Here is a 288,358-nt window from a genome sequence, read left to right as displayed (position 1 = left end):
CAAACACCTCTGCAAGGTTACCGTGAGGAGTGGCTCCCCTCAGGGAAACTACAGCGTAGTAAAGTTAATGAAACAGCATTTGCGCTGGGTTCTGATAGACAATAGTCAAGCGTATTTCTGAAACGTGGGCGCTCCAAAAAGCGGAGGAGGATTTAATAGATGAATTCCAGAGGAATTGTTTACGGGTTGTATTCGGTACGCGTCTGACTGACGGTATTTCAAACAGTAAGCTGTACGAAAAATCATCTCCCATCTCACTTTCTATGGCTATAACGAGAGAAAGGTTGAGATGGCTATGGCACGTTCCGAAGATGAAAGACAATAGATTGGGAAAGGTAGTCCTTTTCCAAGAAGCAGTGTGTCCCGGATTGGGTGGGAGGATGTCGCAAGGAAGGATTTAATGGAAATTGGAACTTCTTGGGAGGGTGTAAAGCCAGGGGCTTTGAATAGATTGGGATGGTGGAAAAACGTACGTAGCTGTGTTGGCCTCAGGTGGCTTCTGCTGCAGTGAGTTGTTAGTAGGAGTAGTAACAGTGTTTAAATGGGTCATATCCCTTATTTATTTTCCTCTTGTTTGTTTTTAATAGGATTATTTTTAGATTATTATTAGTATTTTTACCGATTTGTGTTACAAAACACTATTCGCAGCTGCCGTATGGATATTGAAATATGCTTGTTTTGCATCTTCATTACAAGATCAACATAAAATCCTTGCCCACCCCTCCTACATTCTCGTGAATTGAAACCATAGCAGCAGGGGAGGGGGCTCGCGCCACTCCCACGCCCAAAAGTATTCAATTATATTGCTCCGAACCAAGAACATTGCCAGAAAATTTGCCTGGGGGATATTTTTCAATGAATACGGGTGATAGCATTAAATTGAAACAATTTAAGTGCCATAATATGCAGCAATATCTTCATTAAAACGAAAATAACCGGGTTTGAATATATCCGAGTACAAAAAGGGCAATTACAGAGGGGGCTTGACATAGAATCAGATTTGTCTATTATCTTCCAACTGGAACCATTACCAATCCCTCCTAGACCCTCTCTCAAGGCCGTATCGAGGGAGGGGGTGTTACTGGGTTTGAACCCTCCCCCCACTAAATTTTTTTATGCGTAAAAAAGTAACAAAATGCGTGTACACAATTTTTTGATGCGTTTGGTATAGTTTTTGTACCCCCTCCCCTCCCCCCCAAAAAAATGGATACGCTCTTGTCCTCTCTAGTGGATTTCATGATCCTGCCCTTAATATTCGCCATCTTAAGAAATCAATAATGGTCATCTTAATTAAAAACTAAGTGGAAGAAAAACATGCTATTTCAAAAATTGAGCTTCAGATCGCTGGTTCCTTAGCAACACCGCTTCTAACTAAAAGTAACATTATTTTATGGGATTTTCGAAGTTGACGTCCATAGTTACTGGCACGTGGAAGATAAAACGCTTTAATGAATATGGATGTTTTTTCCTCAACGAGGAAACATGATTACCATTCAATGAATAACTTTGATTTGTGCTTTTAGTCAGCCATTGCCTTTTGCTGTATTTTCAATGATATTTTGCAGGACATCTTTAGGCCTATTTAGTATATATTTTTTTTTGTCATCAATGGACGAGCATAGTTGTCGTTAGAGAGTTATTGTTAGGACTTCATTTGACGGCAGGGCGAGAGGGTAGCTGCTGCCACACAAGGACATATCCAGAAGGGGTAGGGGGCTTGAACCCCCCCTGAAATGTTTGTCCGACTCGTAAAAACGTAACAAAAATGAATATAAACAAATAATTGATGCGCTTTTAAAAGAAAAAAATCATATTGCCCCCCCCCCCACACACACACGAAAATCCTGGATACGAACCTGCTGCCACAAGTTTTGTTTGTTGAGTACCGAGACACCACACGTGCAGCTTTCGGGACCGTTAATTCGGAAAAAATAGAAAAATTGTAGTATTTTTAACTTACGAAAGGTTGATCAGATCTTAATGAAATTTGATGTATGGAAGGATATCATGTCTCAGAGCTGTTATTTTAAATCCCGACCGGATCTGGTGACATTGGGGGGGACCTGGGAGGGGGAACCTAAAACCTTGGAAAACACTTAGAGTGGGGGGATCGGGTTGAAACTTGGTGGGAAAAATAAGCACAAGTCCTAGATTCATGATTGACATAACCAGAACGGATCCGCTCTCTTTGGGGTAGTGGGGGGTGGGTTTTAATCCTGAAAAATTAGAAAAAATGAGGTATTTTTCACTTACGAACGGGTGATCGGATCTTAATAAAATTCTATATTTAGAAGGATATCGTGTCTCAGAGCTCTTATTTTAAATCCCGAACCGATCTGGTGACATTGGGGGGGAGTTGGGAGGGGGAAACCTAGAAATTGGAAAACACTTAGAGTGGAGGGATCGGGATGAAACTTGGTGGGAAAAATAAGCACAAGTCTTAGGTACAGATTGACAAAACCGGAACGGATCCACTCTCTTTGGGGTAGTTGGGGGGGGGGGGGGGTAATTCTGAAAAATTAGAAAAAATGAGGTATTTTTAACTTACGAACGGGTTATCGGATCTCAATGAAATTTGATGTTTAGAAGGATATCGTGTCTAAAAGCTCTTATTTTAAGTCCCGATCGGATCTGGTGACACTGGGGGGAGTTTGGGTGGGGGAACATAAAATCATGGAAAACGCTTAGATTGGAGGGATCGGGATGAAACTTGGGGGAAAATAAGCAAAAGTCCTAGATACATGATCGAAATAACCGGAACGGATCCGCTCTCTTTGGGGTAGTCGGGGGGGGGGGGTTAATTCTGAAAAATTAAAAAAATGTGATATTTTTAACTTACGAATAGGTGATCGGATCTTAATGAAATTTGATGTTTGGAGGGAAATCGTGTCTAAAAGCTCTTATTTTAAGTCCCGACCGGATCTGGTGACATTGGGGGGAGTTTGGGTGGGGGAACCTAAAATCATGGAAAACGCTTAGATTGGAGGGATCGGGATGAAACTTGGGGGAAAATAAGCAGAAGTCTTAGATACGTGATTTACATAATTGGAACGGATCCACTCTATTGGGGGGGGGGGTTAATTCTAAAAAATAGAAATAATGACTTACGAAGGAGTGATCTTCATGAAACCTCATATTTGGAAGGATCTCGTGACTCAGATCTCTTATTTTAAATCTCAACCGGATCCAGTGTAATCGGGGGGGGGGGGCAGTTGAGGGGAAATCCTAGAAAATACTTAAAGCGGTGAGATCAGGATGAAACTGGATGGGAAGAATAAAAACCTGTCTAAGACACGCGACTGACATAACCAAACCGGATCTGCGCTCTTTGGTTGAGTTGGGGGGGGGGGGGGGGTAATTTTGAAAATTGAGGTATTTGTAACTTACGAAAGGGTGACCAGATTTAATGAAATTTGATATTTAGAAGGATCTTGCGCTTTAAAGCTCCGACCAGATCCTATTTTAAATTCCGATCAGATCCTGTGACATTGGGGGGATTGGAGGGGGAAACCGGAATTCTTGGAAAACGTGAAAATTGGGGTATTTTTATTTTACGAATAGGTGACCGATCTTAATGAAATTTGATATTTAGAAGGAATCCATGTCTCAGAGCTCTTATTTCAAATCCCGACCAGATCTTTTGACATTGGGGGGAGTTGGAGGGGGGAATCTTGGAAAACACTTGGAGTGGAGGAATCGGGATGAAGCTTGGTGGATAGAATAAGCAAATGTCCTTGGTACGTGATTGACGGAACCGTACTGGATTCGCTCTCTTTGGGGGAGTTGGGGGGAGGGGATCGGTGATTTGGTAAGTTTGGGGCTTCTGGACGTGCTAGGAGGATGGAAATTAGTAGGCGTGTCAGGGAGCTGCACAAATTGACTTGACAAAGTCGTTTTCCCAGATTCGACCGTCTGGGGGGCTAAAGGGAGAGGAAAAATTAGAAAAAATTAGGTATTTATAACATACGAGTGGGTGATCGGATTTTAATGAATTTTGATATTTAAAAGGACATCGTGACTCAGAGCTCTTATTTTAAATCCTGACCGGCATTAAGCCTCTTATTTTCCTTTTAAATCAATCTATTGATTCATAGAATTTTGTTAGAGCTCATACCATATGATCTCTTGGCTCTTAGCTCTTCTTGCCTCGTCACAAATGCCATATGAGCTCTTAGCTCTTGTTTTTTTAACCGTCATACTTAAGTCACCTTAAGTGATGATGCTTATAAGAGAAAGTAGCTAAAAAACTAAAAGTTTTTAGTTTTTGGGCTCTTCATTTAAGTGTACCACTCTGAATTCGTTCTTTCTGGCTGCATTTAGCTCTTTAGTGTATCAGGTAATTCAATCAATCAATCAATCAATTTATTGATACTAAAAGAAAAAACTAATACAAAAGTAAAGTGGTTACTAGGCCCAAGAAGCTTTGCTTGTAATGGACCATAGAGAACAAGAATAAAACACTATTATAAAATATAAAAAAAAACAAAAAAAAAACAAAAAAAAACACTGGAACAAGACAAGGACATTGAATAGATAGGATATTTAACAGATAGAAGATTTAGAAGGAGATTAACATATAGCTGAAAATGATTTTAAAAGAAGAGAAGAGACATACAAATTAGGAAAGGATTAATAAAGAGAGAAAAATTATTGAATTGGAAATACCCGACGAAATAATGCCTTTGCAGAAAGAAAAAGAGGGACATCCGAAGGGATGGAGTTCCATAATAGAATTGATTGATATACTGGAGACCTCTGGCTTGCTGTAGAAGATCGTTTTGGTAAAATAAATCGTCGAGAAGAATTACGTAAAGAAGAAAAGTACCTACCTGAGCCTGTCCGTGAGAAAAACTGCTGTAGGGGCGGTGGGAGAGTACCTAGAAAAGCAGAATGCGCAAAATAAAGGGTACTTTTACCTATAATATGATCCAGCGGAGCGATAATTAATTATCGAATTTCAATTACCTGGTAATGTATCATCAGTTAATTAGCGTATTCATATTAATTTATATATTCAAACTATCAAATAAAATTTGTTCTTTTTTAATTGTTAGACCCTCAACCAGAAAAATTCTGTGTAGCTGCCTAATCTGGGCCACCCTTATTTTTTTAAAAGAAATTCTAGGTCATTTTTGATTAAATAATTTTCTGCTAAAAATGCATTCAATGTCAGAATTGAATATTAGACAGTTCCGGTAACCTTGTTTTGGCCAGATTTTTTAAGGTCACGGTAATCACTTTTTCTTGAAGAATACATTATTTTGGATCCCTCTGTATCCCCCCCCCCCAAAAAAAAAATATTATACTTTTGCTTGGTCATTTTTTTTTGTGGCAGATATCATGCTGAATGAGTAATGATAGGTGGGGGGCCTGCAGTCATACATATATACATTTATTAAGAAAAGAAAACAAACACTATTCGCCATTCGCCTGCCAAGAAAGGCAATAAGCTTGTAAGGGCAAGCGAGGTTATCACCCTCAGCTAATTAGAATCACGTTCATATCACGCTACTCAATACAAAAGAAACTCAAATGATGAAGGAAGAAAGGAAAAAAAGAGAAAGAGGAAAAAACAAAAAGAAGACAGAAAAAAAATTAACAGTAAATAAATCAGGGAAATGCCTTGAATAGAATGACAACCTGGAACGGGCCATGCATCAAAATTACTAAGATAAATTACTGAGATAAAAGAAACTTTTTTACCCGTGACTAGAAAGCCGGAAGACTAGGCACATTTTTCACACCCTCGGGCAAAATTTTCCAAACATGGGGACCATAATGGTGAATCACAAAAGATACCCGAGTAGTATTCCTAAACTCATGAGTTAAGTTATCAGCTTTTCTTGTATTATGATCATGACGGTCTCTATTAAAGGTAAAAAGATTTTCAAAAGCAGGAGTGGGCAGCCGATTCAAATATTTATACGAGAAAATCGCAACTTGGTAATCTCGAATTTGGGATATATCCATTAACTTATTCTTTTTAAAATGCTCATGAGCAGGAAAATCATTATGATGCTCACATGAACATGTTATGATCACATGAGCAGGATAATAATTTTACAGCTCTATTCCGAAGTTTTCGTACTCATTTGAAACATGTTACAAAATTACTTGCCCATATAGAGCATCCGTAGCTAATATATGGACAAAATATAGAAAAATAAATCATTTTTAGAATCTTTTTTGGGAATAGATTTTTAATTCTTCGCATCACCCCAAGACCTCTGCTTGATTTTTCAGCTATAGCATTTGAATGGTTTTTCGACGACAGGTTTTCATCAATTAAAAACCCCAAATATTTGGTTGTTGCTACTCTTTTTATCACATTTCCTCGAACCATGATTTGATCATTGCCAACACTTGATGAAAGTCTAGAGAATATCATGAAAAAAGTTTTAGAAAAGTTTTGGGTTAACAAATTTTGTTGAGAAAAAGTTAGAAATTCAGAAACAGCATTATGAATTTTATTATACAAAACATCAAACGAAGGCGCAGCTAGAAAGAGCAAAGTGTCATCTGCAAATAGGATGACACCAGCCTCCGACAGGTAATGCTTCATTCGATCAATAAAAATGATGAAAAGGAGGGGACCCCTCCTTTTCCCAGGATCCCAGGATTGACCCTTGTGGGATCCCGCACTCTATTTTCTTTTTTGAAGATAAAAATGATCCATTCTCTACTCTCTGATACCGGTCGTGTAGATATGATGAAAACCACTCAAGGCTTGAACCCCCTCACCCCAATCGAGGCAAGAGCTTGAATAAGCCCTAAGTGGTCCACCGTATCGAACGCTTTTCTCATATCCAAAAACACAGCTGCAGGTATAAGACCAGCTTCAAATGCATCATTAATCCAATCAACCAATTTCAGAACTGCCATATCTGTAGATAGCCCTTTTCTGAACCCAAATTGGTTTTCCATTAGAATAATGGAAACAACAATAAGTTTGAAAATATAAGATATATGTGTCAATCTTCAGAAATTGAAATTCATGTCATCTGCTGCTCATCTAACTCCCCCTCCGATGTAGGAAAAATAGTTTATTTTTCTCGCGGAATCTATATATGTAAAAATTGTTAGGAGGGTTAGTATTAGACATTTTGAAGCTGCCTTCTGTTACATGCACTCCATATAGTTTCAATTACTAACAACAACCATCTATGTAGGCTATATAAAATTGAAAGTATGGCTGTCCGTTTGTATGTGTATCCTGTATGAATTATTATGCTGTTCATCCGATCGACAAGAAAATGTAAGAAGTTGTTGAGCGCAACCTTGAGAAGGTAATATGTACAATATTCTCCCCCCCCCTCCCTCAAGCAGGGCCATATCCTGGCTTTTTCGGGGATTACAAAAGGATTTTTTTTCAGGAGGGGGGCTTGCAAAAAAACTTAAAAAATACATCAAAAATTTGTTTACATTCATTTTTGTTACGTTTTTACGAGTCGGAAAAACATTTTAGTGTTTGTGTGTGTGGGGGGGTCAAACCCCTAATACCCTTCCTAGATACGGCCATGCCCCTAAGACCCTTTTAATACTTTTTGTACTGGTGAAAGTGGAGACCCCTCAACACAAATAATTGACAGTTCTTTCCGGTAAAATTATTCGCATTTTCTGGATATTCAATTAGCAGGTTAGTTAATTACGAATTCCGCAATCTCACACACTTCCAGAATTATAAAATGTATTTTTCAGTAAGCTCTCTGAATTTCGCATTGAACAACACTTCAAATTTGAAAATACTATTATTATTTTACATGTTGGAAAATTTTATCCAGGGGGGATTTTTCATCTTAAAATGAATTTTATTTGCATGTCAAACAAATTAATTAGTTAATTTACATAAATGTGTAGTAAAAATAAAACTTTATCCGGTCTGGAATTAACTCATTGTGAAAAGGATGACGTTAAAAAAAAAACAATGTTAGTATTTATCGTTTCATCACATTATTGGTGTTTTCCGTTTATTGATTATGTATATCCATGAGAAAAATTGATGGTTCCAGCTAGTTCCACGATAGTCATAACATTCCAGAAAACGTTCGAGATAGTCGTAACAGGCGTTTAAAAAATTTGCTTGTCATTAATAGCAAAATGAAGATCAGCGGTATCATACACAAACTCCTTTGAGTACTAGTCGGGTTATTGGAAACACACTCATGAAGTAAAGTTAGGTTAATTCTAATGAAATATGACGAAACATGATGATAAAATAATACTTTAGAAAGAAAATTATGGAAACTTAACCCAACGTAACATAACCCCCCCCCCAACCTAATGTGCGAATATATAGCCCAAACTGTAGAAGTCCAATGCGTTCTGTAGAAGAGAAGTAGAATGCATTGTATCATCCCTCACTTGTTTTTGTAGCAATGAAACTGGTTTTCTAAGATGCAACCTAAGCGTAATTCTTGAATATGTTTGCAATAACCGACAAGTGCCACTCCATGTTTTCTCTGTAGGGGTGGATCCAGGGGGGCTGGATCCCCGGAGATTTTTCTGGTGCTCTCATTGCGTTTTATTTCTTTTTTGCTCTTTTTTTTAATAAACATGTCAATTTGGTCAATTATTGGCACCCTTGTCAAATTGATCCCCCCATGACTTTGCTCTAGACCCACTTTCATTTCCTTGGACAAATCCGTAGCAGCAGTAGCCTGTCCTGTCAGTCATTTCTTATCAACATTACTCGTAGTCTTTGACTACAGCGACAGCTGACAAGTAGGATGCAATAGAAACTATCAACCAAAAAATATATGCGCTTTTCCCCTATTAAAAACTGGGCCTACGGTAACAAAAAGTTTCCTTAATTTATATGGTTCAAAAAATATTTGGAAAAAACTTTGGTATTTCGTTAAAATAATAAAAAGCGGGAATTTTTTAATGTTCACCAAGATGCTTGAAGAAGAACTGAAACAAGGCCTGTCCCTAAATTTACTCATACATAATGAAACGTTTTATTTCTTCCGAAAAATAGATAAAAATGTATTTTGATTTTTAAAGTACAAAGAGTACAGTTGCATTGTATTCATTATTAGCCCTTTTTAGTGAATATACCCCCCTCCCCTCTACATTCCTTTTTCTTTTCTTCTTTCCATAGTCTAAGCGAGTGGTTTGTTGAGTTTCTTTTGCCTGATTTATTTCGTATTTATTTACTTTCTATTTCCTTTGCTAGTTTCAAATGTCACATAGATTTCCTGCTTTAACCAGAAATTTTTGATTTATTAGGAGACATATCATTAGAAATGTTATTCCAGTTATTATGTTTTTTTACTCTTTTTGCACGGACCATCTTCTCCAGATTAATGGAGGAGACACAACTTTTCATTTTTTTTCTTTCGCTTGTTTTCTGTTCTTTCCTTTTTTCTTATTTCTACCTACGAATCTTGCTTTTCATTACTTTTTGCAGATCTTGCCAATTTTCCTTTAAAGTTGGTCTTTCGATCGTTTCCACTTTTTTTTTCAGTTTCCGCACTGTCTGCACTTATATAGGCCTATTGTTGTTGCCCTGTCCGAGCTTGGCTTGTGTAATAGAACAAAACAGAATTTATTTGTGCTTGGCAAAATATATAAAACAAATAAGAATTGCGAAGATCCTACTACAATCTTAATACATGAACAGCAGCGAAAAGTTTGTTCAAAAATTACACACATCAAGCCCGGTGGCTTATTTCTGTGGGTTGGGGCGGGCGTTTTTTTTTGCGGGCTTGAGGTGGGAAACTGGGCTTATTGTTTTTTAATTTGGCTTGTTTTGGGCTTTTTCTACTCAAAAGAATAATATTTTTTTTAAGAATTTTTTTTTCAAGTTCAAGTTCATTCTTTTACAAAACTTTCGAGGAAAGAAAGCGAACGGATTTAAGGAAAAGTTTAACTATACCCTAAGATTCACTAAAGAAGAAGAAGAAGAAAATAAGTAAAGTGAGCCACAAAGAACTATTTATTACGGCAGATTACTAGTTAGAACTATTGAATAGAGACGTTTCATCTACAAAATGTAAGACGCCAAATACGACATTGTGTTTGACACAGATGGAGATGGACTTCATAACCCCCAAGCATGGAACATTCAAAATACTACAAAGCAATACCTTGCAGTTGTGTTTGAAACAGATGGAAACGGACTTTATAACCCCCAAGCACTTTCCAAAAAAAAGTTGAAAATCCAACAAAAAAGCTTAATATTCTACGTTTTCTTGATTATTCTAGCAAATAATGTTGAAAACAAGATACAAAATTATTTTTTAATAGGAATTTTTTCAATTTTCACCTCAAGGTACGAATAAGAATTGAATAAGAAACCATCGGTTTCTTTAAAAAGTAAAACAAATGTCGGAATTCTTCAGATTCTGTGAAATTCATATAAAAATGAGCTCCTTCAGTAGAGCCAAAACTAGGAGTCTCCGAACTGGAGCCTGATTGGTATTAAATAAAAAAAACAAGTTTTTTTAAATGAAAGTAAGAAGCGACATTAAAACTTAAAACGAACAGAAATTACTCCGTATATGAAAGGGGCTTTTCCTCCTCAACGCCCCGCTCTTTAGGCTAAAGTTTGACTCTTTCTCCTAACTCTACTTCTTAAAACAGTAGGAAACTTTAGCGTAAAGAGCGGGGCGTTGAGGAGGAAAAGCCCCTTTCATATACGGAGTAATTTCTGCTCCTTTTAAGTTTTAATGTCGCTTCTTACTTTCATTTAAAAAAACTTTTTTTTTTATTAATTTCTGGACGTTTTTTAATTAATGCATGTTTTGATCTTGGCTCTCCACACATAAATAATTAAAACGAAATTTGCATATTATTTTTTTTGGCTATATGGCTTTCTCATAGTTTTAATCGGAAGATTTTGAGAAAAAAGGAGAGAGGGAGGAAGCCTAGTTGCCCTCCAATTTTTTGATTACTTAAAAAGGCAACTGGAACTTTTAATTTTTTTTACGAACATTTTCATTAGTAAAACATAGATACGTAATTTACGAATTAACTTACGTGACAAACTTCTATATTCGTATATTTTATTGCGTATATGAGGGAGTTCACCCGCGTCGATACCTCGCTCCTTACACTAAAACTTAAATTCTGTCCCAATTCCTTAAGAATGACCCCTGAATAACAAAGGCCGTAGAATAAATAGTTGAAATTACTAAAAATACTTTAGCGTGAAGAGCGAGGTATTACGAGGAGGTAAACCCCTCATATGCGCAATAATTTCTGCTCGTTTTAAGTTTTAATGCTGCTCCTCACTTTCAGTAGAAAAAACTTTTCATATTTATTTTTAATATTATTTTTTAAATAATGCTAAGAAATCCTGCGCCCCCTTCATTGAAAGTCTCTTCCCCCATGAGAAGTTTTTCCATGTAAAGATCCTCCCACGTAGCCCCCCCACCTCAACTCTCCCTCCCAAACCAAAAAAATTCCCCTGAAATTGTCTGCACACTCCCCAGTAACCATTACTATATGTAAACACAGGTCAAAGTTTGTAGCTTGCAACTCCTCCCACGGGGACTGCGGGGGAGTAGGTCGTCCCCAAAGACATAGTTATTAGATTTTTCGACTATGGTGAAAAAAATAGCTATCTCAGAATTTTGATCTGGTGACTTTGGGGAAAAAATGAGCGTGGGAGGAGGCAAAGGTGCCCTCCAGTTTTTTTGGTCACTTAGAAAGGGCTCTAGAACTTTTAATTTCCGTCAGAATGAGACCTCTCTAGACATTCTAGGACCACTGATTCGATACGATCACCCCTGGGGAAAAAACAAAAAAAAAAAACAAATAAACACGCATCCATGATTTGTCTTCTGGCAAAAAATGTGAAACTCTACGTTTTTAGAGACAGAAGCTTGAAACTTCTACAATAAGGTTCTCTGATACGCTGAATCTGATGGTGTGATTTTCGTTAAGATTGTATCACTTTTAGGGGGTGTTTTCCCCTATTTTCTAAAATGAGGCAAATTTTCTCTGGCGCGTAACTTTTGATAGGTAAGACTAATCTTGATGAAAGTTATATATTTAAAATCAGCATTAAAATGCCATTTTTTGATGTAACTATTGGTATCAAAATTCCATTTCTTAGAGTTTCGGTTACTATTGAGCCGGGTCGCTCCTTACTACAGTTCACACCAAAATGCTGTATTATAAAATAATCAGCTTTTGATATGCATATTTTTCCTAAGGTGATGACGCTAAATTTCTAAATTGTAATTAGCTTTTTATTTGTTGTAGCATTTTTTTTTTGTCAAAAGCTGTACATTATATTTCATTTCTCAGAAATTATTTTTAATTTTTCTTGCTTGAGGTATTAAGAAAATGTACCAAAAGTATTGAGAGCTTTCCAATATTAGATTGATTCTCTTGAAGTTTTTTTTTCCTTTGTGATACAGAATTTCAAGCTTCAATTATTTTCTTTTTTGAATTTTACCACTCTATCCAAAGAAGTAATTAAGCCTGTGTATTTTTAGTTGTGATATTTTGGTCATGATTCTGTTTTGCTCACTAAAATTATTTTGCTTATTGAAGAGATCTCATTGCGTTTTCTGTTACTCGTGAAATTGTTTTTGTTGTATTACGATGTCAAAGCACTAAAAATTAGCTGAAAGCCGCGTTCATTAAAACTAGGTGATAAGAAAAAAAACGAAGGTTTTCAGTGAAAAGTCTTGTCTTAAATAACCATAAAAGTTCAAAATACTTAGCTGCCATGTAGCCAAAGGTAATTTTTAGATTATAATCTTGCTTCAAAATAGGTTTCTAAAGAGATAAACATAAAGAAAATATAATATTTAGTGACAAATTAAACAAAAATTGTCCCTTAGTAGGGAGATAGGGCATGGGGAAGTGGCTTTATTTGTATAGGGCTATAGCTTTCGCAAGGGTATGGAGAGGCGGCAACTCTGTTGAAAGGTGTAAATTTGGAGGGAAAACTAAAAATGTAAGGAATAATAACATATTAAGATTTGCCTCGAGGGCTCGGCTGGGAAATGGCCCCTTTGTCTTTTTTATTTTATTTTCATCTAAAATAGCAGCAGTTACAATTAAATCGTCCAACTTTGATCCTAAGTCTGAGCACATGTTCTTTGATTTCAAAAGTCTCGAGTTTGAGAATTCCATGGACGAATTCGTTTCCAAGTAGACAGTTTCACTTTCGCACCATAAGTTTTTCAATGCAAAGGCTTAGCTTCAGAAAAAAACCCTGAGTTCAAAATATTAAGCTGCCATACAGCTTAAGGTAATTCTTTTATATTTCAAACTTAAAAGTGCCAAAAAAGTCAAGTATTCCCGTCTGCTGGGTAGGTTTATCCTTCTTCCCTGCGAATGTTGAGGGGAGATAAACAAAATTACGACTCTTCCTGAAGTTTAAAGAAAAAACGATGAGAATAGCTTTCGGAATGAAAATTCAGCATTAATGTTGCATCCACATGTAGCATTCTCCGTGGAACAAGCTTTCGGACACGCTCACTATAAAGTGAAGTCTCAAAAGTGGATTATTCCGATAAAAATTTTTGAGGCTTGTTCGGGCTTATTTTGAAAATCCCAGGGCGTTTTTTTTACGCTGACAATGTGGCAACACTGCTCAGTCACATCGCAGCATATGTAATGCAGTACACATTTGTCATGGCGCAAGCCTGAAGAGGCAGAGTCACGAAGAGAAGTCTAGACCCGTGATTCCCAACGAGTGGTGCAGGCCCCACTGTTGGGACATGGCAATATTTTGGCGTGTCATAGGTAGGACGTGCACCCTTGCTGACTACACTTCAGAGCCGTAATATGAAAAAAAAATCATGTAAATGACGTCAAATCCATATGTGTTTAAAGAGCAAATAAGATAAATGATAGTGTTGCAATGACGTCATACACTATAAAATGCGTTGTATTCAGACAACGCATTTTCAGAGAGTATTTTTCTTTAGTATAAAATATGCCTAGAGGATAACCTGCAAACAATACCAAGTTAATTCTTTTTCTCCTTTATTTATCAGTTTTTTTCCTTTTTTTAGTTTTTCTTTTTTAGTTTTTCGTTTTTTTTTAGTTTTTTACCTTTTTTATTTTTTTTATTTTTTTAGTTTTTTAGCTTTTTAGTTTTTTTATTAGTTTTTAGTTTTTTTGTAGTTTTTACATTTTTTTTAGTTTTTTTTTCTTTTTTAGTTTTTTACCTTTTTTTAGTTTTTTGTTAGTTTTTTAGCTTTTTTAGTTTTTTCATTTTTTTCTTTTTAGTTTTTTTTTGTAGTTTTTACCTTTTTTAGTTTTTTTTCTTCTTTTGTATTAATGATAAAGACAAGGTTCGAACCTGGAACCTCTTGAACCTAGAACCTGGAACATAATGCCTAACCAATTCAGCTACATCGGCTTGAATACATTCGTTTTTGAATTGGTATATGATGAAATTATTCAGACAAACACGGACGTCACTCGACAGACAGACAGACAACTTATTTTTATATAGATAGATAGATATACCAATTCAAAAATCAATGTATTCAAGCCAAAGTAGCTGAGTTGGTAAAACGTTATGTTCCAGGTTCTAGGTCCGAAAGGTTCCAGGTTCGAACCTTGGCTTTAGCATTAATACAAAAGAAGAAAAAGAACTAAAAAAGGTAAAAACTACAAAAAAAAACTAAAAAGAAAATGCTAAAAAAACTAAAAAAGCTAAAAAACTAAAAAACAACTAAAAAAGGTAAAAAACTAAACACTAAAAAAGAAAAACAAAACTAAATAAAGGTAAAAACTACAAAAAACCTAAAACTAAAAAAAATTAAAACCTAATAAAAAACTAAAAAAAAACTAAAAAACTAAAAACTGAAAAAAAACTAAAAAAAGGAAAAACACTGAAAAATAAAGGAGAAAAAGAAAACAAAAAAATAAAAATAAAAAAACTAAAAAAGGTAAAAACTACAAAAAAAAACTAAAAAGAAAATAGAAAAAAAATAAAAAAGCTAAAAAAAGGTAAAACCAAAAAAATAACTAAAACGAAAAAAAAGAAAAAAAACAAAAAATTTATTTCATCATATACCAATTCAAAAACGAATGTATATACAGACCGGGACAGAGGGAATATAAATGAGGACCGGGACACTCAAAGAGAAATTACAGACTGGGACACCGGGACAAAAATGACGACTGGGACGTGTGTGTCGACTGACGTCATGTTTGTTTGTCGACTGACGTCATGGTTGTCCACTATAAATGACGACTGGGACACAGGGCCACAACTACAGCGGGGACGCCGGGGGGCACAGGGGGGATATATAAATGACGATGGGGACACAGGGAATAATTGATTAGCCATCACCATCAACAAAGCTCAAGGGCAATCATTAGAATAATGAGGTATAGACCTAAATGCGGATTGTTTTTCCCATGGACAATTATTTGTTGAATGTTCAAGAGTATTTAAACCTGACAATCTATTTATATGTACAGACAATGGGACAGCAAATGGGACACACAACTACAATGGCACGTTACTAATATGGCGCGTAACGACTTACGCGCGCAGGGGTGGCTTGGGGGATTGGGCGCGAAGCGGCATCCCAACAGCTAGTCTATATATATAAAAATAAGTTGTTTGTTTGTGTGTCCGCCCGTCTGTCCGCATATGACGTCTGAATTATTTCATCATATACCAATTCAAAAAAGAATGTATACAAGCCGAAGTAGCTGAGTTGGTAAAGCGTTATGTTCCAGGTTCTAGGTCCGATAGGTTCCAGGTTCGAACCTTGGCTTTAGCATTAATACAAAAGAAGAAAAAAAAAACTAAGAAAGGTAAAAACTACAAAAAAAACTAAAAAGAAAATACCAAAAAAACTAAAAAAAGTAAAAAACTAAAAACTAAAAAAGAAAAAAACTAAAAAAAACTAAAAAAAAAGGTAAAAACTACAAAGAAAACTAAAAAGAAAAAAACAACTAAAAACTGATAAAAAACTAAAAAAACTGAAAACTGAAAAAGAATATATAAATAAGTTGTTTGTTTGTGTGTCTGTCGACTGACCTCATGTTTGTGTGTCGACTGACGTCATGTTTGTGTGTCGACTGACGTCATGTTTGTCAACTGACGTCATTATAAGGATTGAGCTGTATGTCGTCATGAAGCTGTTTGTCGACTGACGTCATGTTTGTCAACTGATGAAATTTTAGACCGGGACACAGGGAATATAAATGACGACCGGGACACTCAAAGAGAAATTACAGACTGGGACACCGGGACACAGGGAATATAAATGACGACCGGGACACAGAGAATGTTCGATTAGCAATCACAATCAACAAAGCTCAAGGGCAATCATTAGAATAATGAGGTATCTATATTCGTAAGTTTTCCGTAGTTAAAAACATATATATATATATATATATATATATATATATATATATATATATATATATATATATATATATATATATATATATATATATATATATATATATATATATATATATATATATATATATATATATATATATATATATATATATATATATATATATATATATATATATATATATATATATATATATATATATATATATATATATATATATATATATATATATATATACTAGCTGTTGGGGTGGCGCTTCGCGCCACCCCAACACCTAGTTGATGGGGGAGCTTCGCGCCCCCCAAGCCCCCCCCGCGCGCGTAAGTCGTTACGCGCCATATTAGTTACGCGCCATTGTAGTTGTGTCCCTATGTCCCACCTGTGAATATAGATATATATATATATATATATATATATATATATATATATATATATATATATATATATATATATATATATATATATATATATATATATATATATATATATCTTTTTAACTACGTAAAACTTGCGAATATACAACATTCTTTGTTGTCCCATTGTCTGTGCATATAAATAGATTGTCAGGTTTACGGACTCTTGAACATGCAACATATAATGGTCCATGGGAAAACAATCCGTATTCAGATCTATACCTCATGATTCTAATGATTGCCCTTGAGCTTTGTTGATGGTGATTGCTAATCGACCATTCTCTGTGTCGCCGTCGTCATTTATATATCCCCCTGTGCCCCCCGGCGTCCCCGTTGTAGTTGTGTCCCTGTGTCCCGGTCGTCATTTATATTCCCTGTGTCCCGGTCGTCATTTGTATCCCGGTGTCCCGGTCTGTATATACATTCGTTTTTGAAATGGTATATGATGAAATAAATTTTTGTATTTTTCCCCTTTTTTTCTTTTTATTTTTTTTTTTTTATTTTTTTTTAGTTTTGTTTTTCTCCTTTATTTTTCTTTTTTTTTTCCTTTTTTTCTTTTTTTTCTTTTTTAGTTTTTTTAGTTTTTTTAGCTTTTTTAGTTTTTTTATTAGTTTTTAGTTTTTTTTTCTTTTTGATTTTTTTGTAGTTTTTACCTTTTTTTTAGTTTTTTTTCGTTTTTTTACTTATGTCCAGGTCGTCATTTATACTCCCTGTGTCCCGGTCGTCATTTGTGTCCCGGTGCTTTGTTGATGGTGATTGCTAATCGAACATTCCTTGTGTCCCGGTCGCTTTCTCTTTGAGTGTCCCGGTCGTCATTTATATTCCCTATGTGCCGGTGTCCCGGTCGTCATTTGTGTCCTGATGTCCCGGTCTGTAATTTCCTCAGTCGAAAACATGACGTCAGTCAACACACAAACATGATAGATCTTAATACTGATTGTTTTTCCCATGGACAATTGTACGTTGCATGTTCGAGGGTCGGTAAACCTGACAATCTATTTATATGCAGCGACAATTGGACAGCGAAGAATGTTGTATATTCGCAAGTTTTACGCAGTTAATTTGTATTTTGGAACCAAATGAAGCGGTTAATTATCCATCTGAATTTTTAAATTCCATAGATCCTTCAGGGTTTCCACCACACGTGCTACAACTAAAAATAGGCGTACCAATAATACTTTTAAGAAATATCATCCCACCAAAGCTTTGCAATGGCACGCGACTTGCCGTAAAAAAACAATGGAAAACCTAATAGAGGCCACAATCTTGACAGGGCCTTATGAGGGTGAGGCTGTTCTTATTCCTCGCATTCCCATGATTCCAACGGATCTGCTTTTTCAATTTAAAAGATTGCAATTCCCAATTCGATTAGCATTTGCAACCACCATCAACAAAGCTCAAGGGCAATCACTAGAAAAATGCGGTATAGATCTTAATACAGATTGCTTTACCAATGTACAATTGTATGTTGCATCTTTGAGGGTCGGTAAACCTGACAATCTATTTATACGCACAGACAATGGGACAGCGAAGACTGTTGTATATTCACAAGTTTTACGTAGTTAATTTGTATTGTATCTATCTATCTATCTATCTATATAAAAACGAGTTGTGTGTATGCATGTTTGTTTGTTTGTAAAAAGAGCGTTTACATATGACGTCATTATTAGTACATACGGCTTTGTATATGGACAGACAATGGGAAAGCCAAGAATGTTGTATATTCGCAATTTTTACGTAGCTTGAAACACATATATAAATCTATCTATATTCACAGGTGGGACACAGGGACACAACTACAATGACGCGTAACTAATATGGCGCGTAACGACTTACGCGCGCGGGGGGGCTTGGGGGGCGCGAAGCGCCCCCCACCAACTAGGTGTTGGGGTGGCACGAAGCGCCATCCCAACAGCTAGTATTAATATAAAGAAATAGTTCTGGGTCCTATAGACGGTTTTTATGGCACTTGATATTAACCAAGTGACATATAGCAATCGCAAATTCTGTCTCTCTGTCGGTCCCGGTTTTGCTACTTTAGGCACTTCCAGGTAAGCTAGGACGATGAAATTTGGCAGGCCTATCAAGGACCAGATTAAATTAGAAATAGTTGTTTTCTGGATTTGACCATCTCGGGGGGAGTGGGGGCCCGTTAATTCGGAAAAAATAGAAAAATTGAAGTATTTTTAACTTACGAACGGTTGATCAGATCTTAATGAAATTTGATGTTTGGAAGGATATCGTGTCTCAAAGCTGTTATTTTAAATCCCCACCGGATCTGGTGACATTGGGGGGGATAGGGGAGGGGAAAACCTAAAATCTTGGAAAACACTTAAAGTGGAGGGATCGGGATGAAACTTGGTGGGGAAAATAAGCACAAGTCCTAGATACATGATTGACATAAGCGGAACGGATCCACTCTCTTTGAGGTAGTTGGGGGGGGGGGGTTAATCCTGAAAAATTAGAAAAAATGAAGTATTTTTAACTTACGAACGGGTGATCGGATCTAAAAAAAAAAAAGGATATCATGTCTCAGAGCTCTTATTTTAAATTCCGACCGGATCTGGTGACATTGGGGGAGTTTGGGGCGGGGGAGCCTAAAATCATGGAAAACGCTTAGATTGGAGGGATCGGGATGAAAATGGGTGCGGAAAATAAGCAGAAGTCTTAGATACGTGATTTACATAATTGGAACGGATACGCTCTATTGGGGGGGGGGTAATTATGAAAAAATAGAAAAAAATGACGTATTTTTAACTTACGAAGGAGTGATCGGATGTTCATGAAACTTCATATTTAGAAGGACCTCGTAACTCAGATCTCTTATTTGAAATCTCAACGGGATCCAGCGTAATTGGGGGGGGGGGGGGGTACAGTTGGGGGGACCGGAAATCTTAAAAAATACTTAAAGCGGTGAGATCAGGATGAAACTGGATGGGAAGAATAAAAACCTGTCTAAGGTACTTGACTGACATAACCGGACCGGATCTGCTATCTTTGGTGGAGTTGGGGGGGGGGGGTAATTTTGAAAATTGAGGTATTTGTAACTTACGAAAGGGTGACCAAATCTTAATGAAATTTGATATTTAGAAGGATCTTGCGCTTTAAAGCTCTAATTTTAAATTCCGACCAGAATCTGTGACATTGGGGGGAGTTGGAGGGGAAACCGGAATTCTTGGAAAACGTGAAAATTGGGGTATTTTATCTTAGGAATAGGTGATCGGGTCTTAATGAAACTTGATATTTAGAAGGAATTCATGTCTCTGAGTTCTTATTTCAAATCTCGACCAGAACTTTTGACATTGGGAGGAGTTGGAGGGGGAAATCTTGGAAAACACTTGGAGTGGAGGAATCGGGATGAAGCTTGGTGGATAGAATAAGCAAATGTCCTTGATACGTGATTGACGGAACCATACTGGATTCACTCTCTTTGGGGGAGTTGGGGGGAGGGGTTCAGTGATTTGGCGAGTTTGGTTCTTCCGGACGTGCTAGGACGATGAAAATTGGTAGGCGTGTCGGGCAGCTGCACAAATTGACTTGATAAAGTCGTTTTCCCAGAATCGACCGTCTGGGGGGCTAAAGGGAGAGGAAACATTAGAAAAAATTAGGTATTGATAATTTACGAGTGGGTGATCGGATCTTAATGAATTTTGATATTTAGAAGGACATGGTGACTCAGAGCTCTTATTTTAAATCCTGACCGGCATTAAGCCTCTTATTTTCTTTTTAAATCAATCTATTGTTTCATAGAATTCTGTTAGAGCTCATACCATATGATCTCTTGGCTCTTAGCTCTTCTTGCCTCGTCACAAGTGCCATATGAGCTCTTGTTTAGAGTTACGGACGCTTACTAACTAATTATTCAGGTAAAAATTCCTCGATAGACAAATAACCCTACCTTTTTAAGTCCTGAGTTATTCAGAGTACCTCTTATTTAAAATATTATCCGAGAAGCAAGGTACCACCTGATTGGCTCCGCTGTGTGAAATTTAAGCTTGTAAAGAGAACGATTTTTTTCTTAGTCATAAGGTATTTTTACACGTTATCCCCCTGTGCAATGAGTATTAGGTAAATATCGAATGGTCTATTCCGTACTCTTAGATGTTTTATGTCTGCACCTATCTTTGTCGGAGAAATTCATATCATTTCTATCATAACAGATGTTTTGTCGCAGTCCTTTGATTCATTTCAAAGTATGGATTGCTATGATAAAACTATTTGTTTCTTAATGGAACTTTTCCTGTGAAAGATAAGTTATGAACTGCTTGCCCCACTAACAGTTCATTGCCATCCAGCAAAACGAAGATACTCAAAAAAGCTTAAAGATTTGCATCTAAAATAAAGATTGTAGTTTCAAGTCAATTGTAAATAAGTTTTTTTACGCTTTCTAGGCTCCATATTTGGGAGGTTTGTGCCCCCAGCCTATATATTTGTTCTACATTAAGGTCTTCTTGGTTACAATGACTTGAGATGTAAGTTTCAAATCGGTCTGAGGCACAAAAGTGGCTGCATCCTAAATTTTTTGTAAAAATACAATTAGCATGTATGATACTATTATATAAGTACTATGATACTTAACACATATATATATAATATGTGTACGTAGAATGTATTAACATAATATTTTATTAACATTTTATTCTTTTTTCAAACGAACGCAAGTCGTCTCTCTTGTGAGTTCCTCATTATCTGTAACAAATGCGTTAATTTATTTTAGAATTGGTGTCAATTCTTTATGAGGGAGGGGGTGGGCAATGTATTTTCGAACTATAGGGGATCAAACCTGTCGTTTTTCCGATTTTTTCAGTAAGAATAAGAAACAAAACAGGATTTGCAATGAAAATATCCTCCCAATTTTTATATCTGCTGGTGACAGTTGCAATTTGATCGAAATATCCAGATTTTTCATCATTGTTTTTCGCCGTTCAGTTATAGGATTTATCCCTTTTTGAACTGTTATTTTTGCGTCATGGAAAGGCAGTGTATTCTTCGAAAATACCTAAGTCGTATTTAAATTAAATGCACAAGAAAGTTGTATGTTTTGCCACTCAGATGAACAATTTATAGCACTTGCCACTTATACTTGCCACTCCTCCTCCTGGATTTGTCCGCCCTCTCTCCCCAGATTTTAGATAATGACTTTTTTGGAATTTTTTCGTTGAAAATGTTTTTATTTTGTTTTAACGGAAATAATTGGAAAAAAATACCACATACATTTTGGAAAATGCAATTTTTCCTTCCCCCTACATTTTTGTAAATTGACGTTACTAGGTTTTGATATTGTTTCCTCAGATAATCGAGCGTTTACAGCCTTATATTTTTTGAGCGTTTACAGCCTGCGTTTTTTTTTTTAAATTCAAATTGTACTTTTAAGCTTTACGACTCTTCTGAGTTTAGGCTAAAAGATATAAGCCCCTCAAAAATATACATCTAGATTTTTATCATATTTTTTTCTAAGTGGAACTTTCAAATAGGGTCTTAGATAGATGTCCCGACAAATCCTGGAAAATAATACTTTGATTCTGATTGCTAAATCTTAAGTACTGAATTTGAGAAAAACTATATTGCGCAAACTTTAATCACTTTTTATATTAAATCCTACGAAATGAGGTGGGTCGAGTTTCCTGAAAGCAAACATATTATATAGTTTTTGTAAGAATTTTATTGATTATTAGAATGTTGGATCTATTTTAGCAATCTGAATATAGGCTAGCTCATAGAAACCGTACACAAGAATACCAATTTTGCAAAAATTATCCAAAGAAATATAGAATTGTTTCTTTTTGGCATAAAAATCATTTGCAATGAATTAAAAATAAAACTTATGATTATAATAAAATACCCTGAATGAGACTTTGGACTAGAAGTGTTCTTTTTCTTCCTTTCAGTATTTTGAACATTTTAATAGATTTCCACTTAATAATGAAGAGATCTGTTATTCGTAATTTAGTCTATATAAATTTACGATATAACATTCACTGATCTAACAATAACAAACTAAGTGTAAAAATAAATGTGTCTTGCCACTGCACTATGTGGCATTATTTTTTATACATTGCCTGGCATTGAAACAACAAATAACACTAGATATAATCACAAATTAAACATACCAGAAATATTGATAATACAAAAATACCATTTATATATATATATATGCATAAATAAAAATACATAATTCCTTGCTGAGTGGATACTGGAGTCAATGTAACGACCGAAAAAAAAAACTATCCAAATAATCCACTATACTCCTTCACACGCCTTAAGCAACAAAAGAAGAAGGAAAAAAAATGACGAATAATAGCTTAGGACTCATTAATAGGATACATTTTTCCTTGAGTTTATTTCTAAATTTTTCAAACCATTTTATATCATTAATTATCATATTATTACTAGTCAATAAATTTATAAATAAAATATCAATAAAAATTACAAACAATAATTTCAAACTCTTAATTACAATACAGCTTTTCCTTAACTTTATTTCTAAATTTTTCAAAATTTTTTATGTCGTTAATTGTCTTATCATTTGTATTCCATAATTTTATTCCTTGATGAACAAAGGAAAACTTAGACCTCGTAGTGATGGCAATTTGTGGCAATCAGATATAACCTGAAATTTGCCTGAGAAGCATAAGGGTAAACTATTATTACTATACTTGAACATAAATAACTGGTCATAAAAATCCCGTGAGCCACCAGCTGGTAAAGTTTTCTTCTTCCATACTCTAATCTCACAGAATCGCTATAAGATTTATTGCAGAGTAAACGGATCGCATTATTTTGGAGAGCTCAGCTTGGATTCACTAGCGACCGAAATGTCCCTAGCCATACCGAAGAACAATATAAAATAGACGGATGTACTATAGAGAAACACAACGAACTTAAAATGCGATGTGGGACAAAGTATGCGAGTTTTCTAAGGGTTCTGATGTTCCGTGATAAAATCGGTGACATGTTCCCAACATGTTTCCCAAACGACAAAGTTTCATAAAGTGTAATACCTACAAAAATTAAGAATAACAGTGGTCTAAGAACAGAGCCCTGTGGAATACCATATGTAATAGGAAAGCAATAATTCAATGAAATTGTTTTTGATATTAGACATGGTTTGACTTAGGTCATTTACAAAAATTGAGAATAACAGTGGTCTAAGAACAGAGCCCTGTGGAACACCATATGTAATAGGAAAGCAATAATTCAATGAAATTGTTTTTGATATTGGACATGGTTTGACTTAGGTCATTTACAAAGATTGAGAATAACAGTGGTCTAAGAACAGAGCCCTGTGGAACACCATATGTAATAGGAAAGCTTGATGAATGCTTTGAGTCAATTTGAACATACTGCAGCCACCCTGCTAAGAATGCACTTAGAAAATTAAGCCCAAGACCTCTTATGCCACAAAACTCACAGTTTCGAAGTAGGAGATCATGATCTACTGTGTCGAAAGCTTTAATTATATCTAAAAATATTCCTTAAGCCCTGTAACCTTTATCCAGTGCTTGATTGACTATGCTGCTTAGATAGGCAATCGCTTGTTCTGTTGTGTAACCATGCCAAAATCTGGATTGGGTGGGATTTAACACATTACTACGCTCTAAATATGCATGAAGACGGGCAGCAAAGCACTTCTCTAAAAAGCGTGGTATTAAATAGCTTGTTTCAATAACATTTCCTGACTAAAGTAATACTAAAATTTATCCCCCTCTTAAATACCTCCTTCAAAGTCCTGTCGACGTGATCAGTCATAAATCTTCCAAAATATTTTATTTGGGGTATCTAATTGCCTTCAAATGGCCCATAGAAATTTACTATTTAAATCACCCTTATTCCATGACTAACATAGTTCTGCCCTAGAATGGATGGATGATAGGATATATATGCACAAGCGAAACGATATTATTTTTATCAAAATTCTGAAAAAGGCTCATGCTAGATTTGCCTCTCACTCAGACTATCTGCCTTGGCTTTTTCTCCAATTAGCTTTGGCTTAATGACAACTTGATTTTAATTCAAAAATCAACGGAATCGGTCTCCATTGTTTAGCATATTTAAAAATATACGGTAAATGTTTACTTTCGTTCCAAGTGCCTAAAGTGCGTATTGTAAAATACATATCGAAGTATAGAATACAGACCTGGCCCAGCTGTCCGTAGGGCTCATGGACTAAGACACTACGTTCTATAGGTAATGTTACGTGTAAGCAAGCCCACTTTTTGCATTTTTAGTTTACCCCATGGAGGAGGAGGGTCAACCAGAAATGGATGCACTTCTCTAATAATGACAAAGAATCAATATGCGATCATCAATCAAATCTTGCTATGTGCAGTAATACGTACTTTAGAGCACTTGGAACGATAGCAAACATTTACCAAATATACTCCTTTTTTTAAATACTAAAATGACAACCGCAACTTCGAAGATCCTGACTCAAGAAACTAGGTTTAGGAACTTACCGTACTTTGAACTATTTTCTCATGGATGTGACAATTTTCTGTGCAAAAGCAGAATTCCAACGTTTACCTCCTCAGCTGCCCTCTACAAATATAAAAAATATACAAATATAGAAAAAATACATATAAAAATATAAGAAAAAAACAGAAAAATAAGAATGAGTACATTGAATACAGCTTATTGCAATAAATTACAATAATTTCTTGAATAAGTGAAATCATTGAGCTCTATTGAGCGCCTATGAACACCAAATGGATCTATTGCAAAAAAAAAAAAATCTTTAAGACCATAGAACCACAAAAACCAACCGAAAACATTGTTGAAGAATTTTGGATTTTCTGTTATACTTGTACCACTATTTAAAATAGATCTGGAGGCTACACAGCGTAGCCAGTTTTACAACGGACCAAACAATAGAAAGGACAACAAATAAATATATTATCAGGGCTGTATATGGGTTTATAAAGGTGGGAAGAGGGGTATGCAATGTGAGGGTGATGACTCTTATGCTGAAAAGGAGCAAAACATAAGGAACCTAACGATAGCATTTTTATGGCACTTGGTATTAACCAAGTGACATATAGCAATCGCCAATTCTGTCGGTCTGTCTGTCTGTCGGTCGGTCCCGGTTTTGCTACTTTAGGCACTTTCAGGTAAGCTAGGACGATGAAATTTGGCAGGTGTATCAGGGATGGGACCAGCTTAAATTAGAAATAGTCTTTTTCCCAATTTGACCATCTGGAGGGGAGTGGGGGGCCGGTTAATTCGGAAAAAATAGAAAAAATGAAGTGTTTTTGACTTATGAATGGGTGATGGGATCTTAATGAAATATGACGTTTGGAATGATATTGTGTCTCAGAGCTCTTATTTTAAATCCCGACCGGATCTGATGACATTGGGGGGAGTTGGAGGGGGGAAACCTAAAATCTTGGAAAACATTTAGAGTGGAGGGATCGGGATGAAACTTGATGGGAAAAATAAGCACAAGTCCCAGACACATGATTGACACAATTGGAACGGATCCGCTCTCTTTGGGGTAGTTGGGGGGGGGGGGGGGGGGGTAATTCTGAAAAATAAGAAAAAAATGAGGTATTTTTAACTTACGAACGGGTGATCGGATCTCAATGAAATTTGATATTTAGAAGGATATCGTGTCTTAGAGCTCTTATTTTAAATACCGACCGGACCTGGTGACATTGGGGGGGGGGGGGGAGTTGGGAGGGGGAAACCTAAAACTTGGAAAATACTTAGAGTGGAGGGATCGGGATGAAACTTGGTGGGAAAACTAACACAAGTGTTAGATACATGATTGTCATAAACGGAACGGATCTGCTCTCTTTGGGATAGTTGGGGGGGGGGGGGTTATTTCTGAAAAATTAGAAAAAATGAGGTATTTTTAACTTAGAAACAGGTGATCGGATCTCAATGAAATTTGATATTTAGAAGGATATCGTAGCCCAGAGCTCTTATTTTAAACCCGACCAGACCTGGTGACATTGGGGGGGGGGAGCTGGGAGGGGGAAACCTAAAACTTGAAAAACTCTTAGAGTGGAGGGATCGGGATGAAACTTGGTGGAAAAAATAATCACGAGTCCTAGATACATGATTGACATAACCGGAACGGATCCGCTCTCTTTGGGGTAGTTGGGGGAGGGTTTAATTCTGAAAAATTAGAAAAAATTAGGTATTTTTAACTTACGAATGGGTTATGGGATCTCAATGAAATTTGATATTTAGAAGGATATTGTGTCTCAAAGCTCTTATTTTAAATCCTGACTGGATCTGGTGACGTTGGGGGAAGTTTGGGGTGGGGGAACCTAAAATCATAGAAAACGCTTAGATTGGAGGGATCGGGATGAAACTTGGTGGAAAATAAGCAGAAGCCTTAGATACGTGATTTACATAATTGGAACAGATCCGATCTATTGGAGGGGGGGGGGTTAATTATGAAAAATAAGAAAAAATGACGTATTTTTAACTTACGAAGGAGTGATCGGATCTTCATGAAACTTCATATTTAGAAGGACCTCGTAACTCAGATCTCTTATTTTAAATCTCAACCGGGTCCAGCGTAATTGGAGGGAGGCAGCTGGGGGGGAGGCGGAAATCTTAGAAAATACTTAAAGCGGTGAGATCAGGATGAAACTGGATGGGAAGAATAAAAACCTGTCTAAGATACGTGACTGACATAACCGGACCGGATCTGCTCTCTTTGGTGGAATTTGAGAGGGGAGTAATTTTGAAAATTTAGGTATTTGTAACTTACGAAAGGGTGACCAGGTCTTAATGAAATTTGATATTTAGAAGGATCTTGTGCTTTAAATTCTTATTTTAAACTCCGACCAGATCCTGTGACGTCGGGGGGAGTTGGAGGGGGGAAACCGGAATTCTTGGAAAATGTGAAAATTGGGGTATTTTTATCTTACGAATGGATGATCGGATCTTAATGAAATTTGATTTTTAGAGAGAATTTATGTCTCTCTTTGGGGGAGTTGGGGGGAGGGGTCTAGTGATTTGGTGAGTTTGGTACTTCTGGACGTGCTAGGACGATGAAAATTGATAGGCGTGTCAGGGAGCTGCACAATTTGACTTGATAAAGTCGTTTTCCCAGATTCGACCATCTGGGGGGCTGAAGGGAGAGGAAAAACTAGAAAAAATTAGGTAATTATAACTTACGAGTGGGTGATCGGATCTTAATGAATTTTGATATTTAGAAGGACATCGTGACTCAGAGCTCTTATTTTAAATCCTGACCGGAATTAAGATTCTTATTTTCCTTTTTAAATCAATCTATTGATTCATAGAATTTTGTTAGAGCTCATACCATATGATCTCTTGGCTCTTAGCTCTTCTCGCCTCGTCACAAGTGCCATATGAGCTCTTAGCTCTTGTTTTATGTTAGTTTTGTATAAAGCCTACGGCTATATATGGGACTATCAGGGAATGGGGAGTGAACTGTCACAATCATAACTCTAGCCAAATAGCATAAAATTTGCAACATAAAAAAGCCTCTTTTCTGGGTTCTAGCGATGAGTATACGACTAAGAGGTATATTTTAAATAGGGGTAGAGACATAACAGAAAAGGTCCAGAATTTTTCAAACAAGTTCAGCCGAGAAATCTACCAACTATTTGTTGATTTTCGTCTAGTATTTGACCTGATATGTCGCGAAGGACTCTGGCACATCCTCCTTCACTGTGGGATCCCTTACAAAATACCTCAGATAATTCAGAGTCTGTAAGACTAATTTCGAGGCCAATTATTAACCGCTGATGGGTTGTCAGATGAGTTTACAACTTCGTGAGGAGTAGTTCAGGGCTTCATCTTATCACCTCACTTCTTCAACGTCGTCCAAAATGCCGTCGTGTCAATGATGCAGTGGGAATATGGCGCAGCATTAGAAGGGCTATTGATAGATAATCGTGCCTATGCTGATGCTATTTATGAGCTAGCCAACTCTTCACAAAAACTGCAGACACGAGCTGATAAACACTGCTATGCCACAAAGACGTTTGGGACGGAGATAAACGTCAGAAAGACCAAAGTCATGATAACTGCAAGAAATGAACTAAACTGCCCGCCCATTATCATGATAAGTGGGAGACAGGCTGAAACGACTGGCCACTTCATGCATCTTGGTATCTTGCTCTTCTTGGATAATTTCCATAGCTCTGAAGTGAAACATCGACTTGCACTTGTTAGCTCTGTCTTCCGAAGACTAGCCAACCTATGGGAAAGCAACCATCTATCCATCAAACTCAAAATAATCCTTTTCAATAGCCAAGCGATTTCAACCGTCATGTATGGATTTAAAACAAGGACACTGAAAAACGAAGACGAAAGAAAACTTCTAGCTTTCGAGATGAGATGTCTCCGTCACGTTGCTATAATCAAATGCACTGACCGTATCACAAATGACAAACATTGACCGTAGAAGCACGCCAAAGGCTCCAGTCCAAAAATTTTCAGCAAAATCAAGAAAGAGCAACTGCGCTGGTTCTGCCACGTCAAGCAACTGGAGCAGAGCTGCCTCCTGGAAATCACCCTTGAAGGATGTATTTATAGCCTTCGTTGACGAAGCAGACAATCAAGACAATGGATGGAGAACTTCAACTTCAGCAACGTCAAGACAGCCCAGTTTTTATGTACCGTACCAGATAGAGCTAGCAGGAGGAGTGGCCCCAAAGGTCCAAAAAGGATGAGCAAGTCATTAAGCTTACAGTGTCATCTATAACTAAATTTGTAATAACTTTTTTATCTAGATAGAACATGGTATTCATGGTAAAATTTTGGGAGTTTGACAAGTTTAAAGCAACAGTAAGATCAAAGTGACGCGTGCAAAAGAAAATCCGTTTAAACTACTGTCAACAACATACTAGGCTCAAGAATGTCAGAAATTCAGTCTCTGGAGCATCCAACATTAAAGGTAATTGGGAAGTAGGCTAGACCTAGTAAATAAAAGATCTCTTATGGCTGTTAATCGAGGCCTAAATTGGCCCAACTGCTTGGTTCAAATGATTTATAAATCAAGTAAAGTTCCAGTTTATTGGCTTCTTGCTACCTTGGACAGTAGTTAAGTTAGGTGATTGAAACTTTCAGAAGGGGCAAAAATGGGTTAAATCCATGTTAACCCTCATCTGATTTCCTAAGTCTTAGAAATTCACTTACTTGACAGGTTTATACCTATTGAAATTTTGAAAAAACAACATTTTACCTCAATTTTCAGTTATCAGTTTCTTTTCTCTGGATTTAGCATATAGTTCTGAAAATGCAATCCTTGTTATTTGAAAACAATTACACACAATTTTTAAAGGTCATCAAAGGTCAGGGCCCTTTAGAGGGAGTAGAGGTAGGTACTTCAAAATACTTTCCTGGGAAATACTTTAGCCTTTTTCACCCATCCCTGAAAGTTTCATTTTCCTAACCCCTTTCCAAGATAGCCAAAAGTCAATCAGCTAGAATTTTACCAGAATTTTAAACCATTATCCAGTGGTTTTATCTAGATTTAGAAAATATATTTGCAAATCTTTGAAACCTCTTAAATTATGATTGAGCTAAGCTGTGATGATGAAAACATTTTTTGTTGTGCTTCATTTAAGCAGAAGATCTGTTTTGGAAGGTTTCACTTTTGTTCCATAAAGATTTTCAAAGGTCATAAAAGGTCACTGCCCTGTAGAGGGGAATTAGCTTTATTTTGCCCATGTGTAATGTCTCTCTGGTGATACACCCCCACTTATATGGTTATACTTGAAATTGTACAATCATTGTATCACTTGCAAGTGTAATTTAAGCTAATCATCTTCTGTAATTTTACTAATGACTGCCAAAGATACCTGACTGGCTAGAAATATTTTGGAAATATATTTGAATTCTATGGAAACTCATTTATTTAATTATGGAATTTATAGTAGAAATCATTATTGTGCTTGATTTGGATGCCAGGAGTCCAAGACAATATTTTGAACCCAGAGAAATAATACTCTTTAAAGTATTTACAGTAGAGGTGGAGCCTTAATAATTTAATCAAGACCCAGACCATTCATTCATGCTATTAATTTGGTCAGACATTATACTATTTTTATCATTAGGTTTTTCCCAGACAGCTATGTTGAGAAAGGGAAAACTATCTTAAATCACATTGTCCAGCAACTGTGATGACTCTGGCCAGCAATGGTAATAACTCAAATTGGCTGCATCCCATATTGTCAGATAAAGGAAAATTTGGGCATAATAAAATGTAGAGCTTGAGATATTTCTTTCTGCATTTTTTGCTGTCTTTTTAGTAAAGATTTAATTTGCAAAAAAAAAATCCAAGTTTTGAAAAAACTTGGAAAACAATGTAAAAAGAAAATTTAGAAAAGAAGACCATTTCGGACCATATTAATTCACGCGTTTTGTAAGGATAAAAATTATTCACAGTGAACGTCAAAATTTCCTTTACCTTCTATCTGATATGCCTTCTGATAAGACATCGAATGGTAATACTTTCTTTTTATGATCATGTTTCCCTTTTGGAGTAGCCATCCACTAAACTGACATCGTTATTGCAGGGAACATTGGTTGCCAACAACTGTTGGCAACCAATAAAAATTTTAAAGGAAGTAAATTATAGAAGAAAACTATTTGAATATTTCAGCTACATTAGAATTCAGCTTGAGCTATAATATAATCACGTCAGCATAAACTTCACTGACTAGAACAGTCACCACAGTTTCAAACCCATTTTGGCCAAAATGGGTTTGGAAATGTTACCAAAACCCATTTCGGCTGCTGATTCGTCTAACATGGCTTTTGATAGATTTATTATACTCTGTTATCACAATGCTTAGCACTAAGATGCCTCTACAATTCCCAGACTTATTGTCAATTATTTTTTGAATAACAACTCTTCTACCACCCTGAAATTAGCTGCATTATTGTCAATAGGACATTAAATTACTTTTAATTATAAATAATAATTTACAATTAAAAGATTAATTATACTTAATTAATTATATTAATTAATTTTTCTATATTTGTCATTAGGTTCTTCCCAGACAGCTATGTTGAGAAAGGGAAAACTATCTTAAATCACATTGTCCAGCAACTGTGATGACACTGGCCAGCAATGGTAATAACTCAAATTGGCTGCATCCCATATTGTCTTTCATGGTTTAATCTGCCAGTCATGACCAGCTCTGGATTTGAATTGATTGGTGGTAGGGGCTGTTACCCTTTCATCAGTAAATGAATTCCAAAATAAGCCCAAAGTAATCCAATCTTGTATTTTTGACCATCAACAAAGATTAGTAAATGATTCCTACTAAACTCCTTCATTTATACTAAAAGTATGTAACTTATTCTATCATTTGGGCAAAATCTTATGAAGGAGCCAGTTCTGAGAAAGATTAGCATTACAAGTGGGAGTATAAAATCAGGTGGGACTAGAAACTTCATTTGTATGTTTGCAACCCCAAATGCTTGCCTTCAGAAAGTGGACAGGTTCTGATTTCTCTAGGTGTATAGATAATTATGTTTATCATTTGCATAATATAACAAAAACACACTTTCTAACAACAGTGGACATTTCTCAAACATTGTCCAAACATACTCCAAAACATACAAAACATACTCCAAGGCCAAAGTATTTAATACTTTGTGAACTGTTGTCCTCTGCCAAATATTTTTCAAAATGAAAGTCCTTTGATAGTCATAGAAATACAAAAAAATATTTTTTGTCTCCCTCAGGCACTGGCATCAATTGAGGGGGGGGCAGATTGCTTGTAAGTCAACCTGTTTTTATTGAAGGTCAAAACAGCATTTTTGTCCACTGACAGCTGGTATATTTCCTTAGGGTAATCTACCACATTTTTGGTAAGCTATTGTTTTCCATAAGGTTCAAACAAACTCAGGCAAGCAAGTCATAAAAAAGAGTAGTAAGTTACCAAACCCTCACCATTATAATTTATAAGATTCTCCAAAGTGACACAATTTTACCATCAACACTTTAAATCAAACCTTTGCTTTATTTTGCAGTAATGAAAATCAATTTAACAGTCAGTTTGAATATTGGTAGGACTCATTTATACCAAATAAATCATTTACCTTATTAATCCAAAATGCAATCCTGTTTGTGTAAAATATGGCTGTACAGCTGATTTTAGCTGTAGCCCAAAGCCAAGACATCACTAGCCAAATTGTTTTTTTTTGGAGGGGGAGTCTACCAACTAGCTGGTCATTTTTACCAACTTATTTGTGTGATATTACTGTTAAAGTTACCTTTTTTTACTTACTGGGACCAATTTTTCTTCCATTGATTTTGCGTCTTTTTTTTCCATCAGCACATTTATTTAATAAAAAAATAAAAAATACCCAGTCAAATAGCTGTGCTTTGCACCACTTTTTCACCAACTTTTTTTTGCTGACTGGTGAAAAACATTGATTGGGGGTTGTCCCCTCCTAGGAGCAGATCTTATGATTTCAAGAATAGATTTAAGGTGAATAATTTTTAGATTTTAGCAACAGATATGCACAGCAGCAGATCTGAGCAAATTTTTTTTTGGATGGGGGGTGTGACAAGCATGTCTATAAGAAAAATCTTGGTGGGGGGAATGTGATAAAGGTGCCAGCAATTGACAAAATTGATAAATTTGTTTAGAAAAAAGTAAAAAAAAAACAAGGAATGAGGATGCCAGAAAAAATCATTGGGCTGAGGGTAGGGGTCCCCCAGCCCCCTGGGTCCACCTGAGGTATTTTCAAGTACTGAGTTCATCCCCATTATTCATCCTTGCCTCTGGATTTACATGGCCTTGGAAATTTTGGGGCTATGTTAATCAACTTTTAGAAAATAGATCTGCAGCTTACTCAAGGTTCTGTGTAGGTGTTTTCAACTTAATACTTCCTCTCTGTACTTAGCTTATTTTTAACATTTTGAACATTTTTGAATAAAGGCTTATAATCTGGCTTAAATCTTGGAAACTGCCTTGCCAAGGCCTAATGTCTAAAGAAACAAACTAAGGCAAACATAAGTTTGTTTTTGAATTTTAAGACATGCAGTCATAAAATCAGGAAGATTGTTTCAAATTGAAGTGCAGCATCAAATAAATCTCTTCTTCATGTACTCTGTTCTCAGCATGTCAACCTTAAGATTAATGGACCAAGCTGTTTGCCTTCATGTCTGTCTTGTTGGTTGGACAATGGGGGGCATAATATGAGAAAGTTCTAGAAATGGTGGTGAAGTTATGTACTTGTTGAAAACAGCTATTGACACCACATCAAACCTTTCACCAACAGAATGAAGAGTCATGGGGAATGACTGAAACTGTCTATTAGCCCTGTTCTGGATCTTCTGAAGTGATGGCCATAACACTTTTGGAACACCAGCATGCAGAAGGCATCCATACTCAGCAATGGGTCTGATGCAAGGTCTGCAGTGACATGTAATTTACAGCTTTCTTGTATATAGGGTGTCTCACCAACTTTAGGTGGGGTTCCTAGAGAGATCTGTAGATAAGTTGATTCTGAGGAGAAGAAGCTCATTGACTCGTTTTATAGCTTCATTTGTGAAGAAGGAGTTGGGGTGTGTGTTTGGCATTCTTGATCAGGAGGTCAGCAGCTCCTTTGTTTTCAATGCATTGAAATTGTCCATCCATGCATCAGACCACTTTTTAGTTTCTAAGACATCCGTCAGCAGAGGCAGGGAGGTTTAAATTGGATCCTCATGTTTTGGGATGGCCAAGTATGTCATGGTATTGTTGACAAAGTGACGTAGTGGGCTTGCAAGATTGTGTCCCTTGTAATTTATATTCGTATCCGTTTATTTAAATAGCTATCATAGCACTCAAAAATGAACGCTAGATTATGCTACTTTTACAATTAACACATGTTAAATGCTCTTACGAAATATGGTACAAAGGAGTTTGCGAATCTGTTTGTACGGCACTTGACTGGTTCTAGTTTGTTGCAATGCCTAGTATGTCTGCTGATTGATGCGGATGGTGGAAGTATGGATTGGTGCTTCTCATTTGTTAATAGTGATTTCCCAAATTTCATTATTAGCTCATGTCTTTGGTTGAACAAGGTTGGCAAATTGAAGAGCTCAAGGGCACTTTCATAGCTGCTGAAACTGGGTCTAAGTATTATTCTAGTAGCGCGTTTTTGGACATGTTCTAGTTCATCTGCCATGTAAGCTATGTTCTGAGTTTGGGGACCCCAAACAGGACAGCAATACTAGAGGAAAGGCCTGGTGTAGGTTGTATACGCCAGCAGGAGCTGACGATCAGAGAAGCCTAACCTCTGCATACTTGTTAAACTCTGGATTGAATAGTTACCCTTGTGCACAATATTGTCTACATGCAGCTTAAACGAGCAGTCACTTGTAAATGTTACGCCTAGGATTGTTGCAGAGGAAACAATTGGAAACAGAGAATCTGGGATAGTGATATCTCGCGTGAGTGGATTAAATCGTAAAACTTTTGATTTCTGTTCATTCACTTGTAGACTATCCGACTTACACTGGTTGATGAAGTCTGTGAAGAAAGTCGGGTCAGACTGCTGCTTTGTCACTGCATTTTCGACTATATATTTGAGAAGTGCAGATAAGTCATCAACAAACTTGAAACGCTCTTCAGATTCTGCAAGGATAGGGTTGATAACGGAAAGAAATAAAAGAACAGCTAATTTCGTTCCTTGGGGGCATCCACAGGTTAATTCTGACCACTCAGAGCAGGTATCTTCTGCAAACAAAGGGTAAACTGATTGCCGTCTCCCTTGTAAAAATTCTCTTACTAATAGTAGTATTTGTGTTTTAGCTCCCATTTCTTTCAGATTAGTTAATGCAGTCTTGTGTTTGATAAGGTCGAATGCTTTTCGGTAGTCCGCCAGAAATAAGTCGACAGTACTATTAGAAGTGTCCAACCACTGGACGATTAAGTGATGCATTCGCACTAGATATATTGAAGTGCTACTGCCTCGTATGCAACCATATTGGTACGGATCGATCGCAGGAGCAATTTGTTCTAACAAAGAATGGTAGATAAAACCCTCAGCTACTTTTGCTAAGTTAGGAGTTATCGATATTGGTCTCAGTTGGTCACAGGACTCGGGTGTCTTGACTTTCGGTATAACACGGACATATGCAGCTTGCCACATCTTCGGAAATGATTGTTCTGAGAAATGCAATAGGCTTGGCTAAGAAAGGTGAGTACGATTTCATCAGAACTATTGCTGTTAATGATGTCACACATTTGTTCATCACTTACGGTTGGGTGGGTAGTGCAAATCTGAGTAAAGAATTCGTTGACTTCCGAGGCTTTTATCAGACTACCGTCTGGGTTATTGATTCGTATTTCGTTTCCTTTCTTTTTCCCACTAAGCCGCTTTACTGCGTCATGCCACTTATGAGAATCTGACTTGAGGAGTGGTGCTATTTTTTCCCGTACATATCTTTTTCTGGAAGCTCGGAGGGCTGAGACGACTTTGTTTCTTATTTTGTTTGCATTCAGTATGTCTCCTGCAGCATGGAGTTTACATCGTTCTTTGATCATTTTTTTTATATTAGTATCTAACCACGACTTATCCGTCTCACATATCGTGCGTTTTATGTAGATAATGAAAAATGTAGGTCCCAAAATACTATCCTGTGGTACGCCTGCCTTTATTGAATATTCAAGGGAAGTGAATACGTAAAGAACAACCCACAGTGATTGATCAGAAAGAAAGCTCTTGATCAATTTTAACTAAAGTCTCCAGACACCATACACGTAAAGCTTATTTAGTAAGGCACAATGTCATTCTCTGTCAAGAGCTTTAGTGATGTAACAATAGTCTGATGTCATATCCTTTCGCTAGAAGTTAAATCCACTCCCTGACTTTAATTTTGTTTCTGAGGTTTGTGGGTTTTTCTTTTTGTACTAAAGAAGGCTGAGTAGTGGTCTTGGCTGAAGTATCCACTTATCAAAAACTCCGCTTCTCAAATTTTGATAATGATGGTAGTATTTTTGTTTTTGAACCAATTTCTGCAAATGATTTGAAGGAAATCATGAATTCTTTTAGACCATCAGAGGCTCCTGGATTCAATCACATGCCGAAACAAGTTCTGAAAAATTTTTGCTGGTGATATCTCATATTTTTTAATCAATTAATTTTTTATCAATTTTTTTTAATCAATTTGTTTTTTTCCAAAAGGTATTTTTCCAAAATGTTTAAAGATAACCCGTATTATACCTTTATATAAGTATAGAAATAAGGAAGAAATAAATAATTACCCCCCTTTTTCAATTCTACCAGTTATTTTGAAGATTTTGAAAAAATAATGGTTGATAAAATTTTTAAATTTGTGGAAGAAAATGAAATAATACCATCTAGCCAATATGGATTTCGGAAAGGGCATTCCACGGATCGTGCGATTTCCCATTTTATTTATAAAGTGAAGGATTTTTTAGATAACGTTTTTGGCTGAAGTATTTGCATTTCTCTTTTTCATGGGTTGTAAATCACCTCATTTGCTGACCATGAGGCAATAGTTGCTGCTTTAGATTTTTGATGTTGCTGTTTTGTAGGGGCTTGTATTATTTGATTGTTTTTTCTTTCAATATTGATGGTTACTTAAAGCTATACTAGTGAATAAACATATTTCGTTCCATGTAAATAATTTCATTCTAAAAGTTTTAATATTAACACACTAAATTTACTCGTCACTTTGTATGTTTGAACAAAACTCCTGTAATAACAATGTTCAATGTTTGTTTTTTATCTGAGTATTAAATCAATACTTTTGATCTGACTATTCACAATAGAATCTTCAGTTTTGGCAGACAGAGGATGATTCCAAACAAGAGACCTGAAAGTTATGCTAAGCACCAGTAAAATTCAGTTGAAGCTTAGAAAGTTCTCTCATTAGTATTTTAAATCTGGCTATTGAATCAGACTATTCACAATAGAATCTTCAGTTTTGGTAGACAGAGGATGGCTCCAAGCAAGAGACCTGAAAGTTATTCTATACACCAGTAAAATTCAGTTGAAGCTTAGAAAGTTCTCTCATTAGTATTTTAAATCTGGCTATTGAATCAGACTATTCACAATAGAATCTTCAGTTTTGGCAGACAGAGGATGGCTCCAAGCAAGAGACCTGAAAGTTATTCTATACACCAGTAAAATTCAGTTGAAGCTTAGAAAGTTCTCTCATTAGTATTTTAAATCTGGCTATTGAATCAGACTATTCACAATAGAATCTTCAGTTTTGGCAGACAGAGGATGATTCCAAACAAGAGACCTGAAAGTTATGCTAAGCACCAGTAAAATTCAGTTGAAGCTTAGAAAGTTCTCTCATTAGTATTTTAAATCTGGCTATTGAATCAGACTATTCACAATAGAATCTTCAGTTTTGGTAGACAGAGGATGGCTCCAAGCAAGAGACCTGAAAGTTATTCTATACACCAGTAAAATTCAGTTGAAGCTTAGAAAGTTCTCTCATTAGTATTTTAAATCTGGCTATTCAATCAGACTATTCACAATAGAATCTTTTGGCAGACAGAGGATGGCTCCAAGCAAGAGACCTGAATGTTATTCTATGCACCAGTAAAATTCAGTTGAAGCTTAGAAAGTTCTCTCATTAGTATTTTAAATCTGGCTATTGAATCAGACTATTCACAATATAATCTTCAGTTTTGGTAGACAGAGGATGATTCCAAACAAGAGACCTGAAAGTTATGCTAAGCACCAGTAAAATTCAGTTAAAGCTTAGAAAGTTCTCTCATTAGTATTTTAAATCTGGCTATTGAATCAGACTATTCAAAATAGAATCTTCAGTTTTGGCAGATAGAGGATGATTCCAAACAAGAGACCTGAAAGTTATGCTAAGCACCAGTAAAATTCAGTTGAAGCTTAGAAAGTTCTCTCATTAGTATTTTAAATCTGGCTATTGAATCAGACTATTCACAATATAATCTTCAGTTTTGGTAGACAGAGGATGATTCCAAACAAGAGACCTGAAAGTTATGCTAAGCACCAGTAAAATTCAGTTAAAGCTTAGAAAGTTCTCTCATTAGTATTTTAAATCTGGCTATTGAATCAGACTATTCAAAATAGAATCTTCAGTTTTGGCAGATAGAGGATGATTCCAAACAAGAGACCTGAAAGTTATGCTAAGCACCAGTAAAATTCAGTTGAAGCTTAGAAAGTTCTCTCATTAGTATTTTAAATCTGGCTATTGAATCAGACTATTCACAATAGAATCTTCAGTTTTGGTAGACAGAGGATGGCTCCAAGCAAGAGACCTGAAAGTTATTCTATACACCAGTAAAATTCAGTTGAAGCTTAGAAAGTTCTCTCATTAGTATTTTAAATCTGGCTATTCAATCAGACTATTCACAATAGAATCTTTTGGCAGACAGAGGATGGCTCCAAGCAAGAAACCTGAATGTTATTCTATGCACCAGTAAAATTCAGTTGAAGCTTAGAAAGTTCTCTCATTAGTATTTTAAATCTGGCTATTGAATCATACTATTCACAATATAATCTTCAGTTTTGGTAGACAGAGGATGATTCCAAACAAGAGACCTGAAAGTTATGCTAAGCACCAGTAAAATTCAGTTGAAGCTTAGAAAGTTCTCTCATTAGTATTTTAAATCTGGCTATTGAATCAGACTATTCACAATAGAATCTTCAGTTTCGGTAGACAGAGGAGCAAGAGACCTGAAAGTTATTCTATACACCAGTAAAATTCAGTTGAAGCTTAGAAAGTTCTCTCATTAGTATTTTAAATCTGGCTATTGAATCAGACTATTCACAATAGAATCTTTTGGCAGACAGAGGATGGCTCCAAGCAAGAGACCTGAAAGTTATTCTATGCACCAGTAAAATTCAGTTGAAGCTTAGAAAGTTCTCTCATTAGTATTTTAAATCTGGCTATTGAATCAGACTATTCACAATAGAATCTTCAGTTTTGGCAGACAGAGGATGGCTCCAAGCAAGAGACCTGAAAGTTATTCTATACACCAGTAAAATTCAGTTGAAGCTTAGAAAGTTCTCTCATTAGTATTTTAAATCTGGCTATTGAATCAGACTATTCAAAATAGAATCTTCAGTTTTGGCAGACAGAGGATGATTCCAAACAAGAGACCTGAAAGTTATGCTAAGCACCAGTAAAATTCAGTTGAAGCTTAAAAAGTTCTCTCATTAGTATTTTAAATCTGGCTATTGAATCAGACTATTCACAATAGAATCTTCAGTTTTGGCAGACAGAGGATGGCTCCAAGCAAGAGACCTGAAAGTTATGCTAAGCACCAGTAAAATTCAGTTGAAGCTTAGAAAGTTCTCTCATTAGTATTTTAAATCTGGCTATTGAATCAGACTATTCACAATAGAATCTTTGGTTTTGGCAGACAGAGGATGGCTCCAAGCAAGAGACCTGAAAGTTATTCTATGCACTTGTAAAATTCAGTTGAAGCTTAGAAAGTTCTCTCATTAGTATTTTAAATCTGGCTATTGAATCAGACTATTCACAATAGAATCTTCAGTTTTGGCAGACAGAGGATGATTCCAAACAAGAGACCTGAAAGTTATGCTAAGCACCAGTAAAATTCAGTTGAAGCTTAGAAAGTTCTCTCATTAGTATTTTAAATCTGGCTATTGAATCAGACTATTCACAATAGAATCTTCAGTTTTGGCAGACAGAGGATGATTCCAAACAAGAGACCTGAAAGTTATGCTAAGCACCAGTAAAATTCAGTTGAAGCTTAGAAAGTTCTCTCATTAGTATTTTAAGTCTGGCTATTGAATCAGACTATTCACAATAGAATCTTCAGTTTTGGCAGACAGAGGATGATTCCAAACAAGAGACCTGAAAGTTATGCTAAGCACCAGTAAAATTCAGTTGAAGCTTAGAAAGTTCTCTCATTAGTATTTTAAACCTGGCTTTTGAATCAGACTATTCACAATAGGATCTTCAGTTTTGGCAGACAGAGGATGGCTCCAAGCAAGAGACCTGAAAGTTATTCTATACACCAGTAAAATTCAGTTGAAGCTTAGAAAGTTCTCTCATTAGTATTTTAAATCTGGCTATTGAATCAGACTATTCACAATAGAATCTTCAGTTTTGGCAGACAGAGGATGATTCCAAGCAAGAGACCTGAAAGTTATTCTATACACCAGTAAAATTCAGTTGAAGCTTAGAAAGTTCTCTCATTAGTATTTTAAGTCTGGCTATTAAATCAGACTATTCACAATAGAATCTTTGGTTTTGGCAGACATAGGATGGCTCTAAACAAGAGACCTGAAATTTATGCTATACACCAGTACATTTCAGTAGAATCTTAGGAAGTTCTCTCATTAGTACTTTAAATCAGGTTACTGAATCAGACCATTCACAATGGAATATTCAGTTTTAGCAGACAGAGGATGGCTCCAGACACAACACCTGAAAACTGAGCTATGCAACAGGTGCATAATTTACTATAGAGCAGGGGAGCAATTGCCCCTCCCAGACCTAGCCCCCTCCAGACCCCAGTTTGCCCCCCTGCTCCAGCTGAAATTTAGTTTCTTCAGAAATGCTGTCAAAACTAAGATGAGCCTGCATAATTCAAGCATCTGCAGAAACGAGTCAGTTTTCTTTAATGTATCTTTACCTTTATGGTACCATATGGTTTATTTTTCAGTTTTCTTAGTCATTTTCTCTTGATTTAGGAAAATTGGCTCAAAAGTCACCCCTCCCCCCTGGATTTTGATGAAATTACGCCACTACTATGCAATAGTGCAACTCAGTGAAAGCTTAAACAGTTTTCTCATTAGTATTCTGAAATTTGACTATTAAGATTGCTATTGAACAGCATAACTCAGTTGTACTGTTTTTGGGCTGTCTCCCAATTTATTGTTTTTGTAGTGTTGAAGTATGTACAGAAAAGGCTAAAGGTGGGTAAAAAAATATGATGACTATCGAAGTGTTTTATCCATATGTACAAGATATCAGTTTGCCAAAACATTCAAAGTAATTCAAGGTTTATTTGTGAAATAAGACGGATATAATTTGAAAAAATTGAATTTTTCTCCTGATGGTTGTCGGGAGGAGGAGGGGGTAGGAAAGGTCACATTTGTTTATTTTTTTTCAGAATTAGGACAAGAAAACTCCCTGGTCTGGAAGGACATTAAAATCGTTGGTATAACCAGTATTTTGTGTGTATATTTAAGAGGGGGTGGGGGCTGGGTGGGAGTTGTTAGGAGCATGGATTTCATAAAATTTAGTGGGTGATTTAAAAATAGCATCATATTAGATACTTTGGCTATAACATATGCCTGCTCTTTTTCAGGTGCCTTATGAGATATTAAATAAGAAGTTTCGAAGTTCACAGAAGACCCTTGACAGAGAAGCAGCAGCGGTTTTTTCATCATGCCAGGAGATTGACAAATCTAGCGTTATGGATGTGGACTTGGCCCCCAATGTTGCTGGAATCTGTGATCTTTTAGATAATACCGTTGTCAAACTAGGAAATTATAAAAGAAAGGTTAGTTTTATATTCACATTTTGTCTTATAGAATAGAATATGGTTTATTGGCTAAAATTTAGCACACAAGCTAGCATAAACGCGTCAGACCAATTACAATGATAAAACAGATGTTAAGGAATAAACATAATTACAAAGTTACATCAATTATTAAAGTGCAAAATAAAATAGGGAATAAAAGAGTTTTTGCACCTCGTGGTCCACATTTGGGGACACAAGTCAAGTTGGGTATTTGGAGCTCTACGAGCATTAAGTCTTGTATTAGGGAGGATTGGGCGATTTTCTTTGAAGAGGGGAAGAAGACGTCGATGATAGTCAGAACTAACGCACTTGCGCCCAAAGTTCATGGTAAGGATGTGACGTCGTGATTCCAATGTAGTAAGTTCAAGTCTAGCCAAACCTTCATCGTACATAGTATAGGACGTCCCCAGTATAATATTTTTTGCTCTTTTTTGAATGCTTTCAATTTTAGAACATTGGGCGTTGGTCAACCCAGGGTGCCAGACAGGGAAAGCATATTCAAGACATGGTCTTATATAAGAACAATATATTATTTTAAGGTTCTGGATTGATATGGAGAACCGTTTGAGAAGGGAGAAAGATTTAAGGAGAAATGTCCTTAATGTAAGGACTATATAAAATAAGATTTAGATTTTCAGGAACCACTGCAATGACATTGTTCAACAAATTGTTTAACATTGTTCAAGAAAATAACATTGTTCAACAAAACCTGTTTTCTTGCACATGGGAAAGTAGCATGACGCTGTGGAAACCTTACTGTATTTTTTCTGATTTCAAACATGTTATCAGATTTTACCCGTGGATCTAAAGTGGTGGCAGTTCATGAAAATTGGGCGTGGGGGAGTTTGGTTTCTCTTATCAAGAAACAAAGTAGTATATTTTTGAAAGTCCAGGGTGGGCTTTTTTTTTTTTTCTATGGAAAAGGTAATCAAAGGTATTTTCAAAATATGTGTCCAAGTGACGAGGTATGAAAGCCTTGAGTATAAGTAGGAGGAGTTCTGAAACTTAATTTGTTTGTTAACAAATCAGCTGATTTCAAGCTTTAAAAAAAATCTGTTTGATAGCTGTGAACTGAGTTTTGGATTCTTAATTGCTTTACATGAATGCAACGCATTGTGGCATAAAAATTACAATAGTAATTTGTATTCTAAGGGACCAATTATACATATTTACAATTATTGTTTTTTCGATAAGATTGTTTGTAATTACAAAAATTTTTCGCAAAAAAAAAAACGATCTAGATAGGTCATGACTTTGGGAAATTCGTCTAGGGCCTTAATTCATTTTGGAAAAAGATTATAAATTGAATCATGATTCAATAAACTGAATCACTTACTATAAATAAGGCGAATCACCAAAAGTAAAAAATAAAGTTGAAGTACTTGTGTACTTCAGCAATTGTTTGTACAATGGGGCTTTTTTAAAATAGAAAAAAAATGTTTTTATTTTTAGTTCTTAGTAAATTTTGATTAATTTTAATATTTTTTTAAGGTTTGAAATATATAAAACCAGTAAGGATTTTTTTTTGATTTTATAGAATAGAATAGAATGCTACCCAGCTTTTTCTATGGCGACTGCTAGGTGAAGAAATTGGACCCTTCAATGTGGATAGTGGCGCAAAACAGGAGTGCATATTGTCCCTCGTTTTGTTTAACTCTGTATAGAATGGATTCTAGAAAGAACACTCTCGAGTTTTGATGGTGTCACTATGGGATTGGGCATTAACCTGTCTGACCTGGACTACGCGGATGACATTGTTGCTCTTGCTGCTGATCCAGCAACTGCCCAAGAAATGCTAAATAAAATAGCATATTTCTCTCAGCTACTGGATATGAAGATCAACACAGTCAAAACTAAAATCATTGATCAAAATATATAGTTGCACTATCAGCTTATGCTTTATGGACAGAAATTGGAAAAAGCCGATAGCTTTACTTATCTTGACTCGCTAATAGACTCTCGTGGAGCCTGTAACCTTGACGTACAGGACAGAATCAACAAAGCCCAAGCCATCATCTCTAATCTCAACCGCCATCTGTGAAACCGACGGGAGATCAGTATGAAGAAAAAAAAAATATTGTGTCTATAAGACGGCTGTTAGGTCTTTTCTCTTCTATGTAGTTGAGACATGGCTACTGAAGGCATTTCATCTCCATGGTGTGGAAGTCGTCGACCACCGCTGTTTACAAAAATTCCTGAGGATTTGATACTTCGACGGAATCTCAAATGCTGATGTGCGTAACTGCTGCTGTAACATTGAGCCCACAGATATGATTGTCACTGCGTTGGCTTGACAATGTCCTAAGAAAACCTAATGACCGCATCATAAAGCAAGTGTTTCTAGCTGCTCCATTGCCAGATTGGCGGAGAAATTCTGGCGGTCAATTGAAGAATTCGTTGGCAAATGTCAGAAACGAACCTGATACCATTGGCGAATTTCCGAAGTTTGGCAGAAGGTGGGAGAGCTGGTGGCTCCGGTTTGCAGAAAAACTGGCATAAGATTTGCGATAAATGGGAGTCAGCCATACAGAGCATACGGAGTCTTCTAGATGCCGGGTGAAGCGTCCACGTCTGGTCCCGCAGCAAGTAAGTAGGTAAGAGCAGGGGATGGAGATTTGTAGATTTTTCTCAAGAAAGCATATTTTGGAACATAGAGTAGGTGTATCTCTTTGTTTTTATAAAGAGTATATTAAATTATAACTTAAAGTATATTTTTAGATTGAAGAGTCTTTTACTGATGAGCTTGATGCAGCCCAAATTTGTAAGCGTCGGATTGAGCATTTGAGAATGGGAGCATCGGCTTTTGAAAATGCTAGTGACCCGAATAACGAGCCAGTCTTGTCACAATGGAAGAGAACTAGGTTAGATCGCTTTTTGGTTGAACACCTTCTTCGTACTGGACATTATGGTAAGTATTGCACGCACTGAATAAGTTGTCACAATAGAAGAGAACTAGGATAGGTTGAACATTTTGGTTTTTGAGCTTTTTGGTGGAACATTTTCTTCCTGTTGGGTATTATGTTAAGTGTTAAATGCAACACGTCTATTGAGAGAACTAGGTTGGGTCGCTTTTTGGTTGAACATCTTCTATTAGCACATTACTGTACTGAATGTATGGAGATTAAGTACTTAGTGCTGGGAGGGGTATGCCTAAACCTTGTTACGAAACAAACAAACGGTCAAATGGGGATATTTGTTCTGTCATAGAAAGGCAGTGTGGTCTGGGAAAAGGATAACTAATTTTAGATATTACGTCGATAATGACGTAATATCTAAGAATCGATAACCCTGTTATATTTTTTTTTAATCACTTCTCTGTGGAACACAGCCCTAACGATGTGACTACATATATGAAGGTTTTTGCTGATGAAAATTCTTATTTCAGAATGGTAAAAAAAATCCAATCAACCTTCATTGTTACAGAAAAATAATTGGTAAAATTTGAGCTTGATTACCTGGTTAGATTCTCTTAAACCCTTTCCTTTGGTAAGATTTCCTGAGCCCTTTATTACGGCCTGAAAAATACTAGTGTTCCCATTACTTGAGTATATAAATTTAAATATTTTCACTCTTTAAAAGTATTAATTTTTTTAATGTACACACGAGATTAGATTTATATTTACAGAACACGGTCACATGGAAATTTTTTAGCTATTTTAAAGTGAATACAAATCCAAATTAAAAAATACATATGTATTTAAAGAAGAGGTGACATGCAAGCATAAATGTCGAATTTGTTTTCACGTTAAAAAGATGTAGAAATTCCTTTTCATGAAGATGGTGCTGGTTGCATTAAATTTTTTTTTAGTAATGGTTGGAAATTTGGTACTGTTTTGTGATTTGCACTCCTTCTTCCTTCTTCTCTAGATTAAATAAAAGACAAGTTTTCTCATCTGAAAATAAGGACCAATATTAAAACTTACCGAACAAAAATTATTACGTATAGGAGGGGTTCATCCCCTTGTTGATGCCTCGCTCTTTATGCTAAAGTTTGAATTTTGTTCCAATTCTTTAAGAATGACCACTAAACCAAAAAAGCCGTTTAATTAGAATAAAAAGTTCTTTTGAAAGTGCTAAAAAACTTTAGCGTAAAGAGGGAGGCATTAAAGAGGGGTCGAAACCCCTCATATACGTAATAATACCTTTTCGTTTTAAGTTTTACTGTTGCTCCTTATTTTTATTTGAAAAAAACTTGTCTTTTTTAAATTTAATTCCCGACCTTTTTAAATAATACTGGGAATTCCGTCGCCCCCTTCATGGGAAATTCTCTTACCCCATGGAAAGATACTCCCACGTAACCCCCTTCCCCGACTCCCCTCCATTTACAACTAATTGATTCCCAAAAGCAACTACACCTTCAAAGCAAAGCACCTTCTTAATCTGTATGGTGCCACATATTTTTAAACTGCTTATTGTTGATTTTTGACCCACGCATCTTTTTTTTTCTTTTTTTCTCTTTTATATTTTATATTTTCTCATGTAATAATTTTTCTCTGTCCTTGGTACTTTAAGTACTTTGGGGAATTTTCATCTTGGGTTGGTTTGGATCTTCCGTGCTTCGGATTTCTATTAGAAATTGTTCATCCTATAGTATGGCAGTATGAGATATGATCTATCTAGACACACTTCATCAGCCGATGACTCTCTCTGAATAATTGTCAGAAAAGAATTTCAGTTTAAAAAAAATTATTTTAATTATCTTAGTTAAATCAGAATTTTAAATAATTAAAATTAATAAATTAAATAAAAATAATTAACGCTAAATTAATGTTAAATAACATAAATTAGTATTAATTAAAATAAAAATATTAATGCATAAAAAAATTAATAGATTAATAAAATAAATAAATTAAAAAAATGAAATAAGTTAGTAAATACATTAAAAAAATTAATTTCAAATGAAAATAAACAAAAATTTAACTAAAAATAGTTTTAGTCTTCTCAAATTAAAATGGCTTCATTCAATTTTTTTTTTACGTGTTGTAACGCTGATCGGCGAAAATAAATAAGTGAAACTAATAAGTTAAGTATAATTTAAAGAATTTAATTATTTATTAACAGTTTAATTGTTAATTATTAGCAAAAAACATTAACATTAGCTCAAACGTTAACAATCTGGCGATATACCTTCAAAGGAAAGCCATACCCTCTTAAGCGATTTGGTGCCATATCTTTTTAGCTTATTTTTTGCTGATTTTCCCCAACATTTTCTGTTTTTTTTTATGCCCGCCACTAACAAAAACTGCTTAACTATGAGTGATTAACTGAATATTATTTATTGTTGTTTTCTAGTAGTTTTGCTTAATGTTCTGTAAATAAGGTATGTGGCCTGTTCGATGTTCGAATTTAGCTAAGTGATTTATTTCTCACATTTCCGTAATGGCTGTTTATAGCCTCTTTCAGTTTGGCAGTACGGGAATGTGTGTACGCATTGTCTATTTTGCTTATGAATCATTTCAATTTCAAGTAAAGAGGTATTTTGTATTAAAAAAAAAAAAAATTTTAAGATTTTATAAGTTTCAATTTAATCAATTAAAGCAATCAGAATTCGTTCCTTGTATGATTTACGCTCTACCTAATTCTCTCTAATGTGTTTGTCTGACGCTCAATTTTAATAAAATATACCAAATTAAAGTAAAAATATAATGTTCCAGAAACAAATTTGGGCTATACATATGCACATTAGAGGAAGGGGAGGGTAAAGTATAGCGGGTCTGCATGCCTAATTTGTTAGGTACAATTATTCTGCATATTATATAGTAAGAATTGTTTTCTAACTTTACACTGTCCAAATGCTTTACCCCCCCCCCCCCTAATGTGCAAATATTCAGCCCAAATTATATGTTTTTCATCTATTCTGTCGCTTCTCTTTGTCTTGTCTCACGCTAAGCTGAAAGAAACTAACGAAAATAAAACAAAAAACTGGTTCTATAATTTGTCAATGAATGCACAACATTAGGTAGAGCGTTTATCACATAAGTACCCAGATTTTAACTTCACTGTCCTTAGTACTTTAAGTTTTTACTCGGATTCTCCTCTAAGCATTCGTAATATATCTTTACTAGTTGCGGTCTTAGGGGAGGGATAGAGAGGGCACTTGCTCCTGGCGAAAAATTTCAAAGAAATAATCTACCGGTTATAATTCATTTTATAATTTCTAAAGTTTTATTTTTATTAAAATAAAGTATAGAGTTTAGTTAATAAATGAAACTAATTAATAAATTATTAATTAATCGGGAAAATAAATATAGATTAAAAATGATGAAATAATAATGATTAATTTAAAATAATGAATAATAGTTAAATAATGAAATAAAAAAATAAAGAATACATTATTAATTAATTAATCAATTGAAAATAATTTTGTTAATGATTGAAAATTTTGTTAAAATTTGGCCTGATAATTTTATGGGAGATAGGGGGGGGGGGCTAATCAAACTTTGCCCCGAGCACAAGAGAGACCAGAACCGCCGCTGATCTTTACAGGCTTACAGCTTTAAACAGATGTGCATTGAAGTAAGAACCCTGCTTAGTGCTGTGAGGAAAAAGTAAAAGGTTGTAGTTAAAAAAGAAACTTCCCGTTTAAAAAAAAAAAATTGATTTTATGGTATATTTTGTAAGAAATTCATTCACTTTAGTGAACTGATCCGAAATAACTTTTTCTCTGGTTGAACATGATTGTTGTTTGGATGGGTTGCCTTGTTGTCCTATTAAAGTTGTGGTATCCGTTTTCTTTTCATGTGAATGCTCCTCTTATTGTGTATTGAAAGAGAGAAAGTATATGCACATAATTCTTTCTATCAGGAATAATATGAACTTTGAACTTTCTCTTGTGTACACATTTAATTTAGTTGATGTATAACTACTGCCATGAAACTGAGATAATTCAATTGACCAAATTTAATTGTTAGTTTTAGTTTTAATTGAGTTAATTTAATCCGATATACTTCAATTGATCTTTTAGCCACTACATGAAATTGGTTCAACTCAGTTGATTATTAACTTATAATTAGTTTGCTCACATTTCATTTAGTTTATTTTTAGCTGCTGTGATGAAATTGATACAATTTTTAATTAGGTCATTTCAGTCGAATTTAAGTCTGTTTGTTTTTAGCTTTTGTCTTTAAATTAATTTTAATTAAAATGGTTATTAATTTTTAATTAATTTAATCATATTCAGTTCATTTTTTTTGCGATTGCCATAAGGTTGATTAAACTTAACTGATTAATAGTTTATTGTAATTAATTTCGTTTGGTGGCACTTAAATAGGTCTACTTTTTAGCTAATGCCACAAGACTGATTTATTTCAGTGAATAGCAATTTATGTAATTAAATGATATTCAGTTAAATTTATATACTGGCTACTTCCATGGAATTAATTTAATTTAGTTAATTAACAATTTTGATTAGTTTAATCAATTTAGTCAAGTTAATTTTTCATAACTGCCATGCGATTCTTCAAATTTAATTGAATTAATAACTAATTATAATTTATTCGTGTCTACATAAGTTTGCTTTTTAGCTACTGGTACAAAACTGATTAATTTGTATTAAATGTAATTAATTCGGTAGAATGATATTCGTTCAAGTTTATTTCTTAGTGAATGCCATGGATTTAATTTAATTTTGTTCGGTTAAATGTTAAAGTTTAATTTGTTCAGTTTAATCAAATTTAATTCAGTTTATTTTTAGCTACTGCCATGAAATTGATTGATGATAATCGTCAATTGAAGAGCTTAACCAACATAGATATTTATTTGGTGGCTCAAGCAGTTGAAACTAGTTTGTTGAATAGAGAAACAGCTACTGCGTTAGCCTGGTGCCATGATAATCGATCTAAATTGAAAAAGCTTCATTCTCAGTTTGAATTTCATTTGAGAAAACAAGATTTTATTGAGCTCATTCGTACTGGGCGTAGAGTGGAAGCAGTCAGGTAAATTTGGTTCATTTGAAAAATTTTCGTTATTATTCTAGAAAGGGTTACGAATGTTGCACACGAGGGAGGAATTTAACCCCTTTCAATTTTAATCTGATTTGATAATCTATTTTTGACTAATATTCTAGTATGGAGAATGAATGTCGCACCCAAGGGCGAGCTCCTTCTGAATTTGATTTGGTTTGATACATAAATTAAATTAACTAATTTAGTTAATTAGCCTACTACTACTGCTAATAACTCACCGCAGCACCAAGCCACCTGAGGCCAACACAGCTGCGTACCTTCCTCCCCCATCTCAATCTGTTCAAAGTCTTCCTCTTTACACCCTCCCAAGAAGTTCCCATTTCCCTTAAAGCTCTTCTACAACAGAATCGAACACTTGCTCATAATCTATAAAACTGAGGACTAAAGATGTTTGATGACTCAGGCACTTCTCAATTATTATTTATTTTATTTCTAACCCGTCATACAATACAAAGTAAACAGAGACGGAGTATACAGACAAAACGACAAAAAAAAGGAATATGAGAAAAAAAAACAAAAAAAAACAAAAAACCAAAAAAAAACATCACAACAATGGAATAATTTATAAAGAACATTTGATGAAGCACTGAACCGTTTTTGCATACATACAACTTTAAATATCACTGTACAGGAATACATACATACATACATGCATATTTAATTCCCATAAAAAAAAAACAAAAAAAAAAACTCACTACAAAAGAATACACAACACACAAGAAAAATAAAGAACACATGAGTATCTAACTACAAAAAATAAAAAACCTATTGCCTCAAAATAATTGCCCAAGGATGAGTAACAATATTAGAGTTATATCTGGCGATCTGGGCTAATATTGCTTCATTAGGGTTGATGATCCCATACCGACTTGTCACAATACGGTTACTTGTCCATGGTGGAAGCCGTAAGAGGTACTTTGCATATTTATAATATGTAGACCGCAATTTTTTCTTATCTTCCTTTTGGAAAATCCTCCAAAAGGGACTTAGATACAGATAATGAGGTAGTGCCATTGCATTATATAGATGGGCCAAAATCCGCCGATCAAACTGACGCTTATAAACTACAACACGGCTATACGCTAAAGAGATCCGCTTCTGCAGATGACTCTGCAAAAGATGACGTGTTTCAAGCATAGACCGACCAATAGGGATCCCCAAATAAACTATGTGTTCGGCAAGCCGAACAGTAGCACCACCCAGCCTAACATCAACAGCAGACCCTTGCTTAGCATTAAATAACAACACATCAGATTTCTTTTCGTTAAACTGAAGGCCTATTTTTCCATATTCTACTTGAAGCTGGATAAAATTCTCCTCTAAACCGTGAAGGAGGCGGCTCAAATTAAGTACATCGTCTGCATAGCTTATTAACGATAGATCAATTCCTCTCAGAATGTATGTCAGATTTGACTTAGATTGTGGTTTAACGATGCTGTTATTAAATGCGGTAAGAGTGAAAAATTGGTCGACACATCCTCTACCTTTCCTAAAACCGCACTGTTCTTCTCTTAAAACTTTGTCTATAATATCTCTCAGTCTAAAAAGTATCATATTACTAAGTAATTTGCTACCTATGGAGACCAGATAATGCCTCGATAATCACCGCACTCACTCTTATCACCTTTCTTATGCAGTGATTTAATTAGAGTTTTCCTAAAACCCCTTGTTGCTCCCTCTTTTTCAAAAATCATTTTCGTAATCTTCAGTAACTCATTTCTAACCTCAGAGTCGCCAAATTTAAGAAGCTCCTTTACCACACTATCAGCACCTAGGGCCTTATTATTTTTTTTTAAATTCTTTTAGCACTGTCGCTATGTCTCCCTCACAAAACAAATCTTCCTTCACATCCATTGTATCACAACAATTTTTCATTGTCCTCTATATCTTTTCCTGCAACTCAATCTCGGTCAACCACACTATCAGCACCTAGGGCCTTATTATTTTTTTTTAAAATTCTTTTAGCACTGTCGCTATGTCTCCCTCACAAAACAAATCTTCCTTCACATCCATTGTATCACAACAATTTTTCATTGTCCTCTATATCTTTTCCTGCAACTCAATCTCGGTCAACCACACTATCAGCACCTAGGGCCTTATTATTTTTTTTTTAAATTCTTTTAGCACTGTCGCTATGTCTCCCTCACAAAACAAATCTTCCTTCACATCCATTGTATCACAACAATTTTTCATTGTCCTCTATATCTTTTCCTGCAACTCAATCTCGGTCAACCACACTATCAGCACCTAGGGCCTTATTATTTTTTTTTTAAATTCTTTTAGCACTGTCGCTATGTCTCCCTCACAAAAAAAATCTTCCTTCACATCCATTGTATCACAACAATTTTTCATTGTCCTCTATATCTTTTCCTGCAACTCAATCTCGGTCAACCACACTATCAGCACCTAGGGCCTTATTATTTTTTTTTTAAATTCTTTTAGCACTGTCGCTATGTCTCCCTCACAAAAAAAATCTTCCTTCACATCCATTGTATCACAACAATTTTTCATTGTCCTCTATATCTTTTCCTGCAACTCAATCTCGGTTTAGCACATTCTCAAAATGTTCTGCCCATCTTTCTTTAATTCTTTCCTTATAACTAATTGTCTCACCGTTCCTATCTTTATCTGGGACAAGTACGGATTGACTATTCTCTCTCAATTTATTAGCATCCCAGTACATTATTTTGTTATTATGTCTTCTAGCTGCATCTTCTAGGTCCTCGACTATTTTATCCATGGTTTCAACACCTCCTTAGTTAATATTTTAATGCTTTATCCACTTTCTTTACATTCCTTTTTTATAGGATTTATCACTCAAATGATTCTTGTACAAGTTTATTAACATACAGCTTTTTCACTATTTTCCTAGCTGCGCTCCTAACTTTCTTCCCTAAGACACCATCAGCAACTTTCACAAATTCTTTTCCTAAAATTATTCCATCCATCTTTTACATTGTGAAATTTTAAACTCTCAAGTTTAGTATTCAACTGTTCCTGGAAAGTTCTCTCAAATTCTCATCCGGGAGTCTATCAACATGATAACTTCCCGGGAGGCAGTTACCCTTCCGATATTTCAGCTTTGAATTAACCCTTGACACTACTTTATCTTTACTTTTAACATCAATAACAGCTCTCCTATATATTTTAGTATCTTGTATTGGTCCTGCCAGTCTTTGGTTCACGATAACATAATCAGTAAGGTTTGCTGTCTTACCATCATGTGAATACCATGTTAACTTTGGGCCATTTTATGACCAAACTTCATATTGGTTATAGCTAGGTTGTTATACCTACAAAATTGCAAAAGTCTATAGCCATTACTGTTTTCTTTTCCTACACCAAATTTACCTAGGCTAGGATACCATCTGTCCCTATTTCTATCGACCTGGGCGTCAAAATCTCCTAATAAAAACATCATATTTCTACCTGGGACCCTACCTGTTTGCTCGTGTAATTGTAATTAAAGTTCATCTAAGTCACTAGTATCTCCGTCAGTCGGTTCTAAAGGGGCACATACTGCACATACTACTATAACTGATACCCTGAACTTTTTGTCATAAAATGAGCGATTAGTATTCTACTATTAATACCTTCCCAGCCAAAACCTCATGCCTGAGTAAATAGATTTTATATCACCTAATTTCATGCTTCCTACCCCTGGGATATGAGTTTCAGAAAACTCCTAATCAGTCCAGTTTGAATCGTCTGAATTCGTCAGTCAAAATATCGATACGAACGTCGTAATATTCCAAGTTCTAATTTTCATATTCTCTAAATCATTGAAATTATTTTGGCCTCAGGATAAGCAATGGTCCCGGCTACCAGTGCAGGACAGGCACCAACACATCTTCTCAAGTCTACACCGAGGCGCTTAAGCCGGCTTAGAATCGGACAGCAAGAAGTCCCTGGGGCCTCCAGTATGAATGGAGTTTTCAGCATTTGGCGATGTCCTTCTATCAACAAGATTTGAAATGCTGCACAGACAGTTTCAAGCCTGTTACCTCCGATTCATTATATATTCATGCCTGCAAATATATTGCTACTGCGGGGAGACAAACCATAGTAGAAAATTAGCTTGGAATAGGTTTTTCAGTCCGAAAACGCCCGCCAAAACATACCAAATCAAATCCCGCGCGAATGCAGCGTCCTTTACTAGGCTATAATCTCTTCGAGGGGCCCCACTCTTCAAGTGGGAAATGAGTTGACCGCAAGGTACCTAGCCTTGCAGGTACCCCGAAAGGGTCGAGGCAGCCTTTTGGAGAGGACGTTGACTGTAGATCTAGATCTTAAGCCCCGCTGCAGTTGTCCTCATATAGAGGATCCTCCCACGATGGTGTTCTGCGTCATCGTGCAATTTAATCCATTACTGGGAGAAGGTTTGTAACTCACGGGACGTGTGCACACACCGGTGGGCCCTGTTGAGTGTACATTTGAGGGGCCTTCTTCATCCTCCATCTGTATTTACGGCCCTGGGTGAGGGGTGCCCCAGTTTCTATTATGGACCCCCAGGGACAAGGTCCCGCCTTGGTCCATCTAGAGATAAGGTTCCAACAATATATCTGTAGGGCGTTCCTATGTTCCATCTGGGGACGTGCTGAGTGGCCTGGGGGAGGTCCCTACTGAGCAGTAGACCTATAAATCATATATATATATATATATATATATATATATATATATATATATATATATATATATATACATATATATATAAAATATGTATATGTATATCTATGTATACATAAGGGTTGGTTGCAGAAATTTTTGAGGAAGCTCATTGGGTTGAAAATTAAAAGTTCTAGTTGCCCTTTCAAAAATCAAACGTAATAGGAGGGCAGCAAGCCCCCTCCTACGCCCTTTTTAGCTGCCCTCCCCCAAAAGATATCCGATCAAAATTTTGAGACATCGATTTTGTTAAAAATAGTCTGAGGTCCAAACAATTATGCCACTTCTGTAGGATACTAATGAAGATTACAAGACAACCTACAGCACTGTCAATCGTTGGAAACATTTAATATTCCGACCCTATCTCAAACAACTTTCCTAAGCTGACAAACAAGAGAGCAGAGACAAAACAAAACGAACTAGAGAATCTAAGATTCCTTTTTTTCTTCTTTCATTTCGCCCCCTTTACAATGTATCGAAGATCCTAGCCTAATAAGATTCTAACCAATAAAAGTGACAATTTAGCAGCACAATCTTACAACCATGACATTGGTAAAAGAAATCCATCTCGCTCTAAAAACAATATCATTGGAGCTAAAGATATAGAAACTTAACATAAAATGATTCAACAATTCATCATGCAAGAGCCAAAGGCTCTCACATAATACAATCACTCCCCTTTTCAACCCCCCGGGCTTATCTTAACCGGGACAAGGGCCAAAAGTTATAAATGGTTGCGCATTTTTGACAGGCCTATTTGCAGATAAATCTAGGCTTGTTAAATATTTTTGAATCTTATGCAAAAAAAGTAAGCATTCCTTCCCTTCTTTACGCAAATAAAAAGATTACACAAATTATATTCTGTGCCTAATAACTAATTAATGAACTTTGGAAGAAACGTCACCGTATTGTAACATTATGAAACATTTGGGGTTATAGAGGTCCAGGGTTCCATCGTGAAAAAAACTTGATGTAATACTGATGGTCAAAATAGTTATTCCGATAAAAAGGGATGAAATATATTAAAATTAGGATTCTGAAAGGAAACTCCCTGAAATGATCTTAATTTGGAATAAAATCAGAAACAAGAAATTAAATCAAACACAAATTTTTAAGCCAAACACAAATTAAACCAAAAACCCGTTTGCACTCGAATACAAGCAAATAGCAATATCAAAACTGAAGAAAAACAAAAATTATCCGGTTAGAAGATGGGAGAGGGGACTCCCGCTCTCTCAATCCCAGACTCTATGAGCTGAAGTTTGACTTTTTCCCTCGGTTGGTGGAAGATTGATTGCTATTATAGAAGAGGAGGTTGATACAAATATTTATTTTATATGTTTATTTATCATACAAATATTTATTTAGTGGCTCGGAAATGGAAATGTTTATTTATTTGGATTCGTTTTAATTCTTTAGTTCAAATGTCTTGAAAGGAATTATATAAATAAAATACTTGCAATTAATAGATGACTATATTTTCCTCACTCTAATATTTTTGTTTTTAATTAGTATTTGAACTTTAGCGTAAATAGTGGTTTTTCTGGGGGTTGGCAGCCTTTCTCCATATAAAGGCTAATTTGGTTCAGTTTCAGCTTTAATGTCACCCTTTATTTTTATTTGAAAAACTTATTTTTTATTCCTTTCAAGCCCGAAGGTGTAGGAGATAAGACGTGTAGTTAATTAGCCCGGGGCCACAATAATCGGTGTAAATTGAAAAAAAAATCATAACCAGTTTGAATTCCATTTGAGAAAGCAAAATAATTGAAAATGTGCTAAAATCTATTGACTAAATTACGTATGATAACCAAAAAATGAAATGGAAAACAAGCTTGATCAAGGCAAATCGAGAAAAAAGACTAATAATAAATGTTTTGGACTGTTATTCATATTCCATTGCCTGCAAAAAAGAGAATAATGTAACAAATCAAACATAAATATTTACTATTGAGGAAAAATACAATTTGCGATATCCGCTTTTGATAACAGCATGTATAGTGGTGAACTGTTCTTTTTTATCACAATTTGGAATGTTTGGTTCGTGACAACATGACAAAAGAAAGAAAAAAAGGTTAAGATTGCTTACTAGCTGTGGAGTAAATTCTTTTTGACATATCAATGTATTTTTTTACCTAAAATTTCGTACAACCGTTTATTTGGTGTTTCTCACTTTTTATTATTTATTCCATCAGTCCATCTTCATCAATAGCGTAATCAGTAATTCATAATCCTCGGTTGGGTCATTACTTTTAGCAGAAGACTAAAGATAATTGATTTAATAACTAATAAGCTTAAATCAAGAAAAGGGGGATTTCATTTATAAGGGGGGGGGTATAATTATTGTATTGTTTGTTGCTTCTCTCTTTGGAACTCTAACGGAATATTTAGTTGGTTATCTCCGCATGTTTTGAATTAACAGCACCTTCTTTTAAATTTCATCATATGTAGTTGTTATTAATGAGTACACATAGGCATCTATTAAATACTTTGAAAGATGGCATGCTTGACGAATTCTTTGGCAATAGGTACGGTGATTTTTTAAAAAGGAGAAAAGGATGAAATCATTTAGTTAAATAAGAAAAGATGGAAAATAATTCATGAAAGAATGCCTGAATTAAAACACTTAAAAGAAAGAGAATTATTTTGCAATAAGGATACAAGTTCAAAGCCCTGAAGGTTTCGCTAATATGTACCGAGGGACCAAGAATCCAGTAATACCCATTAATACACTTGTTAATAATAAATATGTTTGTCAAACTGAATGAAAATGATTTCTTTTGAACCTCGTCGGCCTGAACATTTCTCTAGGCTGGCTCCAAAAAAAGTTCTTGTTTGAAATGAAGGGCTGAAAAGTAAGCAATAAACAAACGCAAAATTGTAAAGTAATTGTAAGTAAGTAAAATTGTAAGTAAGCAATAAAAAAACGCAAAAGCAATAAAACGCAAAATAAAAACAAACGCAAAATTGAACATCGCCAAGAGACCAGGACATATCTCATATAGACCATTAGCTCATGAATTTTGGTTTTGAACACCATTAAGGTACATTGGGTTCCACTTCAAAATTTAAAACAAACACCTTATAAAGAAAAATCAAATTTTTTTTGTCCAGTATTCTATGTTCTTGAGTATGACCAACGAAAAATATATTTACATCTATACTATAGATAACTTCTTTTAGCTGAACAGAAGATAAGCAAAAAAAGGCACCTTTTTTCCAAACTTTGGCTTCAAGCGTTTAATTACATTCTGACTCCTACACTTACTCATATATTTATTTGCAATATTTCTATCTAACAAGGATGAAATCATACAGATTAAATAAGAAAAGATTGAAAATAATTCCTGAAAGAATGCCTGAATTAAAAAACTTAAAAGTAAGACAATTATTTTGCAATAAGGATACAAGTTCAAAGCCCTGAAGGTTTCGCTAATGTGTACCGAGGGACCAAGAATCCAGTTGATCAAAGCTATACGAATACACATATATTCCGTTTTGATTTTGGATGACCATATTAGTGTATAATCTTCCAGTGTTTTCAGTATCTCCACTAGTATCAGGGTCTAGAAAGCTTTATTTTTGATGTGAAAAACTTACAAGACTTTTGGTAAATTCAAATCCTGTCCAACGCGCCGTTAAAGTATACTATTCTCCTGGATACCCCCCCTCCTAAGGATATAGTGGTCAGGGCTGCTCAATATAATCAGGATTATATTGTTGCAGGCAAAGACGTTTGTAGCAATATAGCGAGGATAAACAACATACAAATAATTTACGTGAACACAAAAGAAGGAAGGAGAAATGGTCAGCTGTTTTTTAACAGAAAAACGTCTATAGTTTACCCAGCCAAAGCAACTGTTATTCTCGGATCGGGAATGCTCATACTGTACAGATATTTCTGAGCATATCTGCCCTTGACATTGGCCATCTGGAGTTACTACTCCTAACAGCTCCTTGTATCACAAAGTCATTTGAGGCCAGCATACTTCTCATTTGTGTGCCAGTCCCTTGACTATAATTATCTTGGCGGTCGCTACTCCTCGAAGGAGAATGCCTTGTGACAGGTAGGCTTGACTCAGAAGCAACTGATCGTAGCACAAAACCATCTGAGGCCAGCAAACCCCACAGCTGTGCCAGTTCCTCGACCCTGTTTATCTCGAGGATTGGCACTCCTCGAGAGAGAATGCCTTGTGACAGGTAGGCTTGAGTCAGAAGCAACTGATCGTAGCACAAAGCTATCTGAAGTCAGCACACCCTTTAGCTGTGCCAGTTCCTCGACCCTATTTATCTCGAGGTTTGGCACTCCTCGAGAGAGAATGCCTTGTCACAGGTACGCTTGAGTCAGAAGCAACTGATCGTAGAAAAAAGCCATCTGAGGTCAGCAGACTCCACTTCTGTGCCAGTTCCTTGGCCATATTTATGGGTAAGTCGAGGAAGAAGGTCTAGCGACAGGCAGGCTTGAACCAGGGTCCCGATGATTTCCAGCTGTGACTTTATTAGAACATTGGAATATTGCAAAAAAGGTTTATAAACTCTTTTAAACGATCAGCCTAAGCATAAAATGTCGCTGGAAGGAGAAGGGGAGGCAATTGCATTGAAGACTAGGCCTAATTTCCTTGAAATTGAGGAATAAAGTTCGTTGTATCAGTGAGGGTAAGTCAGTAAATTTTTCAATGGTGTAATCCTCGGGTTCCAAAATTTTCTTGTAATCAAATTTTTTTTTTAATTGGCAATTAAGAAACCCCGTACCAGTGGCGGTGAGTAAGTACGGTTTCTCAGCGGTTCTATAATGTCTGGGTATGTTTAGAAATCATTCTTGTATAGTACCGGTTTTATAAAGTATTAACAATATTGAAGATTCATTTTCAGTCTCTTACTCTTGGGGGCCTCAGTCTTAAAAACTTTTTTTCTGGATTTACCCCATTCTAACGCTGAACCCTTCATACATCCTTAGAAACAAAACTAAGTTACTTTAATCTAAATTACTAAGTTACTGGCCAAACTTTATTCTACTTTCTGTGATCATTCTGTCCTTTATGTTTCAGGTCTTTTTCCCCTTCTTAATAATGGTAATTCAAAAAGAATTCGGATAAATTATTTCAAATTTTGTAAATTTCTTCTGTATCTTCCACCTTTGACAAAAAACCGGACTCTTGTTAGAAAATTTTCAGTTCCTGATATAACTTTATAGTTAAAGATTCTTCACAAAAAACTCTCCAGTACAGCTTCTGCGCGCCTATTCCATCACCACCGTCTTATCCGTTTTTTTCGTTGATTTTGTGTGTGTATGTGTTTTTCTCTTTGTGTTTTTTTTTTATATTTATTCTTACTCCACCATATCTACTTAATGTATCGTGTGGGTGAAAAATAAAATAAATAAATAATACCACAGGCAACTTGCAGTATCAAGCCACCTAAAGTCATAACATCTGTAAAGACCCTCCTTAGCCACCCTCCTTTCTTCAATACTTGACTCTACTCCCTTCTTTGAAGCTCCTACTTGTCTTAAATCTTTTCTTATAACCTCCTCCCTCTCATAAACGTCATGCCTTTCATTTGCCTCGACAAGATTGCGAAAAGGTTCTTATAACCTCCTCTCTCTCATAAACGTCATGCCTTTCATTTGCCCCGACAAGATTGCGAAAAGGTTTCTATACCCCCCCCCTCTCATAAACGTCATGCTTTTCATTTGCCCCGACAAGATTGCGAAAAGGTTCTTATAACCTCCTCCCTCTCATAAAGGTCATGCCTTTCATTTGCCCGACAAGATTGCGAAAAGGTTCTTATAACCTCCTCCCTCTCATAAACGTCATGCCTTTCATTTGCCCCGACAAGATTGCGAAAAGGTTCTTATAACCTCCTCCCTCTCATAAATGTCGTGCCTTTCATTTGCCCCGACAAGATTGCGAAAAGGTACGATTTGTGTCTTATTTTTTTGTTCTGTTTTCAGACATGCACGTAAATACTTAGTAGGTCAAGAAGATGTTTGTTTTGAGGAAGTTCAACAGTGCACAGGCATGTTTGCCTTCTCAACCTCGGATACAATCTCACCTTATAAACATCTCTTAGATCCAGATCGATGGAGCCATCTAGTTGAAGAGTTTCGTTCAGAAAACTACAGATTATTTCAACTGAGTACTCAGTCTGTCTTCTCAGCTGTTCTTCAAGCTGGACTCTCTGTTCTTAAAACACCGTAAGGAAGCTAATCCTATTTTAAATGGAGTTACCATTAATTTATATTCTTAACTATTTTTTTTATTCATTTATTAATAATAATAATTAATAATTTATTGACACCCTCTATACAAAAAATGCATCATAGATGAGTTAATAAAGAAAGAAAAAAGAAAGGCAAAAAACACTCACGCAACAACACGAAAAGATAAAAAATATGAACTATAGGTCGAACACTAGTGATATATATTTAGTTCAGATTGCACACAAGAGGAAAATCAACAATTCTTTCGCAACGCTCTCGAAATTTGGTGGCGAGTACATCCATTTTTTCACATATTTCAAACACTCCATAGCGCCTAGAAATGTAACTGTTTCGTATCCAAATGGGTATTCATAAAAAAAATATTTGCAAAACCGAAAAAAATGCTGAATGAATCTTTCTACGCTCACTTTGAGAAAATAATTTCCACACTGGTATCAGGAAAAATCCATGTTGTGCAAAAAAATGAATTATATAGCCGACCCAGTGTTCGCTTATCAAATTGACCTTTTACCCTAGCAAGCAACCCATATGATTTTCTCAGTTTCTCCTTCAGAGAGTTTATAATAAGTGTTCTAGTAGCTTTAATCGAGCTCCCAAATGGGAGACCAAGATACTTGAGTGAAGAAGACGCAAATACAATAGTAGGGCCAACTTGAATAGCCACATTTGGGGATTGTTGGGAGCCCTAACCGAAAACAAGAAGTTCTGTTTTAGAACTTCTAAAACAGAACTTAGATCCATTATGTAAAAATGATAGCGACTAATTCTGTGCATGCCTAAAACGTTTCTCATTTTGTATCAATTTATTTCTTAATGATACATTATATTATACATTATATATACATTATCTGCCGAGGAGCATCTCCGTCGAAAAATAGTCTTTATCTTTTCCATTTTTGATTAATTTATTGTCTCATATTCCATAATCGTAAATTTTTAAACTACCAAATATATCTAAATTTTTTGTTTGTTTCGAAATGAGGACAGTGTCACATTTTCCTAAGTGTTGTCAGATTGATGGTAAAAAGTGGTAAATTTTGATGGTAAAAGTGGTAAAAATTGATGGTAAAAAAATTGATATACTACCGAATATATCTAAATTTTTTGGTTGTTTCGAAATGAGGACCGTGTCACATTTTCCTAAGTGTTTTCAGATTGATGGTAAAAAGTGGTAAATTTTGATGGTAAAAGTGGTAAAAGATGGTAAAAGTGGTAAAAATTGATGGTAAAAAAATTGATATACTACCAAATATATCTAAATTTTTTGGTTGTTTCGAAATGAGGACAGTGTCACATTTTCCCAAGTGTTGTCAGATTGATGGTAAAAAGTGGTAAATTTTGATGGTAAAAGTGGTAAAAATTGATGGTAAAAAATTGATATACTACCAAATATATCTAAATTTTTTGGTTGTTTCGAAATGAGGACAGTGTCACATTTTCCTAAGTGTTGTCAGATTGATGGTACAAAAAAATAAGCAAAACGAATTAGTTAATTTTAGTAACACTTTAATGTTAAATTCCCAATTTTTACTAATTTTTAAAGAATATCTATATGTGCGTCTAAGTTTCCAATTAATCAAAACAAACTATCAGATTTAATTTTCACGCTCAGTACTTAAATTAGGCACTTAAAAGTGTAAGCCTTGATATTAAAAACAAGTAGTTTTAAATTACATTGAACCATTCCAAGCAAACAGTTTTAACAGTACTGTAAGAGAGCTCATACATCCTCCTCTCGGATTTATTGGCCATTATATCTTCTTTTTCCTTAATTATTTTGACGAATGAAAGTTCTTGAGCCGAACTGGCCAGACATGACAATAAACAACAAAGAGAGATAAAACTCCACAAAAAAACCTCAAACGAGACTACGGCCAGTAGAGAGGAAAGACTAAAACAACGCGGATATTTCGCCTGTATTCAAACTAGGCGTCCTCAGCACAAGATAAAAAGAAAAAAACACTAAACTAAAAACAAATAAAACCACTACCAATAATAATAAATACAATTGTCGCTACTGATCCACGTAGGGAAAAGAAGCTATTCAAGTTATTTTAATGAGAACATCAAAGCAACTGAAGTTTGTGGAGTTTTATCTCTCTTTGTTGTTCATTATTTTTTTTGTTTCAAACAAAAACATAAATTAGATTTAGCCTAAGGCTCTATTGTGGTTGTTGTTGTTGTTGAACCACATTTGTTGTTGAACCACATTTGTTGTTGAACCACATTTGTTGTTGAACCACATTTGTTGTTGAACCACATTTGTTGTTGAACCACATTTGTTGTTGAACCACATTTGTTGTTGAACCACATTTGTTGTTGAACCACATTTGTTGTTGAACCACATTTGTTGTTGAACCACATTTGTTGTTGAACCACATTTGTTGTTGAACCACATTTGTTGTTGAACCACATTTGTTGTTGAACCACTATTGTTGTTGGTGAACCACAGTGGATTGATGCTCTGCTCGGCAATATGGGGCCAGAAATAGTTTCATAAAATTATGTATTCTCATATTATATTTAGACCCACTATAGATATTATTTGGAATTAAAAATTGAAACATAGTTAGTTATTATTATTCTTACATTTAGACATAAATAATGGAATAACGATGATATTAAAGGTACTTTGTAAGGAAGTTTGTAACACTAAGAATAAAAATATATTTAGTATTACTTGAATATAAATCGTAAACTATTTTTTTTCTCATTAATTTGGTATTTTTTTCTCCACTCTTAAGCTTAGTTCTTGTAAATCAATGTCAATTTGTGTATTTACACATCCTTATTGGTTTGGCAGGTTTGCGTGAGTTATGTATGAAGGTGGTTTGTGTTAGGTCAATTTTCTTAAAAAAAAAAAGTGGCTGGTGAAAGTGGAACCAAAATCGCTAACAAGCTTTTGCGTCAGGTTCCTTCAATTGGAGAATTCCTCCTTGGTGACGCAACTGCATAAAAATCTATTTTCGATTATGATTATTAATTTGTTAAGTTTTCCAAAATCTTTTAAACATCAAAATTTATTTTTGCTCGCAACGTCGCTGATACAGCTAAAAGTGGGATCTGAAATTTTCAAACCTATGAATTTTTTTTCCAAAATCTATTTGTTGCACTGTATTCAAAGGGAGAATCAGCAGACAATGTACTGTCCAATCAAAGTTTAATCCCCCCATGATCTAAATTAAGTTGCTGATCTTTCATTTGAGAAAAAACTTTGCAAACGGTTGTTAAAAATACACTCAATGTGAAAATGTTAGATACGGCCGGAGGGAGTTTACAAAAAAAAATCATCAAAAATTTGTTTGTATGCATTTTTGTTACGTTTTTATGAGAAGAAAAACATTTCGAGGAGAGGGGGGGGGGGGTCAAACCCGGTAATCCCCCGGGATACAGCCTTGAGCGTCGAAGATAATTCCGACTGTGAATTTTTAAGTATATGGATGCAAAAATGTGTTTTTGTTAATAGATTGGTTCGTACTACCTTGGCCATTATATTTTGTAAGTGTGATTGAACTTGCATTGTTTTAAGCATTTTGATTATTTTTTTATTAGTCGTATCAAAATTTCGTGTTGGGGGGAAGGGGGTTCAAACCTAGTAAACCCCTCTGGATACGGCCTTGAACAGTGGCATGATTTCGAAAGTGAATTATTAAATGTATGGATGCAAAAATATGTATTATGATAATAGATTGGTTTTTACTACTTTGGCCGTTATATTTTGTAAGTGTGAGGCACCTCGCAGGCCAAAAAAAAGTCAAAGGCGGGTCGCTTGCGGCCCTTGTGGAATGCCGTTGTTTGTATACTCATCGATTCTGTTTACGGAAGATATAGCGTTTATAACAAGTTTAATAGAAATATAATGCAAGTCGGTAAAAACAGTAAATCCAACTGAAAGTAAGGAGCAACATTAAAATTAAAACAAACAGATATTGTTCTGTATATGAAGGGGGCTACCCCTTCCTCAATACCTCGCTCATTTCGCTAAAATTTGTTAGTACTTCAAGAAAGCTTCTTGTTCTTATTGATCAGCCCTTGTGTTTCTAGAGTCGTTCTAAAAAAAATTGGGACAAAATCAAACTTCAGTGGAAAGTGCGTATCAAACTTTTAGTTTATCAAAATTCGTTTTTTTTTTATTTTCGTTCTGTATTGGGGTGAGTCGCTCCTTACTTACAGTTCGTTGTAACGAAGTGTTTGACATGAAACCTAAATTGAATTGGTTTGTGTATCTAGTTTATTTAGTTTTATTAGTTATTTAGTTTATTAGTTTTTGTTTAATTTATTATTTAAATTATTTTGTTTTATATTTTGATTTAATTATTTAATTTATTACATATTAATATTAATTTATTGGTTGCTGCACCAACTTGTAAATTTTGATTCGAATTTAATTTTCCCGTTTTCATATGCGTTTTATCGAACTTTTAATTGTAGACAATGCTACGGCAGTCGTGACAAGAAGAATCCGGATTGTCCCATTTGTGAGGAGCTACTCAATGAACTCGCTAAAAACTCACCTTATGCTCATTGCTCTCAATCGCGACTCATCGACTCCATCTCAGGTCAGCCCATGAACTCGGATAATGTACCAATGATGCTTCCTAATGGTTATGTCTATGGAGAAAAGGTAAGGAGGTTTTAGTTATCTTGAGTCTTCTAGTTAGCCTCATTACTCATCATGACATCAAGTCCCCTGAGGTCAATACAACTGCATACGCCCTTTTTCCATCCCTCTATGTTCTGGGTTTCACTATTAACTCTCCAATGAAGTTCTAATCGACGTCTTATCGATAAATAGAAAGTTCAAACAGGAATAGATCCTTTTCGTAGACAGTGATACATTTCACAAAAACTACTGATGACGGTAACTGCATATGTCACCGAAATATCTAGTATTTTTTTTTGTGAAATTTATCACTGTCTATGAAAAGGGTCTATCCCTATTTGAACTTTTTATTTATCGTCATGGAAAGGCAGTGTGGTCTTCGAAATTGTCAACGTCTAGTCGCCCCTTAGTGGAGTTGGAAGACGCAATAAGGAAGGGTTTAACGGAGGTTGCAATTTTAAGGGAAGGAGTAAAGAGGAGAGATTTGAATAGACTGGGGTGAAGGACGAGTGGGTGCAGCTTGGATGGTTTGAGGTTGATGGTGCTGTAGTAACTTGTTACTAGTAGTAGTAGTAGTCGTAGTAGTAGTTTTTTGGGTGTATTTTATTTCCTAGTAAGGCCAAGTTGAAATCCAAATGGAAACTAAATAATATCACCAAATAGATAATGGGACAGTATCCTCAAAACAATTTAGTCAAGGGGCCCTGCAAGCGCAAGGGGAGAGAATGAGTTTGTTTCCCCGGGATACTCAGGCATTATTTCCGGGAACGTTCCCAGGATTTCTTTCGGAGGGGGGGATTTACAAAATTTCATAAATTGAATAAGAAGTGACCAGAAATTCTGGAAAATGTAGGGGTTTGGGGCCCGGCCGTTGATGCCCCTGCCTTTTTGGCTTTTATCCATTGGTTGGGGGAAACTTAGAGAGATAAAGACAATTTTTTTGAAATACCCCGAAGTATTGCGAACCATGTTTTCTATTTAATGATTTGTTTTGTTGTTTGAGTAATCCAAAAATTTTACTGAATTAAAAAATTTCAAAAAACACGTTTTACGCAATAAGAAAATCAAGTAACCAAGTGATTTTGGACTTTAAACACCCCAGAAATTCATGCCTTTTTTATTTATTTAATGAAAGGAAGCGATATACTACCTTGTTGAAACCCATCCCCCCCATCCGGATTCCCCTTTTTCAGGGAAATGGAACGAAATTGCTATGTTATGTAAAATTAACATTAAGAGTTGCGCAACTTGAAAATTATTTGAATATGATTTGAAGAGTGAAGCCAAATTCCGTTAGAGGATTATAGATTTTTTCGAGCGAAAACGATCAAGCGACGTCGTCATTCGGAATCTGGCCGGATTCTGTATTCGGTATACCTGATTGAAAGCGAAACTTTGTGAAGTCTTCCTAGGAGGTTTCCCATTAGAAAACGTCTCCCTATACATAGTAGGTATTTCATTTTTGATGAGTATATGTTTAATATATATTTATGTATATATAATGCCTATGTAATTTATAAATGTATCTTTGTTACATATTTTACTGCTACTACAACTAGCAAATCAGTGCAGCACCAGTGCAGTGCCTGGGCACAGCACAAGTGCCGGCTCTGCTCCTCCATCCCAATCTATTCAAAGCTTCACTCTTACGGCCTCCTATGTTCCATTTCCTTTCAATCCGTTCTCATGACATCTCCAAACTCCATTTGGGAACGATTTTTTGGCCTCAGATAGATGGTTAAAAAGCACAATCTCTGGCAATATGTCATCCTTCATCTGTAAATCATGGTATAGCAATATTGAATTTTCTTTCATTACAACCCTGGAAAGTCAGTTCAAATCACATTCTTCGTACAGCTAAATGTTTCATATAAGGTGAGTGAAACAAGTGCCCTTTAAGGGGGATCTTTAGACGATTATTTTGGGAAGAATTTAATAGATCTTTCTTAATTCTAAAACACCAATGCTTCAGCGCCATGCTTACGACTCTCCATGACCTTGACCTTGACTTCCAATATTCTAATTTGAGTTCAGAGACTTAACTTCCTATTCTTCCATACTTTCTTCAACTGAAAAATTAGACACCCTGCCCCTATTCTATTTTTTGTATCTATATTATGCTTCTATTCTATTCTTCTCTATTCTATTCTATTCTCTATTCTATGCTTCTCTATTCTATGCTTCCTATATTTTGCTTCTCTATTTTTTGTATCTTCAATGCATCCATTGTTTTTACTAATAATATTACACAGTAAGGTGAAGTTACCCACTTGTTCAATTTCTTTGTTACCTAGCATCGGCCTTTTCCCTCCATTTATTCCTAGTCTAAACAACTTTCCTGACTTTTGATACATTTAATCATATAGTACCCAATATTCAAAAGTTGCCTTTAAGGCCCATTTAAGCTCATTTAAGTTGCTATTAAAATTGCTATTTAGCGCTATTCAATTAAACAACCAACATAAATTCGTTAATGTTCTGCTGTCAAATAAGGAAGACATTATTATTATTAGGAGGAGGGGTGGAGCCACTGTCAGTAGGTCGAGGCTCAGGCCTTCAAGGCCTATTGCCTCTACAGTACTACACCCCAGAAACTATGCTCTATTTATGGTTGGAGGGGGGCAATGATGATTTCAGCCTCCCCACCCTTACCATATATCTTGCCAGCTGTTGGACTTCTTCTACCCTTACTATGTCCTCCAGCTTAACAATATGAAATATCTCAAGACGATGTCTAATCCTTGCTGGACATTCTTCTATCAGATGCCTTCTTGTTTCCATAATGGTCATCTGACATTTTTGGCATAATGGGGATTCACTCCTCCCTATTCGGGAGAGATGTTTCCCAAAATGTCCCATTCCTGTTATGACTTCTGTAGTCATTCTCGTCTCTGACCTTTTCAGTTGTAGAAAATGTTTAGTCAGGGTAGGGTTGAATTTCGGGAGTAGTTTCTGTGTTTCCTTACACTCCACCCTGGGACCGATATCAGGATAATTTGGCTTCCTTTGGATGCCCAGCTATTCAGGACTTCGTAACATTCCAATTCTCCATTTTGCCGGGTCTTTACGTTTAGAAGAGTCTTTAGGTATGCTTGATTGTCAGTTAAGATACTTATATCTTTTCCTGTACTTTTCATTACCAACAGTCTTCCAGCTGCCCGTTCTATTCCGAACATTTCTGCCTGAAAAACTGTAGCAAGTTTTCCCAGGTGATAACTGATCACCTCCTTGTCCTCGTAAGGAGTATTCTGATATATTAGTACTCCTGTCCCTAATTTTCGATCAAACCGCAAACCATCAGTATAACATATTATCGCGTTACTTTGGTGGAGCAGCTCTGTCTCCTGCTCCACTTCCTTTCTATTCTTCATGACAATTTGGAATTGCCTCTACGGTTTTATTGTTGTTATAGTATTATCTTTAGGCATATGAAGCTCCTTGCGCTGAAGCAAAGAACTACAGATGCCAACATAGTCTTTACTTTTTCCATTTTGTATCTGCTGTTTTTGGGTCCATTGACCGTTTTTATCTGTACGTCTAACAGCAATTTTTTACTGCCTCTTCCTCTAGCATATTTTCTACCGGTCGAAGTCCCGAGATAAACTCCATGGATGTCGTAGAGTAGTGGTTCTCAAACCGTGGTATGCTTACCCCCAAAATGTTTTAGGGGGTAAGCGGCCGGCCAACAAAAAACAAAAACAAAACAACCTTTTAACTGTAGGACTGGTAATTTTCTCTCCCCTAATTGTAATTTTCTTCACCTGGTAATTTTCTCTTCCCTAAGTCTCTCATTGTAGAGGATCAACTTGTAACAGAAAAAGGCCAAATTCGACATCATATGAATAAATTCTTCGCGGAGATAGGGAAAAAAACTGCTAATAGCGTTTATTATTCCTCTGTGTCACAGTCTTGGAAGCAGTTCTTAGGTCCCTCGTGATTGAAATCAATGGTTCTTGGGGAGGTTAGGGTGCAGGAAATTAGAAATATTGTTCTGTCTTTAAAGAATTCTTCAGCAGGTTTCGACCAAATTTCTGCTAAAGTAATTAAACATATTCTTCCATCGATTATCATCCCAATTTACCACTTGATTAATAGGTCATTTGAACTAGGAGTATTTCCCCAACGTCTTAAACTTGCACATGTTATAGCTCTCTTTAAAGGAGGTGACAGAAAGGATCCTGGGAACTACAGGCCGATCTCTCTTCTGTCAGTGTTCTCTAAGATATTTGAAAGAGCAATGCTCAAACGTCTGGTGAGATTTCTTGAAGCTAAATTTTTTTTTCCATCAGCATCAGTTTGGGTTTCGCGCAAAGTATTCTACAGAACATGCTTGTAATAGACTTCTTCAGTTTATGCGACGATCTTTAGATTCTACTCTTATTCCTACAGCCATTTTTCTTGATGTAAAGAAAGTTTTTGACAGCCTTACACATAAGATTCTCATTGGTAAACTTTGTCATTTTGGTGTCCGTGGGGAAGCATTGTCTTGGTTCTCGTCATATCTAACTGACAGATCTATCGCCACAGAAGTTACAGACGAAAAAGTTCCAATTGAATACGGAGTACTCCAAGGTTCTATTCTTGGGCCAACCCTCTTCCTCATATATGTGAACGATCTCTACCGACTTTTTAACACCCCAATTAACTATATTTGCTGTGGATTGTGTCACAAATCTTACTCTCAGAGTACGTTGGTGTTCACACCTAATAGTCAAGAAGAATTAATAGCATTTGCAGATGACACTACTTTAGGTGCTGCAGCTCCGGATGAATCATCCCTTATTCTAAAGCTTCAAGCAATGACTGAGAAAATACTCTTTTGGTTTGACATAAATCAACTAACTTTAAATGTAAAAAAGCCCTACCTTCTTATTTTTTCTCGTAAAGGTATGAGCTGCCCCACAATTACTGAGCTTCATACACCAAGAGGCTCCATAAGTCGTCCCCCGGATCGATATGTGCAATTCCTGGGAGTTCTTTTGGATGAACATTTATCATTTAAGTGGCATGTTCAAATAATAAGAGCGAAAATTTCCCGTGGACTTGGGATCATCCGAAAATTAAAGCGTTTATTCCCTTTCCCTATCCTCCGTCTTTTATATTTTTCTCTGATTTACCCTTATATATGTTACTGTTCGTCTGTGTGGATTTCCACATTTCCCTCGGTACTTGCTCCTATTCACAATCTTTATGAGAAAGCGGCAAGAATTCTCCAGTCGGCTACACATCTTGACCTCCTCAAAATTAAAGATATTTATGTTTTATCTCTATCTTCGTTGGCATATCAATATTTCCAGGGAGATCTCCCAATGTTGTTTTTCGGGACTGCTTAAACTAGTAGGGGAAGTAAATTTGTATATCGTTCGTAACCGGGAGGATGTGATGATTCCAGCTAGTCCCTCGGTTCGTTCAGACTTCGGCCTGGCTCTGAATGTGGGACGTGCTTGGAACTTGGTTCCCGCTGAGATCCGGCTGTCACGAACACTTGGCTCCTTTAAGAGACAGATGAAAAGTTTCTTATTAAAGGCTTCTTATTAAATGTTTGTTATGGTTTATTTATTATTATTTTTTCCTTTTTTGGGTTGTTGTTTTGTTGGTGTCGTATCCTCGATGACGCGAGAATTTTAATTTGTATTTTATTATCGGGTGATGTGAGGGTCGCCGTTTCGTGGGGACTGCCTGTGAGTTCATTTCTTTTCCTTACATATTTATATTTAGATGTTGGTTAGTATGTTTATGACAAGTTTTATGATTCTTTATTTATTGTATGCCGTTTCCCAAATAACGGGTCATTGAGCCCTTTGGGATATTGTTTTTTTTATTGTTATTTTACGAAAATAAATAGAACTTGAACTTGAACTATAGTTTACCTAGTACCAGTAACAAGGGGTACCTAAAATATTTTGTGGGTAAAAAGGGGTACAGTGTCTAAATAAGTTTGAGAACCGCTGGCGTAGAGGTTCCATCATATGCTGATGTAATCGTTAGGGATGCCAGCCTTTGCACCCTTATTAAGTGGGTTGTGTGGCTAGCAATTCGAGTTGAATTAACCCAAACCACTATTCCATATGACAAAATCGGTCTAATTACTGTCTTATATAAATACATGATCTTATTGGGAGTCAAGCCCCAATTATTTCCCACCATTCGTTGAAATTGAATTAGGGAGGCTGTGGCTTTCCGTGCCTTTTCAAGATTAAATGAAAAAAAAAAGGTTTTTTCAACTGAAAGTAACAAGCAACATTAAAACTTAAAACTAACAGAAATTATTACGTCGATGAGGGGTTTCGCCCCCTCGTCAATACCTCACCTTTTACGCTAAAGTTCGAATTTTGTTCCAATTCTTTAAGAATAACCCCTGAATCACAAATGCCGTTTAAGTAGAATTTCCCCCAAAATAAGTTTTTAAAAAAAAGCAAAGACCTCCATTAAACCAAAAATAAACAAAAAAAAAGAGTCAAATAATCTACCAAACATACAACAACCACAAATCAGCATTAATAAATAAATGAAACCAAAGTGGACAGAAATTAAAAATAAATAACCGAGTCAAACTCTAAACGAGTAGAAATTAACATGAGTAGGGTTCAAAAACCCCTATGTTTCTAAAAGCCAGAATATAATTGCGCTTTAGTGAAAAATACAAATTGTCAGTTTAATATACATATGCTGATATTTATTCCTTAAAATCTTAATTAATTTTGATTTCTTAAAGTTATAAAAGTGAAAATATTTAGATATTTTTTTTTCAGTAAAGTGCAAATTATATTCTCGCTTTTAGAAAGCATAGGGGGTTTTGAACCCTACTCATATTAATTTTGGCGTGTTTTGAGTTTGACTCGGTTATTTGTTGTAATTTCTGCTCGTTTTGGGTTTTATTTATTTATTGATGCTGATTTGTGGTAGTAGTATGCTTGGTAGATAATTTGATTTTTTTTTGTTCAGCAATTTTTAGCTACATAAACCCTTTTGAAAATTATGACACAAATAGTAGTGTTTAATTTAGTCATAAACATCCTCTAGTTGACCTGCTAATTAAAACTTAATACCATTCCCAAAAAATTATATCTATTCTCTTTCACAGCATTGATACACTTATACTCTTTTGATTTGGTAAAATATTAAGAGAGGAAGTAAAAATAGAAGTGCTGAGATGTCTTATTGGCAACCTGCATACAAATAGCGTGTTTTGATTTAATTTAAAGCAACACTTAGTTTTTAAGCATAATGGGCAAATTACATAACTGCACGGGGTTGACCTACCCAATAACCCTAGCGACATAGTTACTAGACTGTTCAGCTATGCTAAACAAAATGGCTGTCTTAAAATTTTGATTGGAGGTGTCTGGAAAATTATGACCTAAAGAGGAAAATTATGAGCCAATCACTCTTGACTTTTAAGATGGCACTACAACTTTTAATTTTCAATCAAATCAGCTCCTTTAAATTATCAATGATATTACTAGCTATGGTAGAGCATCGCTGCCTATGTCCTTATATGCCCTATATTGCTAATACACTCTTTTAATACCTACATGCATATAGTTTTTTCGTTTAATTGAAAATCCCCTTAAAAGTTCCCTAAGGGTTTCAACTTAATGCCATTAAGGCCGTGATTAAGTGAACTGATGGAAATCGAAAATCCCGTGTTAAATTTGAAAATTTATATTTCAAAAGTACTCAAGTATTCATTGGCGGAAGATACCGCTTTTAATATCAGGCCGTAGCTTCTTGAAGATGCTACAAAATGTTTGCGAGGATATTGCTGTATTTCCTCTAATTGCTTAGAAATCTTAGAAAATGTCTAGCTCTTTATCACATGTGTACTCTATGAAGGATATTGCTTTTAGAACAAAATTCGTACTATCATGAGCAAAAGGCAATAACCTGTAAGATGATTGCAACCATTTTTCGATGTATTTTCCTGTTTTCTAACAGTCCCTGTTTTCTAACATTTTCCTGTTCTCGAACAGTCCTATAGAATATTTTCAGCTACCTGAAATTTTTACAAGTTTTTTGCCAGAAAGAGTCGTTTCAGATCGCCGATAAAACCCCTAGAGACCGGATTGATCAGCTACCTGAAATTTTTACAAGTTTTTTGCAAGAAAAAATCGTTTCAGATCGTCCTAGAAACCAGAATGACAAGCTGGTATAATTAACCTGCTATTTCCGCCAATGAATAAGTGCTATTTGAAGGGTTTTTGACAATCGACGGTCTCTAGAGAACTGAGAGACAGAAGGCTACCCTAACTTCAATTTTGAACCTCAATCTTTTCAAGTTCACTTAATCATAGCCTTAATGTCATTAGTTAGTGACCGTAGAAGGAGCATTCAATGTATACACAGAGTGTCTTCTGGCTAGTTCAAAATCTGCAACCTATGAAGGTGTGAAGGTGAAATTTTCAGAGAATCATTCTATTGTGCGGATGATAACCTACCATCAATATATGCACGTTGTCAAAAGGGCATATCAGCAATATCTTCGGAACAGCTTCGTGGGTGAAATTAAAACTTACAACGCTTGTTGTGGGGGATGATGAACTAACCAAATATTTGCATCATATTACTACTGCCTCTACTCCTACAACTACCACTACTGCTACTATTATTACTACTGCTACTACTACTGCTATTAAAGCCAAGACTACTACTATTAACTGTACTCCTACTGCCACTACTATAATACTGTTGCTACTGCCACTATTAATAAACCTAAGGGCATTGAGGTGAAAATTTTGGGCAATATTGTAACTGCAGTGAAATAAATGGAAACACACTATGCCCATATAGGTTGTCAAGAGGCCGTATCAGTAATGCTTCAACACTGGTTAATGGTTAATTAAACTGGTTAATGGTTAATTAAATGGTTAATTAGACTGGTTAATTAAACTAAAAATTTCATCCTATGTAGAAGGGGATGTCGAAAAAAGGTGCTATTTGCATACTGCTACTACAACTATTACTACTCATCATTTCTGAACCGTTCAACAATCCTCAAAAAAATTGATGTCTCAAAAAAAGGTGCTATTTGCATACTGCTACTAATGCTACTACTACTACAAATATTGCTGCGCATAATTTCTGAACCGTTCGACACTCCTGAAAAAAAAATGATGCCTCAAAACTTAGTTTGGGTGTTTGATATCGGAAGTGATGAGTGCGGTGGGGGGGGGGGGATCTCGCGAATCACTTTGACTCTTAAAAAGGGCACTATAACTTCCAATTTAAAATAAAATGAGACCTATCTGAATTTAATACGACCACCCATTTCATAAAAACCTTATTTGTCTCCAGGGCATAACTTCAAGCCCTTGTCCCAGGGCTCTGGGGGGTTGTGCCAACCCTGGAGGCATTGTTATATGTTTGTTGGACTATTTTAAACAAAATTGCCATCGAACAATTTCAATAAGATACATTTGGTGAAAATAAGGGTAGTTGGGTGGGGGGGGGGCTACGTAACCTCCATCACTATTGACCCTTAAAGAGTACTAGAACTTCCAATTTCAACAAATTGAGTCACCTCTAAAGTTTCTACAACGACCCTTCGATAAGAACTTTAAATGCCCCAGGTGCATAACCTACAACCCTCGCCCTCAGGGTCTTGTGGGTGGTATCAACCTCGAAAACCTTTTTATATGATATTTCAACTATTTTGAATAAAAGGTCTGTCTCAAAATATTTATTGAATACATCTCACAAAAAAACGACGTGTTTGTGTGTGTGTGGGGGGGAGGAGGGGGAGCTGCGCTCTGATCACTTTGAATCTTAAAAGGGCACTAGAACTTCCAATTTCAAATCACAAAAAGCCCTCTCTGATGTTCATACGACTGCCCATACCATAAAAACCTTATATGCCCACATGGCATAACTTACAACCATATTCCCAGGCCGTTGGGTTTTTTTTTCACCCCTAGAGACATTATTATATGTTCTTTGAACTATTTTTAACAAAATCGCTATCTCATAATTTCAATCAGATGCGTTTGATGAAAAGAGGGGTTGTCGGGGAGGGGGGAGGGCTAAATCTCTCCCCCCTATAGTCACTTTTGACACTTAAAAAAAACTAGAATTTCCAATTTCCAACCAAATGAACCTCTTCTAAGTTAAACATCCTTCCTTTCCATACGACCTTAAATGCCCCGCGGCATGAATTACAACCATCGCCCCTAGACTCTAGTGGTTTATATTAACCTCAAAACCCTTGTTATATGATCTTTAAACTATCTTGAATAAAATGACTGTCTTAAATTTTATTCGATGTATTTCGGGAAAACACGACGTTTCGGAGGGGGGGGCGGTAACTGCCTTCTCATCACTTTGACTCTTAAAAAAGGGCACTAGAAATTCAGATTACCAATCCAACGAGTCCCATCCGAAGTATTTACAACCACCCTTTCTATAAAAACCTTATTTGCCCCTGTCATAACTTACAACCCTTGCCCGTGAAAGCTGTGGGGTAATGGTGTCTTCCTGAAAGACATAATTTCCAGACTCTTCAACTATAATGAACATAATTTCTATCTCCAAATTTTGATTGGATGTCCTTGGGGAAATGATGAGCAGGGGAGGGGGGTTGCTCTCAAATCGCTTTGACTCTTAAAAAGGGCCCTGTAACTTTCAATTTAAAATCAAATGAGTCTCTTCTGAAATTTATGCGACAACTCATTCCATAAAAACCTTATATGACCCCAGGCCATGACTTACAACCCTATTCCCAGGGCACTGGGGGGTTGCGTTAACCTTAAAGGCATTGTTTTAGTTCTTTGGACGATTGTGAGCAAAATCACCCTCTCACAATTTTAGTCAGATTCGTTTGGTGAAGATAGGTCGTCGGAAGGGCGGGGGGAGGAGGCTAGCTGCCCTCCATTACTTTTGACTCTTAAAATGGAACTAGAAATTCCAATTTTTAACCAAATGAGCATCCTCTTAAGTTTATACAACCATCCCTTCCATAAAAACCTTTAAAACTGCCTGGGTGTAACTTATAACCCTTGCCCCTAGGCTCTAGGGTTTGTTTCAACCCCAAAAGCTTTGTTATATAATATTTAGACTGTTTTGAATAAAATGGCTATCTCAAAATTTCTATGTGAAACATTTCGAGACAATACGAAGTGTGTGTGTGTGTGGGGATCACTTTGACTCTTAAAAAGAGCACTAGAATTTCCGATTACCTATCCAATGAGCCTCCTCCGAAGTTTATGTGACCAGGCTTTCTATAAAGAAATACAAAATACATAAATATATATATATATATATATATATATATATATATATATATATATATATATATATATATATATATATATATATATATATATATATATATATATATATATATATATATATATATATATATATATATATATATATATATATATATACCCCCAGGGCATAACTTACAACCCTTGCCCTAAGGGCTGGGGGGAATTGTTATCAGCAAAGACATAATTTCCGGACCTTTTAAATACGTTTAACAAAAATTTTGATTGGGAGTGTTTGGGGAAATGGTGGGCACGGGAAGGGGGTTAGTTGCTCTCCAATCACTTTCGACTATTGAAAAGGGCACAGGCCCTTTCAATTTCCAATTGAATGAGCCCTTTTTGAAGTTTCTACGACAACGTTTTCTATCAAAACCTTCACTGTCATGTTTCAATGACAGCACTTTCTATAAAAACCTTCAATGGCCCCCAGGGCACAAATTACAACATCTGTCCTTGAAGACTGTGTGGGTTGTTGTGTGGGAGTTGTCGTCCTCAAAAACATAATTTCTGAACCTTTCAACTGCGTTTCACAAAGTGGCTATATCAAAATTTTGATTGCATGTGTTTCGGGAAATGGTGGGCGTAGAAGGGGGGTTAGTTGCCCGCCAATCACTTTTGGCTTTTAAAAAGTGCATTAGTCCGCGCAATTTCAAAAAGTCAGCTTGTTATATAATATTTAGATTGTTAAGAATAAAATGGCTATTTCAAAATTTCTATTAGACGCATTTCGGGACAATTCGCGTGTGTGTGTTTGTGGGTGGTGTTTGCTACCATCCGATCACTTTGAATCTTAAAAAGAGCACTAAAACTTATTTTTATCAGTCCAATGAGCCCCCTCCGAAGTTTATGTTACCAGGCTTTCTATAAAAAAAACTTATATACCCCCAGGACATAACTTACAACCCTTGCCCTGAGGGCTGGGGGGAATTGTTACCCTCAAAGACATAATTTCCGGACCTTTTAAATACGTTGAACAAAAATTTTGGTTGGAAGTGTTTGGGGAAATGGTGGGCGCGGGAAGGTGGTTAGTTGCTCTCCAATTACTTTCGACTATTGAAAAGGGCACTAGCCCTTTCAATTTCCAATCGAATGAACCCTCCTTGAAGTCTCTACGACAATGCTTTCTATTAAAACCTTATATGCCCCAAGGGCGTAACCTACAACCCTTCTGAGGGCTTTGAGGGGGTGGGGTGTCATCCTCAAAGACATAATTTTCAGACCTTTCAACTACGTTAAACAAAATGACAATATCAAAATGTTGACCGGAATTGTTTGGGGAAATGATGGGCGTGGGGAGGGGACATTCGCCCTTCGATCACCTTTGGCAATTAATAAGGGCACTAGCCCTCTTTAATCTCCAATCAAATGAGCCCTTTGAAGTTTAAACGACAGTACTTTTTATAAAAACCTTCTATAAAAACCTAAATGGCCCCCAAGGCATATATTACTACCCTTACCCTTGAGGGCTGTGTGTAGGGGGGGGGGATTGTTGTTGTGTGGGAGTTGTCGTCCCCAAAGACATAATTTCCGAACCTTTCAACTACGTTTAACTAAATGGCTATCTAAAAATTTTGATTGGATGTATCTGGAGAAATGGTGGGCGTGGGAGAGAGGTTAGTTGCACTCCAATCACTTTCGACTATTAAAAAGCGCATTACTCCCCTCAATTTCCAAGCGAATGAGCCCTTTTTGAAGTTTCTACGACAACACCTTCTATAAAAAAAATATTTACCCCCAGGGCACAACTTACAACCCTTGCCCTGAGGGCTGAGGGGGGGGGGTTTCATCCTCAAAGACATAATTTCCAGATCTTTCAACTGTGTTGAACAAAACGGCTATCTCAAAACTTTGAACGAATGTATTTAGTTAAATGGTATGCGTCGGAGGGGGGATAGTCGCCCTCCAATCACTTTTAAATATTAAAAAAGGCACTAGCCCTTTCAATTTTCAATCGATTGAGTCCTTTTTGAAGTTTCTACGACAACTCCTTCGATACGAAGTGAAGGTCTAAACAAAAAATTAATAAATAATACATTGTGTCAACATCGTTCCTTACTTAGGCAGTGCTATTGCGCTGCCTATCATAAATAGCTCTTTTGAAAGTATTAAAAAAAAACTTTAGCGTAAAGAGCGAGGTATTGACGAGGGTGCAAACCCCCTCATTTACGTAATAATTTCCATTCGTTTTAAGTTTTAATTTTGCTCCTTAATTTAAGATGGAAAAACTTGTTTTTTATTTTTAAGTTCTGAGCGTTTTTTAAATAACGCTGGGAAATCTGGCACTCCCTTCATGGAAAATTCTCTTTCCCCATGAAAAATTACCCAATGAAAAGGTCCCCCGATGCAGCCCTTCCTGTGGGGACTGTGGGGGATTAAGTCATCCTCAAAGACATGGTTATTTGATTTTCCGACGATGCTGAACAAAATGGCTATCTCAAAATTTTGATCGGGTGACTGGAAAAAAATGAGTGTAGGAGGGGGCCTAATTGCCCCCCAGTTTTTTGGTCACTTAAAAGGGGACTGGAGATGTTTAATTTCCGTTTGAATGAGCCCTCTCACGATATCTCCATGGCCATTTCAATGGATTAAAAAGTAGCATTATAAAATTATCTCAAAGAATATGCCTAAGGCGTATTCTTTACATTCTAGGGCTTGCTCTACCCGCCACATCAATCAGTGAAATACAGCGTCTGTAGAGCCTCCTATCCTAAATCCCGTTTGCCTTTCGGATATCGTGTTCCTGGTCTCCGGATCGCTTATCAGAAACCAATGAATCAATCTTTCCATTAGTTTCAATTGAAAGGAGGTTAACATAATCACCCTATAAGACCAGGGGTTTGATTTGTCTTCTTTCCCTGGTTTAGATATGAAAACGCCCCTGGCTTTGAGCCATGTACGGGGGACATAGCCCAAAACGAGGCTTCTCTTTGCAATACCTATATAATAGGTTTGTATTTTTTCCCATCCTTTCTGGAGCATTATAAAGCATATCCTATCATCCACAGCTTTTCTGAACCAGTCCTCCTTTACAATTCAGGACGCCAGCTCCTCCCCCATATTTGGGTTTATAAACGGATTATTTTCTTCAGGGTCTTTCACACTTATTTCGTGCACGTGGTTCAGGGTTTCTTCCGGGTCTTCTATGAGAGAAGCATCTACTCTCGCCAAACTTCCAAGTGGGCCCGGTGATCTTTCTTTAGTAGCTTTGACTCTTAGTAGCTTTGAATCTTTCTTTAGAGTCTTTAGTAGCCTATTACTAGCTTTATCTGACTATACTTTCATAGAAAGTCCTCTAAGATTTTCTCTTTGCTCCCATTGTCTTCTTTTTCAGAAATTTTGAACCTTTCGAGTAAGCATCCCAGTCTTTGGGATTTTTCGTTCGCATAGCAGTTCTTAGTAGGATTTGGGTCAGTTTTCTTCTTTGACTTAATTCCAAAACCCACCAGTTATTGACTGGATCTCCCTCTTCAACAATTGTTAGAGGGGTTGCTTGTTTAAACGCACTGTTTATGCTTTCTGTGAGTCTTTCTGCCTCCTAATTTACATCCTCTTCGGTTATTCCAGGGTTGGGAGGCAAATTCGCAAGTGTTTTGGGTAAAACTTGATTATAGGTGTGCCCATTTTTTCCCCTTATATCCCTAAGAAGTTTCCTTTGTCTTTGGGGTATATCGAACTTGAATCTTTTTATCCGATGGGCAGAGAATGACGGAAGATCGCTCACATGCTAATCCTTTACCAGTCTCTCATGTTGTGACGATCCAAAACCTCTCTTCCTCTTCTTGTTATGAAAGTAGGGCTCCAGCCCCGATTACACCAAGCAAGACCTTCCCCCGCCAGGTAATCCAGAAGCTCAAGTCCCCTTCCATTTGTATCTGTGCTTCCTTATAATCTGCGATGCGCGTTTGCATCACATGACACAATAAGGGGCATCTTCTCAACTTCACAGTATTCCACTAGTCCCATTACTTTCTTTGGTGGTGGTTTATTATCATTTATTATCATGTGGCACGTAAACTGAAGTAAATACCACACCTTCATGGCCAATAAGATTTTTCAACATAACAGCTACTACATTCTTAGAACAATGTTTAGACAGCTTCCAAGTATCCAAATTTTTTGAATAATAAATCACGCTCTAGGAGCGGTGTTTGCCTCATTGCGTACATAGAGTTTAGCTCCTTTGATCTTCCCTATGATTTTTCCTCTGACAACCCATGGCTACTGGAATATCACTAAGAATGTCTGCATTTGCATGCTCCCTCCCAAGATATAAGTGGCGGTTTGGACGTGGTACAGATGGATCTGCCAACACTCTAGACCCAGCAGCTCATATGCTGGCATCGTTTCAATTTAAATGAAACTGGAAGGTCCCGCTCCGTCCTTTGCTGCGGTGGACTCCACGGGCTTCCTGTAGAAGGGCTTGAGGAGTGCTTGTTCCCTCATTCCCAGAAGTACCACTTCTTCATTTCAGGGACTAAGTCCGCGTTAATTGCCGCGTGGAGGTAGGTCTTTCTCTCCTTGACGTGGATCTTGGTCACTTCAATGTTCTCTTTAGTGAAGAAACGATTCCAGGCCATTAACAGCCCCATCAGCTTCTCCGATGATCCGACATTTGGCTCCTTAGTAGAGAGATTTCTTCCCGAAGGTGTGTCTCCTGGGGCGAGGGCAACATAAAATAAGGAAGATTAAATGAAACTGTAGAAAATGTAAAGAAATCCTAATACCGAACTGATAAATTTTGTCTGTGTTCCCAGCTAAGTGGCGAAGGATCACTCTGGTTATATAAGGCACATTGAGGCTCATTTAAGTTAGATTTAAAATACCTAACATGATGTAATGATAAATGAGACGGACCAATTGAGCTATATTGATGGTTGAATCAAAGACTATGGGTAACCTATAAGAGTGAAAACTGGCGCTAGTGTCGACAAAAAATATCAGTGCCATCTAACATTTGGCGATATTTGGCATTTTTGTAAGCTATATAATCGTGTTTTTTTCTCAGGAACTGAGATCACACACTTATTGCTACCCCAGTTTTACCAATTACACTAAACTAAATTAATTATTCTTATTATTAACCAAGTTTTGCCAAATACTAGATGGGGTTGATAGTTTTTATGGCACTTGGTATTAACTGTGACATATAAAAGTGACATATTAGCGATGGCAAATTCTGTCGGTCGGTCTGTCTTTCCCGGTTTTGCTAGTTTAGATACTTGCAGGTAAGCTAGGACGATGAAATTTGGCAGGCGTATCAAAGACCCGACAAGAATAGATTAGAAATAGTCGTTTCCCCGATTCGACCATTTGGGGGGGGGGGGAGTGGGGGGACGGTAATTCGGAAAAATTAGAAAAAATGAGGTATTTTTAACTTACGAATGGGTGATCGGATCAATATGAAATTTGATATTTAGAAGGATATCGTGTCTCAGAGCTGTTATGTTGAATCCTGACCGGATTTGGTGACATTGGGGAGAGTTGAGGGAAATCTAAAATCTTGGAAAACGCTCAGAGTGGAGGGATTGGGATGAAACTTGGTGGAAAAACTAAGCGCAAGTCCTAGATACGTGATTGACATAACTAGAACGGATCCGCTCTCTTTGGGGGAGTTGGGGGGAGGGTTAATTCTGAAAAATTAGAAAAAAATGAGGTATTTTAAACTTACGAAGGAGTGATTGGATCTTAATGAAAGTCCATATTTAGAAGGACCTCATAACTCAGATCTCTTATTTTAAATCTCGACCGGATCCAGTGTAATTGGGATGAGTTGGGGGGGGGGAATCTTGGAAAAGGCTTAGAGTGGAGGGATCGGGATGAAACCTTGTGGAAAAAATAAGCACAAATCCTAAATACGTGATTGATATAATTGGAATGGATCTGCTCTCATTGGGGGAGTTGGGGAGGTTTTAATTCTGAAAAATTAGAAAAAATGAGGTATTTTTAACTTAAGAAGGAGTGATCGGATCTTAATGCAATTTCATATTTAGAAGCACCTTGTAACTTAGATCTCTTATTTTAATTCTCGACCGGATCCAGTGTCATTGGGGGGGGGGGACCGGAAATCTGGGAAATCGCTTAGAGTGGAGAAATCAGGATAAATCTTGGTGGGAAGAATAAGCAAAAGTCCAAGATACGTGACTGACACAACCGGACCGGATCCGCTATCCTTGGGGGAGTTGGGAGGGGGGGTAATTGAGAAAATTTTTAAAAAATGAGGCATTTGTAAATTATGAACGGGTGATCAGATCTTAATGAAATTTGATATTTAGAAGGATCTTGTGCTTCAGAGATCTTATTTTAAATCACGACTAGATCCTGTGACATTGGGGGGAGTTGGAGGGGGAAACTGGAAAGCTTGGAAAAAGTGAAAGTTTAGGTTTCTTTATCTTACGAATAGGCAATCGGATCTTAATGCAACTTGATATATAGAAAGATCTTATGTCTCAGATGCTCCATTTCATTTCGAATCGGATCCGGGGATATGAGAGGTTGGAGGGGGGAAACAGAAATCTTGGAAAACACTTAGAGTGGAGAGATCGGGATGAAACGTGATGGGAAGAATAAGCACAAGTTATAGATACGTGATTCACACAATTGGAACGGATACGTTCTCTTTGAGGGAGTTGGGGGAGGGGTCGTTAATTCGGAAAAATTACAAAAATTGAGTTATTTTTAACTTACAAACGGCTGACCAGATCTTAATGAAATTTAATGATTAGAAGGAACTCATGTCTCAGAGCTCTTATTTTAAATCCCGACCAGATCTGGTGACATTGGGGGAGCTGGAGGGGGAAACTAGAAATCTTGGAAAACACTTAGAGTGAAGAGATCGGGATGAAACTTGGTGGGTAGAATAAGCAAATGTCGTAGATACGTGATTAACGTAACCGAACTGGATCTGCTGTCTTTGGGGGAGTTAGGGGGGGGGGAGTCAGTGCTTTGGCGAGTTTGGTGCTTCTGGATGTGCTAGGACGATAAAAATTGTTAGGCGTGTCAAGGACCTGGACGAATTGACTTGATAAAGTTGTTCCCCGATTCGACCATCTGGGGGAGTTGAAAGGAGAGGAAAAATTAGAAAAAAAATTTATGTATTTTTAACTTACAAGTGGATGATCGGATCTTAACGAATTCTGATATTTAGAAGGTCCTTGTGTCTCAGAGCTCTTATTTTAAATTCCGACCGGCATTGAGCCTCTGATTTTCCTTTTAAATCAATCTATTGATTCTTAGAATTTTGCTAGAGCTCATGCCATATGAGCTCTTGGCTCTTCCGACCTCGTCACTAGTGCCATATGAGCTCTTAGCCCTTGTTTTTTTTTGTTGCAACTATTGCCAGTTTCCGCTTGTAAGTTACCCATACTCTTTGGGTTGCATTGGGGATGTTTGATGATAATGGTTTTTGTTGGTAATTCTTTTTTGTAATGGTGAATCATAAATGCTAATTTGAATTGATAAGCTTTGTCTGTGTTCCCAGCTTACGCGCGAAGGATCACTCCGGTTATTTAAGGCACAGTTTAGGCTCAATTTACATTTAAGATGATGTTTAAATAAATAAATTACATACCTAAATTTTTTAAGATATATTTATAATAAACTGTGAATTTTTACTGGTAAACTGGTAGCTTTTATTTATTGTCAATATGATCTAATGATTAATGATACTGACGGATTGAGCTTGATGATTTTTAAAGGAAATTGGAACTTCTTGGGAAGGTGTAAAGAAAGCAGTTTCGAAAAAACTCGGATGGTGGAGGACCTTGAACTACTGTATTGGCCTCAGGCCACTTGACACTGTAGTGAGTTATTAGTAGTAGTACATGGTTTAACGGTGATGGGAATGTTGTATATATTTGTACAGAAGGATTTATTATTTATTCTTTGCTGTTAATATTGAATTGATAAAGTCTGTTTGTTTTCTCAGTTTAACGAGAGAATTAGCACTCTGGTTATTTATTACAACTTAGTTGTTTAGTGTTTAGTTGTTAACTTCTTTGGCATTCGTGGGTAATTAGAAGAAAATTTTGGCTAACTTTAAGGTCGTTTCTTTTTGCATAATCGTAAGACAATTTTTAAGTTATTTATTTCCAAATTAAGTTAGATTTTTGTACCAAGTAGTTACACTTGATATATTTATGTCCCATAACCTACTACTCCTAATAACTCACTGCGGCGTCAAGCTGCCTGAGGCCAGCACAGCTAGGCATGCTCCACCGAATCTATTCAAGGCCTCTCTCTTTACACCCTCTCAGGAAGTTCCCATTTCCTCTAAATCTTTATTTGTGACATCCTCACAATCCAGCCGAGGACAACCTGCTTTCCGGTGTAGCCCCAGATTGTTGACCAAACAGGACAATCTTCGGCAATTTGTCATCCTTCATCCGCAGAACGTGGCCGAGCCATCTCAACCTTTCGTTCATTATAGCCCTAGAAAGCGGGATTGAACCACAATTTTCGCAAAACCTACTGTTTGAAATACGGTCAGTCAGCCGGGTACCTAGAACAGTCCGTAGGCAGTTTCTCTTGAAAATATCTAGTAAATTTTCATCCGCTTTTCAGAGCGCCCATGCTTCAGAGCCATAATTGATCACTTCATCACTGTAGCTTCCAATATTTTAATCTTGGTTTGCAGAATATTCTTCCTATTCTTCCAACCTTTTTTTAACTGTGAAAAAAACAAAAAAAAACAGCCTGAGCCTTAACTATTCTACTTTTTACATCTTCACTGCTCCCACCGTCTTTACAAATAATACTACCAAGGTAAGTGAAGCTGCCGACTTGATCAATGTTTTCGTTACCCAACGTCAACTTTGCATCTTCATTTATTCCTAGCCTTAGTCTTCTTAACATTAATTTTCAAACCTATTCTAGCACCCTGAATTCGCAAAATTTCTAAAAAATCATTCATTTTGCTCACTCTTTCATCTAATATGCTCAAATCATCAGCATAATCTAAGTCCAAGAGAGTTTTCCTCCCCATTTGATTCCGTGGTATTCCATTGCGTTTCCTGTGCTCTTTAGGACAAAGTCTATCAAAATGATCAATAGAAAAGGGTGTAGAGCATAACCCTGCTTAACTCCTGATTTAATACAAAACCTGCTGCTAACCTCATTTCCTACATTAACCACAGCAGTGTCATTCTCGCACATAGCACTAATCATTTTAATGTATTTTTTAATGTGTAGAACACAACTCCTGATTTAATATAAAATCAGTTGCTAAACTCATTTCCTACCTAAACCGCAGCAGTATTATTCTCGTACATAGCACAAATCACTTTAGTGTATTTATCTGGTATACCATATAAGGATAAGACCTTTGCTAAAGCTCTTCTATCAACAGAATCGAACGCTTGCTCATAATCTATAAAACTGAGGACCAAAGGTGTTTGACAACGAAGGAACTTCTCAATTATTAACCTCAGAGTGAAAACTTGGTCGACACATCCTCTACCTTTTCTAAAACCACACTGTTCTTTTCTTAAAACTTTATGTATAGCATCTCTCAGTCTAAAAACTATCATATTACTAAGTAATTTGCTACCTACAGAGACCAGACTAATGCCTCGATAATTGTTACCTTTCTTATACAGTGGTTTAATTAAGGTTTTCCTAAAATCATTAGGTACTTCCCCTTTTCCAAAAATCATATTCATAATTTTCAGTATTTCTAATCTCAGAGCCACCATATTTAAGAAACTCATTTATCACACTATCAGCACCTGGGGCCTTATTATTTTTTAATCCTTCTAGTACTGTCACTAATTCTTCCTCACAAAACAAATCTTCCTTCACATCCAGGGGTATCACAAACTTTCTCATTTTCATCTGTATCCTTTCTTGCAACCGTATCTCGGTTTAGCACATTCTCAAAATGTTCCTCCCATCTCTCTTTAACTCTTTCCTTATCACTAATTGTGGCCCCATCCCTATCTTTAACTGGGACTAGTCTGGATTGACAACTCCCCCTCAATTTATTAATGTGACATAATAAAATTTTACTTTTATGTCGTCTAGCTGCATCTTCCAGATCCTCAGCAATTTTATCCAAGGCCTCCACTTCACATCTTCTTATTTCATATTTTAATACTTTCTCCACTTTCTTTACATTCCTTTTATTTTCATATGATCTATCACTCAGATGATTCTTGTGCAAATCCCTTCCCCTCTCTATTAAACATAAATCTTTTTCACTAATATTCCTAGCTGCAGTCTGAACAGTCTTCCCTAAGACACTATAAGTAACTTCACAAATTGTTTTTCTAAAATTATTCCATCCCATAACCCGTGAACTATAAACACGAAAACAGAGCTATTGCATACATATTGGTAGGTACATTTTTGCTACGTAAATATTATGCTTAAGATAGAGTATTACCAGGCTGAGATATAGTAATGTAGAAACTTTGGAAAGAGCCTATTCAATTGAGAGTTCTACTGCCCTTTTTACGGGCAAAAAGTAATTGGAGTTCAGCTAGCCTACCTCCCAAGCCCTTTTCTGCTAGCCGGCTCAACTCCTGGCTGGATGTAAATGGGGAAGCTTACAAATTTTAGCAAAATTTCTTCATTTAAAGCAGTGTTTACTAATCGATTGATATCAGAATTGAATCGGAGCATCTTTACTAGTTTCATGACTTTTTTTGGAGGTTAGAAGGTTAAAAGCGTGACAGAAAATCACGCTGGCAGAACGTGACAGAAAAATGTGAAACCTGGGGTAAATGGCGGCGGCAACACCGTTTCATCTTTAATTTTTCTTTCAGAGTTTGCAAGACCTGGCTGCTGAAAATGAGGGAATCATTGTGTGCCCCAAAACGAAGGAGATTTATGACATCCGAGAAATGAAAAAAGTCTACGTTATGTGAATTTCTATTGCTTTAACTTTTTTGACGACTATTTTCGCAATTAAACTCGGTTTATTTCGTTACTATCACATATCACAGTTCAAAATTACAAAACACACTCTTAGTGTCCAACATTCGCCATCAAGGCCGTATCCAGGGGTAGGGGGGTTGCCGGGTTTGACTCCCCAAACTCCTGTCCGACTCGTAAAAAAATAACAAAAATACATACAACAAGTTTTTTTGCCCCCCCTCCCCCCCGAACAAAAATCCTGGATACGCCATTGATCGACATTCAGTGTTTTCCCTAAAGTGCCATCATTTTTACCCCTTCTTCTCTCATTATATATGCGTGTGACCAAGCGTTTAATTTACTAATGTACACCAAGCCTACTCACAGGAATGGAGTAGGAAAGTAGCCCCCTCCTAAAGAGTAGCTGCGTAAAAGAGTACTTCCTCTGGCCACCCCCTCCCTCAGATCAGGAGTGATTCCACCTAAGATTATACATAATGCCTGGGCAGGATGAAGACATTAACAAAACGACGAGGCAATTATGCAAAATTACCTCAATCTGTTACACTAAACTATAGATCTAAGTCCATTTCTTAATTTTTCCGTCTAAATTCCCATTATTTATATTCATCGAAAATTTATGTTCATACCAATAATAATTACTTGGCGATCTTCATCAGAAATATAATTTGGCGAGAAACTTAGGTGGATTTATTTACTTTCCAACCTCTTGAATTTTCGCTATTTCTTGAGTATTTTTTATCATTTTAACTTTTATTTAGGTTGGGGGGAGGGGGGCTTAGTATCACTCGAGAACATGGGGCCAAATACTATTCTGACTTAATCTTTTATTCGCTCCTGTTTATTGGTATATACCCTCATTTTCGTTAAAAGTTTTTTATAAAATTTGGCATTAATTCATTCTTAGAAATTATTAGAAAGAGGTTGATGAATGATGGTACTTGAAAATACAGGTATTATTTACATTAAGAACAAACACAAGAAAAACATTGAAACTGTTTAGCAGATATCGTCTGAGAACTCGTTCAAATAACCTAATTCAACAACTCAAAAATTGAAAAAAGTCAACCTTACGGCACCGTCTTTAAAAATTAAATAGAAGTTTTTGAACAGTTACTTGCATTAAAACTGTTCAGCAGATATTATCTCAGAACTCGTCCAAATAATCTGATTCAACCTCGCGGCACCGTCTTTAAAAATTAAATAGAAGTTTTTGAACAGTTACTCGCTTTGAAGCAGTTTAGTAGATATTATCTCAGAACTCGTCCAAATAATCTGATTCAACTACTCATAAAAATTGAAAAAAGTTAGCCTTACGGCATCGTCTTTAAAAAAATAAATTTTTTTATATCAATTACTTGCATTGAAACTGTTTAGCAGGTATCATCCAGGAATTAATTCAAATAACCTGATTCAACTACTCATAAAAATTGAAAAAACTCAACTTAACGGTCATTAAAAATTAAATAGCTGTGTTTCAACAATTACTTGCATTAAAACTGTCTAGCATATATCATCTGCGAACTCGTTTAAATAGCCTGATTCAACTACTCATAAAAATTGAAAAAAACTCAACTTAACGGTCATTAAAAATTAAATAGCTGTGTTTCAACAATTACTTGCATTAAAACTGTCTAGCATATATCATCTGCGAACTCGTTTAAATAGCCTGATTCAACTACTCATAAAAATTGAAAAAAGTGAACCTTACGGCACCGTCTTTAACAATTAAAAAGTTGTTTTTCAGCAATTACTTGCTTAAAAAAAAAAATGATATGGGTAGCAATGCTTAATGAAATGAATCATTTGAAAATTTCCGTTACTATTTGAACAAGGCCCACAGAAAAACAGGCATAATTCGTATGGCTGAAGAGACAGTCTGAAGTCTTCAGAAACAGTCTGAAGAGCATGGGTAACTTATAAGAATGGGAACTAACGCTAGTATCGACAAAAAAAACAAACAAAAAAAACTGTCAACGTCATACAGCGCTTGATATTTTTTTTTAGTGAGTAATCAGATTAATTAATTTATTTAGTTTAATTGATAAAAATAGGGTGGCAATAAGTGTTTAATTTCAGTTCCTGACAAAAAACCATTACAAAGCTTGATAGTCTCCTAACGTTAACTTGAGTGTCTCTTAACGTTAGATGGTGTTGATATTTTTTTTGTCGACACCCGTGTCAGTTTCCGCTCTTAAAAGTTACCCTTACTCTTTGGTTCAGCCCATATACAAGTATTTTATATTGTCATCAACAAGTCGAAGCAGGACTGTATCCAGGTTGTTTTTGGGTTGGGGGGGGGGGTAAAACTACAAAACACAACACAAATTTGTTAACATGTATTTCTGTTGCTTATATCAGAAAATTTTCGGGGGTAGGTGGGCTCAAACACGGTAACCCATCCCTGCATGGGGCTCTGCGTCGAAATATTTATTTTTCTCACAAGGAAGATTAGCAGGGCCGTTAAATGTTCAATCAGATATACCAAAATTGTTTTCTAAGCTATTCTGAAAAGGGAGGTCAGCAGGGCGACCAATATTTAATCACACTTTGATTCTCCTGATCTAGATTGCCCTGGTGACCTCCTTTTGAGAAATGCGTAATTAATAGCTTTTCACAATTATCTGAGAAGAGGGAAAAAGTCAAATACTAACTTTGGTTTTGACAGGGACATTGTTGTGCAAAAATAATCTTACCGCAGACGTGTATTTTATATATTTTTGCTTCTTTTGTACGATTCGGACGAAAACTGGGAGGAGAGGAAAACCTAGTAATCTCCTTTCCCCGATACAGCCAAGTTCTCTACTTTATCGTGAATTGGCATTTCCGGGTGGGATGCCAATAATGGATGGAAGATGGAACAGGAAAATGGGAAAAAGCGCAATAGTGGAAGAAGCCGGGAGCCTGGCAAGCGATAGGTCAATCGGGAGGCACTGGTCTTATCGTCCTTTACGCCATCCTGGCAAGAGCCGTAAGTTAAGTTATTCCCCTGGTCACAAGCACAGATAATTTAGCCATTAACTAGATGATAACCCGACTCTGATTTATCCCCTTCCCCATTAATTGCTAACAGCCATTAATTAAATGATAACCCGACTCTGATCTACCGCTCATTAATTAATTAGCCGTTAATTGCTAATAGCCATTAATTAGATGATAACACGACTCTGATCCCCCCCCCCATATCATTAAAGATCAGGAGTTTGTTTTTTTCTTGGCAATTTAAAAATAGAACAGACTGTGCTAGTTCAGTAGTGATATTGACTTGAACAATATTTGGTTGATATAGAAGATAAATTTCTAAAAAATTAACTGGAAATATGAAAATATACTATAAGTAAATATACTTAATTACCGAAAATTGAAAAAAAAGAATAAGGACAAAAGGAATGAAAAAGCAAAATATACCAAAAAAAAACCTTCATTGATACCGAAATGCACTTGAACGAGAGCATACCTTTACCTGACAGTCCAGTATCAAGAAAAAAAAAAAAAAAAAAAAAAAAAAAAAAAAAAAAAAAAAAAAAGACCAGCACCATATCGATAGCACTTAACCCAAATCTGCGGGAATTCCCCGAATTTTCTCGAAAGAAAATTTGGTTATCCTAAATTCTTCAAAAATTACTGTTCATAAATACATGAACGTAGCAGGAAATACAAACGGATTTTTTTTTTGCTAAGCTTAATTTCCAAGGATATTTTTAAAAGCCCATTTTTTTTTGGGGGGGGGGGGGAGAGTCGGAGACAGTGAATGCATAATGTGTATAGATAACCGAGTGCCGACTAGGGTGTAAAATTTCAAGCATAAGAAATACATGAAAATCGCACAAAGTAATATTTCATTAGAGAGAACAGCTATAAATTGTCAGAATAAAGCTTTCTTTTTACCGGGCGAAGCTCTTTCCCCTGATATTTCAGTAAGTAAGTAATTTAATTTCTTTAACCTTCATCTTACCCTGTTAAAATAACTCAACCCCTAGTTCTCAAAAACACGAAAAGGATAATTAAAACAATTAGAATGTAAAAATTAATCCGATCTTTGGGCTGGTGCGATTTTTAATCTCGAGATTTTTTGCGATTACAGTTCTTCAATGCATCTTTTACAAAAGCCCCATGAAGTTTGACACAAAAAACATTCATGTGCTATAAATATATTGGAAAGCTAAAAAGTGACAAACCATTTTCTCCTTCAAAATCTAAAAACAACATCAGTGCCCCCATCGATTTCAAAATCATGAAGTTTTTAGGGCAGTGTAATGACTGCTTACAGAGGCTTTTTTCATTAATAAATGTTGTTTGTTAATTGATTACATTTTATCAGGACCCAGCGTATCCCAGACCCAGCGAATATTGGTTTACACCAACCAAGGGTGTACCCAGGATATTTGTCCGGGTTAGGAGGGGGGGGTGTTCTTTTCCAATGGGGTTACATTATTCAATTTGTTTATAAGCATGTTTGTGATTCTTTTTTGGATTCTTCCAATTCAGACAAAACAAAATTTCGGGTAGAGGTCAAACCCGGAACCCTGGATACGGCCTTGATACCACCCATATATACGGAGATAAAAACAGAGAAACGGAAAAAAGAAGAGAAATAATTATAAACAACGAACAAAATAGATTATATTACAAAGGAAAGAAAGAAGTGAGCAAGAAAAGGTAAATAGAAATTACTGAGGCTCAAACAAAGACACATTGGGATACAAGCCAAATTATTCAAGTAAAAATAAAAAGAAAAGGATTGATCATACAATTTTTTTTTTCAATTTATAAGCAACTGATATGAGGACGCCTAAATAAGTTTTACATTTACCGGATTCAGTCTTGGGTTCAAAAATATTTGTTTCTAAAAAATTGACTTTACTGATCCATTCCCTCGAAAAAAAAAAAATCCTGATAGTCGTAGCATTTTTTTTTATAGTTAAATGCGAATTGACAGCACAAAAAAAAAGACACTTGGCCGTAACTTAGTTCCTGCTTTCTCATTTTTATAACTTTCTCTAAGTCAAAATCTTAAACAGCTTCACGAAATTATTTGTTGGGAAGGTTCTGAAATACTAGCTAGCAAACATGCAAGGGAATTCCTAGTTTGACTGGAGCACTAAGGGGTTCAAGTTAGTCATTTCCCCCTCCAAAGGGACAGAATTGGAAGATTCAAGCGTAAAAATGAACTCAATGAAAAATTCTCCTGCTTCTATTCTGATCTTCCAAAAGTTTTCAATTTCATTCAATTATGATGCCTGATACTTATTTTCAGTCACAGTAAGTAGATTCCTATCTTATGTATTAAAAAATATATACATATATCACCTCGATTATAAAAACAACTCCTTAAACAAAGAAAAAAATTGCGCTCACTCCCCAGCATTTTCTGCTTGAGCATTGCGCGGTTGAGGTTGGATCTCTGAACGAGGAATATCTGCTCTATTGTTTTTATTATCAGCACTTAAAGTTTCATGACACAAAGGACATTTATCCTGAACGTACAACCACTTTCTCAGACATACACCATGGAAATAATGTCTGCACCGGGTAATTTTAGCGGTTTCCATATCATTAAAACAAATCGCGCATGCGTCACCACGCCTCTGTAACTCCTCACTACTTGCCTCTGGTAAACTTGCAATTTTATCAACGGCTGTTTTTCTCCTCACAAAGACTTTCCATCCTGAGCGTGCTTCACACCAAATATTAAAATAAGCATGAATACAGATCATAGCGGCTCGAATACAACCACCGGATTCAAATATCATTATAAACGCTCCATTCAGAAATAATAAAATCCCGAATATGAATTCAATTGCATTGCCTGTGGATTTCACCCAGTAGACATAGTCATCTAGATCTTCCCAGTAGTCATCATGTCTCGCATCAATTAGAAATAAACTATAAATTGTTAAAGATATTAACACTTTGATAATAACTTCAACGCTGAATGCTGTAACAGCGAATATCCATGTACTGAACTGGTGAGATATGTGTAAAACGTAAATCATATAAGCAGGAAAAATAATCAAAAATAGACAGACCATCCAAGATCGAGCATGTCGTTGAAATGACGGATTCCTCGATGTACACAGAGACATTAATACCGGATTCAATGTAGAATGTATGAAATGTAACATACATGTTAAAAGTAAGCAAGAATTCCGGAAGAGTCGAACTATTCGCTTTTTGGGGGGCAGCGTTGTCAAACCATTTTGCATAGCTAATAGAACAAAAAGTATTGCTGAAATAGTGCCAAAAGAATCCTCTTCTTCCGTTACAAGCAAAACAGATTGAAAAAAGCTACATATTTTTCCTGACACATAGGAGTAAACACTGGACATTCCTAAAACAGCCAAATTTGTATCACAGCCAGTTGCCAAAACGGACTCTAACAGTGGCGTGAACATACCATTTGGGTTTGATGAAAGTTCCGTGTAATGCGCGCGAGTAAATAGGTATGTATTGATAAGCATTCGTAGTACCCAAAAAGATCTGAATAAATTAGGTACATCCAATCGATGCCATTCCGTTTCAATAAATGTATTCCAGCCAAAATTCTGCACCATTCTTTTTCCGTAGTGAAATCTTTCATGAATTACATCCATAATAGTTCCAAAACTTAAATATGTAATTGCAAATAGGAACAAAAATGGTACTAAAGATGCATAAACTGCTGCATACTCTCTCAAAGCGGCGGGTATTGGCAACCCTGCTAAAACTACAGGAATCACAAAGCTGGAGACAATAAAATTTTTCACTGAATTGTCTTTCACGACTTCTTGTGCCTCCCAAAAACACTTTGCTAACACTAACTGCTGCACTAAATAGTAGAAAATAATTTGAAAATGTTTTGACGATTGAGAAAAATTCAACTGGAGTAAATTCTCAAAAATACTGGCTGTTTCAAGGTCACCATTCAAAGCATAACGACTCACTTTGTGAGAATAAAACATTATAATAACTGAGGCCATGAACCGGTAGAGGCTTAGCAGCTGCTTTGTCCATAAGGTCAGGATTCCCAAGAAGATGGACGTACCTAATAACATATGAACGTTAATTTCTGAATATAAATACAACTAATTTTAGACTGAGTGGAGACGATCGAAAAATTAATTGAATATAAAATTAACATCTCCAGAAAATATTCATACAAGGGGAGAGGCTTGAAAAGCAAAAATTAAGCTTAGGATTATCACATTTTCGAGGGAATTCCCAAGGATGAATGTTGTCTTAGGGAATCCCCCCTTCCTCATTATTTATTTGAAGGATTTCTCTGGACCAAATTAAGCACTTTTTGAGGCTTCATTCCAAAACTACTACTACTACCACAAACAGCTCACTGCAGCGCCAAACCGCCTGAGCTTCTCCATAGCTGCACACGCTCTTCCTCCATTCCAATTTATTCAAAACCTCCATCTTTACACCCTCCCAAGAAGTTCCCATTTCTTTAAATCGTTTCTTACGACATCCTTCCACCCCAACCGGGGACGACCTGCTTTTCATTTGGCCCTAGATGGTTGGCCGACAAGCCTTTTTCAAAACCAACTTATTTTCTCTTTTTAAAACTTATATTTGACACTACCACAAGGCTGTTAGATGAGAGACTAAGAAACGAATTTACGTCTTCGGATGAAAGTAATATATAAGAAAAAGAATTAAAAAGAGGAAGAATTAAAATAAGTTAAAACGAAAGTAAGAAATTTTTACTCCTTAAAAAAAATACCTTAAATCAGCCTAAAACAAGACATTTTTTTTCCTTTTTACTATTGATGGGATAATGCTACAATGTCCAATTCCTTGTTCTAATTCAGATCATCCGCCTCGACGTCCCGAAGAATCAAACCAATTCCCAATTTGATTCTAAGAATACAATTTTTTACAACATTGATAACAAACAAAAGATTTCAGATGACGACACCACCTAATCAAGTTAATATTCGATGCGTTTCTGATGCAATAATTTAAAATAATAACGCGAAAGTTATCTCAAGAGCTGCTAATCAATAGTCAGAATGTTAAGGTTCGTTTCATGGGTGCCGGCAGGAGGGCCGGGGGGGCATGGTCCCCCCCTGGAAGTTTGGAATTATAAATTAATTATAAGGAAACCAAAGGAAAGAGAGCAGAATAGGGAAAAACCATGGAAAAAATGTGTTTCCCCATTGTTGGCTGCCTGCCAATAGATTTTGATCCTTAATAAGGAAAATATAACTTCTAATTTGTGACTGAGGGACCCCATTCCAGTTTTCCACAAACATTTTTTTTATATGATTTGGTTGGAGTAGCAAAAAAAAAATCCAATTCTTCATAGTAATGGATGGTAAGTAAATAACGATCCTTGTCAATAACAAAACTATAAAAGCCTCTAACTATTGATAACACGCAATCAAAGAATCAGCTTTTTATGGTGATCCTAGATACGTATTTGTTTATTAGTAATTAGCGCTGTTATTAGTACACAAGAAAGTTTGTATAATTATAGAAAACAAAAGGAAAACAACATCATAAGAAGTAATTACGGTAAAAATACGCCGGCAACTTTTGCTTCCATTGCGTAAGTACCCATGAGCTGATATATGAAGCCACTATAATCAGAAATGTTTCCCTCGAACGGAATTTTAGGAATTTCTGTATTTTCCCCCCTGAATAGAAAGGTTTTTTGTGTTTTATTATTATTCATTTTCAAGGAATGATTGTATTTATCTAGTTGTCACTTTCAAAAGACTTTATTTTTTTACAGTTATGAAGCACAAAGGTGTCAAATACATTGGCTTTTGGTATTCAACATTAAATTAAAGTGTTGAATCAAAAATTTTTATCTCATTTTCTCAGTTTTAGTTTTAATGTTTTACTTTGAACAAACTACTTTGATAATGTGTTATCAAACATTATAACAAAGCCATTAAATATTCTGGTGTTTGATAACGAAGTTCAAAACTATCGATATTGTTAAAAAATATCCGTCCAACCCTTCGAAATTGCTCAAGAGAACTGAATGCTGGGAGTTTTTATCTTACTTTTTGTAAGTAGGCTATTGTTTTGTGTATTTTTTTTGCAATTACTTACTTTTTAATTTTTATGTACTTTTACTTTAATTGACATACTTTTTCCATTGCCTTGAGAAAAATGTTTGTCTCTAAGCTTCATTAAAAAAAAAAAAAAAAAAAAAAAAAAAAAAAAAAAAAAAAAAAAAAAAAAAAAAAAAAAAAAAAAAACTGAAAGTAAGGAACAACATTAAAATTTTAAACAAACAGAAATTTCGTATATGAGGAGGGTTGCCCCCCTCCTCAACACCTCGCTCTTCACGCTACAGTTTTTCGGCACTTTCAAAAAAGTTACTTATTGTTCAAATTAAACGACTTTTTTTTAAGAGTCGTCTTTAAAGAACTGGGATGAAATTTAAACTTTAGCGTAAAAAGCGAGGTATTGAGGAGGGGAAACCCCACTCATATACGCAATAATTTATGTTCGCTTTCATGTTGCTACTTACTCGCAGTTAAAAAAAAACTTGTTGCTTTTTATTTAATTTCTGATCGGTTTTTAAATAACGCCAGGATACCTGGCTTCAACTCCACGGAAAAATCCCCCTCCTCAAAGAAATATCCTCTGGACCATTCAACCCAAGGGAAAATTTACCCCGGACAATTACCCTTAACATCTCCACGCGTAAAATTGAATCGGTAAAAAGAAACCAAGACATATAAAGAAATTTCGTATAGGAATTCTGGCAAATTCACCCAGTGTAAAATTTCCTCTGAAAAGTTCAACCCTGGAAACTTCCCTCTCCATGGGAAATTCTCCCTGTGCAAAATCCTCCCTGCAGAAAAATTCGGACTCCCCTCTTAGATAACTTTGAAGACCACACTGCCTTTCCATAACGAAAGTAAAACAGTTCAAAATAGGGATGAAACCTTTTAATTGACAGTGAACAGATATAAATTTTTTTTAAATGGATATTTCGAACACATATACAGTGTTCATCATCAGCAGTAAAAGCAGTTTTATTGCTGATGATGAACACTGTATATGTGTTCGAAATATCCAGTTAAAATTTTTTACATCTGTTCACTGTCCTATGAAAAGAATAAACTGAATTAATTCCCTTTCATCCTAGAATATTTGTTGCGTCTCCCCCAGAAAATGAACAAGAGGAGGATGCGAGCAAAGACATACTTCATTGAATGTACTAAGACTGAAAACACAAGTTCATGTAGACAGGTGACTCGTCCTCATGACGAGTAGGCAGGTGACTCGCCCTCATGACGAGTAGGCAGGTGACTCGTCCTCATGACGAGTAGACAGGTGACTCGTCCTGTCTACTCGTAGACAGTAGATAGTAGACAGGTGACTCGTCCTCATGAAAGTTGGCCCTGAGCAACGGAGAAACTTTTTTCTATTTTTCTTCATCAAGTATTTTCGAGCGCTTTTCAAAAAGTTAAAGTTCCTTTTCATCAATGATATATCTAGGAAACAAAACCCATGGGACTGTGACCCGCTAAAGGCTAGATTTTTGCATTCATTTATCACCAAATTCATTTGCCTCCTCTGCTGAAACAGACCGCTTCAAGTAGGGACAGCCTCAAAGATTTATGTATTTTTTCTCTTTTGTTTTCAACAATTTAAATTAATTATGATTAATCGTATTTTAAGCAGAAGTTAAAGAACCAGCAAAAATGGGGCAACCCCCCACCATTTCAAGTTTTTTAGTCTTAGAGCTAGAGATCCGGAAACAGTAACAGCAACTGATGTTAGCAACAAAGGTTTTTTCCTTCTTTTTTTTCCATCAGAAATTTTAACACAAGTTCATGATCGTTGAACTAGAGAAGATGTCAAAACAAATAAATATCAACTAAAATTTAAATTTCAATTAATTTTCCAAGTATATTTGGATGTAGCTTTAAGCTATTTTGTTCTCAAACAATTTTTTTACCACACTTTTATGCTCACCAAAAATGTTTCTACATTTTATAAAAACAGTAGAAAAAGTCAATATGAAAAAAAACTAAAACTATTTTAAATAATTCTTTAATTAACTGAAAAGTTGTTGCTAGGTTATAGTAGGTAACACGGGCTAGCTTATAAAAATGGGCACAAAATATGCATTTTTGCCCTTATTACAAAATGGAAAAAGCAAAAGTAAAACAAAGATAAACAAAATAAACACACCAGGAGAATAATAAATAAAAGGAAATAAGTATTACTTCAATAATATGTTGCCAAGTGACTTTTGAATGTTTCTTCACAGTTTCAAATTGCACAATTATGGCCACAGTGCCTAAGAATAACAAAAAAATCTATGCTATTTCGTCATCCATTGCTATCAGGTGTCTGTTTAAGACATACGACTCATAAAATGTATTTTATTTACCTATTTTATTATTTTATTTATAAAATTATAAATTAATATTTATAATTTTATTTATATATAAAATTATAATATTTTGTTATTATATATTTTATAATATTTTATTTTAATATTATAATAATTAAATAAAATAATATTTTATTTTATTTTTTTTTTTTTTTTTTTGCAAGACTGCATCCCGGTTTAAATTAAAAGGGTTGGTCACTGACAAATTTCATGTGCATAAAGAGAAAAGAAACTACGCCGGAGGTAATGGGGAGGCAGGATCTGAGCAATAGCAGAAATGGTTGCAGGGATTAACGGGTCAAGTAGTGTAAGGCGCTTCAAGCAAAAGCGGAAGAAACAACTGAAGCAACAGTAGGACTGGGCGCTTTCAGCACATTTAGAATTCTATTGGTACTTGTGTATTATAGCGAGCACACTGTTGTTTTTGATTTATTTGTTTCTGTTTTTTACCAGGCGTCATAGTATCTACCCAGTGGTCGAATAATATCGCAAGAGGGCTCATTCTAACGAAATTAAAAGTTCTAGTTCCCTTTTTAAGTAACCAAAAATTGGAGGGCACCTAGGCCCCCTCCCACACTCATTTTTCCCAAAATCACCGGATCAAAATTCTGAGATAGCCATTTTATTCAAAGAGTTACATTGAGGTCAATTTTAATTGAGGTCTGCAAGTTACAAACTTTGATTTGTAACATTACATATAGTTTGATTTGTAACATTACTTTACATACAGTAATGGTTATTGGGGAGTGTACAGACGTTTTCAGGAGGATTTTTTGTTTCGGTGGGAGAGGGTTGAGGGGAGGGGGTTATATGGGAGGATCTTTCCATGGAGAAATCTGTCATGTGGGAAGAGAATTTCTATGAAATGGGCACAGGATTTTCTCGCATTATTTAAAAAAAAAATGAAAAAATAAATATGAAAAAGTTTTTCAACTGAAAAATGAGGAGCAGGATTAAAACTTAAAACGAAGAGAACTTATTACGCATTTGCAGGGTTCACCTCCTCCTAATACCTCGCTCTTTACGCTGAAGTATTTTTAGTAATTTCAACTATTTATTCTACAGCCTTTGTGATTCATGGGTCATTCTTAAGGAATTGGGACAAAATTGAAGCTTTAATGTTAAAAGCGAGGTATTGATGAGGGGACGAGCCCCCTCATATACGTAATAAAAACATACGAATATAGAAGTTCGTTACGTAAGTTAATTCGTAAGTTACGTATATTTTTTTACTAATAGAAACGTTCCTAAAAAACTAAAAGTTCTAGTTGTCCTTTATAAGTAACGAAAAAATTGGAGGGCAGCTGGGCCTCCTCCCCTGCCCTTTTTTTTCAGAATCGTCCAATCAAAACTATGAGAAAGCCATTTAAAATATGAAATTATATGAAAGGGGCTGTTTTTTCAACTCAACTTTTTAAAACAGTAAAAAACTTTAGCGTAAAGAGCAGGGTATTAAGGAGGGACCATCCCCTTTCATATACAGAGTAATTTCTGTTCGCTTTAAGTTTTAATGTCGCTCCTTATTTTCAGTCAAAAAAAACTCGTTTTTTTATTTAATTAGCTTAGTCTGAGTAAAATGAACTACTATGCAGGTGTATTTTAATTAAATATTTAATGTATAGAGTTGGTTAGGTATATAATATAATGCGTTCTGGGCGGCCTGCTTTCCATTATTATCTGTTGTATTTTTCATGATTTTGCTACTAAAGTATTATATTTTCATCTTATTTTGGTACAATTCATTAGGATTAAATTAACACTGAAACAATACATAAGTACAATTCTATTTCTGCTGGTGGGGTGTTTTTAGTAAAACTAAATTCCCTAATTTCGTATTGCAACTTAATTTATTACATCTTATTAATTTTTTGTTATTAATATTTAATAATGTAGAATAGTCCTCTAAATGCCACCTCAATAATCACCATTTGAAACATGCCCAGCAGATTTTCAAAGCTGAAACGGGTTGGAGTGGGGGGATTGTACCCACTTTAGGCGTCAATTTGAATGCCATAAAAATTCTTGCGTTCTGATTTCAATAAAGTTTAACATGTCCAACTTCCTACAAATGCATTTGTACATTCAAAAAATAACACTTCTCGAGTGTATACCATATAATATACAGGTACCCGTTGAATTGCAGAGAAAATCCCCCTCCCTGCATTTTCAAGAACTGGTGCGATTAATGATAGATTAATGCTAATGAACTCTACAGAAATACGATGAAAATAAAATATTTTAGTAACAAAATCTTGAAAATTCTTTTCTTTCGTTGCATCTAGTGTTACCAACAGTTTGTTGTTCAGGAGTTTCGGTTACTATTTAGCCGAGTCGTTCCATACACATAGTTTGTTATTACGAGTTTTCAAACACCAATACATTCAATACATTCAAACACCAATTCAAGCTGTATCCCCGGAAGTGAACAGAAGAATCAGCTAGAACAGTTTTGTTCCACGGGTTTGTAACCAATGGAACCATCTTCCAGTGGACGTTGTACATTCTGAAAGTTTTGGCGAATGTAACAGCTCAATATCCAATAGTTATGTTCAGCCATATGAATTTGAGAATCCTAGATTTAGTTTTGAAAAAGGCTATGAGGTGTCGTCTTTTTTTCTTTTTGTTGCTTTGGTATTTAATCATATTAGACACTACAAGTGCTTTAAAATATATTCCTATTTGCGTGAAAAGTGAAAACTTTCTACATTATGATAATAATAAATAAATAAATAACGCCTATGTTTTGAAATAGGCTATTGGCACGGTGTAAAACCTTTGCCTCTGGGGCTGCATGTAGTTCAGGCAGCCCCATTTTTTTTCAGGCAGCCCCATATTTTTGTTGATTTGGTTATTTTTGTGAAGAGGGCTATCTACAAATATTGATTGCATACCATGAGGAGCAAAAGGAGTTAGCAGCTGGACGATTTCTGACCATTGTCACTCAAAAGCACAATAGATCTCATAATCTGCAATTAAATGAGCCCTCTCCCAACTTTTTACACCAATCCATTCTAAATAATGAGGCCACAGGAAAAATGAAGACAAAAAAATAGGAGATAGATAACTCTTTAGCAAGTCTAAGCTATTACACTATTGCTAAGACTATAATAAGAGTAACAAGCTATTTGCAACATCGCTTAGCATCAGGTATAACTAATTTATCTTATAACCTTCACAAGAGTAACAAGCTATTCACAACTTCTTTTAGTACCAGGTATAATTAATTTCCAGGTATAATTAATTTCTCTTATGACTATCATAAGATTAACATAATTTCTAAATTTTATTATGATTACCGTAAGGGTCGTTAGGATGAAACTCAAGACTTTATCCGTTCCGTTACTATTGTTGATGAGCTTCAGTCTAGTAATGCAGATGTAGATGTTGCTTTTGAGTTTATCCAAGAGGTTATAAAAGAAGCATGTGGTAGGTTCATTCCACGTTACTACATTAAGGAAGGTACAAGAAAAAGAAGAAAACTGCTAAAATTTGTACTTGACGCTATTAGTGATCAAAATAAACAATGGAGAGGGTATACGTTGGAAAAAACCGAAGACTCGGGGTGTGCGTATAAAAGGGCTCGGAATCGCGCTACTTGATCTCTACGCGTAAAACGGGAATCACTCGAATCGTCAATCATTACTAACATTCGGGGGTGTCCAAAGAAAGTTTTGGAAGAATGTTAATAGAAACAAGGCTGATTCCTCGACCGATTGGTGCATTTTGGATGACCCAGCTACTAGTGAATTAGTAAGCGATGATCAGAAAAGAGTTGATGTGTTTAATCAAGTGTTTTCAACAGCTTTTGTAAATCCGAATGCCGTTCAAGCGTGGAGTTCACCCCATTTTACCAAATTTGTTTCAGCAGATAAATGTGCCCTTCGATGACTCTGATAATTCTTCAGAGCAGGATTTGAAAATTCTCCATGACCTTTCCATTAATAAAGCTCCAAATATAGATGGTATTTCTAACGCTTTTCTTCGGAAGCCAGCCACGTGTTTAGCTGAGCCTCTTGCATTTTTGTTTGACCGTTGTCTATTGAGGGTAAATGCCCCTTAGCGTGGAAAAAAGCGGTTGTAAAGCCACTCCACAAAGGAGGATTTAAGTTCCGATTTGCAAATCATTGTCCAATCTCAAACACCTCAATTTTTCGAGAAAAGATTATTGTATATCGGATACAGGATTACTTTGAGCGAACTAAATTATGGCAACCATCCCAATATGGTTTCAGAAAAAAACAGGTCATGGAATACGTAGTTGCTAGTAGTTATAAAATTTCCAAATTATGTCTGATTTCGGTATGAAGTTTGGTTGCTTGTACATTGAGTTCAGTAAAGAGTTTGACAAAGTTTCAGTTAATTTGTTGCTTGAAAAACGTGAAAAGTATAAGCTAGACAGTAGAACTTAGCATAGATTAAAGATTACTTAACAGTCCGTTCCCAGCAAGTTATAGTCGGTAGTGCACTTTCAAGTGAATGCCCAATTTTGAGTGGTGTGCCACAAGGTAGTTGTTTGGGCCCAGTGTTATTATGTTGGTTTGTCAATGATTTGCCTGAAGAAATTCGTCACTCCACTTTCAAACTGTTTGCGGACGATGTAAAACTGTATAAAAGTGTCACCTCCCTGGTAGACATCGCCCTTATTCAAGAGGATCTGAATCGACTGAACGGACTGAAACAGTCCGTTCCCAGCAAGTTATAGTCGGTAGTGCACTTTCAAGTGAATGCCCAATTTTGAGTGGTGTGCCACAAGGTAGTTGTTTGGGCCCAGTGTTATTATGTTGGTTTGTCAATGATTTGCCTGAAAAAATTCGTCACTCCACTGTCAACTGTTTGCAGACGATGTAAAACTGTATAAAAGTGTCACCTCCCTCGTAGACATCGCCCTTATTCAAGAGGATCTGAATCGACTGAACGGACTGAAACAGTCCGTTCCCAGCAAGTTATAGTCGGTAGTGCACTTTCAAGTGAATGCCCAATTTTGAGTGGTGTGCCACAAGGTAGTTGTTTGGGCCCAGTGTTATTATGTTGGTTTGTCAATGATTTGCCTGAAGAAATTCGTCACTCCACTGTCAAACTGTTTGCGGACGATGTAAAACTGTATAAAAGTGTCACCTCCCTGGTAGACATCGCCCTTATTCAAGAGGATCTGTATGTCCTAAATGATTGGTATAAATCGAACTCCATGCTCGTAAATCACCGAAAATGTTGCGTACTTCATTACTTTTCAAAAAGCTCGACTTATCGTTATTTTTTTGGTGATACATCTGTTTCATCTGCGGATTCAGTAAGAGATTTAGGTATTCACTATGATGACTAGTTGAAGTTTCACATGCATGTGCCAATAATTTTGCCAAATACTAATTACAGTCTACTTTAAATTAAGAAAACTTTCAGGAAATTTAACCTTCAAACTTTTATTTCGCTATACAAGACAATAGTAAGCCCGATGGTAGAATATTCTTCCTCTGTGTGGTATCCGGCATGGAAACCTGACTCGCAATAAATTGAAAAGGTTCAACATCGGGTATAAGTCTGTGCCATATTTGAGTAATTTACCGTATCAGCGTCAACTGCAATGTTTGGGACTTCCTTCCCTGCAGTTTCGACGGGACATAATTGACCTGATCAATACGTTACGTATTATGAAGTGTGTTGACAATGTGGACTGGGCTGATTTCTTCAAGCTTAGTCATTATTCAGCCACTCTACGAAACTTGTATAAACTTTATCAGCCGCGAGTACACAAGAAAATAGGTCAATGTAGCTTTATTTACTGAGCAACAAAACTTCGGAATAGTGATACCATAGTGATACCTGATACCATAGTTTCACAGTAATGATGTCACAATAGTTTCAATAGTGATCAGGTATCACCATAGTGATACCTGATACCATAGTTTCTGCGCAAACAGTGCAAATATTTAAGAATGCTGTTGCTGAAACTGAGTTCTATGAACAACAATTTCTGTAATATAGTTAGTTGTATAGTTGTTGTACTGAAGAATATTTCTTGTTTTGTGTTTTGCAGTGTTGCTGTCGAGTTATCATTTCTTGTATTTGTACCGCGACAAGCCTATGACTTTCTTTTGTGTTGAATAAAATAAATGAATAAATAAAAACAAGCTATTTGGAGCTTCCTTTAGTACCAGGTATAATTAATTTCCAGGTATAATTAATTTTTCTTATGACTATCATAAGAGTAAGAAGCTATTTGCAACTTCCTTTAGTATCAGGTATAATTAATTTCTTTAGGCAAAAGTGTTATTTATTGTGGCTACTCCATGCTTTCTCCAAACATTTTCTTAGGAGAAACCTCTGTTTCTTATTTTTGTTGGGGTGGGGGGAGACATTTGTTGGTACTTCACACTTTTGTGATTAACTCAGAAGTCATTAAAAATGTATATAATTTCACTGGATAACCAGAGAATACTGGTGCTGTCTGTTGGTCATTTTCTGAACTATTTTGAAGATGAGATTCAAATTCTTTTAAATTTAGGAGCTAAGCTTACGAATTTCCACCTTATTACACAAAATCGTACCCTTACCTTATACACCTCATTACAATTTGCATGTTAATACACCTTATTACAATTGTGAGATATTAAAATAATAGTCACCTTGTAATAATGCAATTAGTTTGACCAAAGCAGCAGGTACTGAAAAAACCCACTCTGACATGCCTGACCAATCATCTGGCTCTGTGACTGTTGCATTTAGACTAATATCTACAATATCATCAACGAAATCAGCAGTAAAAGCATCAAAATCAGCTTCTTTATGAATAGGAAGAATGTATGGAATTCCAAGGTCCAATGAAAGAAGAACATCTATTGCAAACAATGGTGGCAACCTCAGCAGAATCCCAAGGAGGTTGGATAACGGATAAACAAGGTCAGGATGAACCTCCATTTCTAAAAATAATACAATTAAGAATTTTAATAAGAATAATAGATCACATTTTATACATTAGACTATGCATTATTCCTCCCTCCTTAGATTTTGAAAATATCCTTTTGTATTTTCATGGGAAACAGCAAGAAAACTGCCCCTTCCCCAACATTTTGAAACATGAATTTGCCCCCCCCCCCCTTCACAATTTTGATAATTGGTGCTACTGCTCCCCAATGGAACAATCAAGAAAGTGTCCAAAAGTACTCTAAATCTTTTCAATATTGGACCCCTACATATGCAAAATATTCCAATACAAGTAGAGACTCCAGGAATGGGCGGGGCTTCCTTGAGTACAATTTAAATTGTGCAGTTCTTACCATGGATTTACACAAACCAGATAGCCAAAGGAAGTACCCACCTTGTGGGGCTAAGTACATAATTGGAGGACACCGAGTAGGGCCAAGGGGGCCAAGCCACATTCCCTTAACTTCATACATTCTTTTATTTACATATCTGTCAAACTTTTACAATCCAGAAATGACCTAGGGAATGATCCTATATGACTAAATAATAGCAATAAAAAATTAACTGGATTAACAATGTTAGGGAAATTTCAATTATTGTTTTTTTTTTGCATTGGGACACCCTTGGCCCAAAATTTTACAGATACAAGTTTCACGTCAATTGAAAAAAAAATAGTTCGTAGGCCACCCCAACTCATTTTTTTTTGTATACTAGGGTTCCCTTGGTCCAAGGACTTACGGTTGTCAGGTTCAAGCCATTTGGGAAAACAGTGATTTTCAACCCTTTTGGGCTCTATTTTCAGGCAAGACAACTTTTCTTTTTTTTTTATTTCTTGGTGCATTGGGATATCCTTGGTCCAAATATTTAAGAAGTTTTAAGTAAAAAAAAGAAGAATAAAAGAAATCAGCCAATTTCTGGCCTCATTTCTGGGGGTCTTGTAACTTCTCAGTTCAAGACAGCTATGGGCCTCTATGCCATACACGGAACACCACCTTGAATAGAAAATAGTCAGCAGCATAGGCAACATATATTTAAAGAAAACCCCATGGCATCTGCAAAAGAGGTCAAATTATTTCTACCAAAAACAATCAATTGTATAACATTCAGACTAAGGAGGATCTCTGCTTTGCTGCAACATGGTTTATACATCCAACTGTCGCCATCACAATAATGAACTGTGGCAACATGGTTTATATATCCAACTGTGGCCATTACAATAACAACCTTTTGACTTCTATATAAACCACTAGAAAATACAAACAAGTAGAGTAAAGAACACATCCATATGGACAGAATGAGAAACCCTTGGATAGTGTCGTAACTGGTAAAATTGGTATTTTACCAGTATTTTACATATTTTACCGATATCTTGCATATTTCACTAGCATAATTTATAACGCCTTGCACTTTTCAGAGCACAAAAGCGTGAAAAGACTGACAGAAAAAGGATTGAATATGATTTTGTTTTGGGTATAGCTGTGTTACCCAGTTTGAAAGGTCATCTGTCTGACAATGTCTAATGTTATCAGAACGATAAAGTGTATTATAGTACAGGTAATTATAATTTTAAAATAGTGAAATATTAGCTCAAATTCCAAATACATTAGTTCTGTGAACTGTTAAAGACAGAAAGGGGTACAAGCAGGATTGACATATGACAAACAAGAAAATAAAATTCTAGTTAGATGTCAAACGCCTTTGCCAAATTCAGAGGTGAGAAGGAGACTTCTTGGCCATGTGTGGTCAGTAGTTTTTTCCGAATCGTTGTTGTTGATAAACGTCCCCATGTTTGATGTTTGAGGTGCACAAGTAGGTTTGCTTATTGTGAGGGGGTGGTACCATGTCAACTAAGAATTCCTGGTCCACAATATTGGTGACATAATCATAAAAATCAATCAGGTTTGTTTCAACTGACCAACCAGACCTAAAGCCATGATGACATGATGAGGATAGTTTATTGGTTGTCAAGAGTTTTGGGATTGCAGCGTTAACAATTGCTTCTAGTAGCTTCCCAACAGCAGAGGTAATACTGATTGGCTGGTAATTACTTGTGTCCTCTTTTCTACCACATTGTGTATGGGGATTAAGTTGGCTGTGCACCAATCCTGTGGGATACACTTTTCACCAAGGGATTTCTGAAAAAGGTGAGTGAAAAAGGTGGGGCTGAAAATTCAACATACAATTCTTTTAGAATCCTTGGGTATACACCATCTGGTCTCACTGATTTGTTTGGGTTCAACTTTTTTAGGCATGTCTCTACATTTACCCTATTAACTGCAATTGAAGGTATAGGGTTATGATGGTATAGATGGGGTGGGGTTGGAAGAGGGGCACTATCAGGTGGAGTAAATACAGATGTAAGCTGGCTATTTACAACATTGGCAATTTCTTTTCAGTCAGTTGCATGATCATGTGCCTGCCAGGTTTACAGGCTAATGCATAATTCCAAAAGTGCTTTGGATCTGAGTTGCTTTCTGCTGTTATAGCCTCTTCATGCTGTTCAAGTAGCTTTCTGGATAGATTTCTGACTTGATTTTGTGCCTGGGTATATTTTGTGGTGATTCTTATTGTGTATACTCTGCTTATATAGTCTCCAATACCTTTACTTTTTATTTCTTGTTCTCTTTATTTCATTGATTATAAATGTTAGACTTTTGTGTTTTCGAGCCTGTGTTACTGCAGTATTTTTCTCAGACAACTCTAGCAGTATTTTCTTCATGATATTCCGCAATTTATCAACATCATTCTCATTGATAAAGGACCAATCATGTGCCACCAAATCTTGCCTCAAATGTTTAGTAAAAGCTGATTTTTTGGGATACGGTCTAAGGAAATATTGTATAGCAGCGTAGTTGCTTGCACCAAAGGGCGGTAGGGGAGCTGTGTTTAACAGCGCTTCATGGTCACCCACTATTACTGGGTCCAGCAATGTTTAGGCTAGCCATCCTGGTGCCTAGTCAGAAAGTTTAGAGCTTGGTAAAGTGAATAGTTAGATAGACACTCAAGAAATGGTACAACTGATTTCTGTCCAGAATAGCCACAGCCAGCTGTCTATTGGATAGAAGGTAAGTTTAAATCCCCCACTATGAGAAGGTTTCCTGTCAGTGTAACTTTCCTATCAATTGATTTTACCACTTCAAAGAGGAGCCTCTGTAAATTAGGGGAACTTGGACTTCCGTAAATTGTACTAATATAAATTGGTTCAGCAGTTAATTTATTGATATCCACACTTGTTCTAAATAAGGCTCATAAACAGAATCAATATTAATATTTCCTACCTTGGAAGTTTCTGGGATGAACACGATGATTCCCCTTCCTTCCTGCTTTGATAGGTTGCTGATTATTTTGTATCCTGGTATATTTATCTGTTGTTCCCTCAGGGGGATAGTAGTCCTTTTGGGATTCACTTCAAAGAAGGCATAAATGTCTGAAGTGCCTGATGTAATAATACACTTAATTTCTTGAAACTTGGAAGTTAGACAGTCAGCATTGAAGATAGCACTAAGGCAACTAATCTTCCCACAGCTCATACTAGGGGGTTGATGATATTCCAGAACTCAGCGAATCAATGGATTGCTCAGATTTAGCACTGTAAAAATTGTTGTACAACTCCCCACCAGAAAAAGTATCATTTGCATGTAATAATACACTAGAAGCAAAACTGTGTACAAGTTTTGGCTGCCCACTTAAAGTTCAATCTGAGTTAGAGAGGCAGGAAGTAGAAAGTATTTGATACAATTTTGATTCAGTCAATTCCTCTTGTTTCATATGAATTCTGAAGAATTTGTTTCTTTGTTGCAAGGTTTAAACAGAAAAAATGATAGATGAGTTTGAGATAGTTGGGTTAGCTAAGTGACAGGGATTTATGATGGCTATGTTTAGGGAGCTTATACTCTTTCAACAACTACTGCTGAATAAACTGTCTGTCATCTGGTTTTGCCACCACTCCAAACACAACAAGGCTCAGCTTGTGTCTATGTCTGTCCCTATCTTCAACCATCAACTGCTTCATCTTGTTGTCTAAATGGCTAGAGATTTGGGGGAGTGTCCGCTCATCACATTATATACATACCTCATTAAAATTGACTTTACAAATTACACTGTAAGGCCAACAGTTAATATCAATAAACCTGAGTCAAAGAGACCTTTTAGGTCAGCTGCCAAAAAAGCGAGAATCACATTAAAAATATGCTCTTGGTATGTTTTTATAAGAATGAGTTGTCTTGTTTAGTGTTTTTTTCTTCAGTCCTGATTGAATTTCCTTGAAGTTATGATTCTAGGATTGTCTTAATTTTGAAATTTAGTTTTAATGACCACATGTTTTGTTGTAAGTTTTATTTTATATGTATCTATTCTTTACTAATGAGAGCTCTTAGATATAGAGCCAAAATATTCATTTAGAAATATTTTGAGCTTGACAATGAAAAACAAGAGCTAAGAGCTCATATGGCACTTGTGATGAGGCAAGAAGACCTAAGAGCCAAGAGATCATATGGTATGAGCTCTAACAAAATTCTATGAACCAATAGATTGATTTAAAAGGAAAATCTGAGGCTTAATGCCGGTCAGGATTTAAAATAAGAGCTCTGAGTCAAGATGTCCTTCTAAATATCAAAATTCACTAAGATCCAATCACCCACTCGTAAGTTATAAATACCTAATTTTTTCTAATTTTTCCTCTCCCTTTAGCCCCCAGATGGTCAAATCTGGAAAACGACTTTATCAAGTCAATTTCTGCAGCTCCCTGACATGCCTACCAATTTTCATTGTCCTAGCACGTCCAGAAGCACCAAACTCGCCAAATCACTGAGCCCCTCCCCCCAACTCCCCCAAAGAGAGCGAATCCAGTACGGTTCCGTCAATCACGTATCAAGGACATTTGCTTATTCTATCCACCAAGCTCCATCCCAATTCCTCCACTCAGTGTTTTCCAAGATTTCCCCCTCCAACTCCCCCCAATGTCAAAAGATCTGGTCGGGATTTGAAATAAGAGCTCTGAGACATCAATTCCTTCTAAATATCAAATTTCATTAAGATCCGATCACCTCTTCATAACGAAATACCCCAATTTTCATGTTTTCCAAGAATTCCGCTATCCCCCTCCAACTCTCCCCAATGTCACAGGATCTGGTTGGAATTTAAAATTAGAGCTTTAAAGCACAAAATCATTCTAAGTATCAAATTTCATTAAGATCTGGTCACCCTTACGTCAGTTACAAATACCTCAATTTTCAGAATTACCCCCCCCCCCCAACTCCACCAAAGAGAGCAGATCCAGTCCGGTTATGTTAGTCACGTATCTTAGACAGGTTTTTATTCTTCCCATCCAGTTTCATCCTGATCTCACTGCTTTAAGTATTTTTTAAGATTTCCAGTCCCTCCCAACTGCCCCCCCCCAATTACGCTGGATCCGGTTGAGATTTAAAGTAAGAGATCTGAGATAAGAGGTCCTTCTAAATATGAAGTTTCATGAAGATCTGATCACTCCTTCATAAGTTAAAAATATGTCATTTTTTCTAATTTTTCAAAATTGACCCCCCCCCCCCAATAGAGCGGATCCGTTCCAATTATGTAAATCACGTATCTAAGACTTCTGCTTATTTTTCCCACCAAGTTTCATCCCGATCCCTCCAATCTAAGCGTTTTCCATGATTTTAGGTTACCCCACCCCAAACTCCCCCCAATGTCACCAGATCCGGTCGGAATTTAAAATAAGAGCTTTGAGACACGATATCCTTCTAAAAATCAAATTTCATTGAGATCTGATCACCCGTTTGTAAGTTAAAAATACCTCATTTTTTCTAATTTTTCAGAATTAACCCCCCCCCCCCAATTACCCCAAAGAGAGCGGATCCGTTCCGGTTATGTCAACCATGTATCTAGGACTTGTGCTTGTTTTTCCCACCAAGTTTCATCCTGATCCCTCCACTCTAAGTGTTTTCCAAGATTTTAGGTTTCCCCCTCCCAAATTCCCCCCCCCAATGTCACAAGATCCGGTCGGGATTTAAAATAACAGCTCTGAAACACGATATCTTTCCAAACATCAAATTTCATTAAGTTCTGATCAACTGTTTGTAAGTTAAAATAATTCAATTTTTCTATTTTTTCTGAATTAACAGGCCCACCACTCCCCCCCCCCCCAGATGGTCAAATCGGGAAAACGACTATTTATAATTTAATCTGGTCTGGTACCTGATACGCCTGCCAAATTTCTACGTCCTAGATTACCTGGAAGTGCCTAAAGTAGCAAAACCTGAACTGACAGACAGACCAACAGAATTTGCAATTGCTATATGTCACTTGGTTAATACCAAGTGCCATGACAAACAGAATTAAAGCTGCATAGACATTCAGACTTCAGGGCAAAAATAAATGCCTATGCTGAATCTATTCTAATCTATGCCGATGATGGTAAATTTTTGAAGTCATTGAAGTACTGACCCAGTGATACACTGTAGAAGGTATTTGATGAAGAGATGCACTTGACAACACTAGAAGACATCACTGCTGCAGAATATGCAACTTCAGATAAAGTATGAAACATGGTTGAGTATGATAAGCAGGATTAGACTCCAAGCAAGAAACTCTTATGAAGATCTGGCATTAGTAGCCATCTTGGAGGAATGAACTGCCCAACTTATTGTTTCTCTTTCTATCAAGTCTTGACTAGAAAAATCCAGTAGTGAATTGCTACTGCTGCCTTTTGTCTTGCAGGCTGTTTTTATGTTTACAATAAACCCAGTTAAAGAATTTTGACAAAAACAGATTGATCCATTCGAAGATAAAGAATAAGAGGTTCAGTCCCTGGACCAACTTTGGAAAAGTTTTATTCAACTACCATACGTCAACTGCCTCTTAATATCAGCTAGGCTACCAAAAAGTCCAGCATTTAGATCTCTACTGGATAAGACAGGGCTGGTGAAATAGTATCTAACAGGTATCTCACAACTTCAATTTTGTTATTATAGTACTTAACCCTGCTTTCTACAGCTATAACGACAGAGAGGTTGAAACGGCTAGGACAAATTCTGCATATGAAGGATGCCAGATTGCCAAAGATCATCCTTGCTAGCCACCCATCTAGGGCCAAACTAAAAGCAGACTGGAGTGGGAGGAAAGATTTACGGGGAATTGGAACTACTTGGGAGGGTGTAAAGAGGGAGGCTTTGAATAGATTGGGATGGAGGAGAAGCATTTCTAGCTGTGTTGGTCTTAGGCAGCTGGGTTCTGCAGCGAGTTGTTAGTAGTAGTGGTGGTACTTAAATTAGAAAAAAGTAGGCTAAGTAATCTTGATGTAAAAATTCTTTTTCCTAACTAAACACTATAGTAACAAAACATTAATCAAATATCCCTGATGTTGAACTGTCCTCCCAGATGCTACCTATCTCATTTACTCCTGATAATATTTTCAAAAGGCTAAAGAAGCTTGATGTAATAAAGCAGTCACCCATGAAACCTTCACCCATGGTTTCTTTAAGAATCTGTTCATTTCATTGCTAGTGCTGGTTCACTTGTTTTTTACATGTCAACTTCAAAGAAAGAGCTGCCAGAAGTTTGAATCAAAGCACACATCGAACAAATACATAAAGAAACAAAATAAAAGTTGTGCTGAAATTACAGACCAATTAATTTAACCTCTTCCATCTCCAGACAATAGAAAGCATTATCAATGGCGCTCCTCTGCCCTACCTAAAGAATAATAGATTACTTATTGACTCTCAATATCGTTTCTAAGGGCATGTCAATTGAAAAAAATTGATTCAGCCATATAACATGATAACTGAACTTTGGAAACCAGTAAAAATTATCCAACATGGTCAGGCAACAGTATTTGATAAAGTATAACACTCAATCCTAAATTTGAAATTGAGACCCTATTGAGCAGCAGAAGATATTGTGCTATGAATCCAGGTTTTTTTATCTGGAAGATCTCAGAAGGTTATGGGTGTGATCATGCTTGCAATATTATCTACTCGTCCATCTCCAGGTATTAGTGGTGTCCCACAAGGGACCATTCAAGGATTAGCTCTGCTCAGCATATACAGAATATATTGCACAATCATGCAGAGCCACTCACCTTATATGCTGACATTTCTAGCCATCTGGCACTGTTGAGACTGAAGAAGGAATTTCCCACTTAAAACAAGATTTAGACATACTAGCTGCATGGTCCTCCATTTGGGCTCTGCAGTTTAACAGCTCAATATTTCAAGTTTTGTGTCTTGGGCACAACAGCTCTCATCATACTTACTACATTAGAGATGATGAATCTAAGACAGCAATTGAAGAGAAGGACCTTGGAGTTACAATTACTGAATAACTAAAATTTCATAGCAACACATGAGCCAAAGTAAGAAGCTTTTCTTCATTTTGTTGTCTTTTTTCCCTTCTACAGGCTGTAGATCCTTTTTTTCTCCAGATTTCTCTCTCTTTCTCTTGTTATGACTTGCACATTGCTTGAACACATGAGTACAAGTTCAGTTTTCTCTCTACCCCTCTCTGATTCCACAGGTTCCTGGAAGCCAGCAGCACAAGCATCAGAACTTCTACGCAGTTCACTCCAAGACTGCCAAATCCTTCAAGAAGGATGTCAATTATGACTGGTCAAATGTGGACAGGAACCAGACTTGGGATGCTACCAAATCTTGATGAAGTCACATCCCCTGCAAGATTCTCTACAGAAGTTTCAACACTGCCATTTCTTGCTGGTCATGCAATTTCTAGGTAATAAAATAAAGAAGGAATAATAATTAATAGAATAGAACAATGAATAAAAAATGATAATATTATAAGCTATTGAAACACACATTTGAATGCATATAATAGACTGAAGCATATATTTATCCATGAAAGGGGGGGAGGAGGAGGAGGAATAGAGTATCATAATATGTTTAAATATTTATGATTGTTTCAAGGTTTTAGGGGTTGACCATGTCTAAAGAAAATACATTAAGAAGATAAGTAGTACCATCATCTTCCTTGTTTTAAACCCTGTCTGGAATTGGGGCTATTGAGAAGAAAATATGTCAAAAAAGCAATTCTTACTTTGTAATAGGCAGAAAAGTTGTAGTTAACAAATTTTGAGTGATTCCCCTATACTTTACCTCTACCCATTTCCTAAGTTGTAAATATATAGCCCAAATTATACACTTCCTATGCATTTTGCCATGTGTCACTCTTGTTTCAATCCATAAATTGGAATCAACAATGACAAAATTCAGAAACAGAAAATGCACAGGCTTTATATAATTTGGGTACTTGTTAATTATACAGAACACACCCAAGAAGTGAAGTTAGGTTAACCCTAATGAAATATACCAAAATATGATGAAAATAGCCCATATGCTTTATCAACATAATTATGGAAACTACAACAAATAATTATGGAAATTAATCTAACCTGATCAAAACACCAGCTTTATATATGAAATATTTAACTAAAATATATCTGCAACATGGTTTTTCCACTGAGGCTAAGCTAATTGTCTCTAAATACAGACAGCTAAACCAGTTTTTCTCAGATCTTATACACTGAAATTCTTGAGTGTGTTCTGGATAATTAACAAGTACCATAACTTTGGCTACATATTTGTAAATTAGGGGGTGGGGTAAAGTATAGTGGAAGCATATTTCTAATTTTACTACAACACTTCCACATATCATGAAGTAAAAATTGTTTTCTTAACATGTTCCCTTCTCAATAGCCCAAATTCTACACTTATACTGTTATTTTTCGTTTTGCATTATATCTTGTCTTCTTTGAAGACCTGTTTATCACATTATTGACCTGGTGGAAAACAAACTGGTCATTGTCAGAGAAGAAACAATGAAATTTGGAAAGAGCATAAAAAAAGGAATATAATACTACTACTTCTATTTTTTGACATGTTTCTTTTAGAAGTGGTTGACCACTAAAATCTTACTGATGTCACTTCAAAAGCCTGTGTCAGGTTTTGACACAGGCAAATAAATTTGACACTAAAGTGTCAAATTTTGTTTTATAGAATAAAAACAAAATTTGTGAAGCAAGCAATTATATATTTGGAAAGAGCAAAGAAAAACACATCTAGTGGTGTATTCATCTTCTAACAATATTTAACAATGTAATTAAAAAAAAGCAGCAAGATAACATTCTAGATTAAGGGCTGCTCAGAAGCAAAGATCTTAACAAAATAAAACTAGTACCAAGAAATTCCTTATTTTATGCTCTTTTCTAATATCATATTAATGTTTCTGGTAATATACATACCCCCCTCCTGATGGTCCTGTATAGTCCTAATATAATTTCTTTCTTTATTGTCTTTATCTTATGATGCATTGTAAAATGGGTAGCACTGGCCTTTGTTGAATGAACTCTCTCATGGCTTAATGACTGCAATCAGATTGGGCATGGAATATTATTAAAAAGGGATTTAAAATGAGGACAACAATGGAAGGAGACATCACAGAGTAATCTTCTAAATAGAAATATCCTACACAGGCTAATACAACATCAGAATTTATTGTTTTCATATATACTAGTTTAACCTATACACTAAAGCTGTACATGGGCCTATTAAGGGAAAATAAGTGTATTTTCAGAAATGCAAATAGGCCTATGACATTTGGAAAGAGCATACAATATGGAATCTAAAGGTAGACCTTGGTTACCACTTTATTTTTATTAAGATGTTTCCTTCTGAAAAGCCCATGATCTAAGATACAGTATCAATTCACAATTGGAATTAGTCCATTGAAAAGGAAACACCAAAAAACTCTGAGAACAACTTAAAAAAAAATCCTAAAATACTTACTTATATCACTCCTAAAGAGCTTCACTTTATTTTACCCCATATCCCCCTGGTTTGCAAATATATCACAAATTATATATTTCATATGCATTTTTCCATTTCTTGATTAGGTTACTGTATATCACTCTTTATTCTAAGTAGATTTAACAGCAAAAAAGTAATATCAAGAGAACCAAGAAACAGAAAAATGCATGGGAAATATATAATTTGGTAGAATTTTGGACCAGCTATTTTTTGTAATCTTGGAAAGTAGTTAGGTTAGGAGAATGAAACTTTCAGGCATGGACCAACAGATACTACTTGTATAAAATATCCCTAACAAATATTCTTTATTTGAAGTAAAACCTAAGTATAACCAGTTTGTTTGTTGATTTTTTTTTTTTACAAACAAATTTGAGCTATATATTTGCACATTAGGAGTAGGGAAATGGTATGGGTGCAAAGCACCTCTGTAGTTTTCATAATTTTGTATATAAAGTACTATATATTTATCATATCTTTTGTTATTTCATTAGGATTGAGCATCAGAGAAACAGACCATCTATACTTTACCCTATATATATATATATATATATATATATATATATATATATATATATATATATATATATATATATATATATATATATAGCCTAAATTTGTTTGTAAAATACTATGTTTTAATCTTATTTTGGTATATTTCATTAGGATTGAGCATCAAAGAAGCATATTTGAAGAATATTAGATAGGGAGTATTTCAAACAAGCACCCAACAGACTAAAGTATGTATTTTGAAGTACCTACATCTACTCCTTCTCTCTCTAGAGAGCACTGACCTTGATGAACTTTAAAAATCTTTGTTTCAAAAAAGTGAAACCTTGCAAAATAAATCTTCTACTTAAAAAAAGTATAAGAAAAGCATTTTCAGCTACACAACACTACTTAATCCCAACTTATGAGGTTTAAAAGATCTTTAAAAACATTTCCTGAATTTAGAAAGAAAACTGTTGATATGGCTTAAAATTTTACTTAACAGCAATTGCATTTTCAGAACTAAAAACAGAGAAAAAGAAACTGTAAACTAACATATAATAATGTTTGTTCTAAATTTAAATAGGTATAGGCTAGACCTGTCAAGTAAACATTTTTCCAAGACATAAAAATGAGAAGAGAGTTAACATGTAGGGTAAAAAACCACTAAGGCAACCAGTATAGGCAAATTTCAGGGCCCTCTAGAGGGAGAAGGAGTGAAGATGGGTAGGCTACTTTAAAATACTTTCCCAGGACATACTTTAGCCTGTAGACCCATCCCTGAAAGTTTCATTTTCCTAACCTAGACCCTTTCCAAGATAGCAAGAAGTCAATTAACTAGAATTTTACCAATGAACTTAAATACCATATTAGCCATAGGGTGGATGTCTGGTTTGGGAAAATCTCATTACTGAAAATTTTATTTTCCTAGCCTAACAACTTTCCTGTAGCAAAACATAGACTAGCTTGTCTAGGATTTTACCTACAGTTCTGAAACATTTACATAGTAGTTGGGGGGGGGGGATAAAATAAAATTAAGTACTTTTAGTAGGCTAGCCTAGTGGTTAGTGGCAGATCTGGCTTGGCACTTAAAATTAAATTCTTTTTATTTTATATAATAACAGTGCTATTAGATATCTTACCTTCCCCCAGATTATGAGGCTTAAACCAATTTGAGAGTAACCTAATTGTGTAGGCCTATGCTAGAAAAGCTTTTTCAAAGTTGTTTTCAGAATTTTATAACCTTTCCTTTCCAATATCCCCAATTATGCATAGAAACCCTAAAATAATAACAGAATAAACTCAAAATTTACAAAAATAGGCATATAAAATCAGTAGTTGGGCACAGCCAAAGAAATCAAATAGTAGGCTACTTATTCTTTTGGTATCTGATTTCTGTGGTAGCCTACCAGATGATTTTACCGTCTCCTGAGCCGTACTCCTAGTCTTGCCTTATTTGACGAAAACAAACATTCCTAAAATTCAAAATTTGATTTTTCTACAGTTGTCAGATTTAATTTCTATTTCTTTCATAAATAATTCAGGCGCTTAGTTGTCAAACTTTACCTTTATCTCAGCTCGAAAAAAAGGCAATCCCTAAAGTTGGTTAATTATGCATCACAGACAAGAAATATGTATTGCAAATGTCCAACTAAAATAATTTAATGGTACAGATTAGCCAAAAAGCATCCAGATAACTGACCCTCTTTTTCAAAATTGTAAGATAGAACAGATAGACATCTGATTGACAATACTTCTTGTCTGCGTTATGTATCCAATATGGATCTTTTAAGAGTCGTTTAGTCACGTCAAGTACTCCTAAGGGTCCTCTATTATAACCATTAAGTAATTCACTTATTTTTGTTTGAGTATCAGTAATATGAATTCCGAGTAAATTGTTGTAAATGCAGAAGTAAATTGCTTCCACGCTTTTTGTATGGTAAGGAATAGAGTCTAAATAGAGCTAAATATAAGTACATGTAGTTAGAAAGAAACCAACGCTGATTATTATATTGGAATCGAAAATTGAAGAATAATTTCCATTTTAGTTACACCAGTACAGCTCAGCTTTGTTTACATAAAAATTTGACAATAAATGAAAACGCAGAAAAGCTGGATTCTTAATCCATTGCATGGCTTGGGTTAATGTAAACTTTCACTGCGGCTTTATGTGGTAATCTAATAGATGGCTTAGCAACAAAGCTGTTCCTAATACTTTTGATTCGTAATGAGATACATAGTATATTTATTTTAAAAAACAGCTATTACAAATTGCGAAACCCCAAGGGACTTGAAATTTACAAAATAAAACATAAAAATCTTTAAAACAACAATGCACTTAAAATCGGTAAAAGGATACAACATTAAATTGATAGAACGAATAATCAATTCATTTACCATTGTGCTGTAAACTTAGAAAAACACACACACACACACACACACACAAGCACAAACACATACAAACACATACACACATATATCATTAAACGGAGATTGTTTGCTTCAGATATGGATAGCTGTTTTAAGACAGATGTTCTCTTATTTCTCTCTGTAACATAGGGAAATAAAAGTATTTTCACATCTAGAGGTAAAGCGGCAAACGGAGGACAAGAAAAAAACTGGATAAGAAGCTGCTCAAGCGGTTGGATATATACAAACTGTTTGTCGACATATCCTGTTTTCAAACTGAAATTATTCCAAAATTAGTACCCAAACGAAACATTGTCAAAATATAGCCTTCACTAAAATTCTAATTTCCAAAGGTGAGTTACCTGCCTTTTAAGGCAGGTAACTTTGCCTTAAAAAGCCTTTTAAGGCAAAGACAGAAATACATTAAAGCTAACCAAATCAAAGAGTTCGTGGTAACGAACTGTAGTAAGGAGCGACCCGGCTCAACAGTAAACGAAACTCTAAAAAACGGAATTTCGATGCTACAAGATATATCAAAAGAATCGAATTTTTATGCTGATTTCAAATATATAAGTTTTATCAAATTTAGTCTTTGTCATCGAAAATTAAGAGCCTGAGAAAATTTGCCTCATTTTGGAAAATAGGGGGAAACACCACCTAAAAGTCATAGGATCGTAACAAAAATCACAGCATCGCATTCACCCTATCAGAGAACCCTATAAAAAAAGTTTCAAGGTCCAATCTACAAAAATGTGGGATTTCGTATTTATTGCCAGAAGACTAATCACGGGTGCGTGTTTATTTGTTTTTTTCTTTTTCCCAGGGGTCATCGTATCGACCAAGTGGCCCAAGAGTGTTGCAAGAGGGCTCATTCTAACGGAAATGAAAAGTTCTAGTGCCCTTTTTAAGTGACCGAAAAAATTGGAGGGGACCTAGGCTCCGTCCCACGCTCATTTTTTCCCAAAGTCAACGGATCAAAATTTTGAGATAGCCATTTTGTTCCGCATAGTCGAAAACCATAATAACTATGTCTTTGGGGATGACTTACCCCCATAATCCCTGGGGGAGGGGCTGCAAGTTACTAACTTTGACCAATGTTTACATACAGTAATGGTTATTGGGAAGTGTACCGACGTTTTCAGGGGGATTTTCTTGTTTGGCTGTGGGGTTCAGGCGAGGGGGCTATATGGGAGGATATTTCCTTGGAGGAATATTTCATGGGGGAAGAGAAATTCAATGAAAAGGGCGCAGGATTTTCTAGCATTACTATTAAAAAAAACAATGAAAATATAAACATGAAAATGTTTTTTCAATTGAAAGTAAGGAGAAGCATTAAAACTTAAAACGAACAGAGATTATTACGCATATGAGGGGTTCTAAAAATACTTTAGCATAGAGAGCGAGGTATTTAGAAGGAGATAAATACTTCGCTCTTTATGCTAAATTATTTTTAGTAATTTCAACTATTTATTCTACGGCCTTTCTGATTCAGGGGTCATTCTTAAAGAATTGGGGACATAATTTAAGATTTAATGTAAAGAGCGAGGTACTGACAAGGGGGTGAACCCCCTCATATATATAATCAAAAATATAAGAATATAAAAGTTTGTTACGTAAGTTAATTCCTAAGTTACGTATATTTTTTACTAATAAAAACGTTTGTTAAAAATTAAAAATTCTAGTTGCCTTTATAAGTAACCGAAAAATTGGTGGGCAACTAGGCCTCCTTCCCCACCCCTTATTTCTCAAAATCGTCTGATCAAAACTAAGAGAAAGCCATTTAGCCAAAAAAAGAATTAATATGCAAATTTCATTTTAATAACTTTTGTACAGAGATCCAAAATCAGACATGCATGAATTCAAAAACTTTCAGAAATTAAATAAAAAAACAAGTTTTTTGAAATAAAAGAAAGGAGCGACATTAAAACTTAAAACGAACAGAAATTACTCCTTATACGAAAGGGGCGTTTCCTCCTCGATACCCCATTCCTTGCGCTAAAGTTTGATTCTTTCTCGCAACTCTATTTTTTAAAACAATAAAAAACTTTAGCGTAAAGAGCGGGGTGTCGAGGAGGAAAAGCCCCTTTCATATAAGGAGTAATTTCTGTTCGTTTGAAGTTTTGATGTCGCTCCTTACTTTCATTTCAAAAAACTTGTTTTTTTTATTTAATACATTAATAAAGACTGCTAACTATTTATTGTTGCAAAAACAATTCCAATGGCTAGGCTTTTTTTTGTAGTCCTTAAAAATTAGCCTTCCCTCACTTTATGATTATGGAAAGATTGTGCTTCTAAGGAAATATTTTCAAGTAATGATAAGTTATCGCCATTCTAAGTTATGTTCTTTTATTTAATGAATTTTGGACGTTCGGAGGATTTCGCCTTTCAATACCAAAAGTAACTAAATTGTGAAGGTTAATATAACTGTGTTCATTCATGGCTGCACTTCCTAGTAATTCAAAATATTTTCGTCAAATTTACATGGGTGTTTTCTCAGTTAGTCATCAAGGAGGATTTCTAACCTTCCCCCAGATATGCGTGATCTAAAATAACTACTAAAACAATCGAAATCTTAGTGTATATTGATAACCCAACTCTAGTTAATGCTACTATATAAGACATTTAATTATGGCATTGTTTAGTCGGTTATAGTTAATTCCAAAGCTCTCCTTTTCTTTTATCATTTTCGCCAGTTATTTTTCTCTGTAATATAGGGATCGTAAGTGTTTTCATATTTAGAGGTAAAGCAGCGAATGGAAGGCAAGATAAAAGTGGGGTATGAAGCTGCTTAAGCCGGTGGCACTGTTGGGGAGTGTTTTTGGGAAAACAGCTTTCCGTTAGAGGGTTTGTCATCGCATTTATTGGAAAACAGAGGCACAACAATACTTTCCTGCACTTATTGGTTTCTAGCCTGGCATTTTCTAGATAAAAAAAAAAAAAAAAATACGGAAATTCACTTCCTTAAAAAATTGCTTGAACAGCTTTTTTTAAAGATGGTTTCAATTTTTTATCGACTCTTCCCGGGAGATGCCAGGGTGCAAAACTGGACAAGCATATTGTCCAGTTTAAAATTTAGCATTGTTTTCACGTCTAAAATCTAGCAGTGGTAGAGAAAGTAAAATTAATAAAAATATTCCGCATATAATACAATTATTAACAAATACAACGTAGAGACAATAGGGAAAAATTTTTCAAGACAATGGAAATTATTTATGTAGATATTTCGGCCCTATGTCCAAGGGTCGTCTTCAGTACAATACAAGAATAAGAGAGAAACTATATATATATATAAAAGAACTTACATCAAATTGTGAGAATTAAAACTGATTAGTTAAAAACACTTATTAAAACATTTTTTAAAAAAATATATAGCCCTAGCATCCTTACTTCAGCGAAGTTCAACCAGGACTGGCGAAAAGAATGAAACGAAGAAATATAAACTCATTCAAACTAAAGAGAACAAAATGATTAGGTGCAATTTCTTAAAGCTAATCTTGCTTGTTTAGCAGCCTGTCTCAAAGGCCTTTTCGTAGTTGGTTCAGTACTATTATAAATTGGTTTAGTAAAATATTTTGTTAGATCATTTTTAATTAAATTTGAGTATAAAGAATTTAGTGAGTATTCCCCCAAGTCCCTGATCAAAGAAATATTTTTTATTTATTTTGAGATTAATTTCAATTGATTCTCGAACCACCTGTTTTATTCCCAAATCATTACTAATGAGTGAAGAGTTTTCAAAAAGTATCATGTGGGACGGATTATTAAATATATGCCAACCTAGAGCAGAATCAAAGGAGTTGTTGGAATTATTTGAAATTAAGGCCTTGTCTATGTCATTTTTATGCTGTTGTAACCTTTTTTCTAGATTCTGATGGGTCTTGCCGACATAGTATTTTCCGCAATCACAGGGTATTTGATAGACCCCTCTTTGGCGAGTAACTGGGGTCTTATCTTTACCCGAATTTAAGAAATTGATGATTTTAAAATTATTAGTAAAAACTACGTACAGATTATTTCTTGTGCAAATATTTTTAAATTTTGCTGTAATTTTTGGGATATACGGAAGATAGACAATATTTGAGGGCTTATCAGTAGCCTCACATTGTGAGGCTATTCTTATTCTTGTTCTTTTTGATAATGGATACCCCATTCCTTTTGTAAATAAAATAATTAGCCGTAGAATAAAAAAACATTCTTTTAAAATCGAAGAAGATACTTCACAATGTGAGGCTACTGATAAGCCCTCAAATATTGTCTATCTTCCGTATATCCCAAAGATTACAACAAAATTAAAAAATCTCAAAATAAATAAAAAATATTTCTTTGAACAGGGACTTGGGGGAATACTCACTAAATTCTTTATATTCAAATTTAATTAAAAATGATCTAACAAAATATTTTACTAAACCAATTTATAATAGTACTGAACCAACTACGAAAAGGCCTTTGAGACAGGCTGCTAAACAAGCAAGATTAGCTTTAAGAAATTGCATCTAATCATTTTGTTCTCTTTAGTTTGAATGAGTTTATATTTCTTCGTTTCATTCTTTTCGCCAGTCCTGGTTGAACTTCGCTGAAGTAAGGATGCTAGGGCTATATATTTAAAAAAAAAATGTTTTAATAAGTGTTTTTAACTAATCAGTTTTAATTCTCACAATTATTACTCCCAATTTACTCCCATGTAATTTTTTTTTGTAAATTATTACATACAATTTACTCCCATGTAAAATTTTTTCTAGAAAATTCCACAAGAAACTTTCCTCTCTTTGGAAATTCTCCTCTTGCACAATCTCCTTTAAAAATATCAGTGTGATTCCCAATATTATATACTCTATGTAAACAGCGGTCAAATTGCATAATTTATAGCCTTTTGTCAAGGGGTCGAGCTCGTTCATGTCATCCCCAACAAAACAGTTATTGTACTTTTCAATTCAACTATGCTGAAAAAACTGCTATTTCACAATTTTGATGAAATTTTGCTCAAATTTGAATTTTCAATTCAACTATGCTGAAAAAACTGCTATTTCACAATTTTGCTGAAATTTTGCTCAAATTTGAATTTTCAATTCAACTATGCTGAAAAAACTGCTATTTCACAATTTTGACCGGATGTATTTGGAAAGAAGCAGACTTGGGATAGGGTCTATTTGTCCTTCGATCTCTTTGATCACTTAAAAAGGACGCTAGAAATTTTTATTTCTGCTTAAATGAGGCCTCTTCCGATTTTCTAGGACCATTGATTTGATACGATCGTCCCTGAAAAAAAGATAAAGTAACAAATGGAAAGTTCCTCTTCTGTAGAAAGGAGCTTGAAAATTCTGTTGTACTCTTGATATTTTGAATTTGATGAAGTGATTTTGGGGGGTATATCCTCACAACTCTGATGGGTAGCATTAAACTTAATATGTTTTATATATCTGAAATGAGCATAAAAATTAAGTTCTTTTAATGCATTGTTGTCAAAATTTCTTTTACTTTTAGAGTTTCAGTTACCATTGGGCCGAGCTGCTTCTTACTTAATTTTGTTACCACTAACTGTGTTATTCATTGAAAGGTGTCTTGGAGCGGAAATTTCTTCTGATTTTTCGTTTGTTAGTTGATTTTTGTTAGTTTAGTTGCAGTGGCAAGTTTGAGCCCATTTCAGCAAAATTTTCAAACTTGAAAAACGTTTCTATCAAAATGAAGGCTAGATCTGTGATTAGTGTAAGTAAAGTTTAATAGGTTCTAGTTGAGTTGTCAGGTTTGAACTGTTATTTTATAAGATATTCCTTGCAGAATAAGTAGTTTAGACGTAGACAACTAAGGTTTCTTTCATTAAAATTTTGCTTGGAACTTTTCAGCTAAACTATGGGTAATGGTGTAATTTTGTCAAAATCCTGAGGGGGGGGGGCAAAGTTGGAGCCAATTTTCTCAAATCAAGTGGAGATGAGTCATATAGTACCATAAAAGCAAAGATATACTCAAGGAAACTCACCAGTTTCTGGATGCTTGAATTAGGGTAAAAAACCAATGTACAATTGAGCAAGATTATGCAAAGCTTGAACCATCACATCTTTTTATCAAATAGGATTTGAGAAGAAATGAATTGGCCTAGCTAAAAATCTAAGCTATGCATCAATATGGCTATTAGCCTACTAAAATTATTTGATAGCCTATAAGGTAAAAAACCAGTATCTAATTGAGCAAAATTAGGTAAAACCATCACATTTTGTTACCAAAGATAAATTGACAAGAATTAGAGGCTAGGCTATATTGATGAATAGCTAAAAATCTAAGCTATGCTTCAACATGGTTCTTATTAAAATTATTTAAGATCAAACAAATGAAATTATTAGCCTAGTTGGTAAAATTCTAGTTAATTGACTTCTTGCTATCTTGGAAAGGGTTTAGGTTAGGAAAATGAAACTTTCAGGAATGGGTACAGGCTAAAGCATGTCCTGTGAAGGTACTATAAAGTACCCACCTCCACTCCTTCTCCCTCTAGAGGGCCCTGAAATTTGCCTACATGAGCTATGTAGCTACATAGTCCTTATATCTTTATATTATATCTTATATTATAGATTTAATCCTTATATTGCTCCAAGCTGTGATTTAAGGTAAGGTAAATGACAGGTAAACCATCACATGTTGTTACCAAAGATGAATTGACAAGAATTATAGGCTATATCATTGAATAGCTAAAAATCTAAGCTATGCTTCAACATGGTTCTTATTAAAATTATTTAAGATCAAACAAATGAAATTATTAGCCTAGTTGGTAAAATTCTAGTTAATTGACTTCTGACCTATTGAAATTTTGACAAAACAACATTTTACCTTAATTTTCAGTTACTAGTTGCTTTTTTGCTGCCTTTAGTTCTGAAAATGTAATTCCTGTTATTTGAGCAGAATTTTGAGCCATATGAATGTTTTTTTTTTTTAATTTAGGAAATGTATTTGCATATCTTTAAAACCTTATAAATTTGGATTGAGCAAAGTTGTGAAGCTGAAAACTATTTTGTTGTACTTCATTCAAGCAGAAGATCTATTTTGCAAGGTTTCACTTTAAAACGCACTTATTTTTAAAGGCCATCAAAGGTCAGGGCCCTCTAGAGGGAGAAGGAGTGGAGGTATTTGCTTCAATATACCTTCCCAGGAAACACTTTAGTCTGTAGATTCATCCCTGAAAGTTTAATTTTCCTAACCTAAACCCTTTCTGAGACAGAAAGAAGTCAATTAACTAGAATTTTACCTTATTAGTTTGTTGACTAACTTATAAGGACCTCTTTTTGAAGATACCAATCATCCTATTTGACATGTATATCCTTTAAGTGTTTCAGTTTTATTCACATATTAACAGAAAGCTGATTTTCTTTGGATTCTAAAAATTGTAACTCTTATTGCTTGATATTTATTCTATAAATTACAAATATTAAATACATTTTTTCTCTTTAATTGCTTGTCAAAATATAGACCACATTTTAATTTATGCAGACAAATTATAGGTGAAAATTTTACCAAGAAGGCAAGGTTCTTGTTACTACTCTCCCATTGCATCATGCTGTAGTAAAATAGGGGTGGTCCAAAAATCCATCTCTATTTTTCCATAATATCAAAGAAAAGTGATATTTCCCAAAAAGAGGTCTTCTACCCAGCAAATTTGAAATTATTAGTATATTGACTTATCTAGAAGGACCTCTTTTTGAAAATACTAATTATCCTACTTTGATGTATATATACTTTTGTTGTTTCAGATTTATTCACATATGCATATTAACAGAGAGCTGATTCTAAAAATATAACTTTTATTGTTTGATTTCTATTCTATAAATCACAAGTTTTAAATTTAATACCAAGTACAAATTATATATATATATATATATATATATATATATATATATATATATATATATATATATATATATATATATATATAATATGTATTTTATATATAATATAATATGCATTATATATTATATATATATAATATATATATATATATATATATATATATATATATATATATATATATATATATATATATATATATATATATATATATATATATATACATATATATATATATATATATATATATATATATATATATATATATAAATATATATATATATATATATATATATATATATATATATATATATATATATATATATATATATATATATATATATATATATATACATATATAAGATTGCAAAGTACACTAAAAAAAACAGTTAAAATTTTTTACTAGTCAAACAAAATTGAGTAAGAAAAAGTATTTCCTGCAAGGAATTCTGCCAAGTTGTCTTTAGTTTTAATAATGTATGTGGCATGTCAAATGAAGGACTGGACTTCATAATTAAGGTGTCCTTTAAAAATTTCCAAGAAAAAAGTTTATTGTAAGAAAGTGGGTGATATTTGCTTTATTTTTGAGCTTTCAGTTTATTTATTTTTTGGCTTTAAGTTTCAGGTGGACTCTTAATTTTTGGGGTTGGGGAAGTTGCTCCTCTATTTTTTTTTCACAAGTTATTTAGCATTGAAGATAGCTTGGGTGATGTACTTACGAAAATCACTTTTTTTCCTTTTGTAATTTTGTTTTTTTGCTGGCTTAGAGTTAGAGTTGATTTGTTTCAAGCTTTAATTTTTATTTCAGATCGCCAACAATCTATTAAATACACTTCAAAAAAGAAGCTTGCAGACATCCAGCTGCTTGAAAGCTATTGTGAGTATATTTTCTGCTTTCTTTTCTGATCTGTCTGCAGTTTTCCCCCTATATTTTCTGAAGTTCTGTATATTTTTCTCTTATTCCTTATGTGTGAGCTTTGTTTTTATTTTAGACATGATTAAAAAAAAATGAGGACTTTAACAGGTTGAGCAAAAAGTGAAACTGCAAAAATGGGGTTGAGGAAGTAGCATGTGTAGCTGCGTTGGCTTCTGGATGCTGCAATGAGTAGAGAGTAGTGGTAGATAACTGATAAATTTGTATAATTTTTTGTTTTGAGGGTTACAATATTACGTCAAGGTCTTCCATAGATCCTAACCTCTTCCTTGCAGGCTGTAGCCTAACATTGTTCTCATGGCAGATTTTTCATAGTAAATATGTATTATTATTATTAATTGGAAGTTGATTCAAATTTATTTTGGAAAGTAATAATTAGAAAATTATTTGTGAAAGTGATTATTGAGCTTTATAAAAAGAAACGATATCTAATAGAAAATAAAAGTGAGAAAAAAGAGATAAAGATTTTTATTGTAATTTATATAGTTTTTGTTTTGTAGTAACAATTTGAATCATAGAAGAAAAAGCAGAAGAAGAATAGGGCTGCTTCATACTTTGATACCACAGCAATTGCATAATTAGCAGAGACTGTATCTTTGCTCAAGGTTATTCAGCTCACCCACTGTAGACTCTGACTTGCAGTTAAGCAAAAACCATCCTTTTCAGCCTAGGCAAGAATTATACATAACTTTCCAAATATAAAATCATATTTGTCAATGTGGCAAGAGGCCCATACTTTCTATTAAAACTGAAGAGGTTCAACCCCTACCACTTCCTTGCTATAAACTGGAATCAACTGCCCAGGGAAAAAGCATCTGGTTACTTTGGAAATCAAGGTTTTCTTTTCTTAAATTTGCTTTAAATGAACATTTTCCAATATGCTATTCTGTGAAAGGTGGTCTGTAAATACAAATTTTGCAATTACCACCTGGTTGTATTTATTATAAAGCGAGGGGGGTAAGGTGATAACATCTTTGCTCTTGTAGACTTTCAATGCCCTTAACACTTCATATGAATGCTGTGTCAAAAAATTTGGTTGATTTGCGAAGAATTCACTTTAACTCCTATTCTTGATCATTGTCTGATCCTTTGTCTGAGAGGACGCGGGTTCGAATCTCAGTGTACCCAATTGTTCAGTTTGGGACGGGGGTCAGTGGCGTGACTCTGTAAGCTTAGCCAGAGTCGACCCAGCTCTAAATGGGTACCTTGAGAAATCTGGGGAAGGTAAACAGGAAGGGTGTGTGAAAGCACAGGATGGTTCCCCCCCCCCATTGCACTTCCTGGCTGAAGGGCCAAGAAACAGAGATCAGCACTGCCGGTAGGGACTGTAAAGTTTAATGCCGTATCCTTACCTTGATCATTGACATGACAGACTGAATTGTGGGTAGGACACAGGGTTGGTATGTGTGTGACTTCACAACCGCCCTCCAAAATTGGAAATCGCATACAATTTTGTTTATAATTTTTTCCATTTTCCATATAATTTGTCTATTTTTCGAGTTTTTGTTTTAAGTTCTAACCTCTCTTTTGACAAATTTATTTGCACACCTCTGATGTGAGGTATCAGAATGAACAGACTGACCTATGTGTAGAACACAATGTGGGCACCTGTGCAGCTTCAGGCCCTAGCCTCTGATGATATGATGAAATATATGTGGTTGTTTTTTATAACTAGTTTTGTTTTCCATGTAATTTGTTTTATCTTTGGTATTTTTCTGGAAGTTCTAAGCTCCCACTGTTGACAAATTCTTTCACACATGTCTGGCAGGGGCTATTATTCTGAACAGACTGAACTGTGAGTAGGATACAGAAAAGTCACATATGCATATGGTTAGTTCTTGTAATTGGTTTTATTTACTCTATAATTTGTTTATTTTTAGTGTTTTTCCCTGCTTCTGTACCCTCTCCCTCTCATCAAATTCCTTCACGTGTCTAAAATATAACAGTTCAAAATAGGGATGAAACCGACAGTGAAACAAATATAATATTTTTAACTTAAAATTTTTAGTTTAAAATTTTTTATTTTTTATAATTTAATAAAGTGCTTAACTACCTAGCTAGCCTAACTACCTGACTAACTCACTCACTTGCTTAACTAACCTGACTACCTAACTAAGTTCCTTAACAGTCTAACTAACTTAACTTCCTTATTAGCTTAACTACCTAGCTAACCTAACTACTAACTTAACTACCTACATAACTTAACTATCTAACTAACTTAACTTCCTTACTAACTTAATTAACTAACTAACTTAACTTCCTTACTAACTTAACTATCTAACTACTTAACTAACTTAACGTCCCTATTAACTTAACTACCAAACTAACCTAACTACTTAACTAACTTAACTACTTAACTAACCTATCTAACTGACTAACTTAACTATCTAACTAACTTGACGATAGGATTAAATCCCCAGGGGACCGTGTTTACTTCATTTTTCAATACTTTACTTTTAGTGTCATTAGGTTCTAGAGCTTTTTTATTTTGTTTTTCTAAGAATATTCTATGTTTGTTTGCTCTTAAATTATACTGAGCTTCTGATAAGCTTTCCAATTTTCCATATAATACGTTTTTATAATTCTCTAATGTTATTTTATCTTTAACGATATTCGTTTCGATACCTTTCAGTTTTTTCTTTACTTTGGTTTCATCGTCACCCTCTTTTAAATAAGCATATGCTTTTGATCTTAAACCTAGATAACTTCGAAGACCACACTGCCTTTCCATGACGAAAGTAAAACAGTTCAAAATAGGGATGAAACCTTTTAATTGACAATGAACAGGTATAAAATTATTTAACTGGATATTTCGAACACATATACAGTGTTCATCATCAGCAGTAAAACTCTCATCAGAGTTTACTTTGATCTTAAACCTACAAACTCTGAAATTATTGTTTCAGATAATTCATCCAAAACCTACAAAATCTGAAATTATTGTTCCAGATAAATCATCCTTCATCATGCCTTTTATTTCCCTTTTCCCTTTTATTTTTTTTATTTTCCCTTTTTTATTGATTGCAGGAAAGTTATAAGGGTTATCTTTTTTATAATCAAAAGTATCGAATTTTTCTTGGAGGTCAGCTTTAATACTTCATAAAAGTCCTCAGTTCTAAAACTGTCCTTGTCCATGTAGCATAAATCAATGTTCTCATTATATTTTTCATTTTGTGTATTCATAATGAAATTCAAACATCATTAACTTAGATAGCTCTAATACAGCGAATTCGATGTAAACAGGTTTATCTGGATTTAGTTTTTACTTGGTCATTGTGGCTACCGAGAAATTCCTGCTAAAGATTATTTCTGATCTAAAGTTATGTTTTTTAATTTTTTTTTGTCTTTGTTCATCACCAGTGATTATTTCCATAGTAGCTCTTTTTCTAAAATTTTCCACAGTTTTCACAAAACAAGCATTATTCATTAATTTAGAGATATCTTTCTCAAAATCATTCATTCCCTTTTGTTGTAATTTAATATTATGATTGATATATTCTTTTAAATAGGGTGACTCGGTAAATTTTGCTGTTGTGTTTAATTTTTCCATAGTACGCTATGCTTTAAATAAAATTCTAGGTTCTTATAATGCACAACATAATTTATTTTATTATTTAAAATTTGTATTTATTTTAATTTATATAAAATTGTTTTAAATAAAATTCTAAATTCTTATAATGCACAACATAATTTATTTTATCATTTAAAGTTGTATTTAACTTAATTTATATAAAATTACTTTTAATAAAATTCTAAATTCTTACAATGCACAACATAATTTATTTTATTATTTAAAGTTGTATTTAATTTAATTTATATAAAGTTGCTTTTAATAAAATTCTAAATTCTTATAATGCACAACATAATTTATTTTATTATTTAAAGTTGTATTTAATTCATATTAAAAATGTTCAGGAGCTAGTGGTAAATCTTTATGAGAGAGAGAGAGAGAAAGATGGGTTTATTTAAATATAAATCAACAAAACAAAAGAAGCAAATCGCCCGAAATTTTAAATCAACACTTTGTGTTTTAATATATATTTTGGAAGTTATTTTGCACAAACAATGGCGCTATTGTAAATATTTAGAAAATATTAGTGATTTATTGTTCACACTTTGTAAGGTAGTTTTTATTATTCTAGCAAGAGCCGGTTTTCAAACCTGAAACTCGTCCAGTTTGCACAGTCATTCCAGGAGATGGCGTTGGTCCTGAGCTTATGGAATCAGTCTTAGAAGTTTTTAAAGTAAGTTTCTTTGATATTTGACAATTAAATGGCAGCAAACATTTTTGCTTTTTTTAATCCATTTCTGTTTAATGTTACATTATATGAGTGTTGTATTTTTTGTTGTTATGCTTATTTTGAATTACCTAGAGAACTAATTGAAGAGAAGGAAACATGTTAAGGAAACAATTTCTACTTCATAATATGGAGATTAATTATAGTTAATAGGTTTTGCATGCAGTTAACCTTGATTTTCACTTCGTTTTCTACTTTTCCTACCAAATTTCTGAATTTTTTCAATTAGCCTTTGTTCAGTTTTGAAATTCATGCGGCAACCAACACCATCTACAAGATTTGCTTATAGACTCACTATGCACATCTCGGTGGCGTCAATACAAAATAAAGCGTCATCTACCTATTTGCTAATGTAATTTTAATTTTTCTTTGCTTTTCTTTCGACACGTGCTATGGGAAATAATTGTAGATGGCAATTCATTTAAAAAAATGGCCAGAAACCTGACATTTAACAGAAACGGCGAGATACGGCCGTCTGCATATTATAAAATAAGAATTGTTTTCTTAATGTGTTTCCTTCTCTCCAGTTAGGTCTCTAGGCTTATACTGATTATTTTATGCTATTACGTTATTTTATACTCTTAAATTATTTATTATTATTGTCATATAGATATTCTTATATTACTTATCGTTATTTTTTATTAATTTTTGTATTATATTATTATAATATCATATTTAATTAATTTCGATTAAGTCTGGAACGTCACATCAAAATTGAATTTCTGCAATCAATTAGCTTAAGGGGTCCACATAGTAGTTTTTTTCGAAGTTTAGTAAATAAAGAGGGTGTGCAAGTAGGTTTTGTAATCTATGTTAAGAAATTCCCTTTTTCTGTGAATTATCGCAAAGATGTATTAACTGACCCTTAGTTTTGTATTATATCTGAAAAAAAAAAATCTTTTTCTCCATAAAAAAACACTTTCTTTTGTTTCTTTGGAAAAAAAGAAGAGCTCCTCAAAGATTGATAGAATATCCTGACTTTCATAGTAAATTTTAGGATCATTGTGCATTTGTACATTCCCTGTGACAAACAATAAACAAATGGTAGATGTTTAGTTTTTTAAGTTTTTTTCCATAATCTCCATTATAGATTTCGTAAGTAAATAGCAATAATTTTTTAATTAATAAAATTTAATGAATAAAAATTATAGCTTAGTAATATTATTTATATTCGGTTTCATTGCAATTGAACCCCTGTTTAACTGAATGCCAAGCAATTGAACCCTGTAACCGAACCCCCGTGCAAGTGAACCCCCGCGCAAATGAACCCCCGTGTAACTGAACCCTCGTGGAACTGTAGATCAGTGGTTCCCAACCTTTTTCGGTCCGCGTACCCCTAGTCAAGGCCCAAAAAGTTTGCGTACCCCTTTCTTGAGAATCGTTGTTTTACTTTTTTCTTAACTAAAATCAGATTTTCAAAAACACGAGATTTATTGTCCAATATGACGGTGCTTAAATGTACGTACAAAATCAATGAGAAACTTGAGGCTGCTTTTTTGCTAAAATATTATCAAATCTTGGCTCGATGTCACTAACGGCAATTATAAGGTCATTTTGTACACTCAGTCTGTTTCTGTGTTTGGTTTTGATCAATGACATTGCCGAAAATGACACTTCACAAAGGTAAGTGGATCCGAATGGTAACAAAGCAGATGGCGATTTCACTTAGTTCCTTGTATTCTCCTTTCACCTCCAGCCAAAACTGGGAAACAGTTACATTTTGGAATTTCAGTTCTAAGGCGCGATCACTGGCAAGTTCGATCAGATTCTCTGTAAGCTTGTCACTAAGACCGGAGCTTGAGGTCACGTCTTCAACAAATGGATTTTGGATCCAATCCTGCGTTCTATCTTGGTTCATAATCTATGGGAAATATGACACAAGTTCATCTCGCAACTTTGTCAGATGCTCCCGAATACAATCACAGATTGTGTTGCGGTTATCAATTTCACTATCGTCCGCAAACTTGTCAAGGGTCGGGAAGACACTAACGCTGTTTCTTTGAACCTTTTTAAGCCAGAACTCCAATTTCTTGATGAAAGCACACATCTTCGAATTCAGGGAGAGTTCGTCCGTCCGGAAACCTTGCATTGACAGATTCAAGTCATTCAGTTTGTCGAAAATATCCGCAAGATAGGCCAGCCTGCAGACCCAGTCCTGGTTTTCAAAAAGTGAACTGAATGCAGATTTTTGCTCCAGAAGAAACATATGAACTTCTTGTCGAAGCTCGAAAAGTCTGTTTAAAACCTTCCCACGAGACAACCAGCGAATTTCTGTGTGCAGAAGTAAATGTTGATGTTCTGAACCCATCTCTTGGCACAGCAACTTGAACATTCTTGAGTTCAGTGGTCGGGCTTTGATGAAGTTGATCACTTTTACAGCCTCGTTGAGGGTCTCCTGCAGATGTGCGTTCATCCTTTTCGATGCAAGAGCTTGCCTGTGAATGATGCAGTGCAACCACTTCACCTTTGGATTTTTCTTCCTTATCCAGGCCATGAGCCCATTATTCTTCCCTGTTAGGGCGGCAGCTCCATCACTGCAAACTGATAGACACCAGTCCCACAAGATGCCCCCTTCTGCGAAGAATTTGTCAATCACCTTGAATAGTTCTTCTCCTGTTGTTCTTGACTGTAGGTTTTGACAAAACAGAATATTTTCTCTTATGTCAGAACAATCTGGATATCGAACAAAGACGATCATCTGGGCTTCACCTGACACATCCGTGCTTTCGTCAAGCTGTAACGCAAACATCTTCGTCAACTTTATTTGCTCAATAACCTGCATGACAATATCGCTTGCAATGTCTTCTATCCTTCTTGAAATGGTATTGTTCGACACAGGTATAGACTGAAGGGCAGTAGCAGTTTTCGTGTCAAACATTATTTCACTGACTTTCACTAGTGCTGGTAATATCAGACATTCGGCGATGGTGTGCGGTTTTTTTTGTTTCGCAACTAAATATGAAACAGCATACGAAGCCCGGAGAGCCTTTGAAGAAACTGATGCCACTTTTGCAATTTCCAAACGATTACTAGCGAATGCTTCTTGTTTACGCTTGAAAAACTCTATGGGCTTACCGACATGAGAAGGGTGCACAGTACTGAGACGCCGGTTCATATGCGCAGGTTTCATGGAACTGTTGGCCAAGACTTGACCACAAAGAACGCACTGTGCATTCACTGGATCAGACTTTGTCGCACTAAATCCGAGCCCTAGGTATTCTGACAAATATCGACGCACTTTGACCGATGATTCGTCATATTTCTTCTTCTTAGGTGCAGGTTCAGAGTTTTGGGTACCATCATTCGGCTTCTTGTTATTCCTGATCAGGAATCTATCCATCTTTGTTTGCAACCACAATTCACGAACTTCGTGTTTCAACAGATGACAAGATACTGAACTCGCTGAGTTTAAATCGAGACCTTACGGCTATGGAGAAAAATTAGCATCGAGACCTTACGGCTATGGAGAAAAATTAGCGGGTTACTGAAAGCGAAAGTTTTGAAAATGAGTCTGAAATTACGTACAATGGGTTATGTTATCTGATTTTGAGGGAAATGTTGGAACTGAGTCAGAAACAAGTTTTAAAGATGTAGACTAAATTAATTTTGGGACCTTCGCGTACAAGATCCCCATCAACATACCTGAAAGTTCCAACATAATACTCAAAGTGGTTCACAAGGTATTGTTAGTGCACTCTTTTGCAACTGCAAACACACAGTGTTTTGATTTAGTTCAACTTCCACATCAGTATTTCCCGAATTTTTCACCTTAATACCCTTAATTTTAGTAGTGGTCATAGTAGGAGTAGTAGTGGTAGCAGTAGTATTTGTAGTAGCATGCACGTTTTCCCTTTTGTTCGGTTGAACATACCACTTTTTGGGCAAAAAAAAGAAGAAAATCAGATATCACAGACCATTAAAACAGCTTTATTTTTCCTTTTTCAGATGAATCAGACTTTTTCTGAACGTTGAGTAATAAGCATCTGTATTGAAAATCTTTGAACTTTGTGAATTTAGATTGCGAACTTAGATCATATATCTTTGAGGAGATTGCAGTTAAAAGGGGCTTGGGAGGCGGACTAGTTGTACTCGGGCCTTTTTTCAACATTCTCTCAACACACCCTGAAAGTTTAAACTTAATACCCTCAGCTGTTCTAGACATATTGCAGATACGCCTTTTTAAAACTGGATGCCCATAATATCTGTTGGTTTAGTTGAAGATGCCCCTGAAAATTTCCTGGACGTTACCATCAGCCGGCCTTCAGTCATTGCTGGTATTTTCTTTTCATAACCAATAAAGTAATTTTTTTTTATTATTGTGTTTGGCATTCTTCTTGACATTTCTCTAAAGTTTGACCTTAATACTCCATGCTCTTTTGGATATCAAGGATTAAATATACCCTCTTTTGTGATATGTTAACAGGGGTTTTTGATAGGCAACTTGCATAACTTACAGCCCTTGCACCAGGGACTGAGGGCTGTGAACTGAGGGGCTGAGGAACAGTTATTTAAACTTTGGATTGTTTTAAATAAAATGGCTATCTCAAAATTTTCATCGGATGTATTTGGTAGACAAAGGGATGTGGTCCGATCACTTTTTACTCTTAAAACAGACACTGGAACTGTTGACGTCAGACAATAAAATATAGCTGTTTTATGAACGATCTTGACAGGGATGTTTACTAAGACTTCTAAGACAAAAAACAAATAATTCCAACAAGGTTGAATATGGAAAGATACTTATGTTTTACCCCAGTATAATGCCTCATTTTTGTAGATCAGTGGAAAACTAAGTCTGGAGGTTCAGTTGCACGAGAATTCAGTTACACGAGGGTTCAGTTGCACGGGGTTTCAGTTACACGAGGGTTCAGTTGCACGGGGATTCAGTTATACGGGGGTTCAGTTAAATGTAATTGAGTTGCATGGGGGTTCAGTTAAATGGCGTGAGTTGCACGGGGTTCAGTTAAATGGGGTTCAGTTGCACGAGTATTCAGTTACTAGGTGTTCAGTTGCAAAAGGGTTTAGTTGCGCGCACACCATCATAATTAATTGTAATTTATTAATTTTAATGAATATTATTAGTTTTATTAATATTTATATTTTAGTTAAGTTGTATTTAGCTCAATTTGATTAATTAGCTATTATATTAAAGTGCCAAAATAATAATGAGAATAGCATTTACAATAGTTTTGTAATTTACAGTAGTTTTACAAATCATTTTATTTGAAATACGCATTCTCAACTGAATTGTCTTTAATTTCTACCATTTCTTCTTTGTTTGTCGCAAAAATTAAAGAAACAATAAAAAAAAACAGCTTTTAAATCCTAATAAGAGTATAGTTTTTACTAAAATACTAGAGGCAATACCCCGAAAAAGAAAGAAAATGTCGGCAATTTCCCTCATCTCTATTTTTACTTAACCCTTTAAAGATTTTTTTTTATATTTTTGATTTCTTTTAATATTTTATATTGTTGGAACCTGTTTTCTAAATTTTGTTGTTCCTATATCTATAAGAAGTACTCTTGTTAAATACTTAAATTAAATATACTTGTTAAATACTTTAATTCAATACGCTTGTTATAATCTTCAACAAGAGTATTTAATGGTCTTGTTGAAGATTTTATGTTGGCAACACATAACAAGATTTAGAAAATAGGCTCCAACAACATAAAATAATCATAGAAAATAGACATAAAAACAAAAAAATTAAAAAAAGGCTCCAACAGTATAGAATGATCATAGAAAATACGCATAGAAACATAGAAAAAACAAAATTTAGAAAATAGGCTCCAACGACATAAAATAATCACAGAAAATAGACAGAAACAACAAAATTTAGGAAACATGCTCCAACAATATAAAACGACCCATAGAAAATAGGCATAACAAAATATAAGAAAATAGGCTCCAACAACATAAAATAATCATAGAAAATAGACATAGAAATAACACAATTTAGAAAAAAGGCTCCAACAACATAAAATATTAAAAGAGATCATAAATATAAAAAAAAGATATCTCTAGAGGGTTAGGCAAAAATAGAAATGAGGGAGATTGCCGATTATATATTATTCATGATAGTTTAAGATGTATTTTCAAAATCTACGGAGAGGGCATTTTCAATGAAAATCCAAGACAACAAGCCAGTGCCTCGTGCAGTTCTAATAATAAATAAAGAAAGTTTGGATACTCAGCCCAAAAAAGTTGGAACTTACTGAATGCAAAATGAAATAAATTAGGGGAATGTTAATGCTGATTTGAGAAGTCAACGCACTTCCGCCAGATTGGCAAATGAAAAAAAAGCATTCAGTTTTTCATATATAATACTATTAAAAGACTTTTGGCCTATTTTGACTATAATTAATTTAAGCCATCCAATGATAAGGTAGAACCAAGCGGTCAACTACTTCGATTTGGATTCCGGCAGCCAAGTAATTAGAATTGTCGGCGGCAGACTTTGGCTGTACTGCCATGACTTTCGTATTCTTCCAGTTAATGGATAGTGATGTCCTGGTAACACCCAGGTTCGTGTTTAGAGCTATGAGCAGCTGTGACTTGGAGTTTGTGACTAGTGCTATGTCATCAGCAAAGTCACAATCAGTGACAACTCCATTCCCGTACTTGAGTCCAAAGCTCAACTTCCGGGTTGTGCAACTCATAACATTGTCAATAACACATCAAAATAGCTCAGGAGCAACTGAACAACCTTGCCTGACTACTGTTCTTACTGGGAAGAACGCACTACGTCTACTATTCATTCGCAGACAGCTCTCAGTCTCTTGATGCTTGGCCCTGAGTAGGCGGACGTATCTTGACGGGAGGCCAGTATTAGGAAGGATATTTCGTAGAGAAACTTGATCAACTGAGTCGAATGCTGCCTTGAAATTGACATAAGCAGTAATAGCCTGGTGGTGGAACTCGTTTGCCTTCTCGATGATTTGTCTTATTGAGAATATCTGCTCTGTCGTTGATCGTCCAGGCATAAAACCAGCCTGCTCTACTCTGCGATGTCGTCGAAGGTGTGCAAAACATCGCTGCAATAAAACGATAGAAAAGAGATTGCCTGATACCAAGAGTAGTGTTATCCCTCTCCAGTTCTTGCACTCCTTCCTGGAACCTTTTCTATTCCACAGTGGTAGAATCACTCCTCTACGCCAGTCTTTCGGGATGATCTCTGAGTCCTGTATTGAGTTGAAAAGTTGCTATACACACTTTAATGTAGCAGTTGTTTCTAGTTCAAGTTCTATTTATTTTCATAAAATAACAATAACAAAAACATTATCCCAAAGGGCTCAATGGCCCGTTATTTGGGAAACGGCATACAATAAATAAAGAATCATAAAACTTGTCATAAACATACTAACCAACATCTAAATATAAATATGTAAGGAAAAGAAATGAACTCACCGGCAGTCCCTCACATCACCCGACAATAAAATACAAATTAAAATTCTCGCGTCACCGAGGATACACCACCAACAAAACAACAACCCAAAAAAGAAAGAAAAATAATAAATAAACTATAAGAAACATTTAATAAGAAGCCTTTAATAAGAAACTTTTCGTCTGTCTCTTAAAGGAGCCAAGTGTTCTTGACTGCCGGATCTCAGCGGGAATCAAGTTCCAAGCATGCCCCACAGTCACAGCCAGGCCGAAGTCTGAACGAACCGAGGGACTAGCTACTTCCCCTACTAGTTTAAGCAGTCCCGAAAAACAACATGGGAGATCTCCCTGGAAGTATTGAAATGCCAACGAAGATAGAGATAAAATATAAATATCTTTAATTTTGAGGAAGTCAAGAGGAGTGTGTAGCCGACTGGAGAATTCTTGCCGCTTTCTCATAAAGATTGTGAATAGGAGCAAGTACCGAGGGAAATGTGGACATCCACACAGACGAACAGTAACATATATAAGGGTAAATCAGAGAAAAGTATAAAAGACGGAGGATAAGGAAAGGAAATAAACGCTTTAATTTTCGGATGATCCCAAGTCCACGGGAAATTTTCACTCTTATTATTTGAACATGTCACTTAAATGATAAATTTTCATCCAAAAGAACTCCCAGGAATCGCACATATCGATCCGGCGGACGACTTATGGAGCCTCTTGGTGTATGAAGCTCAGTAATTGTGGGGCAGCTCACACCTTTACGAGAAAAAATAAGAAGGCAGGACTTTTTCAAACAGTTCGTGGTAACGAACTGTAGTAAGGAGCGACCCGGCTCAATAGTAACCAAAACTCTAAAAAATGGAATTTTGATACCAATAGCTACATCAAAAGAATCGCATTTTAATGCTGGTTTTAAATATATAAGTTTCATCAAGTTTAGTCTTACCCATCAAAAGTTACGAGCCTGAGAAAACTTGCGTTATTTTAGAAAATAGGGGGAAACGCCCCCTAAAAGTCATAGAATCTTAACGAAAATCACACCATCAGATTCAGCGTATCAGAGAACCCTACTGTAGAAGTTTCGAGCTCCTATCTACAAAAATGTGGAATTTTGCATTTTTTGCCAGAAGGCAGATCACGGATGCGTGTTTATTTGTTTTTTTGTTTTTTTTTTTTTTCCCAGGGGTGATCGTATCGACCCAGTTGTCCTAGAATGTTGCAAGAGGGCTCATTCTAACGGAAATGAAAAGTTCTAGTGCCCTTTTTAAGTGACCAAAAAAATTGGAGGGCACCTAGGCCCCCTCCCACGCTAATTATTTTCCCAAAGTCAACGGATCAAAATTCTGAGATAGCCATTTTATTCAGCGTAGTCGAAAACCTTACAACTATGTCTTTGGGGACGACATACTCCCCCACAGTCCCCGTGGGAGGGGCAACAAGTTACAAACTTTGACCTGTGCTTACATATAGTAATGGTTATTGGGAAGTATACAGGCGTTTTCAGGAGGATTTTTTCGGTTTGGGGGAGGGGTTGAGAAGAGGGGGATATGCTGGGGGAACTTTCCTTCGAGAATTTGTAATGGGAGAAGAAAATTTCCATGAAGGGAGAGCAGGATTTACTAGCATTATTTAAAAAAAAACAATTAAAAAATAAAAGTGAAAAAGCTTTTTCAGCTGGAAGTAAGGAACAGCAATAAAACTTAAAACAAACAGAAATTATTACCCATATGAGGGGCTCACCTCCTTCTAATATCTCGCTCTTTACGCTAAAGTATTTTCGGTAATTTCAACTACTTATTCTACGGCTTTTGTGATTCAGGGGGTCATTCTTAATGAATTGGGATAAAATTTAAGCTTTAGTGTAAAGAGCGAGGTACTGACGATGGGGCGAATCCCCTCATATATGTAATAAAAACATGAGAATACAAAAGTTCTTTACGTAAGCTAATTTATAAGTTACGTAAATCTTTTACCAATAAAAAGATTCGTAAAAAATTAAAAGTTCTAGTTGCCTTTTTAATTAACCAAAAAATCGGGGGGCAACTAGGCTTCGTCCCCCGCTCTTTTTTTCTCAAAATCATTCGATCAAAATTATGAGAAAGTCATTGAGCCAAAAAAAAATATGCAAATTTCGTTTTGATTATTCCTCTGCGGAGAGCCAAAATCAAAACATGCATTGATTCAAAAACGTTCAGAAATTAAATAAAAAAAACAAGTTTTTTCAACTGAAAGTAAGGAGTGACATCAAAACTTAAAACGCACAGAAATTACTTCGTATATGAAAGAGGCTGCTTCCTCATCAACGCCCCGCTCTTTACGCTAAAGTTTTTTACTGTTTTAGAAAGAAGAATTGAGAGAAAGAGTCAAACTTTAGCGTAAAGAGCGGGGCGTTGATGAGGAAGCAGCCTCTTTCATATACGAAGTAATTTCTGTGCGTTTTAAGTTTTGATGTCACTCCTTACTTTCAGTTGAAAAAACTTGTTTTTTTTATTTAATTTACATTCAAAGTTAGTTGATTTATGTCAAACCAAAAGAGTATTTTCTCAGTCATTGCTTGAAGCTTTAGAATAAGGGATGATTCATCCGGAGCTGCTGCACCTAAAGTAGTGTCATCTGCAAATGCTATTAATTCTTCTTGACTATCAGGTGTGAACACCGACGTACTCTGAGAGTAAGATTTGTGACACAATCCACAGCAAACATTGTTCACATAGATGAGGAAGAGGGTTGGCCCAAGAATAGAATCTTATAACATAAAACTGTATTTTAAACATAAAACTGTAGTTTATAAGATGTGAGTTTCTTTCGTTTTTCGTTTTTTTGTATGTTTTTTTTTTATGTTTTTTTTGTGTCTCAACTGTTTAATATATTTTTTTCTTTTTGTTTTTTTTTCATGTTGATTTAAGTTTTCCGAAATTCAAGCAAAAATATTCGGATTCCTGTTAGCCCTAGTATATGTGTAAGCTTTTTTCTCCCTAACGTTAACTGTTTTATTTGAGAACTTCACCTAATTTTTTTATTCATTTTAATTTCGTTTCAAATATTTGAAATAAAACTATATTTTGATTTTATTTAATAGTTTCTCAAAGAGAGAAAAGGATGGGGTCCTTTTTACCAAACGAAGGGGGAATTTATCCGTATTCCTCCCATTTGTACGGATGATACCGAAGCTAAATAGGAATAATTCTTATTGAAGTATTTCAGTTTCATGATTTTGCACAAGCTCCTCTTTTCTTGTTCTTCATTCTAGTTTTTTTTTCTAATTTCAAAATATACTGCCCGTAGTGGGCTGCTTTTTTAAGGCTGCAAAAAAAGTAATTGATTTTTTGCGTAAAAGAGCTGGTAATAATATAAAAGAAATAGTAACAATACAAAAGGCGTGATACTAATATGAAAGCAGCAAGACTCGAACAAATTTTAGTTACAGCTAGAAACAAATGTCTTACATTTGAAAAAAACAACAACAGCTACTATGGACTAGGGTTCGCCCTTAACTAGGTTGCTCCTAGGGGGGGGGGGCATGACATATTAATGCTCTTTGAAGTTCGAGTAAAAAAAAATCGATTACCCGAGATAAGAAATCATCACAAGTGTCAGGAAAATTAATATCTAAGTTTTAGTTAAATGTAATTGATAAATTTCTCCTCATCCTATCAAAGTAAGAAAACAAAACCTTCCTCTTTTCTTCTTCTTCTTTTTTAATTTCAAAATAGAATAAATTGACTGAAACATTTTTTTCCAGGCGGCTGGTGTCCCAGTCAACTTTGAGCAGTATTTTTTAAGTGAAGTTCATAGCTCTTTAAGCGTTCCGTTAGACGATGTTGCTGCATCCATACTTCGCAATGGGATATGTTTAAAAGGAATCCTAGCTTCTCCTGACTACAGTCGAACCGGAGAAGCTCAAACAATTAATATGAAGCTACGGTAACAATTAAACATGTATATGCTCCCTCTTGCACACTGGGGAGGGTGAGAAAATCCCCCCAAGATCTAACCGAGAATCTTTTCTATTGTAATTTTGGGGAAAACCCGAACAAAATGTTTTGGTTTTTAACTAGGCACGTACGCTGGGAGAAGGAAGGGAATTCAGTGCTGTATCTTCCCCTCCCCCTTCAAAAGAATTGATATTCCCTCATAGTTTCCAATATTTTCATATAATTCGCCGGTTTTTGCTCTTTTGTCAACCCTCCCTGGAAATAGGTTCGTGGGTATGCACCTGATTTGCAGATAAAACTCCTAATTTTTTTAGAACCATCCCTGACTATACATTAAGAAATATCTTCCTGCCTTTACATTAAATTTTTGTGGTACCTAAGGCATATAGAAGAAAGTCTCTTTGCCCGCGAATTTACACCCAGGAATTTGATTTTTAGGACTGTTTGTAAGACTGTTTTTTTAGGAGGGGTTCAGCTATGGAACAAAATGTTATTTTGAGCTCCCGACTATTTTTAAAAATCTAATAGTGAACATGTTTTACCACTCACAAAAATTGGAATTTTATGCGGTTTACTGCATGGAGGGGGAGGGGCAAAGATTTCGTTTTGGAACCAGATTATTCCTTTTAAAGCGTGGAAGAGATCTTTTACATCAAAAATGTAGATTTGTAGGTGCAAATGTGCAACTTTTCGTTTATCATATTTTCCTTCAGAGAGAATTGAAAATCTGCTTAGAAAAACATAAAAAAAAATTCATAATTCATTCCAATAAAGTGATGTACTTCTCATATTTACTATATAAAACTAATTAAATTATATAAACCTATATAAAACTGATTAAGTATAAAAACAAACTACTTTGAAACTCGGCAAAAAAGTGTCTTTACAACCAAATTCCATCAACTTGGTTTTAAAGTCAAAGTGCAATAATTCTTTGAAATTCTGTCAGTTTTTTAGGGAATAGCCGTGGCGGAGGAACTTGTCACCGCAGTCTCTATTATGTATTTTGCTGTTATTGCAGATTGCAGAATTTTACCGTTACATATTTACTGTTACATTACATATAGAATTTTACCGTTACATTACATTTAGACCATAATTATAGTCTCTATAAAGTGTTTTAATTAAATGTAATGGATAAACTTTCCCCGTCCTGTAAAAGTAAACAAACTTAGTTTTGCTGTTTGATGTGTATTTTGAAGGATCTACAATAATTTGTCCAGTTGTCATTCAATCGACTAATATTTACAACAAATACTCTCTCTTTTTTGGTTGTCTTGTAATGTTTTTCCATATATTTCTTTTAAAGGGTGTTTGTACGTGCCAACAAAATTAATTCTTGTTTTGCGGAGAAAATTTGTCAAAGCCATCTCCATGATTTTCCAAATATGAGGTTCATAAGATTACGAAATACTTTACAGCCCATATACCCTCTTTTAAAAAGCAAATAACGTAAGCTTTGCTTTTGGATGATACATTTTCTTTTATGGGATTTACAACAATTCGTCCAATTATTATTGAATTGGCTGATGTTTTCAGCATCTCCTTCTTTAGGGATATCCTGTAATGTTTTCCCCCCACATTTATATCAAGGAATATTTTCACCTATGAGAAGGATTGTTAATGCCACCCCTATAATTTTCCAAAAATACAGTTCGTAAAATTTTCTTCTTCTTTTAAAAGCATAAAGTAAGTTTTTCTTTTGATTATGTATTGTTTTTCCTAGGATTTATAATAAATAGTCCAATTGTTATTCAATCGATTAATGTTTACAACATACATCCCTCCTTTTTTTTAAGGATGCCTTATATTGTTTTTCCCCTCATTTTTGCTAAGTGTTGTTGAGAATACTTATTTATAATTTTCCAAAAATAAAGTTTATAAAATTTTCTCCTTCTTATAAAAGTAAAATGAAGCAAGTTTTGCTCTGCGATGATGTATTTTTTGAGATATTTACAATAATTACTCTGAATGTCATTTAACCAGCTAAAGTTCCCAACATATAGGCTTACCCCCACCTTTTTTAAGGGATTAATAAAAAAAACTTTCAAAAAAAAGTTTTTCCAAGAAAAGTAAAGGCAAGGCCATACTAAACTTAAGTTCAGAAGAAATAGAAACCTACAATAACTCAAACTCAAAATGACCAGCTTCTAAGGAATCGAACGAAAATGAAACCCGAATCGAACAAAAATTAGATAAACAATCATAGCAAAAAAAAACATACAACAGTACTAATATAAATGCATAAATAAAAGTTAAAACGAGTATAGCTTTATTTGAATATTCAAAACAAGCTTAAAAGGAACAAAAATATTTTGCTATTGAAGTATAAAGGAAACCCAAATGAACAGAAATTAAATAAACAATCATAGCAAACAAACATACGGTGGGTACTAATATAAATGAATTAATAAATCTTAAAACGTCTGAAAATTAGGTTGAATATGCAAATCAATCTTGAAGCGAACACAAATCACTACTTCTGTCACTGTAAAAGTCATTACTGCGTCATTGGCGTTTTACTGAAAACTGTATGTATCTTGAATAGTCTTAGAAAGTAGAATTAAAATAAACTGAATATTTGATATTTAATGATATTAATTGCTTAAAGATCATCAGTTCTAGATCTTATTTCACTTTAATTTTCGTTTTCAGTGCTGCAATAGCCGGAAAAGAGAACATAATTGGTTTTCAATGAATCACAAATGACGCAGTAGACTTTAGACTTTTAGAGTTAGAGAAGGGGGCAGTTTCCAAACTGTTGATTGTAGTCAAATTATTTTTGATTTGAACCACCCTGGAACCTTAGCCTTAGATCCGCCTGTGCCGCCAGAGGCTCCCAGGGCATCTACGAGACTTCGCCAATCTTTTCTGAATTGGTCAGCTGTATATGTGTCCTCCCAATCAGGTTGAAGAGAAGCGTGGATGCTGTGCAGATCAGACTGGGATGTTTGTCGCAAAGTGTTCCGAGGTTTTTCTGTCTTTGACTTCCTTTTGGGTGCCAATGTAAAGTGGCTTCTGAGATCTGAGTGTCCTGCATTTGGAGAACATGACCTAAGTATTTCTACCTCCAAGCTCTAATGGTATCAGTCAACAGAGGCTGGTTGGCAAGGTTACGGACTTTTTCATTTGTGATTCTGTCTGACCAATGAATATTTAAAATTCTTCGAAGACAATTATTCTCGAATGCAACGATTCTCTTCTTCTGTTGTTGGTCATTCCTTGTGCTCTTCTTTACGGCTTTGTATCGCGGTAGCTTGCGTTTAACGCTGTAGCTTGTGGTATCGTGGTAGCTTGCGTTTTCAAGATTAAACGGCCTGGTGTTTGGCTTTGAAGAGGGGTCTGTCTTATGAGTTTCCTCTCTCTTATTAGATTCCAAGTCTGGTCAGCGAGCCGTTGGTCTTTAGGGCGTTTCTTGTACCCCAATATTTCTGTCGCCGCCATATAGAAGTAGTTGTTCGTGGCTTCCCACAGTTCTTCTTGGTCTGGATTTTCTGGCATGGGAATAGATTTTAATCTATTTGAAAGTTCGATCACGAAATTTCTTGTTACTCTGCTATGAAGTGGTTCATCCGAGTCAAAATGTTTGGATAGTGTACTTGTTTAACATTTTTCTCCAGTTTGTCTTTAAATTTGGCAATCGTCAGATTATGACCTGACCCTACATCAGCCCCTCTATGTGAACGTACGTCCATGAGTAGGTTTTAGACTTTTACTTAGAGAGAAGGAGGCAATATCCAAGCTCTCGTTATTAGTGATTTTTATTCGTTTCAAGTTTGATTTGCATATTCAATTTAAGTTTCACTCGTTTTAAGATTTATTTATTCATTTATGTTAGTACCTATTCTATGTTTGCTTACTATGATTGTTTATTTAATTTCTGTTCTTTTTGGGTTTCAGTAATACTTCAATTGCAAAATATTTTTTGTCCGTTTTAAGCTTTTTTTTGCATATTCAAATTTACCTTTACTCGTTTTAAGATTTATTTATTCATTTATCTGTTGTTTGTTTTTTTCTAAGTTTCACTCGTTTAAGATTTATTTATATCATTTAAATTGGTACCTATTGTGTGTTTGTTTGCTATGATTGTTTATTTTATTTCTGTTCTTTTTGGGTTTCATTTATAATTCAATAGCAAAATATTTTTGTCCGTTTTAAGTTTTTTTTTCAAATTTTCAAATTATATATCAAATTTTCAATTTAATCTTATTAGTTCTTGCCAAGACTTTTTGTAATAAAATATCATTAATTCTTTTTTTTTTTGGGGGGGGGAGAGTCGGGCCATGTAGGGAGGGCCAGGGGTTAGTTCCCACGATTTTTGGAATAAAATATCGTTAATAAGTTGTTTCTTTTTTTTGGAGGGGGTGGCTAATGGAGGTAGAGCCAAGGGCCAGCTTTAGTGATTTTTAGAATAAATATCTTATATCTAATATCTAATCTAATAAAATTTTTTCGTGGGCGGGATGTCGGGCCAGAGAGGGAGGGCTAGGGGTCAGCTCTCATGATTTTTAGAATAAATTACCGTTAATATATTTTTTTGGGGGTCAGGCGGGTTTGGGGGGGGGAGTCGGGCCATGTAGGGAGGGCCAGGGGTTAGTTCCCATGATTTTTGGAATAAAATATCGTTAATAAGTTGTTTCTTTTTTTTTGGGGGGGGGGGGGAGGGTGGCTAATGGAGGTAGATCCAAGGGTCAGCTTTAATGATTTTTAGAATAAATGTCTTTAATAAGATTTTTTCGTAGGTCGGATGTCGGGCCAGAGAGGGAAGGCTAGGGGTCAGCTCTCATGATTTTTGGAATAAAATACCGTTAATATATTTTTTTTTGGGGGAAGGTCGGGCCATGGAGGACTAGGGGTCAGCTCCCATGATTTATTATTGGTATTTTTTTGGGGGTGGGGGGAGAAAGATTGGGCTAAGGAGGGACAGGGGTCAGCTTCCATAAGTTTAGGAATAAAATATTAAATAATTTTTTGAGTGGGGGTCAGTCTTATCTGATCTTTGAACTATTTTAAAACCATCGTATAAAAACCTTATGTGCCCCCAAGGCATAACTTTACTACACCTGCCCCCAGGCTTTTGGGGGCTGTGTCGACCCCGAAGTTTTTGTTATCTGATTTTTGAACTTATTCTAACAAGATAGCTATCTAAAAATTCGATCGGATGAATTTTGGAAAGAGACGGCTGGGGGGGGGGGCTAGTTGCCCTCCAGTCCCTTTTGACTCTTAAAAAGAAAACTAGAACTTTTAATTTTCGATCCAATGAACCCTCTCCGATTTTTATACACCCAACCCTTCTATAAAAACCTTATTTGCCCCCCGGGCATAATTTACAACACTTGCCCCTGCTTTTTTTTTGGGGGGGGGTGTGTGTGTAAATTCCGGAGTTTTTTATGATCTTTGGTCTATTTTGAACAAAATGACTAGCTCAAAATCTTTATCAGATGCATTTGGAGAAGAAGGGCATGAGGGGGGAGGGACTATTTGCCATCTGATCTTTTTTACTATTTAAAAAGGGAATTAGAATTTTCAGTTTTTAATCATTTGAGTCCCCTCCGAAGCTTATACGACCGCCTGTTCCATAAAAACCTCATATGCCCCGGGGGATAAGTTACAACCCCTCCCCCGGGCCCTTCGAAGTTTATACTACCACCCCTTCCATATGAAGTATCTCTGGAAAAAAAATAATAAAAACATTCGAGCCTTATGGCTACAGCGTCCCGTCTGACATCTTAAAATGCTTATCCTCACATTTTTATCAAAGGAGGTTTGCACCATTGAGTAGACTTATTAAAACCACCCTATAATTTTTAAAAAATTGCAGTTCTTAAGATTATTTCCTTCCTATAAAAGCGATTAAAGTTAGTTTTGCTATTTGGTATATTTTTTGAGGCAGTTGGCCGAGGTAGTTAGTTCAATCGTCACTAAATCAGCTAACATTTAAAACAAATACTCTTCCCCTTTTCTCCTTCTATCTCTCTTTTTTTTTTTTTTTTTTTTTTTTTTTTTTTTTTTTTTTTAAATGTGTTTGTGCTGTTGCATTGATGGTTTCTCTTTTCGTTATATATATATATATATATATATATATATATATATATATATATATATATATATATATATATATATATATATATATGTATATATATATATATATATATATATATATATATATATATATATATATATATATATATATATATATATATATATATATATATATATATATATATATATATATATATATATATATTCTAAGATTGTTATCAAGCATTGTCAGCACTGACGGATGACATTTTTGTTTTTGTGGATAAGACACAGGGGTCAACTTGCTACAGTCAATTTTTTAATTTATCAATGCTTTTGCTGCCAATAATTGATGTATTTTTTCCATTCTATAAAAGCAAACAAACTTAGGTTCGCTTTTTAATATCTCCTTTAAAGAAAGTTTCAATTGTTGGTTTACTGGTTATTCCATCAGCTTGATTAGAAAAAAAGTTCTTATCTTTTGATAAAGGTCTTCATCTGTCCACTTCTGCCAATCAAATAAATGGACCTGGTAAACGGGCGAATGTCAAAGGCACTGATTATTTATGATGTGCCCAATTTTGCAAATAGTATTTCTGGGAAGTTATCTTCAAAATAAGCGTAAATTGTGAAAAGATCTTTCTCGTTGCTAAAAAAAAGTTGAATTAAAATAAAGTATATATTCTACTTTTTTTTATTATCTACAACTGTCTAGTGGCGGTCTTTTGTAATGTGTTCAATTAGGTGTTATTAAATGATAAATTTAATTCCCAATAAATATTTCTGTAAGTTGGTAAACGGGCGAATGTCAAAGGCAGTGATTATTTATGATGTGCCCAATTTTGCAAATAGTGTTTCTGGGAAGTTGTTTTCAAAATAAGCGTAAATTGTGAAAAGATATTTCTCGTTGCTAAAAAAAAAATTTGAATTAAAATAAAGTCTATATTCTACTTTTTTTTATTATCTGCAACAGTCTAGTGGCGGTCTTTTGTCATGTGTTCAATTAGGTGCTATTAAATGATAAGTTTAATTTCCCAATAAATATTTCTGTAAGTTGGTATTTTTGGAACAAATTACAAAGTATTTTTGCGAAGATATTCTTCAACATTCCTACAGAAAGAATGAGTTAAAGTCGATCGTCATTTTACTTTCACTTGTGGTGGTTTAGTGGTGTCCTTTCATATTGTGTTCAATTAGGGGTATTTATTATGGGTTTAATTTTGTAATAAGTATTTATGTAAGTTAATGTTGTCAGAATTAATTACGAAATTAAAATAGCGGAAATAGTCTTAGATTTTCCTGCAAAAAAAGTGAGTTGTAGTCGATTGTTATTTTGCTGTGACTTGCGGTGGGTTAGTGGTAGCCTGTTAAAACATGTTCAATTAGGCGATTTATTAAGTGTATAGTTTAGCAATACTTTCTTGTTGGTATTTAATTTTGCAGTAAGAATTTCAATAAGTAGTTTGCCGTGTCGGAACAAGTTGCAGAATATTTTCAAAATTCCTATAAAAAAATTGAGTCAAATCCATTGGTTATTTTACTCTTTGATTAGAAACTCGCAATGGGCTATTGACATTTTATTTTATTCTGTGCATCAGTTAGGAATTATTTATGACAGGTTTAATTTTGCAACACTCATTCAAAAGAAGTTATCAATGTCAAGTACAAAGTAAGAATTTTTTTTTTACATTCCTAAAAAAACTGGGCTAATCAATTGTTATTGCCCTGTTGACCGTTCAGCCCTTTTGATTTGATGCTTGTAATGGGCTTGTGATAATCAATTGGAGGTTATTTATGATTGGTTTTAATTTTGCTAGGAAGTAGTTATCAATGTGAGAATAACATTTGCAGTTTATTCGTGAAACAAAGCTCATGATAGGATATGAAGGGGTGCCATTAGGCACCCCTTGCTTATATGCCTTGTGCTGAATTACTATTACTGAATTACTATTTTATTATTACTATTACTGAATTACTATTTACTATTTTATGAATTACTATTTTGTAACGAGTGTGTTTTGTATAGTTTCTTAATTTTTTTATTTCGTCTATAAAATATGTTGTTATATTTTTCATGTTTATAACTGCAAATCAGATGACTATTACCTCCTCGCCCCCTTAAGATAAATTTGTAGCACTTCCTCCAAGGGTAGTTTGGAAATAGTGAGTGTATATATCTTACCGTGAATCTCTGAAATTTGTGAATGTCACAATTCACCGGTGAGCGTCTGAAATATCTTTTTTCTCCTTGGATTTAGTCAGCGTTGCCAGTCAACTTTTTCTGTTTATGCAAGGCCTGATGGTGACTGGTTAGGTTAAGCCAGGTTGAGTTAGGTTCTAACCCATTTCTGAGATTTATAACCCAACTTAACCTAAATCAACCTAATCCTAATCTAATCTGACTTAAACTTTTACCATCCAATCTTGCTTAAGACTGAAAAAGCTAATTCGCAAAGCTAATCGAATCCAAGCAGAGAAAAGGGATTTCGCGACATTCACTGGTGAATGTCGACATTAACCAGACTTCACACGTTCACAGTAACATATATTCAACTCCTGGGAGTTTAGACCTCTCTCTTCCCCCAAAAATGTTGAATCGATTGAATAGATTTTTTTTTGCAATCATAATCATTTTGTTCCTTCAAGCGTATACCCACCCTTTTGTTCAGATTTTAACCATTGTTCCCTTACCTAATAATGCCTTTTCCTTTCTTTTCAGTCGGCAGCTTGACCTATTTGCAAACGTAGTTCATATTCGAAGCCTACCTGGAGTTAAAAATAAACATAGCAACATCGATATTGTTGTTATCCGAGAAAACACGGAAGGCGAATACTCTGCTTTAGAACATGAAAGTGTAAAGGTGAGCTACGAATATATTTTTCTCCTGCTCCAAACTTTTTTTCGTTTATGCAGTTCCAGGATATAGCACTTCTTATTGGGGTGAGGCAAAAAGAGTCTATATTCGGAGAGTCAAGGGGCGCTGGCTATATATAATGTTTTCTTCGAATTATTGGGGCCAACTGTCCCCTTTGCCCCCCCCCCACGACGCCACTGTGCAGTTATAATTTACACTTCCAATGACTTTGCTCATTTGTCGTTGTATTGACAGAAAACAAGAGTACGGGGCCTAACCTGCAAAAAAAAAAGAATACCAGGATGCTGTAAGGAGTTTGAATGGGTTGACGGTATTTTAGTGTGGAAGGGTAATTATTTCCCAGAAGAATTTTTCCGAAGTGGTTAGCATTTAAAAACGGAAAACCTTATTTTAATCATAATTTTCTTAATCATATGATATAATAATTATCATAATTGATGTAATAATTATCATAATATGATGTAACAATTAATCATAATTTTCTAAGCATATGATGGAGTGACAGTGGGTTTCTAGTTTTGGTCTCTCTTGCATCCGGGGTATCCTTGATTAGTATCTCTCACCTGTCTTTCAAAAATTTTCAGATCAAATTAAAAAGAAAATCATTTATTAAAAAAATTTTCATTTATTAATAAAACTTAGCATTTATTTAAATCTGTCTTTTCTGACCTGATATGGTAAAGGTATGGGAAAAATTAAATTTTGGATTCAACTTGCTTATACTTACTGCCAACTCTGCCCTCTACTTTATTTTAATAATTAATTTAAAAAACTTTTTCCCACAAAACAAGTTCTTCAAAGAAAAGTAAAGAGCTCCATTAAGCCAAGTATGAGTAAAAATAAAGTCAAATAATCTTCCATGCGTAAAACTACCACAAGTCACTGTCAATAAATAAATGAAATTCAAAACGAATAGAACTTACAATATATAGCCGAGTCAAGCTCAAAACGAGGAAACATTAACATGAGTAGGGCTGATAGCCCCTATGCCTTCTCAAGACCAGAACACAATTTACGCTGTACTGAAAACAAAAAATGACCGTGGATTGTCAGCTAAATTGACATATACTGAATATTAGCCCTAAAAATAGGGCTAATAGCCCCTATGTCTTCTCAAGACCAGAATACAATTTGTGCTTTAGTGAAAAAAAAATGACCATGGATTTTCAGTTATATTGACATAATTCTGATTTTTCTTCGTTAAGGTTTTGATAATTTTTCATTTATAAAAATAAGAAAGGTGAAAACATTTCAAGCGTATATTGTTTTCAGTAAAGCGCAAATTGTCTTCTGATATTGAGAAGGCATAGGGGCTATCAGCCCTACTCATGTTAATTTTTGGTTGCTTTGATTTGGGAAATCTGCTTCAAGACGTAAGGTGTGAGGGAGGGGTTGAGTTGCAATAAATATCAAGTTAAACCTAGGACACTAATGAGAACCTATCATTCGTGTTTCGGTTTATGACTGAAGGTGTGTGTTTTCTGGAGGTGGTTAATTTTCTTACATTGATTTAATCTAAATAGACATGGTTAATGAGTAGCAACGCTATTATCGTAGGATATGAAATCGATAAGTACAGAAATCGGTATTTGATTATTGGAGTTGTAGTTCATTTGAATGAATTGTATTAGGTGACCCCCATAACATGCTAAAGACTGATTAACAGAGGATAAGAGTAGGGATGATGAGCATATATACAAAAAGATGCCTAGGAACTATCCTCTGTGAGGATAAAGTCCCTTATGTCTCCCTTCTTTGGAGAGTCAAACTGGCGACCCATTAGGAAAGGAGAAAAGAATTTTCTTGCATTTTGCCAACACTGGCCTCTATAAACCCCAAAGCAACACCCCTTTTTGCGACAATTTTTTCCGCGTTCGACCTTGCCTCCTTCGTTCTGCTTCAACAAAAATCACCAATTTTACACCAACAAGATTTTCCAGTTAAAAATAAAAAGAACTTTCGCTCCCTTAGAGTTGATATGTTAATAAGTGACCCCATCTCCTCTTTAGCCTAAATTTCAGCTTTCTTTTTATAGTCTGTGTTTTACTTAACTGTAATTTGTATGGCAACACTAAACCAGCCTTGGGTTTATTTTTGTTTTATTCCTTTTCAACTCTTCGAGTTTTTTTCTATTTTTTTATTTTGACATTTTTCAGAAACTTTTTGACACTTTGATATTTTTCATTCCTGACCAGCACTGTTACATTTTTTCTAGTGTCATGTTTATTTACTGAGCACAAAAGTTCCTTGTGTTTTACCAACACTGCTCCCCATAGCCCTTTGAACAAATTCCCTGGTCGATCCCCCCTTTTCTGACCTTGCCTCCCTCGTTCTACGTAAACAAAAATCTTAATTTTTATCCCAATACAATTTTTCAGTGGTAGAAAGAAAAAAAAAACTTCGCGTCGTTCATAGTTGATCAACAGTTCGTGGTAACGAACTGTAGTAAGGAGCGACCCGGCTCAATAGTTACCAAAAGTCTAAAAAACGGAATTTTAATGCTGATTATAAATATATAAGTTACATCAAGTTTAGTCTTACCCATCAAAAGTTACGAGCCTGAGAAAATTTGCGTTATTTTAGAAAATAGGGGGAAACACCCCCTAAAAGTCATAGAATCTTAACGAAAATCACACCATCAGATTCAGCGTATCAGAGAACCCTACTGTAGAAGTTTCAAGCTCCTATCTACAAAAATGTGGAATTTTATATTTTTTGCCAGAAGGCAGATCACGGATGCGTGTTTATTTTTTATTATTTTTTTTTTTTTTCCCAGGGGTGATCGTATCGACCCAGTTGTCCTAGAATGTTGCGAGAGGGCTCATTCTAACGGAAATGAAAAGTTCTAGTGCCCTTTTTAAGTGACCAAAAAATTGGAGGGCACCTAGGCTCCCTCCCACGCTAATTATTTTCCCAAAGTCAACGGATCAAAATTCTGAGATAGCCATTTTATTCAGCGTAGTCGAAAAACCTTATAACTATGTCTTTGGGGACGACTTACTCCCCCACAGTCCCCGTGGGAGGGGTTACAAGTTCAAAACTTTAACCAGTGCTTACATATAATAATGGTTATTGGGAAGTGTACAGGCGTTTTCAGGAGGATTTTTTGGTTGGAGGTTGGGGTTGAGAAGAGGGGAATATGCTGGGGGAACTTTCCATCGAGGAATTTGTCATAGGGGAAGAAAATTTCCATGAAGGGAGCGTAGGATTTACTAGCATTACTTAAAAAAAACAATGAAAAAGTTTTTTTTTTCAGCTGGAAGTAAGCAGCAGCATTAAAACTTAAAACGAACAGAAATTATTACCCATATGAGGGGCTCCCCTCCTCCTAATACCTCGCTCTTTACGCCAAAGTATTTTTAGTAATTTCAACTATTTATTCTGCGGCTTTTGTGATTCAGGGGTCATTCTTAATGAATTGGGACAAAATTTAAGCTTTAGTTTAAAGAGCGAGGAACTAACGAGGGGGCGAACCCCCTCATATATGTAATAAAAACATAAGAATACAAAAGTTCTTTACGTAAGCTAATTTATAAGTTACGTATACTTTTTACTTATAAAAAGATTCGTAAAAAATTAAAACTTCTAGTTGCCTTTTTAATTAACCGAAAATCGGAAGGCAACTAGGCTTCCTCCCCCGCTCTTTTTTTCTCAAAACCATTCGATCAAAATTATGAGAAAGCCATTTAGCCAAAAAAAAATAAATATACAAATTTCGTTTTAATTATTCCTCTGCGGAGAGCCAAAATCAAAACATGCATTGATTCAAAAACGTTCAGAAATTAAATAAAAAAACAAGTTTTTTAAATGAAAGTAAGGAGCGACATTAAAACTTAAAACAAACAGAAATTACTCCGTATATGAAAGGGGCTTTTCCTTCTCAACGCCCCGCTCTTTGCGCTAAAGTTTTTTACTGTTTTAAAATGTAGAGTTAAGAGAAAGAGCCAAACTTTAGCGTAAAGAGCGGGGCGTCGAGAAGGAAAAGCCCCTTTCATATACGGAGTAATTTCTGTTCGTTTTAAGTTTTAATGTCGCTCCTTACTTTCATTTAAAAAACTTGTCTTTTTTTATTTAATATGTTAAAGAAATGAATCCCCTCCCACTTGCTTTTTAGCTCAATTTTTTTTTAAACTTCTTTGTTTTGTATTTTTTAGTCACCACTAAAATGGCCTTGTGGTTTTATTTGGCTTATTCTCTTTCAGTTCTGTGAGTTGTAATTCTGACATTTCTGATAACCTTTTTGACTTGTTGATATTTTTTGTCCTGGCCAGCTCCATAATTTATTTCTGTTGTTGCGTTTATTAACTTAAAGGGTGAATTTTGTCCATCTGGGCTTGTGCAGCTATTTGTAAGAAATTTATTAATTATTTCATCTGATTTTCTATGCATCAAGGATCATGTTATTTCCTATACATCAAGTACACAATGATAGAAAAGTTTACGAGATGTTCTCGACGGTTTTGTTGTAGACTGGAATATAGGTGTGCTGAGTGAGTATATTGGGAGGTATACCCTTAGCAGGTGTCAGCCTCAGTCGGATGCGTTATCAGGAATATAGACACTAAAGCAAGAGAATGATAGCTAGGTTCGCTCCACGTCTAACGGCATCCAGAAATGTCGAAGTACGGATAAGAGAGTCGAGAACACGTCTATTGCTGTGTTTGACCAGAGTCTGACTTTCTCCAGAAGATTCTGTATCAACAAAGATATTAGCAGCGACGATTGAGGCACAGCTGTTCGCTCACTTAAAACTGAATTGATATGGAGAGTGTAGCTTACTTCTTCAGACTGGTCTATAAATAGTAACTTGAAGAACTTGCAAAGTGACCTAGCTACGGCGATCGAATGGCACGGTGTACACTGTCTAGTAGCAAGTGTTCCGAAAAACTGATTTCATTCTAATCAGAACGGAGGTTTTCCACACCGGAAGTTTATTAAAAACAGAACCCTAATATTCCAAGATAGCAGGGTTAATGAAGAGGGTACACTGTAAAATCCTGGGTCTTGCAACTAACACAAAAGGCAGTATTCTTTCTTTAGGTATCCGATTTCGGCTTATGATTAGAGAAGCTGTATTTAGAGCGCAATCTACTGCTCTGACAGTGTACACATAGGTGACTAATGGAGTGATGATTTAAGCAGTTCCATCTTTGAGAGTACAAACTCCTCAGAATGGAGGCGTTCTTGTTCGAATTTATATGGAAAGTTCATTTTGACAATACGAGTGAAAAATCAATAAAAATTTATTGGAAGTTGCCATGTTGCAATTGCCACTTATCCATTGTCAGAAAAAAAACTATCTAATGGAATTAATCAGTATATTCATTAAATTAGTATTTAACACATGGTGTCGAACAACTAGCCAAAATTAATTCGACTAATTCAGTTAATAATACTTTTCAAAACACAACTACACAGCGGTATTGGCATTTGAAGAGGGAGATTGATAAACCTAAAGATGTGATAAATCTATACTTTATATACGTGTATGTTGAATTATTACTAAATTCAAATTTAATTGTTACTATAAATATGTTATTAATATTTCACAAGTTTTTAAGCTTGAGGAATTATATATTGTTGTTGATATAATAATTGTACTTGAATCAACAGCTATCAATTACTGTATTGAATTCTGAAAAGCCGCTGAATTTGTCCCGCTTCAAACATCCATTGGTATCCCTATAATGTGGAAACCAAGGGCGTATCCATAATTTTGTGTGTGTTTGGGGGGGAGGGGCGTATATGAAACTTTACAAAATGCTTCAGAAATTTGTTTATATGCATTTTTGCTGCTTTCTTACAAGTTGAACAAAACTTTTGAAGAGGAGGGGGGGGGGCCTCAAGCCCCCTGTATACAGCCTTGATACAAAGTCGGCTTTTTTTTGCTTTTACCGTTTGGTATTAAATACACTTTGGGTACTTGATTATTAGTTTGAAATTTGCAATAAATATGAATGCTTAAGTTTGTGAGCATTTATATTTATTGCATAATAAATGGTGACAATTTTAAACCATTTTATCAGTTAAAGTTAGTGAAGTAAAACCTGGAGGATATCTAGTGTTGACTGTTAAAAGAAATACAAAGAAGTCCTACAAACAAGTTTATAATTCTATTAAATTTTCAAACCCTCTTAAGGTGGTCGTAATAAATGAGATAATGATTTTGTTTATCTTGGAACACCAAATCTTGCAGTCCTGTTAAACCTGTTAGGTATACAAACTATCTGAGCATGATAATCTAGAGGTGGCCCCAGTGTAAAAGCCATCTGATAGAAACGTCGACAGAAGACATAGTTCTAAATGGGAGCTTTTAGTTAACATAGAGAATTTTAGTAATACACTTAGTTGGCAATACATAGTAGAAAGTTGTTCGATATAAAGAATTAGATTGTTTGAACTACGCAGTAAATTTCGAAATTATTAGGTAAGTTCAGACTTCGATTAAAGTTTATATATTTTTGGGAAAGAATGGTCTTTTTTTTACTGCTTTTAAAATTCCCGGTTCTGAGTCAAATTAATATCATTTTAAATCTATCAAATTCCTTTTAACTTTACAGAAAAGATTGATTGATCAGAAAAAGTGTGTGTTATCGCCTCTATCCGTCATTTATGACTCTAGAAAAAAGTTCCCTGATTTTATTTTCTCTTTAGACAATCGAACGAAAAATATTACCGATATATTCTTTCTGCTTGAAAAGACTAACGAAGGAATAAAGCTTTTACGAAGGAATACGAAGATAAAGAGACAGGGAATGACAGGAATAGGGGGACTGATTGAGGGAGAGAGGGGCTCATTTTGAAGTTTTTGGAATAGGATTTGATGATTTTTGTATTGATGGCTCGTTTTTGAATTTTCAGGGGGAGGTTGGGTCGTATAATTTTGAATATATTCAGATCTTGGGACTGATTGAGGGATAGCGAAGCTCATTTTGAAGATTTGGGCATGGGAGGGGGCTATTTGATGACTTTTATATTGACTCCCCAGTTTCGAATTTTTCAGGGAGGAGGTAGGGTAGTATAGTTTTGAGTATGTTCAGATCATAGGACTCTAATTAGAGGAAATTTGTTTTCTTAATTTTTGTAGGGGATGAGCCTCCTTCCCCAAACAGTATCTAAGAGTGGCTATGTCCCCTTATGTCGTCGAACCTAGTGCCTACCATCGATAAAAAAAGAAACAAGTTCCTTTTCAGTCCCGATTGTCCGAATCTTAGGAAATTGTGATAATAGGATTCATAGTATTTGTCCAAAAAGAAGAAAGGCATGAAAGTGTTCTAAAGAAATAATACGTTCTTGAATAACAATGAAGCGGAAAATTCATTCCCTCTCCCCTCCCCCTCTTTTGCAAGCTTTTGGTCACATGGGTAACTTTTTTCCATGTCACGATTTCTGTCTAAATTGAGATAGTAGGGCCATAAGACAGGGCCTTAAGACAGTAGACAGTATTTCGACCCTTAGACATAGGGCCGAATTATTTTGTTATACTATGATTGTAGACAAAGGTACTATTTTGGTTGATTATTTTCTTAGAAAAGAGGCAAGAATACAGGAAACTCAAATAAGAAAAACTACATCACTTTCTTATATTTGACGTTTCTAATTATCACTTAGCGTAACATTAGTGGAAAGGATCTGGCTATTTGGGGGTGACTGTGTCTCAAGGTGATAATCAAACCCTTGTTCTAGCAACCTATGAGATGCGGGGAGCCTTTGAATCCGGTATTCATGCGCATATATTTAGTTGTGCTTATAAAAATGGAGTTGGCCGTTTGGTTACTTCTGTATGGAAGAGTTTGGATAAGGGACTGAGGATAAGATCCCACTTTTTGTGATATATTGGTATCTACGGTACTTATGCCTGTCCGTAAAGGTATTTGGCAAGGCTTTACTACTTCATATCTTTTATGTAAAAATAGATGTCCCACAAAAATCTACCGGAACCTGATACATAGTATTATAGTATACATAGTATACATAGTACCTGATATATATCTACATAGTATTCATGCGATGCTAATCAAGTATGCTGGATAGATACTTGACACAAGTAGGTCTGTTTCATGGATTGGAGAAAATGAAAGTATATTGAGGGACGAATATGCTTAGGCTGGATTAGTTTTTAACGCTGGTAAAAGTGAAATAATTGTTTTTTGTCGTAACGGAAAAGTTTCGATCAGTTATTGTTGCCTAGTTGGTACTGTGATCAGCTCATCTCTTACCTACCTTGGACTACTGATGGCTTCCGATCGAACTCTACTGCACTGGTTGAACATTTTTCTATAAAGCGTCTGCTAAGCTGTTGGAGTTCTATTGCCTTGCAAAAGTCTTGAATGGTATTCGATAAACTCGAATGTACTCGAATGACTTCATTTTGTATTCGGTACTCCACACGTGGGCTTCTCTTCACCGGAATAGAGAAACGTTCTGTCTGGTTTATTACAAGTATTCGTGGTTATTTTTAAGTACTCTACCTTTGAGGAAGAAATTGAAGAGGGTAAAACAAATACGAGGCTGTGGACTCGTCTAATGCAGTTGCTGCGTGAAATGTCTAGTTTTATTGTTGGTTGATTCTTCGTTACGTATGAATGCGAATTTTGTGTTATCCTTTTTCTTTATGCTCAGTAGTAGTACATTTTTGTTATTTTTGAAGGGATGTAAAAAAAAAACTATTCGCTCATTTGCATATGACACTTTTATATATATGTTTGCAGAATTTCAGACTGGAGTCTAAAATTGTTTCAAATTAAAGAACAATCTGGGCGTCTGTTAAAATATTGAGAGACTATGTCTACCAGTTTATTGTGTTGTTTTCCGCAGCAAGAGGAACTGCAAATACCTCTGTTCTGTTTGCAAAATGTCTCGAATAGTATTCATTCGACCGTTAAACACTAAAATCAAGTGGTTGTGGGCGTCTAGCTATGGCTAATTGTAGAAAAAGCCGAGACAGATAGTCCGATTGAGTGAGAGGCAAATCTGGCATAACCCCCTTATTAGGATTGTATAAAAATGACTTTAGTTCATTTGTTAAATGGTAAGTCTATCGATCATCTGTCCATGCGTCCTTCTCTTAGGGCAGAAGAACTAAGGTATAGAACTAAGATAGTAATAGAACCTATAGTGTTCCAAGTGTTTGGTTAAATGGCACAGGTAAATGGCGGGAGTAAGTATGGCTCTCTCATTGGACCTATACTTGTTTGTTAGCTTTTAGAAAGGCATGCCTGCCTTGAGTCTCAGACAGGTTGACCAAGAATTTATAATTGACATAGGGCCGTTAGATTGCCAGGAATTGAGAGGTAAACAGGGCACGCCTACCTATGGTCTTAGGCTTGTTGAGCAAAGAATTTAGGCTCTCTACAGGGTAAACTTGATTGAGGCTTTAGTGAGTGAATTGAAGAAGCACAACGAGGAAGGCAACATTTATTGGAGGTCTAAATTGGGAATTTAAGCGGGTTGTTCCAAAGTAGTATCACACCTGAGAGAGGGAGACGATTTTCATCTTGCGTAATAAATCGTTTACTTGTTCATCCTGCTCAGACGACCTGCCCGACAATCTGAGGAAACAATAAAAAAGTGAAGAATTTCTGCTTCTGTTGTCAAGTTTCTCGTCCTCAGTAGTATAAATGAAGCACTTTCACGAGAAAATCTGATCATAGTTGTTTTTGAATCTTATTCTTGTTGAGGTTTAGCAGTTTTTACATCTCATTAGTTAAACATCGTTGCTATAACGGACAATATTAACCTCTTCCTTATTACTGAAGGCGTGTGAAACACCAGCTTTATAGAGGCCCATGAAATTACAGTAGAAACATAAAATACCTAATTTTACTATCATCAGTTTTGCCATTTACAACTGTAGCTATAACTCTGCTGTTTGTTGAAGTTATAGTTGTACAAACTTCAAAGAAGGTTGCAAATAGTAGTTATTAAGTAGCTATTATAGTAGCTATTACCCAAAATATTCAGAGAAATTCAAATTAGTTGCTTGGATATGGAAAGATCCGCCAAAATTGCGGATTTTAAGGATTTTGCTCGATTTGCTCGGATTTTAAGGTCCGCGGATTTGCTCAGATTTTAAGGTCCGCTAAAATTGCTCCAAAAAAAGAACGTCAGTTATAAACACTTAGTAAATACCATAGATATGTTGTCACAATACTACTACTACAACTAATAATCCACTGCAGCAGCAAGTCGTCTGATGCCAACACAGCTACGCACGCTCCTCCATCCCAATCCGTTCAAAGCCTCTCTCTTTACACCCTTCCAAGAGGATCCCATTTTTCTTAAATATTTTTTCGCGACGCCCACCCACCCCATTCGGGAACGACCTCCTTTTTCTTTGGTTCTAGATGGTTGACCGAAAAGGACGGTTTTTGGCAATCTTTCATTTTTCATCCGCAGAACCTGACCTAGTCATCTCAAAGCCACTTAATCACCCCAATAGATGCAAGCGAATGTAGGAAAAATGTTGTAACAAGTGAGAAGTTAAACAACCATTAAGTATTTGTAAAGAATCTTGCCAATCAGTCCGATAGTAGAGAAGACCTCAATAGAGTTCTACTTCATCTTCATCTTCTATTCGCTCGAATAGAACCGAGAGGAAACCTGATCGTGTCATGAAAGTGAGAGCGCAATGTTTGATCTTTGCTCTTGTTTTAGAAATATGGAGTGCTTTGTCTGATAAATATGGGGTTTCTGAACTTAGTTTATTCACATGCATTCTATTGACAATATATAGAACCTGTTTTTCTTTGAGCCATGCAAACATTAAAGTTTTGCTACCATTTTTTGTCCCATTAATCCCATTAGTTGCCAACTACACCATGTGTCTAAAAAGAAAATGAAAAAATTCTTTGTCGACACTCAAGTAATCTGTAGCTATTTTGTTGATTTGTTTGCATTTTGAAAAAAATCGTCAGGTCCCACTGCTTAACAGTTCTCATACTTGGTGCTACGTTTCTTGTGATTATTAATCAGTCAAAATATTCGAGTTGTACTCTGGTTCTGGCGATTGCCAGTGATTTATGTTACAAATATATTAGTTTAAAATAAGTTCATTCATTTATTCAACCTAAAAAACAGCATGCGCAAAATAATCTCTCGTAAAAGTAAGGAAGGCAAACATGGAAGTTAGATTAAAAAAGTCGTTTGATGAAATAAACAGAACCAAAGAATATAACGTAACTTTGGACTGGATAATTGTGAAAAAGTAGTTGAAAAGTTTATACCAGGAATATAAGCTTGATGAAAATTTAGTGCAAAACAGATAGCACTGATGCAACAAGGCAACTCTCTTTTCTAAATTAGTCAAGAACATGAAGGGTTAAAATTTTGTCTTTCAGGAATATTCTTGATAAAAGAAAATCGTATTTGGGGTAATTTTTCTAGAAGACAATTTTTTACGTGTGTTACTCTTTATAGCTTTTTTGGTCATTTGCAGTTTCCAGCCATTTTGCATCTTTTATTGTTAGTAATTGTTACTCGTGTATTCTAAAATAATATTTCTTACGCTATTATCTATAAAAGCCCGGTAGCTCGCTTATAAAATGATAGGTTAACGGCTCAAACCTCTGTTTGGTTGCGTGATGATATCAGATCAACATTTTTGGAAATTCGTATTGGAACTACGGGTAGCCTATCGCTATAGACAATGATAATGAATAGAATGCCACTGAAAAGAAAGAAAAAAGTAGCTGAAAAACCAGGTCGTGCGAGGACCAAGAATTTTCCATTTCTCTCGACTTAGCAACGTTGAACTTTTTGTCAAGGCATTACTGCAGTAGCATCTTCTTTTCAGCCCTTGTTCGTTGACCAAGGAAATATACCCGTACATGTGCTTGCCTACTCTGACCCTCGTTCCTGTATCAAACCTAATTGTGGTGGCATCATCCTCCATTGGCGGGGCTAGGAAAATCTTACGTTTTTCCTCTTAAGTTTTATTATTTTTTTTTTCATATAATTCGTATCTTCTGTGTTTTTTTTTAGCTCAACCCTTCCCCCATAAAAAAGTTGCGCCCCTCCCAGAATAAATTTCTACGCACATGTCTGCCTTGAATCATAGTGACATAGCCTTTGTAGCTACTTGCACGGTATAAGAAAGAAGAAGAAAATAAAGATGAAAAAGAGAAAAAGACTGGTATACTAGTCCTTAAAATGTAGAGTAATAGCTAGTCTTTGTTCTGCAAGACGAATCTCTATTGTAGCTAAAACCTATTTCGGGACATTTGTTTACGTATTGATAGAGGATACCTTCTCGTTTTGTCGACATTTCCTTAAAGGTAAAAAGCACCGCAAACAAACTTTTCTGTTTGTAAATCTTATATCCCTCCCCTCCAAATGTAAACAAATAAGACAGGTCTTGGTCTTTATAGGATGTGTATAGTGAAATCCAGAAGAGACCAAACGGGATTTTTGGTGTGAAAGCCAAAAGAAAAGGATTTCCCTTCCAAGAGCTTAACCTACTGTCCTTGGACGAGTTACTCAAACGACCAGCTGTGACAGCAGTAATTTTGTAAATTTAAGTAATTTGAAAAAAGGGATAAAGGGTTTGAAAAAAAGAGATAAAGATTCTCCAGAGCCATTGATGGCGTCAAAATTACGTCTCAATTGCTGGGTCTTCTTTTTTTTACAGAAACAGGTAGTCAGCCTGTCACCCAAAGTTGCGGCAGCGGGGATCGAACCCCAGGTCTCGTGTTTCCAAGCAAATCATCAATCCACTGTGCTATCACAAGGTCATTTGCGCTAGAAGGTCCAAACTAAAGAACACGCACGTAATATGGTTGAAGAGCTTGCATGAATCACCCGGTGAATCATTTGGTGATTCAATGCGATGCATTACTTGGACGAATCACACAGACGGCCAGTTATGACACCGGTGATTTTGTTAGCCCAAAATACATTTGGAAACACCAACAACGTCTGCACAAACAAGCTAAATCAAGAAAGAGCACGACAAAAAAAAACGTAAATTATACGTTTCAAACGAAAAACTTACTAAATACAGTTTGAAACACCAACAAGGCTAACACACACAAGCTAACAGGTCGACTAAATATCCTGAATCATGTATTTTTCTAACGCAAAATTTCCAAAATACAACTGGAAACAGCAACAAAACTAACATAGATAGGCTAAACCATGAAACAACATTAGAAAATATTTTAAACCATATGTTTCGAGCGAAAAACTTTCAAAATACACTTGGAAAAATCGAGAACGCTGAAACAGACAAGCTAAACTAAGAAACAGCAAAAGTAAGCATCCTAAGTCATACTTTTCAAACGAAAAACTTCCAAAACAAACTTGGAAACACCAACGAAGCTATTCCAGACAAGCTAGACCCCAAAATAGCACAAGTAGACATCGTAAATTATACGTTTCAAACAAAAACTTCCAACATACGCTTGCAAACACCAACAAAACTAACAAAGATAAGTTAAACCATGATAAAACATAAGTAAACATCCCAAATCTTGCGTTTCAAACAAAAAACTTCCAAAATACACTTGGAAACACTAAGAAAGCTACCACAGACAAGCTAAACCAAGAAACAGCAGAACTAAACAACTTCTTCCAAAATGGTCTTTGAAACACATACAAAGCTAGCGCAGACAAGCTAAACTATGAAACAACTCAACTAAACATCCTAAATCGCATGGTTCAAACGAGAAGCTTCTAAAATACACTTGGAAACACAAACAACGCTAAAACAGACAAGCTAAAGCGCCAAAAAGCAAAACTAAACATCCTAAGTCATATGTTTCAAAGGAAAAACTTCCAAAAAACACCTGTAAATACAACCAAAGTTATCACTTACAAGCTATAGCATGAAACAATAGAACTAAACAACTTCTTGCAAAATAGTATTTGAAACCTCAGCAAAGCTAACACAGACAAGCTAAACCACGATATAGCACAGCTAAGCATCCTAAATCATACTTTTTAAACAAAAAACTTCCAAAATACACTTGGAATGCCCAATAACGCTAAAACAGGGAAGCTAAACCACAAAATAGCAAAAGTAAACATCCTAAATTATATCTTTTCAAAGGAAAACTTCCAAAACACACTAGGAAGCAGCAGAAAGCTAACACAGACAAGCTGAACTATGAAACAGCTATGCGCCATTGAGTGTCTCTTGCTGGGAATTGGCATAGGGTACGATATACTAATGGAATGCTATGTTCCCCGTGCCTTACGAACAAAGTGTTTTAATAATTTTTATAAGTTTGTTTATTATTAAACTTTTATGCATAATAAAAAGTCCTTGTCCTTTAGATTTCTTGTTTCAGGATGAATCTTCAATGTATTTCACTAAAGCAAGTTATGCATCTTGTATCCTCCATATGTACGCTTCTTTATTACTGCCTTTAATATAAGTGTAAAATTCTGTGTACGAAGGGCAAAAAATAGACTTTTGGCCATATATGAAGGCGTACCATATGTTAGCCATAAGGATATTCTTGGTTTTATCTAACCTCTGTTAGCGCATTCAAGTTCCAATAGAGCAAATGACTCTATTGCAAAAAATATGCTAAGAACAATCCACAATACTCCCTGATAATACTCTTTAATCCATTACTTAAGAAACAGGTAACCAATTTCCAGTAATCGAATTTCTCCCTGTATGTGAATTATCCCGGCAACAGGAAACATACAATGCATAGCTCACAGAGAACAGTATAATAGGGGATCTTATCGTATAAGCAAAAATCATCACACTATGCTTAATGTCGGAATGGCGTTAAGAACTTCCCGGAAACAATCATTTCCATCGAATGTAATTCCCAAATCATGACAACATCAGTTGCATTTTGGTCCAGGTGTCTGAGGCACCGTTGCATTGGTGGAAATATCTGATCTTACATCCGAATCCTAAAGCGGAAAAAAATCTTTGATGACGTATTATAAAGGCTCTCTGAGGGAAAAATCTCGAAGAAAATGTCTCGAAGAAAATATCTCATTGAAAAAAGACTCTTTGAACGAAAAATAAAATCTTGAAGATAAAGTATCTCTTACAGTATTACCTAACATTCCACATATGCGCCGTCGTTACCTAGCCCTCAAGTTTGTGCCGTCATTACGTAACATCTAAATGTGTGCTGTCGTTACGTAACATCCACGTATGCGTCGCGATTACGTAACGCCCGTGTGTGTACCGTTCTCAGTTACAAGTGGTGGTTCTCCACTTGACTAGGGAGTCCTGGGCTCTAGCAAGTCACGCGAGATCACGTCATCCTCAATAAATTTAACGAGTCACGCAACTCCTATTTTGTAACGAACACCTACAACTTGAAGAAAACACTCTATTACGTAACAAACACTTGCATCCTGAAGAAACTTTTAAAAAAGTGTCGGGATCAGGATTAGAAGGGGACGGAATCCCGTTAAAAGCCTTATGGCCATACTACTTAATTTTTCCTCTGAAATGGTTTCGCTCTGTGTTTTCTGATCTAGTCGATTTGGCCCCTGAATGGTTCAATTTGCATAGAATTTTGGTGTATCTTATTTGGAGAACTTATTGGCTTTTTGCAAATAGCTATCAGGGATATGATAAGCCTAAAAAATCTTTTTCAGGAAACCTTGGACCGAGAATAAGCATCTTAACTAGACATTCAAGATGTTTGGTGGCTTCTTTAATATCTTGGTTATATCTTTTACGCATTTTATGATTTGGACTGTATCCTTTTCTCAAACATTTGTTTTCCATTTGTATGTCTTTAACGAATGTCTATGTCTTTCTTTGGAAAAATCAAACGAAAAAAAACAAATTTATCTCTGACCATATTTGCTCATGCAGTAATTTAGTCTCGAGAAGATATACTTCTTTGACATAAGAAAATAGTTCATAAAAAAAAGTATTACACCGGACTGCGAACATTCGAGACAATGTTTCTGTAATACAAAAGTAAGTTTTGCAAAACGAAATAAACTAGGAAAAAAATTGAAATATTTCGGTAGCATAGCATATGTGTGAGTTTCATTCTATGTTTATGAAGTGAATAATGGAATTTCTATCTAAATTCTGAAATAAATTGCATTTATTCATTTATAACCAACAAAATACATTAGGAAAACTGCGGAATAAAAAAAAGAAAAGAAAAAGCAATTACAAACGATTCTATAATATAACATAAATTAATTAATTTGATTCAAAAATGGCCAAAGAGGGTAAAAAACACCATTTATCTGCCGAGTTTTAAAACATAAATCCGCAGATATTTGTTTCAGTCGCGGGGACGCACCAACAATCCAAAATTTAAAAACGATTCTGTGGTTCCGGTACCACCGAGGCAAACGAAGCAGATATTTACAGTACTTAAAATATCCTGAGTGTATTTCCCCCTATTTTATATTTTATTGCGAAGGAGGAAAGCCAAACCAGAAAGATAAAAACACCAACGGCACAGAAATTAGAATAAAGACTGCAAAGTCCTTTTCGGTTATACCGACCACGATTAGGTGAAATTTTTTCGTAACCAACCCACATACTTTTCAGCACGCTGGACGTAATAACGGAGCAAGCAGATGAAAGTGACGTGGAAAAAGATATAGTCTAACCATTTAATATTTGCTGAACATGGTATAGTTGAAGAATTCAAGCAAAGGAGCGACGCTGGCGGTGGACTCCCAAAACACAAAAACTCGGCATTAACGGAAAAGCCTACTGCCCAGTTCGGCTGAAAGCAGGTCAAAGTTGGCAATTAGACTTCGTTTTGTCTGGCTAAGAAGAAGAACATCATCAGCATAAGCAACGTGACTAATGCCTAAACTATCATTGTAAAAAACTGACGGTTGAAGACGTCGGAGACACGAAGCTAAAACACACTTAAATGTACTCGGAGATAACACGGCAACTTGCCCAACACCTTTTTAATACTAATTTGCTCCCCTACAGTACCACTCCACTTTATCCTAACTGAAAAATTAGCATACCAATACTTAAGCACAGAAACAACAGAAAGGTTAACGCCATACGCTGCCAGAAAAAATAAAGAATTTGAATGAATTATATTGTCAAAAGCACTAGATATATCGTTGGTTGGCGTTTACCCCCTGAAAAATATCTCCCTGAAACTCCCCCCCGTGGAAAATATCCCCCGGGAAATGTTTCCCCAGAAAATGCCCCCTCCCCCCGAAAGTATAACAGTTAAAAATAGGAATGAAACCTTTTAATCGACAGTCAAAAAATACAAATTTTTTTACGGGATATTTCGAACATATATGCAATGTTCATCATCAGCACTAAAACATCCCACCCCAAGGAAAATCCCCCCCCATTGAAAATACCTTCCGTGGAAAATACCCCTGGAAAATACCCCGCGTAGAAAATAAGGCTTTCCAAATTTGAGAGTTGTATTTGAGTTATGTTTTTGTTTTGGCTCACCGTACATGAATAATTAATAAGAAATTTGCATATTATTTTTGCTAAATGGCTTATGGCTTATTGGCTAAATGGCTTTCTCATAGTTTTGATTGGGCTACTTTGATAAAAATAGGAGTGAGGGAGGAGGCCTAGTTGCCCTCCAACTTTTGGTTACTTAAAAAGGCAACAAGAACTTTTTTTACGAACGTTTTTATTAGTAATAAATATATGTAACTTAGGAATTAACTTATGTAACGAACTCCTATATTTGTATATTTTATTATGTATATGAGGGGGTTCGCCCCCTCGTCAATACCTTGCTCTTTACACTTAAGCTTGAATTTTGTCCCAATTCTGTAAGAATGACCCCTGAATCACAAAGGCCGTAGAATAAATAGTTGAAATTATTAAAAATACTTTAGTGTAAAGAGTGAGGTATTGAGGAGGAGACGAACCCCCTTATATATGTAATAATTTCTGTTCGTTTTAAGTTTTAATGCTGCTCCTTGCTTCCAGTTGAATTTTTTTTTCATTTATTTTCTCATTTTTTCAAATAACGCTAGAAAATCCTGTGCCCCCTTCATGGAAATTGTCTTCTCTCATGATAAATTCCTCCATGGAAAGATACTCCCACATAACCCTCTCCCCTCTACCGCCCCCTATTTGAAAAAGTCCCCCTAAAAATGTTTGTAGCCTACACTTACCAGTAAACCATTACTACATGTAAACAATGATCAAATTTTTCTAACTTGCAAGCCCCTCCCCCGGGGACTGTGGGGGATTAAGTCGTCCCCAAAGACATAGTTATCAAGTTTTTTGACTATGCTGAACAAAGTGGCTATCTCGAAATTTTTATCCGGTGACTTCGGGAAAAAATGAGCGCGGGAGGGGGCCTATGTGCCCTCCAATTTTTTTGGTCACCGTCACTTGAAAAGCGCACTAGAACTTTTAGTTCTCGTTAGAATGAGCCCTCTCGTGACATTCTACATTCTCTCGGACCACTCGCTCGATACGATCACCCCGAGAAAAAAAAAACAAATAAACACGCATCCGTGATTTGTCTTCTGGCAAAAAATACAAAATTCCACATTGGAGCATAGGAGCTTGAAATTTCTACAGTAGGGTTCTCTGATACGTTGAATTTGATGGTGTGATTTTCGTTAAGATTCTCTGATGTTTTAGGGGTGTTTCCACCTATTTTCTAAAATAGGATAATTTTCTCAGGCTTATAACTTTTGATGGGTATGACCAAACTTGATGAAACTTATATATTCAAAATCAGCATAAAAATACGATTCTTTTGATGTAACTATTGGTATCAAAATTTTTAGAGTTCCGGTTACTATTGAGCCGGGTTGTTCCTTGCAGTTCGTTACCACGAACTGTTTTATTTTGGAACCTTATTTTTATGTAGGTCTGATTTGATTAGAAAGGAGCGACTACAGAGGTATGAAATTTTGTTTTTTGTTTGGTCATTTATAAAACTAGATGGTATTTGTTATAAGTAGCTCAGAATTAGGATAATATCTTCCAGCTTCTGCACTTATCAGGGATGCCAGCTAGAGGAAGAGAATTGACCCATATAGTCACCCTTTTGTATCTTTGTTAAATAAAAAAAAACTAGATAAATTACGTTATTTTTTTCTTGTATGAATCAGGGTAGGGGGTACGTATTTGTGCGGGGAGGGGGGAATATGCCACACACCATTCTTACGTGTAAAATTCACTTTATCGAGTTAAGATCGGTCCTATTGTCCTTGCTATAAACAGTTTCATTGAATAGGGTAGCGGTGACAACTTCTTCGTTGCGCTACCGAAAGCAGTAGGCATAGAATACGGGTCTATTACTGCTAATTTTAGTCGCCACTCAGCCACCAGCTGTGCTGCTCAGTGTGTGACAATGAGGCAGGATATTTTGTCGAATACACCATCAAGATTGAATGAGCCGGACTCTGCTGTCTTTTGAGGGACCTGTGTTGCCTGCCCAAGCCGCTGTACATAGGGTGGGTAGGGTTTTTGGGATGGGGAATATCATGGAACACTGTGACACAACCAAGAAAGACTCGTCTACAAAGGGAACAGTTTTGCGAGTCAGCAAACATAATAATAATGTAACGTAAGTTAATTGAATGTAGCATGTTTGGAATCAGCATAATAAGAAGATTATTTTGATGTCTATATTGTCTCTATAACTTTCCTTTTCTAGTTTAGATTTCTATTTACAAGATTCACTCTTTACTCATCGTTCATTGTCATGAATGGTTTAATAAATATGAACCTTTGGTGATTTAAATAATTATACCAGCCGGAAGAACGAATTTCACAGCTCCGATCCGTAAGAGAAGCAAATAAAGCGTCGCTTGTCAGAAGCTAGCTTAAGGTTTTCACTCGCATTCTGTCAGAGGCATTTATTTTTTACGCTTTTTTTTAATCAAACAGTTCGTGGTAACGAACTGTGTAAGCAGCGACCCGGCTCAATAGTAACCGAAACTCTAAAAAAAGGAATTTTGATATCAATAGTTACATCAAAAGAATCGCATTTTAATGCTGATTTTAAATATACAAGTTTCATCAAGATTAGTTTTACCCATCAAAAGTTACGAGCCTGAGAAAATTTGCCTCATTTTTGAAAATAGGGGGAAACACCCCCTAAAGGTCATACAATGTTAACGAAAATCACGGAATCAGATTCAGCGTATCAAAGAACCTTTTTGCAGAAGTTTCAAGATCCTATCTATAAAAATGTGGAATTTCGCATTTTTTGCCAGAATACAAATCACGGATGCGTGTTTATTTATTTATTTTTTTTTGTTTTTGTTTTCTTTTCCCCAGTGGTGATCGTATCGACCCAGTGATCCTAGAATCTTGCGAGAGGGCTCATTCTAACGGAAATGAAAAGTGACCAAAAAAATTGGAGGGCACCTAGGCCCCCTCCCACGCTAATTATTTTCCCAAAGTCACCGGATCAAAATTTTGAGATAGCCATTTTATTCAGCGTAGTCAAAAAACCTTATAACTATGTTTTTGGGGACGACTTACTCCCCCACAGTCCCCGTGGGAGGGGCCACAAGTTACAAACTTTGACCAGTGCTTGCATATAGTAGCCTAATGGTTATTTGGAAGTGTAAAGACGTTTTCTGGGGGATTTTTAGGTTGGGGGTGGGTTGAGTAGAGGGGAATATATTGGGGGAACTTTTCTTGCAGGAATTTGTCATGGGGGAGGAGTTTCATTAAGGGAGCGCAGGATTTTCTAGCATTATTAAAAAAATGGAAAAAATTAAATATGAAAAAGTTGTTTCACTGAAAGTAAGGAGAAGCATTAAAACTTAAAACGAACAGAAATTATTACGCATATGATGGGCTCACCTCCTACTAATACCTCACTCTTTAAGCTAAAGCATTTTTAGTAATTTCAACTATTTATTCTACGGCTTTTGTGATTTAGGGGTCATTCTTAAGAAATTGGGACAAAATTTAAGCTTTAGTGTAAAGAGCGAGGTACTGACGAGGGGGTGAACCCCTTCATATACGTAATAAAAACATGAGACTACAGAAGTTCGTTACGTAAGCTAATTTGTAAGTTATGTATATCTTTTACTAATAAAAACATTCCTAAAAAATTAAAAGTTCTAGTTGCCTTTTTAAGTAACCAAAAAATCGGATGGCAACTAGGCCTCCTCCCCCGCTCCTTTTTTTCTCAAAATCATTCGATCAAAACTATGAGAAAGCCAATTAGCCAAAAAATAGATATGCAAATTTAGTTTTAATTATTCATCTGCGGAGAGGCAAAATCAAAACATGCATTGATTCAAAAACGTTCAGAAATTAAATAAAAAAAACAAGTTTTTTTTTAAATGAAAGTAAGGAGTGACATTAAAACTTAAAACGAACAGAAATTACTTCGTATGTGAAGGGGCTGCTTCTTCATCAACGCCCCGGTCTTTACGTAAAGTTTATTACTGTTTTAAAAAGTAGAGTTAAGAGAAAGAGTCAAACTTTAGCAAAAAGAGCGGGGCGTTGATGAAGAAGCAGCCCCTTTCACTTACGAAGTAATTTCCGTTCGTTTTAAGTTTTAATGTCGCTCCTTACTTTCCGTTAAAAAAACTTGTTTTTTTTTTTTTAATATGGCTAGGAAATGAGGTGATTTGGCCTATCTGCTAACTGCGCTAATGTGATTTGTTAATGTTCTCCTAATGAAACTAATAACAACATTCCAGATTTTGCTCTTACCTAGAATAATGCTTAGTGACAAAAGTCACGGAACATTTTTTTTAGGGCGAGTTCTGTCACAAATGGATTGACAAGTAAAAAAAGAAGGAGGAAATATGCTATTTCTTTCTGTTGTTCATTCATGATTGGTGCAATTAGGCAATCATTTATTATCAAAAGTTATCCTATATGATTTTATTATAAGAGTGATGATGATTGATATCTGACGATAAGAGCTTTGGTGGGCTAAGTTTACAAGCAGCAATTCACGAAAATTTAGAGGGGTGGCAAGGATTGTTTTTTGAATGACCATAAAAAAAAATCTTTTTTAAAAATCGGGAGAGGGGTCGATTTTCAAAATGAAAATAATACAAGATATTTTTCCTAGTCTGAATGTCTCTCCCCCCTCCGTTTGTTTTGTCACATTATATTGAGGATTTAGTTTATTTCGACGGGTTTTAGTGCCCGAGTTTTTTTTGAAAGTATTTTGAATAAATTGTTCTAAATAGCATTTCAAAGCCGGGCTCATCACAGATAGTGGCTTCAATTCATGAAAATTTGAGGGGAGGAGGGCAATATGTATTTTTCAAAATCTAGAGGGGAGGGGCAAATCTGTCTGTTTTATCGATCTGAAGTAAGAAAAAGTGAATAGGTGTCTTAATCCGTTAGGCCTATGAATACTCAACGGTGTACTAAGAATTTGTGAAAATTGATGCATGATAAGTGAGCCAATTTTGGCTCATCTGGGATTTTTTACCTGTATTTTTAGACCAATTCATGAGTCAGAGTTTTCTTAAAAAATTCTTTTTTTTTAAGAAAAATAGTCTTTTTTTTCGACCAATTTACGAGTCTGAGATATATTTCGGGGGTAGTTGAGAACCTGTACCTCCTCCCCTGGTTACGCCCCTGATCACAGACAGTAAAGCTTAACCAGTTGAATTTAAATTTAAACATGCCGATGACACTAGCACCATAAATAGCATAGAGTAAATTCAAAAACACAGCCTGCTTAAGGAAATTTCTAGGAATCGCTAGATGCCAGCAATGGTTGTGATTTCCTCAAAACACCATTTATCTTAACTCTTATCAGAACCAACGTTGGAGCAGAGAATGATCTAGTTTCAACTTTTAAGCTCCAAAGTTGTCGCTCCTTTCTAATCAAACCGTGCAGTTGAAAAAAAGTAGTTGAAAACGATCTTGTGAAAAGATTTCGAGGCAACGCAAAAAGACGAGCTATTAATTTTGTCCATCATACGGCATGTTTTAATTTTCCCATTGTGGAATCTTTCCAGCTTTCTATAATGGGTAAATGGGAGACTTTTTCCTCTTTAGAATTAGTCCCAAGATCGCTTGGTTCTTTCTTTTCTGCGCTGAATGTTTATTGCTTTCTTTTTATTTCTCTGCAGAATAAGTGACATGTCCTTCATTCTATTTTAACCACAGAAATGGCGACAATGTTCAGGTCTTGATTTTTATGGAAAGTCGTTAGTATCTGTTTCCTTTTCTTCAAGGGTCAAGTTCTTATGTAGGTGGAGAAGATTTCTTCTCCCAGCTCAATCTCTAATGGAATTGAAATTGTTAGTAAGGGGGAGGGGTCATACCTAAGGTTCAAATATTCATAAAGTCTGTGCCAAAAGAGAAAGGTGTCTCTGACGCTCTTAGCCGAACCTATCGTAAGGAGTGAACATATTCAACATTAAGTAAAAATCAATGAAGATGGTATCAGTGATTTTTATCCCTGGCTGCTCCTCCAGGTTCATTGGAGGTTGTAACCTCCAATGAAATTGATTTGTCTTGCAAAATGAAATCTCTTTTTGAGCATGATTATCACAACTTATCAAATGGTTCTAAAAGTACTTACGAGCAGATAATATTGAGACATTTATAGGGATTCACATGAGGTGGTTTTAGGGAGGGACAGAGGGAGCACTTGCCCCTGGTGCATAAATTTTAGGGGCACAAAATTTCGAACAAATAATCTAACGGTTATATTCATTTCGTAATTTCGGAAAATTTATTAATAAAGTAGAGGGTGCAGTAATAAAAGTAATGAATATGTTATTAATTAATTAATAAAATAAAAATAAAGTAATAAAACAGAAAATAACTAGAGAATGAAAATTCAAATAATTTATAATAATTAAATAGTTTAAATAGTAGATTAAAAATAATTATTAATTAAGTAACAAAATTGATAATACTTTTGTTAACAGATGACTATTTTGGTAAAATTGGGCCCGGAAATTCTGTGGGAGACAGGGGGGCACGGTGCTAATTAATATATTGCCCTAGGTGCAAGAGTTTGGCCCATTACCGCCACCATTCAAGACTTATACAGAGCCAAGGCTCCGTCTGAATTTGCTTCATTAGAAAAGAATCTTTCAATGAATTTTTTATACGATAATACATTCAAGGCAAAATTGGGTAGCATGGAACATTCTGATTTTTGAATATCAATAACGAAGAGTATCCTCTATTTAGTGGTAAAGTTCTACGAATATTAATCCCATTTTCAACGTCCTGTTTGTGCGGAGATAACATTAGGCTATCGTGGTAATAAAAAATAAAAATAGCTTAGAAACGTTGAACTAGAAACAAGGGTTGCCAGATCCAGTTTTATTCCGAGACATGAGAAATTGTGTTGTGAACAACAAGCCCATCCCTCCTGTTAATAATTTTAATAATGTCAATCATTAATCGCTCTTCAATAATTTTCAGTATATTATGAATTTAAAGTTTGAGTACTTCACTTTAAAATGTGGGGTGCTTCAACTGCGTGTCAAACCCTTAGTGAATGTATTTGCAGGGAACTAGGGAAATTCCCACTATTGTGTGTCTCATCGCCCTATTAGTCTATTGTCTAGCTGCCTTGGGAAAATTTTCGAAAGTATAATCAAACAGTTCGTGGCAACGAACTGTAGTATGGAGCGACCCGGCTCAATAGTAAGCGAAACTCTAAAAAACGAAATTTTGATACTAATAGATACATCAAAAGAATTGGGTTTTTATGATAATTTGAAATATATAAGTTTAATCAAATTTAGTCTTACCCATCAAAAGTTACGAGCCTGAGAAAATTTGCCTTATTTTGTAAAATTGGGGGAAACACTCCTACAAGTCATAGAATCTTCACGAAAATCACACCATCGCATTCAGCGTATCAGAGAACCCTACTGTAGAAGTTTCAAGCTCCTATCTACAAAAATGTGGAATTTCGTATTTTTTGCCAGAAGACCGATCACGGGTGCGTGTTTATTTGTTTTGTTTTCTTTTTTTTCTTCCAGGGGTGATCATATCGACCCAGTGGTGCTAGAATATCGCGAGAGGGCTCATTCTAACGAAAATTAAAAGTTCTAGTGCCCTCTTTAGGTGACCAAAAAATTGGAGGACACCTAGGCCCCCTCCCACGCTCTTTTTTCCCCAAAGTTAACGGATCAAAATTTTAGATAGCCATTTTGTTCAGCATAGTCAAAAAACCTAATAACTAATGTGTTTGGGGACGACTTACTCACTCACAGTTTAAGGGGAGGGGCTGCAAGTTATAGTGGAGGGCAGGGGGTTACGTGGGAGGATCTTTCCATGGATGTATTTGTCATTGGAGAAGATGATTTCCATGAAGGGGGTGCAGGATATTTTTGCACTATTTAAAACAAAAACAAAACAATTAAAAAATAAATATGGAAAAGTTTTTTTCAACTGAAAGTAAGGAGCAGCATTAAAACTTAAAACAAACAGAAACTATTAAGCATATGTGGGGTTCATCTCCTCCTAAATACCTTGCTCTTTACGCTAAAGTATCTTTAGTATATTATTTCCCCGCACAATTTCAACTATTTATTCTACGGCCTTTGTGATTTAGGGGTCATTCTTAGAGAATTGGGACAAAATTTAAGCTTTAGTGTAAAGAGCGAGGTATTAACGAGGGGGCAAACCCCCTCATATATGTAATAAAAATATATAAATATATAAGTTCGTTACATAAGTTATTTCGTATGTTACGTATATTTCCTATTAATAAAAACGTTCGGATAATATGAAAAGTTCTAGTTGTCTTTTAAGTAACCAAAAGATTGAAGGACAAATAGGCTTCCTCCCCCACTCCTTTTTTTCTCAAAACTTCCGATTGAAACTAAGAGAAAGCCATTTAGCAAAAAAAAATTATATGCAAATTTCGTTTTAATTATTCATATGCGGACAGCCAAAACCAAAAAATGTATTGATTCAAAAACCTTCAGAAATTAAATAAAAAAAAAACAAGTTTTTCAATTGAAAGTAAGGAGCGACATTAACACTTAAAACGAACAGAAATTACTAGGTGTATTAAAGGGGTTTTTCCCTCCTCAATGTCCCGCTTTTTACGCTAAAGTTTTTTACTGTTTTAAAAATTAAAGTTGAGAGTCAAACTTTAGCGCAAAGAGCGGGGTGTTGAGGAGGGAAAAGCCCCTTTAATATAGGAGTAATTTCTGTTCGTTTTAAGTTTTAATGCCGCTCCTTACTCTCAGTTGAAAAATATGGTTTTTTCATTTAATTATGTATAAATCCCATAATTTGAGTAGTGACTGTGAGTGGATCTCTCCTCTGCGATTTGGTTTTTGTAATTGAAAAAGCATAGTACATGAAATTAATAATATAGTAACTTTAGTTGAGAATAATGAGAAGAGAAATTTGTTTATTTTAGTTTTTTTTTTTTACATAAAAGGGGCTTTCGACCATGCATTCGATGGGCTTTCAACCATGGAAATAGTTTTCGATCTTTTCGCTCCTTTCTGATACTTTCGATCAAACCCTGCAGCTGAAAACTAAAAATCCGTTTAGAACGATTTTAAGAAAAGGTTTTGAAGTCAAACAGTTCGTGGTAACGAACTGTAGTAAGGACCGACCCGGCTCAATAGTAACCGAAACTCTAAAAAACGAATTTTAATATCAATAGTCACATCAAAGAATTGCATTTTAATACTGATTTTAAATATATAAGTTTCATCAAGTTTAGTCTTACCCGTCAAAAGTCACCAGCCTGAGAAAATTTGCCTCATTTTAGACAATAAGGGTAAACACCCCCTAAAAGTCATAGAAAATTAAAATAGAAAAGTTAATGAAAATAACACCATGGAATTCAGCTTATCAGAGAACCCTACAGTAGAAGTTTCAAGCTCCTATCTGCAAAAATGTGGAATTTTGTATTTTTTGCCACAAGACTGATCACGGATGCGTGTTTATTTGTTTTTTTTTTTGTTTTTTTCCCAGGGGTGATCGTATCGACCCATTGGTCCTAGAGTGTTGCAAGAGGGCTCATTCTAACTGAAATTAAAAGTTCTAGAGTCCTTTTTAAGTGACCAATTTTTTTTTAAATTTTTAAGTGATCCCCTCCCTCGCTCATTTTCCCCCAAAGTCACCGGATCAAAATTCTGAGACAGCCGTTTTATTCAGCATAGTCAAAAACCTAAAAAAGTATATCTTTGGGGACTACCTACTCCCCCAGAGTTCCCATGGGAGGGACTGCAAGTTACAAGCTTTGACCATTCTTTACACATAGTAATGGTTATTGGGAAGTGTACAGACACTTTCACGGGGATTTTTTGGTTGCGGGAGGGGTTTATAAGGGGGAACTTCCGATGGAGAAATTTGTCATGGGGGAAGAGAATTCCCATGAAGGGGGTGCAGGATTTTTTAACATTTATTTAAAGAGCAATGAACAAATAAATATGAAAAAGTTTCTTCAACTGAAAGTAAGGAGCAGCATTAAAACTTAAAACGAACAGAAATTATTACGCATATGAGGGGTTCACCTCCTCCTAATACCTCGCTCTTTACGCTAAAGTAATTTTATTAATTTCAACTATTTATTCTACGGCCTTTGTCATTCAGGGGTCATTCTTAAGGAATTGGGACACAGTTTAAGCTTTAGTATAAAGACCGAGGTATTGACGAGGGGGCGAATCCCCTCATATACGTAATAAAAACATACAAATTTGGAAGTTCGTTACGTAAGTTAATTCGCAAGTTACGTATATTTTTACTAGTAAAACGTTCGTAAAATTAATAGTTCTAGTTGCCTTTTTAAGTAACCAAAAAATTGGTGCGGAACTAGGCCTATTCCCCCGTTCCTTTTTTTTCTCAAAATCGTCCGATCAAAACTATGAGAAAGCCATTTAGCCAAACTCATGTGCGGAGAGCCAAAATCAAAACATGCATTAATTCAAAAACGTTCAGAAATTAAATAACAAAAAAAGTTTTTTTTACTGAAAGTAAGGAGCGACATTAAAACTTAAAACGAACAGAAGTTACTCCGTATATGAAAGGGGATGTTTCCTTCTCAGCGCCCCGCTCTTTACGCTAAAGTTTTTTACTGTTTTTAAAAGTTGAGTTGATAGAAAGAGTCAAACTTTAGCGTAAGGAACGGGGCGCTGAGGAGGGAACAACCCTTTCATATACGGAGTAATTTCTGTTCATTTTAAGTTTTAATGTCGCTCCTTACTTTCAGTTAAAAAAACTTGTTTTTTATTATTATTTAATAATGTAAAAATATAACCTAATACGCCCATCATACCGCATGTCTTAATTATCTCGTTTTGGAATCTTTCCTGCTTTCCATAATGGGTAAATGGGAGATTTTTTCCACTTTAAAATTAGTCCCAAGAGTGTTTTGATTCTTTCTTTTCTTTGCTGAAAGTTTATCCTTTCTTTTTATTTATCTGCTGAACAAATGACATGTCCTTCATTACTTCTATTTTAAACATAGAAATAGGAGACAATGTTCCGCTCTTGGTCTTTATAGGAAGTCGGTAATATATGTTTTCCTGGTGAACTTTCATCTCAAGTGCCGTTAGTAAATGCCAGCAAACATTGTATCCATGGTAGGAGATTTAGGGACAGACCTCCTAGGTCATAATACTCTGATTTTTTAAAAGTGTGGGTTTCTTCACACCAATCTTGGGGGTATTCCGGTCACCCCATACCCACTACACAGGTAAGCATACAATTAGAAATCATTAACAAGGGGGTAGAGGCAACATGAGCATTAAACACTTTGAATAATGAAGGGAAGCTGGGAATAAACTCTAAATTTCGCGTAATTCATTTGAAATACTGGGGTAGATATGAGGGGGAGGGGTCCGAAGTGCCAAAAGAAAAGAAAGTTAGAGGCACTAATTTTTAGATTGTTCAAGTGAGTGGGAGTTTTTTCAACAAATCTTGTCTTTGAAAGGACATTACCCCTCCGTTCTCTTTGGAGATAAATGTCAAACTCATTTCACAAAGAAACATCTCGTTGTAAGGAGGTTCCCGATATATGTCTCAGACATATACCGAAAGTTTTCTATAATTCCAAATCGTTGAAAATCTCAGGTTTTTTCGTTCGATAGCATATTTGCCCTGTTTCACCTAACGGTTTTGTTCAGCGGTTAAATAAAAAAAAAGTATATTATTTGGGCGTGATCCCTTGTCTTTCTTAAAATAAAGCGCTGAAATTTTAAATTTGTGTTCCTAGTGTGTCTCTCAGTTTTCTTACTACTGCTGGATCGGCATGGTCACCGACAGGACCGTATCCAGGAGTTTCGTCCTGGGGGCGGGTTTCGGGGAGGGGGTTTACAAAATGAAACTTTTAAAAATGCATAAAAATGTGTTTTTATGCATTTGTATTACGTTTTTACGAGTTGGACAAACATTTCAGGTTGTTAGAGGATTACCCTAACCCTTCATATGAATAAGGCCTTGGTCATCAATGAAAAAAAGGACCCATCCGTGATTGTCTTTTCAATAAAAATGAGAATTTTTCAGATAGAGGGCTGAAACCTCCGTTTTAGGGTTCTCAAATATCGTGAACTAAAAGCTGCAGTTTATATCAAGATCTTGCCCCATTTTGGGAGTTTTTTGTCTTTGTTCTTTGGGGGTGCTTCTTCAGTTCTTGAGTTAGGTTAGTTCAAAGTTCAGTGTTCATCTCAGAGTTTACTTATTCAACAATAAATTCTTCAATAATAGATTGTCACATAATATACAAAAAGCACATCACCTTCCCCCTGATCATGGTTTTAAGTAGATAGTAATTTTCTTGGTGTTTTATCGTTTTTTTTTTTTTTTTTTTTTTTTTTTTACTGCGAATCGTATTTTCGTCAGATATGGCTGATTAGGAACATATCCTTTTCAGAAAGATTTCTTTCTTTTATTTTACAAGAGAAACTAAAAAAAAAATGGTTGTTTGGGTACTACTGAAGTTTGTAAATGAGTAATATGCTGAAACTATTTCGTGTCAAAACTACAAATTATCTGGTTTAATTTTGGTTTTGAATGATTTGGTCCTCGTACAATATGTGGTTTGTGAAAATTTTATCTTTCTAGAGTTATAAATTCATTTAAAGTATGGCTTGTTTTGACTTCGTTTCTTGAGAAATCTTTATATTGAAGCTATTGCTCCAAAAATGTGAATCTGGCTATTCTGTAGTTCGTGATTGCGATTTCTTACCAAGGCAGTTTTTTGCCCTACCTAAGCATTCAAAATAACATCTTTGGTAATCTAGTCATGTAGATAATTCTTGTGAATCCTTGGGTGACTGGGAAACCAGGGAAGAAGTGCAATTATCGATGACTTTCAAATCGATCAATTTGGGTGATGTCCTCTCAGTGGTAAATGTTTTCGCATGAAAAACTGTGGCAAATTCATTGAAGTAAAAACTTTCTTTTCACTGATAAAATTGTTTTGTCAGGTACTTATATAGAATTTCAACCTAATTTGTTGGTGTGGCCGACTACTGCCAGAAATAATTAGACCAAATTAGTGGGGGCTTGGCTGCCAATTGTTGGGGTAATTAATAGGGTAAAATTTTTATAGATGGAAATGTTTAATTTTAAGATTGAGTATGGGGGAATCAATGTTTTAGTCCTAGTAGTCCTCTTTTTCATCATAATCATTTTTGATTGCCTGACTTATTATTAATGTAATCAAACGTTTTATTGTTAATATTACAACTTATTTGATTAATAATAAATTAATAGTAATATTAATCGCTGATAAAATTAAATTTTCAGTCCTTATTAAGAACTTTAACTATGGCTGGGGTAAATAAGAGGGTAAAATCTCGCTAAACGGAAAAAATTGTCTTGTTCTTATATTGAGCTCGGGGGACGGATTCTTCAGGTCTGTTGTCCTGTAACCTATCGCGCTTCCGAAATAATTAGAGATTTCCTGAAACATGGCTATGTTTTCTTGTACCAGTTGTAGAAATACTTAAAGAATTAGGCTTTTTACTTTGATGCTTGAGACAAACGTGGCTTAGAAGCTTTACACAAAATATCTGCCCATGATAAAACCTGGTAACCCCGTAACCTTAGTTCAGTTAGTCCTCTCGTCTTTAAAACTCACGTTTTGTAGCTCAATGTTTCTGATTGAGCCCAATTAATAATTTCTCACAAAGTGTTAGTAGCTAGTGGCTAGCCCAATTACCAATTTTACCTCATTCATTACCTCGTGGCATAAAGTGTGGCCCAGGAAATCGCTATTCATGTGTACTCAGACTCTGAATTTGATGACGCACTTTGAATTAAACGGGCCTTTACCCTTTTCCTTTCCCTAGTTTACTTTTGCAAATAACATTTGATAGCAAAAGTTCAACTTCAAACAACAAAAGTGATTTTTTTTCAGGTATCAATAGAATAAAAAGCAATTAAAGTGAAATTAACGTAAAATTAAATAAAATATTAATTTTAATTCTTTAGTGTTTTTATTGTTTTCTAACTCACATCTCTTAGAGTTTGTTTGTTAATGATGAAGTATCGAACCTTTTCATTACCGAGTTTATCTGATATTTTCAATAAAGCACTACCTTCATTATACTTAATAACGTTTAATGAACTGCTTCAAATTAACACAAGGAGATTTGGGGAATTCAAGTTTAAGGAATAAACAATATCCAAGGAATTTCAATATAGAGAAGCTTAACATAAGGGTTTGTCTTTTTCAATGGAAATGGTTGTCGCTTTATAAATGCTTCTCTTTATCCCATATTTGCGAAGCTTTTTTCCTGGTACACCCTTTGTAACTCTAGCACAGAGCACGGTAAAGCTTTTCCATAATAATATAAACTTTCCATAATAAACGGTAAATAACGGTAAATAATAATACGGTAAATAACGTATTATACGGTATAATTATACGGTAATACGGTATAATACGGTGAATAACGGTAAATAATGGTAAATAACGGTCCATAATAACGGTAAAGCTTTTCCATAATAATACTATAATAATATAGTATTTGGCTTAACACGGGGGCTAGGGGTAGGGGGAGGACTTAGAATATTTTCAGTTCCCACTAGAAAAGTTTAATATAAAAAGAAACAAGAAAAACATACCTATATTCCTGGTTAGGGCGAGACCTGTAGTGCCATTTAAGATTTCTTTACAGTCAGACAATATTTTCGCCACATTTTCCCTATAGACCTTTTTTTTATTGCTCCATATTATATACCTCAGTCTCATTAGGTGTCCGGGAAGCAGCGCTATGAGGGATTACTGACGGTTCTTTCTGGATCCCCTAGGCGTCTCTGGGGTACTGGGGGATCTAGGGTTTAAGGTATAACGTCCCAATATTTTCTTTCTTATCTAGAGATAAAACTTATTGACAAAATGGAAATTTGCCAATAAGCCTTTTGGATTTTATAGCCGTAAGGCTCATGTTAGAGGATAATGCGGCCATAAAGGGCAATATGCTAATTCAAGATGCATTCTCAAATTCAGAGTGTCTGAGAACCCATGAATAGACTAAGAGCCTTCTATGTAAAAAACAATGCAGAATTTCAGTATTACACTGTAAAATGTAAAACTAGCAAAAAAAAAGTCTCGTTTTCCACAAAATGCTATTCGACTTGTGAAACGTATGAAGGAGAGCTTCTGAACTCGCCATTTGCCTTGCAATCACAAGACTTTAAGATTTTCATGGAATTTTATGTTTTTCAAATAATTGCCTTTGTTATATTTGAGTTATACGTAAACAAATTTTGCATTATTACATTACTTATCTATTAAATGCATAAATAGTATGATGAATTACACTTTATTTTTGATTATATATAATCAGGTACTACCTTGTGGCATAAGCAAAATATGACAAAAAAAAGAAAGAAAAAAAAGAGGCATAGCCTGATTCCCTCGATTTGTCAACTTGAATATCCAACTTGTTTTTTTGATATTTTTAAGCTTCTAATTTTAATTAAATTTTTGATTTATTTAATAACGATTATTGATAAAAAACTTAACATAAACACATCCCCACCAAATGCCACAGTATGAAATGGAGGAGGGATAACCAAAACAAAAACCCGAAAAAAGACAACTCAACATAAACACAACTACAACACCATTCACCCTGCTACCTCTCACCTAACACTTCGCACTCAACTTCTTCCTTAACACACCTCAATAAAAAAACATTACATTTAATGATTTAATACTAATTTAATCTATCAACTATGCATCCTATTACAATCACCTTTAAATTCATATTAAATAAAAGAAAAACAAGTTTTTTTTTTAACTGAAAGTAAGGAGCGACGTTAAAACTTAAAACGAACAGAAATTACTTCGTATATGAAAGGGGCTGCTTCCTCATCAACGTCCCGCTCTTTACGCTAAAGTTTCGCTCTTTCTCTCAACTCTACTTTTTAAAACAGTAAAAAACTACCGCAAACTCACCGTTATGGAGCTATTATATATTTGCGCATTAGGGGGGAGGGTGAAGCATAGCATATATTAAATACAACAATGGTTAGTTTACGTATGTAATATATGCTATGCTTTACCCCCACCCCCCTAATGTGTAAATATATAGCCCAAATTTGTTTCTAAACTATTACAGATTCGCGATTTCAAATATCCGATCAACGAAAACGGAAATGATTGCAATTCTATATGTATAAATACAAGAATATTTGTGCCGGAATAACTCCATAACGGTGAGTTTGCGGTAGTTTTGCAAGAGAGAAAAATGCAAAATGCATCTATTAACAACAGTTTCATGACCCAAAACAATTGTTCAGGTAATACCAACATTGACAAAGTAATCTTTATAGAATAAGATCTTTATCAACGTAGACTCGAGAATCGATAGAACCTCGTAGCGTTAATCGTGTATGTGCAGCACATCTTTTGAAGTTTGAGAATCTATCGTATTACTGTCTGTTTTTGCTGTTGCCACCTCCATATGTTTTTAAAAAGTCTCGGAGCATTTTTGGCTTATATTAGTAGGCATTTCGTGCTTGATCGAAGCTTTTACTTATTTAGTTAGTCTTGCAAAATCTCTTTTTAATCAAATAAGATCCTTTTGATGATTCATGAAAACTTGCTTATTTGACGATGGAGTATTTCCTCTTTCGAAGTTCTATTCAATAATCGACTTTTTTTTTACAGCTTTTTCCACAAATTGTTTTTTATTTCACAGATAGAAATGCGAACGAGAATTAGTGTTGAACTACAATGGGATTGAAATTACATAGTTAAAGTATTAAGACATTAAAATAAAAGCAGTTCTGCCCCTTGGATCCATTCTAGGCCTATTCCTATGATATAAATCTGGTTCTTTTAAAATTGTGACGTTTTTAGGGCAGTATTACATTTTCATCTGTATTGTGGTAACGACTGTAAAGAGCGACACGGCTCAATAGTAACCGAAACTCTAAGAAACAGCGTATTAATAACAATGGATACATCAAACTAGTCGAATTTTGATGCTTATTCAAAACAAAATTAAATTAAAAAAAGTTTCCTACTGAAAGTAAGAAGCATTATTAAAAAAGAAAACGAGCATAAATTTTTCCGTATATCAGAGGGGCTGCCCCCTCCTCAGTACCCCTCTCTTCACGCTAAAAGTATTTTTAAGAACTTTCAAAAAATATTATTATTTTAATAAAACTGGCCTTGTGTTTCAAGAGTCATTCTTCCTCAGGGGGATTCTCAAAGAGAACTACATCTTCAAAGGAAAGCTACATCATCTTACCTGTTTGGGGTCTTATGTTTTTTGCTGTTTTTTAATGATTTTTCATCCACGTTTTTGTTTATGAATTTGATACCCGCTTCTATTAAAAACCACATAGTTGCATTTAAAGGTCTTCTTAATTAAGTATTGAATTGTCGATGGTTCATCTTTTTGTAAGATGTATATGGTTGCGTAAATTCACACTAATCCAACTCAAACAGTCACATTTAATTTTCATTATCCTGGTACCAGAAGAATTTCCCTGATTACCGAACTAATATTTAATTGAACTCAATTATCAGTTCTCAGTTCAGAGTTGTCAAATTGGAAATACCTGTCATCGGAGAGTTTCTAACGAAATTTTTTTTTTTTTATTTCGGCAACTGTACTCATCTTTTGCTGGCTTTCATCATATTACCGTAATTCAATATTGCCCCTCAATATACCCCAAAAATATGCCCCTCGTAAGTTATATTTGAATAAAGTGTTGAATTAAAGGATTTTATTTAGACATTTTCTTCTTTGCTAAATTATTTACCCTGTACTCGAACTGATCTAGAATATGGCGTATGGGCTATTATTTTTAAAAAAAGTTTTTGTTCCAGTTCAGTCACTTGGCTTTATTCATTTGTTGTCGCACAAATAGCAGTTTAATAGGAAAAAATCCTTTTATTAGACAGTGAAAACGATAGCAAAATCTCTGGATATTTCGGTCACATACACAGTAGTCTTCCTCAGTAGATAAACTAAAATAATAGAAATTAAACATCGATATTTATACAAAATAATTACATATTATTTAGTGCTGTTATTTTCTTCAACGCAGTTACAGAAGCAAATCTCTTTGTCTCTTAGTTCCCGGTTCATTGGCTTGATTTGAATAGAAGGTTTAAGGTTTAAGGTAAACAGAGGTGGAAAGCATCGGGAGACAGAGGTCAAATTTGTATTATTTTAGTTTATCTGCTGAGGATGGCCACTGTGTATGTAACCGAAATATCCAGGGATTCTGTTATTGTTTTCACTGTCTAATAAAAGGATTTGTCCCCTTTGAACTTTTATTTGTACGTCATGGAAAGGCAGTGTGGTCTTTGAAAATACCTACTCCATTCTTTGAATTCTTGCTTGGTAAAGTAATGTTTCCTGACTATCTTTCCATTATATACTACTCTACTAATGTAATTACGAGGAAACAAAACTTGGTAAAAATTTCTATCAAAAAAATTAGTAAATAAAGCAAGGAGGGGGCTCCCAAAAGATTCTCAAAATTTTCCCAACAATGCTCTAAATTCGTTTAATACCTATGTACTTTTGAGACTTTGCCCCCCTCCCATTGAAAATAAGCCCATAAAACTATGCATATATGCAATTCTTTTTACCCGTAATTTTGTCACTAATCCAGTGAAAACTTGCCTCGGATGTAATTGAACATCCTTACGAAAAAGTAAGAATGAGAAAAGGGATGTGTATATCAGGATACTTGTAGTTTCTGATACAATTATGTACAGATATTCGTCTACGAAATATGCCAACAAAACTGGATTTTTACTACACAAAAAATGAATTTATTTTTAATGAGGCCTTAAAAAACACGAACACGGAAAAATATGAGGTTCAGTTCAAAACAGTTTAGGAACTTCTTGCAAGCTGCATTGTTTTAACATTGTAACAGTTCTGGTCCTGGCACGTACGCAGGGGGGGGGCCTCGTGCCCCCCCCCGACATTTTGTGAAATGCATAATTTCCCCTTGTTTTCTTGGGATTTCTGGCAAAAGTAGGACATTTATTAAGAATCTAGATACATGTGTGAAGCCTTTTTTGGGGGATTTTACAGCGTGCAATTATCCGGCCAAGTCACTGCCCAATTATTAACCCATTTTCTGTCTAACCTTTTACCCTCATTGAAGTAATTAGCAATTGTACTGTTATTTTTTTTTTGTAAAGAAAGTTTGCTTTCCACAGCAAAATAGAATTATCCTTGATATTAGGGCGTTTATCCCCCCTTTTTAGGATAAAGTACAGCTTTTAATGGATCAATTATTGAAACTATAATTTTTTATTAAAATCTACGTTTTTGCAATGAAAGAACTACCCCCCACAGAACCCATATTGCATTGTTAACCCTAAAATTTCCCTTTCAGTGGGATATAATAGATTCATCACTGGTTCTAAATCGCTATGAACATAACCTGAGCCTAAAACGTATTTTAGAGGCTTCAGTCTTCTTCTCCCCTCCATCCGCTACAATACTACAGAATAAAGTTAATCTTTATTTTCCGATATACGGGCTTTTTGCATTACTAAATAAAAAAAGTGCTACTTTATATCTGGTGTTTCGAGGTTTTGCCTCCCCCCCGAAAAATATTCCCGTCTACGTGCCTGGTCTGGTCATTGTGGATAATGTCGATACATAAATTTTATTGGTCTAAGATTACTTGTGAATTTTTTGTATTATAACAGATAATATAGCACCGAAACAAATATGGTATGTTTTGTTTAAGATCCCATGACCTGGGGAATTTATGGGGAGGGGTTGTTTAGTACTGGAAATGATAAGTTATATCTGAGGATCCTTAAATCAACATCTCCTTTCTCTTATATTCTTTCTTATCGCTAATTTTATGTTCATTTTATGGTTCAATTTTTGTGTTTCATCCCCAGAAGCCTTCCCTAATGATTTCATACCCCTAGACTATGTAACAGAACATAATAATTAATAAAAACTGATTCAAAAACAGATAAAAATGGGAAGAAACTTGGAAATATGATTTATTGATACATAGTGTCAGTAGGAAATTTTATTTAAAAGGTATGGTTCAATTTTATGGTTCAATTTTTATGGAAAACGATAGCAAAATCTCTGGATATTTCGGTCACATACACAGTAGTCTTCCTCAGTAGATAAACTAAAATAATAGAAATTAAACATCGATATTTATACAAAATAATTACATATTATTTAGTGCTGTTATTTTCTTCAACGCAGTTACAGAAGCAAATCTCTTTGTCTCTTAGTTTCCGGTTCATTGGCTTGATTTGAATGAGAAGGTTCATTGTCAGGTAAACAGAGGTGGAAAGCATCGGGAGACAGAGGTCAAATTTGTATTATTTTAGTTTATCTGCTGAGGATGGCCACTGTGTATGTAACCGAAATATCCAGGGATTCTGTTATTGTTTTCACTGTCTAATAAAAGGATTTGTCCCCTTTGAACTTTTATTTGTACGTCATGGAAAGGCAGTGTCGTCTTTGAAAATACCTACTTCATTCTTTGAATTCTTGCTTGGTAAAGTAAAGTTTCCTTACTATCTTTCCATTATATACTACTCTACTAATGTAATTACGAGGAAACAAAATTGGTAAAAATTTCTATTTAAAAAATTAGTAAATAAAGCAAGGAGGGGGCTCCCAAAAGATTCTCAAGATTTTCCCAACAATGCTTTAAATTCGTTTAATACCTATGTACTTTTGAGACTTTGCCCCCCTCCCATTGAAAATAAGCCCATAAAACTATGCATATATGCGATTCTTTTTACCCGTAATCTTGTCACTAATCCAGTGAAAACTTGCCTCGGATGTAATTGAACATCCTTACGAAAAAGTAAGAATGAGAGGAAAGGGATGTTTATCAACTCTCAGGATACTTGTAGTTTCTCATACAATTATGTAGAGATATTCGTGTACGAAATATGCCAACAAAACTGGATTTTTACTAAACAAAAAATGAATTTATTTTTAATGAGGACTTAAAAAACACGAACACTGAAAAATATGAGGCTGAGTTCAAAACAGTTTAGGAAGCTGCAAGCTGCATTGCCGTAAGATTGTAACAGTGTCTGGTCCTGGCACGTACGCAAGGGGGGGCCTTCGGCCCCCCCCGAAATTTTGTGAAATGCTTAATTTCCCCTTGTTTTCTTGGGATTTCTGGCAAAAGTAGGACATTTATTAAGAATCTAGATACATGTGTGAAGCCTGTTTTGGGGGATTTTACAGGATGCAATTATCCGGTCAAGTCACTGCCCAATTATTAACCCATTTTCTGTCTAACTTTTTACCCTCTTTGAAGTAATTAGCAATTGCACTGTTATTTTTTTTTGTAAAGAAAGCTTTCTTTCCACAGCAAAATAGAATTATCCTTGATATTAGGGCGTTTATCCCCCTTTTTAGGATAAAGTACAGCTTTTAATGGATCAATTATAGAAACTATCATTTTTTATTAATTTTACGTTTTTGCAATAAAAGAACTACCCCCACAGCACCCATATTGCACTGTTAACCCTAAGATTTCCCTTTCAGTGGGATATAATAGATTCATCACTGGTTCTAAATCGCTATGAACATAACCTGAGCCTAAAACGTATTTTTGAGGCTTCAGTCTTCTTCCCCCTCTCCATCCGCTACAATACTACAGATTAAAGTTAATCTTTATTTTCCGATATACGTGCTTTTTGCATTACTAAATAAAAAAGTGCTACTTTATATCTGCTGTTTCGAGGTTTTGCCCCCCCCACGAAAAAAAATTCCTGCGTACGTGCCTGTCTGGTCATTGTGGATAATGTCGATACATCAATTTTATTGGTCTAAGATTACTTGTGAATTTTTCATATTATAACAGATAATATAGCACCGAAACAAATATGGTATATTTTGTTTAAGATCCCATGACCTGGGGAATTTATGGGGAGGGGTTGTTTAGTACTGGAAATGATAAGTTATATCTGAGGATCCTTAAATCAACATCTCCTTTCTCTTATATTCTTTCTTATCGCTAATTTTATGTTCATTTTATGGTTCAATTTTTGTGTTTCATCCCCAGAAGCCTTCCCTAATGATTTCATACCCCTAGACTATGTAACAGAACATAATAATTAATAAAAACTGATTCAAAAACAGATAAAAATGGGAAGAAACTTGGAAATATGATTTATTGATACATAGTGTCAGTAGGAAATTTTATTTAAAAGGTATGGAGGGCCTTAAGTAGGAACTTTTTTTTTTAACTGTGTCAGTCTTTTTTTTTTAATATGGCTTTGTCAGCTTTGAAATATTCATATATATAAATTGATGGTATATCTCTGATAAGCCCTGATTGATAGCCTATTGTTTTTTTTCTTATTTTCTCTAATGAAGTATTCTTTGGTATAGGTACTATATGTGAATTCGAAATTTGTTCCTATTAATCATAACCCTCGATTGTTCAATAAATATTTTTTTCATTTTCGACTCTTTTTCTTTGCGCGCTTGACAACCGTGTAAAGATTTGCCCTCACTTGACGTACTTTGTTCCAGTATCAATAAAGGAAGCTTGTCTTTCCCCTTCTTGATTTCCTTTTAATAAAATATTTTTTGCTCTATTTTGTTGTTATATGCTTTTCTTCAGTTTCTAGGTTTCCCTTCTTTTACGTTTTTTGATATTCATTCTTTCACAAAATGTGAAAACACAGCTGACAATTACTTTCTAATAAGTGCAAATAAATTAAAATGTAGTACCATCTAATGAAAAGGATTCCCAAGCTACTTCTTTATTGGCTGCGGAAATAAATCACCTTCTGGTTTTTTCACTTTTGCTACCTCTGCTAAGAATTTACTTTTGGTTTCTAGGGTGTCGTGGAATGTTTGAAAATTATTACCGAAACCAAATCAAAAAGAATTGCGAAGTTCGCTTTTGATTATGCAACAAAACACGGAAGATCCAAGGTCACTGCCGTTCACAAGGCAAATATTATGAAACTCAGCGATGGCTTGTTTCTGAGATGCTGTGAAGAGGTATGTACACGGGTGTAACCAAAGGTTAAGGGTGGGCAGTACCTTCTGGAAGACTCATTTTCCATTTAGAAAAAATCCTCAAAAGCAAGCGTAAAGCGAAGTTCTGACAGAACTCCCCAAATTCGTCCCCCTTACACTTAAATGGGTGATGGACAAACTTCAGGTAGTCCTCTCCCGACATAGACTATAAAACCCAACTCTAGGTCATGCACTCTAGGCTCTGATTCAAGGACATGTGAAATTGACCCTTTTCGGCTCCAGGCAAGTGTTATACCGAGCTATCTGAAACAAATGCATCAATCCAGCCTGGACTGCAAACATCAAAAACATATGCTTCACAATGATAGTTATATGCTTGTCTGGAGATGGAAGGGAGAGGACTACCCTCAGAAGCTATATTTGTCCGAAACCTCCTTCCATGAAAAAATTTAACGTTAATCACTGAACATCACTTTTGAGTTTTAAACCCTCCCCCTCCCTTCCAACAGTTTTTTTTTCTAGGGGGTAACGATTTTCGTTTTTGAAGCATTAGTATTCAAATGATAAAATTTGGTATAGACAGTGGATTGTCGAGGATGCGGTAGCCCACTTTATATTGGGATAACCCTTTATATTGGGCTATAATTTAGTATTAAAAATGAACAGAACTTGGATATAATTTTTTTTTTCGAATTCGCCGTGCAAAAAGTGGGGTAGCAAAGTAGCAATGCTACTAGGCAATTTTCAAATCTTATGGCGGATTTTGTCTGAAAATACTATTTTTCCATATAAAAATACTTTTGCTCGAAGAAAAGCTGTCAAAACACAAGTTGTGCTGCTAAAGTGTCGGCAGCCTTGAATTCTGTCGAATTCTGCTACTGGCAGCTTTGGAATTTTTTTTTCATACCTGCTCCGAATGAAAGAAAAAGGCGACGGAAAAGGCGAAAATTAAAAGAATATTCTATGCATGGGTGTGGATGCTGCCGCCCTACACACGCTCAAGTTTGTCCATGCTTTCTTGAGAGTATAATCATTATCTATAATATATTGTAACTTAAACGGAAAATCTTTTTTTTTGTTTTTAAGGTATGTGGGGATTGGTTTAACTCTGAATAATCCTATCCACTGGCAAGGATATAAATTATCTTTTATTTTTCCTTAATATTACCATCTTTTTTCTATTAATTTATATTTATTATTACTGAACTCACTTTTCTAAAATTTCAGTTATAAGGTCATTTAGATCAGGTATTTTTCAACAGTATTTCGTGTGAAATAGCGATAAAGTTGTAATTTATATCCTTTGGAGGGAAATAACAATCTTGCTAATTAGACCATAATAATATAACTGCTTTGCTAGTAAAAGTGTAAGGGAAGAACAGAATATGTAATATAAGTTTGCCTGGTACCAGAAGAATTTCCCTGATTACCGAACTAATATTCAATTGAACTCGAATATCAGTTTCAGCTCAGAAGTGCTGCCACCCTACACACACTCAACTTTGTCTATGCTTTCTTGAGAGTATAATAATTATCTGTGATATATTGAAATTTAAACAGAAAATCTTTTTTGTTTTTAAGGTATGTGGGGATTGTGTTATTCCTGTGAATAATCCTATTCACTGGCATGGATAAATAAATTATCTTTTATTTTTCCTCACTATTATTATCTATTTTCTATCAATTTATAGTTATTATTGCTATGTTCATTTCTGTAAAATATCAGTTATAAGGTCATTTAGATGAGGTATTTTTCAATAGTATTTCATGTGAAATAACGATAAAGTTGTAATTTATATCCTTTGGAGGAAATTAACAATCTTGCTTGTTAATTAGACCCTAGTAATATACCTGCTATGCTAGTAAAATTGTAAGGGAAGAACAGGATATGTAATATAATTTTACCTGAATTTTAAGGGAAGGTATAAAGTAGAAAAAAAGTTAAATGATGCTGAGAAAAAAAAGGTTAATTGCAGAGCTGTATATGGGACAAGATCAAAGATTAGTTTCATTTTTATGCGTGAAACGAATTTATAAATGCAAGGAACGATGGTGAATCTGTAATATAATTACAACTGAATTTTAAAGGATGGCATAAACAAAACGTAACAAAAGTTAATGAATGTTGATAAAAACTTTTAATTGCATAGATAAGGGTGAAATACTTGACGATTAGTTTCGTATTTATGCATGAAAGAGGATGTAAAACTGTAAGAGGAAGAATTGGCAATATAATGACAACTAAAATTTAAGGAATGGCATAAAGAAGAATGTGACAAAAGTTTAAAAATGTAGAAAGTAGAGTTCAATTGTATGCATTTACAAATAGACAAATAAAAGTTTAAGACCTACCAGATCCATTATAGCAGATAGAGTGTCAAATTGACGTTCCCTTTCTGGGTCTTTTTTACGGCGACAGTTAGATAGCCTGTCCCCCAGCCTTGCAAAAGCTGGAATCGAACCCGGGCCCCGTATTGCCAAGCAGAGCACCACTCCACTTTGCTGTAAATATAAGATTGTTATAAATGTAAGACTGGGATTATCAAAATTCGTTTCATATTTACACATGAAAAAGGAGCTAAAACTGCAGGGGAAGAGAGACTTCGCATTATAGTTCGGCCAGAATTTTAAGGGATGGTATAAACAGAATGTAACAAAAGATATATAGTGTAAAAAAGGTTATTTTGCATAGATTTACAAATGGATAAATAAGAATAAAGATATTTATGAAGGAAAAAGGATGTGAATCTAAAGGGAAAGGAAATATTTGTAACATAATTAGGTCTGAATTTTTAAGGTGATGACTCATAAGACAAGAGTTAAAATAAAGACGTTTTCTTGGATAGTCGTACGTGTAAGACTGTAAAAATCAAGGAATACTTTCATTTTCGTACATGAAAAGGATGTAAAGTGCAAGGAAGGGGTAAGAATTATAATACAATTTTGTAGAATTTTAAGGGCTGACATAAAGGAGAATGGAATTAAAAATAAAGAACGTACACAAATCAAATGGAAAAATAGTTTGTTGTGTAGCTGTGCGTAAAGACTTGGAAATTTAGAGAGTAGTTAAATATCTACAAATGACATAGGAAGGAGCTATAAGGGTCGATGTAGGTTTGTTACAACTGACATTTAGATGGCTCTCCCATTGTGACAATTTAGATGGCTCTCCCAATGCGAACCATTGTGGCAGTATAATGAGTCAACGGTATAGACTTCGGCTTTTATAGGATATCGATTCTTGTTGATAAGAGAGTATCGCCAAGTGTCGAAAACAACGTGGTGGCCATTTTGGTGGCAACTCAGACGAATTTCACACACAGTCAAAGGAACAAATACAAACTATCTCAGGTAGAATGGTATTTTTACTAAGCATGGCACAATTGGGCTGTTCAGTATCCTTGCTCAGGCCGGTTTGGTAAAGAGAAGGAAAATAGCAATGATAATAGGCTGTTATAATTTTGTAGACGCACTAACTATAGTTAAGATCAATATAGTATCCGGTCTTAACATAGCCCATAAGTTAACATGCCAATCAGGTCATGGTAAGACGGAGGTGGCAAGGATCTATACAGAATATTAGGTTAAGAGAAGTGCCGCTGTTGACGCTAAAAGCAAAGATGACCATCTAGTAGTTCCTGGAGTCAATTTACAGCAGAAATTCAGGAAGGATAACTGCCTTTCAGGTAATTACGACGTTTATAGACTCCAGTATGGGCATTTGAAAGGATCTTTCTAGAAACAGTTGGATCTGACACTGGAGAGTTTAGAATTTAAGAATGTAAAGATGGATGGAACGCTTTTAGGAAAATAATTTGCCAAGTAGAGAAGATGTCATAGTGCGGTAAGTTAAAAATACAGCTAGGAATACTAGCGAAAACACTTTAAGATTAGTAAAAGGGAGGAGGGTTCGTAAAAGAAGTTTTGGAGTGATAGATCTTGTGAGAATGAGTATAAAGTAAGGGGAGTAGAGAAGGCATTAAAATGTGAATAAAAGAGAGTGTTTATAGGCTACGGGTAAAATTGCCGAGGATCTGGAAGCTGTATCCAGCTGCCAAAATAGTAAGATATCGTATAGACATGTTAAAAAATTGAGAGAAAATATTCTGCCCAGACTTTTCTCAACTAGAGGTTGGAACAGGGCCTCTAAAGATCCGCAGAATAATGTAAGAATGTATTAAACCAAGATGAAGTTTTAGTTAATGAGATAAAAAATAATGGAATAGTTCTTAATAGTTTGGCAGCGAATTTCTATTTAGAAACGAGTGGTTACAGGAAAAGGATCAAGAAAAACACAAGACTTTATGTTCTAATAGTATGTTAAGTGAGTTCTCGGATCGTGGCGATTACGAAATTAGAGATAAACGGAAAGCAATCCTTGATTTTAGAGAAATCTTGATTTATCATGTTATTAGAACGGTGATAAGAGCTAGTCTGGATTTTGCGTAGGTATTAGACTAAGATAACTTACCAAAATTACCAACAGATTTTCAAGCTTTAACCATTTTTTCGGTTAATTGAAACATATTGGAATTATCAGCCCCTATAGTCCTTACTTTCATGAATTACAAGCAGGCGTTTCATACAGCTGATAAAAAAAATGCTTTAATAAGGTTCAATCTTTGTATGGTATATATAACAAACAATAACTACATTGCTTTAATTATACTAAGTCGCTTAAAATAGGAATAAATTAGGGCGAAGAGGGGATTTCAGGTAAGTAGAAGATCAGCCGAGCGGATAGCCTCACTTACTTAGGTTGCATTTCTACCTAAAGACATTGGACGCTCTACAAATGTAAAAGTAGAATAGCCTATAAGCATATGTTCTACCGCAGTAAAAAAAAAAAAAAAAAAAAAAAAAAAATAAAATAAAATGGAGGAATAGGAATACTAGCCCTCAAGCTAAGAATGACATGCTAGAACCTGTAGTGATGACAATAGTGAAGTGTGGCTATGAATGGTAAGCGCTCCGAAAGGTTGAGGAATGGTGTTCCTGAGAAATCATCTTAGACTAGTTTTAGATATTATATTGGAATAACCCAACGCATGAATTATCAAATAATAAGCTGTAATTAAATTTAGTTGTATCGTTCTATCTGTGGTTATCGTGAAATGAATGTTAAGATGCTTAGGTCGCGTTTGACGGACGAAGAATGATTGGCTGCTAATTTTTCTTTTTTTTTTCTTTGGCAATCCATCAGGAGTCAAACGAAAAGTGAGACGTCCTCAATGGGAATAAAATAGGCTAGAAGGAACGATTTAAAGGAAAAGGGAGCCTTATGGAAAGGAATAAAGATTGTAACAAATTGGGACGAAGGAGTAACTTGCGCTGCTTTGGTGGTATCAGGTGGCTTGGTGCTGCGACTAGTTGTCATTAATAGCCATCAAATAGTATGGGAATAAGTTACAAGGAACAATTTAAACGAAATAGGAGCTTTATGGAAAGGAATAAAGAATGGAGCTCTTAACATAAGCGGAGGAGTAGCGTTTGTACCTTTGGTGGCATCAGGTGGCTTGGTGCTGCGACGAGTTGTCATTAATAGTCGTCAAATAGAATGGAAATAAGTTATAAGGAACGATTTAAACGAAATAGGAGCTTTATGGAATGGAATAAAGAATGGAGCTCTTAACAGATTGGGGCGGAAGAGTAGCGTGCGCAGCTTTGGCGGGTGTCTTGGTGATGGATGAGTTGTCATTAATAGTAGGAATAGCATTAGTAGTAATAGTAGCAGTAGTAGTATTAGTTTGGTCTTAGAATCTATCTCTCTCTTCCATCCAATTATTTTATTTGTGATTTGGTTTAAAATTGGCAAAATGGAGTTGATTAAAAATGTAATAAAATTAATTGACAGTGGAAAAAATTAAGACCATGTCTTTATTGAAAAAATAAATAAGATCATAAAATGTTCAGGACCCTGAAAGAAGATGTTATGTCAATTTCTGAGCTATAATATAGAATAAAATTGGCTTCATGCATTTAGATGCTATAACTAACGCTTAAAGGATACTATTTATCGTATATTCGCATAATGCGTAATTTCTAGTTTAGTAATTTATTCGTAAATATAAACTGAATATATTCTTAAGTGGTAGATGTCACTCCTTGAGAGCTTTTCGTGGTAGCTGTCAATCGTTAAGTAACTCACCGATGGATAAAAGCTAAAGAGTAAATCACCTATATCGCTCCTGATGCGGGGGAGCACACTCAATGTAAAAATAAAGGGTACATATAAAGATTAAAGTAAAAGATTTGAAAGAAATAAAACATTAAATCCAAAGGTTTAAAAATAAAGATCATTTAAAAAAATAACCGTAATTTAGTTAAGAATGTACGGTTAAACATGCACAAAACAAATAACATATACTTCAAAATGATATTCTACGTTGTCGTCATTATGGTTCACGAGTTCAATCAGCCAATCGATTTATTTAGAAGTTAATTAAGGAAAAACAACGATTTTTTCAACTGAAAGTAAGGGGCAGCATTAAAACTTAAAACGAACAGAAATTATTACGTATGCGAGGGGGTTGCACCCTCATTACCTCGCTCTTCAAGTTTAGTTTTTTTTTAGTATTTTTAAGAAAGCTTCCTATTGTTCTAATTAAGCGGCCCTCGTATTTCAGGAGTCGTTCTTAAAAGTCAAACTTCAGCGTAAAGAGTGAGGTATTGAGGAGAGGACAACCCCTTTCATATACGTAATAATTTGTGTTCGTATAAGTTTTAATATTGATCCTTACTTTCAGTTGAAACTTGTTTCTTTTTATTTAATTTCTGACCGTTTTTTTCAAAATATGGTGGGAAATCCGGCTCCCTCACGGAAGACCTCTCCTAATGAAAAATCCTTTCATGTAAAGTTTCTCCCACGCAAAATACCCCTTTCCCCGCCAGAAAATCTCCCAGGCTATTCCATTCTCGCTACAAATTCTTCCAGAAAATTTCTTGCCGAAGCTAGGAAAAATTTTCTTAGCAAACTTTCATTGGAAAAATAATCTAATTTCTGACTGTTTTTCAACTAGTGGTTCTCAAACTAATTTAGACACTGTACCCTTTTTTACCCACAAAATATTTTAGGTACCCCTTCTCAGTTACCGGTACTAAGTAAACTATAGCTAAAATTGTTAAAGCAATCTTAAAGCCTTAACCTATCAAACTCAATTACGCATCATGTTTAAGTAAAAACAAATGGACATTTTTTACAAAAGAAGGATGAGCTTGTTTCCCTTTTATTGAAATTGAAACAGTTTATTGAAATTGGGCTCTAACTAAGTTATGTACAATCTTGAATCATCTTCAACATTTAATTTGTCTCTAGATTTACTTTTAAGATAGGTTAAATTTGAGAAACCCTTTTCAAGTGGTGGAAAACCCTACAAGACATTTAACAGCAGTGGTTGACAGTTCTTTATTTTTCCTTCCCAATACCGATCCAGAAATCTCACATTCTTCTTCTTCTTCTTCAAATGTTGAAAGTTCACTCTTATGCGGATCTTCAATGTATTCAAATGCTGGCTCATATGAGTCATGAGTTGCAGTGAAATCAGATTGGATTCTTTCCCTTATCTTGCAAAAATGTATATAATCTTTCAAACGGCTCGCAGTTGTCTATTTGCTCGCTATTGCCTATTTATTTTTCCCAGAGAATGACCTATTTTACCATTGCATCAGTTTTTTTCTACATAAAAAGTATCAGGAATACCGCCCTGCATGGATAAATTCCAGGTGTTGAGTTTTCAAAAATATACTGAAATAAGCCAACTTCAGAAGCCGATCAAAATCAATAAATACAGCAGACAGATGAGATTTGTGTTCTGTAAAATAAAAATATAATTCTTTGTGGAGTTCAAATATACAGGGCACAACATTTTCTCGAGAAAGCCATTGTACCTCAGTTTATAACAATAAGTTATCATGGAGGCTCCCCATTTCCTGGCATTTAATTTTAAAGTAACGAGGTTTGCAAGGTCTAGTTTTTATGAAGTTAGCAATTTTAACTCTCTGATCAGGGACATCTTTAAGTTCATCAGGGAGGTTCTTAGCCACCAAAGCCTCTCGGTTAAGTACACATGTAGTGAGCTTACACTCAGTTGAAACCTTTTCAACATTGCCCACATGCCCCGTGATGTGACGGCTCTTAGCCTTTGCACCATCCAAATGCACTGACACACAGTTTTTCCAATCGAGCTGGTTTTTGGAAAAAAATTAACAATATCTTCACCATGGTTTTTTCAACATTCCTTTTCAACATTCCCCACATGCCCCGTGATGTGACGGCTCATAGCCTTTGCACCATCCAAATGCACTGACACACAGTTTTTCCAATCGAGCTGGTTTTTGGAAAAAATTTAACAATATCTTCACCATGGTTTTTGGAAAACTTGATAATATCTTCACCCTTTGTCGATGTTTTATGTGTCTTACAAAATAAAATATCTTCCAATATTTCATCTTGAAAAATGGCCACGTGCAAATTCGATCAGTTCGGCTATTCAGCGACATCCGTGGTTTCATCGAGTTGAATTCCAAAGCAAGGAATACCTCTAATTGCTCCGACAAGTTGTTCTTTTTTATCATATGCCATATCACTAATTCTCCTTGAAACGGTATGATTTGATAATGGAATTGTTTAAATTCTTTTTTCCTCTTTTTCTCCAAATATACAAGAAACAGTTTCTGCTGTGGCAGGGAGGAATAGATTTTCGCCAACAGTATAGTTTTTACCAGACTTCGCCATCAAATGACTAACTTTGTAAGAAGCTTTTAGAGCACTTCATTCTGCACCAGAAATAACTATTTTATTGTTTTTTTCCTGCTTATACGATCTTCCAAAATACGTTCAAAGTACTGCAACTCCTTTTTTTTTTTACTAAATTCTCATGTTTGCTTTCAAAATGGCGTTTTACAAGAGAAAGTTTCATTGATTTGTTTGATAAATTTCAGAACAAACAGCGTATTGTGGACTAGTCTCGTCTGAAGTTTCAGTTATATAAATAATAAAAAAAATTCATAAGTAAATTATATTTTTAAAAATGTAATATAAATTTAATATAAAAAAGTTTAGTTTATATAATTAGATGTAAACAGAAAAATATAATTCCTGACAAGACGCGCTGATTCCGCATTTCCTGACAAGGCACTCAAGACATAAAACATAATTTTAAGCACAAATCGTTATATTTTCTTTTTTTACTTTTAGATTTATTTGCCAGTTATTCGTTTTTTTCCCTTGAGCTGCTCATTAGTAACAAGACATTCAGAACTAACTTCCATTTTGCGAAGTTGATGGCCCAAGAACTTGACTCAGATCTTCATGAAGCCTTTTCTTTAGGAGTCATTTATCTATTGTTAATTTTTATTGTTTGATTCCTCGCCTTTCACGTGATTTTTCGCCTTTGATTTTTTTTTCCTCGCCTTTCATGTACGCCTTAAAGATTTTTACGTACCCCCATGGGGTATGCGTACCACGATTTGAGAACCACTGCTCTAGACAATGACAACCCTGTAAAAATTTCCTCTGGACTGTTATCCTTAGCATTTCCACATGTAAAATTGAGTCGGCAAAGAGAAAGTAAGACAAATAAAAAGAATTACATATATGAATTCTGGCAAATACCCCCAGTGTAAAATTTTCCTATGGAAAGTTCACCCCCCCTGAAACTTCCCTTCCACCGAAATGTTTTCCAGTTGTCTTTCTTTTAAAATTTTTACAAAAACTGCACCATGGATTCTTCTCCTTTGTTGATTCACCCTGCTCAGTAGTCGTCATAGTTGCAGGAGTACCTACAACCTAGTAAAGAGCAAACCACAGCCCATTGTAGCCGAAAAATAAAAAACGCGTTTTTGATAAATTTTCAAATACAGAAGAGTCACCATTTGACACCTATTAACGAAGTGTACCTTCACTTAATAGGAGGTTTGCAGCCCTCCGTCTTAAGAATCCAACGAAAGCCAATTTTAATATTTTTAGTGGCACTTGGGGGCGCCGGAATATCGCAGAGAACTGTCCAAGGGCTTGTTTAAGAGCTAGTGCTTTTCATTCCTATCTGTACTTAATATATAGTAAAAGCAGAGGTTTGGAGATTACCATTGCTCCTGTTATAGCACAAACGTTAGACTGTGCAACCATCTAATACTGACACAGTAACGAACGCACCTCCTCTATTGGGGCATCTATCGAGGGAGGTGCAAATGTGTTCTCCTAGATCCTATTGTCCTTCCCCCTATACTTTGAAAATATCTTTTTTTTGTATCTTCATGAAAAAAAAGTAAAATTGCCACCCATAGATTTGGAAAACACCCCTTTTGTATCTCCATTTTAAAAAAAAGGTTGAAAAATTATGCTCCCCCCACACACTTTTGTGAATTAGCACCCATGCTCCTCAGTCGTATCCTGTAAATAACTTTTTATTTTACCACCCACAATGAAATAACAATTGAATTCATCTATTTCTCACTCTATTCTCCAAGTCAAAATTTTAAAAGTAACAATTTCGAATAGAAGCAATACAAACAAAAGACCGTAAGCTCGACTGTTTACTGAGTGACAGTTTCAAGAACAATAAGATCTCCTTCCTCTAGGGCTGTTTCTGTAATGTTCCCATTTTGTAAAACCATAAAGGGATAGAGATAACTCCAGGGTCCCATGTATTTGTGTAACATTCTTGGTTTCTGTGATCTGTTCCAAGAATAGCTTAATGGAGGGATCTCTGTTCTCTTTGTGTCTAGAGATGTACGTTTCTAATTAGCGACCCATTGGGTCCATACAGTTTGCTGTGGCTTCTCTTTCCACTTTCTATATTTTCTTTTTGAGTCAAAAGGGTAAGAAGTAGCTTGTAAAGAAAGACCTTAGACCTTAGATCCACCTGTGCCGCCAGAGGCACCCAGGGCATCCACGAGACTTCGCCAATCTTTTCTGAATTGGGTAGCTGTGTATATGTCTTCCCAATCGGGTTGAAGAGAAGCAGATGAGACTGGTATGTTCGACTCAAAGTGTTCCGAGGTCTTCTCCGTCTTCGACTTCTGTTTGAGTGCCAATGTTAAATGGCTTTTGGGATCTGAGTGTCCTGCACTCGGAGAACATGGCCCAAGTATCTCCACTTCCGATCCCTAATGATATCTGTCCCTAGAGGCTGGTTGGCAAAACGCAAAAATGCAAAGATGAAAATTTAGTGCCCTTTTTAAGAGCCAAAAGTGACCGGAGCCTATTAAAATGGGTCAAGCATATTTCTTGAAATGGATGAATATAAGTAACAGATGGCAAACCGATCTTGGGCACACTATAAAATACTAATGGAATACTAATTTAAAAAAGTAATTTCTTTGTTGGGTTAGAGCCCCAAAACACAAAAAAATATTGTCTGGCCATAATTTTGCTCTGTTTTTGTTATGAAGGTTATCTTTTGTTCCCGTCTCGGGGGAAAGAGAATCATTTCTTCCACCCTCCTCCCTTTGTTTTTGATACCACTTAAATTTTTATGTTACGTTTTTACCTTGGTGCATGTGGAAAGGTTAATTGTGACATCATAAGCAAAAATAGATGAAAAAGGTGGCACTCCTAGATATAGGGTTGCGTTGAGCACCCCGGACTTAATCCTTTGACAAATGCTAAGAAAACGAGAATCAGAAATTACAAGACGTGATGTGTTAATTTTTTTAAGCTTTGTTTATTTGCAGTGTTCAGGAAAACAGAGTTCAACTTGTATATTAAACAAGTTTACTGCTTCAGTAGAAGGAGAAGAGAAAGCCCCCATAAACTACGAAATAAAAAAAGAACATTCATTGAATATAGAATATTATATTAGAATATAAATAATCTCATAGAATATTTATGCAGAATAAGAATAAACTCCGTAAGAAGAAAAACAGAAGGAGAGTAATATAAAGAACTTCTTATTCTAAACATCTCTTCATACTTGCCTCTCAGGCGCCTTTACAAGCTTTTTCTACCTTATAAGCTTACCAAGCTTACTAGAAATTCAGTATTATGAGTGGGTGCCTCCGGTTACCCCAAAAACATTCCCACACAGAGGCAGCTTTAGGGGAGGACAGAGGAGGCACTTGCCACAAGCACAGATATTTTAGGAGGGCGCAAAATTTCAAATAAATAATCTAACGGTTATAATCATTTTGTAATTTTTGCGATTTTGTTTTTGTTAAAATAAATTAGAGATTACATTTAGCAGCAAATATAAGTAAATTGAATCCGAAGTTTTCATTTTTCCATATCTCCATCACCATTCCTCGTAAACAAATGTAAGTAGACCGAATTCAATTAATTTTAATGTTTTTGTGATATTTTGTATTCAAATTTTGTTTAAAAGTAAAATTGCGTAGATGAATGAGCATTTTTGGGAGACAGGAGGTAGGGCGCTAATCAAGATCTTGCTCCGGGCACAATAGACGCCAGAACCACCACTGTTGCCACATCAAGTTTATTTTGGTAATTTTAACTATGGCGTTTTTATTTGTTTCTTTTACGTCATTATATTACCGTCATCTGTCTTTTGTCATTCCATATCATTTAACGCCACAGAAAATGCCACAGCTGCCTGTTTTATTCATTTCCACCTGTCTAGTGCAATTAATGTTGAGTCTAATGCAGTATTAACTTTCAAATGAGGACTCAAACAGTATCACCAGATGCGCTTTTTGTATTTTGTGTTTTCGTGTTCTAACCCCAACAAAATTACCTTTAACACTAGTACCCTATGAGTATTCTATAGCGTTCCCTAGCTTGGTTTTGCCATCCGTTATTTATTCTAAATAGTGTAATCTAGTGCAATGTTAACTTTCAAACCAGCAATTTTAATTATATCCTTTTTGTTTGTTTCTTTTGCAATTAATGTGTTTCTAGTGCAATCAATGTGTAATCTAGTGCAATATTAACTTGCAAATGAGCACTCCAAACACCATCATCAGACAACTGGGCTACTGTATTCAAAAGTCGCTGTGACACTTTTTGTTAAATTGATGTTTTTTAACCACCTTTTAAACAAAGTACGCTCGATCAAGTGGTCCAATCCATTTTCTACATCTTCTTCAATTCTTACAATGTAGGAGTTTTTTTTTTTGTCCAAGATGCATTGTATCTTGTTTTTTCAGATACAGAAGGAGTTGGAATTCGGAGCTGTCAAGTGTTTTCTCCTATTTTGGAGGCTAAACCAATACCTCTAGTGCGGAAAAAATCATTTTTTAATAAAGTAAAAAAAAAAAAGAAAAAATTGTCTTTTAGGTTTCCAATAGTTTTTCTGTAATATTAATAACATTTATTAATAATTTTTAACAACGTAATATTAAATGAATATGAAGTTTTTCTTTAATTTTAATTAGTTTCAGATGAACGCTTTATCAGTATGTGCATAACGTTTCATTAGTCTTTTATTAGTTTTCCTTTAAAATTAATTACTTTTGTTAATAATAGTTAATAAAACAATAATGATAAATAATTCTTACATTAATTAACTGAACTTAGTGCTTACTAGTTTTCTCAGGGAACATAAATTTTTTGAAAAGGGGAAAAAAAATATACCTTTTTATTTTATTGAACAAAGTCTAGACTGACATTAATTCATGGCAAAGAAAAAATTCGAAATCTAATGAGGAGGGACTTTGGTTTTTCCAATTGTTTTTAACAAAAAATACCAAAAACGTATTTTCCAAAGTCTATTTTTCAAAACTTTGCGCATGGACCTTTTTTCAGCTTTAACGCCAACATTCAAAATTACAAGTTTTTGTAGTAATCTTTCAGCTGAATCTATATTTTACTCCCGGTGTAAACTGACTGCTTAAAATCACCATTTCCCTTGGTCTTACAAAAAAGCATCTGAATATCTTGGAATTGCTGAAATCTCCCATTTCCAGTTCTAAGAGAATGATTTTCACACTTGAGCTCTTCTAGTTAACGCTCCTCTGGTTACTGGAATTAACGCTTTGATTTAGGATATTTCTTTGGCCTGCAGTAGCAAAAAGGATGAGTAATGTTTCTCTTTGTGTTTGATAAATGGATAAAATATTTGCAGAAGTATCTGTTGCTTTTTGCCTGAAATATAACCGGATATATTTTTTTTGCCATACAGGAAATGAATAAATTATGGTACACCAGTCACCTGTCGTCAGGAAATATATTTTCTGGAAGGGGAAAATGGTTCAGCAACAAGTTGTACAATGGCCTGACTGTCCAGGATAAACGTTCTTTAGCTTTTGATAGTTTCTTTTAGATGTGTTGTATATTTATTTGGTTACCTATTATCTTAAAGCTTGTCAATGAAATAAAAAGACCAAGTATAGAAAAAATAAAACACAGAAAAACAGTAGTAGATGCTATGATTATATTGCCAATAGACGCCATAGGTACGAGGTTCAATTGAATTTAATGAATAAAAATGGAAACAAATATATTTCAAATACATTGATCTGTGATAAAACCCAAGTTGATAAAAACTGCTGATACAGTTAAAGTTCTACTGAAATAACAAGAATTACATTTTCAAAAACTATAGCCGATGGAAACAAAATCGAAGACTCAAAATTAAAGTAATACTTAATTAAAATATAAAAATATAATACGAAAAAATTAAAGTAATAAAGTAATTAAAGTTTACCCGTGGTAGTCCTATTGAGGGCAATTGTACCCTAGTTTTTGCCCCTATCTAGGTTTTGAAAACTTCCTTTGTTGGAGTCTTTCATTTGAAAAGGGTTTTTTTTCCGGTAATTCATTAAAAAAAGGAAAAAAAATAGATTAACAACCCAAAGTCTATTTTTTGGGTTTCATATGGTACTATACGATGACGTTATCAATTCGCCTTTATAAAAAAAATGATTATATATAAAAATTAGCTTTCAAATGAGCCCTTAAACAGCTTTCTATCTTGTTGTAGTAGCCTTGTAGATCTGTTAATCAGTAGACGTTCTATGGATTATATTAAGTGGGCTGGAGGGGGAATATAGAAGAGGGTTTATTGTAAACCTCAGGATTAGGGTTTTCAACCTTGGAGACTATGATAGTACCGTTCTTATTCTTCTCAGGCTTTCCGTTCTGGAAATGACACCCAAAGTGCATTTTTTGGTTGCTACATGGCACTTTATGATTTTGTTTTCAATTAGAACTTATAAAAAATGATTACACATAAAAAATGGAAGATAAATGAGCCCTAAAACAGCTTTATGATTTTCCACTGCCCTGCCCAGCCCTTCCATTCCGGAAAAGGCACGCAAATTTAACTTTTTCAGTGCTATATGGCACTTTATGTTCAAGTATACATTATAGTAGAATAATGCTTATATAAATTTGCTTATAGAGAGCAAAATAACAAGTCCCGGTCCGCAAATATTTTACGGTTCATTCACTAGATCTGTCTGAGAAAGTAATGCTTTAGTATTTCTGCTGATGATGATTGCTGTGCATGTGATCAAAATACCCCGACTTTTGTATATGTTTTCACTGTCTAATAAATGGACTTATCCCTACTTGAACATTTATTTGTTCATGAATAAAATACAGGATATTACTGTATCCTGCATCCCAGTAAAGAATTTGAATGTGCTATTTTGCTTGAGCTAGGCCCTGGGATTCTTTAATATAGTAGAATATAGTAGAAATTATAGTAGAATATCAAGTAGAATACATTAAAGGGGATTAGACAAAAAACTTGCCTTTAATTGAGCCCTTAAACAGCTCTATAGCTTATACTCCGCATGATATTCCAGTGCCCTGCTAATGGTAAAGAAAAAGAGAAAAAAAACCTTTGAAGGTGGGAGGCTGAAACTTGCCCTTTATAGGGTTTTCAACTATGCCAATTTTAATGGTGTACTTCTCGTTTAGATTTGGCTCTATTTTCGAGGGATTTCAGCCTTCATTCAGTATTCCTGCAAATTTGTTTTTTCCAAGTAATATTTCAACACCAAGATTGATCAAAATAAAAGTCACAGTTCCTGAATCAGCTGCAAATGGCCATTTTTCTTCACTAGACAGTTTAAAAAAAATGTTGTTTTTAAACTTTTGGTTTAAACTTTGGTTAAACTATGGGCCGTGGTTCGCTCTTTTACTAGGTTGCAGATATCGCTGCAATCGTGATTCAGGACAAAACGGCTTTCTCAACATTTTAATTGGATATCTTTTGGGGCAGAGCAACTAAAAGAGTGTTTTAGGGGTAATGGATACCCTCAAATAACTTTTGATTCTTCAAAAGGTGCTAGAACTTTAAATATTTAGTCGAATGAACCCATCCGAAATCCTGTAATGTTTTCTTCCAAACGGATGCCTATAGCCCACTTCACTCTTTTCTTAGGGAGTGCCATTGCGCTATGGCAAATGCTTGAAGTGTTTAAGCCAGAAACTAGAAATTTTATTTATAATAATATTTATAATTTCGTAATACTGGACAATTGTGACCAAAAAATAAATTCAAAACTAATTGGCGGATGATGTGGTTATCTTCACGGTTTTACGATCGTTATCTCTAAATCTATATATGGAATCTATATATGAAAATCTACAAATCTTCAAATATACATATGGTGGAACAAACAGCACTTCGATATGTGTAGCAGATGGTGGAGAGTGGATAACCTCTCGCCAAATCTATGTATGATGGAACAAGTGGCGCTCCGAAATCTGCGCCAGACGGCGAAGAGGGAATAACCACTCACCCAATCTTCAAATCTATATATGGTGGACTAAGCGGCGATCTGAGATGTGCAGTAGATGGTGGAGAGTTGATAACCTCTCGCCAAATCTATGTATGATGGAACAATTGGCGCTCCGATATGTCCACCAGATGGCGAGGAGAGGACAACCTCTCATCCAATCTTCAAATTCTATATATGGGGGAATAAGCGGTGGTGGAAGTGGGACAAGATGGTGGAGAGTGGATAGCCTCTTGCCAAATCTATGTATGATGGAACAAGCCGCCCCCCGAAATGTGCATCAGATGGTGAAAAGGGGATAAACTCTCACCAAAACTTCAAATCTATGTATGGTTGAAGAAGCGACACTCAGAAATGTGGACTAGATGATGAGTGGATAAGCTCTCGCCAAGTCTATGTATAATTGAACAAGTGGTGCTCCGAAATTTGCACCAGACGGCGAAGAGGGGATAACGTCTCATCAAATGTTAAAATCTATATATGGTGCAACAAGTGGGGGTGGAGGGGGAACCAGATGGTGGAGAGTGGATAACCTCTTGCCAAATCTATGCATGATGGAACAAGTGGCGCTCCGAAATATGCAACAGACGGTGAAGAGGGGATAACCTCTCACCTTATCAATTCAAACCATCTTCAAATCTATATATGGTGGAACAAGCGGCAGTCCGAGATGTTCAGCAGATAGTGGAGAGTGGATAACTTCTGGTCAAATCAATGTATGATGGAACAAGTGGCGCTCCGAAATGTGCACCAGATGGTGAAGAGGGGATAACCTCTCACCTAATCTTCAAATATAAATATGGTGGAACAAGCAGAAGTCTGAGATGTGCAGCAGCTGGTGGAGAGTGGATAACCTCTCGCCAAATCTATGTATGATGGAATAATTGGCTCTCCAAAATATGCACCAGGTGGCGAAGAGGGGATAACCTCTCATCAAATCTTCAAATATATATATGGTGGAACACACAGAGGTGGAGGTGGAACCAGATGGTGGAGAATGGGTAACCTCTTGTCAAATCTATGTGTGACGAACAAGCGACGCTCCGAAATATGGACCAGATGGTGAGAAGGGGATAACCTCTCACCAAATCTTCAAATCTATCGATGGAACAAACGTCAGTCCGAATCGTGCACCAGATGGTAGAGAGTAGATAACCTCTCACTAAATCTGTGTATGACGAAACAAGCGGCGCTTCAAAATGTCCACCAGATGGCGAAGAGGGGATAACCTCTCATCACATTTTCGAATTTATATATGGTGGAACAAGCGGGGGTTTAGGTGGAACCAGATGGTGGAGATTGGATAAACTCTTGCTAAATCTATATATGATGGAATAAGCGGCGCTCCGAAATATACACCAGATGGCGAAGAGGGGATTACCTCTAACCAAATCTTCGATTTATATAGGGTGGAACAAGAGGCAGTCCTGGATGTGCAGCAGATGGTGGAGAATAGATAAACTCTCACAAAATCCATGTATGATGGAACAAGTGGCATTCTGAGATGTGCACCAGAGATCGGAAAGTGGATATCGTTTCGTCAAATTACAATCTCGCCAATCACTTTCGCTTCTACGCCACATATTATGCGGCAGTACCCTTAAGTCAAAGCACAAACTTGGAATTGAAAATAGCAGTTTTGTCTCTGTTTTTTTGTGAGTTTGCTCTGGCCTTAAAGAAGGCAGCACCAAAGAATCTGACAAAGCGAACTTATGATTTTATAGAAACTTAGAGGCGATCTCTTCGGGAATGGACTATTACTGATTGAATTACTAATGGAGGTAATACTTCATTACTTTTTCTTCGAAATTTCAAGAAGAACAGTCCTTAATCGATCATTTTTTTTCTATTAAATTGGCGTTGCAGGAAGTTTTCAAGTAAATTAATGGATACTCAATTTAACCGCTAACTTCACACAAAGATTAATCTCTTTATTGATCTTCTTCAACTCCATAATTCACTTTCAGCGAACAATATCTCCAGAAGTCCTTATATGCAAAGGACAGGGGATATAATTTGTTTGCTTTTTTTAGTTCTTTCTCTCCTTGTTCATAGTTTTCGAGGCGCTGAAGAATCATTAATGTCAATCTCAAGCATCGTGAATATGTTTTCTAAAATTAAAAATAATAATTTATATTTGTGTGTTAAAATCCAACCCAGTTCTGTGAATTTGGAAGTATTTTTCTGACCAAGTTGTTTGCTTTCCTGCAACCTTGTGGATTGGATATAGTTAACTGAGAAATGCGTTTTCTTGATCAAAAAATGTTTTGCCACCATCAGCTATTCCAAAAGCAGCTGAAAAGTGATTTTTCTGTTCAAAATTGTTTGAATAGTTTTTATTTGTTAAATTCGGACTTTAATACAGACAAAGCAAGGGTTGTCGTCAAGTTTGGTATGCCAGAGATGTTCTGATATATCAAGAAAAATGTATTGATATCGTGTTCGAATACGTTATTAACTGTATTTTCGTAGAACCTATATATTTCCGTATATTTCCCAAGCATTTCTAGATTTTAAAGATGTGTACTGTATAACCAGTATTGCTCATACGATCAGTTTGTTTTATTTATTTTTTTATTATTATAATTAGACATATTTTGGCATTGTTTAAACTCGTAACGGATGCACCAGTGATTTGTCGAATAATAGAAAAGGCTGCTTCGTAATAAAGTTACGAAGAGGATCGTATGTTCGTCAGACTTAAAAAGTCGTGACCTAGAAAGCTTTCCAAATTAGTGAGTTCAGTGTTGTGACTTTTGACGATCTGATCACTTCTTAGGTTGATGGTGGTCTGAATGACCAAAATTAATTTTATTAATTACCTTAAATTAATGTAATTAATTTACAAAATTAATTATCATCGTTTTCATGTTTTAAACGAGAGGTTCTCAAATAGGCCTTTTTAGTGATGATGCTCTCCCATGATTGCAGCTTTTTTTTGATTATAAGTTATTTTAACAAGAATTCAAAATTAAAAAAAAGGAACTTGATTCTGTATGGTATCTGAACTCGTCCCCTCTCCTTCACTGGACTATGTATTTTAGGAATAAGTGAAACGACAAGCGTTGCCAAAAAGAAAACATGGATTATTTTAGTTTCCACTTTATATTTATTTATTTTTTTATTTTAGACAGTGTTTTTTTTATTGATTATTTCCGATTGTGTACTTTAGTTTCATTGGTATATGTCTTTATTGTATCTCTGGAGGAGAAGCCGATGACTCGGTCTTTTTGGAACCTCATTGAGGTTCTCTCCTCGTGAAATCTTATGTCAGTAAAAAGATAAGTAAAAAAATAAAAAAAAACGGAAAATTTGTATCTCTAGCTTTCTACAATTAGCCTTTTTGTTTGTCTGTGGAGAATCAGGAGAATGCAAAAGTGAATTGTGAGCACGAACAGTTTCGTTTATTTGTATATACTGAATCACTTAGACGGTGTCTCTTAGGTTTATTTTTTTCTTATTCAAGTCTTTTTCTTTAGGTTGCTGAATTATATCCAAAAATTAAATTCAACGCGATGATTATTGATAATACAACGATGCAAATGGTCTCAAATCCCCATCAGTTTGACGTTATGGTTATGCCAAACTTGTATGGCACCATTGTTGGCAATGTCGGTGCCGGATTAGTCGGTGGTGCTGGTATTGTAGCTGGTGCTAACTACAGTGCTGATTGTGTTGTTTTTGAACCGGTGAGTGTATTATTCTTGTATACGTAACCAGACTGTTTCCAGGATTCATGAGAAGTGGGTACCCAAAGAAGGAAGGAAAATGAATTTATTTCCCCTTCATCTAACGGTTTCAAATAAAGGTTAATCCTAAACTGCTAACTCGAGACTGCTAACTTGACAATTCCCCCCCCCCCCCGCACAAGTGTGTATTATGTATTTGGGCAGATACCAATGTTTATATGGACGGCGAGCCGAGCTTGACCACATCATTTTTGTTGTTGTTTCGAATTTATTAGCCAAGTTTTTAGCCTTGAAAGTATGGGTAAGACTTTTTTTGGTAGCAGCAGTTACAGACAGTGTCACAAGAAAATCAAAAAGAAAAGAAACATCTGGGAAGGTTGGAAAATTTAGCAAATCGAATTTGCCAAAGCTCAACCTCTCACATTAATCACTCTGCATAAATAAAACATCAATAAATAAATTCTCATTTTCAATTTCTTTTCCATATTTGCATCACCAGAGGCATTGTCCCCAACAGTCTCCTAAATGGAATCATAACGTCTTTTGCACAGAAAGGGAAATACCCCAAAGATTGTAAATCTTACAATCATTAAGATTTACAATGATTGTAAATCTTAGTGATATATGTATTTTCGACGTAATGCCTTAAATCAAGTATTTTTTTTTCTCCAGGACCACACTGTCTTTCTATGACGAAAAAGTAAATGTTCAAATATGGATAAGTCTGTTTATTAGGCAGTGAAAACTTACAAAAGTCTATATATTTCGTCCACATGTACAGCGATCCCCATCTGCAGAAATACTAAAGTATTAAAATTAATAAATTTGCTTATAGAGAGCAAAATAACAAGTCCCGGTCCGCAAATATTTTACGGTTCATTCACTAGATCTGTCTGAGAAAGTAATGCTTTAGTATTTCTGCTGATGATGATCGCTGTACATGTGATCAAAATACCCCGACTTTTGTATATGTTTTCACTGTCTAATAAATGGACTTATCCCTACTTGAACATTTATTTGTTCATGAATAAAATACAGGATATCACTGTATCCTGCATCCCAGTAAAGAATTTGAATGTGCTATTTTGCCTGAGCTAGGCCCTGGGATTCTTTAAGATAACCAGCTTGAATATTAAAAATGTGCCGATTGCCCTTAGACTCATAGACTTCTAGCAAGTGTGCCAACAGACTCGGAGGGAAACAATTCACCTCTTTATATGTCCATCATAGACATATTGAAAGCTTTCGATAGCGTAAGTCACATGAAAGCTAGAATCTCTATTGCACAGGGGCGTAAATGTCAGTATGTCAAATAAATGTCAGTAATGTCAATCTAAAAAAGAGTAATCCTGTGGAAGAGGGGTCGCGTTTGGGGAAAGACCCAACTCTCAATATTTTTGGTGACTCGGTAAATGCAGGAATTTTTGAGCAGTATGATTACCGATAATAGCAGACAATACTGACATAATTACTAGTACAATTATGATAATGTTCCAGTTATTACAGAAGTTTAGCTAGCTGGAAAAAATAGGTAATTTCACGAAAACTTAAGATTTAGATAACAATAATAGGCCGATTGCCCAGAGACTCATAGACTTCTAGCAAGTGTGCCAACAGACTCGGAGGGAAACAATTCACTTCTTTAAATGTTCATCATATACATATTGAAAGCTTTCGATAGCTTCAGTCACATGAAAGCTAGAATCTCTATTGCACAGGGGCGTAAATGTGAGCATTGTGAAAACTAAACTTTAGGTACGCAAATTCGGCAGTATCTGCCAAATGGAGAGGCGCAGTTTCAGAACCAGTTAAAAATGGGGTGAGGCAAGGCAGTGTTTTTAGCCCTATCATTTACAAACATTGCAATGTCCAAGAATCTGAACCGCATCTTATCATTTTCTGCTTCACGGTAATGACTAATCTCACATAGCTTACGCCGATGATATTTTTTTTTCAGTAGGAACAGACTGAGAAGATAATCTAAATCGACAGCAGAGTAATTTTCTGTCTATAGGACTGCCGTTAATATCGATAAGTGCGAGTTTCTAACACTGAACACAGTAAGAAGTGGCAGTGTTAACCATGGAAATCGTATAATTCCTTTAGTGCCAGACTTGAAATATGGTTTCAGAAACGATCGGTATAACCAGGCAAACTATTGTAAAGCATACAACTGCCAACATTAAACGTTCTTACGTGAATGTTTTGCCGACTCGAAGGCGGTACTCCTAGAAATTGCTTGCTTCTATCTGTCGTTCAGTGAGCCAACCTTATGTTGTTTCACTCGCCGGTAGGTCCAGTGTACTTGCAGAGAGGGACACCTATACAACCACCAAGTGCTATTTTAGATTTGCAAACTTTCTATTATTTATTTTTAAGTGGCACCGAAATTCCTGTCTTGAAACATTTGGGATTACGAAATTTGTTAAAGAGTGGTCGAGGATTTACGAGAAGCTTGTGATAAAGTCAAAACTGAATAGACGGGGCTTTTCTCCAATAATAATTTAGGTTTTTCTTTTTCCTGGTGCGTTTAATTCCTTTTATTTCGCTACGCTATAATCTTTTGTGGATAATGGGTTGATAAACTATTAGTATCATTATTATATGTGGCCTTTTCGTTGTGGCATACAATGGACAAAAATTATGATTCTTTCGTTGTAAACGGTTTTGTCAAACGAATAAGTGTACTGACAATCAGAATGTGTCACTAAAGAGGTGTTTTATATTTTAAATAATCAGGGCAAAAAAAGACAAATTATTCCCCCATTACGGACACTTATATTTGGCCAAGTATATTTTGAAATGAGGGTGCAACTCCTGAATTAATATCGTTATTAGATCGGTAGTTGATTAATGCTGAAAGATTAAAATTTTCGTGATGTCGTTTTGGTGGGTTTAGAGGCCAAACCTTTCTTCAGTAGTTCAGTTCATCTTCAGTTTTTGGGTCGTCAGTGTGTCTATTCAGGAACCTTTCTTTCGTAAGTTGAGAATATCCTTTGTCCTTTGGAACGTTGGTTCAAATCCTGGTGTCGCCAGTCTTGATTCTTGGCGTGGGTGGGGGTCAGAGCCATCATTCTGCAAGCTCAGCTGTATAGAGTTTATAGGTAATAGACCTCCGAGACTCGAGTCTATGTCCGGTTGGGTTTGCCTTATCATAAATTACAATCAAGTTATCGATTAAATCTCGAGTGTAACCATTTCTTGATTCAATGAAATGCTGAATTTGGACGCTTCTTGCTCACTGTCTGGGTTACCAATGAAGTTTCATTTACCAATGAAGTTTCATTTACCAATGAAGTCTTGAAGTTTTAGTGTCGCAACTATTTTTTATTAGGCATAGGTTCAATGAACATCAAAATGTTTTTTTTCGGATATTGTATTGAGAAACGGAGTCATTTTAGTAATTTTTTGATGATTGAATACTTTATTGATTATTGAAGTAATTACTTAATTATTTGATATTGATTTTAGTTATTATTTAATAAGTAAGTGGTTATTGGAATATTTGAGACTTTTAAGGATTATCCAAGCGCAGTTTGGATTGCATTTACACAGGGATTGAAGTCCAGTGAGAAATGATGTGGTTGTTCGACGCAGGTTATTAATAATGTGATAAAACAGCTTCCTGATTGGTCACCACAGACTTTACAACTGGATGCTTACCCGTAATTTGCTGCAGTCAAGTAAGGTCTTGTGAGCGGAACTACATATTGATATCAGGACAGACATGTCTAAAGCTAACTTGACACTTGTGTGAACGCTGCTTCAGCTCATAAGTGGAACCTTTTCCAAAATGTCCTTCCAGTTCACTTATTAGAATACTACTTGTTGGAATGCTTATTTGGTTTGACCCCAGTTGTGAAACGTGAAATCATTAGAAACTTTTCGGAAGAATAACAAAATATCTCTTTTCCTTTGTCTTAGTAATTAGATTTCTCTCTAATTTCTCCCTGAGCTTGAATGTCTTTTGTATGTTAATTTCCTGTTTATTTTATGGTAATGAACATGTATTCCACCAGGGGGCTAAAATCGACGTATTTTTGAAGTCAATTTTGGTAATTTGAATATGGACCAATTATCAACTAATTAACTTTTGTTTGGTCAAATAAGTCAAGGCTTTTGGTTTAGGTATGTGTCAGTGGTGGTTCTCGCCTCTCTTGCGCCGGGGGCAAAATCTTCATTAGTGATCCCCTCCTGTCTCCCATAAAATTTTCAGACCGGATTTTAACAAAATATTGGTTTATTGACAAGATCGTTTTTAATCTATTAATTAATTAATAATTTATTCATGATTATTTTTAATTTTTTATTTTAATAATTATCAATTCATCATTTTTATGTTTTGATGTTATTTTTAATTAATTGATTAATAATTAATTAACTATTATCATTTATCTATTGTGCTCTCTGTTTAATTTGGATAAAAAATAAAAATTTAAAAATTACAAAATGATTATAACCGTTAGATCATTCATTTGAAATTTTGCACCCCTAAAATTTCTGTCGCATAAATTTCCCCAATTAGCGTAACGAGCGAGGGATTGTGGAGGGGACAACCCATTTCATATACGGAGTAATTTCTGTTCGTTTTAAGTTTTAATGTCGCTCCTTACTTTCAGTTAAAAAAACTAGTTTTTTTTATGTAATTTCTGAACGTTTTTGAATTTATGAATGTTTGATTTTGACTCTCCACACATAAATTATTAAAATGAAATTTGCATATTAATTCCTTTTTTGGCTAAATGGCTTTCTCTTAGTTTTGATCAGATGATTTTGAGAAATAAGGGGTGGGGAAGGAGGTCTAGTTACCCTGCAATTTTTCGGTTACATAAAAAGGCAACTATAAACTTTAATTTTTAACGAATGTTTTTATTAGTAAAAATTATACATAACTTAAGAATTAACTTACGTAACAAAATTTTTTATTCTTAAATTTTATTATGTATATGAGGGGGTTTGTACCCTCGTTAATACCTCGCTCTTTACACTAAATCGTAAGTTTTGTCCCAATTCTTCAAGAATGACCCCTGAATCAGAAAGGCCGTAGAATAAATAGTTGAAATTACTAAAAATACAATAGCATAAAGAGCGAGGTATTTATCTCCTCCTAAATACCTCGCTCTTTATGCTGAAGTATTTTTAGGACCCCTTTATGCGTAATAATATCTGTTCGTTTTAAGTTTCAATGCTACTCCTTACTTTCAATTGAAAAAAAACTTTTCCATGTTTATTTTTCCATTTTTTTATAGTAATTTTAGAAAATACTGCACCCTTTTTGCGGCAGGGACTTGCTCCCTGGGGGAGCAAGTCATTCCCAAAGACATAGTTATTATGGTTTTTGACTATGCGGAACAAAATTGCTATCTCAAAATTTTGATCCGTTGACTTTGGAGAAAAAATGAGCGTGGGAGGGGGCCTAGGTGCCCTCCAATTTCTTTGGTCTCTTAAAAAGGGAACTTTCTCTTTTCATTTCCGTTATGAATGAGCCCTCTTGCGACATTCTAGGACCACTTGGTCGATACGATGGCCTCTGGAAAAAAAAAAAAAAAAAAAATAAAAAAAAAAATAAACACGCACCCGTGATTTGTCTCCTGGCGAAAAATACGAAATTCCACATTTTTGTAGATAGGAGCTTGAAATTTTTGCTATAGGGTTCTCTGATACGCCGAATGCGATGGTGTGATTTTCGTTAAGATTCTATGACTTTTAGGGTGCGTTTCCCCCTATTTTCCAAAATAAGGCAAATTTTCTCAGGCTCGTAACTTTTGATGACAAAGACTTAATTTGATGAAACTTATATATTTAAAATCAGCATAAAATTCTGATTCTTTTGATGTATATTTTAGCATCAAAATTCCGTTTTTTAGAGTTTCGTTTACTATTGAGTCGAGTCGCTCCTTACTACAGTTCGTTACCACGAACTGTTTGATACGAAACGTTTGAAGCCAGGGTTGCATAGACAGCCCGAATCTCACTAGCATAATTTTTAGTGCCTTGAGTTGTTATACTACTTCTATAAGAGCTACTTGTAAGACTAAGACCGTTAAGATGATAATTTCAAGAAGTATGTGAATATACAGGTTGTCAAAAAGGATATATCGGCAATGTCATAGCAACGACAAATTGTATGAAGTTGAAGCTTCCAGGAATGAATCAGAGGGATGTTTAACTAACCAAAAGGCAATACGTTAATACTACTGTTTCTACTAGTACTAGTGATGTTACTACTAATACTAATACTACTACAGTGACTACTATTACAACTCTGTTTAAGGGTATGAAGGTGTAACTCTCGGGGAATTTTGAGGATGAAAAGTAACCTGGATGACAACACGCCGTCTGTTTGCAGGTTGTCAAAAGGTCGTGTCAGCAATATCTTAGGAATAGTTTGGTTGTGAAGTTGGAGATTACATGGCTTGTTGTGGAGGATATCGAACTAACCAAAAGACAGTATTTGCATCCCATTGCTGTTGCTTCTACTCTTTCTGCTAATGCTGCTACTATTATTACCACTTCTACTGCTGCTACTGCTACCACTAAAGCTAAGGCTGCTATTATTAATTCTACTGCTGCTACGGCTACTGCTACTACTATTACTGCTGGTACTACTACTATTGCTATTAAAGCTGAAGGTGTTAAGGTGAAATATTTGGAGAATATTGAAACTATATTGAATTAAATCACAATGCACTATGCCCGTTCAGGTTGTCGAGAGAAATAGCTAGCAATATCATTGAAATTCTTCGAAGAGCTAATTCGATTGGAAATCACTGTTGTTATTTGTACGTGCTATTGGTTTTTAACAACTATTATTAAGCAGCTGTTTGTAAAGTGATTGTTTATTTTTAACAATTAAATAAAAAAACAAGTTTTTTTTAACAAAGTAAGGAGCGACATTAAAACTTAAAACGAACAGAAATTACTTCGTATATGAAAGGGGCTGCTTCCTCATCAACGCCCCGCTCTTTACGCTAAAGTTTGACTCTTTCTCTCAACTCTACTTTTTAAAACAGTAAAAAACTTTATCGTAAAGAGCAGGACGTTGATGAGGGAGCAGCCCCTTTCATATACAAAGTAATTTCTGTTCGTTTTAAGTTTTAATGTCGCTCCTTACTTTCAGTTAAAAAAAACTTGTTGTTTTTATTTAATTTCTGAACGTTTTTGAACCAATGCATGGTTTGATTTTGGCCCTCCGCAGAGGAATAATTAAAACGAAATTTGCATATTTATTTTTTTGGCTAAATAGCTTTCTCATTGTTTTGATCGAATGATTTTGAGAAAAAAAGGACTGGGAGAGTTAGCCTAGTTGCCCTCCGATTTTTCGGTCACTTAAAAAGGCATCTAGAACTTTTTAATTTTTTACGAATGTTTTATTAGTAAAATATATACGTAACTTATAAATTAGCTTACGTAACGAACTTTTGTATTCTCATGTTTTTGTTACATATACGAGGGGGTTGACCCCCTCGTCAGTACCTCGCTCTTTACACTAAAGCTTAAATTTTCTCCCAATTCATTAAGAATGACCCCTGAATCACAAATGCCGTAGAATAAACAGTTGAAATTACTAAAAATACTTTAGCGTAAAGAGCGAAGTATTAGGAGGAGGTGAGCTTCTCATATGCGTAACAATTTCTGTTCGTTTGAAGTTTTAGTGCTGCTCCTTACTTCCAGTTGAAAAAACTTTTTCATATTTATTTTTTCATTGTTTTTTTTTTTAAATAATGCTAGAAAATCCTGCGCTCCTTCATGGAAATTTTCTTCTCCCATGACAAATTCCTCGATAGAAAGTTCCCTCAACATATCCCCCTCTTCTCAACCCCTCCCCGACCACAAAATCCCCCTGAAAACGTCTGTACACTTCCCAATAACCATTACTATATGTAAGCACTGGTCAAAGTTTGTATCTTGTAGCCCCGCCCGTGGGGACTGTGGGGGAGTAAGAGGTACCCAAAAACATAGTTATAAGGTTTTTCGACTACGCTGAATAAAATGGCTATCTCAGAATTTTGATCCGTTGACTTTGGGAAAATAATTAGCGTGGGAGGGGGCCTAGGTGCCCTCCAATTTTTTGGTAACTTAAAAAGGGCACTAGAACTTTTCATTTCCATTAGAATGAGCCCTCTCGCGACATTCTAGGACCACTTGGTCGATACGATCACCCCTGGAAAAACAAAAAAAAAAAACAAAAAAAAAAAAAACAAATAAACAAGCATCCGTGATCTGCCTTCTGGCAAAAAATACAAAATTCCACATTTTTGTAGATAGGGCCTTGAAACCTCTACAACAGGGTTCTCTGATACGCTGAATCTGATGGTGTGATTTTCGTTAAGATTCTCAGACGTTTAGGGGATGTTTCCCTCTATTTTCTAAAATAAGGCAAATTTTCTCAGGCTCTTAACTTTTGATGGGTAAGACTAAACTTGATGAAACTTGTATATTTAAAATCAGCATTAAAATGCGATTCTTTTGATGTAGCTATTGGTATCAAAACAAGTTTTTTTTAGAGTTTTGGTTACTATTGAGCCGAGTCGCTCCTTATTATAGTTCGTTACCACGAACTGTTTGACTACCACGAACTGTTTGATTATCATATGGCCAAAAATATTTTTGATGTCAAAAGCCCTGATTTACGAATACTTTTGTGAGTTGAAAAAAGGACAAACGTCACTTTAGAAAAACACCGACCAAATAAAATAGAAGTCAAAGGATTCGAATCATTAACATCGTTTTTGTAGTTAAATAGATGGACTTAATCAGTGTCCTTTATCTTTATGTTTGGCATGAACATTTGTTTTAATATCTGTTCGTTTTAGGCTTCATTTATTCTCTAATAGTAGTTCATAATCGTTTTGAGTTTAAATTTATTGCTTGACTTTATTTTTGCTTGTCTTAAGTTTAATATGGCTCTTTACTTTTCTCTGAAGCCGTTCTTTTTAAGAAAAGTATTTTTTTTATTAATCAACAAAAAAAGCCAACTGTCTCAAAGAATTGACACAAAACACATCCAGGAAGACTCCATTGTGATCGAGCGGTATCAGGTTGAAATATCAAACAGATCTGAGGTCTTAGAGCATGAGGGTACTGGAGGTGTATGGAAGGTCTTCAAAGAGAACTCTTTAATAGCTGCAACTAGCGTTGCTTAAACAAAGCACCATAAGAAAAAAGACTGGATCAGCAACGAGTCCCTTGCCGTCATTGAACGCAGATGAGTAGCTCACCTTCGTGAGGTATGACAGTATATAGACAATTAAACAAAGAGCACAATATCCTGCTGCACAAAGGTCGCACGACCTTTATTAACAATAAGGCATGCGAGCTTCAAGAAACAGTTAAGAAAAAGGACACAGTGGGTCCCTTACGGGACAGTCCATAGGTGGTCAGGTCAACGCACTCAAGACTACAACGTATCTCGGAACCGAATGCCATGAGATTTTTGACGACCAATCACAATGCATCTGCCTATGGAAAGCCCACTTCGGGAAACTACTAAATTCAGAGCCACCTAACCAATACAATGACGGCCAGCTGATTGCTGGTGGCGCCAACGCTACATCTGCCCCCGATGGGCCTGAATTTACAGCAGAAGGAATAATAACGGCAATCTGAAAGCTAATGAATAGCAAAGTACTGGGAATATGGGGCCTGACATCAGAAATTTTCATCTATGATGCTCTGACTTCAAACTCTATTCAGTACTGTTTGGTGTCCTTGAATAATCTCATCAGACTGGAAGTCTGACCTACTTTTGTCAGTCTACAAAAAGGAAGGAAGCAAAGTAGATTGTAGTAATTACCGTGGCATAACTCTGCTCTCGGTACCCTGTCAGCTATTTGCCATGGCTCTCCTGAAGCGGGCTAAAAGGTGGCTCCATCCCCTCTGTCGCCTCAAGCAAGCTGGGGTTATTATGTTCAGCAAGCCAGTTGGTAGAACTTTCCAGGGGTGCTTTCTCTCTTCTTCTTAATATGGGTCAAATATTCTCATGATACTAACTCTCAATGTATAAGTTTAGTTTAATAGCTTTTGCATATTCAGAATCAACAAGAAAACTATGTTCTTTCGAGGAATTCACTGTTTCCAGAATTCGATACTTAGAGTTTGAGTTACTATTGATGAACGTTTCTTTTTGATGAGACAAGATGACACTTTGCTCTTTCTAGGTGCGTCTTCGTTTGATGTTCTGTATAATAAGATTCGTAATGCAGTCTCTGAATTTCCAACTTCTCATCAAAATTTGTTAACCCTAAACTTTTCTAAATTTGTTTTCATGATATTTTCTAGACTTTCGTCAAGTGCTGGAAATGATCACATGTCGGTTCGAGGAAATGTGATAAAAAGAGTAGCAACAACGAAATATTTGGGGTTTTTGATTGATGAAAACCTGTCGTGGAAAAACCATTCAAGTCTGATAGCTGAAAAATTAAGCAGAGGTTTTGGAGTGATGCGAAGAATTAAAAATCTAGTCCCAAAAAAGATTCTAAAAATGATTTATTTTTCTATATTTTGTCCATATATTAGCTGCGGATGCTCTACGTGGGCAAATAATTTTGTAACATGTTTCAAAAGAGTACAAAAACTTCAGAATAGAGCTATAAAATTATTATTGGAATTTTATGATTCTGATGAGATTCCTGCTCATGAGCATTTTAAAAAGAGTAAGTTAATGGATGTATTCAAAATTCAAAATTACCAAGTTGCGATTTTCTCGTATAAATGTTTGGATCGCCTGCTCACCCCTGCTTTTCAAAATATTTTTACTTTTAATAGAAACCGTCATGATCATAATACAAGAAAAGCTGATAACTTAAATCATGAGTTTAGGAGCACCCATCGGGCATATTTTGTGATTCACCATTATGGTTCCCATGTTTGGAATATATTGCCCGAGTGTGTGAAAAGTGAGCCTTGTCTTCCGGGCAAAGAAGTTTCTTTTATCTCGTGAGTGATTTTGAAGTGAAGCCCACTCCATGTTGTCATTCTATTCAACGCATTTTACTTATTTTGTTGTTGTTATTTTTCTTGTCTTCTTGTTGTCTTTTCCTCTTTCTCTTTTTTCCTTTCTTCCTTTATCTGTTGAGTTTCTTTTGTGTTGAGTAGCACGATATGAATGTGGTTTCAATTAGCTGAGGGTGATAACCTCGCTTGCCCTCCCATGTTTATTGCCTTTCTTGGCAGGCGAATGGCGAATAATGTTTGTTTTCTTTTTTAGTAAACGTATATCTCATATCTCATTTTGCTTACCGTCTATTCCCATGAATGGTTTTGAGACGATAGACTGCTGTAAAAGTTATGCAGTCTAGTCACATCATGCGAACTAAAAGAGAAAGAAACCAAAGGCTTTCACGGTGTACACCTAATACAGCCGTTCTTAAGATCCTAATGGTCTTCAATTTCCGATCAAGATTGGAGCTGCCCATACAATGTAATTTGCGTTAAAACGTTCGTTTCATTTAACAAATAGGGAAAAAACACTGAAAAAGTAATCGCATCACCATAAAAATAAGATCCGTGAATTGGCTGTCACTGAGAACCTCAAGATCGTTATTTCAACGTCTTGTCGCTATCAATAAGAAACGTCATGTTTTTCTTTCACGCAATCACTCTTAATTTCTTTTTTCTTTCTATTATATTTCCTCCTTCTTTTTTCTGTAGTGATAGTACCGAGCCATTGGGCTTAGTAACCTAGGGCAGTGCTTAATCGAACGGAAGTTATAAGATCTATAGGCGATAGAGATAAGATCATAGTAAAGCGCTGCTTTTCCGTGTATTTTATACCAGGGAACCTCGGTTGTGTTTTTATAAAACCCATAGTGATATTGGATGAAAATTATGGGGAAATCATTGCATTTAGAAGTACTAAAAGTTATGTGGATATGTTGTTTCAGCAATGTGCATTCAAACGGTGGTGTGTAAAGTCCTTTAGCAGTAAAATATTGGTTCCATAAAAAATAAGGTCGTTTGGGTTATAATTTGAAAGCTTTATTTGAGCTGCTGGAGTTCAGGTGCACGAATTGGGGGGGGGGGTAGTGAGGGGGTTAACGTATTTTAAAATGTACGGTTTTTTGTTTTTTCATTGAAGAAAAAAAACAATCCCCCCTGATTTTGAAAAATATCTTTTTTGTAAAAAATAGCGACGAAGACCACACTGCCTTTCCATAACAAACAAATACAAAGTAGAGACAATAGGGAAAATCAGGTTTCAATCAAATCAGGTTCTTCTTCGATTTTCCCTATTGTCTCTACTTTGTATTTGTTTATCTTTTTTGTATCTTTGTCGAAAATAAAGAAAAAGGTCCTTGTCCCTTCCCTGGATTTTGATGAATTGCACCGCTAAAGAGATTGGTATAAGTTCCTATATAGCTGTAATTGGACATAGAGGCATTAAAAAAGGGGACTTCATCTTCCCTCCACAGAAAAAAAAACGTTAGAAAAATTTTCCACAGTTGAAATGAATACTCCCCTTTTCTGGAATTATGCAAATTTATTTCGTCTTGAAGCTTTTGATGAGCACCTATAAATTTAGTTAATATTTTTATCTCAGGATCCGTAAATAGGGACTGATGTTGATGTGTGTCTATTGTTCCCGAAATTAATATTTTTTAGAGTTTGGGTTACGATTGACACACTTGCTCTATACACAAAGCTAGCTACTACGAAATATTTGAAAAGAAATTGAGAAAACGAAACTTGGAATTTATTATTCTCATTCGTCCAGCCATTCCGTTTTATTCAAATATTTTACTATTCGGTGAATCCATGTGTGTTGGTGGAGGCGAAGGGTGTTCTAGTCAACACCTTCGCCGGTATTAGAGAGAGCTCTGATTCTATTACGGTAACCTGGCGTTACACCAGAGGCCAGCGTAACTCCCAAACGCCACAGATTTCTACGCGTCCCGTCTATGGCGGCTCACACAACCGTCAAGGTTCTGACAAGTTTACTTTCCCCGTGGTATAACAGTTCTACACTACTTGGCCCCAAGCACCATAAGCATTAAACCCCCCAATTCGCCTTCTTTCCTTCGAGAAAAGATCTCTTGCTTAGTACAGGATTCTCTTCCTATACCAAGCCAATCTAATATTAACCTCTCTCTAGGCTTCAGACCCTACCTAGGCTAATCAAAAAGTCAAGGGTATAAAATAAAGAAAGTTTACTACATTCATTTCAAACTCAACACAAGAACTAAAATACAAAACTCTCCTTGCCCCTGGACCAGCAAAGGGTGCAGCGTGTCGATTCCAGCCAATGTAAAGCCTCACCAGATGCAACGTCAAGCTGAATTGAATTAACTTATTCCCCTTTTTCCTCCCCGTCAATTTCGAACCAGACTTGCTGTTCAAAAATACATTTTAACCAGGGTGAGGAATTGCGCAGTTACAGTAATTGAAGTTAACTGTCTACGCGATCAAGGACAAAATGCCGGTACTATTACCAAGAGAAAATTAAAGATTGCCACGCAAAAGAAAAGGGATAATTAGGAGAACCAAAGAAAGAGAAAAAGAAAGGACATTTAACTTAAAATACAAGGACCGAAGGTTCCAACAAAGTAAATTAACTTAAAGTGAACATGTTTTCCGTTGTGCTTACTATTTCCGTGGCAAATACGGTTAGGTAGACCTGTGTTTCGTTCTTTAAATTCAATTTCCTTGTTCTAACTAAAATCCTTTTAGGGCGCAAGACATACTTTCTCTGAAGCAGTTGGCAAAAACGTAGCAAATCCTACAGCCATTCTCCTAGCTGGTGCTGATATGCTGAACCATATCAATTTGCAATATTATGGCAACATGATTAAATCAGCAGTTGAAAGAGTACTTCGAGTTGGCAAGGTAATCCTTTTTTTTCGAATGTCCTATATAAACTTCGCATGTTTACAGGTTGTTAGACCGAATCTTCAGAAAATCGCATATCCGTTACAGGTAGGACATTCTCATGTACAAGTAAGACTGTGGCTATTGGTTCCTTGGAACAGAGGTAGACGTGGCATCTGTCAGAATTTTACAAACTTCTGGAATTTTGAGCTGTATTTATGTAGCGTGTTATCATTATATTTTGTTAAGCAATTTGGTAAGCAATTATAGCGGTTTTTCAAATATATCTTTCTCTTTTTTTCTTATTCTTTATTTATGTAGCTTTTACACTTTTTATGCTTCGTTATTTTTCTTCTTCTTCTTTTCGTCTTTTTTTACGTTGATTAAGGCTTTCGGATGTAAAACTGTAATATTTGTTTTTTTTTTAATTTATTTTATTTGCTTTAATACAAGTTTAATATAATATTAATTACAAGTTTTGCTCGCTGCTCGTGTACTTCTACACTTCCCTTATATTTCAGTCCCTAAAAAACTGCTTTGTACGTACCTGTGTCAAATCAAAGGCTGATTAAGTATATTTGGCTTTAAGCCAGTGAGGTACATCTTAGAATGCCTGTTAGGATTTGGGTATCACTTAATTTCTCATGCCAAACTTAGATTTATACTGTATGCATTCTATAACATAGAATATAAATTTAATAACGTACCTAGCTAAAACTTAATTATTGCTAGAAAATTAATGACAAAAACGTCGAGTGTTCACTTTTTCTGAAAGATAGGTAAACACGGGGCCATTAATTCAGCCTCTCGATGGAAGTCTGAGTGTGGGTGTAAAGGGGAAAAAGTAACAATGGCCTACCCTTTCTTATTCTTTATGAAAATTTAATGCTTAAAAATTATCTATATTAACAGCTTAGTACTTTAGAACTTGTATACAAAATATTGTGTATTTTGTAGTCTTTTGTTCATGTTTTATTTAACTTCAAAGAAGCAGATTTTTATACGACTAGGTTGATTTTCTAGAATATTTACCAGGTATCTAGAATAAAAATGTAGACTTTTTTGGCACTACAAGTTTCATTTTAACCTTGGCAACTCAACGAAAATTATTTCGTTGAGCGCACTAGACAGGGGTTTTAGTCCTGGTGTCGGTTTGGAAAACGGGTCACTGGCGTGACTCTTTAAGCTCAGACAGAGTCGACTCAGCTGTAAATGTGTACCTGGGGAAATCTGGGTAAGGTAAAAAGGTGTGCGAAAGCACAGGATGGCTGGCTTCCAGCCTCCACCCCCATTGCCCTTCCTGGCTAAAAGGCCATGAAACGGAGATCAGCGCCGTCGGTAAGGACTGTAAAATCCAATGCCCTATTCTTTACCTTACCTTTTACCATTTGCAGTGGGGAAAGGGTGGAGTATTCCTGCTCTTCCACAGCCATTATTCTGTCTTGTGTTGATGCGCTGAACTCTTTAAATTTACTGCCTGACTTAAACCCCTGTTGAAAGGGCGTCTCCGTGTTGAAAGGTAATACTTTTCCTTGATGTTGTAATTTTTTACATTTCCCTGTAAAGGAGTCTAGGGACCAAATCAAAAGCATATTTGTTCTATGACAGACGGTACCGTTATTGGCTCAACAGTTGGCTGAAATGTTGTCAACTCCTTCGAGGCTAGGAAAAACCGGTCAACTTGATATACTGAATCATATTAACTTGCCGTATTTGGGGATATAATTACATTCGTTATCGAAATGGTCCTTTCACTTGGAAAGTTTATAGCTTCTCATTTTTCGAGCTTTTTTTCTTTCTTACATTTCTTCGTTAAAGAGCCTAGGGCCATAATCAAGTTCGCCCTGCTTCAAGTACATATTTGCTATGAGATAAGTGAAGATAACAGTTTTTTACTCTTTTCGTTTCTTTTTATATTTCAAATTCTCTGGTTCGTTATGATAGTATAGTTTAATATATTTGACACGAAAACCCGGCAGGGCCATTGCTAAAAAAAAAAATTACAAATTTAATTAACAACTTACAAGTACATTTAAAGGATTCACTTTAAACTCCTGACCAAACGATTATTGTAAAGCGCAGAAAACTGTTGAAAAACACTAATACAAACAAAGGAACAAAGTCATCATATAACACCCTCACGATGGGTTGCACCCACACGAATAAACCGTGCCATATTCTTAATGCTAATAAAACACACATTTTCCAACTATTTTTCCACCCAAGGCTCATCCCCCTCCTTTCTGAAAACCCTAAAACGTTCAGACTTCCCACAAAATACAATAATTTTTCCTTCCACTTTCCACACATCGGGCAACTGTAAGGACCACTCTTCATTCTGACCCTTCCCAAATATCTTCTTCTTCCCCCTTGTGGCATAAAATTACCCCCACAAAGAATTACCCACTTAATAGCCTTCCTAGATAGCCCAGCTGTAAAATATACTTCCTCTCCCCTTTACATTTAGTTTTTTTACGTTCTACTATACTTTTTAGGTCGGATCATTGCATTTACTTTGTAAAACATATAAAAAAAATATATATGGAATCTGTTGGCTCTAAGCAGGCAGAAAAAACGTTGCTAATCATTCCCTCAGTTTATGCTGATATACTAAAACGTATCAATTTACAATCAATTACTATGATCAATTATTATGAATTACTATCAGTTGCTATCATTACTATGACTTACTATCAATTACTATGAATCAACTATGATCAATTACTTCATCATACAGGTACTTACTCATAGTGAGGGGAAGCTCCAATACTGTGTCCCCTTCCCCAATTTGTGCCGTTTGATGGTACGATTTCTCACATATTTCCGTATGATTGGTCTATTTTTTTCCTTTTTTGTTGCAAATCTCCCTCTCCTTCCAAGAGAAAATTTTGTGTACGTGCTTGTGTACATGATCTAACTCATTGTTGAAAGACTCCTCTGGGTTTAAATATAAATAACCTTTCTTTTTTGTGTCATGTTTTATCTATTCTCTAGTCAGAAGAGCCGAGAGACATTGTCAAAAACCCTTTTGTTTTAAGTGATATGCATTCTTTATTGGCTCAAAATTGTTTGTAATGTTTTGCATTTGCAGGATATCTCATGACAGGGAAAATATATTCTGGCGTAAATATAATAAATTTCCCCTTTTTTATGTTTATTTAATAAACTGGATGAATCCTTAACAGTGTAAGTGAAGTCTTCAGTTTTCATTGCAATCGTTAAAAGTGTTCCACCAGAAATAGATGAGCCGGAACTCATGACAAGTATTCTTAACTATTCTACAGTAGTCCAATGTGGTAGATTTAAGGCATTTAAAGTTTAGTTTAAACAACAGCTTCTCTTGCAGACATTCTTGAGAGAATATATCAAAGTAGATTACGAAAGACTGCCTGCACATCAGTTCATTTTCATGCTAAAAAAGTTATCAACTGTCACCAAGTCTATCACAAAGCAGCGGAGTGTAGAAATGTGACCCTGTGTTCAAGATGTGTTTCTGCTGAGCACATCTCATCTTGTGACAATCTGTTCTTCAAATCAATGTTCTGCATTCCTTGTAAGGTTTCTGGTCACACCAGTTACAGCATAAAGTGTCTTTCCAACCTAGACAGTAAAAAAAAAAAATATTTGTAATGCACCCACAAGAGATTTCTACTAAACAGAACCAAGATGTGAGATTTATTTCGTGGAATATAAATGGTGATTTCTTGAGTAAAATATCAGTATTGGAAGATATACTGCTGAATAATGATTTGGTGTGTATTCAGGAACATTTTCTTATACGTCCTAAATTTAGTTTATTGGATACGAGTAGAGACTTCCGTATTTTTTCCATTCCCGCAAAATATGTTCATTCCCGAGGTCGTCCGTCTGGAGGCCTAGTAACTTTACTTACAGCGAGTATTCAATCAAGTTTATTTAGTTCTAGTGACAGTTTTCTAGCAGTGAGGGTAGGGTCTTGCGTAGTGATAAATGCGTATTTGCCCACTAGTTATAAGAATGACGAATCGGAACAATTATTTGCACAAACCTGTGAGAAATTGCATGCATTTATAACACAAGGTCAAAAACTCAATTTCCCTGGGACTTTAGGTTTTCTAAATTAGCAGTATTACATCGTGCTTCTATTCTACGTGGTATTTTTTCTGATAAGCTTATTGTACAGCCTACAACTGAAAATTTCACAGATATTCACACTTTGCCTTCGCCAAAGCCTAAAATGGTTTTCAAAGAAAGACTGAGATAAGATTCATTTGCTCCTATATCAAGAGGATCAGCTATTTTGCAAAAAATGTCATCCTTTTCCAGCTTCTTCAGACATCCTTCACTATTGACGAAACTGAAATACAGATTGCTCTTGATTTATATTGTACTTAGATCTGCCACGTCTAAGACGTGCCAAAAAAGCAGCAGTTCCAGCACGAAAAATCAGCACTCAGTACTCAGCACTCAAATTCCCGATTGATCCAAAAATACAAAGACTCTCCAAAGCATGCTCTTGTGTGAAGCTTTGGTTTTCTGTTTGGAAAGATAACGATTGTCCTAGGCCGGGTGTTTTGAATGATATTCAGTCCTATACAAAAATATTTTTGCAAGTGAGCTAGCTCGTCACCGTGCAGGCATTGTTGGTTCATATTCGCTTCGAGTTTCTGCTTCGCCCACTTCCATTTGGAAATATCTTGATCCTCCAAACACGATATCCTCGAATACTCCCTAAGCTTCTGATATCCCCCTATCTGAGTGGAAAATACATTTTTCGAATGAACTCACCGCACCAGATCCATTTTTGTAGTCTAAATATGAATCCAAACTTGATGAATTTCTATCTTTTTCCCCAGAGTCTCACTATGTTGTTGCAATGCAAGCCTGCTAACGGCAGCCTGATCCAAGCTGATAGGGAAGCATTCAACGCTCAAAGGGATAGCATTTCATGTCATTCATTGAGCCTCTTTGCTCGTGTCACACCTAGTATTGCTCATACAAATGCTTTTTGATACTTTTCCATCACTGTCCTGTTTTTGTATCGGTGACTTCACTTGTAACCCCAAGAAAGGCAAATGGATTAAGTATTAAACCTTTAGGCCTATAACAATCTCTACCACACTCTGTAAACTGTTTGAGCTGCTTTTTGTTTGTGAATTCAAAGAGAAATGTAGCGCTCTGCCATACCAGTTTAGTTTTGAGAATAAAATAGGTACGTTGATGCTCTTAGTGGCGTAGTTAATGTCCAAATAGAGACTGAACTGGCCCAAGAAGGTCTCGCTCTAGCAGCACACGATGTCAGGCGTTTATTTGACTGCTTGGTACACGGAGCTATGCTGCCTCACACGGCAAGAAGAAGTGTTCACCCCTCTATTATTCGTACCTTCAGAAATTTAGATTTGTGGCTTAAATTACGCATTAAAATTACAAATGCCTTGCCGGTTTCCAATCAATCTAATCTAACACATGTTCTACGAGATAGCCTTTCTCGTACCAGTAATCAACCGAATGATCTAAATAGTTTTGTCTATGTTTATAAAGGTACATGTCAAGGTGCTATCCCTTCGCCTACCATTTTTAACAACGTAGTCCTAGATGCTCAATCAAAATGCATATCCTCGTCCATTGTGGTAGCAACAAACGTCACACTTGTCTGTTATGTGGATGGCACCCTAGTCTTAACATGCCATTACAGCGTTTCGAAGAAAACTTCAGTATACTCGGGAGTGAATATTCTGAATTGGAGCTGGAAATCTGAGATTCTTTTATTTAATTGGGGTAATTCGGGTCCCCCCACCGTCATTCCATCTGGGACATTCTTTAGGAAAACCAGTTGAAAAACTTGCTTATTGTTGTCTACCAATTGGCACATCCTGAAAGTAAACCAGTTTGCTGCTGATTTTCCACCTTGTAAAAAAATATGGTGTGTCTAAAGCTTAAATTGTCCAAAAAAAAAAACAAAAAAAAAAACGTTTCAATTGAATAATCCTCGCTAAACTGTATAATTCAACACCACTACCACATTTTCTATACACAACATCATTTTGGAAGATTTTCTCACAAACAGATAAACATAAACTCCGTTCAGTATATTTCAAATTTACAAAATGTTTGCTTCATTTACCTCCGTGGATATGAAATTCTGATCCCTGCTTTGGAACTCTTTTTTTTACCATCAAATTGTGTTTATACTTTTTTCCATCTTCAGTGGCATTATTTATGAGAATCATGTCTTGAAAAAAGAGGAAAAGTTGCATCCAATGTTTTAACCAATCATAAACAGTTACTGGAATTTTACTCCCTTTTATATGAAAATGCTATCCTTGTTGCCAATCCCTCATAATCTTCTGTGTTTTTAGAATTATACTTGTTTTCCCAAAAAGACTATTTCCATAAGCCGAATTCTAAGATGAAATCATAGAAAACTAATAATGAAGTTACACCGGGAGATAATAGCATATTTTAAAGAAAAATGCTTGGCCCCGGTTTTTTTTTGCCTAATAATAGTCTATCGATCAAAGAGCTGAAAAAGAAAAGTAAATATATATATTTTTTCGAGAAAAATGGAGAATATTGCACATTATTCGAATTTTTACTGTTTTATCTGTTTTTCATTTCAAACAGTTCGTGGTAACGAACTGTAGTAAGGAGCGACCCGGCTCAATAGTAACCAAAACTCTAAAAAATGGAATTTTGATACCAATAGCTACATCAAAAGAATCGCATTTTAATGCTGGTTTTAAATATATAAGTTTCATCAAGTTTAGTCTTACCCATCAAAAGTTACGAGCCTGAGAAAACTTGCGTTATTTTAGAAAATAGGGGGAAACGCCCCCTAAAAGTCATAGAATCTTAACGAAAATCACACCATCAGATTCAGCGTATCAGAGAACCCTACTGTAGAAGTTTCGAGCTCCTATCTACAAAAATGTGGAATTTTGCATTTTTTGCCAGAAGGCAGATCACGGATGCGTGTTTATTTGTTTTTTTGTTTTTTTGTTTTTTTTTTTCCCCAGGGGTGATCGTATCGACCCAGTTGTCCTAGAATGTTGCAAGAGGGCTCATTCTAACGGAAATGAAAAGTTCTAGTGCCCTTTTTAAGTGACCAAAAAAATTGGAGGGCACCTAGGCCCCCTCCCACGCTAATTATTTTCCCAAAGTCAACGGATCAAAATTCTGAGATAGCCATTTTATTCAGCGTAGTCGAAAAACCCTATAACTATGTCTTTGAGGACGACATACTCCCCCACAGTCCCCGTGGGAGGGGCAACAAGTTACAAACTTTGACCTGTGCTTACATATAGTAATGGTTATTGGGAAGTATACAGGCGTTTTCAGGAGGATTTTTTTGGTTTGGGGGAGGGGTTGAGAAGAGGGGGATATGCTGGGGGAACTTTCCTTCGAGAATTTGTAATGGGAGAAGAAAATTTCCATGAAGGGAGAGCAGGATTTACTAGCATTATTTAAAAAAAAAAAAACAATTAAAAAATAAAAGTGAAAAAGCTTTTTCAGCTGGAAGTAAGGAACAGCAATAAAACTTAAAACAAACAGAAATTATTACCCATATGAGGGGCTCACCTCCTTCTAATATCTCGCTCTTTACGCTAAAGTATTTTCGGTAATTTCAACTACTTATTCTACGGCTTTTGTGATTCAGGGGGTCATTCTTAATGAATTGGGATAAAATTTAAGCTTTAGTGTAAAGAGCGAGGTACTGACGATGGGGCGAATCCCCTCATATATGTAATAAAAACATGAGAATACAAAAGTTCTTTACGTAAGCTAATTTATAAGTTACGTAAATCTTTTACCAATAAAAAGATTCGTAAAAAATTAAAAGTTCTAGTTGCCTTTTTAATTAACCAAAAAATCGGGGGGCAACTAGGCTTCGTCCCCCGCTCTTTTTTCTCAAAATCATTCGATCAAAATTATGAGAAAGCCATTGAGCCAAAAAAAAATATGAAAATTTCGTTTTGATTATTCCTCTGCGGAGAGCCAAAATCAAAACATGCATTGATTCAAAAACGTTCAGAAATTAAATAAAAAAAACAAGTTTTTTCAACTGAAAGTAAGGAGTGACATCAAAACTTAAAACGCACAGAAATTACTTCGTATATGAAAGAGGCTGCTTCCTCATCAACGCCCCGCTCTTTACGCTAAAGTTTTTTACTGTTTTAGAAAGAAGAATTGAGAGGAAGAGTCAAACTTTAGCGTAAAGAGCGGGGCGTTGATGAGGAAGCAGCCTCTTTCATATACGAAGTAATTTCTGTGCGTTTTAAGTTTTGATGTCACTCCTTACTTTCAGTTGAAAAAACTTGTTTTTTTTATTTAATTCTAGTAAAGAGACAGATAGTTAGACAGTTCGTTTTAAACTATTCATTATTATAGTACTGGGGACCGGCCAGTAGACCTAAGTAACTATGGTAAGTTCTTTTTTTCATGCTTTTTTGTTGCTGTAATATAGAAAAAAGAACCGAAAACCCGAAAACCCGAAAGTCAATTATTCAGCTTTTATATTGTAACAGGTCTTCGAATTGGGTATGAATTTTTGACGGTATGAATTTGTGAGTAATTGTTGAGTTGAGGGCTACCTCAACTCAACATACCTCCCCTCCTCAACACCTTGCTCTTTACGATAAAGTTTTTTTTGTTTTAAAAAGTAGATTTGTAACAAAGAGTTAAACTTAGGCGTAAAGAGTGGGGTGCTGAGGAGGGTACAACTCCTTTAATATATGGGATAATTTCTGTTCGTTTTAAGTTTTAATGTCGCTCCTTACTTGCAGTTAAAAAAGAGTGGTTTTTTATTTAATTACTGGTTAAGATCAATCACATGCTTAAGTGCCACAGGCCTGCTTTGACAATTTGAACGTGATTGTAGCGTCTGGAGAGAAAGGGCACTTCCACCTTGAGACCCTCCCTTGAATGAGTGACTGATCTGTAGTCGAAATCAGGGTCCAGTCAAAAATGAACAAAACATGTTTGCTGGTTAGGCATTAACCTTATTCTGGCAATCACAGGTTATAAAGAACTGCTTCCAAGTATGAATGAATATGGTGTAGAAAATCCCATTCATCCATTTTGGTCCACTCTTATATTTGTCTTGGCAATATTGCCAAACGTTCTTCCAGTATTAAATTGGTTACCGAGACAACGGTGCTTAGGTTCTATCCTATGAACTAATTTCCGAGGCTTTCCTCATCTTCTACGTTACTATAATTTGAATTTAATCTCCTTTAGGTTTCCATAGTCGGTTTTCTTAGCTTTAATAAAGGTTTGTCTTCCTACATGCGGTTGGTTCGTGGCCCTTGCTTCCAATAAGCTCCTTTTATTAACCAAATTAGAATTGCTGTTGTCAACCTATTGAAGAAGACGAATAACGTGAAACTTTACGGATGTTTTTCTCATGCTTTTTCTAGTGAGGATGGGCCTGTCTTGTTCTATGATTATCAGAAAATGTTGTATGGCTAATTAACTCTTAAAAAACCCAATTTTGAATTATATACGTGCTGCCGGCTCTTTTACATGTAAAAAGAAAATGATTAAAAGTAATGAGCAACATTGAAACTTCAAAAGAAAAGAAATTATTCCTTATATGTGGGGGAGGGGCTGCTCCTTCCTTAAACCGTGCTCTTTACGATAAAGTATTAAAGCTCTTTAAAAATGCTTCTCATCAAATTCAATGGCCTTTGTGTTTCAGGCGCCGTTCTTAAATAAATGGGATTACAAGTCAAACTTTAACGTAAAGAGCGATGTATCAGTAAGGAACTTCTCCCTTATATCTGGAACAGTATCTATTCTTTTGAAGTTTCAATGTTGTTGCTTACTTTCAGATGAAAAAACTTTCCCCTCCCATCTCTAGAAGTGTATTTGAATACCATGTACAAGAAAAAACACTAACGAAACGTTAAAGTTAATTCTTAAGTTACGTATATTTTTTACTAATAAAAACGTTCGTTAAAAATTATAAGTTCTAGTTGCCTTTTTAAGTAACTGAAAATTCGAGGGCAACTACGCCTCCTTCCCCACCCCTTATTTCTCTAAATCGTCTGATCAAAACTAAGAGAAAGCCATTTAGCCAAAAAAAGAATTAGTATGCAGATTTCATTTTAATAATTTATGTGTGGAGAGCCAATTCGAGGGCAACTACGCCTCCTTCCCCACCCCTTATTTCTCTAAATCGTCTGATCAAAACTAAGAGAAAGCCATTTAGCCAAAAAAGAATTAGTATGCAGATTTCATTTTAATAATTTATGTGTGGAGAGCCAAAATCAAACATGCATTAATTCAAAAACGTTCAGAAATTAAATAAAAACACTAGTTTTTTTTTAACTGAAAGTAAGGAGCGACATTAAAACTTAAAACGAACAGAAATTACTCTGTATATGAAATGGGTTTTCCCCCTCCACAATCCCTCGCTCTTTACGCTAAAGTTTGACTCTTTGCCACAATTCTAATTTTTAAAACAATTAAAAATTTTAACTTAAAGACCGAGGCGTTAAGGAGAGGAAAACCCATCTCATATACGGAGTAATTTCTGTTCTCTTTAAGTTTTAATGTCGCTCCTTACTTTCAATTAAAAAAAACTAGTTTTTTTTATATTTTGTTTCTTTTAGGATTTACGGTAAATTAGGAGTTGGCTGTCAGTTTTTTTCGCTTAATCTGATTTTCAAGTTCTAAATGTTATGACAAGACGGCCCAACTAGTCCTAAATATTTTGGCCAAAAAACTGCCAAAAAAACGTAAAACTTTATGTATGTTTTTTTCATGCTTTTTCTAGTGAGGATGAGCCTCTCTTGTTCTATGATTAACAGAAAATGTTGTATGGCTATTTAACTCTTACTAAACCCAATTATAAATTGTACACGTGCTGCCAGCTTTTTTGCATGTTAAAAAAATTGATTAAAAGTAATGAGAAAATCCAAACTTCAAAAGAACAGAAATTATTCCTTATATATGGGGGAGGGGCTGTTCCTTCCTCAAACCTTGCTCTTTACGCTAAAGTATTAAAGCTCTTTAAAAATGCTTCTCATCAAATTCAATGGCCTTTGTGTTTCAAGGTTAAAGGTTCTCTTAATATAACCAAAATATACAAAATATTAGGTAACTCAAGGCTGAGAGTATAGCTCGAATGTAATTGAGCTACCTTTAAACAATACTAAATATGCACAAAAATTAAAAATAAATAGTTCTCTTAACCAATCTTGGCAGAAATAAATAAAAACCAAATCTCGTGCCGTACGATACCATTTCCATCCTCCGCGCACCATTTTGAGACACAATTAAAATTACAACTTAAAACCAAGTGAGTCATAAGACATCTGGAGCCCTCATGGGTGAACCCCGGAGACCAACCCAATACTCAAAAAAATAATAAACATCCTTAAAAAAACGCACTTTTTCATATTATTTTGATTCATAACTTTCAATCAGCACTCTTTTCAACTTCCGTCTTATAGCATCTATGCTTACATTAAAATCAATCTCATTTTTCAATCTTTCCCAATGTAGAGGAATCAAATACCTCAGGCGAAAACGCGCCTGAGGTAGTTACGCGAAAACGCGTAACTACCTTAGGAGTCCGCAGATTATATTTACCACGGGTTTCAACTTTGAAGATGAAAGAGAAGGAATAAGACCCATTGATGCAAAATATCTTGGCAGATTTTCTCGTTCAAGCTTAATCTTAAACATAACACTTAAAAATTGGATACTTTGCCGAACAGGAAGAATATTATGAAGTGCAAAACGGGTCTCTGTTGTGGATTTTAAGGAGAAGTTTGATGGCGATGGCAGAAAAGGTTTAAGGACACGAAGTGCTTTATTTTTGAGAATCTGTAAAGGGGTAACGTTACTTTTAAAAGTGTTCAAAATAATAATAGATGCATAATAAAAATGGGATTGCACAAGGGAAAAGTAAATGGATTTAAGAGCGCAATATGGAAGAAGGTTTTTCAGTCTGCACATTATACCAACTCCACGGGCAGACTTTGCTCTAACCTGATTAATTTGCTCTTTCCATGACAAATTCTCATCAAACACAACTCCCAAATATCTTATCGATACAACCCTTTCAATAACAGACTCAGGTTCATTCGCAGAAAGGGCAACTGATTCTATATCTGGAAACTTGTGACCCGTCCTGCTGTAAACAATAAACTTCGTCTTCTTTCTGTTCAGAAGTAGTCTATTATCAGAGAGCCAAGTAGCCAATCTATCATATGTGGATGTTAAATTGACCACTAGCTCTTCACGAGATTTACCAGAAACAGTTGCTGCAGTGTCGTCAGCAAACTGAATGTCTATCGAAGAAACTCCAGTAGCTGAGCACAAATCATTAATGTAAACTAGTGTAATCATTAATAAACTTCTCCTTTATATGTGGAACAGTATCTATTCTTTTGAAGTTTCAATGTTGTTGCTTACTTTCAGATGAAAAAACTTCCCCCTCGCATCTCTAGAAGTGTATTTGAATACCATGTATAAAAATTTACTATTATACTCTGTTAGAAATCGCCGGTTTGTCTTTTTTTTTCTTAGCAAGACTTATGGCCCTAAAAGCTCTTTTGCTAGCTCGGTGCATTGTACTCAGAATATAATTCTTCCTCCATAAATTGATACTCCCATCGAATAGCCCTAGGAGAACTGACTCTGAATATTTTCACCCGTATTTTTGATTACAACCAAACCCATATCTATTATTATTATTATTTAAGAATTAACGACGCTTCTTGACTACTATGGTCCCTGCGTCGGCCCTGCAGTGCATTCCTGCAGCGTGATTCGATCTCTGGGTCCCGTATTACCAAGCTAAGGTCAAATCCACTGCGCCACCACAGGACAAAAATTACATCGGCTGGGATTTAACTCTCTGTTTCATTTTGAATTTAGCCAAAAGAAGAGCGATATCATTTTTTACTTAATTCCTTTTTCCTCTTTGACGTCATTTATAACGATTTATAACTTTTACCTCTCCATATCATTGGGATCCTTTGTACTTTACACTTCAAACATGTTTATCATTAAAGATTATTAATGCTCTTAGTTGGATAGTACCATAATGATGTTGATTTTTGAAAAACGATACATTTTTAATTCGGTTCTCTCTTCTTTAGCAACATCTTCATAAAATTGTATCGTTTTTCCATCTCTATAGTTGTCTCCCTTACACTCAAGCCTGTTGCTCATTAGAATGTTAAAAATAAATCATGCCTCTTGCAATTTCAAATGCTAGGCTAAGAAATTCCTTGGATGTAATTTATCCTTGGAAATTGGTGCTTCTCTTAGATGTTCTTTGAAGAAAGTGTTTTACGCTCTCTCACAGGAAGATACAGAAAATGTTTTTTTCAAAATATTTTGACGTTACTTTTTTTTGGTGTCAGGAAAATATTTATTTTGAAAATTGTCGTATTACTCCTCAACTAATTCGTAAAAATATTTGGAAAATTACGCTTTCGAAAAAAATGTATGAAAAGTTCGCTGTCAAACCCATTTTACATGACAATCTGTATATATTCTATTAATTTTGCATTTTGTTTTTATGAATACTGTGTCTTATGGCTTTTTTGCCTTATAATAAATCAACATCATTATCGTTATTATACTCATCTACTTTAAAGCTTGAAATCTATTTTCAGTTTCTCTTCTCTTCTGCAATAATATATGTCGAAAAGTATAACGCCATTTGGATTATCGTGTCCAATATATGTCGGGAGACAATAAAATATTTATATTTATTAGAATAAAAAATCACTGGATTATGGCTCTAAAATACGCAAAATATAAAAAACAAACACTTAATGATATACGTAAAAACAACAGTCTTATGTTTTTATGTATTATATATTATGTTTTTTAGGTAGGTAAATTTTTATTTAAAACCTTTATATCATATACATATCAATCAGTCACAAAAAGGCCGTTCTGGCCTGTAATAGCGACTACATTCATGTTACTTTAATCATAAATAATACTAACTCATTAAATGCGCAAAAAAAGAAAAAAAAAGTGTATATATAAACATATACACACATACACATATAATAAATATATATATACATATACATACATAAATACATATACATACACATACAAATATACATACATTGCTCGATGATTTGTTATTGATGATTTTAGCATATATATATATATACATTCACATATACATACACACATACATATACATACACATACGCATACAAATATACATACACCACTCCAAATAATTACTCAGGTTTGAAAAATTCTGGATATCCCACTCTCATTCAACACGCTTCCCTTCACCATCCTGATCATTTATCATTCAAAAAAATGCATTTTTAACCGGTGCTTAAGCTGTGGGAGACTCTCTGACTCCCTTATATACTCTGGGAATGCATTCCAAATTGTTGTGCCTATGTGTCTTGTCACATGCCCCGATCGCGTTGTATTCCTTACCTCATTAATCAGATCATTTCCATGTCGGGTAAAATACTGATGGTAAAACGAATTATGTTTAAAATAACTTCTAAAAACTTCAGGTCCTAAATTATTCAAACATTGAAAAACAAAAATGCCTATCTGCATATCTCTTTTTTGACCTACATTTAGTAAATTCAACTTTTTAAATATACTTAACGTACTATCAGTTCCTCGGTCATAATTTCCAATAATACGAACAGCTTTATTTTGCTATACCTGTACTCTTTTATAATTTGTGTAAAAATCACTTGCCCATATCATACATCCATAATTAATATAAGACGATACTAACGAATGGTACAATGAAAGCATTACTTTAGTTGGAAAAAAATATTTAAGTTTACGCAGCATCCCAACACCTCTTGAAACTTTACATGAAATCACATCACTATGTTTTTTCCAGCTGAGTTTATTGTCCACTATAAAACCCAGATATCGAGTTTCTTGAACTTCTGCTAAAGTAGTTCCATTATATATAATAGCTCCTGGAGAAGTGGTAGGCGCTGTTCCTATTCTAGTGAATGTCATAAAATTTGTTTTGGTTGTATTTATTGCAAGCCGACTTAGAGAGACGAATGCGTGCAGTTCTTTTAATGCTTCGTTAGCATTATCAGTAAGTTCATTGAGAGTCTTTCCTGTAACTGTAAGTGCAGTATCGTCTGCAAATGAAGTAATTTTGGCTCGTGGTATGTAAAACCGCATACTATCACAATATATAAGGTATAATAGTGGACCCAAGACTGAACCCTGTGGAACTCCACAAGTAATTGGATAACATTTAGAAATCGAACAATCTAATATTACTCTTAAAAACCTTCCATTCAAATAAGATTCAAACCATTTAAAACATTCATCCTTTATTCCTAGGCAACGTAATCTTTTCAATAAAATGCTAAAATCTACTGTACAAAAAGCTTTTTTAAAATCTATAAAAATCGACATACAAAAATTCATTTTATCTAGTTCACTATTTACGGTATCCATCAGGTCCTCCAGAGCATGCACAGAAATGTATTTTATGTATTTATGTATATGCATATCTTATGTATTTTTTTTAAATGTTAAAAAAGGAGCTGAAAGTAAGGAACAACACTAAAACTTAAAACGAACGGAAATTAATACGCACATGAGGGACGTTGCTCCTCCTCAACACTTCGCTCTTCTCGTTCAAGTTTTTTAGCACTTCTAAAATAAAAAATTCTTATTGTTCTAATTAAATGTATCTTGTGCTTCAGGAATCGTTTTTAAAGGATTGAGACACAATTAAACATTTAGCGTAAACAGTGGGGTGTTGAGGAGAAGCAACCCCCTCATATACGTAAAAATTTCTGCTCGTTTTAAGCTTTAATGTTGCTCCTTACCTTCAGTCTAAAAAACTTTTTTTTTATTTAATTTCAGATGGTTTTTCTGAATAACGCCAGGAATTTTGGCCCCACCTCGACATAAAAAATCCTCCTCCTCACGGATAAATTTTCTAGACAATTCAATCCTGGTGAAAATTTACCCCGGACAATTGCCCTTAACTTCCTTACGCGTTAGATTGAGTCAGCAAAGAGTAAGTAAGACATAAGAAGAATTTCAAATAGGAACTCTGGCAAGTTCCCGCAGTGTAAAATTTCTCCTCGGAAAATCCCCTTAACAGAAAATTAGTCCCTCCTCCCCCCCCCCCGAATAAATGTATGCACATTTCCCAATAACAAATACTACACGTGAACAATGGGCAAATTTTTATCACTTGAAGGCCTTTCGACTATGCTGAACAAATTAGTTATTTCAAAATTTTGATCGGAAGATTTTGAAAAAAAGACGTTAGAGCGGGCCTACTGGTCCTCCAATCTCTTGGTCACTTAATAAGAGCTCTAGAACTTTTAATTTTCGTTTGAATGAGGCCTCTCCCGATATCCTAAGACTACTGGGTCGTTACGATCACCCCTAAAAAACAAAACAAAAAACAACAACAAATAATCACGCATCCGTGATCTTTCTTATGGCCAAAAAAATTGCACAATTCCACGTTTTGCAAATAAGAGCTTGACACCTCCACAGCAGAATTCTCTGATCTGCTGAATCTGACGGTGTCATTTTCATTAAAATTCTCTGATGTTTAGGGGGTGTTTCCCTTTTTTTTCAAAAATCAGGTAAATTTCTCAGACTCGTAGCCTTTGACAAGTAAGACTGAACTTATGAAACTTATATGTTTGAAATCAGCAACATAATTTGATCATTTTGATATATCTATTCGTATCAAAATTCTGTTTTTTAAAATTTTGCTTACTATTGAGCCGATCGATCCTTACTTACAGTTCGTTACCTCGAACTGTTTGATATACAAGCAATTTTAGTTTAACGAACCGCCTCACCCTTCCAAATACCCGTCATTCAGCTAAACGGTGTGAGGGAGGGTTCCTAAAACTTCAGTGCATGGGTGAATTTTACAATAATTCCAAACCTGTTGCCGATTAAAATGTGTAAAAAGAAATGGCTCATCTTGTACATTGTTATGCAGAGACTGAGGAGAATTGCGAATTCCTATGCTAGTTCCAGAAATCCTCTCCAGCATGTCATTTCCCTTTTCAAATTGACACTTGTGTTTGATATTCCTTTGGGAAAGTGTTAAGCACTTCAGATTTTTTTTTCTTGGCTATCATCTTTTTCTGCTATAATGTTTCCAGGGATATCCGGTCTTGTTTGCCTCGAAGTGCTATAATGGGTAATATATATTTATCTGAACCAAAGAATAGTGGACCATAACTATAAGAAATGCAAAAAAGTAGATTTATGTTACTTGACCAACGAGAAGTACTCTAGCACAGTTGAGATAATATGCAGTAGCGACAAAGGCTATACTTCTCCATCAAAGTATGTGACACAGATCTAAAACCATTCATACCCCGCCTTCGCTCACTCGTGATTCCGATGTACACATCACGATAAGCTTATGGAAAACCCTTTTTTTTGGTCAGCAACTGAACTAGGCTGCGACGACACGGCTCAGAGTCTTTACGCGCGGTATGAAATGTGGGTCATGTTTGTCAACCAGTTCGTGGTAACGAACTGTAGTAAGGAGGGACCCGGCTTAATAGTAACCGTAACTCTAAAAAATGGAATTTTGATACCAATAGTTACATCAAAAGAATCGCATTTTAATGCTGATTTTAAATATTTAAGTTTCATCAAGGTCAGTTATACCTATCAAAAGTTACGAGTCTGTGAAAATTTGCCTCATTTTAGAAAATAGGGGGAAACACTCCCTTAAAAGTCATACAATCTTAACGAAAATCACACCATTAGATTCAGCGTATCAGAGAACCTAATTGTAGAAGTTAGGTTCCTCTCTACAAAAATGTAGAATTTTGCATTTTTTACCAGAAGACAGATTACAGATGTGTTTATTTGTTTTTTTTCCCAGGGGTAATCGTATCGACTGAATGGTCCTAGAATGTCGCAAGAGGGCTCATTCTAACGGAAATCAAAAGTTCTAGTGTCCTTTTTAAGTGACCAAAAAAATTGGAGGGCACCTAGGCCCCCTCCCACGCTCATTTTCCCCAAAATTCACCGGACCAAAATTCTGAGATGGTCATTTTATTCACCATAGTCGAAAAATCTAATAACCATGTCTTTAGGGACACTTACTCCCCCGCAGTCCCCGTGAGAGGGGCTGCAAGTTACAAACTTTGACCTGTGTTTACATGTAGTAATGGTTACTGGGAAGTGTACAGACTTTTTCAGGGGTATTTTTTTGTTTAGGGGGAGATTTGAGGAGGGGGTTTACATGGGAGGATATTTCCATGGAGAAACTTGTCATGGGGGAAGAGAATTTCAATGAAGGGGGGGCAGGACTTTCTAGCATTATTTGAAAAAACAATGAAAAAATAAGTATGAAAAGTTTTTTCTACTGAAAGTAGAACAGCCTTAGAACTTAAAACGAACAAAAATTATTACGCATATGAGGGGCTTACCTCCTCTTTATGCCTAAATCTTCACGCTAAACTATTTTTAGTAATTTCAACTATTTAATCTACGGCCTTTGTGATTCAGAGCTCATTCTTAAGGAATTGGGACAGAATTTAAGCTTTAGGGTAAAGAGTGAGGTATTGACGAGGGTTGAACCCCTTCATACACACAATAAAAACATACGGATATGGAAGTTTGTTACGTAAATTAATTCGTAAGTTACGTATATTTTTTACCAATGAAAAAGTTTCTAAACAATTAAAAGTTGTAGTTGCTTTTTTAAGCAATCAAAAAATTGGAGGAAAACTAGGCCTCCTCCCTCGCTCTTTTTTTCTTGAAATGTCCCGATTAATTGGGATTAAAAATTAATCCCTTAAAACGAACAGAAATTACTCCGTATATGAAAGGGGATTTTCCTCCTCAACGACCCGCTCTTTACGCTGAAGTTTTTTACTGTTTTAAATATAGAAAGAGAAAGAGTCAAACTTTAGCGTAAAGAGCGGGGCGTTGAGGAGGAAAAGCCCATTTCATATACGGAGTAATTTCTGTTCGTTTTGCGAAAAGTGCACCATGCTTACGTTTGTTCAAAAATGGCGACTGGGCATTGGATGGGCTTTTGCCCCACTTTTCGCTTCCTCTCATTTTGATTGAAAGTCTTCGTATTATCAAACAGTTCGTGGTAACGAACTGTAGTAAGGAGCGACCCGGCTCAATAGTAACCAAAACTTTAAAAAATGGAATTTTGATACCAATAGCTATATCAAAAGAATCGCATTTTAATGCTGGTTTTAAATATATAAGTTTCATCAAGTTTAGTCTTACCCATCAAAAGTTACGAGCCTGAGAAAATTTGCGTTATTTTAGAAAATAGGGGGAAACACCCCCTAAAAGTCATAGAATCTTAACGAAAATCACACCATCAGATTCAGCGTATCAGAGAACCCTATTGTAGAAGTTTCGAGCTCCTATCTACAAAAATGTGGAATTTTGCATTTTTTGCCAGAAGGCAGATCACGGATGCGTGTTTATTTGTTTTTTTGTTTTTTTGTTTTTTTGTTTTTTTTTTTTTTCCCAGGGGTGATCGTATCGACCCAGTTGTCCTAGAATGTTGCAAGAGGGCTCATTATAACGGAAATGAAAAGTTCTAGTGCCCTTTTTAAGTGACCAAAAAATTGGAGGGCACCTAGGCCCCCTCCCACGCTAATTATTTTCCCAAAGTCAACGGATCAAAATTCTGAGATAGCCATTTTATTCAGCGTAGTTGAAAAACCTTATAACTATGTCTTTGGGGACGACTTACTCCCCCACAGTCCCCGTGGGAGGGGCAACAAGTTACAAACTTTGACCTGTGCTTACATATAGTAATGGTTATTGGGAAGTATACAGGCGTTTTCAGGAGGATTTTTTTGGTTGGGGGGAGGGGTTGAGAAGAGGGGGATATGCTGGGGGAACTTTCCACCGAGAATTTGTCATGGGAAAAGAAAACTTCCATGAAGGGAGAGCAGGATTTACTAGCATTATTTAAAAAAAAAATTAAAAAATAAATGTGAAAAAGCTTTTTCAGCTGGAAGTAAGGAACAGCACTAAAACTTAAAACAAACAGAAATTATTACCCATATAAGGGGCTCACCTCCTTATGATACCTAGCTCTTTACGCTAAAGTATTTTTAGTAATTTCAACTATTTATTCTACGGCTTTTGTGATTCAGGGGTCATTCTTAATGAATTGGGATAAAATTTAAGCTTTAGTGTAAAGAGCGAGGTACTGACGATGGGGCGAATCCCCTCATATATGTAATAAAAACATGAGAATACAAAAGTTCTTTACGTAAGCTAATTTATAAGTTACGTAAATCTTTTACCAATAAAAAGATTCGTAAAAAATTAAAAGTTCTAGTTGCCTTTTTAATTAACCAAAAAATCGGAGGGCAACTAGGCTTCGCCCCCGCTCTTTTTTTCTCAAAATCATTCGATCAAAATTATGAGAAAGCCATTTAGCCCCCCCCCAAAAAATATGCAAATTTCGTTTTGATTATTCCTCTGCGGAGAGCCAAAATCAAAACATGCATTGATTCAAAAACGTTCAGAAATTAAATAAAAAAACGAGTTTTTTTAACTGAAAGTAAGGAGCGGCATTAAAACTTAAAACGCACAGAAATTACTTCGTATATGAAAGAGGCTGCTTCCTCATCAACGCCCCGCTCTTTACGCTAAAGTTTTTTACTGTTTTAAAAAGAAGAATTGAGAGAAAGAGTCAAACTTTAGCGTAAAGAGCGGGGCGTTGATGAGGAAGCAGCTTCTTTCATATACGAAGTAATTTCTGTGCGTTTTAAGTTTTAATGCCGCTCCTTACTTTCAGTTAAAAAAAACTCGTTTTTTTTATTTAATTCCAGTACAAAGAAGGGACCATACGCCTACTTATTTGCTGAAAACTGGCGAAGGGTCGATTTTCTGTCAAACTAGGTGTAACTTGTCTATCTTTCTGCTGAGAATTCTGCATACAGTGGAACGAGAGATATTGGAGGGCAATAGGCCTGCTTCATGTATCCAGTGCCATAGATAGAAAATCCTTGGATTATTCTGCTTAAAAAAAGTGCAACATACCTACCTTTTTTTCATAAGAAATGGGTTGCCACAAATTAGAGGAAGTATAAGTGTTATAGGGGCTTTGCCAGTCGAAATTACCAGATGAATATTACCGGTTGAAAATTCTTGTATGATTCCAGTTCAAGTAAGATACACCATGCCCATGTTTTAACTAAAAAGGGGGTGAGAAATGGGTTTTTGGTGGTGAAGAGGCCTTGGATCACCAGTTATTTGGTCCCCCAGTCATACAGATTGAAACTTAACAATCGTAACAAAAGAAATTCGTTTAGGTTTATCCTCGTGAATTCAGTTTTTTTAGCACTTGGTATTTACCAAGTGACATATAGCGATCGCAAATTCTGTCGGTCTGTCGGTCTGTCTGTCGGTCCCGGTTTTGCTAGTTTAGACACTTCTAGATAAGCTAGGACGATGAAATTTGCCAGGCGTATCAGGGACCAGACCAGATTAAATTAGAAATAGTTGTTTCCCCGATTTGGCCATCTGGAGGGGGGAGTGGGGAGACGGTTAATTCGGGAAAATTAGAAAAAAAGAGGTATTTTTAGCTTACGAACGGGTGACCGGATCTTAATGAAATTTAATATTTAGAAGGATATCGTGTCTCAGAGCTCTTATTTTAAATCCCGACCGGATCCGGTGACATTGGGGGGAGTTGGTGGGGGAAACCTAAAATCTTGGAAAACTGAGTGGAGGGATCGGGATGAATTATGATTCCAGTTCATGTAAGATACACCATGCCTACTTTTTAACTAAAAAGGGGGATGAGGAATGGGTTTTTGGTGGCGAAGAGACCTTGGATCACCAGTTATTTGGTTTCTCAGTCATACAGATTGAAACTTAACAATTGTAGCAAAAAAATTCGTTTAGCTTTATGCTTGCGAAATCAGTTTTTTTGCGGTTACTTTATTGCATTTTGAAACCATATTATTTTAGGAAGAAAGATATTCCCATGTAATTTGATTGAGATCCACTACTGGATACGTCATTTATCAATCAAAAGACATTAGAGAAAAAGTATTGATTTCCTTGACCCATTTAAAGCTTGATTCTTGGAATTTAATTTCTTATTTTGTACCATGTTTTTTTTTTACAGCAAAGAAAGAACATTTGAAGAGTCGCCATTTTGGCTTTGGAGAAGTTTGTCCAAACCTATTGGAGTAATTAATTTTGTCTAAGGCCAGTTTGTCGTCAAAGAGGGAGAAATTTTTAATCTAATGCTTTTTGGAATAGAAAAAAGTAAAGGATACGACATTGGACTTTACAGTTCCTACCGGTGATAATAATCTCCATTTCTTGGCGTTTCAGCAAGGGTATGGAATGGGAGATCGAGGGCCAGCCATATTGTGCTTTCGTAAAATCTTCCTATTTATCCTCCCCAGATTTTTCCAGGCATCCATTTTGAGCTGGGTCGACCCTAGTTAAGCTTACAGAGTCACAACACTGATCCTCGTTCCAAACCGAACTTTAAGTTAAATTAGAGCTGTAACTACACATGGCATTAAGTTAAAACTCACAAAAATAAGTGATATCGTTTCGCTTCGAAATGCAATCAAACTATTCATGGTAATGATTGATCTAGTGAAAAACAACCCCACTCAATAGAGATATCAACTTTACAAACGCAATTCAAAATGTTCCAATTAAGTAATGCTCTTTAATCTTTACTTTACCCATCAAAAAAAGAAATGATACGTTGTTATCGTAAGAAAATTATTAAAATTATTTAAAAAATTATTTTTTAAAATTATTTAAAAAAAAGAAAAACGAATACAAAGTGAGTGTGATCTCGATGAAAATTGCATCATCAAATTCAACATGCCTGCTCATCCTAGAAGGGAAGTCTCAAGCCCCTATCCACAAAAATATAAAATTTTATATTTCTCTCGACAAGGCTGGTTACAGATGCGGGTTTATTTGTATGTATTTATTCTACCACGGAAGATTTTATCATACCAGCCGCCAAAGAACATAAGCAGAGGGCTCGTTCAAACTGAAATTTAAAGTTCAAGCGGATTTAATTGAAAGAAGGGAAAAAAATGATGACGTTCGTAATCTTGGGTCATAAAACAGTAATGTTGACCTGAATAGACAAGGTTGCCACCAAGTTTAAAATGAAATCACGATTATATTAGAAAAACATCACTGAATAAGCCAAAAAATCATTAAATTCACATTTTGTCTGCTCTCTTCTTGAAAGCCGTAGAAAAGGTATAGTCTCTTATTAGACAGGCTTTTGTAAAAGCCTAAGTTTTTTTTGTTATGGAGATAGGAGGTATTTAATATATTGAAAATATTGCCAAAAAAAAATACATGATTGCCGAAAAATGATTAAACTCACATTTTGTCTGCTCTCTTCTTGAAAGTCGTAGAAAAGGTATAGTTTCTTATTAGACAGGCTTTTGTAAAAGCCGAAGGTTTTTTTTTTGTTATGGAGATAGGAGGTATTTAATATATTGAAAATATTGCCAAAAAAAAACATGATTGCCGAAAAATCATTAAAGTCACATTTTGTCTGCTCTCTCCTTGAAAGTCGTAGAATGTGTATAGTTTTCTATTAGACAGGCTATTGTAAAAGGCCGAAGGCTTTTTGTTAAGGAGATAGGAGGTATTTACAATTTGAAAATATTGCCAAAAAAAAATGATTGCCAAAAAATTATTAAATTCACATTTTGTCTGCTCTCGTCTTGAAAGTCGTAGAAAGGGTATTGTTTTTTATTAGACAGGTTTTTGTAAAAACTTAAGGTTTTTTGTTAAGGAGATAGGAGGCATTTACAATATTAAAATTATTGCTACAAAAATACATGATTGCCAAAAAATCATTAAATTTATATTTTTCTGGTCTCTTCATGAAAGTTATAGAAAGGGTATACTTTCTTATTAGACAGGCATTTGTAAAAGGCCTAAGGTTTTTTGTTGTAGGAGGTATTCATAATATTGATAATATTGCCAAAAAAAAATACATGATTGCCAAAAAATCATTATGCTCACATTTTGTCTGCTCTCTTCTTGAAAGTCGTAGAATGGGTACATGATTGCCAAAAAATCGTTAAATTCACATTTTGTCTGTTCTCGTCGGTATTGTTTCTTATTTGACAGGTTTTTGTAAAAACCTAAGGCTTTTTGTTAAGGAGATAGGAGGTATTTACAATATTAAAATATTGCCAGAAAATTACATGATTGCCAAAAAATCATTAAACTTACATTTTGTCTGCTCTCTTCTTGAAAGTCGTAGAAAGGGTATAGATTCTTATTAGACAGGCTTTTGTAAAAGGCCTATGGTTTTTTTTTTAGGAGATAGGTGGTATTCAAAATCTTGAAAATATTACACAAAAAGACATGATTGTCAAAAAATCATTAAACTCATATGTTGTCTGCTCTCTTCTTGAAAGTCGTAGAAAGGGGATAGTTTCTTATTAGACAGGTTTTTATAAAAGGTCTAATGTTATAGCAGGTATTTATAATATTGAAAATATTGCCAAAAAAAATGATTGCAAAAAGATCATTATGCTCACATTTTGTCTGCTCTCTTCTTGAAAGTCATAGAATGGGTATAGTTTCCTATTAGACAGGCTTTTGTAAAAGCCTAAGGTTTTTTGTTAAGGAGATAGGAGGTATTTACAATATTGAAAATATTGACCAAAAAAAATACATGACTGCCAAAAAATTTTTATAATTCACATTTTGTCTGCTCTCGTCTTGAAAGCCGTAGAAAGGGTATTGTCTCTTTTTAGACAGGTTTTTGTAAAAAACCTAAGGTTTTTTGTCAAGGAGACAGGAGGTATTTACAATATTAAAAATATTTCCAAAAATAGTCAATGATTGCCAAAAAATCATGAAATTCATATTTGTCCGCTCTCTTCTTGAAAGTCATAGAAAGGGTATAGTTTCTTATTCGACAGGCTTTTGTAAAAGCCTAAAGTTTTTTTTTTGTTAAGGAGATAGGAGGTATTTACAATATTGAAAATATTGCCCCAAAAATACATGATTGAAAAAATATCATTAAACTCACATTTCGTCTGATCTCTTCTTGAAAGCCGTAGAAAGGGTATAGTTTTTATTAGACAGGATTTTGTAAAAGCCTAAGATTGTTTTGTTAAGGAGATAGAAGGTATTTACAATATTGAAAATGGTGCCAAAAAAACGTACATGATTGCCTAAATTGCCTAAACGTACAAAAAATATCATTAAACTCACATTTCGTCTGTTCTCTTCTTGAAAGCCGTAGAAAGGGTATTGTCTCTTTTTAGACAGGTTTTTGTAAAAAACCTAAGGTTTTTTTCAAGGAGACAGGAGGTATTTACAATATTAAAAATATTTCCAAAAATAGTCCATGATTGCCAAAAAATCATGAAATTCATATTTGTCCGCTCTCTTCTTGAAAGTCATAGAAAGGGTAAAGTTTCTTATTCGACAGGCTTTTGTAAAAGCCTAAAGTTTTTTTTTTGTTAAGGAGATAGGAGGTATTTACAATATTGAAAATATTGCCCCAAAAAATACATGATTGAAAAAATATCATTAAACTCACATTTCGTCTGGTCTCTTCCTGAAAGCCGTAGAAAGGGTATAGTTTTTATTAGACAGGATTTTGTAAAAGCCTAAGGTTGTTTTGTTAAGGAGATAGAAGGTATTTACAATATTGAAAATGGTGCCAAAAAAACGTACATGATTGCCTAAATTGCCTAAACGTACAAAAAATATCATTAAACTCACATTTCGTCTGTTCTCTTCTTGAAAGCCGTAGAAAGGGTATAGTTTTTATTAGACAGGATTTTGTAAAAGCCTAAGGTTGTTTTGTTAAGGAGATAGAAGGTATTTACAATATTGAAAATGCTGCCAAAAAAACGTACATGATTGCCTAAATTGCCTAAACGTACAAAAAATATCATTAAACTCACATTTCGTCTGTTCTCTTCTTGAAAGCCGTAGAAAGGGTATAGTTTTTATTAGACAGGATTTTGTAAAAGCCTAAGGTTGTTTTGTTAAGGAGATAGAAGGTATTTACAATATTGAAAATGCTGCCAAAAAAACGTACATGATTGCCTAAATTGCCTAAACGTACAAAAAATATCATTAAACTCACATTTCGTCTGTTCTCTTCTTGAAAGCCGTAGAAAGGGTATAGTTTTTATTAGACAGGATTTTGTAAAAGCCTAAGGTTGTTTTGTTAAGGAGATAGAAGGTATTTACAATATTGAAAATGCTGCCAAAAAAACGTACATGATTGCCTAAATTGCCTAAACGTACAAAAAATATTATTAAACTCACATTTCGTCTGTTCTCTTCTTGAAAGCCGTAGAAAGGGTATAGTTTTTATTATACAGGATTTTGTAAAAGCTTAAGGTTGTTTGTTAAGGAGATAGAAGGTATTTACAATATTGAAAATGCTGCCAAAAAAACGTACATGATTGCCTAAATTGCCTAAACTGCCTAAACGTACAAAAAATATCATTAAACTCACATTTCGTCTGTTCTCTTCTTGAAAGCCGTAGAAAGGGTATAGTTTTTATCAGACAGGATTTTGTAAAAGCCTAAGGTTGTTTTGTTAAGGAGATAGAAGGTATTTACAATATTGAAAATGCTGCCAAAAAAACGTACATGATTGCCTAAATTGCCTAAACGTACAAAAAACATTATTAAACTCACATTTCGTCTGTTCTCTTCTTGAAAGCCGTAGAAAGGGTATAGTTTTTATTAGACAGGCTTTTGTAAAAGCCTAAAGTTTTTTTGTTAAGGAGATAGGAGGTATTTACAACAATGAAAATATTGCCAAAATACGTGATTGAAAAAATATCATTAAACTCACATTTCGTCTGCTCTCTTCTTGAAAGTCGTCGAAAGGGTATAGTTTCTTTTTAGACAGGCTTTCGTAAAAGTCTTAAGTTTTTTGGTTAAGGAGATAGGAGGTATCTACAATGTTTGAAATACTGCCCCAAAAAATACATGATTGAAAAAAATCATTAAACTCACATTTCGTCTGTTCCCTTCTTGAAATTCGTAGAAAGGGTATAGTTTTTTATTGGACAAGATTTTGTAAAAGCCTAAGGTTTTTTGTTAAGGAGATTGAAGGTATTTACAATATTGAAAACATTGCCAAAAAAACTATACATGATTGCCAAAAAAAATCATTAAACTCTACATCTACAATGTTTAAAATGTTGCCCTCTTCTTGAAAGTCGTAGAAAGGGAATAGTTCCTTATTAGATAGGCATTTGTAAAAGGCCTAAGGTTTTTTGTTATAGGAGGTATTTGTAATATTGAAAATATTTCAAAAAAACACTTGATCGCCAAAGAATCATTATGCTCACATTTTATCCGCTCTCTTCTTGAAAGTCTTAGAAAGGGTATAGTTTCTTATTAGACAGGCTTTCGTAAAAGCCTTAAGTTTTTTTTTGTTAAGGAGATAGGAGGTGTTTACAACATTGAAAATATTAGCCCAAAAAATACGTGATTGAAAAAATATCATTAAACTCACATTTCGTCTTCTCTCTTCTTGAAAGCCGTAGAAAGGGTATAGTTTCTTCTTAGACAGGCTTTTGTAAAAGGCCTAAGGCTTTTTGTTAAGGAGATAGGAGGTATTTACAATCTTGAAAATATTGCCTAAAGAAAAATAATACATGATTGCCAAAAAATCATTAAACTCACATTTTGTCTGCTCTCTTCTTGAAAGTCGTAGAAAGGGTATAGTTTCTTATTAGACAGGCTTTTGTAAAAGGCCTAAGGCTATTTGTTAAGGAGATAGGAGGTATTTACAATACTAAAAATATTGCCAAAAATAGTCCATGATTGCTAAAAAACGTGAAACTCATATTTTTCTGCTCTCTTCTTGAAAGTCGTAAGGTTTTTTTGTTAAGGAGATAGAAGATATTTACAGCATTGAAAATATTGCCAGAAAAACGTATATGATTGCCAAAAAAATCGTTAAACTAACATTTTGTCTACTCTCTTCTTGAAATCCGTAGAAAGGGTATAGTTTTTTATTAGACAGGCTTTTGTAAAAGCATAAGGTTTTTTTTTGTTAAGGAGATAGAAGGTATTTACAATATTGAAAATATTGCCAAAAAATTTTTGACTCACCGTACATGAATAATTAAAACGAAATTTGCATATTAATTTTTTTGCTAAATGGCTTTCTCTTAGTTTTGATCGGGAAATTTTGAGGCGGGAAGGAGGCCTAGTTGCCTTCCAATGTTTTGGTTACTTAAAAGGGCAACTAGAACTTTAAATTTATTACGAACGTTTTTATTAGTAACTAGCTGTAGGGGTGGCGCTTCGCGCCACCCAAACACCTAGTTGGTGGGGGCACTTTGCATCCCCCTCAAGCCCCCCCGCGCGCGTAAGTCGTTACGCGCCATATTAGTTACGCACCGTTGTAGTTGTGTCCCTGTGTACCACCTATGAATATAGATAGATTTATATATGTGTTTTGAACTACGTAAAACTTGCGAATATACAACATTCTTGGCTTTCCCATTGTCTGTGCATATACAAAGCCTTATGCACTTATAATGACGTCATATGCAAACGCTCTTTTTAAAAACAAACAAACATGCATACACACAACTCGTTTTTATGTAGATTAAATAAAAAGAAAAAACAAGTTTTTTTAACTGAAAGTAAGGAGCGACATTAAAACTTAAAACGAACAGAAATTACTTCGTATATGAAAGAGGCTGCTTCCTCATCAACGCCCCGCTCTTTACGCTAAAGTTTGACTCTGTCTCTCAATTCTTCTTTTTAAAACAGTAAAAACCTTTAGCGTAAAGAGCGGGGCGTTGATGAGGAAGCAGCCTCTTTCATATACGAAGTAATTTCTGTTCGTTTTAAGTTTTAATGTCGCTCCTTACTTTCAGTTAAAAAAACTTGTTTTTTTTTTATTTAATTTCTGAACGTTTTTGAATCAATGCATGTTTTGATTTTGGCTCTCCGCAGAGCAATAATTAAAACGAAATTTGCATTTTTTTTTTTTTTTTGGCTAAATGGCTTTCTCATAATTTTGATCGAATGATTCTGACAAAAATAGAGCGGGGGAGGAAGCCTAGTTGCCCTCCGATTGTTTGGTTAATTAAAAAGGCAACTAGAACTTCTAATTTTTTACGAATATTTTTATTAGTAAAATATTTACGTAACTTATAAATTAGCTTACGTAAAGAACTTTTGTATTCTCATATTTTTATTACATATATGAGGGGGTTCGCCCCCTTGTCAGATCCTCGCTCTTTACACTAAAGCTTAAATTTTGTCCATATTCATTAAGAATGACCCCAAAATCACAAAAGCCGTAGAATAAATAGTTGAAATTACTAAAAATACTTTAGCGTAAAGAGCGAGGTATTAGGAGGAGGTGATCCTTTCAAATGGGTAATAATTTCTGTTTGTTTTAAGTTTTAATGCTTTTCCTTACTTCCAGCTGAAAGAACTTTTTCATATTTATTTTTTCATTGTTTTTTTTAAATAATGCTAGTAAATCCTGCGCTCCCTTCATGGAGATTTTCTTCCCCCATGACAAATTATCGATGGAAAGTACCCCCAGCATATCCCCCTCTTCTTAACCCCTCCCCCAACCAAAAAATCCTCCTGAAAACGCCTGTACACTTCCCAATAACCATTACTGTATGTAAGCATTGGTCAAAGTTTGTAACTTGTTGCCCCTCCCATGGGGACTGTGGGGGAGTAAGTCGTCCCCAAAGACATAGTTATAAGGTTTTTCGGCTACGCTGACTTTGGAAAAATAATTAGCGTGGGAGGAGGCCTAGGTGCCCTCCAATTTTTTTGGTCACTTAAAAAGGGCACTAGAACTTTTCATTTCCGTTAGAATGAGCACTCTTGCAACATTATAGGACAACTGGGTCGATACGATCACCCCTGGGGAAAAAAAACAACAAAAAAACAAAAAAACAAATAAACACGCATCCGTGATCTGCCTTCTGGCAAAAAATACAAAATTCCACATTTTTGTAGATAGGAGCTTGAAACTTCTTCAGTAGGGTTCTCTGATACGCTGAATCTGATGGTGTGATTTTCGTTAAGATTCTATGACTTCTAGGGGGCGTTTCCCCCTATTTTCTAAAATAACGCAAATTTTCCCAGGCTCGTAACTTTTGATGAGTAAAATTAAACTTGATGAAACTTATATATTTAAAATCAGCATTAAAATGCGATTCTTTTGATGTTCGTATTGGTATCAAAATTCCATTTTTTAGAGTTTTGGTTACTATTGAGCCGGGTCGCTCCTTACTACAGTTCGTTACCACGAACTGTTTGATAGATAGATAGATAGATACAATACAAATTAACTGCGTAAAACTTGCGAATATACAACATTCTTCGCTGTCCAATTGTCGCTGCATATAAATAGATTGTCAGGTTTACCGACCCTCGAACATGCAACGTACAATTGTCCATGGGAAAAACAATTAGTATTAAGATCTATACCACATTTTTCTAATTATTGACCTTGAGCTTTGTTGATGGTGATTGCAAATGCTAATCGAATTGGGAATTGCAATCTTTTAAATTGAAAAGGCAGATCCGTTGGAATCATGGGAATGCGAGGAATAAGAACCGCCTCACCCTCAAAAGGCCCTGTCAAGATTGTGGCCTCTATTACGTTTTCCATTGTTTTTTTTTACGGCAAGTCGCGTGCCATTGCAAAGCTTTGGTGGGTTGATATTTCTTAACAGTATTATTTATACGCCTATTTTTAGTTGTAGCACGTGTGGTGGAAACCCTGAAAGATCCACGGAATTTAAAAATTCAGATGGATAATTAACCGCCTCATTTGGTTCCAAAACTGTGTCGACTGACTTGTAAAGGACTGCCTGGTCTCGAATCTTGGTTAAAACAATATTGTTGATTTCGTGGACGTCTTTATTTTTGGGTGCAAGAATCGCTCTTTCACTTAGCCATTTACTTATTTTTATAATTGTTTAGAATATTCGGAAATACTTTTTCAATCAATTCATTTTTGGACGTCACTAAATTACAGAATTCAGCAGGTAGTTGTATACGTCCTGAAATTGAGTCTACTGGGAGCTTTCCGTTTCCAATTGCCAGCAATTGATCTGAAAATGTTTGACCAGAGTCATCGTTTTGCAATCGGACACGCATATTTGTAGTTAATTTTAATGTTTGTACGTGTGCCCATAAATTAGAATTTTTCAGGCAAGCATTCATTTCGTCTGCAGGGGTTGATCTAGGTATTATAGGTAATGTTTGCCTGAAATCTCCCGCAATGCCAGAATCAGTTTTATCACAAACGTTTTACCAGTACCTCCTGGCGCATCCAAAAAGAAAATTTCTCCAACGTTGTTATCGACACAATGCATTATCGTATCATAAATGTCTTTTTGTTCCGACGTTAACTTGGAAATGTTATTTTGTACATACGACAATAGATCACTCGTACTGTAACTTTGTTCACGATCCAATTCGAAACAGCAGCGGTACGATTAGGTGAAGGCATCCCCAAATCCTGAAGAGGTTTGTTTGCCATACATACGCACAAATCTTCTATAATAACTAAAGTGTAGTTATAAATTTCTGATGTAAAATCAAAAGTCATTCTGACGTCTCTAACCGTTTTCGATGGAGTATATCTTCGGACATTTTCGATTTATATTTTCCCCATAACTCTGTTGGAGCTGAAGGAGAGCAAGTTGTTAGAATGATACCAAACAATGCACGAATTTGACTTGGAGTTGACGTTTCGCACGCGTCGTTGATGCAGTTATCCCAGTGTTGGTCATTCTCCAATAAATTCAGAGCTTGGCATGCATTACGGTAAGTGTCATGTATAGTACCGTTTACAGTTCTCAAATACTCAAAGGACGTCGGACCGGGTACATTCTCCAAATGCAGGCGTAGAAAGAAGAATTCCTGTTGACTGGGTGAACGGTGTAGAGTCTTCCTATCGTGGTATCTTTGAAGATGGTAGGTTGGCCGTCGACTGACTTACCTTGTTTTCGACGTTCAAATTATTTATTTTTAGTATTCCACGTGTAATACGAAGGCACTTCAGTATACAGCAGTTTTTTTTTTGCAAAAGAATCATTTTTGCATAGCGAAAAGAAAGCAGTTAACTTTGTATCCGGTGGATTCAGGGCTCTTTGTTGCATGTTGGATTCCGAAAAATAAACACGTTGACCATTCTGTAAATGTACCGCTAAGTGAACAATAGCTGGACTACGTTCATGAATCGGAAATGAAAGAATTCGCCAAACAGCTTCATTACTGCTTATGTATCTTCCAGCCGGATATTGTACGATTTCGTCGATATCTTGGATTTCGGACTGCAAGCCAAAAACTGCCATGTCACTGCCTTTGTTGACGTATTTACATATGTATTTGATTGCCTTTACGGAGTTACAGTACTCAACGTTTATGTGTGCATTAAATGTTTTTGATAATAATGGGGAATATGGAACAACCCACTGGTTATCTACTTCGATGGTGGTACCGTTACGCTTCTTTATTATTGCTGTTTTACCGCCATCTTCAGTAGATCTTCTTCTATATTGTGGGTAACCATCATTGCCAGTAATTGTGTTGGGTACTAAAAGTCGAGGATATTGCTTTGTGCACCTTCCTTTGGCCATGCATGGTGAATTTTCGTTCAGTCAACCGCAAGGTCCATGTATCATATTTTTTACAACAATATCATATAACCCCTTATCGACATTTTCATCAGGTATTTCAGCGGAAATCACATCATCAATTTCGTTAGAAGTATTTTTATAATGTATCCAGATTAGTATATGTACGTGTGGCAATCCTCGTTTTTGCCATTCCACTGAGTACATACAGCATCGCACTGACCCAGGTTGCTCTTGTGATTCCTCGGCACGCTTTCTTTTGGAGATTTCTCTTTGAGACGAAAGCCTAATTTCACGCTGTTGTTGTGATTCCTCGGCACGCTTTCTTTTCTTACTTTCTCTATCAGCCGCAAGCCTGTTTTCTTGCTGTTCTTGTGATTCCTCGGCAAGCCTTCTTTTTTCACTTTCATTTTTAGCAGCAAGTCTGGTTTCGCGTTGCTCTGGTAGTTCCTCGGCACGCTTTCTGTTCTTACTTTCTCTATCAACCGCAAGCCTGTTTTCTTGCTGTTCTTGTGATTCCTCGGCACGCTTTCTTTTCTTACTTTCTCTATCAGCAGCAAGTTTTTTGGTATTGACTCTTTGAGCAGCTTCCTCGGCTGTTGCCATTTTAGGTTCTTCAGTCATTTTACAATTAAACATTTTTCCGTGAACGAATGTCTTAAATACCTTTAATGACTTCTTTGTCATAACAAACATGACGACAACTAACTTCATGACGACATGACATGATGGCATGACGTCACTCGACAGACACACAGACAACTTATTTTTATATATGTAGATACGTCAGTTGACAAACATGACGTCAGTCGACACATAAATATGACGTCAGTAGACAGACACACAGACAAACAACTTATTTTTATATACTAGCTGTTGGGGTGGCGCTTCGCGCCACCCCAACACCTAGTTGGTGGGGACGCTCCCCCCCCTAAGCCCCCCCGCGCGCGTAAGTCGTTACGCGCCATATTAGTTACGCGCCATTGTAGTTGTGTCCCTGTGTCCCACCTGTGAATATATATATATATATATATATATATATATATATATATATATATATATATATATATATATATATATATATATATATATATAAATTCAAATTTTCAAATTCAAATTTTTGAATTTGAAAAAGAGGGAATAGTTGTGGGAAAAGTCAAAGTCATGGCCAATTGTATAAAAAAGGCCAAGACAGATTGTTGAATTAAGTGGGCATATATATATGTATATATATATATATATATATATATATATATATATATATATATATATATATATATATATATATATATATATATATATATATATATATATATATATATATATATATATATATTTTTAACTAAGTAAAACTTGCGAATATACAACATTCTTGGCTGTCCCATTATCTCTGCATATAAATAGATTGTCAGGTTTACCGACTCTTGAACATGCAACATATAATTGTCCATGGGAAAAACAATCTGTATTCAGATCTATACCTCATTATTCTAATGATTGCCCTTGAGCTTTGTTGATGGTGATTGCTAATCGAACATTCCCTGTGTCCCCTCGTCATTTATATATCCCCCTGTGCCCCCCTGCGTCTCCTTTGTTGCTGTTTCCCTTTGTCCTGGTCGTCATTTGTGTCCCGGTGTCCCAGTTTGTAATTGCTCTTTGAGTGTCGCGGTCGTCATTTATATTTCCTGTGTCCCCGTGTCCCGGTCGTCATTTTTGTCCCTTTCGTCATTTGTGTTCCGGTGTCCCGGTCTGTAATTTCTCTTTGAGTGTTAGGATCTTAGTTTTTTTTATTTTGATTTTTTTTAGTTTTGTTTTTCTCCTTTATTTTCATTTTTTTCCTTTTTTTCTTTTTTAGTTTTTTTAGTTTTTTAGCTTTTTTAGTTTTTTTTATTAGTTTTTATTATTTTTTTTTCTTTTTAGTTCTTTTGTAGTTTTTACCCTTTTTTTTAGTTTTTTTAGTTTTTTTACTTATGTCCTGGTCGTCATTTATACTCCCTGTGTCCCGGCCGTCATTTGTGTCCCGGTGCTTTGTTGATGGTGATTGCTAATCGAACATTCCTTGTGTCCCGGTCGCTTTCTCTTTGAGTGTCCCGGTCGTCATTTATATTCCCTACTAGCTGTTGGTGCTTCGCGCCACCCCAACACCTAGTTAGTGGGGCGCTTCGTGCCCCTCAAGCCCCCCCGCGCGCTTAAGTCGTTACGCGCCATATTAGTTACGCGCCATTGTAGTTGTGTCCCTGTGTCCCGCCTGTGAATATAGATAGATTTATATATGTGTTTCAAACTACGTAAAACTTGCGAATATACAACATTCTTGGCTTTCCCATTGTCTGTGCATATACAAAGCCTTATGTACTAATAATGACGTCATATGCAAACGCTCTTTTTACAAACAAACAAACATGCATACACACAACTCGTTTTTATATAGATAGATTGATAGATAGATACAATACAAATTAACTGCGTAAAACTTGCGAATATACAACATTCTTCGCTGTCCAATCATCGTTGCATATAAATAGATTGTCAGGTTTACCGACCCTCGAACATGCAACGTACAATTGTCCATGGGAAAAACAATCAGTATTAAGGTCTATACCACATTTTTCTAATGATTGACCTTGAGCTTTGTTAATGGTGATTGCAAATGCTAATCGAATTGGGAATTGCAATCTTTTAAATTGAAAAGGCAGATCCGTTGGAATCATGGGAATGCGAGGAATAAGAACAGCCTCACCCTCATAAGGCCCTGTCAAGATTGTGGCCTCTATTAGGTTTTCCATTGTTTTTTTTTACGGCAAGTCGCGCGCCATTGCAAAGCTTTGGTGGGTTGATATTTCTTAAAAGTGTTATTGGTACGCCTATTTTTAGTTGTAGCACGTGTGGTGGAAACCCTGAAAGATCCACGGAATTTAAAAATTCAGATGGATAATTAACCGCTTCATTTGGTTCCAAAACTGTGTCGATTGACTTGTAAAGGACTGCCTGGTCTCGAATCTTGATCAAAACAATATTGTTGATTTCGTGGACGTCTATATTTTTGGGTGCAAGAATCACTCTTTCACTTAGCCATTTATTATTTTTATAATTGTTTAGAATATTCGGAAATACTTTTTCAATCAATTCATTTTTGGACGTCACTAAATTACAGAAATCAGCAGGTAGTTCTATACGTCCTGAAATTGAGTCTACTGGGAGCTTTCCGTTTCCAATTGCCAGCAATTGATCTGAGCATGTTTGACCAGAGTCATCGTTTTGCAATCGGACACGCATATTTGTAGTTAATTTTAATGTTTTTACGTATGCCCATAAATTAGAATTTTTCAGGCAAGCATTCATTTCGTCTGCAGGAGTTGATCTAGGTATTATAGATAATGTTTGCCTGAAATCTCCCGCAAGCAATATTAATGTGCTGCCAAAGGGTTTCTACTTCCCTCGCAAATCTTTCAAGCATTGATCCAGAGCCTCGAGCGATTTTTTGTGTGCCATTGTGCACTCATCCCAAATAATCAGTTTGCATTGCTGCAATACTTTACCCATCCCAGATGATTTGGAAATATTGCACGTGGGAGTTTCTGTAGAATGCAAATTCAGAGGCAATTTCAAAGCGGAATGAGCAGTTCTTCCACCAGGCAGCAATGTTGCGGCTATTCCGGACGACGCAATTGCCAACGCTATATCATTTTTTGGTCGAATTGATGCCAGAATCAGTTTTATCACAAACGTTTTACCAGTACCTCCTGGCGCATCCAAAAAGAAAATTTCTCCAACGTTGTTATCGACACAATGCATTATCGTATCATAAATGTCTTTTTGTTCCGACGTTAACTTGGAAATGTTATTTTGTACATAGGACAATAGATCACTCGTACTGTAACTTTGTTCACGATCCAATTCTACACATGTCGAAACAGCAGCGATACGGTTAGGTGAAGGCATTCCCAAATCCTGAAGAGGTTTGTTTGCCATACGTACGCACAAATCTTCTATAATAACTAAAGTGTAGTTATAAATTTCTGATGTAAAATCAAAAGTCATATCTGACGTCTCTAACTGTTTTCGATGGAGTATATCTTCGGACATTTTTGACTTATATTTTTCCCATAACTCTGTAGGAGCTGATGGAGAGCAAGTTGTTAAAATGATGCCAAACAATGCACGAATTTGACTTGGAGTTGACGTTTCGCACGCGTCATTGATGCAGTTATCCCAGTGTTGGTCATTCTCCAATAAATTCAGAGCTTGGCATGCACTACGGTAAGTGTCATGTATAGTACCGTTTACAGTTCTCAAATACTCAAAGGATGTCGGACCGGGTACAGTCACCAAAAGCAGGCGTAGAAAGAAGCATTCATGTTGATTGGGGTGAACGGTGTAGAGTCTTCCTATCGTGGTATCTTTGAAGATGGTAGGTTGGCCGTCGACTGACGTACCCTGTTTTCGACGTTCAAATACTTTATTTTTAGTATTCCACGTGTAATACGAAGGCACTTCAGTATACAGCAGTTTTTTTGCAAAAGAATCATTGTTGCAAAGCGAAAAGAAACCGGTTAACCTTGTATCCGGTGGATTCAGGGCTCTTTGTTGCATGCTGGTTTCCGAGAAATAAACTCGTTGACCAATCTGTAAATGTACCACTAAATGAACAACAGCTGGACTACGTTCATGTATCGGAAATGAAAGAATTCGCCAAACAGCTTCATTACTGCTTATGTATCTTCCAGTCTGATATTGTACGATTTCGTCGATATCTTTGATTTCGGGCTGCAAGCCAAAAACTGCCATGTCATTGCCTTTGTTGACGTATTTACATATGTATTTGATTGCCTTTACGGAGTTACAGTATTCAACGTTTATGTGTGCATTAAATGTTTTTGATAATAATGGGGAATATGGAACAACCCACTGGTTATCTACTTCGATGGTGGTACCGTTACGCTTCTTTATTATTGCTGTTTTTGGACCATTATATGTTGCATGTTCAAGAGTCGGTAAACCTGACAATCTATTTATATGCACAGACAATGGGATAGCAAAGAATGTTGTATATTCGCAAGCTTTACGTAGTTAAAAACATATATATATATATATATATATATATATATATATATATATATATATATATATATATATATATATATACACACACATATATATATATATATATATATATATATATATATATATATATATATATATATATATATATATATATATATATATATATCTATATTCACAGGTGGGACATAGGGACACAACTACAATGGCGCGTAACTAATATGGCGCGTAACGACTTACTTGCGCGGGGGGCTTGAGGGGGGCGCGAAGCGCCCCCACCAACTAGGTGTTGGGGTGGCGCGAAGCGCCACCCCAACAGCTAGTATTTATATATATATAGATAGATACGTCAGTTGACAAACATGACGTCAGTCGACACACAAACATGACGTCAGTAGAGAGACACACAGACAAACAACTTAGTTTCATATATATAGATAAATATACGTGACTTAGGAATTTACTTACGTAACGAAATTCAATATTTGTACATTTTTATTACGTATATGAGGAGGTTTGCCCCCTCTTTAATGCATCGCTCTTTACACGGAAGCTTAAATTATCTTCCAATTCTTTGAGAATGACCCCTGACTCACAAAGGCCGTAGAATAAATAGTTGAAATTATTAAAAATACTTTAGCCCAAAGAGCGAGGTATTTAGGTGGAGATGAACCCCTCACGTGCTTCATAATTTTGTTCGTTTTAAGTTTTAATGCTGCTCCTTACTTTCAGTAGAAAAAATACTTTTTCTTATTTATTTTTTCATTTTTTTTTGCTTTAAATAATACTAGAAAATCCTCCATCCCCTTAATGGTAATTTTCTTCCCCATGACAAATCCCTCCGTGGAAACATCCTCCCAACTAACCCCTTCCCCTCAACCCCCCAGCAAAAAAAATCCCCTGAAAAGGTCTGTACGCTTCCCAATAACCCTTATTATATGTAAACACTGGTCAAAGTTTGTAATTTGCAGCTCCTTCCCCGGGGACTGTCAGGGAGTAAGTCTTCCTCGAAGAAATGGTTATTAGGTTTTTCGACTATGCTGAACAAAATGGCTATCTCAAAAGTTTGATAAAAAAAATTTACAAAATTTTACTAGGGTCCTAGATGAAGTTCTTGTCCTGGTCCCTGTGTTAACTAAAATTTTTCTAAGAAATGACGAAATAGGCAAGGATCGAAGTGAGATAATAATGACCAAAAAGCTCGTATATCATCTGATGAAGGGACCTCACCAGACAAAGGTAAACATATAAAAAAGGAGAAGCACATCAGTAAATCATGAAGGTATTGCAACTAAACACACGAGGAACGGGAAAAACTAAAACTGCTTTAATAAATACACTAATTGTAAGAGCAAAACCTGATTTGGTCCTCCTTCAAGAGACTCTTCTAACCAATGAAAAGAAAACACCAAAATTTGTGGGTTTTCATCCTGTAAGGTGGGATAGAAAAGGGAGAAAAGGGGGAGGTCTGCTGAGACTGGTTAGAGAGAATATATCCTTAAGGGAAATAACTTTTCCGTTTCAAACAGTTCGTGGTAACGAACTAAACTAAGGAGCGACCAGGTTCAATAGTAACCGAAACTCTAAAAAACGGAATTTTCATAACAATATTTTTATAATAATTTTTATAACGATATATTGCATTTTTATGCTGATTTTAAATATATAAGTTTCATCAAATTCAATTTTACCCATCAAAAGTTGCGAGCCTGGGAAAATTTGCCTTATTTTAGAAAATAGGGGGAAACACCCCTTAAAAGTCATAGAACCTTAACGAAAATCACAACATCAGATTCAGCGTATCAGAGATCCTTAAAGTACAATTTTCAAGTTCATATCTACAAAAGTATGGAATTTTACATTTTTTGCCACAAGACAGATCAGGGATGCGTGTTTATTTTTATTTTATTTTTCTCAAGGGTGATCGTATCGACCCAGTGGTCCTAGAATGTCGTATGCGGGCTCATTCTATCATAAATTAAAGTTCTAGTCCCTTTTTAAGCGACAAAAAAAATTGGAGGGCACCTAGCCCCCTTCTCACGCTCTTTTTTCCCCCAAAGTCACCGGATCAAAATTCTGAGATACCATTTTATTCAGCATAGTCGAAACCTAATAACTGTGTCTTTGGGGACGACTTACTCTCCCACAGTCCCCGTGGGAGGGGCTGCAAGTTACAAACTTTGACCAGTGTTTACACATAGTAATGGTTATTGGGAAGTGTACAGACGCTTTCAGGGGGATTTTTTTGTTTGGGGGGATGGGTTGAGGGGAGCGGGTTCTACGGGGGGAACTTTCCATGGAGGAATTTGTCATGGGGGAAGAGAATTTCCATGAAGGGGGCGCAAGATTTTTTTTTAGCATTTTTTTTAAAGAGCAATGAAAAAATAAATATGAAAAAGTTTCTTCAACTGAAAGTACGGAGCAGCATTAAAATCTGAAACGAACAAAAATTATGACGCACTTGATGGGGTTCCCTTCCCCCTAATACTTCACTCTTTACGCTAAAGTAATTTTATTGATTTCAACTATTTGTTCTGCGGCCTTTGTGATTCAGGGGTCATTCTTAACGAATTGGGACAAAATTTAAGCTTTAGTGTAAAGAGCGAGGTATTGACGAGGGGGTGAACCCCCTCATATACGTAATAAAAACATACGAATTTAGAAGTTTGTAACGTAAGTTAGTTCGTAAGTTACGTGTATTTTTACTATTAAAAACGTTCGTAAAATTAAAAGTTCTAGTTGCCTTTTTAAATAACCAAAAATTGGAGGGTAACTAGGCCTACTCCCCCGCTTCTTTTTTCTCAAAATCGTCCGATCAAAACTATGAGAAAGCCATTTAGCCAAAAAAAAAAAAAAAATTAGTCTGCAAATTTCCTTTTAATTATTCATGTGCAGATAGCCGAAGTCAAAACATGCATTAATTCAAAAACGTTCAGAAATTAAATAAAAAAAAAGTTTTTTTAGCTGAAAGTAAGGAGCGACATTAAAACTTAAAACGAACAGAAATTACTCCCTATATGAAAGGGGTTGTTACCTCCTCAACGCTCTGCTCTTCACGCTAAAGTTTTTTACTGTTTCAAAAAGTAAAACTGAACGAAAGATTCGAACTTTAGCCTAAAGAACGAGGCGTTGAGGAAGTAACAGCCCCGTTCATATACAGAGTAATTTCTGTTCGTTTTAAGTTTTAATGTCGCTCCTTACTTTCAGTTAAAAAAAACTTGTTTTTTTATTTAATACAGGTAAAAATGAAGTTGGTCTGATAAATACTAAACTTGAGGAAAATAGATGGTTATTTGTTTTCAACTATTATAATAGAGCAATAGTGGATTTTGACCTGAATCAATCTAAAGATAAATGATTACTGCGAAAATGATAAATTTATAGGGGGTGAATTCAATCTTCATAATAAAATGTGGGACACTACATCAGACCAGGACCAACAGTCATTTGCATTTGCTGATTATGTTTTGGAATCTGATAGTAATCTTTGTCTTATTACACCATGTGACCTGGACACTAGGCTAAAAGTAACCTTTTAAGGATAGGAATACTCCAGCTTTTTATAGGTGTTATAATTTGCTTTCAAATGAGTGCCCAAATATAGTACCCATTAATGAGATAGTTTTTGAGGATAGTATATTGAATAGTCTATGTGCAATAGAGAATAGTGTTTAATTTTCCTGTACCTGATCGTGGGGATGATAATAACTTGACTCTCAAACATGACGGGCTAAGACAAACTGACCACTTAAGAGACCATATACAAATTTTTACTGATGGCCCCAAGTCAGATAAGGTGCTGGCTTTGCAGTGGTGGTCTCTAGTATATCAGTTTCGTGTAGTTTTAAGTTACCAGGCAGCCTGTCTATTTTTTCAATTGGGATGATTACTATATATAAGGCATTGGAATTTATTAAGTCATATGGCTATGCCCGGAGTTGGATCATATGCTCTGACTCAGCATCAGCCCTTAAGTACCTGATCAATGAGCGTGAACCTAGTCGTGAATTAGTTTGTAATATCTACCAAATAGTTAGGTTGTTAGAGCTTGTGGGGAATAATATATTTCTAGTCTGGGTCCCAGCACATGTGGGAATTGCTGGAAATGAATCTGCTGATATAATGGCAAAGTGGGGTATTTTAAATGATCAGAGTATAAGTGTAAAACCCACTCAAAATGAATCTTTTGCATGTATCTATAAGGTGTTATATGATAGAGAGACCAATAATTTTATTAGAAGTTGCATAAATCCAATTTTAGAACTTTATGACTATAAGGCACCACCTGATGGACTTGTGCATGATAGATCTGTTGCTGTTACTGTTTTTAGATTGAGGACAAGTCATGCCAAAACCCGTTCAGTTTTACATAAATGGGGGAGATTTAGCTGGCCCTTCTGTGATTCGTAATGAGTAGGATGATGTTAGGCATATTCTCATGAAGTGCACAAAATATGAAGTACAAAGAAATTTGTTTCGAAACCAAATTATAAAGTATTTTGGTGCATTTACAATGAGAGTAATCCTAGGTCAGGCTAAGTGCCCTAAGTGGGTTCATAGAAAGACTATGTTGCTGTTGACTAAGTATATAAAGAGTTGTAATCTGCATAACATTCTCTGATTTTTTTTGAAGTTATAATGTATTGACTTTTATGTTCATTGTATTGACCTTTCTATTTCGTATTTATGTTTCCTTTTATAGATGCTTTAATTGTAGTAACTGCATTAACTTCTATTTTTATTGTATTGACCTTTTTATCTATTTATTTCTTCTTGCATTTTAGCCTTATTTAAATCTGAGTATGTTTCTTTTCACAAATATTTTAAGCACTATTAGCAGAATAGAGGTGTGATATGCATACTAGTGCCAGTGATTTAAGCAAGAACACTCTGTACAACGTCCTAGTACTATCCCAAGATATCTTAAGTGTTGACGTGGCTTCATAAGCCCAAGTTTTAAAAGAGGATCGCACGTATACGAGCGGTTGATTCGCTCAAACGTCAACTAAACAACAGCAACAAGTTTGATCCATCGACTTTGGGGGAAAATGAGCGTGGGAGGGGGCCAAGGTGCCCTCCAATTTTTTTGGTCACTAAAAAGGGCACTAGAACTTTTAATTTCCGTTAGAATGAACCCTCTTGCGACACTCTAGAACCACTGGGTTTTTACGATCACCCCTGGGAAAAAGAAAAAGAAACCAAATAAACACGCACCCGTGATCGGTCTTCTGGAAAAAAAAAATACAAAATTCCATAGTTTTGTAGATAGGAGCTTGAAACTTCTACAGCAGGGTTCTCCGATACGCTGAATGCGATGGTGTGATTTTCGTTAAGGTTATGTGACTTTTAGGGGGTGTTTTCCCCTATTTTCCAAAATAAGGCACATTTTCTCAGGCTCGTAACTTTTGACGGGTAAGACTAAATTGTATGTAACTTATATATTTAAAATCAGCATAAAAATCAGATTCTTTTGATGCAACTATTGGTATAAAAATTCTGTTTTTAGAGTTTCGTTTCTATTGAGCCGGGTCGTTCGTTACCACGAACTGTTTGACTGTACGTTTATTTCTACTAATTTGAAAAGAAAGTCCTGGTTGAAAAGATTTATTTTCCTGTATATTGACGTAAGCAATTTGATACGAATATTGTCTGACCAAAAAACGAAAAGAATAAAGAAATAGATAAAGTATAAGGGAACTATGGCTTTGATTAAGAACAAGCTGCAACAAAGGAAAACAAGCAATTAATCTCAGAAGTTGGTTAGCCTATTTGTGCAACATTTCTTTTCTTACACAGGGAAGCGTAATAGAAGAATCATTCTTCCCAATAGATCTTGAGGAGAGTTGTTGCAACCAAGGGAACATATTGACAATTTTTCTTAATTTCCGATTTTGAAAAGAGGGATAAGTAACATAAAACTTGTAATTTTCGCTATACTTCCCTGAACGTTTGAAAGTAAGTTTAGAGAACACAAAAAAGGCAAATTGTATTAAATATATGAGGTACTTGTCAAACAGTTCGTGGTAACGAATTGTAGTAAGGAGCGACCCGCCTCAATAGTAACCGAAACTCTAAAAAACGAAATTTAAATACCAATAGTTACATAAAAAGAGTCGTTTTTTATGCTGATTTTAAATATATAAGTTTCATCAAGTTTAGTCTTACCCATCAAAAGTTACGAGAAAATTTGCCTTATTTTAGAGGGAAACACCCCTAAAATTCATAGAATAATAATGAAAATCACATCATCAGATTTAGCGTATCATAGAAACCTAATGTAGAAGTTTCAAGTTCCCAGGATTACGTGGGAGGATCTTTCCATGGAGGAATTTCTTACGAGGGAAGAGAATTTCCATGAAGGGGCTGCTGGATTTTCTATCATTATTAAAAAAACAATGAGAAAATAGATAAAAAATTTCAGCTGGAAGTAAGGAGCAGTATTAAAACCTAAAAAGAACAGAAATTATTACGTAAATAAGGGGTATCTCCTCCACAATACCTCGCTCTTTACGCAAAAGTATTTTTTAGCAATTTCAAGTATTCATTCTGCGGCCTTTGTGATTCAGGGTTCATTTTTAAAGAATTGGGACAAAATTCAAGCTTTAGTGTAAAGAGAGAGGTATTGAAACGGGGCAAGCCCCCTCATATACGTAATAAAAATATACAAAAACTAGCTGTTGGGGTGGCGCTTCGCGCCCCCCCCCCCCAAGCCCCCCCGCGCGCGTAAGTCGTTACGCGCCATTGTAGTTGTGTCCCTGTGTCCCACCTGTGAATAGATATATATATATATATATATATATATATATATATATATATATATATATATATATATATATATATATATATATATATGTTTTTAACTACGTAAAACATGCGAATATACAACATTCTTTGCTGTCCCATTGTCTGTGCATATAAATAGATTGTCAGGTTTACTGACTCTTGAACATGCAACATATAATTGTCCATGGGAAAAACAATTCGTATTCAGATCTATACCTCATTATTCTAATGATGTGTCCCTGTGTCCCGGTCGTCATTTATATTCCATGTGTCCCGGTCGTCATTTGTGTGCCGGTGTCCCAGTTTGTAATTTCTCTTTGAGTGTCCCGGTCGTCATTTATATTCCCTGTGTCCCGGTGTCCCGGTCGTCATTTGTGTCCCGGTGTCCCGGTCTGTAATTTCTATTCGAACAATCCCTGTGTCCCGGTCATCATTTATATATCCCGCCTGTGCCCCTGGCGTCCCCGTTGTAGTTGTGTCCCTGTGTCCCGGTCGTCATTTATATTCCCTGTGTCCCGGTCGTGATTTGTGTCCGGGTGTCCCAGTCTGTAATTTCTCTTTGAGGTTCCCGGACGTCATTTATATTCCCTGTGTCCCGGTCGTCATTTGTGTCCCGGTGTCCCGGTATGTAATTTCATCAGTTGACAAACATGACGTCAGTCGACAAACAACTTCATGACGCATACAGCTCAATCCTTATAATGACGTCAGTCGTCAAACATGACGTCACTCGACACACACACACACACAGACAACTTATTTTTATATATATATATATAGATAAAAGTTCGTTACGTAAGTTAATCCGTAAGTTACGTATATTTATTACTAATTGAAACGTTCGTAAGAAAAAGTTCTAGTTGCCTTTTAAGTAACAAAAAATGGAGGACAACTAAGCCTCCTCCCACCCCATTTTTATCAAAATCATCCTATCAAAACTATGAGAAAGCCATTTAGCCGAAAAAAAAATTAATATGCAAATTTCGTTTTAATTATTCATGTGCGGTGAGCCAAAATCAAAACATGCATTAATTCAAAAACGTTCAGAGATTAAATAAAAAAAACCAATTATTTTAACTGCAAAGAAGGAGTGACATTAAAACTCAAAACAAACAGACATTACTCCGTATATAAAATGGGTTGTCCTCTGCTCAACACCTCGCTCTTTACGCTGTAGTTTTTTATTGTTTTAAAAAATAGAGTAGTGAGAAAGAGTCAAACTTTAGCGTAAAGAGCCAGGCGTTGAGAAGGGGACAACCCTTTTCATATACGGAATAATTTCTGTTCATTTTAAGTTTTAATGTCGCTCCTTACTTGCAGTTAAAAAAACTAGTTTTTTTTAATTTAATCTTTTAAACAGGACATCCTCAAGAAGTGAATTTAGGTTAATGCTAATGAAATACACCGAAAAAGGATGATAACACTTTAGAAACAAAAGTATGGAAACTAAAACAAAGAATTATGGAAAGCTGGCCGTACAGAACGCCTTATATTAAATACCCAACTCAATCAACTTCTAACCACCTCTAAATATTTAATATTTTGCTAAAAATATACTTAGATCGTAGTATTCCCACTAAGAATAAGCAAATCATGACTGGTTCTAACCGGTTTTGTCGTATCTTAGACAGAATAAAATTTGAGGATGTACTGTTTAACAGACAAGTACCGAAATTTTAGTTAAAGTGTAAAAATTATCTTTTTTGTATGAATGAGAACGGGCCAAGTAGTTGCCTGCTGCTGGTTTTGGAACGTGTGGTGCATATGATTAGGTGACTTGGTAAAACCTCCCATGGTCGTACACAGGAATAATTTTTCATGAGTGGAGGGAATTTTAAAATAAAACTTTTTATTTTGTAACTTGAATAAGAAGTGCAAAAAAATTTGGGAAAGATGTAATTGTTCTAAGCGAGGGAAGGTATACCCCCCACACACTCCCCTCTGTACGTGCATGACACCTGCAGTGAAGAAACTTACTTTTTCAGGAGCCTGATTTTAATCATGATGTAACGATATTTTTTACAGGGTCATTTTTTATGTTTCTTATATTTACAATAAAGGACAGCTATTATCCTTTTTACCAATCTTAAACGATTTATCCTTTCCGTACAAATGAGGTTGAATCAAACAGTTGCCCACTGTTGGCTCCTGGTTTAAACAATCTTGTGCTTCTAACCTGTCCTTGTGGGCCCCCAAGTTTCAAATATAAAAACATCAGTGATATGATAAAAGCTGGTTGAAGAGTACAGAAATTCCTAAATAAGAGATTTCAATTTCATGTCAATCTTCTGTAACTTTGTCATGCAGCGGGCATGCAACAGGGCATTTGCACATAAACTGATTTTCAGGCCTGGTATCCCGGAAGATGAGCAAGCCCAAAAAATCAACAAATATCATTAATTAAAAGAATTATTAGGAAAATGATAAAGCTATTGCTATTTCTGGGGGATAAGAACCAAAGACCCCCCCCCCCTTGCGTACGTGCCTACGGACAGTCACTTGGCTCAGTTTCGTTTTAAACTCATAGATATATCTAATTTAAATAAATGGCCAGTGCTCTTTTTTTAGGGATTCAATTTCGTCTTTTTTTTTAATGTAAAACACTTTCAGTGATTGATATTTGATATTTGATATTGTCCCCTCCTCAACGCCCTGCTCTTTACGCTAGATTTTTTATTGTTTTAAAAGCAGAAATGTGACAAATAGTCAAACTTCAGCGTGAACAGCAGGGCGTTGAGGAGGGGACAGCCCCTTTCATATGCGGAATAATTTCCGTTCGTTTTAAGTTTTAATGTCGTCCCATACTTCCAGCTAACAAAAACTTGTTTTTTTTTTATATTTAATTTCTGAACGTTTTTGAATTAATGCAGGTTTTGATTTTGGCTCATCGTACATGAATAATTAAAACGAAATTTGCATATTAATTTTAGCTTTTTTTCGCAAAATGGCTTTCTCGAAGTTTTGATCGGACAGTTTTGAGAAAAAATGGGTGGGGGAAGAGGCCTAGTTGCCCTCCAATTTCGGTGACATAAAAAGACAACTAGAACCTTTTTATTTTTTTTAAACGTTTTTACTAGAAACAAATATACGTAACTTCTGGATTAACTTACGTAACGAACTTCTATATTTGTATATTTTTATTAAGTGTATGTGGGGGTTCGCCCCTCGTCAATACTTCGCTCGAAAGCTTAAATTTTGGGTCAATGTAGGTATTACCTGAAAAACTTTTTTGGGTCATGAAACTATTGTTAATAGATGCATTTTGACTTTTTGAACATCTTTTCTCTCTTGCAAAACTACCGCAAACTCACCGTTATGGAGTTATTCTGGGCAAATATTCTTGTATTTATACATGTAGAATTGTAATCATTTCCTTTTTCGTTAATCTGAAATTTGAAATAACTAACGTTTTAAGACCGAAAATTGCTCTGTGGCTTTTAGAGACATTTTTTTTTTTAGGTTAGGTTAGGTTAGGTTGAGTTTGCGGTAGTTTTGCAAGAGAGAAAAGATGTTCAAAAAGTCATAATGCATCCATTAACAATAATTTCATGACCCAAAAAAATTGTTTCGGTAATATCAACATGACCGAATTTTGTCCCAATTCCTTCAGAATGACCATAGGGAAAATCTTTTCAAGACAGTAGAAATTAATTCTGTGAATATTTCGGCCTTATGTCCGAGGGCCGTCTTCAGCACAATACGAGAAAGAGAAAAAAAAATGTATATATAAATAAACTTGCATTAAAACGTGAGAATTAAAACTAATAATATTAATTTTTTTTTAAATAGCCCTAGCATCCTTACTTCAACGAAGTTCAACCAGGACTGACAAAAAGAATGAAGTGAGATGATAAATTCATTCAAACAAAACAGAACCAAGTGATTAAATGCAATTTCTCAGAGCCAACCTTGCATTTTTAGCAGCATGCCTCAAACTTGAACTTCGTTGAAGTAAGGATGCTAGGGCTGTTTTAAAAAAGCTAAAAAAAAAAAATTATTAGTTTTAATTCTCACATTTTAATGTATGTTTATATATACATTTTTTTCTCTCTTTCTCGTATTGTGCTGAAGACGGCCCTTGGTCATAGGACCGAAATATTCACAGAATTGATTTCCACTGTCTTAAAAAGATTGTCCCTATTGCTTCTACTTTGTATTTGTTTGTTACGGAAAGGCAGTGTGGTCTTCGTCGCTATTTTTTTTTAAATACTTTAGCATAAAGAGCGAGGTATTGAGGAGGAGACGAACCCCCTTATATACGTAATAATTTTCTGTTCGTTTTAAGTTTTAATGCTGCTCCTTACTTCCAGTTGGAAAAACTTTATTATTATTTATTTCTCATTGTTTTTTTTAAGTAATGCTAGAAAATCCCGCACCCCCTTCATGAAAATTCTCTTCCCTTATGATAAATTCCTCCATGGAAAGATCCTCCCACTAACCCCTCCCCCCACCCACTCTCCTCTCCCCCAACGCGGAAAAGTCCCTCTGAAAACGTCTGTACACTTCCCAATAACCATTACTATATCTAAACAATGATCAAAGTTTGTAACTTGCAGCCCCTCCTCCGGGGACTGTGGAGATTCAGTCGTTCCCAATGACTTATTTATTAGATTTTTCCACTATGCTGAACAAAATGGCCGTCTTAAAGTTTTGATCCGGTGACTTTGGGAAAAATGAGCGTGGGAGGGGGCCTAGGTGCCCTCCAATTTTTTTCACTTAAAAACTACTCACTTTTTTCACTAGAACTTCTAGTTTCTAGTAGTTCTACGAGACAATGGGTTTGTGTCCTATTAGCTGTAGAATTCTTATATCAAATTCCTAACTCTAATTGTTTCTAGTTTAAAATTCGGTTCTAGGTTCTAATTCTAATCTAGTTTCCGTTAGAATGAGCCCTCTCGTGACATTCTTGGACCACTGGGTCGATACGATCACCCCTAGGAAAAGCAAAAAACAATAAAGCAAATAAACACGCATCCGTGATCTGTCTTCTGGCAAAAAACACAAAATTCCACATTTTTGTATATAGGGACTTGAAACTTCTCCAGTAGGTTTCTCTGATACGCTAAATATGATTATGTGATTTTCGTTAAGATTCTATGACTTTTTGGGGGTGTTTCCCTCTAAAATAAGGCAAATTTTCTCGTAACTTGGGATGGGTAAGACTAAACTTGATGAAACTTATATACTTAAAATCAGCACAAAAATACGATTCTTTTGATGTAACCATTGGTATCAAAATTCCGTTTTTAAGAGTTTTGCTTACTATTGTAACTATTATTATTACTATTTATTATTATTATTATTACTATTGTTACTATTACTATTACTATTGAGTTTTTGCTTACTCCTTACTAAAGTTTGTTACCACGAACTGTTTGATAAACCTCTTAAACAATTTGAAGAAAAAGAGCGGTGTATGGAAAATTCAGTACATATATGAAATTCTGGCTGTGTATTTGACTATTAGGAGGGTGAGAGTAAAGTTTATTTGCGACGAAAATGAATGTTATTTTGGATTCAGGATGAAATTTTGATTGTAAAGTAATGTTTGTATTTAGTCAATCGAACAATTTACATGGATAACTTCAGTTGGAGTGGATTGGATATTTATAAATTCATTGGGGTGAACTTGAAATGAATTTATTACACTCCTAGTACTACCTACTCGCGTACTACCTAGTACGCACGAGACAATGGGTTCGTGTCCTATTAGCTGTAGAATTCTTATATCAAGTTTCTAACTCTAATTCTTCTATACTTTACTTTAGCTGAGTTCTTTTTTTTCAGATTCGAACAAAGGATATTGGAGGACAGAACCTCACCACTCAGTTTACAACAGCCGTTATTCAAAATCTTAAACATTAGTGAAATTTCCTATATTTCTGCCGAAGTTTCCATTCATAACTCAATAAACAAGAAATATTGAATTATATTTTCACTTTATAGGGACATAGACAAGATATGGCTTTATTCATTAATACTAAGTTCAAATTCAAGACGAAAATATCTTGTTTTTCACCAAGCCAAGCAGATTGATATATTTCATCGTTTATGAAAGGGTTATGTTCTTGGTGGAAACGATTCTGTTTATTTATTTTTTCTCGGCCACCTCCTATACTAGGCGTGATGGTAAGAGTTTGGGGTGGGGCTTAATCCCCCGAAAGTTATATTTCAGGATCATCCCGTATCATCTTATATTTTTCACAATATTTCAGGATTTTCCCTTATCATCTTATATTTTTCACAAAATTCACCCTGTTTTGCTTTGGTAAATTGACTTATATTGATGGTAAGTTTCCGCTCATATTTCAATAAACAAGGAATATCGACTTTATTCTTGCTTTGTGGAGCTTTAGGGAGCGTATAGCCTTACTAGTAAGATAAAGCGTGGATTAGAGATAAAAATATCTTGTTTTTCATGAAGCCAGACAGATTTATGTATTTCTTCGTTAAGAAAGGATTTATGTACTCGTGGAAACGAATCTGGTTGATGTCCTTTGGACATATTGACAGTCGGTAAATTGACCAGAGAAAAATATCGAGAAAGGTAAAAATATTGTACATGTCTTCCGAAAGTAACATGGGCGAAATAAATGTGTTTTAGAAATAATAATATCTTAAGATAGCGAAAATATTAATCAACCTGTCATAAAAAGGCATGACAGGCCCGCATCCAATCAATTTGTCTCGAAAAAAGGCACAATAGGTTCAATTTGGGGGCTCTTAGACTCGTGCCCCTATCATCGATCTATAATTTCACTTATGTAAATATGTTGGAACTCGTTTGACTCGTGATCGTTCACATACAATCGAGGAAATGAGCCTAAGCAAATAAGGATTAAATAATTAACATCCTAGCGTAACTGTCCCAAGTCAAAATACGTTAATCACATATTCAATAATGAAATATGTTTGATTTACGCTAAAAATTTGGTACTTAAGGTATCTGAGCTTATTGATTACAAACCTTTGGCTGATAGTGTAATATTAAAGCATGAGATTAAAATACAATAAAAAGTTAGTTAAGAAGCGTTAATCCGATTACTTACTTAATAATGAGCGCATTTAACTTATTATCAAATTTAAGTCACCAGCCGAAGTCGAAGAACATTGGAATAGCACAATTAAAAAGATGTCAAATATCGATCATTTCGAAATCATGTAATTTTATTTCACAAAAACTTATTAATATTTACTAAAACTTATTTAAAAACTTATTTCACTAAACTTAACATGTAAAAACGATCAAAAATCCTATTTAGGGTTTTTTGGGACAATTTATCTAGCAAAAAGTATGCTTCATTAAAATCGCTGCGTCAGGGACCTAAATCAAGACCCACTGACTAGATGATTCACACATAGCTTTGGTTTCTACCAAAGCTGGGATTTAAGGCTCTATGATCTCGTTGATTACAAATCTGAGACTAATTATCGCAACATGAAAGTATGAAATCCTTTGGCGGCTACTCATATCACTACCACTGCTACGCTTCTGCTATTAATTAAAATTAACGTCTATTATTTGGCCAATATTATTTACTATTAATATGCACAGAAGCTGTTTCAACTAGGAACCGAACAGAAATTAAATTGAAAAAAATACTGCTCCATAAAGAGTAAAGAGGCAACTTGAAACTCAAAATAAGCAGAATTGAGCTTATATAAGTTGTCAAACTTAAAACGAGCAGGAATTACCATAAATGAAGGATTAAATAGTGACGAAGACCACACTGCCTTTCCATAATACAACTACAGAAGGGAGAATAATGAGGACTTTTTTTCCCAAGACAGTGAACCAACAAAACCTATTTGAATATTTCAGCCCTATATAATAAACAATAATAAACAATAGAACACTTATAATAAAAATATAGCAATAATAAATTATTCCAATTTTTAATAAATACAGCTTGTGAAATGAATGAACCTTTTTAGCTTGTAAAACGTTAGCTTTTATCGCACAGTCTTGGCTGAACTTTTCGTTAAGCAGTAATGATGCCAAGGCTAGTTTAAAAAAATGGATTTTTAACCGAGAACTTTTATTGTAAGTGTTTTATTGTTTATTAATTTTTTTTGCTGAAGACGGCCCTTAGATATAGGGCCGAAATATTCAAATAGGTTTTGTTGGTTCACTGTCTTGGGAAAAAAGTCCTCATTATTCTCTCTCCTGCAGTTGTAAAATGAAGGATTGAATTATAAAATGAGCAGAAATTAACACAAATATTGGGGTTGTTGGCATTCTTCCATCCTAAAAAAAGACTAGCGTGCCGTTTTCGCTTTACGGGAAACAAAATATATTTTTAAAGCCGTATGGTACCTTAGACAAGTACCCTATTTCGTTCATTATAAACTTTGCCAAAATTTTAAAGACCATAGATAATAGATCCGAATAATCGACAGAAAACCGAAAGCTAACATCTACTTTTTTGGAAATCTTGGAAAAACTGTTTAACTTCTCCAGTTTTGTGTCAGAGATATAGATGTTCAGCTATAATGAAACCTCCAGCATCAGAAAGTGTAGACTTTTTATTTTAGATTTAACTGAGCAGAATTTTTTTTGAAGTTCAAGAAAGGTTAGTTCCTAAAAATTTCTTAGCCGCCCACAAATGCTAAAAATCAGTTCAAAGAAATGATCATTTCAGTAATCTAGCCTCTTTGGGAGTTCCCTGTAATTCCACCCGCTTTGATTGAAAAGCTCGCTAACAAAAGAGAAGCAAATTTCCCAGTCTTTTTAGTCAAATTTCACAGTCAAACCACAAATCTCGAGAGATTTCGATGATAGCTAGTCCCCTTCGAGAATTCTCTATTGGACCCTTTGTCTTTGAGACGGTCAGCCGAAGCTGAGGCTCGCAAAAAGACTTTTAAGGTATCGCATCCTCTTAGACAGCCTTCGTTTTTCATTTTAACATTATAACAGTAAATACTACTCAAAATTCTAGTATCTTATTTTTCGATATCAGTATAACTGAAAAAATCAGTTCAACTTTATTGGTCCAATATGTAAAAAAAATTCAGAAATAGTTGCTTCCTCTTAAGTGAATTTCCTTCAAGTATATCTAGAAAATAAATTGGCTAAAGCACACTTTCAATTTGAGGCGTGCAACTGACACTGGTATTTTGGTTTTGACTGTTCTTTTAGTTTTACTCTTATTTTTGTCATCGTTTTTTTTTTCTTTATATCGAAACTGTAAAATCAGTCAATCTATTCATTTTTTAGTAAAACACAAATCACTTCCTTACATTTTAAGGGGCTCAAAGGGCAGTAATGCCACCCTCAGCCTTAATTATGGCGATTTCTGCTCTTTTCAGTTCCTTGTCAGCCGACAAGAGCTCCAGGTTATTCCCTGGGGGCATATAAGGGTGTTATGGAATTGGTTTTCGTGTATACTTCAGAAGGGGCTCATTTGATTTAAAACTGGAAACTGTAGTGCCCTTTTTAAGGGCCAAAAGAGATTTGAGATCTACTCCCTCCCCCATGCCTATCATTTCCGCAAACACATTCAATTAAAATTTTCAGATAGCAATTTTGTTGAGCGTAGTTGGAGGGTCTGAAAACTATGTCTTTGAGTATGATATCCCCCCCCCCACAGCCCTCAGGGCAAGGGTTGTAAGTTATACCCTGAGGATATATAAGATTTCTTTGGAAAGGGTGGTCGTATATACTTTAGAAGGGGACTCATTTGATTGATAATCAGAAGTTTCAATGCGATTTTAAGAGTCAAAGTGATCAGAGGTCAGCTAGCTCCCCCCCCACACTTCGTATTTTCACGAAATCCATCCAGTAGAAATTTTGAGATAGCCATTTTATTCAAAGTAATCTAAAGATCATATAACAAGACTTTTGGTTTTGATATCCCCCGACCCTGGGAGCAAGTGTTGTAGTTTATGTCCCGGGGGCATTTATGGTTTTTATGGAAGGGATGGTTCTATAAACTTTAGAGATTTATAACAACGAGCCAAAACAAAGCCTTTTGGGTTGAAAGGAACCCCTAGTGCCTGGGGGTAAGGCTGGTATATGAGATAGACTAATATGGGTACTACTGTGGGTAGCATGGATTTCAAAGGTCCGTAGGTTTAGTTCATCTATTCCTGCGCTGTTCGACTTAACTGTTGTTACAATTTTATTTACCTAATCGGTTGTACACGGTTCAATATTCATTTGGTGCTCATCAGCTCGATTTTCTTCAAACTCCAATGTCAATGGCTGGTCGCTAGGAGTTTTGCTTTGGATCATTTTTCCGCTATTCAAAAAATGGTCTGCGAGAAGTTCAGCTACTTCAACTGGGTTATCAGCAATCCCATCATTCGTTTGAATAGCCATAATTCGTTTTTTCTTTGTTCCTTTTATGACTTTATTTATAGCTTTCCTTGTCTTCTTCTGATCATCTTTATTTCCTTCAAAATAAGTTGCATAATAATTTTTCATTTTTCTCCTCCTTAGAGAGTTTGCTTTATTTCTATATTCTTTAAACTGAGCAAGATTATCATCATTCGGCTGACCTGTATAAGCAGAACAATTTTCACAGGGCATGTCCTGTCATAAATTTGGTTCAAAGTGACGTAAAACTTTTCAAAAGCTTTAGATGGGTCTTTCTTCCTCAAGTACAGTTTCCAATGATATAACTTTCATTTCCTCAGCAAACTTTTTCAAATTATTTGCTTTCAAATCTCTAAAGCCCATTTGCTGACCTTTAAATCTCTGTCCAGTAGTTACTTTCAAAGATGCTAATAATGGGAGGTGATCTGATACAGGGGTTAGTATTATATCCACTTTTGTTGTTCGTATTTTTTCCCTAGTGACAAATACATTATCAATAAGCGTTGAACTGTGCGTAATAAGTCTTGTTCGAATATTTGCTGAAGGATACAGATTATAAGACAGCATAAGATTTTAAAAAATCTAATTTAAAACCAATTAAATTCTTCAAATCATCGTTAAAATCTCCTATACAAACATAATCAAGCCTTGAACTACTCACTATATCCATTAAAGATTCAAAACCATGCTTACAATCTTCAAACGATGCACTGAGAAATTTATTCGTCAGAATAAATAAAATTTTTCTACCAATAATATCCATTTCTAACGATAAGCTTTCAAATTTACCTTCAATCCAAATTTCCATAAAAAAAAATCCTCTCGTGTTGAGTTTGACTTGGTTATTTTTTATAGTTTTTGTTCGTTTCGGGTTTCATTTATTTATGATACTGGTTAGTGGTAGTTTTACACTTGGAATATTATTTTATTCTATTTTTGCTCTTATCGGTTTAAGGGAGCTCTTTAATTTTTTTTAAAACTTATTTTGATAAAAAGGTTTTTTAAATTAATATGTTAAAGCATTAATCTCTCAGAAATGTTTCTCCTTGTACGTGTAGTTCTTTATATTTATAAGGCGGATGTAATGTCTGTGTAGTTTATCATATTCGATCTCTACTCTGTAAATGTCTTTGCTTATCAAATAGTTTCCTGTTTTTAACTTTTCTTTGATGGTTTATGTTGCTTTCTGCCTTTTTTTAACACTTAATTGAATCGTTAGTCTTTCCGCGACAATCACCTTATGGGTGCGACCAGGATTTTACAGAAGTTGAAACAGGATCTGGAATTAGCCAAAGAGACTTTCTCTCGAGTACTCTGCTTGATTAGCTCAACTTCTTTTCTCGTATCTTATTTTGTTCTGAGCATCAGAAGTTTCTTTTTTTTTCAAAATGCATTATGCGTCTTTCTTATGGGTGCGACCAGGATCTTATGGCTATGGATCTATGGATCTATGTCACATGGGTGTGACCAAATTTCCAAAAAAAAATCCTCTCGTCTTGAGTTTTGGTTATTTTTTATAGTTTTTGTTCGTTTCGGGTTTCATTTATTTATTGATACTGGTTAGTGGTAGTTTTACACTTGGAATATTATTTTGTTCTATTTTTGCTCTTATCGGTTTAAGGGAGCTCTTTAATTTTTTTTTAAACTTATTTTGATAAAAAGGTTTTTTAAATTAATATGTTAAAGCATTAATCTCTCAGAAATGTTTCTCCTTGTACGCGTAGTTCTTTATATTTATAAGGCGGATGTAATGTCTGTGTAGTTTATCATATTCTATCTCTACTCTGTAAATGTCTTTGCTTATCAAATAGTTTCCTGTTTTTAACTTTTCTTTGATGGTTTATGTTGCTTTCTGCCTTTTTTTAACACTTAATTGAATCGTTAGTCTTTCCGCGACAATCACCTTATGGGTGCGACCAGGATTTTACAGAAGTTGAAACACGATCTGGAATTAGCCAAAGAGACTTTCTCTCGAGTACTCTGCTTGATTAGCTCAACTTCTTTTCTCGTATCTTATTTTGTTCTGAGCATCATAAGTTTCTTTTTTTTTTTAAATGCATTATGCGTCTTTCTTATGGGTGCGACCAGGATCTTATGGCCGCGACAATCACCTTATGGGTGCGACCAGGATTTTACAGAAGTTAAAACAGGATCTGGAATTAGCCAAAGAGACTTTCTCTCGAGTACTCTGCTTGATTAGCTCAACTTCTTTTCTCGTATCTTATTTTGTTCTGAGCATCATAAGTTTCTTTTTTTTTTTTTAAATGCATTATGCGTCTTTCTTATGGGTGCGACCAGGATCTTATGGCCGCGACAATCACCTTATGGGTGCGACCAGGATTTTACAGAAGTTGAAACACGATCTGGAATTAGCCAAAGAGACTTTCTCTCGAGTACTCTGCTTGATTAGCTCAACTTCTTTTCTCGTATCTTATTTTGTTCTGAGCATCAGAAGTTTCTTTTTTTTCAAAATGCATTATGCGTCTTTCTTATGGGTGCGACCAGGATCTTATGGCCGCGACAATCACCTTATGGGTGCGACCAGGATTTTACAGAAGTTGAAACAGGATCTGGAATTAGCCAAAGAGACTTTCTCTCGAGTACTCTGCTTGATTAGCTCAACTTCTTTTCTCGTATCTTATTTTGTTCTGAGCATCAGAAGTTTCTTTTTTTTTCAAAATGCATTATGCGTCTTTCTTATGGGTGCGACCAGGATCTTATGGCCGCGACAATCACCTTATGGGTGCGACCAGGATTTTACAGAAGTTGAAACAGGATCTGGAATTAGCCAAAGAGACTTTCTCTCGAGTACTCTGCTTGATTAGCTCAACTTCTTTTCTCGTATCTTATTTTGTTCTGAGCATCAGAAGTTTCTTTTTTTTTCAAAATGCATTATGCGTCTTTCTTATGGGTGCGACCAGGATCTTATGGCCGCGACAATCACCTTATGGGTGCGACCAGGATTTTACAGAAGTTGAAACAGGATCTGGAATTAGCCAAAGAGACTTTCTCTCGAGTACTCTGCTTGATTAGCTCAACTTCTTTTTTCGTATCTTATTTTGTTCTGAGCATCAGAAGTTTCTTTTTTTTCAAAATGCATTATGCGTCTTTCTTATGGGTGCGACCAGGATCTTATGGCCGCGACAATCACCTTATGGGTGCGACCAGGATTTTACAAAAGTTGAAACAGGATCTGGAATTAGCCAAAGAGACTTTCTCTCGAGTACTCTGCTTGATTAGCTCAGCTTCTTTTCTCGTATCTTATTTTGTTCTGAGCATCAGAAGTTTTTTTTTCAAAATGCATTATGCGTATTTCTTGGAAATTACGTTCCTCCTTCTATGTCTAGTAACCTATGTTTTATGTTTTTGTTATTTCCATTCGGTTTATTTCCAGTATCGGTTATTTCCAGTTGATTGCCTCAACTTCTTTTCTCGTGTCTTATTTTGTTCTGAACATTAGAAGTTCGTTTGTTTTTTTTTCGAAATGCATTATGCGTATCTCTTGGAAATTACGTCTTCCTTCTATGTCTAATAACTTATATTTTATGGATATGTTATTTCCATTTGGTTTTTCACATCTGGTCCTTTTCTCTTTTTCCATTGAATGCTTTCCACTTGCTTCACTTTCCCTCGATATTTTATGTTGCAATCCCCCTTTTTACTATTTATTTTATCATTTGAATTTTTTGTTTTATCATGTCAATCATCTTATAGGTGCAAATAGGGTTTAACAAAGGGTGGTTGATGAATTGGTTGAACAGATATACTCTCTTCGGGTTTGATTGGTTGGACACACTTTCCCGTGTTCTCGGTATTTAGAAATTCTTATTTTCTTTTGTTTTTTATCCATTAACTTTTTTAATCCATTGTATCACTTGGAAATTGTGTTTCTCTTTTTATATCTTAGAAATGGATATATAATTTGCAATTGGTTTATCATATTCGGTCTTTAAGCTGTAAAGTCATTCTCACATTAAAGAGTTTCAATCTGTTTGTTTGTTCTTATATTTGTTATGTCGCTGTCTCTTTTTTTAAACCCTTCAATAGATTTATAACTTAACAAATCGTGACAATCATCTTGCGGGTGCAATTGCCATGGACTGCCACGGCAGTGTTGCTATGTTTAGAATTTCTGAGCCTATAGAATTTTCTTTTTTAGGAAAGTAGCAATAAAAGTACTGTATGACAATTTCAGATTGTCATAAAGGGTAGAAATGAAATAGAGCAGGAGATAGTACTTTTTCACCCAGATATTGAAGTAATCTATCAAATGGGTGGTTTGCAAACTCATGGAGAATTGGAGACTGGGAAAGGGATATACCAGAATGCTCCTGCTTTAAATGATGAGGTACTAAGCTGTCACCTAGTGAAATTTGCTATTCTTCCAGACTGAAATGGGGATATGTCTTAGCTGACAACCATGATACAGATGGGGATATGTCTTAGCTGACAACCATGCTTACTTCAAGGCTCTTTAGATTTGAATATTAAGAACAGGCAAGATATGAGTTGGAATGATTTGAAGGATTAAACAGACTAGCATCCAACGGAAACTGAATTGCACTGATGTGGGCTCCAGGACACTCTCGGCGATCACAGATAATGAATTGGCAGATGAAACCACTGGCGCTCAAGATATTGTCGAAATGATCAATGCTGAAGAAACAGCTATGGCACTGACATTCTTTGGAGGAGTCGTTCATTTCTGTCTCTTAAAGCTGCTGGAAAGCAGCAATAAGAAGGCGGAACTATGAAAGAGCGGATGCCTAGAAATGGGGGATACAAAGAAATAAAAGGAGTCATTCCGAAGTTTAACCCCACACTGACTTAGCATCTTTTATGGCTTGATAAGTCTGAAATATGAAAGCTACTGAAGCCATTACAGGAATCGGGAATTTTTTGAACTATCTCTCTCGAATAAGAGGAGTTGTTTCCCTAGTTTTTGAAAAGTGTAAGTTTGTGTAAGTATCTGGCCGAGATTTGATACCGGTTAGAAGTATTTCATAAACTGGATTTTAAGCAGGAAGACATAATTAGGGAAGGCAATTTCCAACAAAAACTACTTATGACTACCCGTACTGATAATTTGTATTTAAAAAATTGGGTAATGAGGCAATTGTGCTGTGTGCCCAGAGCCTTGACTTAATTTGATGATTCCGTCCATAATAGTAAATAAAATATGGCTACAGTCAGGGTTTTAGTAAGAATGAAATATGATTCAGAATTGCCAGAGACATATACTACTCTCTTTAGGAATCGCTTTCTCTTTTTGGAAATCCTGCAAGGATAAATAAAAATTTGAATTTTTCAAACATAAAATAGGCCTTTTATATCTTGAATACCAGAAGAATCATTAATTGAGTAAGAATCTCGTGATTCAAAAAAGCTGGAAAACACTTCAAATTGATTTTTGCTTTTTACCTCTTCCATTGAACCAGAGGTATTGTTGCTGTACTCTACTCTAAGCATTTGTTGCCATCTATGACTTACTAAATAAGTTTTTATCAAAATTTAAAAAATAAACTTCAAAATGAAATGAAAAGATTCTATCTTTTGATGACCAATTACGCTATTTTGTCGCTTTATTTTATACTGGGACCTATAACTGATGTGACGCTGTCTCCTTTGTCAATTTCCTTTACTTTTTCCTTTTCTTGGATTAATTTTTCTTCAATCAGCTTTTTTTCCTTTTTTTTACATTTGTACATGTGCTTCTTTTGGTGGATGACAATAAGCCAGGTGTGGCAGAAAAGTAATGAGACTGATATTTTACTTAACAAAGTTCTTATTTCGTTCAAATAAATGTTATTATTTTCATGTTATGGTATCTTACATAAATAACCAAAAACTTCAATTTTCGTGACAAAAATGTGTAATAGGTACGAATGGTCGAATGAGTGAGAACCAAACATCTCAAAAAATAAATTTCTCTTCTTCTGAAAATGTGCCCACAAGAGTACGCAAAAGTGCATTCTTGTGCATAAGAGTGAAACTGTACACAGAGCTTCACTGAAATAATTTTTAATTTTCAGGCAGATGGCACTGACACAATTCCTCACATGAATTTTTTCACCCTTTACCTCTCCAATATAAAATTCCCGGTCCAGATGTAGTAGTACCAGAAAACACTTCTCAGAAAAAAGTCAAAAGTCAGCTTATTTTACTAGAGGTGATAACCTTGTCTAGATA

At 35.3% G+C, this 288,358-nt stretch overlaps 3 protein-coding genes across 8 annotated transcripts; 2 read left to right on the top strand and 1 right to left on the bottom strand.

The window, feature by feature from the left end:
• Positions 1 to 29,420: 29,420 nt before the first annotated feature.
• On the top strand, positions 29,421 to 87,799 carry LOC136029901 (E3 ubiquitin-protein transferase MAEA-like). Its single transcript, XM_065708398.1, has 7 exons — positions 29,421 to 29,591; positions 41,947 to 42,141; positions 44,881 to 45,070; positions 49,856 to 50,096; positions 60,742 to 60,984; positions 65,443 to 65,635; positions 87,636 to 87,799. Exons 1-7 carry the CDS (start codon positions 29,553 to 29,555, stop codon positions 87,735 to 87,737), a joined length of 1,203 nt encoding a protein of 400 aa, XP_065564470.1. The 5' UTR covers positions 29,421 to 29,552; the 3' UTR covers positions 87,738 to 87,799.
• LOC136029900 (protein TRC8 homolog) lies at positions 87,769 to 119,404 on the bottom strand. Of its 6 annotated transcripts, none has more exons than XM_065708397.1 (3): positions 119,321 to 119,404; positions 105,724 to 106,017; positions 87,769 to 94,771 (listed from the first exon to the last, which is right to left on the bottom strand). In XM_065708397.1, exons 2-3 carry the CDS (start codon positions 106,013 to 106,015, stop codon positions 93,102 to 93,104), a joined length of 1,962 nt encoding a protein of 653 aa, XP_065564469.1. In that variant the 5' UTR covers positions 106,016 to 106,017; positions 119,321 to 119,404; the 3' UTR covers positions 87,769 to 93,101. The 6 variants fall into 6 exon arrangements, with proteins under 6 accessions (XP_065564469.1, XP_065564468.1, XP_065564466.1 ...); XM_065708396.1 differs by having other exon boundaries at positions 119,299 to 119,379; XM_065708394.1 differs by lacking the exon at positions 119,321 to 119,404 and adding an exon at positions 118,744 to 118,863.
• Positions 119,405 to 125,302: 5,898 nt separating this feature from the next.
• On the top strand, positions 125,303 to 277,778 carry LOC136029899 (isocitrate dehydrogenase [NAD] subunit beta, mitochondrial-like). The gene is made up of 9 exons (XM_065708391.1): positions 125,303 to 125,433; positions 128,366 to 128,434; positions 132,634 to 132,735; positions 143,922 to 144,103; positions 152,855 to 152,996; positions 193,140 to 193,304; positions 213,407 to 213,616; positions 227,285 to 227,440; positions 277,639 to 277,778. The coding sequence occupies exons 1-9, from the start codon at positions 125,410 to 125,412 to the stop codon at positions 277,714 to 277,716; spliced, it is 1,128 nt and encodes a 375-aa protein (XP_065564463.1). The 5' UTR covers positions 125,303 to 125,409; the 3' UTR covers positions 277,717 to 277,778.
• Positions 277,779 to 288,358: the final 10,580 nt, after the last annotated feature.

The sequence above is a fragment of the Artemia franciscana genome, chromosome 8 (assembly GCF_032884065.1).
Source record: "Artemia franciscana chromosome 8, ASM3288406v1, whole genome shotgun sequence".
Classification (NCBI taxonomy): Eukaryota; Metazoa; Arthropoda; class Branchiopoda; order Anostraca; family Artemiidae; genus Artemia; species Artemia franciscana.
Note: the sequence above shows the minus strand (reverse complement) of the source record. Positions and strands in the feature narration are given on the sequence as shown.

What these genes read in the sequence shown, in the direction of transcription:
- LOC136029900 (XM_065708397.1), bottom strand. Translation starts at nt 106,015, where the DNA reads ATGGAGGTTCATCCTGACCTTGTTTATCCGTTATCCAACCTCCTTGGG. An exon ending in ACTAATTGCATTATTACAAG is followed by an intron (nt 94,772 to 105,723) that starts GTGACTATTATT and finishes ATATGTTATTAG; the next exon opens with GTACGTCCATCTTCTTGGGA.
- LOC136029901 (XM_065708398.1), top strand. Translation starts at nt 29,553, where the DNA reads ATGTCAGAAATTCAGTCTCTGGAGCATCCAACATTAAAG. An exon ending in TCTTCGTACTGGACATTATG is followed by an intron (nt 45,071 to 49,855) that starts GTAAGTATTGCA and finishes GTTTATTTTTAG; the next exon opens with CTACTGCCATGAAATTGATT. An exon ending in CTCTCTGTTCTTAAAACACC is followed by an intron (nt 60,985 to 65,442) that starts GTAAGGAAGCTA and finishes TTTTAATTGTAG; the next exon opens with ACAATGCTACGGCAGTCGTG.
- LOC136029899 (XM_065708391.1), top strand. Translation starts at nt 125,410, where the DNA reads ATGAAGGCTAGATCTGTGATTAGT. An exon ending in CCAGCTGCTTGAAAGCTATT is followed by an intron (nt 128,435 to 132,633) that starts GTGAGTATATTT and finishes TTATTATTCTAG; the next exon opens with CAAGAGCCGGTTTTCAAACC. An exon ending in CAGTCTTAGAAGTTTTTAAA is followed by an intron (nt 132,736 to 143,921) that starts GTAAGTTTCTTT and finishes ATTTTTTTCCAG; the next exon opens with GCGGCTGGTGTCCCAGTCAA.